General features: G+C 37.4%; 1 protein-coding gene across 17 annotated transcripts; it reads left to right on the top strand.

The window, feature by feature from the left end:
- The first annotated feature begins 102,741 nt into the window (after positions 1-102,741).
- On the top strand, positions 102,742-248,632 carry Klhl13 (kelch-like 13). Of its 17 annotated transcripts, XM_030251489.1 has the most exons (11): positions 102,742-102,947; positions 106,319-106,409; positions 108,224-108,252; positions 152,702-152,773; positions 173,623-173,688; positions 206,330-206,468; positions 219,659-219,791; positions 220,346-220,542; positions 231,882-232,677; positions 239,216-239,329; positions 247,051-248,209. In XM_030251489.1, the coding sequence occupies exons 4-11, from the start codon at positions 152,724-152,726 to the stop codon at positions 247,536-247,538; spliced, it is 1,983 nt and encodes a 660-aa protein (XP_030107349.1). In that variant the 5' UTR covers positions 102,742-102,947; positions 106,319-106,409; positions 108,224-108,252; positions 152,702-152,723; the 3' UTR covers positions 247,539-248,209. The 17 variants fall into 17 exon arrangements, with proteins under 17 accessions (XP_030107349.1, XP_011245789.1, NP_080443.1 ...); NM_001381892.1 differs by lacking the exon at positions 108,224-108,252 and having other exon boundaries at positions 102,840-102,947; positions 247,051-248,618; NM_001381895.1 differs by lacking the exon at positions 173,623-173,688 and having other exon boundaries at positions 102,840-102,947; positions 247,051-248,618.
- Positions 248,633-288,358: the final 39,726 nt, after the last annotated feature.

Here is a 288,358-nt window from a genome sequence, read left to right as displayed (position 1 = left end):
ATTCATAATGCATAGCCTCTTAGTTACCACATTTTTGCATCTTTTAAAAAAATACTAAACAGGGCTAGAACCTGAAGTAAAATCTAGTAAAATAGAAACCTCCAGTGTATCTCCTGGGTCTTATTAAAATAAGGTAGCAGGTGTTATTGCCAAAGAACTCAAAGACTCTATGTTTTAAATTGAAGCTCTCTTACATTAGACTCAATAGATTTAATCATTACTATATTATATAGGACATATGTTAGCAAATCAGAATGTCCCAGAAATCTGAATGTGAATGAATCTTATCCGAATAGCATTATTTAGGTTACTTAAAGGACCTTAAAACAAGTTTAGTGATTTTAGACACAGTGCAATTTGTAAAGTGTCTTAAAAACAAACAAACCCAACAAATAACACGGGACACCAGAATGAAATCAGTCTTGTTTGTTGTTGTTATTGCATTTTGCTTCTACCTTGATGTGATATTTTTAATGTGAAACGGAGAATATTAATTAGATACAAGCAAATGGAGATGATCAATCACATTTCAAAACCTAAAAATGTTTCAGCTGCCACTGAGTCACATATATATCCTAAATGCCTTCTTCTATCTTACTCTTCTTACCAGACAATCCAGGCAATCCAATACAGGAGCTCTGTGGGAGATCTCTTTGGAGATCTATGGAAATTTAGAAGGCTTGAGAGAGCAGTTATTTTTCTTAGAGAGATGTTCAATTTGTGTACTAACTTCATTGGCCACTTATGATTTATTTATTTATTTATTTATTTATTTATTTATTTATTTATTCTTAGAGGCTATTGTGAATTTTTTTGTGGGGATCAGAATTTGGATATTTAGCTTCCAGAATCAACAGTCCACTTAAACTTAAAAATATGTCACAGAAAAAGGTTTTTTGTTATTATGATAGAGGAAAGAATTCATATTTTAAGGCATGTGAAGAGATACTTGACTACAAGAATATTTAAGTCTTTAGGAAAAAATAAAAACTTGATAAGACAATAACAGGTTCCTGCTTGCCTAAACTGTAATCTAAAATGCTAGAGACTTCTCATGGACAATCCTCAAAACTTTTTATGGAGTATATTCCACATTTTATGGGATGCATGTTTGGAATTTGACATTTGGTTTCTCATAGAAAGAGTGTTATATTTGATTGGGGTTTGAGGTAGGCCTGCAAACGTTCCAGTTTATTCAAAAGAAAAACAAAACAAAACAAAACAAAACAACCCCAGCTAAAAACATTGTTTCAGTTTTATGCTAAATGCTTTCCTTTTTAAACTTTATAAAGTATATTTAACCATAGAAATACCTTTAAAATATTAAATCCTCAGAATGTCAAACAATCTGATCCATATATAAGCAGTCAGGTGGGGCTCTATACACTGCTTAATTCCCAAAACTGTCACCAAAAGTTGTCTAGCAATGGGTGGGAAGGAGGTTGCCTGAATCCCAGGTTACACTGATACACTGGAGGCTTCAATTTTTTTACTTTTCTCTCTCTCTCTCCTGAGTTAAAATGCTCTTCTCATCATGAGAAAGGGAGAGAATGGAGTGGACATTGGAGGCACATGGATCAGCTCCAGATGTCAGTGATCCACTCAAACACCAGATGGAATCCTGCTGGCAGCAGCTGGGAGTGGGAGGGGGGTTTGGGGGATGTGTGTGGGGGAATTGACCTCTTTTAATCAGTCATGCTGAAGACTGGAGTGAGATCTCCCACAGAGCTCCTGTATCCAGATTGCCCTGGTAAGAAGAGTAGGAAGGGGGAAGGCAAAGTCCACTGCAGTGAAATACCAACTGATCTAAGTACTTGGCAACAGAATGTAGGCTAGGGAACTCTATTAGTCAGATATTTGTGTTTTCAGCAAAAACAAATTAGAAGAAAAGGAGAGGATGGGAAGGGAAATCTAAAGATTAGGAGAGACTTAAAAGACCCCTAATTTTTAAAAAGTGGGCAACTTTAAAGTCTCTAGAAATGTGTTAGTACACAAATAAAGTCTCTCAAAATGTGTTAAATCACAAAAGCATATGAAAACTTTTTCTATTTTTAACTTTTTTGGAATACTCATACAACATAGTTTAATCACATGCTTTACGACTCCCCATGATGCCTCCCATGAGCCCCCCCCCCCCTTTTCAGGTTTCTTTTTTTTAATTAGGTATTTTCTTCATTTACATTTCCAATGCTATCCCAAAAGTCCCCCATACCCTCCCTGCCCCTCCCCTACCCACCCACTCCCACTTTTTGGCCCTGGCATTCCCCTGTACTGGGGCATATAAAGTTTGCATGTCCAATGGGCCTCTCTTTCCAGTGATGGCCGACTAGGCCATCTTTTGATACATATGCAGCTAGAGTCAAGAGCTCCGGGGTACTGGTTAGTTCATATTGTTGTTCCCCCTATAGAGTTGCAGATCCCTTTAGCTCCTTGGGTACTTTCTCTAGCTCCTCCATTGGTGGCCCTGTGATCCATCCAATAGCTGACTGTGAGCATCCACTTCTGTGTTTACTAGGCCCCGGCATAGCCTCACAAGAGACAGCTATATCTGGGTCCTTTCAGCAAAATCTTGCTGGTGTATGCAATGGTGTCAGCATTTGGAGGCTGATTATGCCATGCCCCCTTTCTTGCCATCCCTCAACTTTCTTCTTCTTCTTCTTCTTCTTCTTCTTCTTCTTCTTCTTCTTCTTCTTCTTCTTCTTCTTCTTCTTCTTCTTCTTCTTCTTCTTCTTCTTCTTCTCCTGCTCCTGCTCCTCCTCCTCCTCCTCCTCCTCCTCCTCCTCCTCCTCCTCCTTCTTCTTCTTCTTCTTCTTCTTCTTCTTCTTCTTCTTCTCCTCCTCCTCCTCCTTCTCCTCCTCCTTCTTCTTCTCTCTCTTTCTCTCTCTGTCTCTTTCTTTCCTTCTTTCTTTCTCTCTCTTTTCTTCCTTCCTTCCTTCCTTCTTTCCTTCTTTCCTTCTTTCTTTCTTTCTTTCTTTCTTTCTTTCTTTCTTTCTTTCTTTATTTCTTTCTTCCCTCCTTCCTTTCTTTCTTTCTTTCTTAATACCCACAAGACCAATATGTGCTGCCTGTATTCTAATGGGTATGTGGCTATCAACTGAACCATGGTCAACCTACCAGAAACTACACTCTTGAAAAATGACTCTTCGTCTCCCAGAAGGCCAACAACTGTCCTGAACTTCTCAGTTAACTGTTGAACACACAAAACCCCCTTCCTTCTCTGTGCTTGAATTTTGACTGGCTTGATCTTGAGGATATCTTGTACAGGCAACCACAGCTATAGTGGGATCATGAATGCAGTGTTTTTATCATATTCAAGACACTGTTTCACTCTGGTATCCTCTTTTTTAAAAAAATTAGATATTTTCTTTATTTACATTTCAAATGTTATCCCCTTTCCTAGTTTCCCCTCTGAAAATCCCCTATTCCCTCCCCTCTCCCCCTGCTCCCCAACCCACCCACTCCTGATCTCTGGCCCTGGCATTCCCCTATACTGGGGCACAGAACCTTCACAAGACCAAGGACTTCTCCCATTGATGACTGACTAGGCCATCCTCTGCTACATATGCAGCTAGAGTCATGAGTCCCACCTTGTGTTTTCTTTGGTTGGTGGTTTAGTCCCAGGGAGCTCAGTGGGTACTGATTAGTTCATATCGTTGTTCCTCCTACGGGGCTGCAAACCCCTTCAGTTCCTTGGATCCTTTCTCTAGCTCCTTCTTTGGGGACCCTGTGCTCCGTCTAATGGATGCCTGTGAGCATCCATTTCTGTATTAGTCAAGCACTGGCAGGGCCTCTCAGGAGACAGCTATATCAGGTTCCTGTCAGCAAGCTCTTTTTTGGAATCTGTAATAATAGCAAGAAGCTGGAAAGAACCCAGATGTCCCTCAGCAGAGGAATGGATACAGAAAATGTGCTACATTTATACAACAGAGTACTACTCAGCTATACAAAACAATGAATTCATGAAATTCTTAGATAAATGGATGGACCTGGAGGGTGTCATCCTAAGTGAGATAACCCAATCACAAAAGAACACACATGATATGCACTCACTGATACGTGGATATTAGTCCAGAAGCTCAGAATACCCAAGATACAATTTGCAAAACACATGAAACTCAAGAAGAAGGAAGACCAAAGTGTGGATACTTTGATCCTTCTTAGAAGGGGGAACAAAATACCCATGGAAGGAGTTACAGAGACATAGTTCGAAGGAGAGACTGAAGGAATGACCATCCAGAAACTGCCCCACCTGGGGATCCATCCCATAAACAACCACCAAACTCTGGTACCCTCTTACATTTGGTTTCACAGTTTTTCTGCCTTCTCTTCCACATATGGAAAGAGACAGTTTTGTGTGTGATGTATCATTTGTGGTGAACACCACTCATTCCTCTGACATTTAGGTTTTACATATTGACTGGTTGTAAGTTTCTGATCAACACCAAATTAATTTCTCCATGTACTGTGATCAATGTGTGGTCTCTTTAGCAATAGAGTCTTAGCACCAAGTTTTGTTGGCCAATCAAGAGCAATGGTGAAGGAGTAGGTGTTAGACAATTTCCTTTATTGGCAGACAGTTAGGCATTAAGAGACATGGCTAGATAATAAAGATGGTAAAATTACAAGATGACTGGCTTCTTTCTTACCTTCTGACTTAAGACAAAAGCCTGGCAACTTAAAACAAATATTTGGAAGACTTTTTCTCCTGGAAGTCAGGCCTTCCTGCCTGTGGACTGGTCTGACAGGGTCAAGACTATACAAAGACATGTTTACTCCCATCAGCCTCTCTGTCTTTGTTCAAATTGACCAACCCTAAATTTTGGGGGATACCCATTCAAAGGTTTTGGAAGACCCCATGCCTCAAGGAGAGGCTAGACTTTGGCTTCCCTGAGTCCTTCTCTGCTGTGTAGAAGGTCTTTTCTTTGTTTGTGCTTGTTGTATATGTGTGTTTCCATGCTCCTAATAAAAGTCTTTACCTGACAATTCTCTCTGCTGCTGTTTGCTGTGTTTGAGACTTTTCCCACTGCTATATGTCACACTTGAGGGTTTTCCTAACTTTTCATCCTTTAGCTGACAGAGAAAACAAACCCAGTGAAGACCACCTAGACAGTAACAATGATAATAACCTGCATTTTATTTTGTGAGTCTCTAAGACACCTGTGACCAACAAATATAGGGGAGGTATCCCACATCTGCTTTGAACTATTTATTTTGGAGATCTGTGGCTTCTGGGGTGAACATAATGCTCTGTGTAAGGTAACTCCAATTAAACTCTTTTATATGAGAATATGAATATATATATATATATATATACATATATATATACATACACACATATTTATATATATGAAGCTTATGAAATGTTAGGTTTTTCTGTGGCCTTTTCACACATCTTTAGTGTTGGTTGTCCCTCCCCTAACTTCTTCTGCCCCATTCTCCCACCACTTTTTCCCACCTAAACCACCCTCTCCATTATTTTTCCTTTTTTCTTCTCATCACCTGTGTTCTACTTCCCTCCTCCTCTCTCCCTTGCCCATCAATGCTCTGTTTCTAGTTTCTTGGTTTCTCCAGGATTTCCAAAGTAAGCCCACAAATCTAAACTAATTTTAAAGCAAAGGATTAATTACTATAGTCTGAGCATTGATTGTGTATAAATAAGTGTGGAGGTTTTGAACTGGGTGGCACACGGAGATAGGGATTCTAAGATGATTACGCTCTTCAAATGTCTGTGCTTTTGGCTTGATAATAGAAATTCCTAGCCAAATGGATGGACCTGGAGGGCATCATCCTGAGTGAGGTAACACATTCACAAAGGAACTCACACAATATGTACTCACTGATAAGTGGATATTAGCCCAAAACCTAGGATACCCAAGATATAAGATACAAAGATACATTTTCCTAAACACATGAAACTCAAGAAAAATGAAGACTGAAGTGTGGACACTATGCCCCTCCTTAGAAGTGGGAACAAAACACCCATGGAAGGAGTTACAGAGACAAAGTTTGGAGCTGAGATGAAAGGATGGACCATGTAGAGACTGCCATATCCAGGGACCCACCCCATAATCAGCATCCAAACGCTGACACCATTGCATACACTAGCAAGATTTTATCGAAAGGACCCAGATGTAGCTGTCTCTTGTGAGACTATGCCGGGGCCTAGCAAACACAGAAGTGGATGCTCACAGTCAGCTAATGGATGGATCACAGGGCTCCCAATGGAGGAGCTAGAGAAAGTACCCAAGGAGCTAAAGGGATCTGCAACCCTATAGGTGGAACAACATTATGAACTAACCAGTACCCCGGAGCTCTTGACTCTAGCTGCATATGTATCAAAAGATGGCCTAGTCGGCCATCACTGGAAAGAGAGGCCCATTGGACACGCAAACTTTATATGCCCCAGTACAGGGGAACGCCAGGGCCAAAAAGGGGGAGTGAGTGGGTAGGGGAGTGGGGGTGGGTGGGTATGGGGGACTTTTGGTATAGCATTGGAAATGTAAATGAGCTAAATACCTAATAAAAAATGGGAAAAAATAGTAATATGAACATTGATTTATACGAATTGATTACAACATTTGTGTGGTTTTCGTTACCCATTTTTCTTTATAATAAAATCTTGTTAAACCACAGAGTCAATGCAACTACTGAGAAGCTGACATTATTACAGATAAAGCAAAGGAGAGGAAAAGGCATTTCCATCAGAACAGATGGCCAAGAAGGTACAACGATGACAGAAGAGAAAGGGGGAGGGATTCAAAGCTTGGCAAGAATAGGATCACTTGCCAAGCATTTTTTCAGCAGAATTCAGGATTGAAACCCTTGTCCCTCACTAAAGGGAAATTCATAGACTGTGGAGGTAAAGCTCTAAAAAATATATGATGCTAGAAACAAGTATTTCATGAGATGCTTTTGTTCCTTTTCCAAAGATGAATAATATTTTACCAATCCACCTCAAAATTATATGAATTAACAAGATGTGGTCTAATGTTTCAAATCTTAACATTATGGCTCAGATTGACATAGTATTTAAAGTAAATAAAATACCCCCCAAAAATGACAAGAAATTGAAGCTAAACAGCCTGGGAATTAGGATAATAGGGTGCAAGCGGGAAGTTAGCAATAGGGATTCAGGAATAGGGTTGGGATTCAGAAATCGAGGCCATACTTTGGACAGAACAAATCAGTGATTTCATATCAGCTGAAGTAGCAGCTTAATCAAATATGAACTCAGGAAAATTTGCCAAAGTAGGCAACCAGTAATTTGATATGGGAAGGACATAGTGTTATAACAGGATAAACAGTGAAGTTGATTTTATGTAGCTATCCTCATTACAGAAAACAGATTCCTTCATTTCTCTTTAATAAATTAACAATACTTGGGCTAGAGGTTTGGTCACCATGAGTCTATAGGAGTGGAAGTGTGGTAGTCAAATACACCCAGTTGTGGGAAATATTTTTCTTATATTCTCTAATGAAATAAAAATAACATTTTTATCATAATGTTTCTCCTAGATTTAGAGTCAAGCTCACCTTTTAAGGTCAGTATCCTCTCGTGGATGATAGTGTTTATCTTGACTGCCTCTCATCAGAGGCCTGGAATGTCTGAGTGTTTCATTTTGTATATGTTAAGATGGATAAACATGTTTCAGGTTGTTTTAACCTGATACCTGCATTTAAAGTGTCTCTTCTGGACCAGGGTGCACAGACAGATCTAGCTAGGAAAGGGAAATAGAACAAATAGTTATGGATGAGTAGTTGGAGTCTTGAACATGACAATCAAACCAGGAAGGATGAGAGAGGGTATATGAACAAAGCCAATTAAAACTAAGGGCCATTTGAAGTATAGTATGGAAACCTAATTCAATAGAATCCTCTTAAAATACATACATATATGAAAGTGAAATTACCAAATAATGAGAAAGACAGAACCACACTGGTCATCTCTTCTTAGTCATTGAAGCCTCCAGTACAAGGATTGGGATACATCCAATTGAGTTGTTGGACAAATGGGTACCATGGGAATCCCAAAAAAAACTAGGTTGTTGCCACAGGTATAGGTTGTTTCCACCAACTAGTGACAAGATCCCATTGTGGAAGGGAATAACTACACAACTCACTGAATTTCAAGAAGTCAAACTGATGCCTACATAGAATCTTTACCCCTATGTTCTGCCATCTTTGATATAGGAAGGTACTCTGCATGATTCCAGTATGAAGAAAATAAATGCCAATCTAGCCACAAAACCTTTGATTGTCAATGCTCTCCTGCCTGCAAAATTTGCTAGTGCAATGGTGACATAAAACTTGTAGAAATAACCAAATAATATCTGATTTGAATTGAGGCCCAATTCAGGAGATAGAAACCATACCAAATGCAGCTTGAGTCACCAAGAATCTGAGACTAGATAGCCCAAGGCCCCAGGGCAAAACCAAGTACTATAGTTCTAAAAAACAGATTGGAGTCAAATGACTTGCAATGACATAAATGAGGAGTCGTAGATCAGTAACTTGCTCAGCCACCTTCACAGAAGCTTCCTCCTGCAGCAGTTGGGAACAAATACAGAGACCCCCCCCCAGTCAGACATTATGCAGAAAATGAGAGACTTTGGAACACAGCTCTAATTGGGATGTCTGCATCAAATCCCTTCCTTCCAACTATAGGAAAAAAATTTCTTTCTTACATAATATATCCTAATTATGGTTTCCCCTCTCTCTACACCTCCCAGTTCCTCCCTACCTCCTCTTCTGTCTGGATCCACTCCATTTCTGTCTCCCATTGGAAGACAAACAGGCTTCTAAGGGATAATAATAAAATAGAAAATAGTTGGAAAAAATGTCCCTTCAACCTTCAGCTTAATGATTTTATATTGGTTTTTCCTATTTTTTATGGGAAAGACAGAATAACATGCTTGATTGTTGCCACCTATTTAACAATTTTCAGGATGATAGGAAATCCCTAAAAACGTCTCATGTGCTTGCATCATCTCAATATAAATTAATGGATTTTTACATATTTAATTTTTCAGTGCATCCAGTGAGTTTTCATTTTGATACTCAAATTGTCCCATGTTAGGCCAAGGGAAAAATTCCAAACTGGGTCCCAAGGCTTTTGACGTGACCATGATAGCTATTGGTAGCTTCTTTGATTTCTAAATGACAAGGCATTATTGCTCATCTAATATAGTCCAAAATCAGAATATTGCTAACCATTTGTCCAAGGAACATCGATTTTTATTAAAATATTACAATTTACTGTGCCAGAGGTGTTCATCATTAAATAAATATGCAGCACTTCTAAGTATTGCCAAGAATCACAGTTAATAATCACTGTTTGGGGACTGGACCCCATACCTTGCACATATGTAGCAGATGTACAGCTTGGTCTTCATGTGGGTCCTGAACATTTGGAATAGGGCCTATCCCAAAAGCTGTTGCCTGTCTGTGGGATATGTTCTTCTAGCTGGGCTGCCTTGTCTGGTCTCAGTGGGAGAAGAAGCACCTAAACTTGCAGAGATTTGAAGTGCTAAGGTGGGGGATTCCCAGGAGGCCCCTACCCACTCAGAGGAGAAGGGGAAGGATGGTGGGGGAAGTATTGCAGGAGGGGGCAGTGAGCAGGATGTAAAGTGAATAAGTAAAAAATCAAAAAGGAAAAAAGTGAGAGTTTGTTATGATATTTCTGATTCTGACAACTCCATGACTTTTACTCGGGTTTAAAACATTATTTATTTTTATTTTTTTGTTTTTTATTCAATTTACATCCTGACCACAGCCCCTCTCTTCCTAGTCCCACCCCTACAAATCCCTCTCCCCCTATTTTCTCTACCCCTTCTCCTCAGAGAAGTAGGATACCACTTGGGTACCAGCCCACTTTGGGGCATCTAGTCTCAGTATAGGCATATCCTCTCCCAAAGATGCCCATCCAGAAAGTTCAAGTAGTGGGGAGAAGAGGGATCCAACGGCAGGGAACAGAGACTGACAGACCCTGCTCTACTTGCTATCGGACCCACATGAACTTCAACCTGCACATTTGCTACAGATGTGTAGGGAGTCTAGGTCCAGCTCCTGCATGTACCCTGGTTGGTGATCTAGTCTATGTGAACCCACATTGCCTTTGTTAGTTGACTCTGGGGGTCTTCTTCTGATGTCTTTAACCTCTCTGAATTGCTCATTTCTATCCTCCACTCTTCAAAAAGACTCCCTGTGCTCTAGCTGATGTTTGGCTGTGGGTTTCTGTATCTGCCTCCATCCATTGTTTGATGAACCCACTCAGGAGACAGTTGTGCTAGGATCCTGTCCGCATGCATAGCAGAGTATCATTAATAATGTCAGGGTTGGTTCTCTCCCATGGGATGGATCTCAAGTTGAGGCTGTCATTGTTTGGCTGTTCCCTTAGCTTCTGCTCCATCTTTATCCCTGCACATCTTGTAGGCAAGACAAAGTCAGGGTTGAAGGTTTTGTGGTTGAAAAAATGCTACCCCCCCACACACACCTCTTGAAGTCATGCCTAGCTATAGGAGATTGCCACTTCAGTCTCTATATCCCCCTCTGGTAGGTATTAAAAACAAAGACATCATGAATTTTGCAGGCACATAGATGGACCTTGAGAATATCATCTTGAGTGAGCTAACCCAGAGCCAGGAAGACACATATGGTATGTACTCACTTGTAAGTAGACATTACCCATAAAGTGCACAATAACCAAAGACACTGGATAGTAAGAAGATCCCAAGGGAGGATGCATGAATCCTACTCAGAAGGAAAAACTAAATAGTCATTAGAGATAGATGGAGAGAGGGAACTGGATAGGAGAGGAGCTGAAGAGGGGAACTGGGATGGAAATCAGGTAGGCCTGGGAGTGAAAATGGAAATTGGCTGGGGTTGGAAGTGGGCATCTCTGGTGACTATCTGAAGGCCTGGGATGGGAAAGGAAATGAGACTATAGAGGGTGACCCTAGTTTAAATATTATTTCTAATTACACAGATGTATGTTTGTAGTATGTGTAGGTCAGTGTGGAGCCAAGTAGAGAGCACTAGATGTCTGGAGTTACAGGTGGTTGTGAGCCACACAATGTGAGTATTGAGAAACAAACTCAGGTCCTCTGGAAGAACAGTAAATGCTCTTAACTACTCCTACCCAGGTTTTTATTTATTATTATTTATTATTACCATATAATATTATCAGCATATAATAACTCTAAAATTAAACACAATGATATGATCATTATTAAAACTACTGAATACAGGTTAGATTTTTGTGATAGTCTATACTCCTACTATACATTCAACAAATGATATAAAGTTAAAGTCCTACATCATAAAGCTAAATTGAAATAATGCTTTTTTTCTATATGAATTTGCCAAAACTTTGATATAAACTTAGGCTTGTTTGTTTCATTTTGCTTGGTCTTGTTAAGGATTTTTATCTTTTTGGTAAATTTTGTTCCAAATTCAAATTTTATAATGTTGTACGTATAAAGAACTGTCTTAGTGTTTTAATGCTGTGGAGAAATACCATAACCAAGGCAGCTCTTATAAAGGCCAACATTTAATTGGGACAGGCTTATAGTTTCAGAGGTTTAGTCCATTATCATCATGGTAGGAAACATGGCAGCATGCAAGCAAACATGATGCTGAAGAAGGAGCTAAGAGTGCTACATCTTGATTTGATCGCAGCTAGGAGGATACTTGTCTTCTGCAGGCATCCAGAAAACTGGAATTCCACACTCGGTATAGCTTGAGCATAGGAGACTCCAAGGCCTACCCGCACAGTGACACAGTTCCTCCAAGTCCACAGCTACTCCAACAAGGCCACACGTCCTAATAATGCCATTCCCTGTGGGCTAAGCATTCAAACACATGTTTCTATGAAGACCAAACATATTGAACCCCACACAAGAAGTCACAAGATCTTTAAAAAAGAATGTGATATGCAGGCACACTTATGTGATTCCAGTGTTTATGAAACTACATCATCAGTAGGCATCTTGGAATTGGAGTTATACATTGTTGTGAGCTGCCTGTTGTGAGTGCTGAGAACATAACACACATTCTTTATTATTATTATTATTATTATTATTATTACTATTCAATTATTTTTCTGTGTATCTGTACCTTATATATGCCTGATGCTGTACAGGTCAGAAGAGGGTGTAGCATCCCCTGTAAGTGTGATCACACATGTGGGTGCTAGGAGTTGAACCCAGGTCTTCTGGTAGAGCAACCAGTGCTCTTAACCATAGAGCCATCTCTGCAGCCTTAGATATTCTTAAGAGTTTATCTCTTTCTTCTGATTTACATTTTAACCTTTTATTTGTTCACTTGTTCAACTTGTAATTGAGTCTTGAATTAAGTACCAGACAGATACTAATCACTTATTGCTGACTTCATTACTTTTGTTGCAGTCTTTTGTTACTGAGCTTATTTTGAAGTGAAAATCTTTGAGGGGTGGGCAGAGAGAGCTACTATTTATAAATTTAAACAGTTTTAACAACATAAACTTCTAAGTAACAAATTAAAGCAATTTAGTTGTCTAAACCATAGACTGGATTAATCATATTCCCTAAGTAGGTAGATATATTGTAGTGGATTCCATACATCTTGAATGAACAGTCCAACAAAATTAGCAGAAGGAGACTAATGTGTACTTTCCTGTTTTCTATGTGTAGATGTTTAAGAGGAGGCAATTGCATGGTAAAATAAGGAATTCTCAGTACCCCGAAAAATTTGAAAGAGAATATCCTTAGTAAACCTTTAACAAAGAGAAGTCATTTATATTAAACATATATTTAAATTTACAAAAAATTTTCTTGATTATACTCTTTTTTTTAAAAATTTCAAGACTATCAAAACATTTTTTTGGAGCAGTTCAAAGTGTGAACCAGAGTGTGGATATCATCATTTTATACAGGTACTGCATTTTATCCTAATTTCTGTTCCTACTCTGTAAGGCTCCAAGCAATAGTTCCAAGGAGTATCAATCAGTGCATGTGGAAGTTCATCCTTGGAGTTAATGTATTTTTAGCAAAAGGATTGTTCCAACAGATGAGATGGTGTACTGTGCTCTGAAGGGTGCTGGTGAAGTGAAAATGACTTTATAGTGAAGTGTTTCTAGGTGTAGAAAAGGTAAGCAAGCTCATGTCTTCAGCAGTCAGTAAAACAGGAAAGAAGAGAACAGGACCCTCAATCTTTAAGAAGATGTAACCACTCAAATACAATCAGAAATTGGGACAGATTAACTGTTTAGTGGCTGTCAGACAGCTTTTGTTAATTATTATCCTAGCATAACTTTTTAAATAATTATGCATGATTTTATACTCTAGTCCCAGACTGAAATGAATTTTAGGTTTTGTTTTTTTTTTTTATGTTTAAAAGTATGTGTGTAGCCGGGTGTGGTGGCACACGCCTTTAATCCCAGCACTTGGGAGACAGAGGCAGGCAGATTTCTGAGTTCGAGGCCAGCCTGGCCTACAGAGCGAGTTCCAGGGCAGCCAGGGTTACACAGAGAAACCCTGCCTCGAAAAACCAAAAAAAAAAAGTATGTGTGTATATGTAACATGTTTGTGTGATGGGACTTTCATGTGTAAGACTGAAGGCAACCTGGAGTATTTGTCCTTTCTACATTGTTTGAGGCAGGGTCTCTTCTTGTTTGCCATTGTGTTGTATACTTGAGGCTAGCTGGCCAAAGAGCTTCTCTTGGTCACTGCCTCCCATCTCATGGCATAGGAGTGTTGTAATTACAGATGTGCACCTCTAGGTCTGACTTTTGCATACGTTTGAAGGATCTGAGCTCAGGCTGTCAGGGTACATGGTTTTACCCACTGAGGTATCTTTCTGCCTCCCTATGCATTTTACATTTGTTTGTAGACAAAGCTCACATTTTGTTCCAGCTATGTTCTTGCATGTCAGTGGGTGAATGACTTGCAATGTGATTCTTTTGTGTCTATTGAGGCTCTGACCCCCAAGTTTCCTTGAGTAGTCTGCTTGAAGTACTAAAGGGATGCTCATTTAGCTCATGTTGTAATCTGCCTCTCTCCAAGCATATCTATTCTTTTTCTATTTTACTTTAATTTCTCTGGCATCACTCCCAGTCAGTTTGGCCCAGCAGATGCTAGCCACAGCTTGTATTTACCATGTCAGTTTCAGTATCTTCTGTCTCTTTTTTACTCTGGAACAGAAACTCAGGGAAAACAAATAAATCGTTTAGCTTCGCTGGCTTTTAGTTACTTGCTTTTAGTTGACGTTAAAAGTAACTAATTTTGAAGGTCACACAGCTGAACAACATCTTGTTAGTTTTCTGCTTGCTTTGGGGTAGATAAGCCCTCTGAGGTAGGGATTATGATGATAAGGGTCCCCTAAGCTTTTCTCAGAGGCTTGAAGGCTGCTTCTGTTCAAAGTGTTGACTACTCACCTGGGCCTGCACAGATGCCCATTAGTAACTAAAACAAGGTGAAGACTGTGCTAGCTTCTGCATGTAGACTTAGAGAATGCTTATCTGGAGCTAACAATGTATGACTGGTGTATTTCAAACTGCCCTAAATCTCTCTTTTCCTCCTTCAAGATGCCAAGATAAGGATAACAGAGATGTTTTCAAGATGTACAGTAGCAGCATCACCTTGTGATTACAATCTTACCAGACACTAGTTTCACAATATCCTGTTCTAGACCACCAGAGTAGCAGCTAGAAAATTCCAACAATCAGGGTTTTTTTCCAAAATCAACCCTGAACCCCAAACGAAAGACAAAAGGAGATTGACTCTTTTTTTATATTAGATATTTTCTTCATTTACATTTCCAATGCTATCCCAAAAGTCCCCCACACCCTCCCCCCCACTTCCCTACCCACCCACTCCCACTTCTTGGTCCTGGTGTTCCCCTGTACTGGGACATATAAAGTTTGCAAGACCAAGGGGCCTCTTTTCCCAATGATGGCCGACTAGGCCATCTTCTGCTACATATGATGATTTAAAATGCTCGTTTCAGGATACTAATCTATCATCTTGCTTTTGTTGCTTTACTGAATATATCTTTTCACAAGCTTCAAAAATTTTCTTTGATTCCTTGGACCAGTAACCCCTTTTTATGTAACAAGCAGATGAAGATAGATTTTGTACCACTTCTACCTCTTAAAGCTACATCTCCTTTATTCATTGTCTTGAGATTTATATATATTTACCACCAGGTTGATTGTAATGGAGTATTTACCTCATCTTCATTCATTGGCATTTATTCATACCCATTCATTCAATTAATATTGATTGGGTACTTACTGCTAGACACTTTGATAGGCTGTTAAGATAAATCATTTATTTATACCCACTCATTCAATTAATATTGATTGAGTGCTTACTGTTAGTCACTTTGATAGGCTGTTAAGATAAACCAGTGAACATACCCATGGTGCCTATTATCACCGAGTTTAAGACTTAGCAATGAACAAAAACTAAAATAAAAAATGAAAAAAAATAGTAATAGAGATAATAATTATTAATAATCGCACTAAAGATAAAAGTATGAATTCTAGCTAGTTCCATAAAGGAAAGAAAGATTGTTTCATGAGATCATATGTAAAAGTGCAGTTTACCTGGAGGTAAAAGTTTGGGATCAGGAACGACTTCCTTTAAAAAGTGATGCTTAAGCTGAGAGTTGTACAGTGGAAATGACTGAGGAGCCTGTGGTCATGTCAGGTCCATTAGAATGTGCCTAAAGACCTGGCTAAACTCGATAGTGTTGAGAACCTCAGCTGATGTGTTCTCATCGGGCTCATGGGATGCCTCCTCCTATGACTGCATGTTATGGGGCTGACAAGTCAGAGTTATTTCTATGTATCCTTTGAACTCCTTTGTTGGTCAACCTTTGGCAGTTTTGCAGAGGTTTATCTGTGAGGAAGATAGCTGAGGATGCTTCCATTCAAACTAGTCTCCCCCATCCCCACTCAAGATCAGTCTTCTAACCATAGCTTCATTCACACTGCCTTTCATATGGACATATCCAATTCTGATATTTTTTTTCCAAGTTTGATTTGAGCCTTAAAAATACAAGTGAAGAGGGCATTTGATTTGGAGGGAACAACATTTTATTTCTGGGTTCAGATTTGACTTCCAGGGCCTGATATATTCCTGACAAGAAGATTGAAAGAGACACGGAGGGACAGCCTACATAAAGATACAGGACCTATACACATTACTCTACAAGTTAAGGAAGAAAACCAGCTGGAAGGCCAACTCTGCCCTTGATCTTGGATTTTAGGACAATGAGAAAATTCATGTTTTTCATTTGGTTGGTTGGTTGGTTGGGGTTTTGTTTGTTTGTTTGAAGAAGATTGTGAAGATCCAAAAAACAGTTATTAGTATCAGCATTTATGATATGGAATCCTGTCTTCTGTCATGACCTGAGCCTTTATCCTATTTTTAACTGCCAACAGCTGTGAATGTGCACAGATTTGTACAATATTGAGCCTATTTGGTAAGAAGAAGAGGTTCAGGAGATCCCTCCCTTCTTCAAAGATAGACAGGCAGTTAACAGTTGCTAGAGGGAGGAGCTTATGAGAGGCCCTGCCTCTACTTTTAATGGTTGCTAAGGAAGATAGGCTCAGAAGCCTCCACTACCACTAGAATTTGTAGGTAGTTAATCCATCCCATAGTCAGCTTCCAAACGCTGACATCATTGCATAAATTAGCAAGATTTTGCTGAAAGGACCCAGATATAGCTGTCTCTTTTGAGACTATGCCGGGGCCTAGCAAACACAGAAGTGGATGCTCACAGTCAGCTATTAGATGGATCACAGGGCCCCCAATGGAGGAGCTAGAGAAAGTACCCAAGGAGCTAAAGATCTGCAACCGTATAGGTGGAACAACAATATGAACTAACCAGTACCCCACTGGAGCTCGTGTCTCTAGCTGCATATGAATCAGAAAATGGCCTAGTCGGCCATCAGTGGAAAGAGAGGCCCATTAGTCGTGCACACTTTATTTGCCTCAGTACAGGGGAAGGACAGGGCCAAGAAGTGGGAGTGGGTGGGTGGGGGAGTGGGTGGGTGGGGGAGTGGGTGGGGGAGCGTGTGGGGGACTTTTGGGATAGCATTGGAAATGTAAATGAAATAAATACCCAATAAAAAAAGGAAAAAAAAAGTGACCCAGCTATTCAGCGCTGATTAAGGCTTCTCAAAATATAAAGGCTGTAAGAAAAAAAAAAAAAAAGGTCTTGGAGTGTGGAAGGTGCTGTAAGGATTTTTACATAGCTAGCCATTGTTAGTGAGGAGAGACTTATGAGTCTCCCACCCTAGGATTTATAGGCAGTTAATGGTTGCTAGATGGAGGGGCTCTTGATCCTCTACAAGGACCAAAATTATTTTTCTCTTCATTGTTGAAGCTGTCCATAAATGGCCTACACTTCTGTAAGTAATCCCAATTGTACTCTGGTTCAACAAGCTACACTTCATGTCTCTCCAAACAGGCACAATAATTAGCAAGACTAGGTTTCTGGGAATGAAGTTGAGGCCGACATGGTAGATAATGTGGGCTGGCAGCAAGCCCTTCCTTTCCCTTCTGCTGTCTAAAGCCTGGCAAGGTGGGGAGGGACTGGTAATTGAGCAGTAGTTTGGGGAACAATGTTATCTTTATCACCCACCATTGCCTGTGCTAATGTGTCTTCCTGGCTAGTTTCCTCTCTTCTTGTCCAGTTTATGTTAGAATTAGCAAATCCGACAATACTGCTACTAGAGAACTGAGTCACTTCATGACTTTTCTATGATGAGAAAATTCAATTAGGGCCTGTCTTCCAGCTTTCTAAGGTCTCATTTTGCAGTTCTTTTTGATATATTTTCTTTCTAAGCCTAAAATCTTTTCCTACTTCAATGAGATGTCCATCTGTTTTCAAGTTTCTTGAAGTGGAAATGAATTTTCTAGAAAGTGTTCAGACTTAGAGTCAATCCAGAGAAGAAACTCTAGCTTCATCACTTCCTATACTACAAACCATTGGTGTAGCTATTTAGTTCCTAAGTCTTCATTTGTCTTATTTGTAAAATAAAGATGATAACACCTGTCTCCAGAGATTGGTACAAGAATTACAGCAGAGAAAATACATAGAAGAGACTGGTAATGGCTTGCATTAAAGGTTAGCTTCCCTTTAACTCCTGTATCCCTGTCATTGAATTTGATTTTTCTTTCCTTCTTAGATGCCTGACTCCTATACAGCAGACCTCATTTTAAAAGATGTGAGCCTTGGCAGAGTCATTCCCTTTTGACTATTTGTCTACATCTTAATTTTTCTAATGATAAACAAGTGTCTTCTCATTATTCAAAAATTCAGTGCCTTCAATGACTTATATGAAAGAGGTCAACTCATGTAGAGACAGAGCTTACAAGGCCACAGAAGTAATAAATGGGAAGTTACCAATAAGATGGATGTAACCCCATCTATTTATTCACCAAATATATCTTGACTATTATTGTCTTCACAATGTAAAGCATAGCTACTTTTTCATAATATATCATTGTTGAGAATAGGGAATAATATACATTTTGATTTAAGATACCATGGTTTCAGAAGATTCTGGGAAGTATCCCACTAAGATGCAGAGCTTCCTAGCTTTGTTAGCTTGGTATTTGACCTTACTGGAGTGACCATTCTTTACTTTTACCCCAAACCACCATTTTCTAATTATGTAACCTGACCACATGGTTTGACCTTAAATGTTCCTTTTTGCCTTGTAAAATAGAATAAATTAATTTTCCTCACAATTTTATGAGAATGTAAGTGAATTAACTTACAGAAAGTGTTTGACACAGTGTCAGGCACATAATGAGTATCCAGTACATGTGATCTTATTTCTGGTTTTACAACCATCATCATTTTCGTGAAGATATGCCAGATATCAAACAATTGTATTTGCTTCTCATTTCATGGGACATGGAATGGAAATGGCAAACATGAATTTCAATCCTGGTCTTTAGTAGACATAAGAACTTAAATATGACCCTCAATATCTTTGAGAGTTAATTGTGATTGCAACTTGACTGTATAAAAATGTCAGGGGGATTAGTGAGCTACATCTTTGGTATATGATAGTATTCCCAGCTATGATGCAATAAATGGATTAATCCACTGAAGGATTCATATGATGGTATTATTAGGAGGTGAGGAAAGGTAAGAGGTGTAGCCTAGTTAAGGTAAGAAGGTCAATAGAGGGTGTGTCCTCAGGGCTGTATCATGTCCTAAACGTAACTCTTACATGGATGCCTGTTTCTCTGTTTCCTGTCTCCCCAGAAGCAAAGAAGCAAAGAGTAGATCTAATTCCTCACATACTCCATGTGCTATATCATCATACTGCAAAGTGGGCCCAGAAATATGGAGCCAAGAGATCATTGGCTTTGGTAATAGTAAGCCAAAGTAAATGTTTCTTCCTTTTGAGTTACTTTCTTGGTTATTTTACTTATAGGTACACAAAAATAATGTGATATCATTAAACTATAGTTATCAGATATGGAAAATAAAGATAATAATGGCTTGTATTCATAAGAAATTTAGGAAGATTACATAGAATGGTAAGACGATTCCACATCATCTACATCTTAAGGCAGTGTATAGATTTCATTTTCTGCTTTTATAGTGGAATACCACATACTGGAAAATTTGTAAACCATTATATAAACCGTGATTATGGCACCTGGAAAGTCTAAGATCAAAGAGCTGAATTTGAATTCTCTTGCTGAATCATAACATGGCAAAAAATTGAAAACAACAAGAAAGAGTGGGGATATTAGCCTATTAATGTGATCTGAATCCTATGAAAACTAGCTGATTCCCGTAATCTTAATATTCTAACTCTTTTTTGTGTACATATATGTGAGTGTATATGCATGTGAAGGTCAGAGGTTAACACTGAGTGTTTTTCTTAATATTTCCCCACCTTCTTTTTGGAGACATTGTTTCTCATAGGATCTGGTGCTCAACAATTAAGTTAGACAGGATTGTCAGCAAGTCCAAGGGATCCTACTGTCTGTACTTCCCCAGAGCTGGGATAGTAGTCATGTACCTCAAAGCCTGATACTCAAGCAACAAATATTTAACTCACTGAACCATCTCCACAGCCTCCACCTTATTTTTCATAAATACAGTGTGTTTCTGCATTTTTCAAGAACACATCCTTAAATTTTTGGACTCAAGAGCTCTTACTGCCTTTGTATTCTGACTAGTTAGGAGTACACATGTAAGGATCCATACTTGAAAATTTTCCTACCTCTTAATAAGGTCTCAGTGACATTTAATAGAATCTTCTGGTCTAAGCCATTCTGATTGGTGTAAGGGAGTCTCACTGTGATTTGTGTTTCTCTGATGACTAAAGATGTTGAACATTTCTTGAAGTGCTTCTTGGCCATTTGAGATTCTTCTATTGAGAATTCTCTGTTTAACTCTGTACCCCATTTTTAATTGGGTAATTTGGTTTTCTGGAGTCTAAGAAATTCTTTATGTATTTTTTTGAATTCTTTATGTATTTTAGATATTAGCTTTCTATTAGATGTAGGATTGGCGAAGATCTTTTCCCAATCTGTAGGCTGCTGTTCTGTCCTATTGACAAATTTCTTTTGCCTTACAGAAGCTTTTCAGTTTCATGAGGTCCTATTTATTAATTGTTGATCTTAGAACCTGAGCCACTGGTGATCTGTTCATGAAGTTGTCTCCTGTGTCAGTGTGTTCAAAGCAATTCCCCACTTTCTTTTATATTATATTTAGTGTGTGCTGTTTAGTTACTAGTATGAGAACTCTCCAGCTTTTTAATGTAGGCACTTAGTGCTATGAACTTTCCTCTTAAGCACTGCTTTTATTCTGTTCCATAAGTTTAGGTATTTTGTATATTTATTTTCATTGACTTCTAAGATAGTTATTCAGTTTCTGAGTTTGTAAGCTTCCTGTTGGTTCTGTTGTTTATATCCAGCTTTTGTCTGTGGTGGTTTGATAGGATGTAGGGAGGTATTTTAATATTCTTATATCAACTGAGACGTGTCCTAGATTGTGGTCAATGTTGGAAAAATCCGTGAAGTTCTGTGAAAAAGGTATATTCTTTTGAGTTGGGGTGAAATGTTCTGTAACTATTGGTTAGGTCAATTTGTTTTATATCTGTTAGTTCTAGTATTTCTCTGTTTACAGTTTTTGTTTAGATGACTTTGGTTAAAATCAGGTATTAAAATATCCCACTATCAGTGTTTGAGGGTTAATGTATGTGATTCAATCCGTGTTTCTTTTACAAAAATGCATGCCCTTGATTTGGACATAGATGTTAAGAATTGCAATGTTATTTTGGTGAATCTCTCCTTTAATGAGTTTATAGCTTCCCCATCTTTTCTGAATAATTTGGTTTGAAGTCTATTTTGTTATAAGTTAAAATGTCCACATCAGCTTGCATCTTATGTCCAACCACTTATAACATGTTTTTCATGTTTAACCCATCTATCCTTAATAGTGTAGTGTACTTTTGTATGCAGCAGAAGGATAGATCCTGTTTTCATGTCAATGACCAATGATTGTTAATTCCTATTATTTTGCTGCAGCTGATGCTTGTGGTGGTGGTGGTGGTATTGTTGGTGTTTGAGTATATATTTCACTTCTTTTGTTTTTGTTGGTGTGAGATTATTTCCTCTGTTTTCATGGGTGTAGTTTTCCTTCTAGTACCTTCTGCAGGGCTGGATTTATAGATAGATGTTGTTTAAATTTGACTTTATCATTGCTTATTCTTAATTTCTCCATCTTTAATCATTTTCTTTATTTCTTACTTGACCAAGGTTTCATTGAGTGGAGTGTTATTCAGCTTCCACATGAATTTTGGCTTTCTATTATTTATGTTGATATTGAAGAGCAGCCTTAGTCTGTGGTGATGTGATAGGATGCATGGGATAATTTTAATATTTTTGTGTAATTTCTCCATCTTTAATGACTGAAAATTTTGCTAGTTATACTAAGCTGGGCTGGCATGTGTGGTCTCTTAGATCCTGTAGCAGTCTAGGTCCTTCTGACATTTAGAGACTCCTTTGAGAAATCAGGTATAATTCTATTAGTTCTGACTTTATACATAACTTGGGCTTTTTCACTTTAACTGCTTGTTTTTCTGTTTTTATTTTTTGCTTGTTTTTGTTTTTTTATTAGATATTTTCTTTATTTACATTTCAAATGTTATCTCCTTTCCAGGTTTCCCCTCTGAAAACACCCTATCCCATCCTCCCACCCACTTCTCAACAACCCACCCACTCCTGCTTCCCTGTCCAGACATTCCCCTACACCGGGGCATAAAGCTATCACAGGACCAAGGCCCTCTCCTCCTATTGATACCCAACCAGGCTGTCCTCTGCTACATATGCTGCTAGAGCCATGGGTCCCTCCATATGTACTCTTTGGTTAGTGGTTTAGACCCTGGGAGCTCGGGGGGTGGGTGGGTGATGGTGGTGGTGTATGGTTGGTTCATATTGTTGTTCCTCCCATGGAACTACAAACCCCTTCAGCTCCTTGGGTCTTTTTGCTAGCTCTTCAATTGGGAAACCTGTGCTCAGTCCACAGGCAGAGCATCTCAGGAGATAGCTATATCAGACTCTTGTTAGCAAGCACTTGTTAGAATCCACAATAGTGTCTGGGTTTAGTAACTGTATATGAGATGGATCCCCAGGTAGGGCAGAATCTGGATGGCCTTTCATGTCTCTGCTCCACACTTTGTCTCTGTAACTCCTTCCATGGCTATTTTGATCCCCCTTCTAAGAAGGATCGAAGTATCCACACTTTGGTCTTCCATCTTCTTGAGCTTCATGTGGTCTGTGAATTGTATCTTGTAAGCTTCTGGGCTAATATCCACTTACCAGTGAGTGTATACCATGTGTGTTCTTTTGTGATTGGGTTACCTCACTCAGGATGATATTTTCTAGTTCCATCCATTTGCCTAACAATTTCATAAATTCATTGTTTTTAATAGCTGAGTAGTAATCCATTGTGTAAATGTACCATATTTTCTGTATCCATTCCTCTGTTGAGGGACAGCTGGGTTCTTTCCAGCTTCTGGCTATTATAAATAAGGCTGCTATGAACATAGTGGAGCATGTGTCCTTGTTACATGTTGGAGCATCATCGAGGTATATGCCCAGGAGTGGTATTGCTGGAATTTCTGGTAGAATTATATGCAATTTTCTGAGGAACCACCAAACTGATTTCCAGGGTGGTTGTACCAGCTTGCAATTCCACCAGCAACGGACGAGTGTTCCTCTTTCTCCACATCCTTGGCAACATCTGTTGTCACCTGAGGTTTTGATCTTAGACATTCTGACTGGTGTGAGGTAGAATCTCACAGTTGTTTGATTTTGATTTTCCTAATGACTAAGGATGTTGAACATTTCTTTAGGTGCTTCTCAGTCATTCAGTATTCCTCAGTTGAGAATTCTTTGTTTATCTTTGTATCTCATTTTTAATAGGGTGATTTGGTATTCTGGAACATAACTTCTTGAGTTCTTTGTATATATTGGCTATTGGCACTCTATCGGATGTAGGATGGGTAAAGATATTTTCCAAATCTGTTGGTTGCCATTTTATCCTCTTCGTGGTGTCCTTATCTTTACAGAAGCTTCGCAAATTTATGAGGTCCCAAGTCAATTCTTGAGATCTTAGAGCATAAGCTGTTGGTGTTCTGTTTAGGAAATTTTTTTCCCGTGTGCCTATGTGCTTGAGGATCTTCCCCAATCTCTTTTCTATTGGTTCTATTGTATCTGGTTTTATGTGGAGGTCCTTGATCCACTTGGACTTGAACTTTAAACAAGAAGATAGTAATGGATTGATTTGCATTCTTCTACATGCTAACCACCTGTTGAACCAGAACCATTTGTTGAAAATGCTGTCTTTTTTTCCATTGGATGGTTTTACCTCCTTTGTCAAAGATCAAGTGACTGTAGGTGTGTGGGTTCATTTCTGGATCTTCACCTCTATTCCATTGATCTACCTGCCTGTCACTGTACCAACACCTAATTGCTCTGGCTAGGACTTCAAGTACTATATTAAATAGGTAGGGAGAGAGTGGGCAGCCTTGTCTAGTCCCTGATTTTAGTGGAATTGCTTCAAGTTTCTCTCCATTTAGTTTGACGTTAGCTACTGTTTTGCTGTATATTTTATTATGTTTAGGTATGGGCCTTGAATTCCTGACCTTTCCAAGACTTTTCTCACGAAGGGGTGTTGGATTTTGTCAAATGCTTTCTCAGCATCTAATGAGATGATCATGTGATTTTTGTCTTTGAGTTTGTTTATATAGGGGTTACATTGACGAATTTCCATATATTGAACCATACCTGCATCCCTGGGATGAAACCTACTTGATCATGATGGGTGATCGTTTTGATGTGTACTTGGATTTGGTTTGCAAGAATTTTATTGGGTAATTTTGCATAGATATTCATAAGGGAAATTGGTCTGAAGTTCTCCTTCTTAGTTGGGTCTTTGTGTGGTGTAGATATCAGAGTAATTGTGGCTTCATAGAACGAATTGGGTGGTGTTTCTTCTGTTTATATTTTGTAGAATAGTTTGAAGAGTATTGGTATTAGGTCTTCTTTGAAGGTCTGATAGAACTCTGCAATAAATTCATCTGGTCCTGGGGGTGTTTGCTTGTTTGTTTTTGTTTTGTTTTTTGTTTTATTTGTTTGTTTGGTTGGTTTTTTGGGAAACTATTAATGACTGCTTCTATTTCTTTTGTGTTATAGGATGGTTTATATTGTTTATCTGATCCTGATTTAATTTTGGGACCTGGTATCTTTCTAGAGAAATGCCCATTTCCTCCAGATTTTCAAGTTTTGTTGAGTACAGCCTTTTGTTGTAGGATCTGATGATTTTTTAGATTTCCTCAGTTTCTGTTGTTATGCATCCCTTTTCATTTCTGATTTTGTTAATTTAGACAGTGTCTCTGTGCCCTCTGGTTAGTGTGGCTAAGGGTTTATCTATCTTGATTTTCTCAAAGAACCAGCTCCTGGTTTGGTTGATTCTTTGTTTAGTTCTTTTTTGTTTCTATTTGGTTGATTTCAGCCCTGAGTATGATTCTTTCCTGCTATCTACTCCTCTTAGGTATATTTGCTTCTTTTTGTTCTAGAGCTTTCAGTTGTGCTGTCAAGATGCTAGTGTATGGTCTCACCAATTTATTTTTGGAGGCTATGAGTTTTCCTCTTAGCACTGCTTTCATTGTGTCCCATGAGTTTGGGTGTGTTGTGGCTTCCTTTTCATTAAATTCTAAAAGGTCTTTAATTTCTTTCTTTATGTCTTCATTGATCAAGTTATCATTGAGTAGAGTGTCGTTCTGCTTCCACATGTATGTGGGCTTTCTATTGTTTTGTTATCATTGAGGACCAGCCTTATTCTGTGATGACCTGATAGGATGGATGGGATTATTTCATGTTCTTGTATCATCTGAGGCCTGTTTTGGGACTGATTATATGGTCAATTTTGGAGAAGGTACTATAAGGTGCTGAGAAGAAGGTATATCCTTTTGTTTTAGGATAAAATGCTCTATAGATATCTGTTAAATCCATTTGGATCATAACTTTTGTTAGTTTCAACATGTCTCTGTTTAGTTTTTGTTTCCATAATCTGTCCATTGAGGAGAGTGGGATGTTGAAGTCTCCCACTATTATTAAAAAATTTCTTCTTCGAGTTTGTTGAAAATATATTCTGCACCTTTTAAGTGGAATTTTTCTCTTTCCCTTTTCCCTAATATTTGGCCTTTTCATAGCATCCCACATTTTCTGGATTTTTTTTTCTGATTTACCATATTCCCTTTATTACTTTCCTTACCAAGTTGAGTCATCATTTAACAGGATTTAATATTTTTTTAATTAGGTATTTTCCTCATTTACATTTTTCAATGCTATCCCAAAAGTCCCCCATACCCAGCACATTCATTGACTCATGTTCCTATTTTTTCTATCATAGCTTCAGTGGCTGAGATTCGTTCTTTCATCTCTTATTTTCTGCTGATGAAGCTTGCCTTTGTAACTCCTGTTCAAATTCCTATTATTTTTTACTTCCAGAATTCCCTCAGTTTGTGTTTCTTTTATTGCGTCTCTTTCTAATTTTAGGTCTTGAACTGTTTAATTAATTTCCTTCAACTATTTGCTGTTTCTTGGCTTTCTTTAAAGAGATTTATTGATTTCCTCTAATTGTTTGTTGGTGTTTTCCAGTTTTGTTTTTAAGTTTTATTCATTTCTTCTTTAAAGACCTTTATCATCTTTGTACAGTTGGCTTAAAGTCCTTTTCTTGTGCTTCAGCTATGTTGGAATACTCATGGCCTGCTGTAATAGGATAGCTGGGCTCTGGTGGAGACATATTGCTCTGGTATTTAGGCATCTGGGTTTGGGTTGATTATAGGTCTAGTTGCTAGTTTCTGCATGTGTCTTTGTTGCGTGGCTGCATTTTTTCTTAGTTTCTGTTTCCTGTATTGATTTTAAGAGGGTGTGTTAGTTTTGTGTTGCCTGTTTTATTCGCCTGTTCAACTGGCATATTCACAGGGAGTATTTGCTGGTGTTGGAGGCTGGTGGGAGACATTTGGGGAGCTAGTTTGTGGGATCCACAGGAGGCATGGTGGAGTGCAGCTGGTGTTATGTTGTAAAGCAAGGAATGACCATGATGATTGAGTCTGTGGAAATAAATTGGAGAATACCTGCAGGTAGGCTATCTGAACTTCTGACAGGTGTGGCCTGTGGTTGAGCAAGAGGTGTCCTCAAGGTGATATAGGCCAGGACACAGAGACAGTGTATGTATTGGGGGCAAGGGGAGGTAAGGCCAGAAGGGATGATCTTTGTGATCCACAGGAAATGTAGATGTGAAAAAGGAGGGCTGAAGCTGGTATTTTCTTGTAGACCTAGGGATGAGCCTGAGGGAATGGGTGTGCTCGGTGCAGGGTTGGTGTAGGGTAGAGAGAAAGGAGGACTACGGCAGCATGCCTGATATTCTCCACGATGAAAAATTTTAAGCATTAATTTTTGAGTGGTTATTCAAATCACAGTAAATACTTAGTCTAATGACTAATTGGGCATAGCAATATACAACACAAATTAGTTATTATAATTACAATTATCCTTTTATTATTTCCAGCATCTCCTCTTGCATCCCCTTTCTACCTTCTATGTTTGGACTCTTTTCAGAGAAAATAGAAATAATTTTGCACAAGGGCAATTCATTTATAACTGTCTTCTGCTTTATTATGCAGAAAAATAGATTCCTTTGACTAAATCTCACCACTGAAGACTATACTCTGGTCTTTGGTGGTTTGTTTGTTTGTTTATTATGTTTTAATTTGAAAAGAGATCTCTAATGGTTTGCCTAGACAGAAAGGTAGCATCTCTCCTATGTCCCATATGATTTGCTCTACTTTCCCCTATGTGAAATATGTATTTATATATATTACAAACATGTGTGTGCACACACAAACACACACACACACACACACACACACACACACACACACACACACGAAATTACAGTGAATCAGTAAAGAGATTTTATGCTTCATTCTGGGACCAATGGCTCTCATTGACTAAGTTGTGAGTCAATTCCAGTCAACTGCACTTCAATTAATTTCAATTAAGATGTACCTCTGACCCACTAATGTCAAATGCAAAGTATTCAGCTTCTAAGAGTTTCCACTATTTTCTGTGACGAGGCTTTGGCCTTCACATCCTTCCATACCATTCTGATATGCAGATACCTTCAGACCAGCCTGTGCATGGAAAGAGAAGAAAAGTGTGTGCTTGAGGGTGGGGGTGGGGAAGAACAGAAATTAACTGAGTTATAAAGCATAGAGTTGCCAGGTTATAGGAAACATTAAACTAAACAGCCTGAACAGTCCATTTGCTGAAAAGACATTTAATTATTTCAGCAAGAACTAGTCAGAGATGAGAGCCCATAAAATAAACAAAGAGACACTAGCATTTGATTTTAATGTCTTTCTATTTTGCCACAGGCCACAATTTAATTAAAATTCTGAATAGAAATTTTGAGTCAACACTGTCTCCTCCCTAGCAGCCCAACAATGGAGACAAAATATCCCCAATCCCTTTCTGGCATTTGGGACTGCTCAACTGAGTGCCCTAAGCTAGATGATCTTTGCTGGTTCTCTCTACCTCATGTTCAATAACAGGAGCACTGAGGAGAGAAGGTTGTTTGCTATGTTCTGTATCTTAATAAAGGCTAAGTATTAAAAGAATTGTAGACATAATACTCTTTATTTTAGAGAAAATTGCTGGCCTGAGTGTTTAGAAATTGATGGTAAGATAATGGTGCAAGTATGGGTTACAGGGAGAGTCATGATTTCGTTAGTGCAATTTTTGTGGGTAGAGCAATTGTTGGGAGTTAGAATTCAGAGTTATAGCTTCAGTTTTGATAGTTGGTGATTATAAGTTTCATCTTATTGTTATATTTATTTATTTGTGTATTTGTGTGTGTATACATGCTACATGTGTGCAGGTCAGACAAGAACGTTGCAGACTTGATTCTCTAGCCTCTACCTTTATGTTGGTTCTGAGGATCAACCTTAGGTTGCCAGGTTCATGCAGCAGGCACTTTTATTGGACAAGCCAGATCATTGTTCCTAATGATTGCATTTTCAATGTCTCACTTCAACTTTGACATCTGAGAAAGGGTATAAGACAGACTGGTTAGCTTTAAAGATCCCCTAACCTCTAATGTGCCATAATCTGCTTTGTTGTTGCTGCACCAGTGCTGGAGATCAAACACACAGAAGTTGTATATTATGGAAAATGATTTTAATATTTTGGAATAATGCACACACATGGGCACAAACACACACACACACACACACACACACACACACACACACACACACACACACTTTGAGATAGCGCTGTCCTGGAACTTACTCTGTAGACTTGGTGGACCTCAAAGTCAGAAATTTACCTCTCAAGTAGCTCTTTTGAAGGTGATGGACAGACAGATCACACACACACACACACACACACACACACACACACACACACATGCTCACACATGCTCACATGTGCACACATACATTTTTTTACATGAGGAAAGATTTTTATTGTGTATCACACTTGTAGGGAAGTGATCGTGGCTGGGATCTGGTCATATTACGTGAGGAATACTGTCTATTATATACAAAGAACTAAAAATAACCAAAACACCGAGGAAATAAACAGCTCAATTAAAAAAATGAGTGTGAGAACAAGTCAGAAAGTTCTTGAAGAAATACAAATGACTAGTAAATGCCTGAAAAAAAGTAGTGAATAGCCTTAGCCATGAAGGAAATGTAGATTAAAACTGCTTTAAGTTTTCATCTTGGTGAAGTAAGACTAGCCCTTGTCAAAAATACAAATGACAACAAATGGTAGTGGGGTATTTTGCCAACAATTAGTGACTGGTGCAAAGACTGACTCATAGTATACAGTAAATAAACATTTGTTGGCTGATTATATGAGTCACCCATGAGTATTTGTGCTCTGTTTTATTTATTTTACTTTAAAACAAGAGTAATGTTTTAAACTTTTACGTGTATGGGTGTTTTGCTTATGTCTTAGTTAGGGTTACTATTACTTTGGCAAAATATCATGACCAAAAAGCAAGTTGTGGAGGAAAATGTTTATTTGGCTTACACTTCCATTATTACTGTTCATCATCAAAGAAATCAGGATAGGAACTCAATTGGGACAGGAACCTGGAGGCAGGAGCTCAAGCAGAGGTTATGGAGAGGTTATGCTTACTTCCCTGCTCTACATGACTTGCTCTGCCTGCTTTCTTATAAAACCCAGGACCACCAACCAGCTCAGGTATAGCACCATCCGCAATGGGCTGGGCCCTGTCCTGTCAGTAACTAATTAAGAGAATGCTTTCCAATAAATCTCATGGAAGCATTTTCTCAATTAAGATTCCATCCTTTCAGATAACTCTAGATTGTGTTTGAAGTTGACATAAAACCAACCAGCAGAGCCTGAATACATGTATGCTCAGTATACACAGAGGCCAGAAGAGACTGTTGGTTTTCCTGACACTGAAGTTAGAGGCCATTGTGAAAGACCATGTGGGTGCAGGTAATTGAACCTGGTACTATAGAAGTGCAGCCAGTGCTCTTAATCTCTCATCTATTGCTTCAGTCCCCATTTATTTTCTTTTAAAACAAAAATTGTTTTGGTTTTGTGTAATGTTTCCATAAAACATGCAAGCATGTTTTGATTGTGTTGGCTGCCCCCCTTTCCCACACCTTGCCTTTCGATTTTCTAATCCCTATTAATCACTCTACTAATTTCAGATCAATGAGGTTTGGGGGGCTGTTTATTTATGTGTTTGTTTGTTTTCCTGTTTTCCACACAAGAGACAAAATTAGAATTTGGGGTACTTGATTTTCATGCTTGACTTATTTCACTTAACATGGTTTCTCCAGCAAATCCATCTTACTACAAATGTTAGAACTTCATTTTTCTTTGTGGATGCCTAAGATACTGTTGATTATATATGTACCATATTCCCTTTTTCCATTATTATATTGATGGCCACTTTAACTAAGGCTATATCTCAGTTATTCTGAGCAGCCTTGAACTAAACTTGGACACACAGCTTTTTTGAAATCTCTACTTCAATTATCTATGTACCTAAATTTTTCAGATAACTTTCTAAGGATGTTTAATAAGTTTTGGTGTACTTGGGAGATTATCTGGCTAATAAAACTTGATAAATCATAGGGCATATATCATCTTTACATTTTATGCTATAGATTTAATTTGATTTCATGCCTGTGGATTCCTATGTCTGTGTACCACATGCATGAAGTACTCATGAAGGTCAGAAAAGGACATCAGAGCCACTAGAACTAGAGTTATAGATGGTTTAGAGCTGCTGTGTGTTCCGGGAATGAGATTTGGGTCCTTGGCAGGACCAGCCATTGCTCTTCTGAAGTATCTTTGCACTGCCTTAAATTTTTTATTTGTTGTATTTGGCCAATAACATTTTGTCTGTCTTCTTATCTTTCAAGAAATCGATATGAGGTATGTTGAGGAATAGGTTGGTTCTAGGGACTGAATCTAGGGGTCTCCTACATGCTAGAACAGAGCTATATTCCAATCATAAGGATTTTAAAATGTGATCTAAATCCCCACAGGGAGAATTCAATGGGAACTAATATTTTATACTCTACTGTAGCATACATTGTGTGCTTCAAGTTTAACCCCCTTTAGTATGTAAAATCATGTGGCCTAAAATTAGCTCTGTTCACATTCTTACTTTACAATCATTTCTATTTATTCCTAGAAAAAAAGAAATGAATTAAGGTTTACTTTTTGTCTGTCTTTTTCACCATCACAGTTTAAGAAGTTCCTGTCAACCAGAGAAAAACCTTTATATTGGAAGGCCCATTCCCGATCAATAGGAATCATAACAATAGGAATCATAATAATCTCTGAGTTTAGGCATTACATGTATTCTGTCTAATCTCTCATCAGTGGTCCCACTCCCTTTCTAACACTTGCAATAGGCTTATAACATTTGCTGGTTTCCGTCATGTATTGACTCTCATAAGAGTGATTTTTTTCCTCCAGTCTCTGTAGTTCTGTTATTCCTACTTTAGCGGTTTCTAAACTACTTGCCTCTGTTTCTTCACTCCCTGTTCATTCCTCAGTGTAGTAAGAGTTTTCTTACCAAGGTTAGCAGTGATTACATTGCCAAACCAAGGGATCTTCTCATCTTGCCAGTGCATTAGAGCATATGAAATATTAGCCACTCCTTCTGGAAAATAGTACCTTCTTTGGCTAGTGTTTACTCCTTTTACCTCTTACCTCATTATCTGGCTCCACTTTGTCAGCTGCAACCTCCAGGCTGTAAGTTTATCATGTACTCTGCTCCATACTGTCTTCTGTGCAGTCTAAGTCATGATTCTGTGCACGTAACTCCCAAACTTACCTTTATCACAAATTTCTTCAGCTCTGTTCCAAGACTGAAGATTTAATTGAATATAAAATAGCTCTACCTGGATTCCTTGTAGAAATTTTATCATGTCCTACCTGGATTATTCCACTAATCATCAGTTCTGCCCCAGTATTTTTCTTTTCTATATTGCTGAGAAAATAATTTTTTGGTATAAAACTTATTGGGCCATTCTAAATTTTGAGCTTAGTTCAAAATTTTTGCTGATTCTCCCTTGCCTATAGTGTGAATCCAAATATCTTCACGGAGCTCTTCTAAGGCCTTTTATGAGAATACCTTTACTTTTTCTCCCTGAACATCCTTTTATGCTGTAGCAACCCCAAGCTTCCTGATATGGTATGATTTTATATTTACAGCTTTGCCTATGCTGTTTTCTCTTTTAAGTCAGCTCAAACACAGCATCCTTAGATGTCTTTCTTAACTCATTTTCTTGATCTAATCTTCCATTAAATCCCATATCAACACCCATCACCTAATAATTGCTTACATTGTGTATTGGTTTGAGTAAATGTTCATTTATTAGTTAAAGGTAAGTTGTAGAGAAAGCTTATAGAAGGGGCAATCCTTTGGAGCAAGACCTAGACTCACAGCCTATGACTAGAGAATATAAAACTTTGTTTTAACTCAAAACTCTCCTACATCCCAATGGATATTTATTCCATAAGTCAAATATGTAATATGGCTGTCAGTTGTTCAAATTCTAGTAAGGACTGATTTTAGCAGAATAAGAGATTAAAATTTCCCTAAAAGTTCAAGGTGCTGATCAAATCTAAGTCTTTTTTTTTCTTCAATTTATTTTTTATTAGATATTTTCTTTATTTCCATTTCTAATGTTATCCCCTTTCCCGGTTTCCCCTCTGAAAGCCCCTTATCCCCTCCTCTTCCCCCTGCTCACCAACCCACTGACTCCTGCTTCCTTGCCCTGGCATTCCCCTACAATGGGGCATAGAGCTTTCACAGGACCAAGGGCCTCTCCTCTTATTGATGACAAGGCCATCCTCTGCTACATATGCAGCTGGAGCCATGAGTCCCTCCATGTGTACTCTTTGGTTGGTGGTTTAGTCCCTGGGAGTTCTGGGGGTACTGGTTAATTTATATTATTGTTCTTATTCTTATAGGAAACCCCTTCAGCTCCTTCAGTCCTTTTTCTAGCTCCTTCATTGGACCCTGTGCTCACAGCAGTGGTTGGCTGAGAGCATCCACCTCTGTGTTTGTCAGGCACTTGTAGAACTTCTTAAGAGACAGTATATCAGACTCCTGTCAGAAAGCACTGTTGGCATCCACAATAGCGTCTGGGTTTGGTGATTGTATATGAGATGGATCCCCATGTGGGACAGTCTCTGGATGGCCTTTCCTTCAGACTCTGCTCCACACTTTGTCTTTGTATCTCCTCCATGGGTATTTTGTTCCTCTTTCTAAGAAGGACCAAAGTATCCACACTTTGGTCTTCCTTCTTCTTGAGCTTCCTGTGGTCTGTGAATTGTATCTTAGGTATTTTGAGCTTCTGGGCTAATATATGCTTATCAGTGAGTGCATACCATGTGTGTTCTTTTGTGATTGGGTTACTTCACTCAGGATGATATTTTCCAGTTCATCCATTAATATGGATATCACTGCCTAAGAATTTCAAAAATTCATTGTTTTTAATAGCTGAGTAGTTCTCCATTGTGTAAATGTACCACATTTTCTGTAGCCATTCCTCTGTTGAAGGACAGCGTGGTTCTTTCCAGCGTCTGGCTATTATAATTAATACTGCTATAAATATAGTGGAGCATGTGTCCTTATTACCAGTGGGACTATCTTCTGGGTATATGCCCAGGAGTGGTACCCCAATAACATATGCTCTAAGATCAAAAATTGACAAAGTGGAGTCTTGAGCATCTGACAAAGCAATGCAACTTTGTCAGTAGATTCCAGCATTGCCATGGGACTTAAATGTGCCCTTCTAACTCTGGATTTCACTGTTTTGGTGGCAGCTGAATGTTGTCCTAATTGTTAGAGAAAGAGGAACTATAGCAAGGCATATTGAAAATAGGCAACTTAAATACACTGAGATTGTATAATCAAGTACATTAAGAGAGGTTCTACATTAGGGTTAGAAATAATTTAGACAAGAATAAATTATCAGGGCTTAAAACATATACACTTTTAAAAATATTGGTTATTTTATCTATTTACATTTCAAATATTATCCCCCTTCCTGGTCCCCCTCCAAAACCCACTATCCCACCATCCCTGTTTCTATGACGGTGCTCCCCCACCCACACTACACACTCCTGCCTCACCACCCTAGCATTCCCCTATGCTGTGGCATTGAGCCTTCACAAGACCAAGGCCTCCTCCTCCCGTTAATGCCAGATAAGGCCATCCTCTGCTATATATGCATCTGGAGCCATGAGTCCCTCCATGTGTATCCTTTGGTTAATGGTTTATTCCCTGGAAGCTTGGGGTGGGGGGTCTGGTTGGTTGATGTTGTTGTTCTTCTTATGAGGTTACAAACTGCTTCAGCTCCTTCAGTCCTTCCCCTAATTCCTCCATTGGGTTCTCCAGACTCAGTCCAATGGTCGGCTGTAAGTATCTGCATCTTGGCATCAGCAATATTGACTAGGTTTGGTGGCTGCATATGGGGTGGATCCCCAGATGGGGCAGTCTCTGGATGGCCTTTCCTTCAGTCTCTGCTCCACTCTTTGTCCCTGTATTTCTTTTAGACAGGAGCAATTCTGGGTTAAAATATTGAGAAGGGTAGGCGGCCACATCCCTCAACCAGGGGCTGTGCCTAAACTCCAGATATTGTCTCTACAGATTCTCTCTCTTCCCATTTGTTGGGTATTTCAGCTAATGTCATCCCTGTTGGGTCCTGGGGGCCTCTTGTTTTCCTGGCATCTGGAACTTTCTGTAGACTACCCCCAGTTTCCCATATCCCATTGCTACAACTTTTAAAAACACAAATTTCTCGTTTTTCTGGGCCATGGGCACAGTTCAGTAGTAGAGTACTTACCTATCATGAAAGATACTTGTTTACATTTTTTATATATTTTTTTATTTTATTTTATTTTAATTAGGTATTTTCTTCATTTACATTTCCAATGCTATCCCAAAAGTCCCCCATACCCTCCCCCCCACTCCCCTACACACCCACTCCCACTTTTTGGCCCTGGCATTCCCCTGTACTGGGGCATATAAAGTTTGCATGTCCAATGGGCCTCTCTTTCCAGTGATGGCCGACTAGGCCATCTTTTGATACATATGCAGCTAGAGTCAAGAGCTCCAGGGTACTGGTTAGTTCATAATGTTGTTCTACCTATAGGGTTGCAGTACCCTTTAGCTCCTTGGGTACTTTCTCTAGCTCCTTCATTGGGGGCCCTGTGATCCATCCAATAGCTGACTGTGAGCATCCACTTATGTGTTTGCTAGGCCCTGGCATAGCCTCATAAGAGACAGCTATATCAGGGTCCTTTCAGCAATATCTTGCTAGTGTATGCAATGGTGTCAGTGTGTAGAGGCTGATTATGGGATGGATCTCTGGGTATGGCAGCCGCTAGATGGTCCATCCTTTTGTCTCAGCTCCAAACTTTGTCTCTGTAACACCTTCCAAGGTGTTTTGTTCCCAATTCTAAGAAGGATCAAAGTGTCCACACTTGTGTCTTCGTTCTTCTTGAGTTTCATGTGTTTTGCAAATTGTATCCTGTATCTTGGGTATTCTAAGTTTCTGGGCTAATATCCACTTATCAGTGAGTACATAGCATGTGAGTTCTTTTGTGATTGGGTTACCTCACTCAGGATGATGCCCTCCAGGTCCATTCATTTGGGTAGGAATTTCATAAATTCATTCTTTTTAATAGCTGAGTAGTACTCCATTGTGTAAACGTACCACATTTTCTGTATCCATTCTTCTGTTGAGGAACATCTGTGTTCTTTCCAGCTTCTGGCTATAATAAATAAGGCTGCTCTGAACATAATTGAGCACCTGTCCTTCTTACTGGTTGTAACATCTTCTGGATATATGCCCAGGAGAGGTATTGCAGGATCCTCTGGTAGTACTATGTCCAATTTTCTGAGGAACCGCCAGACTGATTTCCAGAGTGGTTGTACAAGCTTGCAATCCCAACAATGGAGGAGTGTTCCTCTTTCTCCACATCTTCGCTAGCATCTGCTGTCACCAGAATTTTTGATCTTAGCCATTCTGGCTGGTGTGAGGTGGAATCTTAGAGTTGTTTTGATTTGCATTTCACTGATGATTAAGGATGCTGAACATTTTTTCAGGTACTTCTCAGCCATTCGGTATTCCTCAGGTGAGAATTATTTCTTTATCTCTGAGCCCCATTTTTTAGTAGGGTTATTTGATTTTCTGTAGTCTACCTACTTGAGTTCTTTATATATATTGGATATTAGTCCCCTATCTGATTTAGGATAGGTAAAGATCCTTTCATAATCTGTTGGTGGCCTTTTTGTCTTATTGATGGTGTCTTTTGACTTACAGAAGCTTTGCAATTTTATGAGGTTCCATTTATCAATTCTCGATCTTAAAGCACAAGCCATTGCTGTTCTGTTCAGGAATTTTACCCCTGTGCCCATATATTCGAGGCTTTTCCCCACTTTCTCCTGTATCAGTTTCACTGTCTCTGGTTTTATGTGGAGTTCCTTGATCCACTTAGATTTGACCTTAGTACAAGGAGATAGGAATGTATCAATTTGCATTCTTCTACATGATATCTGCCAGTTGTTCCAGAACCATTTGTTGAAAATTCTTTTTTCCACGGGATGGTTTTAGCTCTCTTGTCAAAGATCAAATGACCATAGGTATGTGGGTTCATTTCTGGATCTTCAATTCTATTCCATTGATCTAATTTATCTATTGCTATACCAGTAACATGCAGTTTTTATCACAATTGCTCTGTAATACAGCTTGAGGTCAGGCATGATGATTCCAACAGAGGTACTTTTATCATTTAAAAGAGTTTTTGCTATCCTAGGTTTTTTGTTATTCCAGATGAATTTGCAGATTTCCCTTTCTAATTTGTTGAGGAATTGAGTTGGAATTTTGATGGGGATTGCATTGAATCTGTAGATTACTTTTGGCAAGATAGCCATTTTTACTGTATTAATCCTGCCAATCCATGAGCATGGGAGATCTTTCCATCTTCTGAGATATTCTTTAATTTCTTTCTTCAGAGACTTGAAGTTCTTATCATACAGATCTTTCATTTTCTTACTTAGAGTCACAATAAGGTATTTTATATTATTTGGGACTATTGAGAAGGGTGTTGTTTCCCTAATTTCTCTCTCAGCCTGTTTATCCTTTGTGTAGAGAAAGGCCATTGACTTGTTTGAGTCATTTTTTTTGAAGACAGGGTTTCTCTGTATAACCCTGGCTGTCCTGGCACTCACTTTGTAGACCAGGGTAGCCTCGAACTTGGAAATCAGCCTGCCTCTGCCTCCCAAGTGCTGGGATTAAAAGCGTGCACCACCACCACCCGGCGAGTTAAATTTATATCCAGCTATTTCACTGAAGTTGTTTATCAGGTTTAGGAATTCTCTGGTGGAATATTTAGGGTCACTTATATATACTATCATATCATTTGCAAATAGTGATATTGTGACTTCTTCCTTTTCAATTTGTATCTGCTTGATCTCCTTTTGTTGTCTAATTGCTCTGTCTAGGACTTCAAGTATAATGTTGAATAGGTAGGGAGAAAGTGGACAGCCTTGTCTACTTCCTGATTTTAGTGGGATTGTTTCTAGCTTCTCACCATTTAATTTGATGTTGGCTACTGGTTTGCTGTAGATTGCTTTTATCATGTTTAGGTATGGGCCTTGAATTCCTGGTCTTTTCAAGACGTTTATCATGAATGGGTGTTAGATTTTGTCAAATGCTTTCTCCGCATCTAACAAGATGATCATGTGGTTTTTGTCCTTGAGTTTGTTTATATAGAGAATTACGTTGATGGATTTCCATATATTAAATCATCCCTGCATAACTGGAATGAAACCTACTTGGTAAGGATGGAGGATTGTTTTGATGTGTTCTTGGATTCTGTTAGTGAGAATTTTATTGAGTATTTTTGCATCTATATTCATAAGGGAAATTGGTCTGAAGTTCTCTATCTTTGTTGGGTCTTTCTTTAGTTTAGGTATTAGAGTAATTGTGGCTTCATAGAATGAATTGGGTAGAGTACCTTCTGCTTCTATTTTGTGGAATAGTTTGTGAAGAACTTGAATTAGAACTTCTTTCAATGTCTGAGAGAACTCTGCACTAAACCAGTCTGGTCCTGTGCTTTTTTTGGTTGGGAGACTATTAATGACTGCTTCTATTTCTTTAGGGGATATAGGACTGTTTAGATCATTAACCTGATCCTGATTCAACTTTGGAACCTGGTATCTGTCTAGAAATTTGTTCATTTCAACCTGGTTTTCCAGTTTTGTTGAGTATAGCCTTTTGTAGAAGGATCTGATGGTGTTTTGGATTTCTTCAGGATCTGTTGTTATGTCTCCCTTTTCATTTCTGATTTTGTTAATTAGGATGCTGTCCCTGTGCCCTCTAGTGAGTCTGGCTAAGGGTTTATCTATCTTGTTGATTTTCTCAAAGAACCAACTCCTTGATTGGTTGATTCTTTGAATAGTTCTTGTTTCCACTTGGTTGATTTTGCCCCTGAGTTTGATTATTTCTTGCTGTCTACTCCTCTTGGGTGAATTTGCTTCCTTTTGTTATAGAGCTTTTAGGTGTGTTATCAAACTGCTAGTGTGTGCTCTCTCTAGTTTCTTTTTTGGAGGCACTCAGAGCTATGAGTTTTCCTCTTAGAGATGCTTTCATTGTGTCCCATGAGTTTGGGTATGTTGTGGCTTCATTTTCATTGAACTCTAAAAAGTCTTTAATGTCTTTCTTTATTCCATCCTTGACCAGCTTATCATTGAGAAAAGTGTTGTTCAGTTTCCACGTGAATGTTGGCTTTCTATTATTTATGTTGTTATTTAAGATTAGCCTAAGTCTATGGTGATCTGATAGGATGTACGGGACAATTTCAATATTTGTGTATCTGTTGAGGCCTGTTTTGTGACCAATTATATGGCCAATTTTGGAGAAGGTACCATGAGGTTCTGAGAAGAAGGTATATCCTTTTGTTTTAGGATAAAATGTTCTGTAAATATCTGTTAAATCCATTTGTTTCATAACTTCTGTTAGTTTCACTGTGTCCCTGTTTAGTTTCTCTTTCCACGATCTGTCCATTGATGAAAGTGGTGTGTTGAAGTCTCCCACTATTATTGTGTGAGGTGCGATGTGTGCTTTGAGCTTTACTACAGTCTATTTAAGTAATGTGGCTCCCCTTGCATTTGGAGCATAGATATTCAAAATTGAGAATTCCTCTTGGAAGATTTTAACTTTGATGAGTATGAAGTGCCCCTCCTTGACTTTTTTGAGTACTTTGGGTTGGAAGTCTATTTTAGTTGATATTAGAATGGCTACTCCAGCTTCTTTCTATAGATTATTTGCTTGGAAAATTGTTTTCCAGCCTTTCACTCTGAGGTAGTGACTGTCTTTTTCACTGAGATGAGTTTCCTGTAACCCACAAAATGTTGGCTCCTGTTTGTGTAGCCAGTCTGTTAGTCTATGTCTTTTTATTGGGGAATTGAGTCAATTGATATTAAGATATATTAAGGAAAAGTGATTGTTGCTTCCTATTATTTTTGTTATTAGAGTTGGCATTCTGTTTTTGTGGCTCTCTTCTTTTTGGTTTGTTGAGGGATTATTTTCTTGCTTTTTCTAGGACTTGGTTTCCTTCCTTGTATTGTTTTTTTCCTGTTATTATCCTTTGAAGGGCTAGATTGGTGGAAAGATAATGTGTGAATTTGGTTTTGTCATGGAATACTTTGGTTTCTCCATCTATGGTAATTGAAAATTTGTCTGGGTATATTAGCCTGGGCTGGCATTTGTGTTCTCTTAGTGTCTGTCTAACATCTGTCCAGGATCTTCTGGCTTTCATATTCCCTGGTGAATAATCTAGTATAATTCTGATAGGCCTGCATTTATATGTTACTTGACCTTTTTCCCTTACTGCTTTTAATATTCTATCTTTATTTAGTGCATTTGTTGTTCTGATTATTATGTGTCGGGAGGAATTTCTTTTCTGGTCTAGTCTATTTGGAGTTCTGTAGATTTCTTTTATGTTCCTGTGCATCTCTTTCTTTAGGTTTGTGAAGTTTTCTTCTATAATTTTGTTGAAGATATTTGATGGCCCTATAAGTTGAAAAATCTTCATTCTCATCTACTCCTATTACCCATAGGTTTGGTCTTCTCATTGTGTCCTGGATTTCCTGGATGTTTTGAGGTAGGATCTTTTTGCATTTTGTATTTTCTTTGATTGTTGTGCCCATGTTCTCTATGGAATCTTCTGCACCTGAGAGTCTCTCTTCCATCTCTTGTATTCTGTTGCTGATGCTTGCATCTATGGTTCCAGATTTCTTTCCTAGGCTTTCTATCTCCAGTGTTGCCTCACTTTGTTTTGTTTTTTTTTTATTGTGTCTACTTCCATTTTTTTGTCTAGTATGGTTTTGTTCATTTCCATCACCTGTTTGGATGTGTTTTCCTGTTTTTCTTTAAGGACTTCTACCTGTTTGGTTGTGTTTTCCTGTTTTTCTTTAAGGACTTGTAACTCTTTAGCAGTGTTCTCCTGTATTTCTTTAAGTGAGTTACTAAAGTCTGCCTTGATGTCCTCTACCATGATCATGAGATATGCTTTTAAATCTGGGTCTAGATTTTCAGGTGTGTTGGGGTACCCAGGACTGGCTGAGGTGGGATTGCTGGGTTCTGATGATGGTGAGTGGTGTTGGTTTCTGTTAGTAAGAATCTTTTGTTTGCCTTTCGCCATCTGGTAATCTCTGAAGTTAGTTGTTATAGTTATCTCTGGTTAGAGGTTTTTCCTCTTGTGATTCCGTTAGCCTCTATCAGCAGACCTGGAAGACTAGATCTCTCCTGAGTTTCAGTGGTTAGAGTACTCTCTGTAGGCAAGCTCTCCTCTTGCAGGGAAGGTGGACAGATATCTGGCATTTGGACCTGCATCCTGGCAGAAGATGATGGCCTGAAACAGGGATTGTCCCAGATTCTCTATAGCTTCTGCAGTCCACACTCTCACCTGTGCAGACCAGTCTGGATGGAATCCAGGAATCAAGATGCTGTGGCAAAGCCCTCCTGGGCAGGGCAGACACCTCTCCTCTGGAAGGGAAGGTGCCCGGATGTCTGGAGCCAGAAAAGCGGTCTGCCCCAGAAGCTCTGTGGCTTCTGCCTGTCCCAGAAGCTGTTAGCCTCTACAGTCCACACTCTCTCCTGTGCAGACCAGTCTTGGCAGAATCTGGGAACCAAGATGGCTCCCCCAGATCTACATTTCTATACTGCAAATAACAACAAACACCACCATCCAAACTCCTCCAGCCATCTATAAAAGCAATGGCTGCCTCATTAGGTGAGGGGTAAAATGGATACTGTGGTTTTATGAAAGCTTTTTCATGCTTTAGATTATTTTATTTTGATTCTGGTGATAATTACATATATGTATACAGAAATAAAATTTTATTGTGATTCACTTAGATTTGTATATTTCATACCCTGAGTTAAATATTACAAAATGTTAAAATAAATAAAATATATCAGAAAAAGCAATCTTTCAAAGTTTATGTATTTTTACCTTTTTGAAATTCCATTGTGTGTATGTGAGCACACACATACATGCACTAAGGTGAATGTGTGAAGATCAGAGGACATGTTATATGAGTTTGTTCACTCCTTCAACCATGTGGTTGCCAGAGATTTCAATCAGGTCCTCAGGCTTGGCTTCAAGTACCTTTAATTGCTCAGCTATCTTACCAGCCCATAATTTATATTTCAATATGATTTTGGAAATTCAAATTGCTGTGTCATAATCACAATTTTTTCCAGCTTTCACTATGTGAGGGGACACACTAGTGACCAAAGCAAGCAAAACTCTTTACAAAATGATATTTTCTTGGGATAGCTAAGGTCCTATAGAGATGATTGTAAGTATCTACTTTCCTCTCAATGTGTTGTAAGGCTTACAAAGCCACGGCATTGGCTTATGTCTACCTATGCCAAATGCACAGCATGAGTGAGTACCTCTGCATCAGTAGCCTCTGAAACACTTGCACTCTTTTCTGCAAACAAATAAAGCAGGCAGTGACTACCTATTTAACTGCTAATTTGCTGTGTTTGTCTGTTCTGTGTTAGTGCCTGTATGTTTATCTTGTCACCTACAGTTGTCTACTCTTGTGACCATAGAAACAGCTTGATGGCTGGAGGGGCACTGTGGCTCTTAGAAAGCATGCATTTTATAGAGACTTGTTGAACCAGGGAGAGAAGCAAGGCATACTGGCACTGTTGGAACTGACTGGACAAGAGAATCCAGTATGTCATTTAGCAAGAAGGCTCATCAGAGTGCATTTGGCACCAATGAGAGGAAAACACATGAGAAGAAACTGTTTAAGAGTACTAGGACCCAGGAGCTAGAGCCAAGCCTGAGGCCCTCGGGTCATAAATAGAAATGCACTGTCCAGTCACAGACACAAAAGACAAAGTAGGACAGTGACAATCAGGAGAGATTCTTAGGTATGTCTGAGGACCTCTAAAAGAAACCTAGTTACTGGAAGGCCATTTTTGCTTGAGATATAAGTTATTAATTTCCTGAAACATAAGTTTTTAATATTTTTACTAGGTATTTTCTTCATTTACATTTCCAATGCTATCCCAAAAGTTCCCTATACCCTCCTCCCCCACTCCCCTACTCACTCACTCCCACTTTTTGGCCCTGGTGTTCCCCGGTACTGGGGCATATAAAGTTTGCATGTCCAATGGGCCTCTCTTTCCAGTGATGGCCGACTAGGCCATCTTTTGATACATATGCAGCTAGAGTCAAGAGCTCCGGGGTACTGGTCAGTTCATATTGTTGTTCCACCTATAGGGTTGCAGATCCCTTTAGCTCCTTGGGTACTTTCTCTAGCTCCTCCATTGGGGGCCGTGTGACCCATCCAATAGCTGACTGTGATCATCCACTTCTGTGTTTACTAGGCCCCGGCATAGTCTCACAAGAGACAGCTATATCAGGGTCCTTTCAGCAAAATTTTGCTAGTGTATGCAATGGTGTCAGCGTGTGGAGGCTGATTATGGGATGGATCCCTGGATATGGCATTCTCTAGATGGTCCATCCTTTTGTCTCAGCTCCAGACTTTGTAACTCCTTCCATGGGTGTTTTGTTCCCAATTCTAAGAAGGGGCAAAGTGTCCACACTTTGGTCTTCATTCTTCTTGAGTTTCATGTGTTTTGCAAATTGTAACTTATATCTTGGGTATTCTAAGTTTCTGGGCTAATATCCACTTATCAGTGAGTACATATCATTTGAGTTCTTTTGTGATTGGGTTACCTCATTCAGGATAATGCCCTCCAGGTCTGCATATGTTTCTCTGGCTGTCAACTAAATTATCTAATTTTACCAGACATTTAGTTTATCATGATAATACCTTGCAATTACATCATTTTAAAGTATACAAGATTCTTTTGTATTCATCACTCTCCAACAGCATGAAGTTCTATGAGGGTATTTCAGAAGGTATTGTTTATAGTCATTTAGTGATAACTAAAAAAAAAAAAAACAAAAAAAAACAAAACAAAACAAAACAAAAAAACAAAACAAAACAAAACAAAAAAAAAACCCCAAGGTTAGGTAGGTAACACTTGACAGTCAGAACCCAGACTCCAGTTTGTGGATGCAAGTTCAATTTACTCATTGTTTTAAAAAAATAACACTATAAACATTGATAATGGTTTTACAAGTTATCATTTTTTGGTACTATTTAATTTTTATTTGGCATTCTTGAAAATCAGAAATGCCTAATATATTGAAAAATTACTTTTGAATAGTTGGAATTCTGGGTATTTTTGTAGGACATAAAAGATACTTGGAAGCAGAATCTCCTGCCTTGTTTTTTACAAATCATAACATAAACAAGCAGTCTAGTTGGTGCTGAGAATAGCTCTGCCACTTGAACTTGAGCTTTTCTGATCTCTGAGCTGAAGTGGGTGATTCAGAAAATTCCTTTGCCTCTTGCGTGGCAGATGAAGCAGTGTGGTGTGGCAGTTAAAAAGACTTTGGAGCCTGATAGGTTGGGCTGTAATTATAGCTTTGCCATGTACTGTGTATAGCCCAAGGGGAGTTCTTTTACTTCTGTGTGCCTCAGTTTCATCCTTTTCTAAAGTGAGTAATTATGGCTGTCTTTATATAAAGATAAAATGATTGATATATTGAGTTTAGACTAGTGCTTAATACACAGTGGATGCTGTGAAAGCTTGCCTATTAATATTGGCAGTATTCCTATTAGAATCCCTGTTGAGGGCTGTGTCAGACATGTATATCAATATGTACATTTGTGGGGAAGCCAGAGAAGCTAGAGAACAAAGTAGGGCACTTGGTCAGATGCATACATTGTGCAGGGAGTCTGCCTGTGATTCCACCCATGTGTCAGGACTCCTGAATATCACTTCTTCCAAGAGTCGATACCTCTGAGCAAAAGCCAGACGCACTGGGCCCCAGCACTCCAGGGAAGTTTGCTTCTGTCTTGTGAAGGTTATCTAAATACTGTCCCCAAATTGCATAACAGTACGTTTCTGTGGACTTCAAATACCAAGCATTTGCACTTTTCTTGCATAGTGATTATGTTGTATTTAATTCCTGGCAATTTTTATGAGAGGAAATATTCATTTATTCATTGAATAAATGGGAAGCAGACTTCCCCCAATACACACACACACACACACACACACACACACACACACACACACTTTTGCCATCCTTCTGGAAGGGTGGACATGATGACTGAGAGAGAGCAATTGAAAACAAGTCCTTGAGAATGCCAGCCTCTTTCCTGGCTTGCTCCAGGAAACCTTTCACAGTTGCTCAGCTCCCACTGATCTCTCTGCCTCTGATCTCCAGAGCACAGACTGCCACTCAGTTTGGCACTTAATTATATACTGCCTAAGGTAAAATCTCCCTCCCCAATTATAGCCCACTCAAAGTATACCCCTGTTCTCCCAACAAAGTCCTGACTGAGACAGTTGATATTTGAGAGGGAGAGTTGAAGTCATAAATTAACTGTTTATTGTCCACGACTCTTTAAATTTTATCCCCATATCCAGTCTGATTCCCTGCTGTAAAGCACGTAACCAAGAAATTTTGCCTTCTTCTCTCCCATCTCACATCATTCTCTTACAACAGCATTATAGAATTTCGTTTCACCACAAATTCTAGCTTGTGATTCTATGTTCTTTCGGTTGCTTTGTATTTTTGAGTGAAATTTACATCAAATCTTTAATTGGAGGAATGAATTATGTATATATATAAATAAGGAGCTTACACATATGTAAATATCCAATGTGAATTCCTAGTTAGAGTAGGAAAAACTGTCTCATAAATTTTATCATTTGTTTGTTAATAAACATGAGGAAAACTAAATGTTTTGCTTGACAGGTGGGCTAGGGGAGACAGAAGGATAGTTGTTTAAAACTGTGGGCCTTTGAATGCTTATGGTTTCTGAAGTGTCAGGAGTATAAATATAGAATTTCAGAGAAGTAGAAAAGCCTAGGGCAGCAGATGGGACAAGATGCTGTCTGCCTAGAAAGAAGCAAAAGCTCTATCCCTCCATTTTTTGCCTTTCTGGGTACATAAACTAGATAGCTGCCCTTTTCTTCTTGGCTGCAGGACACCTCTTGTGGGCAAGTAGGATGCAGTTTCATGACTTTTGAGTATGGTTGCCTGCTCACATGCTGTTAATTGTATTAGCATCCTACTGTCATTTTGGATGACATCTTTTGCATATGTGCTATTGGATCACAACATACCTTTTTCAGGTATATGATATGTAACTTGTGCATTTGAAAGCAGAAATAAAATATCTTTATGACCAACTGTCATTTTTCATGATCTTGATGCTGGGATGGAGGTTTGTTTTCAATATGTGACAGAGTGTTTTTTGAGGCTCTATGATAGTATGCTGGCTGTAAATCCAATGTAGATATGGCTAGATTCTTTTATGATCTTTTAATTAATTATGACACCATGCTTCTGGGAACCAGTAAATTATACTACAATTTTTTTTTCTTAAAGCAACATACGAATATTCAGACATGAAAAAATTAATTGGCTATTTATTCTGCAAAACAACTCACAGATTATTTTAAGTAACAAACTCCTATGGGATGATTAAAATAGGGGTCAATTGAAAAAAAAGGGAGAGAGAAAGAAAGAAAAGCCCTTTCATTTCACATACAGTACACTTAGGACCAAGTCTGTTATATAAAGAATGGTACATGTAAATCATGGTTTAATGTTTGGTTTGGGATCTAACAGAGAGTCTACTTGTCCAAATGAATTCACTTCTATCTTTGTCCAGGAAAGTCTTATTTTGGCTTTGGGAGCTGAAGGTAATTGGATTAGGATCTTTAAAAAAAAAAAGTCAACAGAGAGGTACCATTCATACTGCCTCCTGCCATGGTGGTCTCAGACAACCAGATTCTTGTTGCAGGGGAATTTTAATGGTCAATGGTCCTTTCTATGCACTTCTTCCCTAAGGGTGTTAGCTAAAACTGTGGTATTTAATTTTTTTGTTAGAGTCTCTGTGTCAATTCCCAAAAAGAAGGCAGAAATGTCTGGTAATATGTGAATCATATAGAAAATAATCTGGGCCTCTTTGGGAAGAGGTGACTATTTGCTAGCCTAAGAAAATTAGTACAGTCTTAATTTCTGTAGTTACTGTGAAGACCCCCTAACCCATAAGTTACTCTGAAAACTGAGAGAATGCCATTAGTGTCAAGTTCTGCCTTTTAAGTAAAACTCTTGTTATAATCAGTGAAATATGTGGGGACACAGCATGCAAAGGGAGGCAGTCAACATTGAAATAAGCCAGGAAGAAGGCTTTACCTTAAGAAGGATGACCCAATAGCTACATCCTATCATCTGAAGACATGCAGCATAATTTACCTGGAATAAGGATTTTCTTTGGTGGATTGGACCTGGTAGTACAGACAGAATGAAGAGTGAGACACACAACAATATTGTGCTTTGGCAGAGCTGGGCTGAATGACTATGAAGGGCTGTCTTGGGTTAGTAGAATTTCTTCTAGTGGCTAAGGACAAAGGGGTATGCTTAGTCCAAGAAAAAAAAAAGAATGATTAGGATAAGATGGACTATTAGTTACTTTACATGCTGCTGTGATCAACTAACTGAAAAAAGTAACTTAAGGGAGGGAAAGTTTATTTTAACTTACAGTTTGAGGATATGATAAATCATGGTGGGGCAGTGAAGACAGCAGGAGGTTAAAGCAGTTGGTGATCTTCTGAACAGTCAGGAAACACAGAAAGAGGTGAAAGATCACATTGCTTCTTCCTTTATACTCAGTCTGGTACCCAAACCCATGGACTTGTGCTGCCTATATTCAGGGTGTGTTCCTTTGCTTGGTTAAATCTTTCTGGAAATGCCCTCACAGACACATCCTGAGCTATGTTTCAGTGATCCATCTAAATCTTTTCAAGTTGACAATCAAGAGTGTCTGTCACAGTTGGGGATAACAGACTAACACTCATAGCCCAAGCTCATTGGGAATCCAGACTGAAGATAATGGCTAACTAAGATTGGAGAACCTGATTAATTCTTCTATAAGAAGAAGCTCATGTTGTAGCTTTAATCTGAAATGTCCTCCACAGTTTTATGTATTAAGTCTTTGGTTGACACCTGATGGGCTCTAGGGAATGGATCCTGGGGCCTCTTCTGTGATAAATGTATTAAGAATTTTATGGCATTAATGATAGGGGTGGAAAAATTGAAGACCGCCCCCCTAATTCAACACTAACTCACTCCTACTTGGGGAAAGTAGGTCACTGGGGTCAGTCTGTATGGAGATTCACTTTGTCCTTATTGATTTCCGGTCTGCTGTGAGGTGAGCAGCTATGCTTTTTCACACCTTCATTGGCATTATATTCTATTTCACATCAGGCTAAATGTAATCAATCCAGATGATCTTGAACTAAGCTTTTTGAAATTGTGAACCAAAACAAAATTTTCCTTTTAGCTTGATGTTCTCAGATATGTGTCACAGTGATGGAAAAGTAACATATTCGGTCAAATAAAAATATTACTTCCTTTAGTCTTTATAGCATATCTATGACAGAGTCTGTTGGTTTTGTCTATCCACACTAAATATGCATTATCTTATATGTGCATATTTGTGTGTTTGGGAGGGGGGCATGTGAGTATACTTGCCCAAATGTGCACATATGTGTGAGAAGCAGACATCTATATTGGGTATCTCTGTTAGTCACATTTCTTTTACCTTACTTTTTAAGATAAGCTTTCTCAGTGAATCTGATTCTCATTGTATTGGCTAGACTGTCTGGCCTGGGAGACCCATGGGTCATCTTGAATTGCTTCCCCAGTGCTGAGATTATAACACACACTGCCATGCCCAGCTTTTTATGTAGATGTTGGTGATTTAAACTCAGGTCTTCATTTTTGCATAGCAAGTGTACAATAATTCAGTTTAATTCTCAAACTGTTTACTTGGAGTTAGCCTGGATTCGCAGAATATAAAGCTTAGTCCCATAAGGCTATCTCAACCTCAGTTGTCAACCACTAATATGGTCCTCAGGTAACTTATGCATATAGATATAATACTTTCTATATTATCAATATAGAAATTACTATAACTTTCCTCAGGTTTGATAATTTGGTAATTCAAAATACTATTCTTTTGATTATGAGTTTTTATTTTATACAAGGAAGTAATATCAAGGGAGAAATGCACAGTAGAAGGGTCTGAACATAGATACAGAGATTCCACATCTCTCCTTGTCAAAATATGTATGTTCACCAACCTGGACTCTCCCCATGTCTCCATTTGCAGGAATTTTTATAATGCTTACTTTCTATTGTTTATCTCTTCTCCAGAGGTTTGGCAGTGTGGTGAAAAGCTTTAATTCTCTAATTAAATTGATTTCATATGATCACTTATCATCCAAAAGTTATCAGGGACTCTATAAGCTTTAACTCAATAGCATAAACTCAAGTTTGATCAAAAAGGACTTGTTATGAATAGCAGTCATTCCTATCATTTAAGAAATAATAAGACCTTTAGGAACTTTGTGCTGGGAACCAGGAATATGAGATAAAATATACTTTTTATGATATCACTGGTGGTTAATTTTATTTTACAGATATGGAATTTTGGATACAGAGAGCTGAAATGATTTGACTAAGGCCACAGAGTTGAGATCTAAGTGGTGTTGCCAAGAATTGAACCCAAGTATGGCTGTTATGAAATGCAGTTAGCCAACATTCCTGCTTGGTCTCTGTCTCTCCTTCCCTCCCTCTTCTCTCTCTCTCTCTCTCTCTCTCTCTCTCTCTCTCTCTCTCTCTCTTTCTTTCTTTCTCTCTCTCTCTCTCTGAACAGATTGGATAGAAAGAGTACTGAAACTCGGGCAGCTCCAAGCACATGCAGTGGTTAGAATAGACAAGGATATATAGCTCAGTTGTTTTCAACCTGTGAGTCATGACCCCTTTGGTGGTCGGGGTTGGTGTAGAACAGCCTTTTTACAAGGGTGGCATAAGACCATTGGAAAATACATTATGATTCAAAATAATAGCAAAATTATAGTTATGAATTAACAACAAAAATAATTTTATGATTGGGGCCACCACAATATGAGTAACTGTATTATAGAGTCACAGCATTAGGAAGGTTGAGGACCACTCTTATTGATACTTTAAGATGGGAATAAAATAACCAAAAAGACACAAAAGGAAATTTGCACTGTTAAAGCCCCAAGTATTGAACATAGTGATGTCGAAGTTATTTCTCATTTTCTTTTACACCTAGAGATAAATGTATTCTATGCCTTATTCACACATGAAGGGTAGATTTTCAGAAACAGATTTAAATTAGCAAGAGGAAGTGTTTGTTAATTAAACTAGACTATTTGCCTGCCATTTTCCAGATATTTTGCTAATGATATTCAGTGAAGAAGGCAATGCATAGAAAAATTTTGGTAGATGTTAAACCCGTGAAAAGATTAGTCCAAAGGCCATCAGTTCACAATGTGTCAGTTCCTTAGGCTCAAAAACAAGTTGTGTCACTCACTAACAATCATTGACTTATGGAATTTTCCTTGTGTGTGCTGGGCAATAAATTCCTGAGTTTCATCTATCCCTATGTTTGCCCAGATAAGAATGTCCTGTGGAATTTGGTCAGCTTAGATTAGTTGTTACCCAAGAAGATGTGACATTCCATTAGCAATATGGAGAGGTGAAGTTGTAGCTATTCTTTAGTTAGTTAGCCTAGCTTTCTTCACTGTGGGCCAGATACTGTATTGGTGGTATATTTGAGAGAAAAACACATGGTATTACTGAGAATGAAATATTGCGTGGGTAAAATAGTCTAGGTAGGTATAAAAAGGAAGAAGCAGCAGAACATTAGCCAACATAGCAGTCTCAGACTGGAATCCTAATGCAGTTAAGGCCAAAAGTGGAAAATGTATCCTTTTGGGGGAGCTTCCACATTTTAAAAAGAATCTTAGTGTAACCACACAACTGAAAGAATTAGGGTAGATTTATCAAGGAATTCTGCAGTCATGAGCTCAGTGGAGTCTGCTTAAGTCAAAGGACAGTGGCGAATAATACAATAGTACATCGAATGAAGAAGAGCACTGAATTGGAGGCCAGGAGGTCTGGATGCTAATTCACTCATGCCTACAAACATTTTCTATGATTTGCAATAAATAATATAACCTCTCGAGACTTTTAGATTCACCCTCTGCTATAAGAAGTCTAGGCTTGATTGATCTTATAAAACAGCAATTCATACTCAAGCAAGGCAGCAATTGAAATCAACTTCTGACTCCTGTCTTGTTTTTGAGCACTTTACCTTATTCTGCCTGTTCACAGTTAAGAATTTCAACACAATCATGGGCCAGAGTACAATTTGAGTTGGAAAATTCCCCGCATACTTTCATCTCTAAATGTCTATATTTGTGTCTGTGTAAATGTGGATTTTAGACACATTAATTTCAACCTCTGCAAAGATTGCATCTACTAGAAGGAATGTTTAAGTCAAATGGAGTGAAAAAGGTTGTCAGGTAAAGGATTTTGTAGAGACCATTGGAATTAGAAAAGATTGATTATATTTAAATTGGTGGATCTCATCTCTTGAGAGAAGTGATATGCTAAGATGGCAAAATTCATAATGGCAGTATTATTGCCATCATTGTTATTTTTATAATTGCTTATTCTGTAGCAACCCACCAACCAGGCTGTAAATTACACCTTCGATTTACACATGAATCTATAAAATATCTGTTTTCTCACTCCTACTTTTATATAAAGTGGAGGCTGAGAAAAGATGGAGCCATTCCCTATACAACAGAAGAAAGATTGTTTTTAAAAGAAAGCTAGAAGTGACAGAGACCATAATAGGTTGAGACTGTGTTAACTAAAGAGAATATGCCTTGGATTTGAAACAAGGATTGACCACAGAGCCTCCAAGAGAAAGACTGGGTGGCTCCAATGACTAGAGGTGATAGCTAATGAACTTTGAGGAGTAATAAGCATCTCTTGCTAGAGAATTTAACTTATATACAAAGATATCACATTTACTTCGCTATGTTTTCCTTGGAGGCCCCATGATTTTACCAGAAGATTATTCTCTTGTTTCAATTATGGATTTGTTTTGTTAGCAATGGGATATATAAACTAGATTTCTACAGCCAATAGAGAGAAATGCAGCATTTCTATACAAATACATTTGCCCAAGGAGATAAACTATTGAATCTGATGATAATTTCCCTTTAGGGGCACACTGTGAGAAATTTATTGGCTGATTTGATGTTCACTAGAGTTGACATCATTTTAATTCATTGATCTTTAACGATATTCTTTGTAGTTCACATCTGGCCTGTAATCAATAATTTTATATTTAGTGTGAATTTAACTGTAATCAAAAGGTTGAGTGCTTCTTTGTCATGGATCTTTATTTTAAATAGAAGTTATGGTGTCTATGTTGTAACCAGGGTAAATGTACACAGACAGTTTTCAGCATTCTGCCTTTGCTTTCAGAAAAGCCAGTAATTTTTAGCCAGGTTAGGAGCCATAGAATTCAAGTTGTTATGAATAAGAAATGCATACTTAAATGTGATGGAGTTTATTTACAGATAGTGTTCTCAGTCTAGTTCCATCTTGTACATGGTGTCCCATTAAATTCACTTAAGAGAAATTCATCTGTTTCCATAGTAACTTAGTTGTATCAGTTTGACTCATTGGCTAGCAATATATTTTGTAGTCATTCTTTTATACCTTAATGTTTCCTGCTGATATATGTAACTATTTCCTCAGATCTCTAATGAATGCCAGTAAAGGAAATTATGTAATTTTCATGAATTTTTCTGAATTTCACTGTTATACACTTGTAATTTTACCTGTACAACTTTCAGAATTCTCAATAAGGCCTTCTATTCCTGTCAATAAGATCAGATTCTATCCATTCACCCTAAGAACTCTAGTTTGGTCTATATCCACGTAATGCCATCCCTATTCACTTTTTTTTTTCTTCTTGAGGCCGGATCTCATGATGTTACCCAGATTCACCTTGAACTCAGCTTAAGTATTCTTTCTGCCATAGTCTTCTGAGTAGGTAGGAGTACAGCTGTTACCACAGGTACAAGCTGACCCCAACTTTTGGATCTGCTCTGAAATCGGAAGTTCTCTCCATCAATGTAACGCTAAACATCAACCAAAAAAGCTAAAATAAACACATACCATCAGTAAAAGAAAAGAGTTTTGACTGGTGTGTTGTTTTGCTGTCTTATGCAGGCACCCATATCACTAAGATAGTTCTTAGGTGAAACGTCCTTGTCATGTCCAAATGATGCTATTTCATACCAGTCTTCCTTGTCCTTTGATCCTTGCAATCTTTCTTCACCCTCTTCCATGACATACCCTGAGCTTTAGGTATAGGGGTTATGCTATGAAATCATATGAGTAAATGAATGAATGAATAAATAAATAAATAAGCAAACAAGAAAAGTACCCTAATCATTATGCTATGAAATCATATGAGTAAATGAATGAATGAATGAATAAATAAATAAATAAATAAGCAAACAAGAAAAGTACCCTAATCATCATTTTTCTAGACATTACAATGTTTATCAGATTACATGATTGTTACCTTGAAATACAGAAATAGCTTAACTCTCAAGAGAATTGCTGTAGAATGAATGATGGCCTAAGCTCCAGCCTCTGTCTGCCTGTTATGAGCTAAGGATATGAACTGGGATTGGTCACTACACTTTCTGAACCTTCAGACTTCAGCCTATTATGGAAAGCTGGATAATGTCCATTCTCAATATGCTCATGCTCTAATCACTGGTAATGAACTGTTACCTCTGTTGGCAATGTAGACAAGTCTACGTGAAGACAGCTAAAAGATATTTGTTCTGAATTATCTGGATGAGATTGGTGTTATCATAAAATTCAATAGGAGGAGACAAGAGAAGTCCGAAGGGGAGAAAGAAGACTGTATGATTATGTAGAGGTTGTGCTGGAGGTGTCTTGAAAGAACAAAAGGCTATAAGCCAAGAAATACAGGTGACCATTAGAAGCTTGCAGAGATAGACAGGTGAATAAAATGAATGAAACTAACCAGATTATATTTTACTGAAAGACGCAATTGTATGCTACATGACAAAATTCCTTACTTTTATGGAAAAATGCTCTTCCATATTATATCTTGACATATATTATCCATAATTTTACCTTTGTTCTACTTTTCCAGGCATGGGCAGGAAGAATATTTTATCATTATCGCTAGAGTTAAAACATTAAGATAAATGCCATGATAAATGACCTCTAATACCTAACCATAGTGTTGGGGAAGGAATAGGGAATGGTGAAATATGTGATTATTTAGAGAATTCATGTCCATTCTAATTGGGGCTAGATCTATTCACCCATATCTTCCATTATCACTATAGGTAAATACTAGTCAATGATCACTATGATTTCTGAGGGAAAAAAATGAAGGAAAGTAAAATAAAGAGGAAAAGAAAGAAAGAAAAGAACCTACGTGCTGTATCCATGTACTCTTCACGTACATATTCCCAGGGTATGTCTTTCACCTGGAACAGTAAATGAGGACATATGATCTGACAGTGAGATTAAGATCTGGATGTGAGAATGTCCAGGACAGCCTGAGACGCATGGTATGCATGAGAACATAAATGACGTACTTAAGGGACTTTGTCATACTTTTTGTCTATAGGGAAGTACTCCTACCCCAGCCCCAGCCAAGGACTTTTTGTGTTGACTTCAAGGTTTTTAATACTTTGCTAACTGAAACCCCTCAGACAGAGCTGCCTGGCTATGAAGTGAAGATTCACAGGCACCCCAGTGTTTGCTGTGACTCTCTAAATCCCCAACTCTGGCTTTTCAGAGAGCCAAGGACCTGGCTGACTTCACCTTGCCCTAGATCCCTGTCAGTAATGGGAGGAAGGCCTAGGGCCGCTTTAACGTCCTTTCCTGTAATACGTGCCCTTGGGCTGTTCTGACTTATAGGAGAAAGTGCAGGGAGAAGCATGGTCAAGCTGAAATGAAAGGATTTCTCAGAGACTAGTCTTGGGAGTGCTTGGGAAATGTTTCATCTTAGAGACAGACTAGTGGTTGCTAAGGGAGAGCGAGGAAGAAGGCAGTTGTAGTGTCATGGAGTCTGTTTTTCAAGTCTCAGCTCCAAAAGTGTTTTGGAGCCAGGCATCCCATTTAAAGTCCAAGAGTGTTAGCTGACTGGAGAAGAGGAGAGATTCTAGATGTATGCTGGCCTCACAAAACATGTGCTGGATTAGCCTCACTTCTTACCAGCAGGAGCATTGGCCTAGTTCCTTTCTGAGGCCCTCCAGCTCTGACCTTTCATTGTTTGCTCGCACTTTAAAACCTAACCTGAAAGCTAAACACTTTAAATCCCAAAAAGGAGGTCAAGTGGGCGTGTGTCCAGACTGCATCTAGAAAGAAAGGCAATTGCTTTGAGAAAAATAACCTAAAGAGAAACTAAGAATGGGGGCAGACCATCATGTGGGCTCTCTGAACTTCTGTGTCAGCTCAATCCTTCCTAACTCTTTTCTTAGACTGCTATTCATCAAGGAATCCTTAGCTCTAGATCATATCTAAGTCTGTAATAGTAATTGCTCCCTCTTCTCCGAGTTTTTCCTTATCCACTAGCAAACCAGGTGATATTTATTAGACTGGATCAGAATTTGCCAATACCGGTTTGAGTTTTGGGAAATGTTGAAGATTAAACTTGCATTGGAATGGGATGTGAGGTGGGCTGAGGTGGTGCTGTTTCTTGGACTTTGAACACATGTCTTTTAAAAAGAAGAGAGAGCAGTACCTATTTGTTTAATGAGGCTTTTCCTGGCCACTATTTTGTCATTTAGTGATTCCTCTTTTCATAATGCTGAGACTTGAACCCCAGTTCTAGCATATACTACGCAAGTGCCCAAGCACTGGTTTACAGTCCTAGCCTAGGGACTACTGTACTGATTAAATGTTTTCTTGTGCTAATCTTCTGCCTAGGCTCCCCAGCAGAAGCAGTGCTGTCTGCATGCCCCGAGCTTTAGGAAATCTGATGGTGTTCTAGAGTTCTAAGGAGCCCTACCCAAGTAAGCAGGAGTGATTTTATTTATTTTACTTTATTTTTGCTAACGAGAGAAGAAAATATAAGCTGACCCTCAACTATTTCAAGTATCATTGTGAGTATAAAGAATTTCTGTTGAAACTTAAGCTGGAATTTTAAGATTTATGAGAATTTAAAAATTATATCTGTTCCATATTTTAAAGGAAAAATATTTGCTATCCTACTCCAAACAATGGGCTTTGTTTATACTCTGAGAAAATTGGAATCAATATATCTATCCCCCTGAAAAAAAAAGTAATGGTTTTTAGCCTGAAAAAGCTTTGAATCTTATTTTCTTTAGTTTAAGGTAGAAGCTTTCATATGGTTTCAAAAATCCCATTCAAGTAATAGTTCCTTCAAACCAAAACTGAAATGGAAAATAAATGTGTAAAAATTTGGTCTCTTAGAGCAGCGAATTGAAGTTTCAGAGGCTCAACCTCTTAGACAAGGAAGTTCTGGGGTTTGGCAAAGACATTCCAAAGTCTTTGCAGTAGTATATGTCCATGCACATCTGCTATCTTCCATCCATTTGCCATGCATTTACTTGACTCCTGTGAGTGACCATGTATGCCCAGACCTGTTTTTGACACTGCTGGTAGACACAGTAGAGAATGCAACAGATAAAATTCCCTGCCATGATCCAACTAATGTGTGTATTAGTCAGCCTTCATTTCCAAGATACCGTACATAATACACTTGATAAGGGAGGAAGTGTTTATTTTGGCTCACAATTCTGGAGATTTCAGTGCATGGTTATTTTCCTATAGTTTTTCAGCCTGTCGCAAAGCTAAGTATCATGCCTAGTGACACATGGCAGATAACAAAACAAAAAGAACAGCAAAAGCTATTTACTTTAGATGTAAAGCAGAGAGGTTGGAGGAAAGGAATGTCCTAATAGTCCCTTCCTAGGCACATCCCAGTTATCCAAATCTCTTTCACTAGGCCACCCCCTCCTAAACATTCTAGCATCTCTCTATAGCACCACAACTTGAGTATAATGCTATTAACACATGGGTCTTTGGAAGACAGTTAAGATTTAAATCATAGTATAGCATTTAGTGTAGTAGCCAGTCAACTAGCATGCTATATAGGAAGAAGGTATAGTTTACTATCTGTGGTTTTAAGGTAAATAGTAAAATATGACAGAGGTGTTGAAAGTGTCTGGATATTTGTTTTGCAATTTCAGAAAGTGTGGCTAGGAAAAGTATCACTAAAATAAAATTTCAGTGAAGGTCTGACAGAAATGGAGGTAACCCTGTGGAGATATAGTGAAAGAGACTTTTATAACATTTAAAACCTTGAGGTGGGACTGTAGCCTAGCACATTTCAAGAACAGCTAGGTTTATGCAATGGGTGAAAAAAAAACACCCATAGAGATATTTGAGTTTTTATTGTTAATTACCATAGTATTTCACAGACTTCTGAGTGGAGAGTGGATTGACGTAGGTAAGAATGAAGTAAAGAAATCTGTCAGTTTTATTTTCAGTGATGGGCATTGAACCCAGGACCTTGTATATGCCAGGCCAAAGGCTGTACAACTGAACTTCATCTACTAATTTCCCTACCTTGGTTTCTTAAGTCAAAGCCTCACTATACAGAACATGCTAAATTTGAACTTTCAATGATCCTGTCTTTGCCTCCCAAGTAAATGGTATTATAGTGACAAACCAGTACATCCAGAATGAGTTAGGTTTCTATAATTACACAGAAGGAAAATAGAGTGAATTGTAGCTCTGAAATGTGATCAGTGTCCATCTTCTATAGTAGGGCCAACCATATTTGCTCTGGACCAGGTGTGGAGTTTTAAGAGAAAGAACGGAATAGGCACTAAAGGTTTTGATCTCAGGTTTTCAATTAACTAAGATGAGAAGCCTGAGAGAGTTTATTCTCAAGGTTTATGCCCAAGAATGTAATAGGTGAGGTTGTGTTGAGAGAGCAGATATCAACAACTTCTTGAGGCATCAATCATATAGCCAGGTAAATATATCTCCTAAGCAATTGGATACATGAATATTGAAATCAGGAGAAAGTTGACTCTGAATATTCTCATTCTCCGTGTTCCTGTATGTGATACATCAGAAATCCACCAGAGAATTATCTTTACATAGAAGGCACATACCCAGAGGGTTTATAGCTTTCTGTCCCGGTCTCTTAAGACCACTTTCTAGTTGGCATAGAAACTCCCTTGATTTCACACTTCACCAAGTGGGTTAGATAAACATGTCCAGTTTCTTTCAAGGACCCTTAGGGATGACTTGTGAAACTGGGAAACATAGTTCCACAGAACTAAGTTTCATAATCTTGGATCCAGAACATTGGTTTTCAATTGCAGTGACCTCCTTAGAGGGCCAAAAAAACTTTGGGATAAAGCAAAGAAAATTTGTTTAGCCACCAAGACTGCCTTCACAGAATCAGGAGCAGAACACAAAGCTGGCATTATCCCACATTGTAAATGACTTTATCAAGAGGAAATCCTCTTCAAAGGAATGTTCAGGGCAGTCAGGAGGGGAAAAGAAGTTAAAAGGCAACAAGCAACTGTGGGAGGAGGGGTGCAAAGCAGCTTTGCCTAGACCAGAGGAGTACGTTGTCCTTACTCTTGTACATGAATGCTTGTTTCTGTTGATGTCAGATGGGCAATCTCTCTCCCTGTTTTCCAGTAGCCAGATCCTAGACGAACTGTGCAGTCCCAGGTCTAAAGCATGGGAACTGGAACAAGGCCACTAGTCATTCAGCACAAACAAATATCATGCTGTCTGGAGTGCAGGAGGTGGGGAAGAAGAGGAGGTCAGACAGGAAAAGGATGTTGATAAAATGCAGGAAATAGTATTTTATTTATTTATTTTTCTTTGACAATTACATATATAAATGTAATATAGTTTGATCATTTCCACAACTCATTACCCTCTCTAATACCCCTCCCACACAAACAGAACCCATTCTTCATGGAAAGGATATTATTGGAAGTTCTCAAAGGGAGAACTGAAGTTAAATTAAAGACAATGAGTAGTAGATGGCCTTTGAATAATAAAGTGGATTTGGCTAGGCAGAAATAGGAAAGAGGTAATCTTAATAAAGGAAATGGCATGAGCAAAGGGAATAGTAAATTACACTGGGCATACTTAGAGACAGTGGAAGTATATGAGAACGGAAGTCATATAGTGTTTTGGGCACATAGTCTCTAGAGTCAGATAGTAGTTTGAAGCTTAGACCTGCAATTGGCTCTGACTTTGGGCAAGTTATTCACCGTGCTTTATCCTGTTTCTTCAATGTAAAGTGGAATTAATAAAATAATTGCATCATATGGTGGTATTTGTATTCAATGATGTAGTATCTAGGTCTTGGCAAAGTTCTATTTAAATGCTTGGCACAATTTTCCCTAACCTATCAGAATTACCAATAAAGATAAAATAGTGAAAGAAATCATACTATAGCATTTATGGTAGTTATCCTGTAGTTGGGGCATAATGAGTAGTTTTGCTCAATTCTATAGAGATTCTCACATTAATAATCAGGGGAAACATAGTGAAGTTTCCTGCCTTCTAAAGAAAGTATAAAAGGCAGTGGAGGACACTAAAATCATAAAAACAAATCACAGCTAAATCATCAAGCACTTTCATGGTAAGAATTTCAAATTATATAACATGAACTTTGAGATGCAACGTAGTGCTCTTTCAGTAATTCCGTGGAGCCTTGATTTAATTTTCTGCATAAAATATACAAATGTAAGCATATATTTTAGGACTTAGCAAATTATACATTAAGTAGGTAAAATATAAAAAACTAATATGGTGGAGACATTGAAATTATGCTGCTCCTATTTTTGTTCACAACTTTAGAGAAGTTGCTTTGCCTTCTGTATATGTGATTGCAAGAGGAACTATTAAAGTTTTTGGCATTTGCAGCTACTCATCTGCAAGAGTTCTCTCAATACAATACAAGGAGAATAAAAGTAAATAATGAAATGTTACTATAACAATGCAGTGTCCTAAGCCTTGATTACAGATTTGTGTATTTTCCAGAAGAGCCTCATTTTTCTTCATTGGTTGATTTTATCACACATAAATATAATTATTTGAACTTGAAAAATAATCTCATGTTAATGTAATTTTGCTTGTTTTATATATCAGGATTCACTGGCATCTTTTCATCTAGGAAAAATTTATCTACTTTAGAAAAATTATAGAGAAATGCAAAGAGCAATACGCTAAGGAATTAGGCTGTTTTGAACATTTGAGGGTAGGGAAATATAAATGTTTGATCTGTGCTTTTAGAAGTTTTATTTGACATAAATGTGAGAAATAAGCTGAAGAGACAATCAGTGGCTAGAGATACATGTCTGTAATACTTAAGAATTTTTTGAGTTCGACTTTGGGCTGATCCAACTACAATACATGAAACCCACAAATTTATAATACAAACCATTAATGAAAATACACTTTTCTTTGTTTATTTTTGAAATTTTAATATAATTTCTCTTTTTCTCCTTACAAACACTCCCATTTAATATTCCTTCATTTCTTTCAAATTCATGACCTCTTTTGTCATTAACTGTTATTATATGCATATATGTGTGTGCAATATATTCATAAGTATAGCCTGTTCGATTTCTATTTATGTTTTCAGAAGTGACCCTTTGGTATTAGATGATCTTCCCTGGGGAGTTAACATGTTCTTCCCTGGAGAAAGCAATTTCTCCTGCTTTCATCATTCTGTGGCTACCTGTAGTTCTTTGTGTAGGAACAAGGCCTAGTGGTCTTTTTCCTGTCCACTCTGGCATGTATATTGCTGTTGTTCCTATTCTTGGTGGTGAGACTTTATGGGAATGATTTGTTATGAGATTGTATGTCCTAGATTATGTTTTTTATTTTGAATAATGCTCTTATGTCAAATGATTTCATGATGCCAATTGAAATTGTTTTTGTTTTAGCTCTTTTGTTTTGATTTGATTTGTTTTGATTTGTTTTTCAAGACACACATTCTTTATGTTATCCCTTGCTGTCCTGAAACGTGCTCTTCAACCAGACCGCTCTCAGAATCAGAGATCTGCTAGTCTCTACCTCCTGAGTGCTAAAATTAAAGGCATGTAGTAACTTGGTTTCTTGGTCTTTGCTAGGTAGTGAAATGATATTACAGAGATTAGGGGCTTCCCAGCATAATTTTGGAGATAAACTAGGTGGACATTAGAAGATCCATGTCAAGTCCTGTTTCTATGTCTCCTGTGCAATTAGGGAGCTGTAGGAGTGAACCATATGTTCTAAATCTGTCACAGACTACAATGGCTTCTATTTTACCAGTAGGAATGCATGCCAGAGACAAATGACTTATACCTGTAATGCAGAAATCACACTATGAATTTAAAAATGGATTATATGCTTACAGAGATATTTTTACCTAACATTTTGATATGTACATAGGCTGATATGTGAAAAATAATAGAACTTTAAATTTTAGCCCTTAAGTTCTTCCTATTCAATTTTATGATTTAACATTCAATCCAAAGTCACACTTCATAGTAGAGTTGGAAATTTAGGTAACATCATTGTCCTTCCTGTGACATGCATAGCCCCACTCCTTAAGTTTGGACTATGTGAAGCACAGAAGGAACCTAGCCTTATCTGTAAAGTGTATGCATGTGTGCATCAGTGTGTGTGCGCGCGTGTGTGTGTGTGTGTGTGTGTGTGTCTGTCTGTCTGTCTGTCTGCTTCTGTAAATGTTTGACCTATGAGGTAAGATCAGTAGGCTGAAATTTTGCCACTTACATTTGTTGTTCATCTACTTCTTTATTTCTCCTCAAATATATTGGCAAAGAGAGAATATAATTGTGCATTGTAGATTTGATAACTAGGCACACAGCAAAATGATCTCTATCAGATGTTACAATGCTAAAAGTTTAAGGGATATTTGGTCCAAATTTAGTATTTATAGTTTAAATATTTGGGGACTTAAGCAGTGTGACTATTTTTCTTGTTTCCTCTGTGATCCTTACCAAACAATTTATAACATATTGGAAATGATACCTATGTCAAATTGGTAAAGAGATCTCAAGATCAAGACAACTTAAACGTTACTCTTGCCATAAGAGAGGAATTTGTAATTGTGTCACAAAAACCCCATAACAGCTTGAATATTCTTCATTCAAAAATACTTGACACCAGAAGTATTTTGGACTTCAGACTTTTCTGATATTTAAAATATTTGTATGTATTTAATAAGATACCTTGAGGATGGACCTAGATCTAAACATAAAATATATTTTATGTTCCATGTATACTTTATATACATAGCCTGGAAGTAATATTGTACAGAATTTTTCATTAGTGCTACTATATTGGTATGCTTCAGAGTTTGAAGCATGTTCAATTTCAAATTTTAACCTCTAGTAGGGTGGCTTGCAAACTTTCTCCTGCTGTGACCCTCTAATATAGTTCCTCCTGTCGTGGTGACCCCAAGCCATAAAATTATGTCATTGTTGTTTCATAACTGAAATTTTGCTACTATAATGAATCATAATGCAGATATCTTATATGTAGGGTATCTGACATGTGAGCCCTGTTGAGGGCAGAAACCTGCAGGTTTAGATTCACTGCTTTAGTAGGTCAAATTTTGTTAAGAATGCCGCCAAGTTGGTAACAATTAAATTTCATCTATTTATAGTTAATATTTTTGGTACAGACATTTACTTTTCAGTGTCTCAATTTTCATCACAATCTTGAACTGAGTAGTACTAAATGTGATTCCAAAATATTTGAAAGGCCTTAAAAATAAGACTTAGATTTTATGGTATTTAATATAGTAAATTTTTTATTAAAATTTAATGTCATTGTATAATACTTTTAGAAAATTAGAAATTACCAAACAAAAAATAAAATCTATCGTGATCCTGTTCACTTGTTATGTGTGTGTGAACTGAACCTAAAGTTTTCTGCATACGAGAAAAATGTTTTATCATTGAGCTGTTTCTCCAGCCCAAGCATCCTATCACTGAACCATAGCCTCGTCTCATGGTATTTGCTTTTTAATAATGAAAGCCATATATAAAATTGTTTCCTATAAAAATGTAAATAGAAATTCAGAAAGTAAAATCATGCACTAAAGTCACAAAGTAGAATGGTCAATTAATGAGTGTCAGATGGCTGGCATTTCAAGTATATGTGTTTCCCATTCCAGGTCCACTACTCACCCACATCCCATACAGGCTGAGAAGAACCAGAGTTGCTAATCAACTCTGTGACCATAACAGCTCAATGGCTCACAGGATACATTGTCATCACTGAGGCTAATACGGCTGTAGAGCACGTTGCTTACAAACTTGTTATCCTGCCTCTACCTTCTGATATTATCCTTGACTTGATCAGTAGACAGTTATTCATCACACAGAACTGATGTAGGCTTCTAATGGAATATCAAAATAAGGTATGTTGTCGAATTAAAAGCTAATAAGACTGAAAAGCACCATATAATTATGCCAATATATCATGAAAGTATACTTTTGTAGGTGCCATATTTGTGAAATTTTAAATAATGAAAGCTATGTTTTGCCTTTATAACCTAATGAAGCTACATTCTACTTATACAACCTATGACTTAAGTGCATTTCTGTGACTGCAATGTATTATATATACAATGTAATACTCACAAATTACCTATGTAGTACCATATGGGACCTTTCCATGGTTGTTAATGGTACTCTTGGCCTTTCCCATTTTTACCTAGCATGCTGATTTTCGGCTGGTGTTAGCTGGAGCTTCACTATGTTAGGTATGTAAGGGAAGAACACAGATGCTAAGAGACAAGCAATGCCCAATGGGCTCTGCTAAATCTTGGAGGGCAAGAAAGGCTACTTGATTCTATATCACCTACCCCTTGAAAATGCCTACAGACCAAGGGAGAGAACAGCTACCCTAAAACAAAGCTCTGAGGCAGGAGGTTAGCATTTTGGAAAGTAAGATAGGAGTAGAAAATTTAAGAGGTATCTTAAGCCATGATTCTATACCGATTTAAAAACTTTCTATACAACTCTTCCTACAGAACTACTCTTTGTCTAGTGTCTGGTTTCTTCTACATGAATAATTCTCCTTCTTGTGTCCAGAAACAGCAATCCAGCATTCATAGTCATGGTAAAAATAGAAAGCAGCAATCACTGATTTCTCATCACAATGAGTTCTATGTGTTTTCTGATATCTTGAACACGCACAGGCTAAAGAGTCAGGGCAATCGTATGAAACTGCCACATGCTAACAGAAGGTAGTTATTTTGGTAATAAGGAACAATGATGTATGGCGTGTGACTATTGTATCTCACATTTTACCATCATGTGCCCTGGGGTGCCAGAACTAGAGGTATAGGATTCAGCATTTGCTCTGCTGACTTTCTTTCAGCCTTTCATTGGTCTTATTGTTTATTTTTCTGTACATCCTTTTGAGATGAGTGGAACTTGGATATGTGGAACTTGGTTTTGAGTCTACAGAGCTCACGGCTAAGAGGTTGCCTTGAGGCTGAGAAGACAGTTTTCAGTTAGACTATTGAGCAACACTGAAATTGCTGAGACTATGGTGACTTTGGGAGAAGGACTCAGTACATTTTACATCATGAAGTGGATATAAGTTTTGGGGAATCAGAGGAAGAATGCTATGGTGTATAGGTGTTCCCTGGAAGCCTGTATATTAAAGGCTTAGTTGGTAAGGTGAGTAGGAGGAGGTGCTGAAACTTTCAAGAAACAAGGCCTTTTAGGAGGAAGTTAGGCCATTGTGGATCTGGCCCTTGAAGAAGACATTTGGAACCTAGCCCTTTCCTGTATCTGTCTTTTTTATCCTGGCTGCTACAGGTTTAACAGGTCTTTGTGATGTGTTCCTAGCATATTATCATGTGCTTGCCAAGACTACATAGTGAAGCAACTGTGGACTTAAACCTCCAAAACCATGAGTCAAAACATCTTTCACTCTCAAGATAAGACTTTATACAGTTATAATGGGAATATGTGCAAACATGATTTCATAGCAAATGCAGTTATCTGCACTGGGACTACACAAGATCATGCCTGACAACAGATAATTATGGTCTGGAACAGGGTTCATGGGAGCCTGCTCACCTTTTCTGAGCTGTTGGCATCTGATGGATTCTGGGAGAGGGACAGTTATTTCTTTCAGTTTTATTCACAATGAAGATTCCCAAAAGCTCCAATGGATAGTTTAAAATCTGTGGCCACAAAGATGGGCCTCATTAAATCAGTCTGTTACAAAACAAAAAGATATGAATGTTAGAAAGAACTGGTAGGATGATGGGAAGATAAAATAGCATGGGAGTTAAGAGTAAAGAATGCACTATATACAATTATGAATTTGTCAAAGAACAGCTTTAATAAATACAAATGGCAATATGAATATTTTTATTTAACATTTAGTATCAATCTTTTCATACTTGCCATTTTAGGTTTCATATTTAATCAATCTGTTTTGATTGAATGAAAAAGACCTGATAAGATCAACTATAAAAATCTATATATTTTTGTAAACTAGAAATATTTTAGGACAAAAATGACTAATCTTCATTCATTTCACAACTATTGATTGAGAGACTACTTACTCTGTGGCCAGTGCTGTGTTAGATGCTCATAGATTACAAAGAACAAGGCAAACACAGCCTATCTGTGTTCTCATGGTACTTGTATACCAGTAGGGTGACGGTCAATGATTAAGAGTATGGAATAAGTTCATTAGGATATCATCTGGAGAAATTTTATTTCTGAGCAAACGCATGAGAGATATATGGTAATGCAGTAAATTATACTGTGCTTGACAATTACAAACTACTGAAAAGCCTAGTGTTGCATTAATATTTACTCAAAGCCAAATATTCACATTACAGAATTAATTTGAGTTATAAGAGCAAGTCTGGTAGTTCATTTTAAAATTTAATTATTACCCTACTTGAATTTTTAAACATTTTAGTATTGAACTATTTTAAAGTTTTATGTTCAGTAAAAAAATACTATTATTTTTTAGCATTGTTAACTTCTGGATTACTCCTGTAGACATTGTTAATGAATTATAAATGTATATGACTAAATAGATGCTCCCAGTTGACAGAAACCAGTACAATAACAAACTGTTTTTAAGATGCTTCAAATTAAAAACATGTCTTCTTCCTTATTATATTCATTGTAGTTTCTATTGTATATGGCATTAACGATGCAATTTCAAGGGTATACTACAGTTTGCATATAATGTATCCTGCAAAAGCACATGTGGTAATGGATTGTTCTCCAGGGGTATCACACTTGAGAGATGGAAGATCTTTTGGACAGTGGATCCTAGTGAGAAGTCTTTAATTCATTGAAGGAATGTTCCCAAGTGGGATTGAGTGAATGCAATCCCTTCCATTTCTCATATTTCTTTACCATAGTCAAATTCCCTTTTAGCTAGGTAATATTTAATACTTTGAAATTAAAATATTGTAGATGTATTTTGAAAAATAAGAATTATGTAAGAATAACCTGAGTTTTAACCCATGCTTCCTCTTTCTCCTCTGTTTTTTACATGTTTTAGGCAGTTTCTTTCATGAAGCTGATCCACCATGCTTTCATATTCAGTTCTTGGATGTTCCCCAACATTAGGATTGCCTGCTTTATCCTATTCACTGATTCTGGGCTTAGCAGTATTTTTATCCAGCCTACACTCTAGTTAAGATTTACACAGTGTTTCTTTGGGCGGCACAGATGAGTCCAAAAGACATAAAGATGGAATATAAGTGTTTAATAATATGCCATACAAATTATTTCTAAGAAGATTCAATGTAATAAGCATTTTATACTTAATAGATTGAACACCATTTGTATTTACCATTGTCTGCCTAGAACCAAAAGAAAAATTTGTGCATGATTTGGTTGATTGACTTTGAAAAATATTGGTATTCACCTGCTTATATTTATGGGTCTAAAGACATAAACAAAACAGTCAATTCTTTGAGACAGTAAGGAAGTACCATGCAGTGACCTTTTACTTCTTTTATTATTTTGTTGTTGCTTTGGCAGGTTATAACAAGATAAACTCTGTTTTCATGAAAAATAATTGATTTAGTGTTTAACAGGTAGTTAGGGTATATCTTTATCTGACAATTTTCTATGCTCTAATAACTCAAATGTACACCATCGACAATAGTAAGAGTGCCTGGCAAACACAGAAGCAGACGCTCACAGTCATCCACTGGACGGAGCACAGGGTCCCTAGTGAAGGAGCTAGAGAAAGTACCCAAGGAGCTAAAGGGGTCTGCAACCCTATAGGTGGAACAATAATATGAACTAACCAGTACCCCCCCCCGCCAGAGCTTGTGTCTCTAGCTGCATATGTAGCAGAGGATGGCCTAATCAGCCATCATTGGGAAGAGAGGCCCTTTGGTCTTGCAATCTTTATATGCCCCAGTTCAGGGGAATGCCAGGGCCAAGAAGTGGGAGTGGGTGGGTAGGGGAACAGGGCAGGGGGAGGTGATAGGGGATTTTCAGAGGGAAAACTAGAAAAGGGGATAACCTTTAAAATGTAAATAAAGAAAATATCTAATAAAAATAAAAATAAATAAAAAGCAAAAAGAACGATCTACAAATATTTTATTGGTTTTATTAGATGTAGTTGAAATATAAATATTACTAAAACATTAGAGGAGAGTTAATTTACTGATTACAGATATGGTAGTTTCTAATGCAAGAACAGGAGCATTGGAAACAAATGGCTCTCCTATTAACTAGTCTTGAGGATGAGGACAAATCACCATTCTCTAAAGCTTTTACTTATTCTTCTCTTGCATGAAGTCTAGGGTGATTCTGTTTCAGGGAATAGTCCTGAGGGTTGAAAAATTACTGTTTAGTATGTAGTATGTTATCTGGCACAGATGCACTAAGTAAGTGATTGAGTCATCGTTTATTATTTTAAATCCATTAATGGCTCACTTATGGCCCTTATTACTGTTGATCTTGTATCTGAGTTGTAACGTAAGACCTAAAATACTAAGCTCCATGAGGAAGAATGCATGTTCTTCTATGACTCTTTAGGTCCTAATACAATGAGGCTGCACTTTTTCAGAGTTGACAACCAGAATAAACAGGAACCTTTCAAGAATTTTATGCATGGCTCAGTGAGATCTTATCTCATACCAACTAGGGTGGATACAGTTAAATATGAATATTTTAATAGCAATATATATATATTTGTTAGTACATATATATTTTGGCCTTATATATTGCATGTTTGTCTATATATTTTGTGTTATTATAAATTAGATGAGACATACATTTTATTTCATAACCCAGTGAATATTCACAGTTGAATTAAGACATTTTTGAAAGACAATTTTCACTATGTGCAATGAAGTCTGATTATTTTCTTTCCTATTTCATTTCACTCAAGTGATTGTATTTACTTGATCCTTTAAATTGATTTTAAAACACAATAACAAGTTTCAATCCATTGTTTGAAAATTCCTCTGCTAGACTACCATGGAGTTCTAGATCCCCTCACATCTACATTGGCAAGGCAAGCTAGTAAGATGCAAACAGAAAAGTTGTGCAAAGAACAAATGAAATCTGTTCAGAGAAGACATGGAGTGGTTCTAAATATTGGAAACAGGCAGGCCAAGAATGGTGGGGTGGGCTGGAGATGCAGCTCAGGAGCAGAGCATAGAAGAGGCTCTAGGACACTGTGTGAGCTGCAAGATACCATGTAGGCATGGCCAAGTCCAAGACCCACACCACACACTACCAGTCCCACAAATGACACAGAAACGGCATCAAGAAAACCTGGTTACAAAGATACGAATCTCTTAAGGGGGTTGACCCCAAATTACTGAGGAACATGTGCTTTGCCAACAAGAAAGGCCTGAAGAAGATGCAGGCCAGCAATGCAAAGTTAGGTGAACACACAGAGGCCATCAAGGCCCTTATGAAGCCTCAGGCCATCAATCCCAAGATGCCAAAGGGTCCCAGCCTCAAACTCAGCCGCCTGGCTTTCATCATTCAACCCATGCTTGGGAAGTGAATTCAAAGCTACATGGCCAAGGAGGGTGGGCTCTACCAAGCAAAGCCCAAGGTTCAAACCAAGGCAGTGGCCAAAGTTCCAGCTAAGGCCCAGGCCTCAGCTCCAGCTCAGGCTCCCAGGCCCTGTGAAGCTCTCATAAGAAAAGGTCAATGTGAAGACAGATGGACTGCTGCGATACACCTACCTACACACTATTTGCAGATGGACAGTGTCCTATGCTGTTTTTACAAATAAAACTGAGGGAAGAAATAAAAAAGAAGAGGCTCTAGGTTCAACTCCAATCTAATAGGGAGTGTCAAAGGTGACAGAAGCTGAATGAGAACGAGGTATCTTTGTTGGTCCTAAAATGATGAATTTTGATTATAGAAACATCCCAATGCAAATGGGATAACCATATGACCTATTTTATCCAAAAATCTAAAATAAAAATAGCATTAGGGATTGATTTTCTAGAAGTGCATTTGATAGGCCCCAAACTCTACCTAGATATCAGTGTTTCTGTTACTTCTAGCAAAGGTCATTGGTTTGGGAATTGGAAATGAGGAATGACAAAGAAACTCTGGTTATAAAGGACACTGCACCTAGTACATGGCAGTGACCTGGGGTCTTACTGGTCAGAAAAGATAACCCAGGGCGCTGAAGGAACATGGCATTTCTGTTATTGAATCCAGTGAAATTATCACTGTTCTTAATGCCTTTTAGTTTTATAATTTGCTAGAGACCAGAAGAACAACAGCTGAATGCTGTGAGCTGAATGCTAATTTATCACAGCCATGTTTTATGAGTTCAAAAGATATTACAAAGTTCAAGTACATAAAAATGAGCATTTATAATGTAAAGAAATGTATAACACAATGAAATAGAATTAAGAATCTAAGAAAAAGCCCCAAGAATATGGTCAAATGATCTTGGCAAGGAGGCATCTCAAAATATATAGTTCAAGGAAAACTGGATATCCACCTATAAAGAATGAACATAAAAGTCATACCATCTATAAACATCAGCATAAAACAGACTAAAGACCAAAAAAAATACATCTAAAACTATAAAGCTTGTAGAAAACAAAAATGAAAGTTTCATGATATTGCATGCATTTGGCATTGAATTCTTGGATATGGCACCAGAACCACAGGAAATAAATTGAAAAATTGACAAATAGGACTATATTAAACTATAAAAAGTTTTTGTTCATCAAAAATAAAAGAGAACAAAACACAAAAGTGAAAATGCAGCCTACAAAATGGAAGAACAAAGAGCTACTATCCAGAATATATCATGATACCTCCAACAACAGCAATAAAAATAACACAAATATAAACCGAGTAAATGACATTTCTTTAAGGAAGGCCTACAAATGGCCGTCAGCATACTTAAAGAGGCTCATTTTCACAAATCACTAGTGAAATGAAAAGCAAAACCAAAATGAGATACCAGTTCACATCCACAAAAAATGACTACTTGTAAAACAGAAGTAACAAATATTGGTGATGATGTAGAGAAAATGAACTTTTTGTGTATTCTTGAGAATTTAAAATAATGTAGCTTAGTGGGAAATCCTACCAGGAAATAGTATGATGGTTCATCAAAAATATCTAAAAAAAATGTGAGTACTATGATTAAACAATCACAATTATGAGTGCATAACCAAAATAATTGAAAGTAATTTCTAAAGCTGGGCATGGTGGCACGTCTTTAATTCCAGCACTCGGGAGGTGGGGGGCAGAGACAGGTGGATCTCTGGGTTTGAGGCCAGCCTGGTCCACAGACTGAGTTCCAGGACAGCCTTGGCTACATATTAGACCCTGTCTCAGAATTTAAAACAAAAAAGAAAGAAAAGAAACGTTTTTACCTTCCACAATTATAGTAGCTATTTACAATGTCCAAGAGGAGTAAGCAACCCAAATCTCTATCCACAGATTAATAAAGAAAATTTAGTAGACACAGAGGGAATATTATTCATCCATAAAAACAAAAGAAATATTATTTGTAACAACTTGATTAAGATATAAAGATACTGTGGTAAGTAAAGTTGCTGGTCATACAAAGACAAATATGATTCTACTGCATACATGAAATATCTAGAGCAGTTTTCAAACCACAGGTCATGATCCCTTTGGGTGGGTTCAAATATCAGATATCCTGCATATCAGATAGTTACATCATTATTCACAACAGTAGGAAAGTTAGAGTCGTGAAGTAGCAATGAAAATAATTTTATGGTTGGTGGTTACCACACCATGTATAAAATGGTCACAGCATTAGGAAGGTTGATAACCACTGATCTAGAGTATTCAAAATCACAGAAACAGAAAGTTGGATTTTGTTTGGAGATACTGAGAGAAGAAAAGAAGGAGGAGATGTTGTTCAGTAGATATGGAGTTTCAATGTTATAAGATGAATAATTTATGGAGATTGGTTTTATAGCAATAACCATTTATGTACTGCTAATGAAGTGTACAATTAAAATGGATATGTCAGGAGATTATATGCTGTATGTTCTTTACTACTATTAGAACTTTTTAAAAATTTTAAAAGAATGTAAACATTTTTTAAAAATAAAATTTTAAGGGCGCTGGAGAGATTGCTCAGTGGTTAAGAGCGTTGTTTCTCTTGTAAATGGTTGTAGTTTGTTTCCCAGCATCCACATGTAAGTTTAAAATTGTCTTTAATTTTAGTTCCAGTGGATCCATGGATCCAATACTCTCTTCTGGTCTCCATGAGTTCCAGACATGCATGTGATATTCTGATATACATGCAGACAAAATATTCATACACATAATATGAATTTATATAAAAATTTTAATTAAAGTTTTTGGCATGTAATTGTAATTATTTATGGGCTTGAGTGCAATATGCTAATACATGTACATAGTTCATGATTAGATTAAGTAAACTAGCATATCTATGAGATCAAATACTATTTGTGTTGGGAACATTCAAAATTGTCTCATTATTTAGAAATATACAATTAAATGTCAACTGTAGTTATACTACTGTGCCTTTATTGTATTACAAGTTTTCCTCCTATTCAGCTACATTTCTACATCTCTTAATTATGGCTTCTCTATCCATTCCTGGTACCCTAGTTTCAAGCCTCTGCTAACTATCATTGTATCTTTTTCTCCTATGGTAGCCACAGTTTTTTAGCTCATACATGCCAGTACGAAGAGGCAGTATTTTTCCATGAGTAAATTATTTAATTTAACAGAATGTGCTCCAGTTTCATCCATGTTGCCATAAATAACATATTTGTTACAGAATTATATTCTACTGTGCATATATCGTATATTCTTTATCAATTAATCTAAAGATGTGTAGTTAAATTCCATATCTTAGCTTTTGCAAATGGTGCTGCAGTTAACATGGAGATGTTGGTATCTCATCAACATACAGATCATATTTCTTCTTTTGGCTATAGAACCAAAAATGGAATTGTTGGATCATGTGGTTTTCTGTCATCTTTTATTGTGGTAACATTCTATACTGTTTTCTATAATGAGTGCACTAAGTTATAATTCTACCAATAAATAATAAATAAGAATGGGTGTTGTAGACTGGATACTGTAAAATTCCATGGTGATTTGGATTTGCAGTTACCTGATAATTAGTGATGCTGAACATTGTTCATATATTTATTGAATGTTTGAGAAATGTATATTTAGAACATTTTCTGACTTATTTTTGTTTGTGTGCTTGAGGGACAACATTTTGGTAATTAACTGGCTGGTCTCTAATTGTTACCTTATGAGTAGATGTCACTACAGTTATGACTACCATTCCTAGCTTGCTCCTTTTCATATTATATACTTTCTGTCTGTTCTTGAGTTTCTTCTATGTTCTGAATATTAGTACAATGTTGAATTATTGAATTTCCAATTGTTTTCTCCCATGACTTATGTTGTGTGGTTTTTTTTTCTTTTTCTGTATAGAAGTTTTCTGTTTAATGTCCTCTCATTTGCCAGTGATTGCTTTTGCTGACTAAGCCTTTCGGATGATGTTTAAAACTCTCTGTACAGAACAATAGCTTGAAATGTTTGCCTTATGTTTTCTTCTAGTAATTTCACTGTTTGGAACTTATATTCCAGTCAATTCATTTCACATTGACTTTTGTGACTGGTGGAAGAATGAGGTATAATTTCATTTTTCTGAATTTGGTTATTCAAATTCTCTAACAACCTACTCTTTCTTTTTGTTTTAAAAGATGGCTGTAAATATGAAATATGTACATTTATTTCTTAGTTTGGTCTTCTATTCCATTGGCTATATGTTTACTTTAATGTCAACATTATGGTTTTCTGATTACTATAGCAGTATGTTTTCTCTAAGATCTGGAAAAGGCCATGTATGCCCAATTCTATTTTTATTCAAGTTTGAGAAGGGAGTCCTAGCTAGAGCAAATAGTCAAGGGAATTAAAATAAGGGCATCCAAATTGAAAATAAGGAAGTGAAACTCTCAGTGTTTGCAGATAGTAGGATTTCATATCTACAAAACCCTCAATATTCCACAAAAATAAACTGAACAGCAAACTATTACAACTGACAGGTCCATAATATTTGTAGTATATAACAAAAATATATCACATTTAGGAGCATTTATTTAAGACAATTATGAATTTGCTGATATAGAAACCAAGAAAACAATCATATTAACAACAATGTGAAGAGAATACCTAGATGAAAAAGAAATATATCTTACTATATAACATATAAATATATAGTGTGAACCCAGCTATACCATTTCTGTGTATGTACCTAGAAGATTCTCCAACATGTAATAAGCAGACATGCTCCACTCTGTTCATAGCAGCCTTATTTATGACAGCCAGGAGCTGGAAAGAACCCAGATGTCCTTCAACAGAGGAATGGATACAGAAAATGTGGTACATTTACACAATGGAGTACTACTCAGCTGTTAAAAATGATGAATTCATGAATTTCTTTGGCAAATGGATAGAACTAGAAACTATCATTCTGAGTGATATCATCCCAATCACAAAAGAAAACACATGATATGCACTCACTGATAAGTGGATACTAGTCTAAAGGCTCCAAATAACCAAGATACAATTCACAGATCACATGAAGCTCAAGAAGAAGTAAGACCAAAGTATGGATACTTGGGTCCTTCTTAGAAGGAAAACAAAATACTCACAAGAGCAAATATGGAAAAAAAAATTGTAGAGCAGAGACTTAAAGCAAAGGCCACCCAGAGACTGTTCCATCTGGGGATTCATCCCACATACAGTTACCAAACACAGACAATGTTGTACATGCCAAGAAGCACATGCTGAAAGGAGCCTGATATGCCTGTCTCCCTGAGAGGCCTTGCCAAAGCCTTACAAACACAGAGGCAGATGTTAGCAGCCAACCATTGGACTGAGCGCAGGGTCCCTAATAGAGGAGTTAGAGTGGAACTTAAGGAGTTCAAGGGGTCTGCAACCCCATAGGAAGAGCAACAATATCAACCAATTAGACCCCCCAGAACTCCCAGGGACTAAGCCATCAACAAAGGAGTACACATGGCTCTAGCTGCATATGTAGCCTTGTCATACATCAATGGAAAGAGAGGTCCTTGGTCCCATGAAGAAAAACACATGATATGCACTCACTGATAAGTGGATACTAGTCTAAAGGCTCCAAATAACCAAGATACAATTCACAGATCACATGAAGCTCAAGAAGAAGTAAGACCATCGTTAGATGCCCCAGTATAGGGGAATCTAGGGCAGGGAGAGGGGGTGGGTGGGTGGGTGGGTGGAGGAACACCCTCATAGAAGCAGGGGGAGGGAGGATGTGATTGAGTGTTTCCAGGAGGGAGGAAAACTGGGAAAATTAATAAAGAAAATATCCAATAAAATAAAATAAATAAATATATAGAGTATATAAATGTATAATATACAAAAATATGCATATATTGCTGTACATTCAAAAGTATAAAGCACTGGCAATATATAAGTGAATATACACATAAGTGGAATTCATTTTCATGGATTAGAAGAATTCATATTGTTGATATGGCCATACTAGCTGAGGCAAAACAATGTACAGATTCACTGCAATTTTTATCAAAATAACAATGACATTCTTTCAGGATTATAATAAGAATTTTGACTTCTTTTTAAAAATACACATAAATAGGGATGTGCTTTTGTTTTAATCCCAGGTGTGGGTATTTGAGGCTGCCTTACACTGTCTGCATCAGCTGCCTATGATTTGCCTCGTGCTCTATCAGAGGCGTGGTTTTGCCAGTTTCTATAATTGTGTTGAAATTCTTGGAATGCTTCAGAGGGTGTATAAATGCTGCAGCTCAATACAGAAGTGGATGCTCACAGTCATTTATTGGATGGAACACAGGGCCCCTAATGAAGGAGCTAGAGAAAGTACCCAAGGAGCTGAAGGGGTCTGCAACCCTATAGAAGGAACAACGATATGAACTAACCAGTACCCTCCAGAGCTGTGTCTCTAGTTGCATATGTAGCAGAGGATGGCCTAATTGGCCATCAATGGGAGGAGAGGCCCTTGGTATTGCGAAGATCATATGCCCCAGTACAGGGGAATGCCAGGGCCAGGAAGCCAGAGTGGGTGGGTTGGGGAGCTGGGTCGGGGGAAGTTATAGGGGGGCTTTGGGGATAGCATTTGAAATGTAAATGAAGAAAATATCTAATAAAAAATGAAACAGAAAAAAAAATGAATGCTGCAGCTCTGACAGGTGGGTTGGGTTGTTGCTGGGCATTGTTGGTTGTTGTTGGTCCATGGTGGTGGTAGTGGTGGTTTGTTATGTAGTAATATGGAAAGAAGAAACAAGAAGAAGACATTAGACAGCCTAATGGTGAAGATCAAACTTGCCCCAAGGAACCTGATGCCCCTAACCAACAAGAAGTAGTCTAAGTCTCCTCTTTTTCAACCCCTGATTTTATTCAGGGATCTCTTTCCTTTCCTCTCTATCCTTTCTTTTCTCTCCCTTACTCACTTTGCATCATGTTCATTGTCCCCCCCTTCTCATCCCCTCCCATGATTTTTCTCTCCAGTCCCCTTCCCCTCCTCCTCTGAGGGGGTTGAAAAGATGGAAGAAAAGTGGTGAAGAGGGGTGGAAAAAAGAACCCACAAAGTAGTAAAAATCAGCTACATGGGATGAATTGTGGGGGTGGGGGGCGGTTATAAATACTACAGTTGTAGAAAATGTCCCTTAAGACATTTATATATTAAGAGTTGTGATTCTCAACTTGTGGCAAAATTAGTAGGTGATAGAACCCTTAAGAAGTACCACTATGTTAGGAAGTAAGGTTACCAAAGGCATGGCCTTGCTGAGTGTGGTGGGAACCTCAGCTCCTTCCTCTTTTCACCCCAGTCCCTCCTATTCTCTTTTGTTTCCAACCTGTCATAAGGTCAGTATATTCTCTCCCATGAACTTCTCTTGGGACATAACACTTTTCCAAAGGCTGAAAAGCAACATGACAGCCTACTCTGAACTTAAGCCTTTACAACTGTGAATGAAAATAGACATCCTGCTTTTATGTATATCACTTCAGTTATTTTGTTACAATGATGGAAAGCTAACACAGAAAATAAATGTGTGCATTTATTTTTTTGGCTCAATTTCTTTGGAGAAACCTGACTAATAAAATGTCTAATAAGATGACATTTGTCTGAATTTTCATTATACTGAAGAGTTTCACTAGTTTATGTTGTTCTTTCCTCCAAAGTATTTCATTGATATCTACCTTTCTTCTCTTTTGATTCTGCCATAAGGACAATAGAAAATAGAAAAAAAAATAGGATATCTGGAAATGTTTATAGTAAACAGCATTTTGTTTTATTCTTAAAAAAATACTTTTATTCTTTGAAAATTTCATAATATATACAGTGTGTTTTGATCTTATCAACCCAGTACTACTTTTCTCAAACTCTTCCTAGCACCGAATTCCAAGTATCACTTCTGACTTCATGTCCTTCCTCCTCCTCCTCTTCCTCCTCCTCCTCCTCCTTCTGTGCAATTTAAGTTGACCAGATGTGAATGGTTTGGGAGACATCCACCTAGGCAAGGGCAACCTACCACTGGCTGTATCTCCAAAGATGTCCTTCCCTCAGCAGCCATCAACATCCTATTGGTTCTTATGTTTGGACCCCTGGAGCACCTACTGTATTCATGTTGGACATTTTGCCACTCCCCCCATTCTTCTATGATGTGTATTATGTCTTGGGTGCGGGGCTGTCCATATAGATGTGATCATCTATGTTTGAGCACTCAGTGACACTTATTCTCAGTAATTTGATTGGTTATGAGTATTCATATTAACCAATACTCATTGCAAAAAGAAGTTTCAAAAAAGGCCACCAACAGATTGGGAAAGGATCTTTACCTATCCCAAATCGGATAGGGGACTAATATCCAATATATATAAAGAACTCAAGAAAGTGGACTCCAGAAAATCAAATAACCCCATTAAAAAATGGGGCTCAGAGCTGAACAAAGAATTCTCACCTGAGGAATACCGAATGGCAGAGAAGCACCTGAAAAAATGTTCAACATCCTTAATCATCAGGGAAATGCAAATCAAAACAACACTGAGATTCCACTTCACTCCAGTCAGAATGGCTAAGATCAAAAACTCAGGTGACAGCAGATGCTGGTGAGGATGTGGAGAAAGGGGAACACTCCTCCATTGTTGGTGGGATTGCAAGCTTGTACAACCACTCTGGAAATCAGTCTGGCGGTTCCTCAGAAAATTGGACATAGTATTACCGGAGGATCCCGCAATACCTCTCCTGGGCATATATCCAGAAGATGTCCCAACCGGTAAGAAGAACACATGCTCCACTATGTTCATAGCAGCCTTGTTTATAATAGCCAGAAGCTGGAAAGAACCCAGATGCCGCTCAACAGAGGAATGGATACAGAAAATGTGGTACATTTACACAATGGAATACTACTCAGCTATTAAAAAATGAATTTATGAAATTCCTAGGCAAATGGATGGACCTGGAGAGTATCATCCTGAGTGAAGTGACCCAATCACAAAGGAACTCGCACAATACGTACTCACTGATAAGTGGATATTAGCCCAGAAACTTAGGATACCCAAGATATAAGATACAACTTGCCAAACGCATGAAATTCAAAAAGAATGAAGACCAAAGTGTGGATACTTTACCCTTTCTTAGAAATGGGAACAAAACACCCATAGAAGGAGTTACAGAGACAAAATTTGGAGCTGTGACGAAAGAATGGACCATCTAGTGATTGCCATATGCAGGGATCCATCCCATAATCAGCTTCCAAATGCTGACACCATTGCATACACTAGCAAGATTTTGCTGAAAGGACCCAGATATAGCTCTCTCTTGTGAGACTATGCCGGGGCCTAGCAAACACAGAAGTGGATGTTCACAGTCAGCTATTGGATGGATCACAGGGCTCCCAATGGAGGAGCTAGAGAAAGCACCCAAGGAGCTAAAGGGATCTGCAACCCTATAGGTGGAACAACATTATGAACTAACCAGTACCCCGGAGCTCTTGACTCTAGCTGCATATGTATCAAAAGATGGCCTAGTCGGCCACCACTGCAAAGAGAGACCCATTGTACTTGCAAACTTTATGTGCCCCAGTACAGGGGAACGCCAGGGCCAAAAAGGGGGAGTGGGTGGGTAGGGGATTGGGGGGGTGGGTATGGGGGACCTTTGGGATAGCATTGAAAATGTAAACGAGGAAAATACCTAAGAAAAAAAAAGAAGTTTCTCTGACAAAGGTTGTAAACAGAGAGAATCATTCTGCTGCAAAAGTACAATATCCTCTGCCTGTGTTAAATGCCCCCCCCCCGTACTATTTAGAGATTACTCTGCTGTGGATTGAGTACAGTTGGTTGCCAACACAGAGCCCCTGGATATGGTTGTTGAGCATGTGCTGTCATTTTCAAAAATCTCTAGCTCAAACTTGACTCAGGTGTGATGAATGGAGAACTAAAGATATCAGAAGGTCTGAAAGGCACAAAGCACAGTAACAGGATCAAACTCCTGTGAGTTTCCCTTGGTGGACAGCTGTCAGGACCCATTGTGCCTTAATTGATGGTATCCTTGGAACTAAACAAAGTATAAGTCCAGAAGAGGCTTTGCATCTAGCAAGATGTGCAGGTCAGTGGCCGTGGCCCTAGGTTTTTGTACGTGTGGAAACTGCATTTGGATGATTACAGGATGTCTGGGGCCCATCAGGAAACCCATGGAAGGAACCTGGAGTGTAAACAGAATCTCTGGACTCATTACTTTTATGGCTTCATAGCAGGGCTGTCCTTTTCAGCTGCCCAGGGAAGCTCAACATGTCTCTTCCCTTAGACTCTCGGGAGGATCTTTGTGTGTCTGGTTCTTCACATCACATTTAAACAGTAGAGGTTAGAGGTCAGCTGAGAAGCTAGTATCTGCAAACAGTTCAAAGGGCGTTTTTGCTTATTAGGGATACATTATGTAACTACCACAGAACTGTTTGACACAACCAACAGAGATTTTTTTCCACAATTTTGGTGCTGGAAATTTAAGAGAAAATGTCAGAAAGGGTGGCCTTTCTTCCTGGCCTGCATACAACCATTTCTTCCTGTGTCCTCCCAGGGTCTTTCCTGTTTGTGTCCCTGGTTTCTTTATCTTTATGTGTCCTGATCTCTTCCAGGGACACTAGTTAGATTAAATTAGGGCTCACCTAATAGCTTCATATTAGCATCAATTCTTTTTAAAAGCCTTATATCCGGAACACTGTCTCAGGGTAGTAGGGGGAGCTCCTCACTGGCTGGAACTCATGGGTCTACTTTTGGAGTGAAATAGTAACAGATGACCCACACAAGCAGGACTGAACTGAATGCCAGATTTTCCTTGGTGATTGTAAAAGGAGAAGTTACTGATCTGCCAAGGTACACACTTGTGTTTGATAGTTCTCTCTGTCCTTGGACTTTAGGAGCAGTCCATGTCTCTTTTCTCAAAAGGTTATCTTTTCTAGTTACTGAACTACAGACATTGTTCTTCGAATAGACACATTCTCCCTTCCTTTTTTTGTATATTATTCCTCCCTCTCATCATTACTTGTAAGTCATTGCCTTCAGATTCCTGAAGTAAGATGCATCTTGGAGTTTTAGGTGGCTAGGAGTAGCTACAGTGAAAGGATGGTGCCTGGTACATGATCCCTAAGGGCTTATAGGATTCTTAGGGGCAGCTAACCTCTGATGGCTGTCAGTGATATGTCTCTGTACTTCTATTCTTGGGTGACTCCTTCACACATTAAGTAGGGATGACTTGAAGACTTATGAGGACTCAAGTTTTGAAGTTAGGTCATGAAGTACCTGGTAGCTCCTATCTTGCTCTCTTCAAATACTTTATTTTGGTCCTAACGCTCTTATATTCTTTCTTCCTCCTCTTCTTTGAGGTTTTCTGATCCTTGGAATGCAGGAATTGTGTTATAGATGTGTCAGTTGATGCTAGGCAGTATACAGTCACTTGTTGAGTTTCAATCAATTGTGCTTTTCTGTGATGATCTCCGTTTGTTGAAAAGAGAAGTTTCTTTGTTGATGTGTAAAACCTACATTTAACTGTGATTATTAGGATAAATATCTAGAAAGCAGTTAAGAATTATGCTTGTTTAGTAAAGTGGTGGCTGTATGTTTGCCACCATGATCCATGAATTCAATAGTCCTCGGTCACTGGCTCCTTTCCAGTACCAGACATGTTTTCCTATCTATTAATCAGGCCTTAAGCCCAATTAGAGAACTGTTGGTTACTGTCAAGATACACATACCACTATTGTAGGCTTAGCGTTATTGTTTGGCTGAATTCTTTATTGGAAACACAAGGACTATGGTAATAGGTGTGTGTGTGTGTGTGTGTGTGTGTGTTTCCTTTGGTCTGGATAACTGAGTTTAGGATTCAGAGTCTGAAGCTGTCTAGTTAGCTGCCTGAGGTGATGTTGCCATTCCTTTGCCAGGAACAGGTGGTTTTGCCTACACTGACAGTATTCAATTGAGGAAATTTGGTTCTTAATTCCACAAGGGAGCCTTTTCCAGACATGATAATGGAACAACTTATAGAGGTTTAATGAAGGAAGGACAGGAAATAATAGTGGCATTTGTGATTTATTGTGTAACTATGATGTCAGCCTTGAGTACTTGTGGATTTTAGATGATGCCCATAAGCACTTTAATTCATTTCATTAAACCTCACTGATTCATTGATAAATGAGGTATTGTTACTATCTTTTTTATACCATGTGTGAGAAAAACTAAAGCTATGAAAAAGTTCACTAATATTTCTGAGGATGTGGTATGAAGTAAAGCCTCATTTCAACTCAGGCTTATACAAATCCAGAATGCAAGCATAAATATTTTTAATATATGGGAGGTCTTTTACTTGAGCATAAGTTACAGCATCATTGCACAAAGTGACGTTCCTTCTTTCAGCCACCATTAACTGTTATTATCCTTCCCTTTTCCATGATGAAATGTTGGCAAGTCCAGCCCTATGTAGACTTTAAGGAATACAAGCTTAACGTTTAACTATTAAATGAAATTGAACTTCTGCTTCTGAAATAGAGAATTTTTATAAGTAGGGATAGTGGTCTACAACATTAATCTCAGTACTTTGGAAAGAGAAGCAGGAGGATAATGAGTCCTAGACAAGCCTGGACCACATAGTGTGGCTCTCCCTCAACATCATGTCATCTTTATCATCATCATCATCATCATCATCATCAATAAGAACAGCAACAGCAACAAATCAGCACAAAGCAAAAGACAAATGGCTCAAGAAACTCAGTTGTTCATGCTCAGGGAATATGAATGTTTTACCAAAGTAGGTGATAAAAAATGAGAAATTGATCAAGCCTATGCCCCAACATAAATCAACCTTGATGACATTGTGCCATGTGAAATGTTAGTAACGAAAGGACAAATACGAGACAAAAGGTAAAAGGACAGCTGGCTGAACTAGAGGCTGAGGACACAGGGGGCTGCTTCAAAACTTCACAATGTCTGTGGAATTTCATGTTGAATAAAGTGTTAGCTGCTATCATAGAAAATAAAATAGTCAAGACAACTATCCTTGGTTTCTTACTGTTCTTGGACCAGCAGTCTGGACTAAGTGGAGATGGAATGGCTTATCATTGCTGTATGAGGCATCACTCTTATGGCTGGGCTTATTCATATGCATGATAGTGCATAGCTAGCTTTCAGCAGGGGTAATAGTGGTGAATGAGACAGGTGTCACTTACCTTATCACAGGTTAACCTGAACTTCATTCCATGATTTTTGTGTTCTACCAAAAGTAAGAGGATCAAGTTCTAAATGAACAAGCACTTTCTGCTTATGGCCTGTATGAGTCTGTTTGCCCCTCATTAACTAACATACGCCACCGAGTTGCTGTAGGAGGCCAATCCAAGAGTTCTTGTGTTAGAGGAGTGACTATGGATATGAGGAACGATTCAATGGTAGATGTTATTACAACTGTCAGTTTTATAATTTCTAAAATTTTCAAAATTTATCTGAAAGCATTGGTAATACACAAATGTCAAGCAAAGTATGGACAACTGAAAACAAGTAATAAGCACAGGTATTGTTCTGTAATTTGAAAATCCAACATTATTTAGTGTTAGCATTTATAATACCAAGACATCATATCACTTCTTTACTGCAAATCTTCCTGAAAATAGAATAGCCATCAAACTTTCTTTGATCAGAAGTCATAAGTGATCTTGTTTCTTTCTGCTTTTATACTCATGATTCATCCTCTTCCCACAATTTGCCGTCCTTCATCTGTAATGGTTATTGCTATGTAACTTTAGTTTACTGAATTCCCACTTTGGGAATTTTTACTTATGATTCTGAAGTGGCTTTTTTCTCTGATATCTGTTTGGATGGATGGATTCTCATCATTCAGGGTTCTATTTAATTTTTCACTTCTGAGGAAGTCTTTTTGGAGCACCTGTTCTGAAGTAGTTTCTCCCACCTTAAATCATTTGCTCTCTGTACTCTTCTTTATAAAGCATCTGCTTCTTATCTTTGTAGCAATTAGCATCACCTGAAATTAATCTATTATATTATTGCTTGACTATTATACTACTCACATTATAATACATTCTCCTTAAATGCACACTTTTGCCTCTACACCATCTAGAACATATACTCAATAAACACTGACAGAATTAACAAATAATTAAAAGCCTTTCCTACTACTCAGTCTTAACCTAGAGGTCTTCACCTGTAGGATGGAGATGTTAAATTGTCCTCCAGGTCTTTTCCACTCAAAATATTATGCTCTCCACACATGTAATTTGGCTTTTATGAAGCTACCAAGGAAGTTCCACCAGATGAGAAATATGTTAACAATACTAAATGTGGATGAATATCTAACTGTTTTATGTCTGAAATAGAATGTTCTATAGTGGTTTTCAAATGTGTCACACATAGAAAGTTTTCTTGAATGAAATCTGAGTGTCTTCACCAAAGTCATGTGGTATAGAGTCAGAAGCCACCTTGCTCAGGACTAAAACCCATCTCTGTCTCATAATAGCTATGGAAGTATAGGGAAGTCATTTCAGCTCCCCTGATTCAGAGCACACTTCTGTGTAGAAGGGAGAAGAAGAGAGCTTACTGCATTTAATTATTTTTTTAACATTCAACTTTTAGTTTTAGAAACATTCCTAGAAGTGTATACTATATACTGAGCATATTTCCTCCTGCCCCCAACTTCTTCCCTTTCCTTACACCCTCACTTCCCTAGTTAGTAGTCTTTGTTCCCTTAGCAGCACAAACAGTTTCATTTCTACTTTTAAGTCATAATTTAATATCTGTATATGAAATCTAGGAACCCCACTGTAAAACCATATTTATCACTTTGAGACTGGTTGAATTTACTCAATATTATTATCTTCAGTAGGATCCAATTTCCTGTGACTATCTTTGTTCTTTATTATTGAAAAATTCCACTGTATGTATACACTATGATTTCTTTATCTACTTTTTTTGTTATTGATCACCTATTTTAGTTCCATAACTTATGAAGAGTGCTACAATAAACTTCCACATGTGAATATCTCTGGTGATGTTGATTTGAAGCCCTTTGGGCAAATACACAAGGAACAGTATAGTTGGATCATATTATAGATCTAAGTTTAGTTTTTTGAGAAACCTCCCAATTGACTTCCATGGTAGCTGGCCTAGTTTGCATCTTGTCTTAATTACTGTTCTATTACTGTGAAGAGATGATACAACCAGGGCAACCCATAAAAGAAATCATTTAATTGGAGGGTGCCTATGGTTTCAGAGGGTGAGCTCATGGATATCTTGGCAGTGAACACGATGCAGGCAAACATGACACTGGAGCAGTAGCTAAGAGCTTACATCCTGATCCATAGGCAGGAGTAGGCAGAGAGAGTGAGACTGGGCTTGGCATTGAATTTGAAACCTTGAAGCCCATCCCCAGTGAAACACCTCCAACAAGGCCGCACTTCCTAATCTTTCCTGAATAATCCACAACTGGGAAACAAACTTTCCAATATCTTTGGGGCCCATTGTCATTCAAACAACCACATATCACCTCCAGCAACATGTAAGGATTCCCTTTTGTCCAGATTCTTGTCAGCTTTTGTTGCTACTTTTTTCTTTAGAAATGCTTTATCCTTTGAAAATTTCATAAATGTACACATAACGACCAACTCCACACTCCCATATCTCCTTTCCAACTTTCCCCATAACTCCCCAACATGGCTACTTCTCAATTTTATGTATTCTTTTTTTATGACCCACTAAATCTGATTAGTGCTTCTTCCTAGATGTACATACTTGTACATGGGACCATCCACTCAACTACAAGAAACCTACTAGTAGCCAAGTGTTCAAAGAAGAATAATGTTCCCTTCCATAGAAGCTATAAATTGACAATAGCGCCTTAGTAAGGGATGGAACTTACAGAATATGTCTCTAATCTCTCTCTCTCTCTCTCTCTCTCTCTCTCTCTCTCTCTCTCTCTCTCTCTCAATATATATATATATATATATATATATATATATATCAAGAACCTAGTAACTATCAGATTCTCAGATTCTCAGGAATCTCTCTCTCTCTCTCTCTCTCTCTCTCTCTCTCTCTCTCTCTCTCTGTGTGTGTGTGTGTGTGTGTGTGTGTGTGTGTGTGTGTGTGTATTTGTATGTATATATAATTCCGTGGTAACAAAAGGTGTTACATTATGGGTATGTGTGTGTATGTGTGTGTGTGTGTGTGTTCCTGACTAACATTGAATATTTTATATCCAATATTTGTGAGTTTTTTCCTGACAAAGACTATTTCTTCTGCTGTTACCATTGCTTAGTCACAGGAGTTGGGAGACAGAGGCTTTACCCAGTGTTGGACTTTTAATGCTACAATACCAGTCTGCCAGGCAAGATCTGCTCAGTGGTATAATAGCAGCCAGACAGTGTTGGGTTAACTAATTGTTTTCTGATTGTATTTTCAGAGTTGATGCCTCCTGGGTATTCGCCCACCACACACTTTGGCATATCTATTGTTGGCAACCTCGTAGATACATTACTAGGAGATACCACAGAAAACCTGATCTGGTTCTTATAGTATTGGCCCCTCTTCTGAAGTGATCCCTGAACCTTCAGTGCAGGAGTTGTTTTAGAGAGATATATATCCCTTGGGACTGGGTTCCACAATTCTAGCAACATTATTAAATCATCTTTAAAATGGTTACAACAGCTAAACATCTAGATCATACCTGAGAATCTGAGGATCTGATAGTTAATAGGTTCTTGAAGTTGAATTCCTCAACAATTGGAGTAGTCCCTCAATACCCATCTGTCATTATGTGGTGACAACTGGCAGTTACTCCATCCACAAGATAGGGATCTCTAATAGTCTCTTTCTGACACTAGAAACCTAGAAAGTTGCTGGGGAGCTACTGATTTTTGGTCCACTTTGAAAGCTTGGAAATGCTGGTGCTATCATCAGCAAAGGACTCAGCAATAGCAACAACAAGGAAAATTAACTTGGTGGCAAAAGGGAAGGCCAAGTGAGTAAAAGCTGAGCAATCTTTCTTCTCATACATACCTATGGTGTATCTGGGCTGCTACCAAGAGGTACAGTTGGGGTGTTCTATTTCCTATATCAATCAAGGCAACCAGTACACTTCTTCAGGTGATTCTAATTTGTGGCATGTTGGCATTAAAAATGGTTATAGTAATAATCAAGGGGAATGGTAATACCTTGTGTTGTTTTGAAGAACTTCTCTGACCAATTGCAAATAGGAAGCTATCTCAAGTTTGCACTGTGATTTTCAAAACCCGTGTCTTTAATAACTTGTATCTTCTTAGAGCAGCATTGTTCATTCATGCAGGCAGAGTACCTTCATTTGAACTCTTTTCTTTCTTCAAGCTATATTTTCAGATTAGCTTACTAACAAGTGGGTTTCCATAAGGTTTTCTCATACATCCTGAGTTTTGATTAGCACACCCACTACTCTCTCCCCTAACTCTCATGCCTCTCCCCAACTTGATAATTTAACCCTCCTTATCCCCCTTCTTTCTTGTCATGTGCATTATACTATCCTTCCAATTGTACTTTTAGTTGGGTTGTCAAATTGTAGGATTCCATATGACTTTTTAAATTTACCCTTCCTTTGGTTTATCCCTCACCATGCCCCAGTTACCTCCTTATTGTCACACCTCTCCCTTCTTAAGCCTTTTCACCTCCAGTATTGTTTCTACTTTTGCTTTACCTATAATTGACCACTTCTCCTTCCTCATTGTATCTTGTTCCAATGGTCCTTTTCTAGTTTCTGAACTTACTCTTGTGATTTGAAACTAGAATTGATACATGAGAACAAGTTGTATGAGCCTGAAGTACCTCATTCAGTATGATTTTCTCCAGTTCCATCTATTTACTTAGAAATTTCATGATTCATTTCTTCATGGCTTAGTAACTTCCTATTGTGTATATGTACTATATTTTTCTTATCCACTCACCTATTGATGTAAATCTAGGTTGATTCCATTTTCTAGCTACTGTGAATAAAGTGGCAATATACATGGATATGCAAGTGTTGTTTGTTTTCTTTTTCTTTTTCTATTTATTTATTTATTTATTTATTTATTTATATTGTTCAAGACAGGGTTTCTCTGTGTAGCCCTGGCTGTCCTGGAACTCACTCTGTAGATCTGTAGACCAGGCTGGCCTTGAACTCAGAAATCCCCCTGCCTTTGCCTCCCAAGTGCTGGGATTAAAGGCATGCACCACCACTGCCCAGAGTTTTTTGTTTTCTTAATAACTGCCATTCTTATAGGGGGCAAGAATGAATTTCAATACAATTGATTTCCATCCTCCAGTGATTAGTAGGGTTGAACATTGTTTCATATGCATGTCAGATATTCCATTAACATTCCATCTCCTAACAATTTTTCATTTCACTAGGGTACTGATTAGATTGTTTCATTTCTTGTTTAGTTTTCTTCTGTTCTTTGTATATTTTAAATTTTATTCCTCTGTAATGCATAGTTGGCAAAGATTCTGTCCCATTCTCTAGGCCACCACTTAGCATCATTATGTACATATTTTTTTTAATTTTCTTTATCAGAAAGTCCTTGCCTATGGCTATATATTGAAATTATTTCCTTACCTTTTCCTCTAATACTTTCAGAATTTCAAGACTCATATTAATCTGCTATGAGTTCCTGCTATATCTGAAAGATACTGTTTTGTTCCTATGTTATCTAATGTCTGGTTCTTACAATCTCCCCACTTCCATTATGATACTTGAATATGGGGGAGTACAGATGTGATGTCCAATTTTTGACTGAGCCCAAAATTGACCCCTTACTTAGTGACATTTATTCTGCACACTTTGACCAGTTCTGAGTTTCTATGTTAGCTACCGTCCACTACACAGACAAATTTCTTTGCAGGTTTAGATCTATTTCTAGTTTTCTAAGGAAACACCCCCTTGTTTTCCACAGGGAGACACCAATTTCCAGGGCATGAGGACTCCTGGTTCCCCACATCCTTTGTAAAAATTTTTGTCTTTTGTGTTTTTAATCTTAGTCATTCTGATTGTCATACAACTGTTGGAAAGTGTTTTTAATTTGCATTTCCCTTATAGATAATAGAACATATTAGAAAATACTCATAGAACATGTTAGAAAGTGTTGATTAGCCATTTTATTGTTCTACTGGGAACTCTTTGTTTGGGTACATATCCACTTTTTCATTTGATTGTTTGTTTTCTCAGTGTTTTGCTTCACTGTTGTTCCATGTATCCTGTACACATTAATCATCCATCAGATGCATAACAGGCAAATATTTGTTCTCATTCTATAGGATGTCTCTCAGTTCATTGACAGCTTGTTTGCATCAGAGAAGGTCTTTTTAATTTCATGAAGCCCTATTTGTTGATTGATGTTCCTACATTTCCTGTGTGACCAGAGTCTTATTCAGAAAGTCCTTACTAAGCCATTATTTGAAGTGCAGTATCTACTCTTCATTCTAGAATTTTCAGAATTTCAGGTCTAAAATTGAAATTTTTGGTCCATTTGGAATTTTGTTGTGTGCAGGATAAGAGATACAGACCAAAGTTCATTTGTTTGCATACATGTAGAAATCCAGTTTTCCTAACACCATTTGTTAAAGATGTTGTCTTCAATGTGGTGTGTGTGTGTGTGTCAAAAATCATGTTGTTGCAGGTATGTATCTCTGTGTGTATCTCTATATCCTCAATTCTATTCCGTTGATCAACATGTCTCTTTTGTGCCATTGTCATGCTGTTTTTGTTGCTATGGCTCTGAAATATAATATGAAATCAGGTATGGTGATACCTTAGTGTTTTTACTTAGGGTTATTTTGCTATCTGGGACCTTTTGTACTACCATATGAGTTTTGAAAATTATTTTATTTATTTTCATTCCAGTTGTCACCTCCCCACAGCCCCCCTCCCACATTTCCTCATCCCATCATCCCATTCCTCCTGCCTCCTTGCCTCCCCACAATAGAGGCCCCCCTCCCTGGGGCCTCAAGTTTCTCTCATTTATCATCTTCTCCCACTGAGGCCAAAACAAGAAGACCTCTGCTATATATGAGACAGGGACCTCAGACCAGCCCATGTATGCTCCCTGGTTGGTGGCTCGGTCTCTGGGAGCTCACTGGGGTCCAGGTTAGTTGACATTGTTTGGCTTCCTATGGGGTTGCCATTCCCTTCAGTTCCTTCAATCCTTCCCCTAACTCTTTCATAGGAGTCTGAGACTTCAGTCTAATGGTTGGGGTAAGTATATGTTTCTGTCTCAGTCAGCTGCTGGTAGGGGTTCTCAAATGACAGTCATGCTAGGCTCCCATTTGCAAGCACATCATACCATCAGTAATAGTATCAGGCCTTGGTGCCGCCCCACTCCCCCATAATATGAATTCTAAGTTGGGCTGGTCATTTGACCACCTTCCCTCTAGTCTCTTCTCCATTTTTGTCCCTGCAGTTCTTTTAGACAGGAACAATTCTTGGTCAGGAATTTTGACTGTGGCTTAGTAACCCTGACCCTCCACTTGAGGCCCTGTCTCTCTACTGGAGATGGAATCTTTGAGTTCCCTTTCCCCAATGTTGGGCATTTTGGCTTAGGTTACCCATAAAGAGTCCTGAGAGGCTCTCACCTCCAGGGTCTCTGGTACTCTCTAGAGGGTCCTCCCACCTCCCACTCCCTGAGGCTACTTATTTCCATTCATTCTCTTGGCTCTCTGGGCTTCTTTCCTGGCCACACCCCCTACTGCCATATCTGATCCTGTTTACCTTTTCCCCTTCCCCTCCCCTCTCCCATCCAAGTCCCTCCCTCTAACTCCCATGATTATTTCCTTCCCCCTTCTAAGTGGGATTGAAGCCTCCTCACTTGGATATTTTTGCTTGTTACACTTCTTCTGGGCTCTAGGTTGTATCCTAAGTACTCTGTACTTTATAGCTAATATCCACTTATCAATGAATACATACCGTGCATGTCCTTTTTTGTCTCACTCAGGGTTGTATTTTCTAGTTCCATCCATTTGCCTGCAAAATTCATGGTACCTTCCTTTTTAATAGCTGAATAGTATTCCACTGTGAAAAATGAACCACATTTTCTTTATCTATTCTTCAGTTGAGGGTGTGTTGTTTCCAGCTCTGGCTATTATAAATTAGGCTGCTATGAACATGGTGGAGCATGTGTCCTTGTCTTATGTTGGGGCATCTTTTGGGTATATGTCCAGGAATGGTGTAGCTGGGTCCTTAGGTAGAACTATTTCTAATTTTCTGAGGAACTGCCAAATTGATTTACAAAGTGGTTGTACCAGTATGCAATCCCACCAGCAATGGAAGAGTGCTTCTCTTTCTCCACATCCACTCCAACATGTACTGTCACCTGAGGGGTTTTTTGTTTTTTGTTTTTTTTTTTAATCTTAGTCATTCTGTTTGGTGTGAGGTGGAATCACAGGTTCATTTTGATTTGCATTTCTCTGATGAGTAAGACTTTGAACATTTCTTTAAGTGCTTCTTGGCCATTCAAAATTCTTCTGTTGTGAATTCTCTGCTTAGCATTGTATCCCAATTTTAAACTGGGTTATTTGCATTTTTGGAGGTTAACTTCTTGAGTCTCTTTGTATATTTTGGATATTACACTTTGTCAGATGTAGGATTAGGGAAGATACTTTTGTCCAATCTGTAGGTTGCCAATTTGTCCTACTGACAGTGTCTTTTGCCATACAGAAGCTTTTCCATTTCATGAGGTCCCACTTACCAATTGTTGATCTTAGAGCTTGAGCCATTGGTTTCTGTTGAGGTAATTTCCCCCTGTGGCAATGTGTTTTTCTGGATCTTTCTTACATTCTCTTCTATTAGATTTAGTGTGTCTGGTTTTATCTTGAGGTCCTTGATCTACTTGGACTTGATCTTTGTGCAAGGTAGTAAATAAAAATGGATCTATTTTCATTCTCCTACATACAGACTTCTAGTTAGACCAGCACCATTTATTGAATATGAAATCTTTTTTCCACTGTATGTGTTTGGATTCTTTGTCAATGACCAAGTGTACATATGTGTATGGGTTTATTTCTGCTTCTTCAATTCTATTCCATTGATCAACCTGTCTGTCTCTGTACCAATACCATGTGGGTATTTTTTTTTAATCACTTTTGGTCTGTAGTCCAGCTTGAGGTCAGGCAGGGACGGTGATTCCCCTGGAGGTTCTTTCATTGTTGAGAATAGTTTTCACTATTCTGGGTTTTTTGTTATTCCAAATGAATTTGCAAATTGCTCTAACTCTATGAAGAATTGAGTTGGAATTTTGATGGGGATTGCTTTAAATCTGTAGATTGCTTTTGGTAAAATGGCCATTTTCACTATGTTAATCCTACTAATCCATTAGCATGGGAGATCTTCCCAACTTCTGAGGTCTTCTCCTATTTCTTTTTTCAGGGATTTGAAGTTATTGTACAGATCTTTTATTTGCTTGGTAAGTGTTACTCCAAGATATATTATTTGTGACTATTGTGAAGGGTATTGTTTCCCTAATTCTTCAGCCCATTAATCGTTCATATATAGGAAGGCTACTGGTTTGAGTTAATTTTATATCCTGTCACTTTACTTAAGTTATTTATCAGTTGCAGTCATTCTCTGGTGGAATTTTGGGTGTCAGTTATATACAAACATATCATCTGCAAACAGTGATATTTTGACTTCTTCCTTTCTAATTTCTATACCCTTGGTCTAGCTAGAACTTCAAGTACTATATTGAATAGATAGAAAGTAGAGAGTGGGCAACTTGTCCTTGATTTTAGTAGGATTGCTACTAGTTTTTCTCCATTTAATTTCCTTTTGGCTGTTGGATGGTTATATATTGCTTTTATTATGTTTAGGTATGTGCTATGAATTCCTGATCTCTCCAGGACTTTTAACGTGAAGGTGTGTTGTATTTTTGAAGGCCTTTTCAGCATCTGCTGAAATTACCTCGTATATTTTCCCTTGAGTTTGTTTATATAGTATATTATACTGATGGATTTTCATATGTTGAACCATCCCTGCAACCCTGGGATGAAGACTTCTTTGCCATGGTGAACGATGGTTTTGATGTGTTCTTGGATTCAGTTTGTAAGAACTTTATTGAGTATGTTTGCATTGATATTCACAAGTGAGACTGGTCTGAAGTTCTCTTTCTTTGTTGGGACTTTGTGTGGTTTAGGTATCAGAGTAACTATGACTTCATATAATGAGTTAGGTAGTGTTCCTTCTGTTTTTATTTTGTGGAATAGTTTGAGGAGTATTGGTATTAGGTTTTCTTTGAAGGTCTGGTAGAATTTTGTACTAAAACTGGCCCTGGGCTTTTTTGGTTTTGAGGTTTGGGTGGCGTTTTCTAGTTCCTTAGGGGTTATGAGACTGTTGAGATGGCTTACCTGATCTTGATTTAACATTGGTATGTTGTATCTGATAGAAAATCATCCATTTAATCTAGATTTTTCCAGTTTTGTTGAAAATGGGCTTTTATAGTAGGTTCTGAAGATTTCTTGAATTTCCTTTGGTTTTGCCATGGAATATATTGGTTTCTTCATCCATAATAATTTAGAGTTTTGCTGAGTATGGTAGTATCCTGGGCTGGCATTTGTATACTCTTAGGGTTTGGATGACATTTGTCCAGGATTTTCTGGCTTTTAGAGTCTCAGTTGAAATATCTGGTGTAATTGTGATAGGTCTGCCTGTATATATTATTTGGCATTTTTCATTTATAGCTTTTAATATTCTTTCTTTGTTTTGTGCATTTAGTGTTTTGATTAATATGTGACAAGAGGATTCTCTTTTCTGGTCAGATCTATTTGGAGTTCTGTAGGCTTCTTCTATACTTATGGGCTTCTCTTTTTTAGGTTAGCGAAATTTTCTTCTATGATTTTGTAATGTTTTCTGGCCCTTTGAGTTGGGATTCCCCTCTTCTATTACTATTATTCTTAGGTTTGGTATTTTCATTGTGTCCTGAATTTCCTTGATATTTTGGATTAGGAACTTGTTACACCTTGTATATTCTTTGACTGATGTGTCAATATTTTTTATGGTATCTTCTATGCTTGAAATTCTCTCTTCTCTCTCTCATATTCTGTTGTTGATGCTTGCATCCTGATCTCTTTTCTAAGTTGTCCATTTCTCTGGTTACCGTCCTTTGTAGTTTTTTTTTATTGTTTCTATTTCCATTTTTAGTTTTTGTATCATATTGTTCAGTTCGTTTACCTGCTTGATTGTATTTTCCTGTATTTCTCTAAGGGGTTTATTTGTTTCTTCTTTAAGGACTTCTACCTGTTTGCATGTGTTTTCCTCTATTTAAGGGAATTCTTTTTTTTCCCATTTTTTATTAGGTATTTAGCTCATTTACATTTCCAATGCTATACCAAAAGTCCCCCATACCCACCCACCCCCACTCCCCTACCCACTCACTCCCCCTTTTTGGTCCTGGCGTTCCCCTGTACTGGGGCATATAAAGTTTGCAAGTCCAATGGGCCTCTCTTTGCAGTGATGGCCGACAAGGCCATCTTTTGATACATATGCAGCTAGAGTACTGGTTAGTTCTTAATGTTGTTCCCCTTATAGGGTTGCAGATCCCTTCAGCTCCTTGGGTACTTTCTCTAGCTCCTCCATTGGGGGCCCTGTGATCCATCCAATAGCTGACTGTGACCATTCACTTCTGTGTTTGCTAGGCCCCAGCATAGTCTCACAAGAGACAGCTATATCAGGGTTCTTTCAGCAAAATCTTGCTAGTGTATGCAATGGTGTCAGCATTTGGAAGCTGATTATGGGATGGATCCCTGGATATGGCAGTCTCTAGATGGTCCATCCTTTCATCACAGCTCCAAACTTTGTCTCTGTAACTCCTTCCATGGGTGTTTTGTTCCCCATTCTAAGAAGGGGCAAAGTGTCCACACTTTGGTCTTCGTTCTTTTTGAGTTTCATGCGTTTAGCAAATTGTATCTTATATCTTGGGTATCCTAGGTTTTGGGCTAATATCCACTTATCAGTGAGTACATATTGTGTGAGTTCCTTTGTGATTGGGTTACCTTACTCAAGATGATGCCCCCCAGGTCCATCCATTTGCCTAGGAATTTCATAAATGTATTCTTTTTAATAGCTGAGTAGTACTCCATTTTGTAAATGTACCACATTTTCTGTATCCATTCCTCTGTTGAGGGGCATCTAGGTTCTTTTGCTGGTCTCTTCTTAATCACCTCCAATTTCTTAGCTCCAGCTAACCAGCACCAATAGTCCCAGTAATGCAAAGGTTTTACTTTAGTAGTCCTGGTATCTTTTTAATAAGAGCTGATTCTTCAGCTCCAGCTAACCAGAACCAAAGAATCTTCACAATCCAAAATAGCAATGGCCCTGAAAAGAGTCTTTAATTTTCCCTCTGAAATTTCACAAGCCAGGCCTCCATTTTTCTGCACTGTTCTCAACATTATCTTCCAAGCTCCTACACAACATCTCACAGAGTTCTTAACAGCGAATGGATCTTCTGGCCCAAAGTTCCAAAGTCTTTCCACAGTCCTCCCCAAAACATGGTCAGGTTGTCACAGGAATACCCCACTCTCCTGGTACCAATTTGTCTTAGTCAGGGTTTCAATTCCTGCAAAAATATCATGACCAAGAAGCAAGTTGGGGAGGAAAGGGTTTATTCAGCTTACACTTCCATACTGCTGTTCATCACCAAGGAAGTCAGGACTGGAACTCAAGCAGGTCAGGAAGCAGGAGCTGATGAAGAGGCCATGGAGGGATGTTCCTTACTGGCTTGCTTCCCCTGGCTTGCTCAGCCTGCTCTCTTATAGAACCAGCCCAGAGGTGGTCTCACCCACAAGGGGCCTTTCCCCCTTGATCGCTAATTGAGAAAATGCCTTACAGTTGGAGCTCATGGAGGCATTTCCTCAACTGAAGCTCCTTTCTCTGTGATAACTCCAGCTGTGTCAAGTTGACACAAAACTAGCCAGTACAGTAGGACTGCTGTTTTCACAAGTGTTTCTATCTTCTAATATCTTCTTCAATTTCCTTATTAGGAGTCTTAAAGTTTTTATTTCATAAGTTTTTTCACTCCTTTGACTAGCTTAATTCTGGGATATTTTAATTTTTGAAGTTTAATTTTTTAGTATACGAAGTCCTAATCATTAACTTTGCAGGAGTGGGAGTTTATCTTAAGGCTTCCAGTATATTAGGCAGGTACTCTATGACTGGAGCTATATCCCAGCCCTCTAATCTTTAAACATATAGCTACTAGAAGGTTTCCTGGAGCTGATATTTGTGGCTCATATATTTATTCTTGTTAGTGCTGATCTAGTCTTTATTTTGTGTGTGTAAACAAAGGCTGAGGGCAGTCAGAAGAGAAAGCTAACAAGTTCTCTGCTTTTAAGTGACCATAAGCAGTCATTAATGTTGGTTAGGAAATGTTTGACTTTTGATAGAACTAGTTACTGAATTAGGTCATCATCTGTAGGTGTGATGGATATTGTGTTGAGAGTAGCATGTTGGACAAACAACCCTGATCCCATGCTTTTCAAATATCCCACAATTTCCAGAAGCAGATCCCTAGCAATACTATGGTTATAAATCTAGGCCTACTGTTTTTAATAAAGTCCCTTCTGCTTATTTTCTTCCTGAGATCTCTAGGCAAGGCCATGGGAATGAAATGTAGTATTAAATCAGAAGAAAAAAATACCTGAATAGAATAAAAAAACCTGAAAGCTCAAGTTGCTCATAAACAAAGTTCCTATGGAATCACCAAGAATTTAGCCAGGCAAACTTCATCAAAAGTACCTTGCAGAATTGCTTTCCATGTGTAGCTCCATGGTAGACTGCTTGCCTAACACAACCCAGTGTTTGGTCTTCAGTCTATTAATGAATGAATGAACGAATGAGTTACCCTGTAGCACTTTCAATCTCAACTAGCTCACTATCACAACTACACTGTGGAAAGATGAGTAATGAGTGTTACCTTGTTTTATTTTATGGATAAGGAAACAGATAATGGAAGTAAATGATTTGTGCAAATCAATTAGTGGTTAACAGAGCTTACTTGCCAGGGTGGAATAGTGTAAATGGAAGTATTTAAACAAAATAGTTAGGAGTTAGGGGTCTAACTCAATGGTGCCAGGCCTGCCTTGCATGCACAAAAGTCCTGATTCAATCATTAGCATGGCAAAGAAAGAAGTAAAACAATGTTCTGAGTTGATACTAGAGGAGATACTGTAGAGTGGTACATTCTTACTTTGTACGTTTTCTTGACTAATAGAATTGAACAGTTTTCTGGTCACTTTGTAAAGTAGCCTTGTTTTAATGTTAGAAATAAACAAGAAGAGACTTAGGATGTTTATTTGTTTTTGTAACAGTCTTCTTTGGAGAGGGGTCTAGTTTGTTTACAATAGGGATTACTGATCCTTGTGGACACAGTTTGTCAATCTATGTGACACATTTTGCCAGACAGCAAGTAAATCATCATCCCTGGCCTAGGAAGCTGATGATGTAGTGAGAAGAACTAGACCCATAAGAAGAAATGCCTGCAAAGCTTGGTGGTAGTTTAAGCCCAGCACTAAGGAGACAGAAGCATGCAGATCTCAGAGTCTGAGGCCAGCTAGGTCTACAGAACCAGGGCTATATAGTGAGACCCTGTTTCAAAAACAAAAACAAAACAAAAGATCCAAAAGAAAACGAAAGAAAGCAGAAAAAAAGGAAAAAGAAAAAAATGCCTGCTCATGTTTGTAATGCTTTGATGAAAGAAGTTGTTATTAGACTTGTATCACCCTTCTAGACAGTCATATGTGCTCTGAAATATAATCAATTGTTAACCTGAATTTTTATTTTTTTTAAAAGGATTGAATATTTGCATGATGCTGTAATTTTGGTGTTGAAGTGATTTCCCTACTTTAGTCTGATGAGAAACTGGGACCACAGGTGCATTCTGCTGTGTCTGGTTAAGTGGAATAAATTATTTAACCTCCAGGAGAATCCCATTAGATCACAATTATTCTAAAACTGCTACAGATACGCAAAAAGAGATATTAGGTCTTGAGGGTAGAGATATTGAGTGATGGAGATTGGATTAATATCTAACAAAACTTTTTCCCTTTATTCCTGGGAAAAATTGTGTGTATCTGCCACCCAGAATTCACATGCACACATGCACATACACAAAGCCACTTCCATATGCACACACAAGATATCCTAGCCTTATTCTGACTAGTCTCTTCATAGAGTAGATATAATCCAAAAATTTGTGACTAACTTTTTCATCATCCTAAAAAGTATAAAAACCTAATCTGTAACAGAATAGGAAAATACCTTATGTGCCACGTCCAGTAGAAATGAGTAGAGATGCCACCTACGGGGCATCAAGTGGAGGGATAGGGTTGCCATCCCACAGTCAAAAATCTCTGACCCAGAATTGTTCCAGTCTAAAAGAACTGCATGGACAAAACTGGAGAAGAGCCTGAGGGAAAGGAGGTCCAACAACAGGCTCAAATTGGATCCAGCTCAAGGGGAGGATCCAAAGCATGACACTATTACTGATGCTATGGTGTCCTTACAGACAGGAGCCTAACATGGCTGCCGTCTAAGAGGCCTAACAAGCAGCTGACCATGGTAGACACAGAAACTTACACCCAACCAATGGACTGAAGTCCGGGACCCCTGTGGTTGAATTTGGGAAAAGCTGGAAGAAGATGAGGAGGAAGGTGACCCCATAGGAAGATCAGCAGTCTCAACTAACCTGGACCCCGGAGATCTCTCAGACACTGAGCTGTCAATCAGGAAGCATATACAAGCTGGTCCAAGGTCCCCAACACATACACATCAGAGGACTGCCTGGTCTGGCCTCAGTGAGACTAGACACATCTAACCCTCAAGAAACTTGAGGCCCCAGGGAGTGGAGAGGTCTGGTGAGATGGAGGGTAGGGGATGGGAACATCCTCTTGGAGACTGGTGAGGAGGTATGGGATGAGAAACAGTCAGAGGGTGGACTGGGAGAGAGATAATGACTGTATTGTAAAAAAAAAAAGATTAAAGAATAAAAAAAATACCTTATGTGATAATATGCAAAAACAAAATGGAGATAGTCCCTTCAGTGTCCAGTCCCTGATTCCAAACCACTCCCGAGCATATACTATATATTGTATACCTGTCTCTATTTTCCACAGAAAGAAAACACAATAGAGAAAGTATAAGTTTTAAAGGTACATGACTGATTGCTCAATAGTATAATCATGGGGTAATGGCATAAATATTTCAAATATACAATTTGGTTAAATATTGGCATATGCATGCAATGTAAAACAGTTTTTGTAATACCTTAAGGAACATTCATGTCATCACTAAACATTTCTTTATCTTTTTTGTCCTTTTTGTCTTTTCTGCTACTTGGTCTTATCCAAAGACAACCACTCATCACTGTAGATGCATTTTAATTTCCTGGAATTTTATATAATTAGAATGACACAGCATACTCTGTAGTGTCTGGATAATTATTTTGAGATTCATGCATACAGATTGCTCTGGGCTTTATACTCTATTTTGTTCACTTCCTTTATTTGGTGAGTAAGTATTGCAGGGCATGTATTGTCAATGTATTGATCACTTATTGATGGATATTTGGATCGTTTCCAATTTTACCAAAAAACATCTGTTAAAGATATCCACATACAACTTCTGTGTAAACAAAGGAAAACCTGGCTATCCTTTCATTCAAGGTTTCTGGGTCTGCAAACTGGCTCAAGTCTATAAATTGGTTCACAGGCTGAGATTCACTTTTGTCATGATTGAATGCAGCCTTTGTTTAATTTTTTTTTTGAAAAAATTTCCACTTGTACAGATCAAACAAAAATATAGTAGGCCTCTTATCTGTTTCATGCCTGGAAACACCATGATTGATTAGCCAGAACCAAATATAAGTCATGCCACCCACCATAAAACTACTTTTGTCTGTGCTGACCATTATGGACATTGCTTTGTCTATGCTGCCCATTATGATAACTACGATCATCTTGCCTTTGGTGATTAGGTGCCCCTACTACTTCAGGTCCTAATCAAATCAAACCCACTGCATTCAACTTATCCAACTGATCATCAGAGTCTCCAACCCAGCTCTTCAGATGTGTTCATGTCCTCCTAACAATTTTGTGTCCTATAGGATTAGTGAAGGTCATGTCTTCTGGGCCTTCCCATTACAGAGGATTAGGTTTTATACCTCATACCCACTCTAGCATTGCAATTTCCCTGAGCTGTAAAATCATCAACAATAAGCCAAAGGATATCACACATCTTTAACTCCTTTTCAAAAGGCCATTGTTTGACAAATGTTTTAGCCAACCATTCAAACAAACTTTGAACCCCCCCCTGCCTTTCTTACCTGTGCAAGTTTCTATATTAAACCTAGACTTTCCACTCAGAGGACTATATTAACAAACTCAGACTGATCCATTATTATGTTCCTTCCACCATTATCCCAACACCCTTAAATTCCATTCTCACACACATTCCCCAGAGTTCTGCTGGAATGAATTAGCAAACTCATTAAGCTCTTCAGCAGTATAGTGTACCTCCTCATGGACTACACTTTCTGTCTCCCCTCTAGGAGCCTATTTAACCTTTAATCTGGTGATAGATCTAGAGGCAACTAACGGTGGGCCCTGAGGGACTTCAGTATTGTCTTGCCTGGAATGTCCTCTGAGAAAGTCATTGCTGGTTTGGCAGACAATGAAGGAGGAATTTCCTTCCTCAAGGTTGAAAAGTCCTGGAGTCCAGGTTTGGTGCACATTCTCTGCTGAGGGTGGAGAGATTACTTCCTCAGGTGAGACAAAGCCTTGAGTTTCTGAGTTCAACGTTCTCAGCTTTATTAGGGTTCTCCTATACATCTTCATCCCAAGTTACATGATCCCTTTCTTTACCAATTAATACCTTACTTTAACACCAACAGGCTCTGAGGCTGGGACTTAAATTTTCACTGTAATTCAGCCAACCTTATAATTAGGGCTTCTGTCTGATTTTGTGAATCTTGAGCTCTGTGGTTTCTGGAGAAAGGGTTCTCTTCTAGAACACACTTAGAAACCTTTAGACTGTTACTGTACATCTAGAGTTGGTCAGTTTTATCACTGAGTTCATTGTTGTCCTTCACCATATTCTTGGATGCTAGAAGGTGGTTAAATTTTATCACTGAGCTCAATCTTCTCCTTTTTCAATTTAGCTAGAGATGATAAGAGCAACTAGCAAGATTATCATTTGCTAATTTTTCACAAACTGTCAAAAATTTATATAGATTCATCAAATGCATTGCCTCTTCCAATTGATGAATCAGAATAATCAAATGCATTTGTCTCCTTAAGTTTGTAAAATATTTCACACTCTCTGAACTTCTGGGAGAGGCTTCAGTAACTCTAGTCGTTGGCAAATTAGGTGTTGTCTTGCTAATAGGTATTAACTTTGTGGTTACATATACAATAATCTTTGACTAAGCATAGAGGAAAAGCCAGTGGGTGCATCCCTGTTGACACAGGTGAACTGGTTTGAGTACATTATCAAAAGTAATAATGCTTATCACATGTGTATTTTGTTATTATCATGGTTTTAGTTTGATTATTGTGGTAGGGCTGTCTTTAGTTCTAGTAAGCTTTTCAGTATCTTGTTGTTCCTCAATTTGCCTAAAACCTATCACTATTTGGATTTCAGTGTATGGAACATAAAGTACAAAGATAGCGATATTGAGATTTCAGACCCTAGAAAAGATTACTGATAGCAAAATGAAGTATTGGGAAACACACATCATTACAGCCCCTACTCTCATCACTCTCTCAAAAGTAGGGGGAAGTCCCACAGTGATGAATTTGATTGGTTGCTAAGAAGGCTCTGGTATTTTTCAATGAAGGGACTAGAAATAAAAATAAATAAATAAATAAATTATTATGTGTGCAATTGTATGTTTGTGAGAGTGCAGTTGCTCATGTGACACTGTAAAGCTCCTGTGGAGGTTAAAGGACAACTTATGAGTTAGTTCTCATAAGTTACAATCTCACTTACAAGGGGGAAGAAAATAATCATGGGAGGCAGAGGGAGGGGACCTAGGTGGAAGGAGGATTGGGACAGAAATGGGGAAAAGGATCAGGTATGGGGTAGTGGTAGGGAACAGGGGAGAAGCCCAGAGGGTCAACAGAGTGAGTGGAAATAAGCAGCCTCAGGGGGTGGGAGGTGGGGAGACCCTCTAGAAAGTACCAGAGACCTGGGAGGTGAGAGACTCCCAGGACTCAGTGAAATGCCCAACAGTGTGGAGAGGGAACTTGAAAAGCGTCTACCTCCAGTAAATAGACCGAGCCTCAAGTGAAAGGATGGGGTTGCCAACAAACAGCCAAAGTTTCTGACTCAGAATTGTTCCTGTCTCCTGAGAGAAAGGCGGTCCAGTGACCAGTCCAACTTGGGATCCATTTCACAGGGAGGCACCAAAGCCTGACACTATTACTGATGCTATGGTGTACTTACAGACAGGAGCCTAGCATGGCTAGGCTGAGAGGCCCAACCAGCAGCTGACTGAGAAAGACTCAGATACTTAAACAACCAACCATTGGACTGAAGTTGGGAACACCTATGGTTGAATTAGGAGAAGGATGGAAGAAGCTAAAGAGGAGGGTGACCCCATAGTAAGACCAGCAGTCTCAACTAACTTGGACCCCTGGGAGTTGCCAGACACTGAGCCACCAACCAGGCAACATGCAGGAGCTAGTCAGATCCCTGCCCCCGACACATACAGCAGAGGACTGCCTGATTTGGCCTCAGTGGGAGAAGATACATCTAAAGAGTGACTTGAGGCCCCAGGAAGGGGAAGGCCTGGTGGTGGGAGAGCATTCTCTCAGAGACAGGGGGAGGAGGAATGGAATGAAGAACTGTGGGAGGGCAGACTGGATGGGAACAAAGCTGTATTGTAAATTAATAATAATAATAATAATAATAATAATAATAATAATAATAATAAATAATTAGGTAGTTCTCTCTTTCTACCACATGAGACTGTGAGTCCTGGGGATCAAACTCCGGATCAAATTTGGTAGCAGATGCCTTAACTGCTGAGCCACCATACCTGCCTGAAACTAGAACTTTAAGTAGAAATAATGAAGACTAGAATGATAGATGGAAATGGTGAAGGAAGAAATATAAGAAGGTGACCTGAAGCTTCAACTGTCAGGAAGGCAAATGATTAATGAGAAACAGTCAGGGAGGCTGAGTTGACTTTTTTTTTTTTTTTTAATTTTATTGGTTGAGGTCCAGGTTAATGGAATTAGAAGAAAATAACGAAGATTTAAGACTTACAAGAGCAGTCTCAGCAGAGAAGTGAAAAATTTGGGTGCCAGAATCCCAGCCATCCTGGGTTCGGCTTTACTCTGTACTAGTTCATAGTAACTTGGGCAACATGCTTAATCTTCATGTACTTGCTCCCAGAGTACAGTAATTTCATAGCACAGTGCCGGTGATAGTTGACACTCAGTAAAATGTTAACTGCTGTGTTTGTAGTTGTTCTTCCTCTTTCTTAATGCGTTGTATTCGGATAGAAAGGAGACATGAACTACTCATTCCAGACCATTATAAGAGTTATGAACTATTAGGTGTATGAGCCTGGATCAGGTTTATTTTGGAGTTTGGGAGCCACTGAGGTGATGAGGCACCTTTTGCTCAAAATCCCCTTTGCTTGGTCTCTGGAGTGACTTTGTAGAAGCTGAAGTTATGGCTGGCAGGATGTACTTGGTGACTTCTTTGGAGAAGTCTATGCACTGCTGTCCCTTGATACTTGACAGTTTTCACTTCTGCCTCCTGGACACTAGAAGCCATGTGGGCTCACACCCAAGTGTCCTGCTTCCAAAGGCTCCAGGGCCACTTGGCAGTCATCCTGCTTCCGGGCCCAGCCTTGCCTCTCTTTGGCCGAGTGTTCAACTCGGACCCCACACACTGTCCTAGCCCCAGCCTCCGCGCAGGCGCCGCCAGGGCCACCCCTGCCGCCATGTTTCCCCCGCCCACACGCTCCCCTCCCACCATTCTCCGTCCCCTCCCCTCCCCAGCTGGGCTCCGGGTCCCCTCCCTTATCCCCCACCCCCTGGTGAGGTCAGGCGGAGGCTCTGCCGCTGCGGCCGCAGCAGCTCAGCTCCCATTCCCAGGCAGCTTGGAACAGGGACTTTGGCAAATAACTGGAGCGGCGTTCGGGTTAGGGTAAGCAATCTCCCACTGCCTGAAGACTGGGCCAAGTGGCTAGGGTGTCCAGGGGAGCAGTGGTGCGGGCGCCCGTGCCTCGCAGCAGGAGGGGACCCGGGCTGCGCTGCGCGCCTCCCTCTTTGGCCTCTGAGCGCAGCTGCTCTCGGAGGAGCGGCTGGGTGCAGGGAATCGGCAAACAAGGTGAGGCAGGATCCTGAAGTCACGGGGGCTCCACGATCTTCCCCGCCTTCTGCGCGATTAGGAGTTGGGATCTGCACCAAAACGGCGAGGCGGGGAACCCGCTTCGCTCTTTGCCTACCGGGCTTCTCTCCACGCTTTGCACTTGCAGGTCCCTTTGGCTCCACCAGAAGCTTGGGTACCTCTAGGCTCTTAGTCAGAACTCCGTTTTCCTGTGCTTCTTTGTCATCCCTCCAAGATCTTCTCTGGGTTTCCCTCTCGCTTCCCTGATCCTGTGGGGTTCCTCTGTCAACCTCAGCCTCACGATCTCTTGGCCTCTAACACTTTCTACTTTGTGCTTCCTAATCCATCCCGTTTTCAGAGTCCTAACTTGAGAGACTCCGCTGCTTTCTCCCCAGTCAAGAACACTTTTTCTCCCCTTCCTTCCGAGCTTTTAACTTTAGTTCTGAGTGTCTTCGGCTCTGAATTTCTGGACTTTTTTTTTTTTTTAAATCACAGTTGAAGAATGGTTTTCTTGGAGACTTACAGGGTTTAACCCTATCATTTACAGAAGAAAAAGACTGAACAATTTCTTTATTAAATACCATTTAATAAGCATCTGTTGAGGGATTTTAAGATTTCTTTCTAGGTTTTAATAGCCTAGTCTAAAAGCCAGTCACTTAAAATGCGTGTATGTATGGCTGTTTGCAGTATTCTTTTTCAGTCCTAACGTCCTGGCAGTGGAACAGGCTGGACTGAAGGAGGTCTAGTGGGGTTTGAAAACCTGGCTTCATTTCTCTATCTATAAATTAGGGTGTTCATCATTTAAACATACTTAAAGGATGACCTTAGATTTTTGGAGCAAGCCACCCAACTTAGTTTCTAGGCTGGTTACTAAGCACACTGAGTGGGAACTGAGAGGCCTTGGGGTTTAAAACTACCTCTGTTTGGTAGGGTACCTGCCTTTTAAACAGAAGCCACAGTTTCTTATAGTACATTTTAGAACCTCATAATTCTTTAGAAAACAAACCAAACCAAGCCCACTAGTTTTCGCCGTTTCACTTTCTTGCCCATGCAGTTGCCATGTTAGTTCCTGCACTGGGCTTCATTCGCTCATTTCCACGCTGTAATTAGTGTGAGGAAAATTGAATGGAGAAGCTGAAAGTGGCGGCAGATACCAGTGAATGAGCACATGCTGACGTATGCAGCTGTGTTTTTAGAAATAGGCTTTATCTATTGCTCAAAGTTGAAAGCTGAGAAAAATGAGTTAAAACAGTTATGACATCATTTTATATCTAAAAATATTAGCTCCTTTAACCACAAGTCCTTATACTTAACAGTGATAGATTTGTTTGCTTAATGCGTGGCCAGGTGCTGCCTTTGACACAACAGTTCCTTAATTGGCAGCAGTCTGGGAAGCAATTACATTGAGAATAAAGATGGTGACTACATTTCACTCTCCTGGTAGCAATTTTAAGGTCTGGTAGTGTGGCAATGGGAAGAGTTTCTGCTGCAATATTAAATTATACATTTGTAAATAGACAAGACCTTCAAATGCTCGGTATTTTTAAGCTGCCATTTTTATAAGCAAATTTTAAACTGTGTGGTGTGGTTCTATAGGTTTTAGTCAATGTTTTGAAGAAAGTAGTTTTCATAAGAACAGTAAAGAATATCAATTATTTTAGTTAGGTAACTTGCCCCTGATACTTCCTTTTCCAATGAATTTCTAGAGTTCACTTTAGTTCTATCTTTTTTTTTAAAAAAGGAAGATGGGCAGTGGTGGTGGTGGCCTGCTTTTAATCCCCAACACTCAGGAGGTGGACGCAGGCAGATCTCCAGGAGTTCAAGGCCACCCTGTGCTACAGATCGAGTTCCAGGACAGCTACAGCTACACAGAGAAACCCTGCCCCTCACCAAAACCCAAAAACAAACAAAAAAGATAGATGATAGGGAAAGTAGTAGACCCACCATTTTTATTTTGGGGCAACCTATTTTTGAGACATGTATGCTATTTGCTTTCCTTTTAAGATTATTATTATTAAGCCTGAGCTAACATTGCCACTGATCTGACTTTATACCAAAAAGCTATTTATTTTTTGCCTGGAAGATTTAAAAAAAAAAAAAAAGTAAGTTAGCCATAAGCATTTTTCTCTGCATTTTCAACATTTGAAAATTATGGATTATGTGATACACTTAGAGATTTGATACCATACTGAATATTTCTTTTTCATTAAAAAATTATAAATGGGGCTCACACAGCCCATGCTGGCCTCAGATTTGGTATGTAGCTGATGGAGGATAACCTTGAAGACATGATTCTCTGATCTTAGTGCTTGGGTCACACCACAGAGCCAGCTCAGAAGGATGGTACTAAATCTTACTTCATTGTCTGCTCGTATTTCTGCTTTCTTTTATGTTCATTAATTTGATTTGCAGTCCTGAAATGAGATTAACGTAAATATTCAAATTGTTTGGTTTGTGATATTCAATATATTATTAAAATCTTTTCAGCATCTTGTTTTTGGTGTAATTCTCTTGTTTATTTCTCTAAAATGATAACAACTCGGTAGAAATCATATTTAAAAAACCCATAAAAACCGTGTAAAAAAAAAAACAACAGCCTAGAGTAAACTTTTCAAAAGTAGAGAAAATGGTTTTCTCAGAGTTACAGATATTTATAGTAAGGAGGTTATTAAGTATTACCAAATAAGTTAATATTTCTTGGCATAAAATCTGTTGAAAGCCTCCCATCTTCCAAGGCTCTGTATATTATTAGCCACAGTATAAAACCTTGTAAGTCAGTATTCATATAGAGTGTAAAAAGAACAATAAAGAAAATACACAGAATATAGAAAACTCGAAAACACCTAGCTCCACACGGGTGGTGCATGGTGGTGAAGGTTTGTTGTTAACTTCTCTCTGGATTAAGAAATATCCAGAGAGTCCGTAAAACATTGCTTTGGGCGTGTCGGTGAAGAGTGTTCTAGAACAGTGTTTGAATCTGGGAGGAATAGGTAGGGAAGGCCTGCCCTCAGAGTGGGTGGTTACCGTCCAATTGGCTGCAGAGAACAGATAAAAGGCAGTGAAGAGCGCCACTTCATCCCTTTTGCTGCCTTGAGCTTTGGACCTAGGCTCCGCTCTTACCAGTGGCCCTTAGGCTCTTAGGCTTTTGGCCTTCCTTAAACTGAGAGCTTCACTCTTGGTTTCCCTAGTTCTGAGGCCTTCAGACTGGGACTGAGCTCCACCGCCAGCATCTCCGACAGCTTTCAGACTGCCGTGGGCCTTCTCTGTTGCCGCGACTCTGTAAGTCAATTAATTCCCTTCTGTATCTCCCCTTTTAGATGTACTCGAATCTCCTATTCTGTATCTCCCCTTTTAGATGGACTCGAATCTCCTATTCTGTATCTCTCTCTGGAAGACTGGCAACTATATAACTTATTGAAGGGGTGATGTTGGAGCACAGCCTAAAAGAAAGAGGGAGAATGCGTATCTATACGTTTTTTTTTTTTTTTTTTTTTTTTTTAATTCTGGGAACACACCTGGCCTGGCCACATGGGCCTTTATCTATAATCTCCACACTCTGGAGACAGGGCGTCGGATCGCCGCGAGTTTGAAGCCAGCCTAGTCTACCTAGTTCCAGGCAACCAGAGCTCAACCAGAGCTACACAGTAACTTAAAAAAAAAAAAAAGTCTGGGAACACATTCTCCATCGAACATTCAGGCATAGGGTTCATGAAGAACAGAAAGCTGGTGGTCTGAGAGGTCTCAGAAAGTATTAGAGATAATAGATACATAGGATTTGGAAGTCCTCAGAAAGGATTTGAATTTGATGGTCGGAACAACCGGAAGCCATTAGGGAATTTGGAACTTAAAACATGTTTTACAGAGCATAAAATTGAATACCTGGCTCAGTTATTTACATTAATACCTAAGAATGAAAACTTTAAAAAAGTTTGTTAAATAGCTAAGTGATTCAGTTCTACTCTGTTTAGATTAGGGACTGGGGACATAGAAACTCTAGGGTGTGTTCAAAGCAGTCCAAGCAGCCCTAGCAGTCCCCTTGCCTCTGGCAAATTGTCCTTTGTGCTGCAAGGTAAGTTGTCAACAAGAGAGCTTTGCCAGACCTGGTGGCGGAGCCTAGAATTTCAGCCCTGCGGAGGCAGAGACAGGCAGATGTCTGTTCTAAGGCAGAGAGATGTTGTCTCAAGGCGAAACAAAAGCTCAAAAACCAGAAACCCCACCAACCACATTCCAATGGGCCATTGTGCTATTTTAAGAATTTGTTTGTCCAGGACTGAGCTGTTAGTTTCTTAGAAATATATTTATTTTGGAAGGCTGGAAATTTTATTTGTACACAAAGGAATTGTTTGGGCTTTTTAAAATATCATTTGGACTTTTAAGAGATATTTGTTATATCGTTTTAGCTGTTGCTAAAAAGTATTTCTTGTAAAATGACCTCTAGCGCCTCCTGTAGGTTCAAGTTCCAGTGAGCAAGCCCAGATTCTTCATGACTTGGCTCTCTAGATTTTTTTTTAACATTTTTATTCTTGTGATTTATAAAGAAAAGAAAAGGAAGCCAGGAATATGTTTGGTAGACGCACTGTATGGTGCAGAGGGGAAGGGTGTGCCTTTGCAGGCCCATTCTAAAGCATCCCTCTCCACCCCCCCCACCCCCCCAGGGACAAGCCACACGATGCATATAGTTATAGCATGGAGTAGAGTTTAGGGCATCAGGAGGGGAGTTGAGGGGTAGAGATAGAGAAAATCAGAAAAAGAGGAGAGGGAGGGAGAGAGAGAGAGAGAGAGAGAGAGAGAGAGAGAGAGAGAGGAGAGAGAGAAACCGCCATGAACATGTGGAGAGAGGGGGAGGGGAATGGGTTGAGAAAGGACAGAGATGGAGGTAGATAAGAAGGTAAGAGAGTAAGAGAGAGAGAAGAGGGCAAACAGCTCCTTTATACTGAGTTGCCAGGTAACTGTGGGGCAGAGCCTAGAAGAAATACTAACATTTATTATTCTCATATAGATTTATTTTGGTTTCCAGGGGGCTTTCCAATATGGGACTTCTATGTTTATAATCCATTTTTACAATTATTTTTCTCTGTCATTTCAAATCTTAGCACTGTTCAAGGAACACTTTAAATATCAGGTAAGTAGCAGTCATCAACTTGCCCTATTGAGTCATCATTAAACCTATTTGATACCTGAGCGTCTCTACACTTGCTGCTGCTGCTGCTTCTGTGAAAGTGACCTGGACCTCATCTGTTTGCCCATTGTGGTATCCCAAGCACCAAGCCCATGATTTATTCTTTCTGGTTACTTAAGAATGAATAATGCCTTGTAATGGATCTCCTCTTATATTTGCATACCATATCATTTAATATTGCTTTGCCTTTTACATATCTCTCTGGTATTCTAAAGCAGTGGAAGGGAGACTTTATTTATGAAGCATAATCTTTGAGAACATAAACACTGTAGCTAGGCAGCTTGGGTTCTAACTCTTTCTAGGACACTTAGTAGCTGGGGGCCCTGGAGTGAGGGAGTACCATAAATACACCTTGCTTCATCATTAAAATAAGGGAAACTAAACATACCCCTTTTGATATTTTAAAGCTTAAATAAATTGGCTAGACTCACGATTGATTTGAATATTTCAGATTTCCAAAGCTGTAAAAGTTGATAAAACTTTCATTTGATAAGTTAGGTGCTAAAATGCAAGTGGTAACAAAATATTACTTTTAAATAGTAAGGTCTTTCTTCTCCTTAGTGTTAGACTGCATATTTACTGTAGAATTAGTAATATGCTGAGGAAATAGTACTATAGACTCTAGTGGAATATTATATTTTATACAGTGATCCCGGTTATTACCTATCTGAAAGGCTGGACATTTCTGAATTGGGGTTCTATCTGGCACTGAGGTTTTTAGATAAGAGACTGTAGACCTTGTCTCCTCACAGTAAAGTGCTTAAAGCAGGGCTTTGCACATATTAATAGTAAGCGGTTGCTGTGAGTGGTGGTGATTAGGGAGGTAAATAAATTATTTCATCTTCTCAGCACCTTGCTCATAATGGTTACCATGTAAATTGTTACCATATAAATACATGCCGATCTACTCACGCAACTCTCAACAGAGAGGACTGTCTCTCTGCCCCTTAGACCAGAAGAAAGCAGATTTAGCAGGGTTACACAATTGAAATTAGCCAAAACCCTGCTCTGTCAGTACTGGGACTTGGTACTTTGTGCTCAATCGTCTAGGACCATGTTTATAGAGTATTTTTGTGTTTCTTTTGTTATTTAAATATCCCATAGATTTTTAAAACAAGGGAGTCTTGTTTGGGTGATCAGAATTCAGTTAAGATGTATTTATTCTCATTATATACTCATTTTTGCAATTTCTAAACATTTTTAAAATTCATAATATATATTAAGAACCTGTACTTAAAGCAGAAGAAAGGTACCAGACAATTGAAACATAATCTCTAGCCCAGAACTATGGCTACATAGGACCATGAGTGTTCAATATAATTCTTGATTTTTCTCTTTAATCTTTAAATATTAAAAACATACACAAAAAGACCTAACTGACCTTAGTATCTACTATGTGAATCTTTATTTATCACAACCCTCTCTTAACTACCTAATATCTTTGCAGCCATTTCACTCTAACTTGACTTAATATGGGGCTCCCCCTTCTCTGAGGAAAAGGGAAAGCTATAATGGGGGGGGGATTTGTAAGGACAGTATTGAGAGGAGAGGGAGGTGATATGATTGAGATGTAAAATGAATAAAAATAAATTATTGGGAAAAAACTCAAGTGAAAAGCAGAAGAGAATTTGTTTCTTAATAGCCAAAATATGTGCTGATCAATATGATAGATAATTACTTATATGAAGTATCAAATAATTATAAAACATAACTAATGAAGACTGCATATTTTTATATATATTTTTAATTAGGTATTTTCCTCATTTACATTTCCAATGCTATCCCAAAAGTCCCCCATACCCTCCCCTCAACTCCCCTACCCACCCACTCCCACTTTTTGGCCCTGGAGTTCCCCTGTACTGGGGCATATAAAATTTGCAAGTCCAATGGGCCTCTATTTCCAGTGATGGCCGACTAGGCCATCTTTTGATACATATTCAGCTAGAGTCAAGAGCTCTGGGGTACTGGTTAGTTCATATTGTTGTTCCACCTATAGGGTTGCAGATCCCTTTAGCTCCTGGGTACTTTCTCTAGCTTCTCCATTGGGGGCCCTGTGATCCATCCAATAGCTGACTGTGAGCATCCAGTTATGTGTTTGACTGCATATTTTATTAAAGTTATATTAAAAAACTAGTTTTAAGGATCATCCTTATCTATATTTGACAATCATTAATGGCATATTTTATTAATCCTTTTACTTTTGGTGATGCTGTTTATAATTTTATGCCTCAGTGAATATTTTTCTGGAATGTTCTTTCAATTGAAATCCAGCCCTTAATTCAACTCATGTATATGAAGTGTATGCAATGTATCTCAGGCTTTCTTTCTTGCTTTATCTCTCTCTCTCTCTCTCTCTCTCTCTCTCTCTCTCTCTCTCTCTTTATTTATTCACTTTACATCTTGTTCACTGCCCTCTCCTGGTTACCTTCTCCTACAATCCTTCTATCATCCTCCCACCCCTTTTTCTCTGAGAAGGTGAGTATCCCTTCAACCCCCACCCCCAAGTATCCCCCCACCAGACCCTGGCACTTCATCTCTGAAAGGCTAGGTGCTTCCTTTCCCACTGTGGCCAGACAAGGCAGCCCAGCTAGAAGAACATATCTCATAGACTGGAAACAGCTTTTGGGATAGCGCCTGCTCTAGTTGTTTGGGAGCAACATGAAGACCAAGCTGCACATCTGCTATACATGTGCAGGAAGGCCTAGGTCCAGCTCTTTGTATGTTCTTTGGTTGGTGGTTCAGTCTCTGAGAGCCCCAAGGGTCCAGGTTAGTTGAATCTGTAGGTCTTCCTGTGGAGTTCCTATGACCTTAAGGCCCACATTCCTTCCTCCTATTCTTCCATAGGTCCTCAAGCTCCACCTACTGTTTGGCTGTGGGTGTCTGTATCTGTCTGAGTCAGCTGCTGGGAGGAGCCTCTCAGAGGACAGCCATACTAGGCTCCTGTCTGCAAGCATAATAGATTATCATTAATAGCGTCAGAAATTTCTGCTTGCACATGGAATGGGTCAGTTATTGGTTGGGACAGTTATTGGTTGTCTGTCCCCTCAGCCTCTGCTCTATTCCCAATCACTACATTTCTTGTAGACACGATAAGTTTGGGGTTGAAAGTTTTGTGGGTGGGTTGGGATTCCTGCCTGGCCACAGGAGACAACCTCTCCAGGCTCCATATCTCCAGTGTTGTGAGTCACAGCTAAGGTCACCCCCATTGATTCTTAGGCTCCTCCCTTATCCCAGGACTCTGTCTTGTCCTGGAGACGCCTTCTACTCTCACCCCCCATCACTTGCAGATTTCCATTCATTCTCATTTCCATCTGGCCATGTCTCCTGTCCCTCCCCACATCTGATTCTGAACCACCCATTCCCCTTCCTATCTCCTCTCCCACCCAGTTCCTTCCCTCTCTGCCTCTTCTGACTGTTTTATTCCTCCTTCTAAGTGAGATTCAAGCATCCTTGCTTGTACCTTCCTTCATGTTTAGCTTCTTTGTATCTGTGGAGTGTAGCATGGGTATCCTGTATTTTATGCTTAATATTAACTTATAAGTGAGTCCATACCATGCATGTCCTTTTGGGACTGGGTTACCTCACTCAGGATGATATTCTCACATTCCATTCATTTGCCCACAAATTTCATATCTTTGTTTTTAATAACTGAATACCATTCTGTTGTGTAGATGTACCACATTTTCTTTTCTTTCTTTCTTTTTCTTTCTCTCTCTTTTTTTTTTTTTTTTTTTGGTTTTTTGAGACGCGGTTTCTCTGTATAGCCCTGGCTGTCCTGGAACTCACTCTGTAGACCAGGCTGGCCTCAAACTCAGAAATCCCCTGCCTCTGCCTCCCGAGTGCTAGATTAAAGGGGTATGCTACCACGCCCTGCTTGTACCACATTTTCTTTATGCATTCTTCAGTTGAGGGACATCTAGGTTGTTTCCAGTTTCTGGCTATTATGTCTAAGGCTGCTATGAACATAGTGGAGCAAGTGTCCTTGTGATATGGTGGAGTATCTTTTGGGTACATGGCCAGGAGTTCTATAACTTGAGATAGAACTATTCCCAGTTTTCTGAGAAACAATCTCAGGCATTATTCTAACTCAATAGTTCTCAACCTGTGGACCACAACCCTCTGGGGGATCACTTACCAGGTATCCTTCATATAAGATGTTTACATTATGATTCATAACAGTGGCCAGATTACAGTTGAAGTATCAGTGAAAATAATTTAATAGTTGGGAGTCATCACAATATGAGGAACTATATTAAAGAGTAGCAGCATCTCTTAGGAAGGTTGAGAGCCACTGCAGTCTGACCTAAACACACAGAATCTGTATTCATTGTTCTTTCCCATACTCTAGCGTTCTCAGACTAGAGGACAGAACAAACAGGGCATTGGAGAAGCCAAAAGAGGGCTTTGGAAGATTAGAAGAGGACATTGAATCCCTTGTAACTCCAGTTACAGGTGATTATGAGCTGCCACGTGTGTGCTGTGAATTGAATCTTGGTCCTCTAGAAGAGTATTCTGTGATTTTTAACCAGTGAGCCTTCTATCTAGCCAAGTTTATATTTCATGAACCACATATTTTTTTATAAAGATTCAAGAGAAGATTAACTATTTTTTTAAATTTACATACGTGAAAATACTTACACAAACTCAGATAAACATTGTACCTTGAAATGTAATATTCACATGACAATTTAAGGTAAACCCCAATATTTCATAGTAAGTCTCTCCAGGGACAGTTTGAAGTGTGCGGTTACCCTGCAAAGGTTATCATGGCCAAACTAGATGTGTTAGAATCTGTTCTTTTAAGTTAAATACTCATGTAGTTCATTAAATTTCCATCATGACCTGTCAAAACATCACTGATACTTTTCTCGGTTGCCCAAAAGGGTTACATGCTGTTTTCTTGATAATGGCCAAAATGTTAACATGTTTTGAATTCCTAACATTGGTGGGTAAGAACTAAGACTGACAGTGAGTGATTAGCCAAGGAACTGATATCTTCACAAGAGAGATTATTAGAACACAGTGAGCATAAACTTAAACTACACAGTTGACGGGTCAGAGCTGTGCCCTATAGTGTGAGCACTTGCTGATTTGAAGTTATCTTTGCTAAGTTTAAATTGTCTTTTGTTTACAACACATTAAGTATACAACGTATTAATTGCTGACTACTGGCATGTTTGAAGCTAGATCAAAGTTAAGGGTCGCAGATGGTTTGGGAAGTAGGACAGAAGTGCCTGTTACAGTGCAGTAGTTTAATTTACTACAAATGAAAAAGATTTTTAAAAAATGAAAAAAAAAACAAGTTTTAAAGAAGAGGGTTGAAAGTAAATGTGACAAGTCAGACAGCAAATCTTTCAACTGTTTTTCAACATTCCTATCCCACTTTTAGTGTTTTCTCATGTCAGATACAGTTCCTGGGACTTGACATCACTGTGGTGTTGTGTTAGTGCTGAAACAGTATAAAAAACATGGGCATAGAGGATTATTATTAAAGCAAGGACTTTGTAATCTACAAGGGAGGGGCTTTATAGTCTATTTCAGTAAAAGTGGGTAAGAAACTTGTGCTTTTTGGATCTGCTTTAGAAAAATATAAGCAAACATTGCTAAAGATTTTAGTCATTTATTGTTCTAATCCTAGGTAATACTAAGTGTGAAGACAGTGGAAAGTGGTAATAGCTGAAGAGGTTAGGTGCTAAAATCACAGGCTTGGGTTCAAATCTTGACTCTTCATGTTCAAATTGTGATTTGGGGTAAATTGTTTCATCTCTGTGAACCTTAATTTTCCTTTGTAGAGTATCTGACTTACTTGAAGTATTAAATAAGAAATGCAGTGGTGGCACACATCTTTAATCCCAGCACTTGGGAGGCAGAGACAGGTGGATCTCTGAGTTTGAGGCCAGCCTGGTCTACAGAGCGAGTTCCAGAACAGCCAGGACTACACAGAGAAACCCTGTCTCAAAAATCCCCAAAACAAAACAAAACAGCAACAAAAAGCACAAAGCACAAAGAAATGCTCATAAAGCACCCAGCACAGCTCACATCATACACTGCAAAGGGCTACTCTTTTTGTTTGGTTTGTTTTTCTTTTCACAAATAGGTTTTCACTCTGTAGTATATACTGGCCACAAATTCTTGATGTAGTTCTTGCTGCCCTTGAACTTGTGCAGTCCTCTTGCCTCTGCATCCTGAATTCTTTGGCTTTAGAGATGTACTACTCTTACACGCGTTCACGAGACCGGCCAGGAAGAACACAGCAAACCAGAATCTTCTGCGGCAAAGCTTTATTGCTTACATCTTCAGGAGCCAGAGAGCAAGAGAGCAAGAGCACAAGAGTGCAAGAGCAAAAGCAAGAGCAAGAGCAAGAGCTCTATTGCTTACATCTTTAGGAGCCAGAGCGCAAGAGCGCTAGAGTACAAGAGCCAGAGCAAGAGAGAGAATGGCGAAACCCCGTCCCTTTTTAAGGAGAATTATTCTCCGCCTAGGACGTATTACTCCCTGATTGGCTGCAGCCCATCGGCCGAGTTGTCATCACGGGGAAGGCAGAGCACATGGGGTGGAGAACTACCCTTGGCACATGCGCAGATTATTTGTTTACCACTTAGAACACAGGATGTCAGCGCCATCTTGCAACGGCGAATGTGAGGGCGGCTCCCCACATACTACCATGCCTGGTTAGCTATTCTTAGTGATAGCTCTTCCAAGATTAGGGGCTGAATTAGTTGAAAATATAGCCAAACACACAAGCACTGCCCTTTACACATGGAACAGAAATGTGAGAGATAATTGTGTCTTTTGTGTTTATGATAGCCTAATCCTAACTAAACAACAATTTTAATATATTTATGACACTTTATTCCAGTATATGTTACTTTTTACTTTTTTATTTCTTATAATTAGTTGTCATTACTCGTTTGTGTTTTTCAGTTTTTGAAAGTTACATTTTTTGTCTTTTAGTCTTTCATTGATATTTTTATTAAGCTTGCAAAATAATGTGTTTCATTATATTTTTCTACATCTATATCATTGTATTGTGATTGGATTGTGTTCATATTTACCTTCTATTGACCTAGTTTATCTCCTCGCCCCCTTCTTGCTGCTCTCCTTCCTCTTCCCAAATAGTCCATACTTGGATTTTATGATATATTAAATCTAAGCCTCATCTGAGACAGAACATGTGACATTTATTTTCTTAATTCTTTGCTCTTGCTCCCACTTCTCTTCCTTTGTAACACTCCCTCTCCCTTTACAATCTTGTGTGTGTGTGTGTGTGTGTGTTCCTATATATGAGACTAAATGAGAAATTTTGTCTGGTTTATGGTTTATTTCTCTGTATGCCTATATATGAAAGTATATGTATGTGAGTGCTAAAGAGGTCAGAAGAATGCCCAGGCTCTTGGAGCTGGAGTTACGGGAAGTTCTGACTTTTCCAATTTGGGTGCTAGGCGTGGAACTCCAGTCTTTTTGAAAAGTAGCAAATGCTTTTAACCACTAAGCAATCTTTCTAGTTCCCGTAGCTTATTTCACTTAAGATTACCATCTCTAGTTCCAACTAGTCTCTTATAGATGGTGCAATTTCATGTGTAAATACGCTACCATTTCTTCATTTTAAAAAGATTTATTTTAACTGTGTGTGTGCATGTATGTATGTGTGTGTGTGTATGTGTGTGTCTATCCTGCACTCTGGAGTTACAGGTTGCTGTGAGCCACCAAATGTTGATTCTGAGAAATGAACTTGGATCCTCTGTAAGAGTTGTATGTGCTCTTAACCATTGTGCCATCTCTCCAGCCTCCAGTGCCCCCCCCACCTTTTAGATTCAATTTTTATTGGCATATTCATTGCATATAGTTATTCATGATGTCCTAGGTTTTTATTTCCTGCATTGCAAAAATCAAAAAAGTAATTTTGGAAAAATTATTACACCCTTAGAGAAGTAGTTAGCTGTTAAAAAATCATAATGCCTTTTATCATTGAACATGTTTTCTTTCTGCCAAAGATAGTTTATTGATACTGCAAGGGGTCCATGAGCTAGGCAGTAGAAAGAATATTACCTGCAACAGAGCATTCTTTAAGTATAAAATATTAAATATATAAAGTATTAAAGTATAATTATCTTTGTGACACACACACACACACACATATATATATACATATATATATATATTTAGATAGATAGATAGAGAGAGTTTGAGTTACTTGCTATGAGGAACAGCTAGGAGTTGAATATGTTTCATTTCTAACTTAGAGCTAATGCACTAATCATATAAGAAGCTGTTGTAGGGTGGTAGTGGAACACTCCTTTAATCACAGCACTCAGGAGGCAGAGGCAAGTAGATCTCTGTGAGTTTAAGTTCAGCCTGGTCTACAGTGCAAGTTCTAGGACAGTTAGGGACAGACAGAGAAACTCTATTTCAAAAAAAAAAAAAAAGGCCAGAAAAGAATAAGAATAAAATAATCAGAATCAGAATAAGAATAAGAGGAGGAAGAGAGAGAGGAGGAGGAGGAAGAAGAAGCAGCAGCAACTCTTTAGCCCAAGGATCTTTTACTAGCTTTAGTCTTTTAATTAACAAATTGAAAATAAAAAAGTAGCAATAGAAATACCAGCCACTATTCTATATCTGTACACTTTCTTACAAAATTTGGTATTTATTAAAATGAGTTTTGCATAGACTAAGATTTTTCTTTTTTTTCGGACTTTTTTTTTTAATTAATATTTTTATTACAGATTTTTCCAAGTGCTTTTTGGCATCACACGGGTGCAGTATCCATTTAAACATTAATGAACAGGCATTTGCTTAACAATGACTTATAAAGCACTGTACTTTAAAATAAAATATACTCACTATCTGGAAATAGCTTACAGTCTGGCCAGGGACCATTGAGAACATAAAATATTTCAGTGTCCACCAGTGCTTATGATAGTGCAAATCGCTGAATTGTTCTAATATGCATTATGATCCTGGCATTATTCCAAGTACTTCCAATGTGTTTACACATTTAATTTAAAACGTGACAGTGTCATGAGGTTATTGGTCCCATGTATAGAAGAGGAAGCTGAGGCATTATAAAGTTTAGATATATTTTTGAAAGTATCATAGCTAATAAATAGAATAGTTATGAGTGAAATCCATGTTGTCTAATTTTTATCCTCATTTCTTTTCTGTTTGTGAAAAATAACACATAAGAGAATATGATAGATAGAAAGCATATAAAATATATTTTGTAAAAATGTTGAGAAATGATCAGAAGAGAGTGGTAGCAAGAATGTTTTTCTATACTTATGAATATTTTGCATGCTGGTGCACTTGGAAGCCAGAAGAGGGCATCAGATTCCCTATAGACAATTGTAAGCTGCCATCTAAGTTTTGAGACTTGAAAATGGATCCTTTGGAAGAGAAGTAAAGTGCTAGAATTTGCAGAGACATCCTTGTAGATCTGTGACAAGATATTTTTAAGAAGTTGCTTCTGAACGGGGACTTACTGAAAATGAGGAAAACCACATAATCAACTAGGCCTGATAATGCACACATTTAATCCTAGCACTAGGGAGGCAGAGGCACACGGATCTCTATGAGTTTGAGGCAGGCCTGGTCTACATAGTGAATTCTGGAATAGCCAGGACTTTGTAGAGAGACCCTGTCTCAAAACAAGCAAGCAAGCAAGCAAACAAACAAACAAACAAACAGAATATGTAATTGATACACCATATACATTTAATCTATTTGAAGTATAAAATTTGGTGGTTTTAGTGTATACACTGTGGGGTTTTGCTTTGAAACAAGGTTCTCACTATGTAGTTCTGTCCGCTCTGGAGTCACTATGTCCAGCAGGCTGGCCTCAAAGTCACAAAGATCTTCCTGCCTCCTAAATGTTTCGCCTCTCCCTGGTGAAAGGAGATTGTCCATTTATTCTGCTAGTTTGCCTATAAAAATATCTGGAGGTTTCCTTTCAATGTATCTCAGAAGCTACAACCCCCCACCCCCACACACACACACAGTCTAGTTCCAATTTGCTGTTAAACTACTTTTAATTTCATTTGGAACACTTATCCATTGTTCAGTGGATTATGAGTTTTTGTTTACACGGATTGTACAATTGTATTTGTCATAGAAGTTTGATATTAGTACTAAACAAATGTAAGTCAGACTTGTCTTTAAAAACCAAACTGCTAAACCCACTCGTGTGAATAGCTGTTTTTTGCGGTGTGGATTCTTTATAATAAACCATAACTAGAAATAGCTGAGAAATATTATGGGTACATGCTGGTGTTTTTAGAGTATTTTTTAATGTTATGCCTGGCATAGGTTAATTTGTTCAGTTTATTGACATAAAATAATCCTATGCCTAATTTTGGCTGAAGAATTGGAGTGTTGGAGTCCTGTGTCATGGAAAATGTCTACTGTAGTGGATACTGTGTTATTGTATTCAGCTACTATGAAATGATTGCCATTTTAAATTTTTTTGGCTACTTGCTTTTCAGCCATTCAGCCTTTAGAAAAACCCTAGTTGGTGCTAGAATTGAGGACTGCCTTTCAGTCAAGCTGTAGTTACCCTTCCATTTATCTGTGTGATTATCTGAGGAGAAAGTCTGTTCCCAGCTCTTCATTCAACGAATAAGAGTGTTACTTTTCAGGGAGGGAATTGCTGTTCAATTTTTTTTAAATTGAAAATGTATCTCCATAATGAGGTGTCAACAAATTTTGAGTTAATTTTAGTTGGTTCCCTTTGCTTTGTTTTGTTTTACCTACTTTTGATTTTATTGACTTTGACTTTCAAAATGATTTTGAAATGTTATTATACTTGCTTAGTTTGTGCTTACTGTTTATGTGGAGTTTCTAAGGACCACTTCACATTAAAGTCACCAGATTTTCTCAACAGGATTTGCTGTAAATGTCAAGGGTAGTTTTTAGTTTCTTAGGTGGATTGTCTGCTTTGCTATGTGCAGCAGAAGCACATGTGCTTGCAGTTGGTGGGGAAAATAGACTCAAGCAAGGTGGTACTGCTTTTTCTAGGAGAAGGAAACCATGGGTACTATGTCACTAGATCAGAGGTTCTTAGCTTGTGGGTCCCCACCCCTTTGGGGGTGTTGTTGACTGGTTTTCATAAGGGTCACCTATAGACCATCAGAAAACACAGATATTTATGTGACAGTTCATAACAACAGCAAAATTACACTTATGAAGTAGCAATGAAGTAATTTCATGGTTAGAGGTCACCACACTATGAGGAACCATATTAAAGGGTCGCAGCATTAGGAAGGGTGAGAACCACTGATCTAGATAGTCTTATTGCCAAGGAACTTGATATCACATGGGGTGAGGGAATCAAGGTATTGAGTAGATTGTGAGAAAAAAGATTCTTGATTTAGAATGGTTGCCATGTATATAATGTTACTGTGTTTATTATGGAGAGATTTTATTTATTAAGCCTTTATAGTTTCGATTATATGGAAATATGTTAGAAAGCTACTCATTTAAAGCAAGCAAAATTGAGGCTTTCTGAATGAGAAAGTATCATACTTACTGTTTAGCAACAACAATTTAGAGTCATGTGAATGTTGAATTCATATGGCTTTAAATATTTATTGATTAAAAAAAAACCCATTACATTATTCTCACTAACCATTGGTTCAAAATGGTCTGATATTTTTGCTTATAGTAGTGCTTAAAATGGTTTGGAGTATTAAATAGTTGAGAAGGACTCTTCATGTAGCTTAAATCTATCTACTATACTTCAGATAGATTTGCTTTATCTTCAGATAATGACTCTCTGGCTTTAATAAGCCTTCACATGTTTTATAGGCAGCACTTTATTTCTCTGGAAGAAAATGAAATATTTTATATGAATTTACTTGAGATATATTAGTTAGTTCCCTGGCGGAGGTGTTGGGATGCAGTAGTGACTAATACCAAGGTCCTTGTTCATCTTCTGAGCCAATCACAATTTCCCTCTTTGTTCTTTTTTTTTTCTTTCAAACACTGTATCTAAAGGAATGCAGAGACGGCAGAGAATCCACATTCCTTTCAATGATATTACTTGGTGCTTGCACACATCACGTTCACAGATATGTCACTAGCTATTTTAGACCTATGGTGACATATAGTTATAAGGGAAGCAGAAACAATGCTGCCCTTTCCTAATGGTCCTGTGTAAAAGCTTTTCTTAATGATAAGGGAAGAACATATATTGGAGGATAACCAGTGGTGTCTCCTATACAATTTCCTAATGCAAACTCTGAATTATTGGTCAATTCCATGAATTTTTTGAAGATGGCATCTCTATAACATTGGCTACCTGTTTGTTTGTTTGTTTCAGAGATACTGCTTTGTTGTTGGGTATCTCCATTGCTTTGAGGAGCCTGAAGCAAGGCTAGCCAGGCAGCTGAAGTGTGTTGTAGCAGAGGTGGCATAACTTATGGCAGCCAGGAAGCAAAAGGAGACAGAAAGGGGCATGATATAGCCCCCAGCAGCATGTTAGAATAGCCCCTTTCCTTCATCTCTTTTACTTCCTAGGTTTCCATCACTTCCCAATAGCCCACTAGATTATGAACTCATCAGTGGATTAGCCTCGTGGTAAAATCAGAGTTCTCACAATCCAGTTAATTCTTAAAAGCCAAACATCTGAAATGTGGCTGTATCCCAAAGCAAGCATTGGACCATGAGCATTTGAGGGCTCAAACTGTAATAGACTTAAGATTTGTCTTCTGCTTGTCCCTTTAGCTCTTCCTTCAAGCCTACTAATATTGCAATCTATCTGGGAGCCTTACCCAGCCTTCTTGTACTTCCCCAAACTGGCCATGCTCTCTTAGCCTCAAAGATTTGCACTTGCTTCTCTTCTGGAATGCTAACTATTTCCTGTCATTTAAAGTTCACTTTAGATGACATCTTTTCTGGGAAGATTTTCTTGAATCTCTTCAACTTCATAATTCCACTCTCGGGTATCTTTTACATGTTTATATAGTATCATTTGCTCCTCTCTTTAGCAATGTTTATTATTGTTTTTACTTCTCTCTTGTTCATACTGGCTTGTGAGTTCATTGACGGGAAATAAAATCGGGTATTTTTATTGCTTGGTATGATACCTGGCTTAGATTTAAGTTTAGTACTTGCTGACTGAGAAAATGAATGAATGAATGTTTTACTTACTAGTGACATCTGTTGAGTCAAAGCTGACAGTTTATTCCTTTGTCCTCTTGAAATTGTAACTAGTATTAGCTGTCTAGTAGCTAGAACTAGATAATTTTATGCTAGGTATGGTTAAAGTCAGCTATTTTAAAACAATGCCATGTTATAAAAAGTATAAGAGATATGTGTATAAAATTTTAGAATTAGGAGCATCTCTAGGGTTCCCTTAATATAGCCCCTCCAATTTTAGAAGAATGTATACTGCATGGAGAGAGAGAGAGAGAGAGAGAGAGAGAGAGAGAGAGAGAGAGAGAGAAAATTAAAATCATTCTTTACTTTCAGGAATGTGCAGTGTCATAGAACAGATGATATTTATAATCATGAAAAACACAATTAAAAATTAGGTGCCAAGGGAATAGAAGGGGCTTGAATAGAAAAGATAGATTTAACCAAGGAATTAGGCTGTGAAATGACCCTAGATAGGTAGTTATGATTTTGAAATGAGAGAATCTTCCAAGTGTGGGAAGCGTATACCATTAGGTAGGTGTACAGAGAATTGGAGAACATGTTTATCTGATTGGTTTAGAGTTGTAAGAGGAATAGCAGAAAATTGGAACCAGAAAGTATAGGCGTTTGGCTAAGATGCTACTTGAGGAAACCATGTACAGTTTCTAATTAGATGATTGATTTAATGAAAATAACTTTTATATTTTAGCTGACTGATACGGGGTCAGGGTTTAAGATAAATGAGTCATGAAACTGGCATGATGCCTAATATGCCAATTTAAACATTAGGGGATTATTCATGGGTTTTTGTTTTTGTTTTTGTTGTTGTTGGTGGTGGTTTTGATTAAAGGGAAAAACGTGATATATATCACCAAGTTACAATATAATTAACATAACAATGTCAGAATTTTTTCCTAATGGCAAAATAAGCCCAAGAAGAAAACTTGTACTATCTGAAATGTACGTGTATTAGTCATGAAATACTATAGATAATTGCGTAAACTCTAATGTTACGCCAATCAAGTGTAAACATTCCTGAAGTAACTGAGAACATGGTGGCAGCTGCTGCATCAGCCTGTGATAGTTAACCTCTCATCTAGAATAGACAAATTAACATGAAGCATGCACCCTTTCTATGCATTTGGAAGCCATTTTGTTTAAGAATGGTTTTCTAGCAAGCTAATACACTCTATTATAAGAGCTGAGTTCTGCAAGTATTACAGTTCCTCTGAACCTGAAAAGCATGAAAGAGAACCTTGAATTCTGACCTTATGCAATGCAGATATATTGTGAAAGGAACATCTATAAATATTATACCCAATTTTTATTGTTAGTAGTGAGTACATTTATTTGTATGGGGTTATGTAGTTCAGACTGGTCTTGAACTTGCTATATAGTGAAAGATGACTAAACTGTTGGTTTTTCTTCTTTAGCCTCCGCAATGTTAGAGTCAAGAGTGAGCCATTATGCCTTGCCATAATAATAAAGAAAGTATATACTTCTTTAAGGGAACAAATACATGCTTCTTGGAGAGGAGAGACTTGGATTATTTTAGCTTTGGTTTGTGAAAGTCTGTAAGTTTACAGCACATTTTCCATTTTTACTCTTTTTTGAGGATTAAAGAAAAATTAATACTCATTTTTTGTAAAGAACCTACATGTGAACAATTTGTATCATTTCTTTTTCACCTAAGAATTATGAAGAGCATTTGAGTTAAATGAATGTTCATTTATATATTGATTTGAGTCTATCATATTTTTAAGGGTTTAATTAATTAATTTATTTATTGTGCACGCGTGTGCCTGAGTTTGGGTGTGTGTGCTTAGCACATGCATGTGCCCACAGAGCCAGAAAAGGGAGCTGGATCACCTGGAGCAGGAGTTGTAGGTCACTAAGAGCTGCCATGGCAGTACTGGAAACCGAAGCGAGGTTCTTTGTAAGAGAAGTCAGTGCTCTTAATCTCTAAACCAGTGTCTGGCATATTTTAAAAGCTTCTTTGTGGAAACCTGTGTCAAAAATATTAAATATGACACAGATAAATCTATGCTAACCTATTCTATACTATCTTTGAACTTCAATGCAACTTAGTCAACTCTGTGTATGCTTTTGAAAGTTAAATGCAGTTTTACCTTAAAGGCGTATATTGTTTCTTCTTTGATTTTTCCTTTCACCTACTGTAAGATGTGGTCATCTTTAGCCCATAATGTACTTTTTACTCTTGCACAATAACATTATGTGTGTATATATGCACTATATGTACATGTTTAGGGGGCAGTGCATGTGCACTAAATGTACATTGCATGTGTGTGCATATGTGGAAGCCAGAGGTCAACATCAGATGTCTTCTTTCTTTTACATATGAGTACATTTTCTTTTTATGCATTGTATATGGTAGTGATTATAAATATAGTGTTGTGCTGTAGTTTTAGTTAAGTGGTCCTGCTACTTGCTATTTGAATCAGTACATTTCATTGAGTCATGATTTACCCTTCTCAAATATAGAAAAACATAAATGTCTCAGGAAGTAGATGAATGTCGCATGTGTTTAAGTGCAGAACCCCGAATACAGTAAGTTTCACTGAATGTTAGTTATTATAATTCCTCCATACAAGTACCATTTATCCAACTACTGAAAGATCTTTTTTCCTTACAAATAAACTTTTTCGGTTGTTTTATTTAAAATAAGCATCTATAGAAGAAACAATCTAGTAAGAATTAGGTAAGGGAAAAACAAGTAATTTAGTCATTATCAAATAGTAGTCATTATCAAATATGAATGAGTAAATTATTCATTTTCATTTCTTTTTTGGAAGGTAATGTATTTATTTATTTTCCTTCAGTTGAAAATATAATTTCTCACATAATATATCCTGATTACAGTTTTCCCTCTCCCTTCCCCACCTGCCCTCTTATCCGGATCTGCCTCCTTTCTGTCTTTCTTTAGAAAACCAACAGTCTTCTAAGGGGGATATAATATAAGATAATATAATATGCCAAGACAAAAAAAAACCAGAATTGGACAAAACAAACCAATAGAAGCAAAAGAGCCTAAGAAAAGCAACAAGAATCGGAGACCCAATCATTTATATACTCAGGAATCTGATAAAAAATTCACTAAACTGAACGAAAGTCATAATTTAAAAGCAGAAGACCCCGTACTTCAGTCTCTGTAAGTTCATATGAGCTTTGCTCATGCTGATTTACAGGGCCTTGTTTTCCTGGTGTCCTCCCTTCCCTCTGGCTGTTACACTCTGTCTCCTTTTCCAGAGAGTTCTATGAAGGGCAGGAAATGATGGAGACATCCCTTCTAGGGCTGAATTTCCCAAGATGTCTCATTCTCTACAAAGTGTCTGGCCGCAGCTTTCTCTATTTCTTCTGATTTGATGCAGGCAAAGCTTCTCTGATGATGGCTGAACAAGGCAGTCATCCTATTTTTCTTTCTGCCTCTGAGATGTCTCACTCAGGATGATGTTTTTTTTTCTTCTTGTTCAATCATATTACATGTGGATTGTACTTAAAAAAAAATAACCTAGTAGTATTCCATTGTGTAGATGTACCACATTTTCTTTATCCATTCTTCATTTGACAGATATCTAGGTTGTTTCTGGTTTCTGGCTATTATGAATAAAGCTTCTATGAACATAGTGGAACATGTATCCATGTGGGATGTTGGAGCATCCTTTGGGTATATGCCCAGGAACCGTAAAGCTAATTCTTGAGGTAGAACTATTCCTAATTTTCTGAGAAACTGCCAAATTGGTGTCCTTTACTGTACAGAAGCTTTTCAGTTTCATGAATTCTCATTTAGTGTAGATCTTAGTGCCTGTGTTCTGTTCAGGAAGTATTATTTTTCTTGTGCCAATGAGTTCAAGGCTATTCCCCTCTTCTTTCAGATTGTCATTTTGTCTTTCCACCTTGCTGCTGGGGTTTCGGATTGGTGCCAATATACTGCTCAGGGAAGCCAAAACTCAGGGCCCTTAGGCTGCACTTCTTCCTTGTCCCTGAGGTGCTGGACACCCACTCAGAGTGGAAAGGCAAAATGCTGTCTAAGATAGGGGGTTCCAGCCAGTGTTTATTTGAATAAAAACAGCCGGTGACGGGTTGGAGACTGTGGTTCTCAAACTCCTGTGTACTCAGACGCTGCTAGGAACCACAAGGAGTTGAGAAAGGTAGGTCACATTCTCCTGTGTACCCAGATGCCTCTGGGGACCTGGAGGAATTGAGAAAGGTGGTTTGTGGCCCATGATGAGCCTGGACAGGGCGGTGGGGAATAAGGCTTAGCTCCAAATGCGTGTCAAGAGTACAGAGGACATTTTGTGGGAAACCTAGGTGTGCCTGTGAATGAAGTGGGCCTCCAACTTGCCCCCTCCCCCTGCATGTGGTCTTTAATGAAGGAAACAGCCCCTGTTTGTCCAAACTGTTTTGTTTATGGTAGATGAAGATGTATATGTCTTACTCAGGGTAAACTAGAAATTAGTACCTTTTGTAGGAAAAGATGCCCAGGAAGGGAAGCTCATTGGCTCATTGGCTAAACACTTGGAGCCTATTTAGATACTTCATTAGCATGGAGAACTCTAGGTTCTATGCTACATGACCAGTTGTTGTGGCCCTCTTAGTGGGGTGTTGTGGTTAAGTTCTCCAGGAGAGAATCTGGTTGGGAGCTAGTTCAAACTCCTGCTTTTCTCAATTATGAGATTTGCTGAGGTTCTGAGCTTGCTCCAGCCTTACCAGTTGTTCTGTCTGTTGGCTGATCCACTGTCCCATATCAGATTTAGTGTATCTGGCCTGAGTTTTGTTCAGTGTGAGAGGTAAATAGATCTATTTAGATTCTTCAACATGCTGCTGTACAATTTTTCCCAGATTCTATTTCTAGCTTCACAATCAAAAATCAGGTGTTCATAGGTATGGACGTGTAGCTGGGTCTTCAATTCGATTTCATTGATCAATATGTCTGTTTCTGTGTCAATACCATGCTGTTTTTAATCACGATAGCTCAGTAGTTCAATTTGAAACTGGGGATGGTGAAACATTAAGCAGTTCTTTTCCTATGCAGGATTGAGCACAGGAGATCTTTACATCTTTTGATATCTTCTTCAATTTATTTCTTCAATGTCTTAAAGGTTTTATTTTATAAGTCTTTACTTGATTGGTTAGAATTACTCCCAGACATTTTTATATTATTTTAGCCTATTGTGAAAAATGTTGTTTCCTTGATTTATTTCTCAGTCCATTTGCCTTTTGTATATAGGAGGGCTCCTGATTTTTGTGAGTCAATTTTGTACTCAGCTACTTTGATGAAAGTATTAAATTTTCAAAAATAATTTATTTTATCAGTGGTAGGAGATTTCCAGTGGAATTTTAAGGTCACTTGTTTATATTCTCATATCATCTGCAAATAAAGATACTTTTACTTATTCCTTTCCAATTTTTATATCCTTAATCTCCACTAGTTATCTTATTGCTTAAGATATGACTTCAAATATATCAGAGAGTGGACAACCTTGTCTTATTTCTGATTTTAATGGAATTGTTTTGAGTTTCTCTCCATTTAACTGGCTGTTGGCTATAGGAATCCTGTAAACTTCCTTTATTATGTTTAAGTATGCCCCTTCAGTCCCTAATCTTGCCAGGACTTTTATCATGACAGGGTGTTGGATTTTGTCGAAGTCTCCTTCTGCATCTAATGAGATGCTCATGGGGTTTTTGTCCTTTAGTTTGCTTATAGGGTGGATGACATTTATTGGCTTACTTATGATGAACCATCCCTGAATGTCTGGGGTGAAGTCTACTTGATTATGGTGGGTGATCTTTGATATGGTCTTGGATTTGGTTTGCAAGTATTTTTATTGATATTTTTACATTTATATTCATAAGAGAAATTTGTGTGTATGTTTTCTTTTTATTGTTTTTTTTTTTGTGTGGTATCAGTATAACTGTGACCTTGTATAATGACTTGGGCAGTGTTCCTTCTGTTTCTCTGTTGTGGAATAATTTAAGTATGGGCATTAACGCTTCTTTGAAAGTCTGGTAGAATTCTGTGCTGAAACCATCTGGCCCTGGGGTTTTCTTGGTTGGAATATTTCTAATGAGTGGTTCTACTTCACTAAGGGTTATATTTCTGTTTAAATTGCTTATTTGATCTTGACTTAACTTTGGTAGGTGGTATGTATAGAGAAAATTATATATTTCTTTGACATTTTCCAATTTGGTAGAGTATAGGTTTTTAAAGTATGTCATGATTGTCTGGATTTCCTTAGTATATATTGTTATGCTTCCTTCTCCATTCTAATTTTATAAATTTGGATATTCTCTCTCTGGCTTTTAGTTAACTTGAAGAAGGATGTGCTAATCTTATTGATTTTTTTTTCAAAGAACTAACTCTTTGCTTCATTGTTTCTTTGTATTTTTTTCTGTGTTATCAACTCAACCCTAAGTTTGATTATTTCTTGCCATCTACTCCTTTTTGGATTTTATTTCTTCCCCACACCTTTTCTGTTGTTGTTCTCGAACTTTCAGGTGTACTGTTCAGTTGCTAGCATGAGATTGAAGGATATACATGACCACTTCTCAAAATATATTACAGTAACTTTTGTAAGGCTAGAGATGTCGCCAGTTGGTAGACTGCTGAATTATCATGCACGAACCCTAAGAGGCCTGTGGATGATTCTATCACTTGACAAGTAGAGGCAGGAGGATCATAAATTCAAGTTTATCCTTGGTTATGAAGTAAATTAGAGCCTAGCCTGGGATAAATTAAATTTATCTCATATATATATATATATATATATATATATATATATATATATATATATATATATATATATATATTAAATATCTACTACAAATATGGTGATTTCCTAGCTAGGGAGGTAAGTATAAAGCAATTCCTATTAATACAAGTTAGCAGGGCACAGTAGTGTAATCCCAACATTCATAAACAGAGTTATGAGAATTTCAAGTCTGAAGCCACCCTTGGCTACCATACAAGTTCAAGACTGGAATACATGTAAGATTGATTTAAAATATAAGTAAATGAGCAGAAAATAGAATTAAAGGCAATAAATCTTAGTTTTCTAGTCATTTTTTCTTATTTGTCTTAATTTTATTCAACAAAAAGGAAATAATCTCTGATCAGGGAGGCAGGGAGGCTAACTGATGATCTTTCAATGCACAAATCCAATTGCCCAGTTATTGGTTCTGTGGGTGTATGTGCTTGCATCCACATATGTGCACACATGCATGCAAGCATGCATAGTTTTGTTTAATTTTACTGTGATGTAGTTCATATAGCCATTTCCACAATGAAAATGTAAAACTAGCTAGTTACTATAAACGTAATTTTAAGAACTTAAGGAAGGAAAGAAACTGGTATTTTTAATCCTTCTTATTTTTCTTTTCTTCTATGTTCCAAGATTCTTTTATCATTTCCTTTCAGACTAGAAAACTTCCTTTACTACTTCTTATAGGGTAGATGTGTTAATGACAGAATGTTCATTCCCTCATTCAAAAATTCCTTGCTCCACCCCTGCCCCCCATTTATTCCTGAAGGGCATTTTAATTGGTTTCAGGGATCTTGCTTGGCAGTTCCTTTTTTAAAAGTACTTTAAAAAAATCTCCTTTTCCATTTCCTTATGGCCTTAACAATTTTCTGAGGATAATCTGTCACATGAATTGCTTTTGCCACATAAGTAAGGTACTATTTCGCATCGGTTCAGCTTTGTGACTATGGATTTCTTATTTCTTTAAGTTTAATATTCTCCCCTTGTGCACATTCAGTTGCCTTTCTTTTACTAACTTGTAGTTAAATTCAACCTGAAAATGTTCCATGGCAAGGTTGAGAAATAAACAATTCATGTTTTAAAATATAGCCTGTTTTGAGCAGTGTGCTATTCTCTCCAGGATGTTAACTATTCCTGCTTGTGTTATCATTGTTTTGATAGTAAATTCCTTTCTTTTTAGAGATGTATTTACTTGTTTTTATTTCTGTGTATGTGTGCATGAGGACTCATGTACTACATATGCTCTGGTGCCCACAGAGAGCAGAAGAGGGTATTCAATCCCCTAAAAACGTGTGATATACATAGTTTTGAGCTGTTCTGAGGGAACTCAAACCTAGGTCCTTTGCAAGAGCAATCAATACCCATTTTGTCAATAATTTATTTTTTATTCCTGTTACATTCCGATCACAACCCCCCCTCCCATCCATACAAATCCCTCCTCCAACTACCCCTTCCTACCTTGGGATATCAAATCCCAGCAGAACTAAGCATATCCTCTCTCACTAAACTGCTGAGCCATTTCCCTGGCCCCTAATTAGTTCCTTTTATTTGTTCAATTTATAAACTATATTTTAAGCATACAAATATGTATTGCAAACCAGCACAGTATATATAGAGTTTATACTATGGGACTAATCAGTTTCAGGGATCCACTGGAATGTAGCTCCCGATGAAAAGGGAGGGGTGCTCTAATGAGCTTCCCTTTTGTCTTCCCTCCTCTTGGAACCTGTTGGCCTGGAGGTTTGATGTTTTGTTATCCCTTTCCAGAAGTTTCTGACATTTTTTTTAACTCACTGCATTTTTTTGTTGTTATTGTTCAAATTTGGTAATAAATAAGGTTCTGTGTCTCCCAGTTCACTCATTTCTTTTCCTGTTGCTGCCATTGTGGTACTGAGCCTGTCTTTTCAGTGAGTGTTTTTAACTTGATGACTGTAAGTGTTTTGACTTTAAATCTTTTATGTTGTTTTACTTTGTATCTTCTATTCTTGTTCTTTCCTTTGTAGGACAGGAAATCACTATGTAGTCTAGGCTGAGTTTAAACTTGTGCAGTGCTGGGATTATAGGTCTATGTCAAGAGATAAGGCTTTGTCTTCTATTGCATTACTAAAGCATTCTGTTGCTTTAAAAAAATTTTTTTTATTTAATGTATGAGTGCTTTGCTGCATATACATCTGCCTGCCTGAAGAGGGCATTAGATCCCCCTATAGATGGTTGTGAGCCACCATATGGTTGCTGGGAATTGAACTCAGGACCTCTAGAAGAGCATCCAGTGCTCTTACCCACTGAGACATCTCTCCAGCCCTGCTTCTTTTTTTAAATAAGGCTTTTTTGAGAAGATTGCCCATCATTGCTTATTCAAGTGCTTTTAAGATTGCTCTTTTAGAACTTTGTCAGTTTGAACATCTCTGCCATTTTGAAATTCACAATTATTGGTGTGTGTGTGTGTGTGTGTGTGTGTGTGTGTGTGTGTAGCTTAATCTCCTAGTTAGGTAAATGATTTTGCATGAGAACCTAGACATTTTGCACATTAGGCCATGTGATGCTGAATCTGACTGAGTTGTCTTCTCTATCATCCTCTGATATCTCTCTGCCTCCAGAAAGAGATTCAGTCTTTGCTACCAAACAGGTCTGGACTTTCAGGTTCCTCAGGGGACCTCTGTTGATAACCAAAATGCTACCCTCCTTACTGATAAGATGACAGTGCAGTGATATTTATCTCCTTGCCTGGGAGGACTGAGAAAACCTTATCATTTCCCTCAAGGTGGTCTGGACTGCCACCATAAGAAAGGTAATAATAGCTGTGTAAAGGTAATAACTGCCCTATAGGGCAGTGTTGGAAGAGAAACTCTTTACTTCGCTGCATGTGCCACCATCCCAGTAGCCTTGTAGATATGGAGTCTAGGCTCCCTTATAGCCAGCTATATCACTGGGCATATACCCTGGGCATATACCCAGAAGACGATCCAACATGTAATAAGGACTCATGCTCCACTATGCTCATAGCAACCTTATTTATAATAGCCAGAAGTTGGAAAGAACCCAGATGTCCCTCAACAGAAGAATGGATACAGAAAATGTGGTACATTTACACAATGGAGTGCTACTCAGCTATTAAAAACAACGGATTTATGAAATTCTTAGGCAAATGGATGTATCTGCAGGATATCATCCTGAGTGAGGTAACCCAATCACAAAAGAACTCACATGATATGCACTCACTGATAAGTGGATATTAGCCCTGAAACTTAGAATACCCAAGATACAATTTGCAAAACAAATGAAACTCAAGAAGAAGGAAGACCAAAGTGTGGATACTTCAATCCTTCTTAGAAGGGGGAACAAAATACCCATGGAAGGAGTTACAGAGATAAAGTGTAGAGCAGACACTGAAGGAATGACCATCCAGAGACTGCCCCACCTGGGGATCCACCCCTTAAACAACCACCAAACCCAGACACTATGGCAGATGCCAACAAGTGCTTGCTGAGAGGAGCCTGATATCGCTGTCTTCTGAGAGGCTCTGCCAGTGCCTGACATATACAGAAGTGGAGGCTAGAGAAAGTCCCCAAGGAGCTGAAGGGGTTTGCAGCCCTATAGGAGGAACAACAATAGGAAATAACCAGTACCTCCAGAGCTCCCTGGAACTAAACCACCAACCAAAGAAAACAGATGGTGGGACCTGTGGCTCTAGCTTCATATGTAGCAGAGAATGACCTAGTTGGTCATCAGTGGGAGGAGAGGCCCTAGGTTCTGTGAAGGTTCTATGCCCCAGTGTAGGGGAATGCCAGGGCCAGGAATCAGGAGTGGTTAGGTTGGTGAGCAGGAGGAGTGGGAGGGGATAGGGGATTTTCGGAGCGGAAACCAGGAAAGGGTATAACATTTGAAATGTAAATAAAGAAAATATCTAAAAAAAAAAAAGTTATTACTTACAGTAACTGCAAGAAATCCCACACTGTGTAATATTAATGTCCCCACCCTTTGTCCAGCATGGACACTGTGCTTTTGATTCCTTGTTCCAGTCTGCTTCCTGCTTCTTAATAACTTCGCCTGCTTTGTTGGCTACTAGAAAATAAACAATTGTATAGCATATCTAGATAGTCTTTGACCAATAGATGCTAAATTTGTCTAGACTTTGCAGTTGCTCTCATAAACAGCAGTGTACATAATTTCTGTGTATGGGAGAGGACAGTCTAGAGGTACAATTGCTGCAGCATACAGATGGGCAGTTGGATCCACATTGACCTCTAAGAAGCTTTTCTCAATTCATACATATCTCCCTACAACCTAACGGAAAAGGTTATCCTTTCAGTCTCTGGAACTAATGTGTCTCAGCTCTTGTTCTTTTGTTTACTCTCTCATTTATTTGTATATTTCCTATGCTGCTAGAAAGACAGTTTTTCCATGTGCTGGGGAGGAGGGAGGGGGTAGGTACTCTACCACTGAGCTACTCTCAATCCCATTTTCAAACTTTAATTTTGTTTTAAATTTTAAGGCAGTAGCTTGCTACGTTACCAGCTGGCACTGATTTTGTGATTCACCTCAATTCTGCCCCTCATTATCTGTGTTTATGTTTTATCTAGCTTAGCTTTGTACTGTGATCCTGTGTTCTTTCTCAAGCTTATGAAGCATCCATTTTTAGCCTTGAAAACTTAAGTATTTAAGGCTCTAAGCTTTCTTTTAACCTTTTCTTAGATATTAGTCAGATAGTTAGATATTTTAACTTCTAAAATTATATGTGTGTGTGTGTGTGTGTGTGTGTGTGTAAGGTCATGTGTGGCTATCAGAAGACAACTTTTTTATTTTCTTTCATGATCTGGTTCTTAAGAGATTGAACTCAGATTAATAGGTTTGCTGGCAGGTGCCCTTACCTGCTCAAGCATCTTGCCAGCCCCACAGACTTTTCTATATATGTTGTTTAAATTTCTTTGAGTATAATTTCTGTTTTGATTTGTTTGGCACAGTGATTGTTATTCAGAAGATTAATATGTTTAATATAGAGACATGAGTGTTTTAATTTATTATTGACTTTTAGCAAAATTGCTTGATCAAAAAATACCACTTTCAAGGCTGAATAGATAGCCCAGGCAAAAAACTGTAAGTATGTGGGATCTGAGTTTGATCCCAGGTTTCAAAAAAAAAAAAAAAAACCCTCAAGGGTAGTGGCACATAATTATACTCTCAGTATTAGGTGAGTGGGCATGGGGAGATGGAGAAATGAGATGAGGCTGGAATTCCTGAGGCTTCTTGGCTAGCTAGCCTAGTATACCTGGTTGATACCACTTGAGGGATAACACTTCAGGTTGTCCTCTAGTCTCCAACATGCATCATATGTGGACATACATCCACAATAGACACTGATGTACATGAAGACTCGCTCTCTGTGTCTCTGTCTCTATCTCTCTCACATAAACACATGCACATGCATGCATGACATACACTGAATATACTTTAAAACACACAGGTTTTTGTTTTGTTTTGATTTTTGCATTTTATGGAGGGTTTTTTGTTTGTTTGTTTGTTTGTTTGTTTGTATGTTTTTTGAGACAGGGTTTCTCTGTGTAGCCCTGACTGTCCTGGAACTCACTTTTGTAGACCAGGCTGGCCTCGAACTCAGAAATTTGCCTTTTTAAAGCCTGGTCCTCCTGCATGTTCCTTTTAAGTGCTTGGTAGTTGTGTGCCATCATGCATGGTTTGTGTGGTGCGGGAGGTGGAATCCAGGGATTTATACATGCTAAGCAAACATTTTACCAACTAAACTATATCTTCTGGCCCTTAATAAATTGAAATTTTTATAATGTATAGTCACAGGGAGAGAAAAATGCCTATATCTCCTCTGTTGCTCTTTTTCCTCCAGTAATACCCATGGAATACAGAATTGGCTATGGAAACAACAGGAATGTAAATTGTCTAGGAATGTGAATCTATCTGGAACCAGAGACACAATATTTATGATTCTATTTTCCCCACATACTGCATTTAACAATAAAATAGTCAGCAAAGAATGAAGAAAATATTTCTGAAATTAATTTTGAGAAATCTGAAGTTAGAAAATGACTGATGCTTTCTAACAATCCCAATTTGCTCCTCAGATATTTTACCCTACGTTTCTGTATATTATTGGCTCCTAATAATTTCTATGTTTTCCTAACTCTATTTTGTTCTCAATGTATTGGTCAAGCAGGTCACTCTGGGTTAAAGTGTACTTTCTTAAGACTGTGAAGAACCTTGAAAAGTTTTTAGTGGTCCTTTCTCACCCCTAATATACTTTAGACTAAAAAATAAATCTGAAATCTTAATAAATATATTTAAAATTTCACTTACAACCTTTATGACAGAGTAAAAATTTCTCCCTTTGGCTCTCATATCCCATTTTTCTTGTTTTTTTTTTTTAATTGGGGTTCTCATTACACCCATTGATAGACCTTGGTATTTTCAGACAACTAGAGTGTTCTATGTGTATAAATCTGCATGTAAAACTGTTCCTCCTTAGGAGTCTCCTTAGTATAAAGGGGCACTATGACCTCAGTTGAAATGGTGGTTCTAATGGTTTGTTTGTGAAGTAAATGCCTGAACATAAATCTGTCAGCCCTTGTAGGTTGAGGAAAAAAACTGGTTCTCAAAGGATCCCGAATCTCTTTGAATGCATATTTATGAGTCTGTTTTGGCAGACTAGTGTTAACAATTGCTAGCCTTATCCAGTAAATAATCTCCTCTTATCACACAAACTTCTAGAGGATTTAATGTGACAGTTCTAGGATGGTGCCACTGTTTGTTGTGTGACCTGGGTGGGGCATATTACTGATATGGAAAAATAACAGTTTTTTTTTAAGTGAGTCAATGGGTTTATGAACACGGAAAGCATGTTCCATTGGTGATTGTTAAGGAGCTCATTATCAAATTTAAATCCATACAGTATCAACACACACACACACACACACACACACACACACACACACACACTCTATTGAGAATAGTCCGCTGTGTGTGCCCATGTGTACGGGTCCCTATGACACTCACACAGGGCATTGCATCCCTCAGAGCTGGAGTTTTTGGAGTTCAGTGGTTTTGACCCTCCTTGTATGGATGGTAGCAAGTGAAATAGGGTTCTTTGAAAGAGCACCAGCCCTTGAAGTGATTTTTTTCTTTTTTTTTTTAAATTAGGTATTTTCTTCATTTACATTTCCAATGCTATCCCAAAAGTCCCCCATGCCCGCCCCCTCACTTTCCTCCCCGCTCTCCCACTCCCACTTCTTGGCCCTGGCATTCCCCTGTACTTAGGAATATAAAGTTTGCAAGACCAATGGGCCTCTCTTTCCACTGATGGCCGACTAGGTCATCTTCTGATACATATGCAGCTAGAGTCACAAGGTCCAGGGGGTACTGGTTAGTTCATATTGTTGGTCCTGTTATTTTTGTTGTTGGTGTTCAGATTCTGTTATTGTGGCTGTTCGGATTCTGTTCTTGTGGCTGTCTTCTTTTAGGTTTGTTAAAGGATTACTTTCTTGCTTTTTCTAGGACTTGGTTTCCATCATTGTATTTTTTTTTCTGTTATTATCCTTTGATGGGCTGGATTCATGGAAAGATAATGTGTGAATTTGGTTTTGTCGTGGAATACTTAGGTTTCTCCATCTATGGTAATTGAAAGTTTGACTGGGTATAGTAGGCTGGGCTGGCGTTTGTGTTCTCTTACTGTCTGTATAACATCTGTCCAGTCTCTGATGAAAAGTCTGGTGTAATTCTGATAGGCCTGCCTTTATATGTTACATGACCCTTTTCCCTTTCTGCTCTTAATATTTTATTTTTATTTAGTGCATTTCTTGTTCTGATTCTTATGTGTTGGGAGGAATTTCTTTTCTGGTCCAGTCTATTTGGAGTTCTATAGGCTTCTTGTATGTTCATGGGCATCTCTTTCTTTAGGTTTGGGAAGTTTTCTTCTATAATTTTGTTGAAGATATTTGCTGGCCCTTTAAGTTGAAAATCTTCATTCTCATCAACTCCTATTATCCTTAGGTTTGGTCTTCTCATTGTGTCCTGAATTTCCTGGATGTTTTGAGTTAGGATCTTTTTGCATTTTGAATTTACTTTGATTGCTGTGCCAATGTTCTCTATGGAATCTTCTGAGATTCTCTCTTTCATCTCTTGTATTCTGTTGCTGATGCTCACATCTATAGTTCCAGATTTCTTTCCTAGGGTTTCTATCTCCAGCATTGCCTCACTTTGGGTTTTCTTTATTGTGTCTACTTCCCTTTTTAGGCCTAGTATGGTTTTGTTCATTTCCATCACCTGTTTGGATGTGTTTTCCTGTTTTTCTTTATATTTTATATATATTTAATTAGGTATTTTCCTCATTTGAATTTCCAATGCTATACCAAAAGTCCCCCATACCCTCCCCCCCCACTCCCCCATCCACCCACTCCCACCTTTTGGTGCTGGCATTCCCCTGTACTGGGGCATATAAAGTTTGCAAGTCCAATGGGCCTCTCTTTCCACTGATGGCTGACTAGGCCATCTTTTGATACATATGCAGCTAGAGTCAAAAGCTCCGGGGTACTGGTGAGTTCATAATGTTGTTCCACCTATAGGGTTGCAGATCCCTTTAGCTCCTTGGGTACTTTCTCTAGCTCCTCCATTGGGGGCCCTGTGATTCATCCAATAGCTGACTGTGAGCATTCACTTCTGTGTTTGCTAGGCTCCGGCATAGTCTCACAAGAGACAGATCTATCTGGGTCCTTTCAGCAAAATCTTGCTAGTGTATGTAATGGTGTCAGCGTATCATGTGAGTTCTTTTGTGATTGGGTTAACTCACTCAGGATGATGCCCTCCAGGTCCATCCATTTGCCTAGGAATTTCATAAATTCATTCTTTTTAATACCTGAGTAGTACTCCATTGTGTAAATGTACCACATTTTCTATATACATTCCTCTGTTGAGGGTCATCTGGGTTTTTTCCAGCTTCTGGCTATTATAAATAAGGCTGCTGTGAACATAGTGGAACATGTGTCCTTCTTACCGGTTGGGACATCTTCTGGATATATGCCCAGGAGAGGTATTGTGGGATCCTCCAGTAGTACTATGTCCAATTTTCTGAGGAACCGCCAGACTGACTTCCAGAGTGGTTGTACAAGCTTGCAATCCCACTAACAGTGGAGGAGTGTTCCTCTTTCTCCACATCCTCGCCTGCATCTGCTGTCACCTGAATTTTTAATCTTAGCCGTTCTGGCTGGTGTGAGGTAGAATCTTAGGGTTTTTTTGATTTGCATTTCCCTGATGATTAAGGATGTTGAACATTTTTTTCAGGTGCTTCTCTGCCATTTGGTATTCCTTAGGTGAGAATTTTTGTTCATCTCTGAGCCCTATTTTTTAATGGGGTTATTTGTTTTTCTGGAGTCCAGCTTCTTGAGTTCTGTATATATATTGGATATTAGTCTCCTATCTGATTTTAGGATAGGTAAAGATCCTTTCCCAATCTGTTGGTGGTCTTTTTGTCTTATTCATGGTGTCTTTTGCCTTGCAGAAGCTTTGCAACTTTATGAGGTCCCATTTATAGATTCTTGATCTTACAGCACAAGCCATTGCTGTTCTATTCAGGAATTTTTTCCCTGTACCCATATCTTCGTGGTTTTTCTCTACTTTCTCCTCTATAAGTTTCAGTGTCTCTGGTTTTACGTGGAGTTCCTTAATCCACTTAGATTTGACCTTAGTACAAGGAGATAGGAATGGATCAATTCAGATTCTTCTACATGATAACCGCCATTTGTGCCAGCACCATTTGTTGAAAATGATGTCTTTTTTTCCACTTTTCCTGTTTTTCTTTAAGGACTTCTACCTGTTTGGTTGTGTTTTCCTGTTTTACTTTAAGGACTTGTAACTCTTTAGCAGTGTTCTCCTGTATTTCTTTAAGTGAGCTATTAAAGTCCTTCTTGATGTCCTCTACCATTATCATGAGATATGCTTTTAAATCTGGGTCTAGCTTTTCAGGTATGTTGGGGTGCCCAGGACTGTCTGAGGTGGGAGTGCCGGGTTCTGATGATGGTGAGTGGTCTTGGTTTCTGTTAGTAAGATTCTTTCGTTTGCCTTTCGCCATCTGGTAATCTCTGGAGTTGGTTGTTATTGTTGTCTCTGGTTAGAGCTTGTTCCTCTCATGATTCTGTTAGCCTCTATCAGCAGACCTGGGAGACTTTCTCTCTCCTGAGTTTCAGTGGTCAGATAACTCTCTGCAGGTAAGCTGTTCTATTGCAGGGAAGGTGTACAGATATCTGGCATTCCAACCTGCCTCCTGTCAGAAGATGAAGGCCCGAAATAGGGCCTGACCAGAAGCTGTTAGCTTCTGTAGTCCACACTCTCACCTGAGCAGACTAGTCTTGGAGGGATCCGGGAACCAAGTTGGCTCCCCCAGGTGCTCTGGCAAAGCTCTCCTGGGTGGGGCCAACACCTCTCCTCTGGCAGGGAAGATGCCTGGATGTCTGGAGCTCAAAATGGGGTCTGTCTTAGAAGCTGTCCTCTAGGGACCTTGGGGGTGTCCGCCGACTCAGCGCCCAGGTGATCTGGTGCTGGCACTGACAGGAAGGGATTTGTGACCCTGGTTAGGCAGGCTTTTCTGCTTCTTTAATGCTGTCTCAGGTCCTGCTAGAGATTGGATTGGAACAGAAGTTGTGTTCCACTCACTGGCGGTTCTAAAATTGTGTGGAGAGTCCACTAGGGGGCCTTGGGGGTGTCCGCTAACTCCCTTGAAGTGAGTTTTAAACAAAAGACTGACTTGAGAATAGAATTATAGCAATTAAAAAAAATCAGAGTGCAGTTTGCAGAATTAATTAAAAGGAAAGAAGCCTTGAGGCTAGGGGTTTAGCAGACTAATACAAATTAAGATCTAATAAAGAAAAGAGAGAGGGGGACAGATGAACTTGACTGGCAATCAAAGATTTCAGACCTTGTGATGGATGAGGGAGTGAGAAATTAGAGAGGAGTAAAGGCTTGAGCTCGTGTGTTCCTTGGTATGAGAAGTGTTTTGTTTCTAGTGCCAGAGAATGCAGGAGCCTGAGAGGGAAAATTAAATTGTTTAGCTAATGTGAGTAGTTAAAATTTGGGCATCATACAATTAAGAATTTGGGCATGTACCTCAGCAAGAGTCGCTTGGCATGTCAGAGGCCCTGGGATCAGTTTTACAGTAAGACAAAAAAAAAAAATTAATTAGTTTCAGTTGTGTGTGCTGTGTGACTTACCTAGTAAACAGTTGAATGGTCCTGGTGCTGGAGCGATGGATCAGTGGTTAAAGTCACTTGTTGCTCTCTCAGAAGACCCAAGTTCAGTTCCCAGAAGTTTTCAAGGTAGCTCATAACTATCTATAACTACAGTTTCAGGGGATCTGGTGCCCTCTTCTGGCCACTTTTGGGCACTGCATATTTATGGTGCACTTTCCATACATTCAGGCAAAACAGAAGAGGAAGAAAAAAATGTTATAAAACTAGCTTTGAGGGTAGCTTGATGACCTTGGTTGATAAAGCAGTTCATCTAGGGCATTGTTTTGTACTGACTGGATTGCCAGTCATTTTCATGAGGCTTCACTGCTATAAAACTAGCAGTCATAATAGATACTCAGTTGACATTGTTGCATTCATGTTTCAATGTGCTTTTTTTAAACTTCCCTAAGAAATCTAACTTCTTATATCTCCTTATGCCTTGCCAAAGTGTTTTTGTTTTTGTTTAATTATTTTTTATTTTTTGCCGGCTACAGCAGTCTGCTAGGTTCTGTTTATATGTATATTTATTGGGAAAGGCTTATTAAAATAGTTAGGAGTTTCTAATTTTGTTTTTATTTGGGCAATATGGATTTTAGCATCAGTAATTATGGTAGTTTTATAACATTTTTTTCCTCTTCTGTTTCTTCTTTCATGGTGTGTTGAAATTTCACTTTTAGTTTAGGTTACTTGTAACTGGTTTAGAAAGAAGATACCACACATACAAATCACATACACATGGACACATATGCCACACACACCACACAATTTAAGAAAATTGATATATAAAATATTAAAAAATATTACAAACTTACTTCTTAATGAGTTTTAATTTAAATACATTAAAATTTAGTTACCCATGGATAGGGAAGGAGAGGCATATAGGAGACTCATATTACTAAATTTTTGTTTAGGTAGCTACTTAATCTATGTCATTTTATTCCACCTTTATTTCCACCCTTTAAGAAGTATTATTATTATTCTAGAAACAAGGAAGAGAAATTAAAGTGCAGGAAAAATATCCAGTAAATATATGACAAGACTAAGAATTGGTCTCCCTTTCCCAAATTTTTCCAATTTTTTATTAGATATTTTCCTCATTTACATTTCAAATGCTATCCCAAAAGTCCCCTATACTCACCCTCCGCCCTGCTCCCTACCCACCCACTCCCACTTCTTGGCCCTGGTGTTACTCTGTACTGGGGCATATAAAGTTTACAAGACCAAGGGGCCTCTCTTCCCAATGATGGCCGACTACGCTAGCTTCTGCTACATATGCAGCTAGAGACACGAGCTCTGGGGCTACTGGTTAGCTCATATTGTTGTTCCACCTATAGGATTGCAGATTCCTTTAGCTCCTTGGGTACTTTCTCTAGCTCTTCCATTGGGAGTCCCGTGTTCCATCCAATAGCTGACTGTGAGCATCCACTTCTGTGTTTGCCAGGCATTGGCATAGCCTCACAAGAGACAGCTATATCAGGGTCCTTTCAGCAACATCTTGCTGGCATATGCAATAGTGTCTGTGTTTGGTGGCTGATTATGGGATGGATCCCCGGTTGGGGCAGTCTCTGGATGGTCCATCCTTTTGTCTCATCTCCAAACTTTGTCTCTTTAACTCCTTCCATGGGTATTTTGTTCCCAATTCTAAGGAAGGATGAAATATCCACACTTTGGTCTTCCTTCTTCTTGAGTTTCATGTGTTTTGCAAATTGTATCTTGGGTATTCTAAGTTTCTGGGCTAATATTCACTTATCTGTGAGTGCATATCATGTGTGTTTTTTTGTGATTGGGTTACCTCACTCAGGATGATATCCTCCAGGTGCATCCATTTGCCTAAGAATTTTATAAATTCATTGTTTTTAGTAGCTGAGTAGTACTCCATTGTATCCATTCCTCTGTTGAGGGACATCCGGGTTCTTTCCAGCTTCTGACTATTATAAATAAGGCTGCTATGAACATAGTGGAGCATGTGTTCTTCTTACCAGTTGGAACATCTTCTGGATATATGCCCAGGAGAGATATTCCTGGATCCTCCAGTAGTACTATGTCCACTTTTCTGAGGAACTGCTGGACTGATTCCCAGAGTGGTTGTACAAGCTTGCAATCCCACCAACAATGGAGGAGTATTCCTCTTTCCCCATATCCTCGCCATCATCTGCTGTCACTTGAATTTTTGATCTTAGCCGTTCTGACTAGTGTGAGGTGGAATCTCCACTCGAATTTTTGATCTTAGCCATTCTGATTAGTGTGAGGTGGAATCTCAGGGTTGTTTTGATTTGCATTTCCCTGATGATTAAGGATGTTGAACATTATTTCAGGTGCTTCTCGGCCATTCAGTATTCCTCAGTTGAGAATTCTTTGTTTAGCTCTGTGCCCCATTTTTAATGGGGTTATTTGTTTTTCTGGAGTCCAGCTTCTTGAGTTCTTTGTAGATATTGAAAATTAGTCCCCTATCAGATTTAGGGTTGGTAAAAAGCCTTTCACAATCTGTTGGTGGCCTTTTTGTCTTATTGACAGTGTCTTTTGCCTTACAGAAGAGTTACAAATTTATGATGTCCCATTTGTCGATTCTCGGTCTTATAGCACAAGCCATTGCAGTTCCATTCAGGAATTTTTCCCCTGTGCCCATATCTTCGAGGATTTTCCCCACTTTCTCCTCTATAAGTTTCAGTGTCTCTGGTTTTATGTGGAGTTCCTTGATTCACTTAGACTTAAGCTTTGTACAAGGAGATAAGGATGGATCAATTCGAATTCTTCTACAGGATAACTGCCAGTTAAGCTAGTGCCATTTGTTGAAAATGCTGTCTTTTTTCCACTGGATGGTTTTAGATCCTTTGTCAAAGATCAAGTGACCATAGGTGTGTGGGTTCATTTCTGGGTCTTCAATTCTATTCCATTGGTCTACCTGTCTGTCACTGTACCAGTACCATGCAGTTTTTATCATAATTGCTCTGTAGTACAGTTTGAGGTCAGGCATGGTGATTCCCCTACAAGGCTGAGATTTAAGGTCATGTTTGCATATTTATGAATCCTTCCTGCCTAATCTACTATTAGGAAGCATTTTGAGTATTTTAAAATGTTTAATTAGTCAGTCGATTAAGTAATTGATGATGATGATGATGATGATGATGGTGTGTGTGTGTGTGTGTTTATACAATGAGCCTGAAGAGATGTTTTCTGGTAACTGAATTGATGAAAGAACACTGTGGTCTAGTAACCCCCTGAACCTCCTGCCCTTCCAAGCTTATGAATAAAACCCTCTCAGAAGAGCTTATAGCCTGGAGGGCATCATCCTGAGTGAGGTAACCCAATCACAAAGGAACTCACACAATATGTACTCACTAATAAGTGGATATTAGCTCAGAAACTTAGGGTACCCAAGACATAAGATACAATTTGCTAAACGCATGAAACTCAAGAAGAACGAAGACCAAAGTTTGGACACTTTGCCCCTTCTTAGAATTGGGAACAAAACACCCATGGAAGGAGTTACAGAGACAAAGTTTGGATCTGTGTCGAAAGGATGGACCATCTAGAACCTGCCATATCCAGGGTTCCATCCCATAATCAGCTTCCAAATGCTGACACCATTGCATACACTAGCAAGATTTTGCTGAAAGGACCCAGATAGAGCTTTCTCTTGTGAGACTATGCTGGGGCCTAGCAAACACAGAAGTGGATGCTCATAGTCAGCTATTGGATGGATCACAGGGCCCCCAATGGAGGAGCTAGAGAAAGTACCCAAGGAGCTAAAGGGATCTGCAACTCTATAGGGGGAACAACAATATGAACTAACCAGTACCCCGGAGCTGTTGACTCTAGCTGCATATGTATCAAAAGATGGCCTAGTCGGCCATCACTGGAAAGAGAAGCCCATTGGACTTGTAAACTTTATATGCCCCAGTACAGTGGAATTCCAGGGCCAAAAAGTGGGAGTGGGTGGGTAGGGGAGTGGGTGGGAGGGTATGGGGGACTTTTGGGATAGCATTGGAAATGTAAATGAGGAATATACCTAGTAAAAAGTATTAAAAAAAAAAGAAGAAGAGCTTATAGGCAAGGATCTACAGAAGCTGCTCTGCTTGTTTTCTTGTCTGTGTACTTGACACTATTGTAAATGTGTGGTAACAATTTCACCATATCTGGAACAGAATGAGAGACTTGCAGTAGCTGTCTAATGTTAGTCACTAAGCACCTGGATTTTTCAGGGGTCATTAAAGTGATGAATCAATACTTAAAAATAGCTGAAGCTTCTGCATTTGGGAAAGAGACGTTTTTTGTCCATATATTCTAAACATTAATGCTACCTAAATTTAGGATTGAGGGAATAGAGGAATGCTGACCTTTCTTTTTTTAGGCTAAACAAACAGAACGAAGAAAGCAAAGACTGTCTAAACTTTATGGAGAAGTATTTTAAGCTTTTCATGTTTATATACTTGAAACTTGGTATTTCTAATTCCATATTTTTAATGTGAAAATAAGGTATACTTTAGAAATTTTTGTTGAAGACCACTGTTTATAGTGTGAATTAGTTTTCACAGCTACAAAAACAAATTTAAGTTATCTACTGTTGATGTTATAGAAGCAAAACTATCCTTCAATGTACATTTTTATCTTCATTAATTATAGATCAACCTAAATAGCCTTGCCCAATAAAAAGAGTAATTTGCCTGTGCATTTCAGACTTAATCTGAAAATATTAAACCCACCACCACATGATTTGTTATATAAATCATAAAATTACTGATTTTGTGGTAAAGAATATGAGTGAAAGTCCTTACAAAATATTATATTGTGCCTTTAAATTTTTTAAAGAGTATTTATTTATTTATTTAGGGCATAGGAGTGGGTGAAAATGTATGCTTGCCACATTGAACACATTGAACATATGTAGGTCAGAGGACAGCTTGAGAGAGTCAGTTCTCACCACCATGTGCGCTTTGTAATCAGTCTGTTCAGGGATGTGTCAAGTAAGTAGCGAATGAAGAAATATTAGTAGGGCTAAAAAAGATAACAGCCTCACCAGGGCTCGATCTCCCACACTGAGGACACAGGTGACTTTCTCACATGTGATAAAATGTCCCTCTGTCTCATGAGTTAACTTATTTGATTTAAATTAAAATTTGATAATTTATTAAGAATTCTCACACAGTAGATAGAGCCTGGGGACTCTTATGGAAGAACAGGAGGAAGGATTGTGGCCTATAAGGGAATAGGAACTCCACAGGAAGACCAGCAGAGTCAAGTATCCTGGACCCTTGGCAAGCACCTTCATCCATTGAGTCATCTCTCTGGTTCTAAACCATTTTCTTTATTGCATCTCTGTTTTGTGTCAGACCTTAGAAAGACATTGTATCCACTAAATTGTATTCTTGATTTTCTACTTTTATAATTCTACTTACTTGTACTCACATACTTAATCTGTATTTAATATACATGTGTGATGTCAGTAGGATTTGCACTGACTATAGCCATTTTTCCAACCACTGGTTTTGTTTTTGTTTGTTTTTGTTTTTGTTTCTGTTTCTGTTTTTGTTTTTTAGGAGGATGGCCTTGGATGGGGTTTAGACAAAGTCTTGAACTCACAATTTGGATTAGGCAGATTTCCAACTAATGATTTCCTTGCCTTCCTTTACCTTTACCAAGTGTTGGATAATCTTATCCTCACAAACTTTTTGGAAATATTCATATTTATTCTTGAGTTCAACTGTCACAATCTCAATATAGCTAATAGATAATTATCTATCTGTCTGTCTGTCTGTCTGTCTGTCTGTCTGTCTGCCTGCCTGCCTGCCTGCCTATTACATTTTATCAAGATACTTCTCTGATCTCATACTAGTACTATGTATTAGAGTTAATGTTATTTTTCAATGCATTTTAATGGCAAATGGGAAAGCTTTCCCCTGTTTATTTTTCCTAATATATAGATTCTATAAATAGAACCTAATTATAGATTCAACCTTTAAAATATCAATGCTCTCTTTATTTATTATTTTTCTATTGTTGTGATGAAATACCATGACTAAAGCAACTTAGAGAAGAGTTTATTTGGGCTTACGGATCCAGAAGGTTAGGGTCTGTGATGGTATAGTGGAGGCAGGAGTCAACAAGAGCTGGATGTTTAGAGCAATAGCTAAGGGCTTACATCTTGTACTGCAAACACAAAGTAGAGAAAGGGAATAAAAAATGGTATGCAAGTTTAAGTTCTCAAAGCCTTTCTCCAGGGGCAGGAGAGATGGCTCAGCAGTTAAGAGCACTGACTGCTCTTCCAGAGGTCCTGAGTTCAATTCCCAGTAACCACATGGAAGCTCACAACCATCTGAAGTGGTATCTTATGCCCTCTTCTGGTGTGTCTGAAGACACAATAGAATAATACACACACACACACACACACACACACACACACACACACACACACACATAATCTCTTTAAAAAAAAACAAGCCTGCCTCCAATAATACTTCCTTCAACAAGGCCACATCTCCTTATCTTCCCCAAACAGTTCCAGCAACTGGAAACTTAGCATTTAGATGCCAAAACTACAGAGACAACTCCTTTAACTCCCCTCATTCTTTTCTCTAAGGAATTTATTGAAATTATATTGAGGAAAAAATAACTTCTATATGAATTTTAGCCTGTCTGTCCCTAGACAAGTTGTGCTTACATCCAATATTCATTTTCTCAGGTCCTTTTTCCTTTATGTACTTTAGTAAAAATGTGAAACTATATACCTTGAGGCTTTCTACATGCATACTACAAATTTTGTTATTTATGAGTAAGTGATCTTTTTCCATGGCATTTAGAATATGGCATTGATGGAATAAAACCAGTCCTTCTCTTTATAGGATCAACATTTTTACAGTGAGCCTCAACTCTGCCAGATTTTCAGATTATCCTTTTACACAATGCATAAGAAATATTGTGTTAGCTGTAAATCATTAGGCCTTAGTCTGTTATCCATGATTGTGTAGCAGTAGCATCCCTTGGGACCTTGTTAAAAATGCAGGTCCTCTGGACTCATTCCATCCTAAATGAATGAGAAACTGTATGTAGCACTCTGTATTTAACATGTCTCTAGGGGCTTCTTATGCTCAAGTTTGTAGAACACTGATACAAAGAATATTTCCTTTTATTTATATATTTCCTTGTAAGATATTGTAGCAGAATTCAGTGGAAACAAATTACTAATTTCTAAGAGTAAGAGGGAGGAAGAGATTATGGGATATGCATACTCTTTTTCATTTTCAGTTCCTTAATTAGAGTAAACAGGAAGGGGTGATATTTTGGTGATTAGCAGAAGTTTGTTTCAAATTGAGACATGATAGGCAATCAAAATTTCAAAGAGTGGAAGTGCAAGACATTGAGTTAGCTATGCCTGGCATTTGACACTCAATAGATGTTTGTTAAAAGAAAATTAGCCCCTTTAATAATAGAAGAATAGCCCCAATAACCTCTTGAAAAACAGATGATTTTCTTAATTGGAGTGCAATATAATCATCAACAAAAATGATCAGTTGTAGAATGACAAATGATTTTATAAACAACAATAAACTCCTAGGCATTCCTATATCAATTATGAGTAACAAAACTACAGACTATAAAGGAAAGAGTGGTGCTACTGTAACTGAATGTATATGGCATGTAATGGACAGCAAGATAGTAGTGACTGCGTGGTGATAACATGAGCGTATTGCCTCAGTGACTAGAGAAAATTATTTGAATATTTTTAAGAAGAGTGTGCCATCCACTCTGTCATTCCACCAAAGAAAACAAGAATTAGATGGAATTGTAGAAGTGTCATTCAAGTGGGAGTTTGGATCTAGAAATACTTGTAGTGTACTTTTCTGGACCCAAGAAGTTCAATGAAGTTGACAATGAGCTAACATCATTGAAACATCCCTAAATTTATGATAAGAGGAAAGAGTATTGGGATATGACCTCTTCCATGTTGCAGGTAGGGTTTAGCTATGAGCTTATATGATGGTTTATCATTCTGACTTTAAAGAAAGAAACAAAAACTAGAGATAGAACTTAGTGCTTCATATATGGTACACAGTGATGTACCTCTGGAATACATCCCCAGCCCACTCTCTGACATTTTAAAATCTACCCTTTGTGTATACATTATGGCTTCTGGTTTTAGGTTTTTATGGGATTGCTGTGTATGTGCATGTGCATGTCTCTATATTTATATGTGTTTCCTGTGCTCCTTTTTGGCTTTTTTCTTTGCTTATTTTGTCGTATTTTATTTGTTTTTTATTTATATTAACGTATCTTATTTTATTTTATTATTATCCCTTAAGAGTCTTTTGATTTCTAATGAGAGTCAGTGAGGGAGTAGATCTGGATTGGATAAGAATTGGGAGGAGTAGAAGGAGGAGAAATTATAATCAGAATGAGAAGTTTTTGCTTTTGTTTTTGTTTTTCCCCTCTTGTCTTTTTTTCTCTTTTGTTTTTTTTGGAGCGATTGAAGAAGTTCAAGACATGGTCTCATAATGTCACTCAAACTGGCCTCAAACTCATAATCCTTTACTCTCTGGGTTCTAGGATCATAGGCATGTACCAACATTTAGGACAGCTCAAGTGCATCTGTTTATTTACTGTGCCCGTCCCTCTCTCTGATGTCTTTAATTTTTTTCCCTTTTTTCTTCCCTGATCTAATTGTCACTGAGAGTTGTTCAGTTTCCATGAATGTGTAAGCTTTCTGTTGGTTCTGTTGTTGTTAAAGTCCACCTTTAATCCATAGTGGTAGATAAGATACAGGAGTTATTTCAATCTTCTTATATCTGTTGATACTTGCTTTGTGACTGACTATATGATCAGTTTTCAAGAAGGTCCCATGAGATGCTGAGAAGTATATTATTTTGCGTTTGAGTGAAGTGTTCTGTAGATATCTGTTAGATCCATTTTGATTCATAACATCTTTTAGTGTCATTATTTCTCTGTTTAGTGTCTGTCTAGATGACCTGTTCATTGGTGAGAGTGTGGTATTGAAGTCTCCCACTATTAATGTGTGGTGTTTAATATGTGCTTTAAGGTTTAGTAATGTTTCTTTTGTGGATGTGGGAATACTTGCATTTGGGGTATAGCTATTCAGAATTGAGATGTCCTCTTGGAGAAGTTTTTCCTTTGAGTATAAAGTGTTCTTTCCAATCTCTTTTGATTAATTTTGGTTGAAAGTCTATTTTGTTAAATATTAGAATTACTATTCTAGCTTGGTTCTTGGGTCTGTTTCCTTGAACAATCTGTTTCCAGTCCTTTACTGTGAGGTAATATCTGTTTTGTGTTTCTTGCATGTAAAAGAATGATGGATCCTTTGTTTGCCTCTTTCTGTTGGCCTGTGTCTTTTTATTGGAGAATTAAGTTCATTGACATTGAGAGGTGTTGTAGATGGGCCTGGTGCTGTTTGTATTTTGATGCTAATTCTCCTCTTCTGGGAGGGGCTTTGGACAAGGAGTAGTCAAGTACTCAGGTGACTTCTTGTGAACCAATCTCCTAATGAATAAAGGAGCCAACCACTGGCCAAGTAGGCAGGACATAGAAGAGAAGAGGACTTAGTAGAGAATGAGGAGAGGGTTAGAGGCTTTGGGAATAGGGATAGCATATAGGGATAGCATAAAAGCAAGATGTAGTTGCTAGAGATTCCTGGTATCATTGCAGATCCACCAGAATTTGCCACTGGAAGAATAAGATTTAATATGGCGGGGCTGGCGAGATGGCTCAGTGGTTAAGAGCGCTGACTGCTCTTCCAAAGATCCTGAGTTCAAATCCCAGCAACCACATGGTGGCTCACAACCATCCATAACGAAATCTGATGCCCTCTTCTGGAGTGTCTGACGACAGGTACAGTGTATTTACATATAATAAATAAATTTTAAAAATATTAAAAAAAAGATTTAATATGGCTTACAAGATTAGGTTTTAGATGTTGCACCCAGTGATTGTGTTACCATTGTTTCTGAGCTAAGTTTGTGTGTGTGTGTGTGTGTGTGTGTTGTGTTGTGTGTGTGTGTGTGTGTGTGTGTTTTCTTCTCATGGCAATTCAACTGGGTTCTAGAGAGAAAGGTATGGCAGCAAATCGTGTGTTTGCCTGATGTGCATCAAAAATGCCATGAGGGCTTTAAAGCATGGGGCTGGTGTGGTAGTGACCTGCCAATGGGAACCTTGTGAGCTGGGTAGAGATTTTGGAGTTCTGAGTCAGAGTCTACATGAGACAAAAACAGGTCGGCCATTGCCTGCCAGTGCATGGCCGTCCAGCCACATAGGGCAGAGAATTGCCAGCAGTAGCGCAGGAAGCCTGCCTGTCAACAAGAGTTTTGTTTCTACTGGGTTGCTAGGTGTTATGGCAGCTGACTACAGGGTGATGCGTGGAGCTGGCATGGCAGTGATCCACCAAGAGAACTTGGGAGCTCCGGCCCAGATAGACCACCAAATTGAGATCACCAAGCTGGAGACATGTGGCATGCTGGGCCAGTAGAGTGGGAAGCCTGCCAGTCATTTTCTAATATTAACTGCAACAGAGAGATATTAATGACTAATGATTGTAAATTTCTGTTATTTCGATGTTGGTGCTAGTTGTATGTGTGTGTGCATGTATGCGTGCCGGCGTGCTCGCACACACACACTTCCCATCTTTTGGTTTTGCTGCTGTGAAATTATTTACACCAAGAAGGACAATTCATGCAGAAAATAAAATTATTCCTCACTATTCTGTAGAGTAGATTCTAAAATCAAGGCTCTAGGATCTTCTTGACTTATCATCCTGTGGGAGGTGTCTTAGTTTCAATTCTGTTGCTGTGAAGAGACAACAGGACCAAGGCAACTATTATGAAGGAAAACATTTAATTGGGGCTAGCTTACAGTTTCAGATGTTATGTCGATTGTCATTATGGAGGGAAGTATGGCAGCATGCAGGAAGACATAGTACTGGAGGAGCCAAGAGTTCTACATCTTGATCCACAGGTAGCAGAAAAGGAAGAAGCTCTGATTTCACACTGAACAGTTTCAACATAGGAGACCTCAAAGCCCACCTAACCAGTGACACACTTCCTTCCACAAAGCTAAATCTACTCCAAAAAAGCAACACCTCCTAATAGTGCCACTTCTTATAGCCAAAGATTCAAACACATGAGTCTATGAGGGCCATATCTATTCAAACCACTACCGTGATGAAAAGGAGAGGGGAGAGTTAAGTAAGAGTTTATTTAAAAGGACACCAAAGCTGATGTGCTAGCACAGCAGAAAGGTACTTGCTGCCAAGTTGGTTGTGTTGAGTTGAATCATGGGTGCTACAAGGTAGGAGAGCAGTTACTCCCACAATTTGACCCCTGCCTGACTTCTTTGTGCATGCCATGCATGTACTTCCTTTGCAACTAAAATTAAAACAACAACAAAAAATAAAATAAAATAAAATAAATAAAACCCACAAAACCAAAAGAACCAAACCAAAAAAGACATACAAGTGAAACGTATCATTTTATGAGGAATCCACTCCATGAAATTATCACTAATAATTGTGGTGTCCCCATGAGTCAAACCTATAACAAACCCAAACACCTCCCAGTACTACCACATGTGGGTTAAAGTTTTCCAACATAATGCTTTCAGAGGGGAATACACCTAAATGACAGCAAGGAGTTTGAATAAGTTTGCATGCTTAGCTTCATAACTTTATGGTTTATATCTATTTATTAGTGAAAAGGGGACTGTATTGCTCATCTTATTTATCTATGTTTCTAGTAGCAATCTGCGTACATTTGCTTTTTTGATGCTTTATCATTATTTCCTTTAAAAATACCCCATAGAGCCTAAGCAAAATTCAAACCTTACAACATCTCAAAATTCTCTCACTATTTGAAACTTTTTTTTCCATTTTTATTAGGTATTTTCTTCATTTGCATTTCAAATGCTATCCCAAAAGTTCCCTATATCCTCCCCCTACCCTCTGCTCCCCTACCCACCCCCTCCTACTTCTTGGCCCTGGTGTTCCCCTGTACAGGGGTATATAAAGTTTGCAAGACCAAGGGGCCTCTCTTCCCATTGATGACCGACTAGGCCATCTTCTGCTACATATGCAGCTAGAGACACGAGCTCTGGGGGTACTGGTTAGTTCATATTGTTGTTCCACCTATAGGGTTGCAGACCCCTTCAGCTCCTTGGGTACTTTCTCTAGCTCCTCCATTGGGGGTTTTAAAGAAAGGGTAAAACCTAAGTCATTTCATTTTGAGATTACTTGCAACAATGTAAGCAGAAAATATGATGTGAAAAAAGTACATGCTATATGGTGTTTTGATTTGTTTCCTATTTCAAGTTTATTAGAAACATGTCTAAGCAGAGTATATTCTTCCTTTTCTCCTGTTTCTTAAAAAAAAAAAAAAAAAAAAAAAACAACTGAAGAGGGCTTGGGAAGAGCCTATCTCCCATTTCCTATTTAATTATTTTGTCTGTAAACCTTCAGAGCAGGCACTTTTACAAAAAATAAATGAATAAACTGTATGTGACGCATCATACTTATATTGTGATAAGTTGACTTTATTAACAAGGAACATTAAAATAAAATATGCATTTTGGATCCCAACATACTCAAAATAAAGAGAATAAATAAATATGGAATATATATTCCATTTTTAAATTGACATTACTGTTGAAAAATAGATTTAAGGTTAGATCAATTTCCTAAAGTAAACAACTAAACCAAAACAACCATGAAACCAATTCCATTCATTTCAAGAAAAACAAAATTGCAACCTTGTGTTTAATATTTAAGATTTTAAGATGTTGTAAATTTATGCCCTGTATTTAGTGCAACTGCTTCTAAAAGCTTTGTGGGCTTCTCAGACTCTGAGTTCCCACATTAATATGGGAACTAGTGCTGTGTTTTGTATAACAAATATTTGCAGTAACCCTATGCATTTCATTTCTTTGTCTTACCTAACTTTCTACAGACTCCTTAAGCCTACTGATTCTGTTTTACCTAAATTCCTCTATATATGGTTGACTGTCTATATGCACATGTTATCTAACGGTTTCACATGAATTATCAATAATATTATTAGTGCTATTTAGTGATTCACCATTGTGTTTACAATATATTTAATTGTAAAATGATTCAATAATTTTCATAAGATGCATCATGGACAGTAGATACATGTATTTATATCTTAAATCTTTCATAACTTTTAAAGACAGCACAATTTTTAAAAGTCTTTGTACTGATCTTTATAATGAATTTTGGCTTTTTTTCTTCCTGAATAGGTCTGCTCAACCCTGAGAAGTGATGGATATTCTTCACAGAGGAGAATTGGTTGCTGCAATACTCCGCAACCGGTATTTATAGAAACAATTTACTTTATAAGTTATATAATCTCTCCTATTTTATATACTTAACATAGAAGGTAGATACTATTCTACACCTAGGTAAAAATAGAAATTATTTCTTAAGTAAATAAGAGAAGAACTGTCTAATCAGATAAAAATATTAGTGATACTGTGTTCTGAGCTAGTGAAAAAAAAACAGAGACTATACCAAGAAAACAATGGATATAAAATGTGAAGAGCTGTTATGTAGTCACTGAAGATTATGATTTAAAATCTTAATTCCAGTAGTATTATCTGTGAGTAAATATAATCATGGCTTAAGAGTAAAAGTCCCAATAAGATTTTCAAGTAGTACTTCCTGTGATTATGTACATATTTCTGTCATTAAAAATCCAGTTATATGCTTGCGAAGGAATTAATGTGAGCCATTTAGAGGTCCCTGAGGCAGATTAAGAATTTAAATTAATGGTTTAAAGAAAAATAGCCTTACTATGGTTTGCATGGTAAGTTCCAGATTAGCCAGACCTGTGGAAGACCCCCATCTCAAAAGGCCATAAAATAAAATATAACTAAAAGAAAAAATAGAAATAAATAACCTTGTTTATGCAGGTGTGGAAGAATATCTCTCCTAGTTGTTTGATTGCACAGTTTGGGGGAGGCATGGGAATAGCATATTCCACAGAATTCTCTATATCCTGGTTATTATTCATGGTAGGAGTATAGTTCTTGAGAAATGTTAACTGCTCTAAATGTCAGTTTCATCATTTGTAAAGTGGGGGCCATAATACTAATGTTACAACTGATTGTGGAGATGAAATACATGTAATATGGTATGTGTTTGCTTGTAATGTGTATGAGGATAGAGAGTTAGCAGGTTGGGCAAATAGTAAATGCTGTACAAGTGCTAGTATTATCAAAATGTTAATTATTAAATTATTTTAATTATTAAAATGTAGCACAAACACCACACAACATTTCCATTAATAATAGAAGCATATACATCTGCTGTCCTATAATATTATAATGCAAGTAAAAAGCCCTATGAATTCATCCTAATGACATAGGATAGCTCATTACTTATGTTTTGTGGAGATATTGGTAGTAATGTATACATTTTTCTGTTTTGTATAAATTTCCCTTATTGCAGTTGTGTGTTAGATATAATTAGTAATGATAATAAATAACTACATTATATGGTTGTATGTCCATTATACTATATTTTCAATATTATTTAGGAATTTATTTCTATTTATATATAAAATATTGGCTAAAAAATAGTACGTTGTGTTACACTGACAGTAACATCATGTGGAAAGTCTTTCCTAACAATGTCTCTTTGATTAGTGACTGACCATCTAAGTTTGTAGGAATGTATAGATGCATTGTGTGCTATGCACACACTGGTAAAATTAATGATCTATTTCACAAGGATGCATTGTCATCATTGAGTCACGATGTATTTGTGATTCTGAATTCTGAGATATTTTAAAATACAGTTGAATTGAGAGACAAAAATTGGAAAGGTTAAGGTAGAAAGAGAACATATACAAAGTCATGACTATTTTATATATAGCATATAAAAGGTTTTGCATAGTAATCCCAAAGTAATTGGAATGTACACTATCATATTTGGAAGGGTGTGATACTGATCCATACATCTGTAAGATGTATTTGCTTATTAATAACACTGAATTTAGCAAAATAATAAAAATAATTTGTGGGCATGTTGGGTAAAATGACAGAGGACACTCCAGTCCAGAAAGCAGGTAGGTTAACTGCAGATCTTCACCTCTCTCCTGTCTCCTTCAAATTCAATGCCCCAGTCACATCCCATTCTGTAGCAGACCATCTACTGCAATCTGCCCTACCCTCATCTCTTATCTCCAGTGAACCAAACATATTTTCTTCACAAAAAAATTCCCTCTACTCTGGGACTCTATGAAAAGGCCAAATCTGAGAAGACTAGGAATAATTTTTTTTTACCTGATCTTGATTTAACTTTGGTAAGTGCTATCTATATAGAAAATAATTCATTTCATTTAGATATTTTTCCAATTTTGTGAAGTACAGGATTTTGAAGTAAGACCTAATTTTTTTTTTAATTTCCTCAGGGTCTGCTATTATGTCTCCCTTTTCATTTCTGATTTTGTTAAATTGAGTACTGTCTTTCTGTCTTTTAGTTAGCTTGTCTATCTTGTTGATTTTCACAAAGAACTGGCTCTTAGTTTTGTTGATCCTCTGTATAGTTCTGTTTGTAATTGATTGATTTCGGCTCTGAGTTTGATTATTTCCTGTAGTCTACTTCCCTTGCATGTGTTTGCTTCCTTCCAGGTGTACTTTTAAATTGTTAGTATGAGAACTCTGCAATTTCTTTTTGAAGGCACCGCTTTCTCTTGGCACTTTCATTGTGTCTCATAATTTTGGATATGTTGTGACTTTATTTTCATTGAATTCTAGAAAGTCTTTGTTTTCTTTCTTTATTTCTTCTTTATCAGAGTATTCATAGATTAGGGAGTGGTTCAATTTCTATGAGTTTGTAGACTTTATATTGTTTCTATTGTTTTTGAAGTGCAGCTTTAACCCATAGAGGTATGATAAGATACAAAGTGTTCTTTCAATCTTCTTGTATCTGTTGAGGGTTGCTTTTTGACCAAGTATATGATTAATTTAGGAGAAGGTTCCATGAGGTGCTGAGAAGAAAGAATATTCTTTAGTGTTTTGGTGAAATATATATATATATTTCCATTTGAATCATAACCTCTGTTACTTTAATTATCTTTCTGTTTAGTTTTTGTCTGCATGACCTGCAAATTGGTGATATTTTGGTGGTGAATATAATTTAGTCTGTAGCAATGTTTCTTTTACAAATGTGGGTGCACTTGTGTTTGAGGCCTAGATGTTCAGAATTGAAACTTCATCTTGGTGAGTTTTTCCTTCAATAAGTATGAAGTATCCTCTTCATCTCTGTTGATAACTTTTGGTTGAAAGTCTAGTTTATTAGATATTAAAATGGCTACTCCAGCTTGTTTCTTGGGACCACTTGCTTGAAAAACCTTTCTCCAGCCTTTATTCTGAGGTAGTAACTATCTTTGTTGCTGAGGTGTGTTTCTTCTATGCAGCAAAATGATGGATCCTGTTTACATATTTACTGTGTTAGCCTGTGTCTTTTTATTGGTGAATTGGTTGAAAGCTATTAATGACCAATGATTGTTAGTTCCAATGTTGGTGGTTTTAGTTAGTGTGTATGTGTGTGTGTTTCTTTTATTTTGGTGTTGCTATGAAATTGTTAATTTCTTGTGTTTTCTTGGAAGTATTTATCCTCTTTGGAGTGGAGTTTTCCTTCTAGTATTTTATGTATGGGTGGATTTGTGGATAAATATTGTTTGAATTTGGATTTTTCTTGAAATATCTTGTTTTCTCCCTCTTTGATGATTGAAAGTTTTACTGCATATAGCTGTCTAGGTTGGCATCTGTGGTTTTTTAGCTTTTGTCTCTCTGTTGAGAAGTTGGGTGTAATTCTGATGTCTGCCTTTGTATGTCACCTACCATTTCCCCCTTGCTGCTTTTAATGTTCTTTCTTTGTGATGTACATTTTGTTTTTGTGTTTTGATTATTATGTGACAGGAGGATTTTCTTTTCTTATATGTTCATATGCATCTCTTTTTTATGTTAGGAAAGCTTTCTTCTATGATTTGGTTGAAAATATCATCTGGGCCTTGGAGCTAGGACTCTTTATCTTCTTCTATTATTATTATTCTTAGGTTAAGTATTTTCATGGTGTCTCAGATTTTCTGGATGTTTTATGTCAGGAATTTTTCAGATTTAACATGGTCTTTGATTGATGTATGAGTTTCTTCTATTGTTTCTTCTACACCTCAGATTCTCTCTCTCTTTTTTTTTTTTTTTTTTTTTTTTTGTCCTGTATTCTTTTCGTGATGCTTGCTTTTTTGTTCCTGTTTTCTTCCCAGGTATTCGATCTCTAGGATAATACAGGATTTTTCTATGTATCCTTGGCTATCCTGAAACTCACTCTGTAGTCCAGTCTGGCCTCTTCCTCCAGAGTGTTGATATTAAAGGCTAAAGGCATGCACCACAACTGACTGGCTTAAACAACTCTATTTAAGGAACAACAAAAAAGGTCATCACCACCATTATTTAATAATACCTATACATTCTGTCTAGGGTTAAAAAAAAGTGACAAAATATCCTATTTTTGAATGCTAAATAATCTCGAAAAACTAGATGTATACAAAAGAATGAACCTGCAATCTTATACCAATCATAAAAATAATCCCCAAATGAATAAAACACTTAAGCATAAAATCTGAGGCAATACAATTCCTAGATGGAAATGTTGATAAAACCCTCTTTGATATTGGTGACATTAGCATTGATTTTGATGTAACATTAAAAGCTAGGCAACTGAATAAAAATATGAACTAGTTCAGACTACACAACAAAATTTTGTGTGGGAGCTAGAGAGATGACTCAGTGGTTAAAAGCACTTACTGATCTTGCAGAAGAGCCAGATTCCATTTCCAGTATCCATATGGTAGCTTACAAGCATATGTAACTCCAGTTCCAGGGGTTCTGAGGCTTTGTTCATATCTACAACGACACTAAACATTCATGTGGTACATATACATGCATACAAGCAAAATCCACATAAAAGGAAAATAAATAAGTTATTTCACAAAAAAATAGGACAAAGAAAACAATCAACAAAAAATGGAAAGACAGATTGACAGAAAGTCTTAGAAAAACAAAGGATATGTTTTAGAAAGGATGTAGGGATTATTATAAGGAAGCCTATATATTATATTAGTAGGGATATATATATATATATATATATATATATATATATTCATGCCATTATGGAAAAGAGTATATGTAGGTTTTTCAAAAAGCAACACAGAAGTACTTCTATGTGAATCAGATATCCTCCTGTTTAGCATATGTGATGAGAAAATGAAGTATACAACTTTTTGAGAGGTATCTTTATATCCATGTTAATTGTAGCATCATTCACAATTGCCAAGAGGTAGAAAACTACTTTTATTATAGTAATGGACTGTTATCTTTAATATAATGAATTTTTTCTATGTAAAGTTACAGTCGAGAAGTCTCCATTCTCTTTTTAAAGGGGCATAGCCATTGTCAACAACATGGATAAATCAGGAGACATTTCACTTAGTGAAATGACACAGTTACCAGTCTTACTGTGGGATCTAAGAAAACAAAAATAAACAAACTCAGAGATGTAGAATGGTAATGATGGACAGGGAGTAGGAAGAAATGGGGATAAATGAGTCATAGAGTACAAATTTATCCTTAGGTAATTTTTAGAGTTTTGGAGGTGTGAAGTACAGCTTTAGCATAATAGTTGATACTGCAGTATTTGATGAAAATTTGACAGGAGTGTAGATCTTAGAAGCTTTCACCAAAGATGACAGATATGGACAATGAAGGAAATTTTCTTAGTTAGGGTTTTATTGCTGATAAGAGAAGCCATGACCAAAGCATCTCTTTAAAAGTAAAACATTTAATTGGGGCTGGGTTATAGTTTCAGAGATTTAATCCATTATCATCATGGTGGAAAACATGGCAGCATGCAGGTGGACATGATAAAAGAGAAGGAGCTGAGAATTCTACATTGTGACCCACAGGCAACCACGTGGAGACTGTCTTCTACAGACAGCCAGAAGCAGATTGTGTATCACACTGGGTGTAGCTTGAGCATAGGAGACATCAAAGCCTAGTCCTACAGTGACACACTTTCTTCAACAAGGACACACCTATTCCAAAAAGGACACACCTCCTAAGAGTGCCACTCCCTATGGCCAAGCATTGAAACACATGAGTCTATGGGAGCCGTACCTCGTCAAAACAACCAAAGAAATATTAATTTATTTGGGTATTAATAATTATTTCACTGTGAATGGGACCATGTATATTAAAACACCATGATATATACCTTAAATGTATACCATAAATGATATAAATAGATGATGGGAAGATGTATTCATATACCTATGAATGTTACACAAGATTTTAAAATAATCCATAAAGGACTATAAAAAGCACTTTGATGTAAATAAAAAATAAAATATCAGTATTTTTTATTTGTCTTAGTAGTGGCTACTTCAAATTTCCAAGGAAAAACTTTTTACTAAAATAGCCATCAAGCATAAATATTTGGAAAAATCTCAAATATAGTTCTCAGAAGTAAAGCAGAATACTTATATAACACACCAGCATCTAATTATAAGACTAAAACTGCTAGTCAAAGATAGATGTCTCCCTAGATCATTGTGTGGATTCTATGACATTCTCTTAAAGCTTAAGAAGATGCCTGATGTTGACTCTCATGTGCAGTAGGGGATGCAAAATTTGAACCATATCTGTGGAACTGTAAGGGGGCAAAGTTAATGATTTATGCTGTCAAGGGAAAAATAAAGAGGATTGGAAGAAGTGGGAGAAGGCCAAATTAAGAAGCTTTTGATGTGTGAAGGAACTGCTGCATGTGCTGTGTTGCATGCACTCTGTTTTGTTGTATGAATGTGAACTAACCAAAACCTGTAGGACTTACTGACACTTTCAAAAGGAGAGATGATAGCTGTGTGAAATATTCGTGGAAGGAAGGCTGGAAATAGTTTTTGAGACCAGGTACCTATTGTAGCAGTCAAAGTGAGATGTGGAAGAACCCAATGGTTGACAGTGAAAATGAAGGAATGGCCTTGTGGAATATTTAGGTTATATTTGGAAGCATTCTGTGGTGACCTGGAGTCACCTACTTAGACTTACTTACTTACTTAGACCTACTTAGAATAATTTTGAAATTTAGAACATGACTGTGCCAACAAGGTAGTCCTCTTGTTTTGGTCCCAATGCAACCTATTTTTCAGTACTCTGGTCAAATCCCATGCCCTGTGATCAGCCAGATGGTCCAAGAGGGTCTCTTGGCTTCGGACTCATTTAATACATTTATTTTCACATTGAAGCAATTTTTACCTTGTTGATACCTATGGCGTTGTTCACTGAACTGTTTCAGAGCATGATTAACTTACTAAATTCATTTGATGTCATTTACACTATGATATTGCACAGTGGATTCTCAATAAATACACAAATTGAATCACTGATGACAAATCATTCAATGCTGGTAACTTTGGTTAGAGGGTATAAGGGCATTTGCATCTATTTCTTCCAGTCAGCCATCTTGTTACAATTAAGGAACTGGATGTTGGCAGTCTTTAAAAGTGAGGTAAAGTAATTGAGTTTAGATTCTAGAAATGGCTCAGATTTGTTTTCAGTTCTTTTTCACATATTTTTCCTTTGTGGCTCAGATATTTTAACTGGTATAATATGTAATCACGTCTTTCCCATTCTGTTTCTGTGGTAGAAACTAGACTGTTTTTGCTAATTAGACCTGCTTCCAGGATGCCTGCCTCGCTCAGTTTGATTATGTGAATTGCCTTACATAATCTATAAATATAATTTTACTTATACATTTCTCAAAAATTTTAGTCTATTAGTGAAATTTATGTTTTTATATTAATTTTTTATTTTTTCAGGTTCCTGACTTTTTGTTCTGATTGAGCTTATGAGCTTAATTGCCTTATATATAAGACTTGAATTAATTTTTGTATCATCCCGTTAAGGAGCAGTTATTAGTTCTTCTACTTTAATTTAGAGCCCTGTTTTGTTATTTTTTTCCTATGTTTATAGACCTTTTTCACAAGGCTAGTATATTGTAACATCTTTGTATGCTTTTCTCATTTCTTCTATTTTCATATGAGAAGTTCCCTAATGAGTGAAACAACTACACTAATAATAATTTCATAATAATATAGGATGTCAGATGAACACAGGGCAGGGCTGAAGCCAGATGATGTTTTAAAATATTCAGCACTTATTAGTTTCAAGGTGTACACTCCTATAAAATATGAAGGTTAGAGTTATTAGCCTTTCATCTTGAGTTAAAATCTATAATCATACCTATATAGTATATATAATTTTGCTATATACATGTAATTTTGTTATATATATATATATATATATATATATATATATATATATATATATATATATATATAAAACCTATACAGTACCCACATAGTGGTTACAGAGTAAAAATATATTTGTTTAACTTTATAGACAATAAACTTAAAAAAATTATTACTTGCCAAAGATCTGGCTTTTTACTTTTTCATGTTTTATGTTTGTAAAATGATTTGAAGATACTTGTGTGCTTTTGTTTTTAAGGCAAACAAGCTTCCAGAATATGAATGATGAATAATGGGGATTAGACAGGGTAAAACTTAAAATTCTGAGGCCATGTGCTTTTTTATGCAGTTGGCTCATTTTGCTTCAGAAATCATGTGAATTTTGGTTATCTGCTATTTTTGCTATAAGATTTTATACTACATCCAACATGTTGTCATATTTTCCTGTCACTGAAAGGCTGTATATCTTTATACAAATGACATATAGATTTTAGTAATGTTCTATGTTTTATAATCTTAAGGAATTTTCCAGACCACACAAAGTTTTCTCTATTCCTAAGAAGGAAAAAATACTATTAGATTTCTCTTTTTCTACATGTCTTGTTATTCATAATTTTTATTGAATTCTACACCTTCCTCTTATACGGTCTCATCTGCAGCCATCCTGTTAATCTTTGCCCATGGGTTGATGACTTCCTGTCTCAAATCTTAAAACTTTTTCATGGATCATAGGCTAAAGGTTTATTATTTTCACTTTCTGTCATTTGGGAAGGTAGACTGCATTGCATAACACATTTATTGTAGAATGCATGGAAAAAGGAGAGAGCATATATGCAAGGTAACAACCTAGCCTAAGATAATGTATGTTCATTCTGGTCTTTTGGTGCACTTTTGAATGTTACCAGATTATAATGGTAGAATGGAATAGGTGTACAGGAGTGCTTACCACATTCCATTCGAGCCCTCTTTTTTTATTTTTTATTTTTCTTATACATTGCATCCCGAGGGCAGTTTCTCTGCCTTCCATTTCTCCCAGTCCCTCTCACATTCTCTCCCCCCTCCCCCAGTTCATACTAGCTGTGTAAAATATAGAAGGTTCCTTTACATCTCTGATTCTGTTTTATATCTAAATTAATGTCATGCTGTGTAGGATATATACAGATATGTGTGTGTACACGCATGTACACACACACACACGTGTGTGTGTGTGTGTATTAAATGAAATATATCTGAGTTAAATTTCTGTCATGTAGTGAATGTTAAATAATAGAAATGAAACACTGCTTTGTTATACTGTATATTGTACCTTTATCTCTATCCTAGTTATATCATGAAAAATTTCATATGCCAATAAAAACTTGTAGTACACAAAATAGCTGCATGTTATCAACTATTACATGGTATAAATAATTTCTTAATACTAATGTTTAGGTTGATTCTGTTTTGAAGTGTTACAAGTTTTAGCTGTCATAATTTTTCCTTTTGATTTTTTCCCTGTCATTGATTTTGTTATGTACTGTGATACCAATAGCTATAGTTTGCACAGAATTAGCTGCTCAATAAGTATTTGCCAAATGTAAATGTATTTGGTCTTGGACACTGGCCCTATCCCTGTCTTAGAATTAGCCACTAGTGAATATTCAAATGCGTAATTAGATAAAAGTGGAAAAAGTGTTTGAATGAATACCATGCTTCTTAATTTGTGACTGTCTCACATAATTTTTATTGTGGTGGTATTTTATGTAAAATAAAAACTCTTAAGAGTTTTATTGATGTAAAGAGACACCATGATCATAGCAATTCTTATAAAGGAAAATATTTAGTTGAGATTGGCATACAGTACAGAGGTTTAGTCTATTATTATAGCAGTGAGCGTGGTGGCTTGCAGGCAGACATGGTATTGGAAAAGGAGCTGAGATTTCTATATCTTGATATATAGTCAGCAGGGGACTGTGAGCCACAGTGGGCATAGCTTCAGCATATGAGACTTCAAAGCTTGTCCCCATAGTGACACACTTTGTCTAAAAAGGCCACACCTACTCCAACAAGGTCACAACTTCTAATAATGCCACACTCAATGGGCCAAGCATTTAAACATATGAATCTATGGGCATTTCTATTCAAACTACCACAATGCTTTTTTTTTTTTCCTTATTTACTTTATATCCTACTTAGTGCCTCCCACCTGGTCACCCTCTTCCTCATTCCTTTCCCTTATCCCCCCCCCCCCCACACACACACACTTCCCTTCTCCTCTATGCAGGTAGATGCTTTCTTGGTATCTCTCCACCCTGGCACACCAAGTCTCTGCAAGGCTTGGCACATCTTCCTCCACTGATGCCAGTCTGCACGGAGGCCTAGGTCCAGACCATGTGTGCTCTTTGGTTCTATGAGAGCTTCCAGGGGTTCAGGTTAGTTGACTCTGTTGGTTTTCCTGTAGAGTTCCTATCCCCTCTTGGGCCTGCAATCCTTCCTTCTATTCTTCCATAAAAGCTCACAAGCTTTATCCACTGTTTGGCTGTGGGTCTCTGCATCTGTTTCAGTCAGCTGTTGTATGGAGCCTCTCAGAGGGCAGCCGTGCTAGACTTCTGTCTACAAGCATATCACAGTATTATTAATAATGTCACGGATTGGTGCTTGCCTATGGGATGGGTCTTGAGTTGTGCCAGTTATTCCTCTATTTCAAATTTATGGCCTCTTTGTTGTTACACATATGAATATATATGTATGTATGCATGCATGTATGTATGTATGTATGTATATAAGCATGTATATCTGTATAGGTGGTCTGTGTATTCCACAGGATACTTGTAGAGGTCAAAGGGCAACCTCTAGGAGTCAGTTCTCTTTTTATACAATGTGGATTTCAGTGATGTATTTCAGGTTATTAGATTGGCTGCAGGGCTCTTTACCCACTGAGCCCCAGTTTCTTGATTTCTACGGTCTTTTAAAGCCCCTCTGTGCTGCTTAACATTCTTGAAATAGCACCCCAGTTAATATTGCCAAGGTTAGAGGAGTCATTCTCCTAGTTCAGCTGGCTTTAGTCCCTCAGGGCAAAAGCTCTTTGCTATTTGAAGAGACTTGATTGAACTAATTCACACCAATGTGTGAATAACTGGTTGCTCCCTCATCCTGGAAGCCATAGTTAATATAATTTCAACAGGCTTCTTGTTAGCTCACATGAACCTGTAATTGCTATAATTTCTGGCAGCACTACAAAGCAAACAGTGGGGTAGGATGAAGGAGGTTGGAGGGAGAGGGAGTTTCACAACAGGAGGAGATATTTTGAGACTGCAAAAGCCATGCTTAAAACCTTTTTTCTTAATTTCCCTTTTTGACCTCTCCCCCTTACAGTGTTCCTGTGTATTCTCATGCACAGATTTACTATAAGCAGCAAGTTGTGTCATTTTTTTTTCCTAATAGCTAGATGGTAGTTCTTGATAAGGTGGTATTTCTGGTAGTTGTAGTGGGAAATTGAACTGGATCTAAAAAGAGGTTCTGGAAAATTACAAGCATCAAAACTCAGCTTTGGTTTGTGATTTGTCAATGCATGGTCCCAACCTTTGGCTACTATATTTCATTGTTCAGGACCTTCTTCCTTTAACTCTTAGTGTCTGTATTCCTGGGTAGCTGACTGTTTCCTGTGGCTCCTGGGGCAGTCTATCTTCGGGATCAGATTCCTAACATGTTGCCTTTATGCTTTTGATACTCTCAACTAGGCCATAAAATCTTGTGTGCTATGTTTCTGTGTCCTCAGATTAGAGTCCAATGTTAGTAAAATTCACATTATAAGACTACAGTGAAAGCCAACAGGCCTTCCAGTGGTTGCATAGTAGAGACAGTGGCTGATGATCTGTCAGTTATCATAGCTGCTGGAGCTTCTGCCCCCATTCCTTCTACTCCATATGTTTATCGAGTTTGCAAACAGTCTTTTTCTCTTGGGAAGTTCATTTGTATTTTATTTTATTTTTGTATTGTTCATTGTGCTAATACCCTTGATACTTTTTCTCTACCGGTCAGTATGAAAGGAGAGGCAAGGAAATTTGGAGAGAAATTTTAAAGACAAACTTTTAAACCCGAATAAGTCTCTAATAGGGTGGGGTTTCATATGTCTCTAATCAAAATATGTCTGTTTATATTTTGAAAGTAAGGGTCATGGTTGCATTATGTCTTCCCATGTTTCAGTTGCATACTTAACCATGTTTTGGTTACTGGGGTGTATTCACTATATATACTGCTGGGTTTCATAAAACAACAGATTCCTTTGGGTATATGATGTGCTTTGACTGTATACACCTCTATAGTCTCCCTCCCCCCCCCCCCCGCTTCATTCCTCTTACTCATCATCATCATCATCATTATGATGGTTACTTTTATTTCCTGGGTCTCCCATTTGTTTGTATAGTTTCACTCAAGGCTGCTCCCTATATCATTTGTGTCCCTGGGTATTAGTGATATGCAGTGGCTTGCTTGGTTGAACTTACTGTTTCATATTTTTGCTCCATCTAGTGGAACATTGATTGTCAGTATTGGATTTCAAAATGTGTTATTTCATCACCTCTGGTTGAAATAAGAATTTAATAGACGCTAACAATCCACAGAATAGTCTATATAATTTTTAATTACTAGCCTATAGAAATGACTAGCTTTAGGAGACACAACTTCATTTTATCAATGTTCACAGACGAGGTGGTGAGAAACCTATGAAACACATTTCTTTGCTCTACATATTAGCCATTTTATCTTTACTTAGAAAATTGACAAGAGCATTGCTTTTATTCTAGCTAACCATTTCTCTTGCTCAGTACAGTTCCCTAGTAATTTACTGAGTCACCCCCACATCCATCTACTCTGTAGTTACTTACCTACTGAGCTGATCATTCTGCTAGTCAGAGTCTATCATGCAAGCATCGAAAGGAACCACTTTTAGTATACTGCTTGCTATTATGTCTTTATTTCTATCTTGTGAGTTATATTTTAGTTTGAGTAAGATAAAACTCCTTTAATGAATCCTTATTTAACCAATAAAAATTAAATTTAGAGAGGAAAAAACAAACCTACCTCTGATGGCATGGTTTTCACCAAATTTATCCTTTTTATTTGGTTGTTATTTGTAAGATACTGTTAGGTATTATAAAAGCATATAAAATTTTAACCTCAGTTCTCAGATTATATGAGTAGCTTGGTGTGCATACATGTATGTGTGCCTGTGTGCATGTGCGTGTGCGTGTGCGTGTGCGTGTGTGTGTGTGTGTGTGTGTGTGTGTGTGTGTGTAGAAAGATGGGGATGGAAACAAACAGGTATAATCCAAAGAGATAGAGGGTATACTATTCAGTAGGCTAGAACCCAGCATCTTGTCTGGTAAGGAATGTGTGTGAGGGTTTTGTGGAAGGGCTATCTATCCATGAACACTTAAGTATAACTAGATTTTTTTTCTTTTAGTTGACAGAGTATGGAATTCCAAGTGGAAGCATCTATGAAACTAATTATACACAATAGAGTAGGATAGAATATGTATGTCAAGAAATTGCTGATTGATAGATGAAAGGTAACCCCAACTTGACTTTGAGAAGATATTTCTGGCATAGGTATAGATTGACTTTTAATATAACTTGCAGCTTCTTTAGGCAGGGCAGTGCATTTAGGACTCTCTCCTCCTCCTCCTCCTCCTCCTCCTCCTCCTCCTCCTCCTCCTCCTCCTCCTCTTCCTCCTCCTCTTCCTCCTCTTCTTCTTCTTCTCCTTCTTCTCTCTCTCTCTCTCTCTCTCTCTCTCTCTCTCTCCCACCCTCCCTCCCTCTCTCTTTCCCCTTTCCATCTCTCTGTTTCTCTGTCACTGTCTCTGTCTTTCTCTGTCTTTGTCTTTCTCTGAGTGTCTCTGTCTTTCTGTCTCTCTGTCTCTCTCTCTCTCTCCCTCCCTCTCTCTCTCTTTCCCTCTCTCTGTTTCTCTGTCACTGTCTCTGTCTTTCTCTGTCTTTGTCTTTCTCTCTGTGTCTCTGTCTTTCTGTCTCTCTCTCTCTGTCTCTCTCCCTCTCTCTCTCCCTCTCTCTCTGTCACTGTCTCTGTCTTTCTCTGTATTTGTCTTTCTCTCTCTATCTCTCTGTCTCTCTCTCTCTTTGTGTGTGTGTGTGTGTGTGTGTGTGCAAGCCCCTAATAGACATTGAATTTGATGTCGCAGGCCTGGATTCTTGTTTCCATTTATCTCAGCAGCTGTTACCAAGCTGAATCGTTTAACAACTTTGTTTTCTCATTGGTGAAATGAATGGGAACATTAACACCTACAGTGCCTACATGAGGACCAGGTAAACATGAAAATGGAGATGAGGTACTTCAAAATTAAGAGGTGGAATAAAACCCTAAAACTTCTGCTGGTTGGACTTAAACTAAGACGTAAAACAACTAAATACCTAGTATCTGTATAGGAAAATCAGGCTGACAGGTATTGACAGATGGGGCTTGTGTTTGGGAGGGGTTAGATTTTTTGTTTTTTTGTTTTTGTTTGTTTTTTTCCTTTTTTCAAACTGACATGATAAAAATGTAAACTTAAATCCTAACCCCTTTCAAGTTCTTTCTTTAGGTTAATAAACTATGTATATTTCATGGTCAAATTTGAATAATCAATATTGGTTAAGTAGTGTGAATATCTGTCAAATGTATGGCTATGCAGTTGGACGATATGAGTGTTGTTCCATCCTAGTTTCTTAAAGAGATTTATTTACTTATATGTATGAGTGTTTCCACTGAATGTATGTGTATACCCTGTGTTGTGTTTTATAAAAAGATAAGAAGAGATGGTATATGTTTTGGTGGAGGTATAGTCAGATCTGGGGGATTGGGGTGACTCTGTGGGCCCATGCTGAGGCATCCCTTCCCCTAGTATAGAAAAGAGTTTATTTAGGGCCTTGGGAGGGGAGTTGAGAGGATAGTAGAAACAGAGAAAAGGAGAGAGAGAGAGAGAGAGAGAGAGAGAGAGAGAGAGAGAGAGAGCAAGCACAAAGAGCAGAGGAGTAGAGAAGAGGCCTGCATGAGCACATGGAGAAATGGTGGGGGAGGGAATGGGGAGAGAGGGGAAGGGATGAGAGGACAGAGTGGGAGCAGGAAGACAAGAACAAGAGAGAGGAGGGTAAGAAGCCCCTGTTATAGTCAATCAGGCATACTTGGCTGTTGCCAGATGACTGTGGGGTGAATCATACCTGGCTGTTGACAGGAAACTGTGGGGTGGAGCTTAGACAAAATGCTAACACTGTATGTATATGGTTTACCAGTGGAGGGCAGAAGAAAGTGTTGCCCCAGACCTCCTGGGATTGAAGTTACTGATAGGTGTGAGTCATCATTTGGGTTCTGGGAACTGATCTGGTCCTCTAAAAGAGCAGCAAGTGCCCTTAACCACTGAGCCATTTCTACTGCCCTGAAGTATGTCTGAGAAATTTCTGATTTGTTTCATTAGGATTGGGATGTTAGGTGTCTGTTTGGTTTTTATTTGCTATAAAGAGACGACGTGATCATGGCATCTATTATGAAGGAAAACATTTAATTTGGGGCTGGTTTACAGTTTGAGAGGTTTAGTCCATTATCATCATGGGGTAAAGCATGGAGGTATACAGGAAGACATGCTATAGTAGGAGATGAGAGTTCTACATCTTGATCTGCAAGCAGCAGGAGAAGGTGCCATTGGGAATAGCTCAAGCATAAGAGACTTCAAAGGCTGCTCCCACAGTGGTGTACTTTCTCCAGCAAGGCCACACCTATTCCAATAAGGCCACATCTTATAGCAGTGTCACTCCCTATGAGCCAAGCATTCAAACCCATGAGCCTGTGTGGGCCATACCTGTTCAAACCACCACATTATGAAACCCTGGATGCTGCCTCCTTCCCATTTTGTCCTAATCCTTTAACTGCACAGGCAGCCATTATTAGTATCAGCAAAAAGCATTCTTAGACACTCTCTTTCCTCTGCCCTCATCTCTGCAATTGTATTGAGTGGCAATAGTATGAAATTCTGGTAATACACCTGGAATATGAACTTCTGATCTCTAGAAATACGAATGATTACTTTGAATATAAATATCCTGGCTAAGCCTTTTTATACCAGTGGTTTTCTAAATATGTCATCCATAGATTTAAGAAGGACTGAAAACTCTACAAGTGACCAAACTCAACTATGTTCTGAGCTAACTTAAATATTATCAGCAGATGGAATGTTGTCATGAATGTAGTAAGATGATGGTGTTTTAAATGGAGTGTAAGTTAATTATATTAGATGAATACATGCTTGTCACAGTCCCAAATATATGATACTGATTAATAGACTTGTTCTGGTCATTCTTGTACTGACCCCTCTCTGCCATTCCCTCTATAACCTTGAACTAATCTAACTTCGTGAATTTGAATGAAATAAATACCCATTCTAATGAAAGCATAATGTAAATGGATTGCTTTCTTTCCTTTCAAGCCTAAAGAGAGCTCTGTAGTAGTTACTTTGTTTTCTACAAAACTAAACATGTGAATGGCCTGGATTATTTTGTCTTTTCAATTCATGAGGTCATTAAAATACAGTTTTAAAAGTTCCTCTGAAGACAAGTGAAATGATTTTTATGTCCCCTACCTACCAGCCCTTCCTGAAGATTACTTGAGAAGATGTGGTACATTTCCAACGTTCATGCTCCCTTTTTTCCTCTGGATTATATATTTTTTTCATACACATTAGTTGAAAGGTAACTGGTGGGGTTTTGCTCTCAATAAAATGAAGGGTATGTAGACAGCTTTTGTCTTGGATATCTTAAGTCAGAGAGCATACACTTGCAAGCATTACCTACTTTTTGAAATTATTAGCTGCCTCCCCTTACTTCACTGGAACAAAAAAATATATATATAATATGATAAAAAAATTTTTTTCTCATTGTTGACACAAATGAAAATATTGTAGTTTATGCATTGTTGAATAAATGGTAAGATATTTTGCATCCATAAACAGGATGAAACAAAGCTGAATACCAACAATAGCTTAAATACTTACTGAATATTTGGCACTGGGTATAATGGGATGTGATTCCATAGGGTGAGAATACTGATATTCACATGCCTAAGGATATTTTCTTGCCCTAGATTAGTCTCCTAGCAAAACAGTTAACCCTTTAAAAATGCCACTGTCTTCTGATTCTTTGATTTCTTTTTTAATGGGCCATCCTTGAAGATTTTGAGCCTAGATAAAAATGATTCATCCTGTTTCCCCATCTCTTCCTGTGGTCCTCATGAATTCCTCTAGTTTATTGTATCCCTTCAAGGTGAATTCTTTTGCTTTACTGCAAATGATAAAACACAGTCACAGTTTTCTCCAACTTCACAGCTGTTTTTAAAGGCTACTTCTACAGCTTTCAGCTATTCTGTTGGCATCTTTATCTCATCTGTCCTCTGTAATTTTTGAACTAGATAGACAATGCAACTAGTGATGCTGCAAAGCTCCTGACTAACAAGGGTCCATCCATCTCCCTCTCAATTCACATATTCTCCTTTGGAGCTTTAAATATGGCTTAGGAAGTTATTAAAAGTAGTGTGCTCTTTGATATCTGGGAAATTGGGTCTCTTTAGTCCTAATTGTCACCTTTTTAATCATTCTGTTTCATATAATGAACATAGGATTAAAGTTATTTCTTATACATTATCTTCTAAACATTAGGTATTTTGCACAGTTCCTCTTAAGAAAAACGAGATGATACCATAGAAAAGAGTGCAATTTGAGGTAAATCTATAAGTATGCATTTCATTCAGAAAGGGGGCTGAGAGAAAAATATGCATGCCAGGAGAACCTGTGGAGCAAAAGCAAGAAAGAACAAAGAGAACTGGGTATGATGGAGTATGTTAGGCTGGGATTTCTAGGCTGCTACAGCAGAAAGCTAAAAAAGCCCTGTCAGCCACGGTGTAGTGGATCCTTGATGCTGTGCTTTCCTGCTTGATTAATTCTGAGGTTGATCCAGCCACTCTCTCAACAAATGTTTACTCATAACACAAAGGGTGAAATGCAAATATTTTTGCTGTAGTGCACTGTCATCTACTATGCGGTCTTTTGCATGCCTTTTGCATATGTCTCTCAACACTGTTGCCTTCTTTGCAGCCATTGAGCCACTGCCGGCTATATTAAGTCAGTATTTAGCCTCAGTTGCAATACAATTTTCATTTTTCTTCTGCTTTTGCTTCTATGCTACTGAAGCTTTTGCACCACGGTTTGATTTTTTTTGTGGCTGTTTCCCTCACTCAGGTGCTTCTTGACATCAAAAGAAGTGTGTCTCATTCACTTTTATATCAGTATCAGTAATCACTTTAGCACTGAACCCAGCTAATTCCAAAAATAAATGAAGTTTGAGTATTCACTGAATGCTACATTTTTATCACATGTAGCTTTATTTAAAGGTGATCCAGAAATAATGTGATTGGAGAATAGAAGTGGAAGATGGAGGGAGAACAGTTACATGTCTCTCTTTTGAAGTAGCATATGTGTTTAGCTGAACCATTAGGAGGTAGATTTCTAGAAAATTGGTGTAAGGGAAAAATCCAGGATTTAAATGACTGGCTACGATGTATTACTGTCTGACACAAACAGAGAGAAGTGGGAATGGTAATAAAGATTTAAAACCATATTGCAAATAATAAGACAGCGATGCTTGCAAAACTAGGGTTACTTTTAAGTAAACATGTTTTGCCTGAGTCAGAGCTCCTGGTGCTAGCCTTTGTCTCACACTGCCTCTGCTGTAGGAGGAGCATGTGGCTCCTGTTCGGTTTGCTGGAACTAAGCTTGGGATTTATTTGGCTTTCATTTTCATATCTGATCAGGAGTTTAGATATGAAATAGAAATAGTTCAACCACACTGACTGTAATTTTTTTATCAAGGCAAAGTGTGCAGGACATAGGCTTTTGAATATAAAAGGCTTGTTTCCGTTTCTGGGAGCTACAGCTGAAGTGTTATACCAGGCAGAGGCACTGGGGTGCGCTACTGTGTAGTAGCAGAGCCTAGCTGTGCATCACAGCTCTTAACTTTAAAACTCCAGAGAATTTGATGAGAGAGGGATCCACAAGAACATGACAAATGATGAGAGTTCAAACCTTAAGAGAAAAATGGGCTTATTGGTAAGAGACCTTTCTTTTCCTTTATTTACTACTGTTACTTATTCATTAAAATAGCAAGCCTGTTGTTTTGAGATGTGGCTGTGAAGCGGTATATAAAAATCAATTTTATATGTATTGTAGAATTCAGGAGACATATTTGTAACCATGTAGAAATCACAGGGAACGTGTGTAAAGCTTGGTTTCTTCTTAAAAAGCCTCTAAGGAATTTTTATTGTAGTTCAGGCTGTGGAATGGATTTATTTATATGGCATAAATATAATGCATGTTGAGAAATATGTATTTTATAAAGTTAAAATAAAGAATAGTGACTTGTGTAGAAATAAATAATTTCACTTAGTTGCCAGAAGGTGGCACACCAGATTGTTCTTAAATACACAAAGAAAAGGAATAATATTAATAAGAATATAAAATATCCTGTATTTAAAAATATTTCAGTATATTTGTAATCACAGAAGTAATACAATTGCTATTTGCTTGACAAAGCTTAATAAGAAAATAATGACAAATGTGAATTTAACATATTGTACTTATTTATTATTCAACCACAATATTTATGTGTATAGAATTTTAAAAGTAAGCTTTGAAATAGTATTAACATTTAAGAGATGTTATCTTGAATATATAATTTTCACACAGAAATCAAATTCTCTATAATTGTCATATTTTGTTGGGTGCCTTTGGACTTCAAAGGCATTTGGATAATATCTTTGTCAAGGTCTTTCTAAAGATTCTCGTAGACTTTGATGTAGTTCTGACTTTAATAATGCACTAGTGCTTGTGAAATGACCCATAAAAAGATCTGAGCTGGTTTATTTTGACAAAAATATTAGGTGAGGCTAATGTTTGTTTTGCATAAGGTGATAGCAACATCAATGCAATAAATGCAAATAAATTATGCATTGTGTTGGAGCGCCTCAAACATCTGCCAGCAAATTGTAATTTTTTTCGGGGGGGGGGGGAGAGTTGACTGTCAGCGGCATATACTGCAGGGTTTCTGTAGTAGTCTCTATTTTTAAAACTGCCTTCCCAAGGCAGTTCAAGAGTATGCCTATCCAGTGTTGGGAGATTTTATATGTTTATCTCCAAAAGGAGCTAGTTACATGAGAAAACTTCACAAAAATAATTCCACAAATTTTCTGTAAAGGAGATTGTATATCCATTTCCCTTCTTAAAATTAATTACAAGCAGTATGAAAATAATAACAAAAAAGAAATGATAGTAAATGAAGCTAGAAGAACATTAGCCATATGTTCTCTGAAACCTTAGAATGTCTGTCATTTGCTTTCAGGTCTTTATTGCAAAGCAGTATATCAGAAAAGAACAGACCTTTAGGCTTCAAAAACTTTAAAAAATGATAAAGCATCCCAAAGGCTAAGGGGGTATCACGTGAAAAAAAAATGTTTCTTTCTAGGATAATTTGATTAGCTTGGTCTTGTAGATCAGCTGCAAATCAATGGTTTACTTAATGCCAATCTGCACTCTATGGTTTCTGAAACATTGAGAAAGCTTCTAAAAACAAATGCAATCTTATGATTTTCTGTGTTATATTTTGTAAAACTACTTTATATAGTATTATATTGTTCTGTGTGGCCTTAAATGTTCAGAATTTTTAAAATATGACATATTAAATTACATTAAATATTTTCAGGGTATGTATTGAAAAATTTGAACCAAATACAATAAAGCCACAATTAACCAGATTTTTTTTTTTTTTTTTGCACTCCACTTTCAGGAGACGGAGGCAATTGTCTTTAAAACAAGCCGATTTCAAGGATATATTCAAAAAGGCAGCTGCAGGGTATGTCCAAGGGTCTATATTTTCCTGTACCTGTTTTTTTTTTTTTTTTTTTTTTGTGATGAGAGTTTATTTTCATAAAAGACCCTGAGGTATTTGAAGACATTCAGTTATCAAATAAACTTCAATTAATGCCTAGGTCTGTGTTGATTGAGAAATGTGCTAATAATATTTGCATCATTGTTTTGGCTTTGTACTTCTCATTGTATATTCACAAACCTAACTTCATTTAGCTTTCTTATCATTGCTGTGAGATAAACAAGGACAGTAGCATTTTTCTCTAATTTACAGAAGAGAAAAATAGCACTTGGGGTCATTCAGCTAATTAGTGTCAGAGTTACAACCAGTCCGCAGGTCTCTTGTTCTGTCCTCTTTTGCTAATGAATGAAGTTGAAAACAAGTTTTTAACTTTAATACAGGTTTCTGTATTGCATAATCAGTCTAATTTGTACTATATTTCTTTCCTTATTCCTGTACATCCCACTTTCTTCCCATTGTGCATCTGTCTGTCTGATTCTGTCAGATGGACACCTTGCTTTCAGACTCTCCCTGACTGGAAAGGACCTTAAGTTTGGGAGGGCAACATAAGAGCTGTGGATACTGGTTTGACAGTTGGTGGTGAGCAGCCAATGCTGATGTGCTAAGGAAGGCCAGTGACTGAGAGAGACAACTGACTATTTATTATAGTATCTTGGGTATCTTGGGCAGGGGTTCATTACCTACTTTTAAGGCAGTCTTTTCCCCAGGCCTGGTAGACCTGGTGTGATAATGAATCTGAATAATTGTTTAAAATGCAGAGTATGCATCCCACCCCCAGACTTTGACATTTTCTTCACCCCAGGTGATTCTTCACACACTAATGTTTGAGAGCATTTTGCCTTAAAGGTATAAGAGTTCTCAGTGCCTCACGATTGACTCTTGAAGAGCCAAGGAAAGAACATCTTTCTCTCAGCAGAATCTATGCTTTATGTCAAAGCATATCAACTAAGACAGTCGGGCAGACAAGGGTGAGGCATGAAAGCCACCATTTGCGCACATTTCTATGTCTGGATTTGAAGCATATTACAATGGCTTTTTTATGAATTTTGAAGACCGTGAGGTATTTTAGAAAGGCTTGTGTCTGTTTGAAACTTGAAGAAAGTAAAAGGTAAAGAAAAGATGTCACTAAAAGATGAAAAGTACATTTTGGCATTTCAGTAGCTCAATTCTGCCAGATTTCTTTTACTTGAAAATATTTTTAAGGAATGTCTAAAACATTAGGCTGTCAAACGTGAAAGCTTTACAACATCACTATATTTCTTGCCATTTGGATGTGTCGGCTGAGACATGTGGCCAGGTCACATGTGCTTTTCTGTGTATTTGTAACACCTAGCAAAGTTGTCAGTGCTTACCTAGCCAACTCATTTATCATGCAGATTCTCTCAAGGGAGTTTTGACCAAATAGAATAAATTTGTTGGTTTTGATATTTGTAATATATGAGAAGTTTATATGGCACTATCGAGAGTGACTAATATATTAAAGAGGCCTTGGTAGAAAGATGCACTTACTTTACAGGAATGCTTGCTCTTTATTTAATAAATAATTTTGCTAATGTTTTTTGCTGATCATCTTACATGAACAGTTTAAGCTCAGTCTGGTTCTTCTTCAGGTGTTGTTATTTATAAGTTTTTTTATACTTTACAAACCTGGATCGTAAAAATTTGTATTTCTGAAAATTTCCAAGCATAATATTTTGCTTTAGTATCTTGCAATTTTATAAGAACAAAGTGTTCAGACCCTTGAATAGAAGGCTGATAAAATGTATATTTCTGACTTAGATCAATCTCAAGAAGGAATGCTGTTATTCTTGACACACACACATACACACACACACATACACACACATGGACACCAACAGAGAAATGTACTTCATTGAAGTTTTATAGAGCTTCTGAATGTTGTAAGAAATAACTGATTAAGGCAGGTATTTGGTTTGGAAGACGTGAAGTAGTAGTTCTGAGTGTATTAGCAGTTGTAGACAGATTTACAAATGCAAGTAGAAAATTCAAATTTAGGTTACCTTTAGCATAAATGAATGGTCAACCTAGAGGGTACATTCTATTTTTATTCAAAAGTACATTTAATGAATAATAGAACATGAAATAAAGGACAAGAAATGACTTATGCAATATTTAAAACTACTTCTATAGTTCAGACCAAACACCATACATATGTCATATTTAAGTACATTTTGGCATCTTTACTTATTTTGGAGCTCTCAGAATCACCAAAGAGAAGAACACTAAATTTAAAAATGAAAAGTCTCTAGAAACAGTCATGTAAAATACAGGTATTGAATAAGTTACTAAGCCTTTGGGGTGTTTCCATAGAAGACAATAATGGGAACCAACCCTTTAACATAACTGTTCGAATACATGTTATAGCAATGGGTCAATAGGTTCAAGTTTGAGACGGAGTTATTAAAGATTTTTTTTCTTTATACAATTGAATCTTTTACTTTTTATTAGCTACCTGGTTTTGTTACTCTGTATCCTAGCTAGCCTCAATTCTCCTGACTCAAGGTGTAGGACTAGAGGCATATGCCACTCATACCCAAATCAACTTTTTTTAAACAATTTTTTATTAGATATTTTCTTCATTTACAATTCAAATGCTATCCTGAAAGTACCTTATACCCTCTCCCCCAACCTGCTCTCCAACCCACCCACTCCCGCTTCCAGGCCCTGGTATTCCCCTATATTGGGGCGTATAATCTTTGCAAGACCAAGGGCCTCTCCTCCCAATGATGGCCGACTAGGCCATCTTCTGCTACATATGCAGCTAGAGACAGGAGCTCTGGGGGTACTGGTTACTTCATATTGTTGTTCCACCTATACAGTTGCAGACCCCTTCAGCTCCTTGGGTACTTTTTCTAGCTCCTCCACTGGGGGCCCTGTGTTCCATCCTTTAGATGACTGTGAGCATCCACTTCTATATTTGTCAGGCACTGGCATAACCTCGCTGGAGTCAATTATATCAGGGTCCTGTTGGCAAAATCTTGCTAGCATATGCAATTGTGTCTGTGCACGGTGTTAGGTGGTTGATTATGGTATGGATCCCTGAATGGGACAGTCTCTGCATGGTCCTTCCTTCTGTCTCATCTCCAAACTTTGTCTCTGTATGTAACTCCTTACATGGGTATTTTGTTCCCCATACTAAGGAGGGATGAAGTATCCACACTTTGGTATTCCTTCTTCTTGAGTTTCATGAGTTTTGCAAATTTTATCTTGGGTATTCTAAGTTTCTGGGCTAATATCATCTTATCAGTGAGTGCATTTCATGTGTGTTCTTTTGTGATTGGGTTACCTCACTTAGGATGATACCCTCCAGATCTATCTATTTGCCTAAGAATTTGGCGCACGCTTTTAGTCCCAACACATTGGGAGGCAGAGGCAGGCGGATTTCTGAGTTCGAGGCCAGCCTGGTCTACAGAGTGAGTTCCAGGACAGCCAGAGCTACACAGAGAAACCCTGTCTCAGAAAACAACAACAACAACAAAAAGAAAAAGTGCAAGGCCAAATCAACTTTAATGTTTTGATATTAGTACGGTTTTTATTTGATTTGGGGTGTATTTGTTTATTTGGTTTTTTTTTTGTTTCTTCATTTGGTCTGCTTTGTTTTGTTTTGTTTTGTTTTGTTTTGTTTTGTTTTGTTTTGTTTTCAAGACGGGGTTTCTCTGTGTAGTACTGGCTACCCTGGAACTTAATCTGTAGATCAGGCTGGCCTCAACATTAGATATACGACTGCCTCTGCCTCCCAAGTGCTAGGACTAAAGGCATTTGCTACCAACAAATAGTAGTGGTTTTAATGAATATATTTGTAGGAAATTTAAAGTTTTAATGAAAAGTCTAGAAAATAATAAAAGAAAATCACGACATTTCATATAGCAATTCCATTTAGTATTGTATAATTTTAATGCATCATTAAGATTAGTTTTCCATGAAACCTGCTTCTGGGAACCCCCTCCCAAATGTTGTAAATTTCTAAACAGGGAGAGGAAGGGATGAAGTAATTGGGTAATCTTCCAAACTCAGCTTTAGCCAAAACAATAATATTCTCATGGGAATATAATAGATATTTGCATATAAGCATTTATTTTTAAAAATGCTAGAATTATCAATTAAACTTGAAATGTTGAAGCAAATTTACTATTTGAAAGGCCTTTTATATCCCTGGGTTTTATTAATGATGAAATATTTCTAAAATAGTATAGAAAGTATTGATTTTCTTTAATTGGCACACTTTTTGTGTAGTATGCATTGTGCTTATTATTTTCTTTCTTTTTTAATTAGGTATTTTCCTCATTTACATTTCCAATGCTATCCCAAAAGTTCCCCATACCCTCCCCCCCCCACTCCCCTACCCACCCACTCCCACTTTTTGGATAACAACTGGACTTTTGTTCATTGCTTAATATAGTCCCTGGGCATCTTCGTCCACCCACTACTACTCCTGACTTAGCCCCATAGCCTTTGCAGGCTCTACCAATAAATTAGTAAGACTGTGTAGGTGGCAATCAAGTAAGACTTCCAACTATAAATGTTTAACCAACTATAAATATTTGACGTAAAAATCAGAAGTTCTTTCTGTTCCCATTCCAGTCATTACTCCCTTGCTATTCCTTAAACAATTTCATCCTTGATTCCTTATATCACATGCTCTGCTTTTTCAGTACACCAGCTCTTTACATTGCTACCACTGCATAACTAATTATTCTTAGCCATTGGGGCTATTCAAGAGTTCTGTCCTTTGTATTACTTATGCTACAATTGAGTAAGGAATTTCAATTTCTGCACTTGCATATGAACATAAGATAGTGGTATTCTGTCATGAGTAGTCTTAGCTATAATTTCATATGTCTCCATAGATCTGTTGTGGGACCATATATATCTGTGTAGTTCTATTAGGAAATTTTCAAAATAGAATTATCCAATATGGTGTTCTGTGGAAACTTTTGAGATTGATTGTAACAAGGCTATGAATAAGAGTATCTATGAAGAAAATTGTTGTATATTTTATATTCAAGTTCACAGAAACAAATTAAGGAGACAGACAAGATTATAATCTTACTGTATATGAAAGATATACATACATGTATATGTGAAGAGTATTTCCCAAAAGAATTTTGATGTGCTGTTCACTTTTGTTGTTCTTATTGTTGTTGTTGTTGCATACTTGGTAAGAATTACAAGTCCTGGTTGCCATGTATATAGTTTATTAATTGGTAGAACATAACATAAATGAGTATGCAGCTTGTATGATCTGTAACAATCTTGTCAGGACAATATTATTGTAGATTGGTCTGAAGAGATAGTGTCACGATTGCTAATTACAAGATAAATAGATTCTCAGACTACACCAGGCTGTACCAGCCAGTCAGATAATTCACTTCTACAAGTTATTTGATAACTACTGAGAAAAAAGAGTCAAGAAAAATAGCTTTATTGTCTCGATTTTCCCTATACTAACACTGCCTTAAGTTGTACTTACATTATTTTCCACCTGACCATTCTATACATTGTACAATTAAAATTTCAGGTATAGTTCTGTAGTGTACCTTTTCATTTGGGTGATTCTGTCCCATTTCTGTGTTTCAGTTGACATCCAATAGAAGGATGAAATGTCTCTTATTTGTCCTTGTTTCTTTAGAAAATGCTAAGATAATTAGCAGAATGTGGTTCACTTCAGATAGAAGCATACATCGAATGGATAGTCTGAATGAAAAACTTTAGGAATGCTATAGAAGTAACTCTGGACTAGGAAATTGAAAACCATCTTTTAGCTAGTCAGCACTATGACAGAAGACAAATTAACTTCTCTGAGCTCAGAATTTTAATCTCTACAAATGAGAATACTGAAAAATATGTTTTTTTTAGGGAATCTATCAGTTCTAAATCTTTGCCTACTTTGGAAGCCATAGGGTTCTGTGGTGTAGGAACTGTCCAAAAATGATCTTTCTTTCTATGGCCTTGACTAAGAACCATCATTGTCTTCTGGCTATTTTATCTCTGAGACGCATGTTGCACAGGTACTTAAGACATTAATGTTTATAAAATACTTAGAATATCCTTCTGTCTTCTGTGGTGCTATATGACAGCCTCCAAGTGTTCTGTATATGAAATCAGTGTTCCCTATGCTATGCTTAGGGGACAGTAGCAAAGTAGTGTTTCACTGAGTGAGTAAAATTACATTTTAAATGTATAATTAACCATCTTATATAGATGCAAATATTTTGGGTTCTGGGATTGATGGTAGTTATGATTACATTCAATATTTGCTATTAGGTTCTCTGGTAAGAGAATGACATCTGGTTAATTTTGATACTGCTAGTTTTTAATGTGGCAATTTGACCTGGGTAGAGTTTATTTCTAAACAATGTATGAAGAATGCTATTGTTAAGCAAATTTAAATTGATGACAATTCATGGACCATATTTCTACTTAAAGTAATTATTTTTATGCCCGTGGCATAATGATTATTTGAAGGTGACAGATAATTACAAAGCATATAGCAGTTTATTAAGCCCAAAACCTAGACTTGAATATAAATAAATGATTAAAATTGAGTCTAATAGTATTTGCATTTTATGTCTTTAAGGATGCTAAATATGGGATGTAAGGAAGCAGTTTCTGTTTCTTATCACTTTGAGCAATTATTAAAATCATTTTACTTAACACTAAATCTCTCAGAAATCTAGACTGAAAATTGACAACTGAAAATGGCTTTGATTAGTTTCTTTGGTTCTTAATGATAGTAGACAAATATTTGGTTGGTTGGTTGTTGTTTGCTTCAGTCAGTTATTAACAGACGAATGATACCTAAAGGGTATTTGTAAGAGAAAGGACCATCAACTATATACTTTAGAAAGTTGTAAAGCTCTCACCCTGTTTTCTGTTCAGCAATTTTGAGGTGTCTCTCTGGATAGATAGCTACTAGAAACACTTGTTACTGTGGTTTGGTTCAAGTCTGGGTTCTGACAAGGTGAAGTCACATTTACAATTGCTGCTTTGTAGAATTGCCATAAGTCTAAAAGCCTAGACCTCTTCTTCCTAAAATATACTTTTCTTGCTGCAAACAGCTAACATATTGCTATTTTATGTTTAATATTTTCAAATGTCTGCATGTGCTTTAGACATTGAAATTTAATTAGAAACTCATTTTGGAATGAGGCATCGCAAGATGGATGTATACATACATTTGTGTCTCTGTACATGCTTGTGTGTGTATATGTTTATGCATATATTTTTCCTTTGGGTTTCAAACAGCTCACTGTTTCTGAGGTCTTTCCTAGACAACATAAAATCCCCCAATATGAAATAGTATCTATGGTGTATTTGTATTTGTAGTTTATTGTTAATCAAGTATGTTTTCACTGCTAAGATATTGATAAATATTCTTTTCTTTGATCCATTTAAGATTTCTCTGACATAGTTTTGGGTTGAGTATTAAAAGGAGTTGGAAATTTTTTGGCGTTTTCTTTTCTCGAGAAGTAGTTAGTGTATGATAGAATAAAAATTATGTGTGAGGTAATGATGGCTAATGCTAGTTTAATATTTATAAGGTTTATGGATTACTGATAAGTGCTTCAAAATAAACATTGTCTTTCCAGACATGAATGTGCATGTAAATACAACTCCTACATCTCTATTTATAACTCATAAGAAGTGGCTTTTTGCTTCGATAATGAACTAAATTTGAAAAAGAAGTTGTGATAATCACAGTTGATTTCATGCTTTGTTTCTGGTGTATTAAGTGATGTGGTTTTGGGATTTTTGAAAGTTATTTCTTATTAAAGAAACATTCATCTGTAAGATTTTTTAATACAAAAAAAACTTTTTTAAGGGACTGAATCTCTTTAGAAAACAAGATAATTTGAAAAGACTATTTGGCTGGAGGTAAAAGGTTATTGTCTAGATATGAATATAAGAATAAGTATGAGCTCTTTGTTGTGGCAGTTATAGTCTTTAAAAGGTAGTGACTTTTCTGTTATTGGTGGTCTGTATTAAGTTGGTGTTGATGGAGACAAGATAATTTTGTTTTTATTAGAATAGAGAGGTGTTAGGAAGGTAAGTTTTTATTTTTTAGCAGCAACTTGCCCATTTAAGAAGTAGTATTTTTCAGCTTGTAAAGAGTTTTGAATAGTATTAATTTAGTTTAACCTAATTTTACTTTCAATGTTGCATAGAAAATTTGTGAATTTGTTTTGCTGTTTTAAACAAAAGTGTAAAACACCCAATCACTTTGGGATTATTTACAACACTATTTTCAGGCAGTATTTTAAAACAATGTAGATGAACCCTTTATTTGACATTGCTTTCATGGAATACCTCAAGCTGATTTAACCGCAGCTTCAATTTTTGGAACCTCTTTGACAATCGCTAATCCCAAGAGGTTACTGGACCGCTGCTGAGCTGTGGAGTGGTCCCTGCTGGACACCTGCTTGGCTAGCAGTGTCGGTCTTTCCTCTAGACAATTTGTGAGCTGTTTGGGGGGCGGGGGAGGAGTAAGGGGGTGAACGGGAGGAGAAAAGGGGAAGAAGGGGAGGGCAGTATTGAATTAGATTGTTGATAGCGTCCCTCTGAGGACTGCTATTAAGAGCACGCTATTCTGTACTTCTCTGCTGCAGAAGACAGAGAGGTAGTCGTGTTGCCACAGCATGTTGTAAATGTACGAGGTTTTGCTCATCCCGGCTTGGAAATAAAAATAGGGGAAGGAGTGCAACTTGAATCAGAAGCTACTAGAGGAGCGCGCAGAGTTCTGCAGCAGTTTATATTTGCTCTGACATTTTGCTTTCTTCTAACTGGAAAACAGAGGACCTGGCATTTTTTAAATGGGCTTTTCTCATAATGGCATTCTTGTATTGTGTGGCCAGAGCTTTCACAGGAGGAAAGCGGGCTGCTGAATTTAGTCACTGATCTCTATTAGCTGTGGCCTAAGGCTATGCTGAGGTTTATATCCCATTTGTACTGTTGCAGCTCAAAAGAAGAATGTTCAGAGGATGACAAATGTATTCTGAGTAGGTATGTTGTTTCATTTTTATATGAAACCCATCTATTTTTTTCTGTTACTATTGGTTAGAAATCAGGTTAATAGGTGCAGAACATAGTACAATGCTGCAGTATCCCTGTTAAGGTAAAACAATGGTATTGCAAGCTTTAAAAAAAAAAAAAAGCACCCTAGCTGCTTTTATTAAGTAAAGCTGCATTGTGTACAATGCATAGTACAGTGTACACACACACACACACACACACACACTGCAGTCAACACTTTCCTAACGAGGTGGCACTATTGTTGAGTTGGAAGGATAGAATCATCTTATTGCTTTAGGGGACAGGACGATTTAAAGGAGGTACCTTGCATTCCTATTGTACAGATTGGAAGCATCGGTTTTTAGGGCACTGGCAGAATCTTTTGCTTGTTCTCCGCGGCTGCTGTGTCAGTACACTGTGGAATGGAAGTGTTAGTTGGTAGTCTGTTATGGAAACGCTGTTTACTGTTATTGTAGTACCGTGGTGACAACATGCCATTGAAATGGAAAACGAGCTCTCCTGCTATCTGGAAATTCCCAGTTCCTGTGCTTAAAACATCCAGGTCAACTCCACTTTCTCCAGCATACATGTAAGTGAGAGAAAATAGGATATTAAAGTGGGGTTTCATTCATGAATCTGCCGTGTGGCAAACTGTGGGAGGGGGATCTCAAATAGGAACATCCCCCGACTGACAAGATCGAGAAACAAACAAACAGCCAGCCAAACAAACAAAAACCCTCAAGCTTGCTTACATTTAGACATACTGGCATGCCCAAGTTAACATTGGTTTTGTTTTCCTAGAGTTTATTTCAGCTTAAAGTGTTGAATGCAAATCTAGTCATTACTATGAAGATATAGCCAAAGGATTTTATAAGGAAACTTTAACATTTAACATGAGCTTCTTGGAATTTTTATGTATCTGAAACAGTGATTTCTTTTGTGTATTAGCTTAAAATCTGCTGATTCTTGATGTTCATGATATGCTAAATATGGGGATGTTTTGTATATTTTTTGCATGAATTTGAAACATTCATAGTTCATCAAACGAGTCAAGACCTTTACACTCTAGTTCTGTATAAATATTAATGAATGAATGATATGTCTTTCTTAGTGTTCATTCAAGTTGTGAAGTACAAGTTCAAATTTAGGTGGCATGTTACTTCTCTGGGCAATTACTTATATATTCAGAGGTGGAAAAGAGTATTCTAACAAACAGCTGTTTAGAAATGTGTTTTTAAATAAAGAGCTATAGAAATACATTGGGCAACCTGTTTGGAATTTTAAAAAAATATATATTTTAAATATATAAAATAATAGCATTAAAAATAAAATCTCGGAGCTATGCTGAAATGTTCTTTTGAAGTATTGTTCTAAATCTTCCTCTGGAGGAAGAATGAGTGCAGGAAAGCTGAACCTTTTAAGAAAACGACATTAGCACAAGGAAATCTTTTGAGTATTAAAGGTGCTTGAACTCTGAATGTTCCCTTGAAATTATTTTTGGTGGACAGTCATAATGTGGAAATTGTTTTTGCTTTAGGTGATACATGTATTTAGAAGTCCATTGTGTGTTGTCATTTTTAAACTTAGTTGTATATGATATACAATAGTCAGGTCTTTTGAAAGGTACTCAGTTGTTTTTACTGTAATTGAAGTGATTCCCTGGAAAGCATTGAAAAATGAGCATATTTCAGAGTCATTTTGAGATCATTTTTCATGGTGGTCCTTGTGTTCTGGGTTATTTTATCTAAATGGCTAGTGGAATCTTTTTTTTTTAAGTGAAATAATTTAGTTGATGTTTGTGAAAATAGAACAGCTATGTTTGGGTTGCAGATGCTGTATTTAGGAAAAGCACAAATTAATGGGAGGTACCAATTAGTGGAACTCCTTCCAATTATTTGAGAAAAACAGGATAGCTTCCCAACTTTATGAATCTTGGCTAATGAGGAATGGTGAAATATATACAAAAAGCAACTTAACTATAAACAAAACAAAACCCTGCAAAGATCACTTGGTTACCATGAATAATAGTAATTAATGTTTATGGTATTTTTACTATGTTTCTCTGTTCAAATGATCCAACTTATACTCCCTTTTGAGGTTCCTTTGCCCTTTTTAGAGATATTTAAATATATGCCCATATTTTAATAATTCTTTTTTTTTTGATTCTTACTAGCCACAAAGCTCAGATGCAAGGTAACACAACATTTTTAATAAATGACTTTTCTTCCCTCGAATTCATCTGTTTAGAAGGTAAAAGGTAGAAAATACTGTGCTCTTACAATGGTGAATACTATTTACTGGTAATATGCATAGGTAGGATGGAAAGATGTTTGAAGAGCTAAAGATTAGGCTAGACTATTTTGACTGGCACCAGGCAATAATATTAAATTGGTCCCAGTGTGTTTTCTTTATAAACATATTACTACCAAACATTAAATGAATATACATGTAGATAAAAAAATGTTTGATATGGAAAAAGCTCACTTGGGGAGTATGTAAGTTGATTGCCTGTTACCTTTTAGATCACAATGCATTGAGTCATTTGACCACCAATCATAAAGCGTGTTGCTGTCATCAGTACTTTACACTCTACTTACTCTATTTAAGATTAACATAAAATTCAAGTCTCAGATGATCAAACCTAAGTTAGATTACTAGGTTAGGTACCAATATTTGGCCTTAGAATTGTTTGGCTTATCTGCCAAAATCTTGGGGTTTGTTGCTGTTGCTCTTTAAACTCTTTACATTGCAATGGAAGAATTAAATTCAGACTCCTTGGCATACTGTGATCTGTTGGACATTGATCTATCATGTCTTAGAATTTCAAGCCATATTTTGAATAATCTAGACTCACTCACAGTTTAGGTGCAATCTTCTTGTACGTGTGCCTGTGTAACACAAAGAATGCTTTACAGGGTTTTATGATTATGTACTGCAATTTGTCAAATGCACATTACATGACTGTGATTGGAAGCAAGTATTTTCTCAAAGACTGAACTGCCAAAACAAGTTTTCCTTAGTTATAGCACAACTGTACTGTAGGAATTCAGCACGTACAACAAAATATAAAGGGTCTTACATTATCTTTCTAAGCCCAGTGTCAGTGCTGTTTGGCTCGAGCTTTGCTTTGATGCTCTAGACAGGTCAGGGATGCTATGCTAACATCTGCTACAGTACAGAACATTGAATTCATTTTCAACATCAAACAAATATGTTGTGTTTGCTCCTTTGGGATTTATAGCTCGAGTTTGTTTTCTCTTTTTAGATAGTTGAAATGTCTCAATATTTTCAAGAGTGGTGACAATAGTGACTATGGCACCTTTAAGGAAAGCTGTTTTATGTAGCATACATTTCAATTATGATGTAATGCATTAGGGAAGATAGAAGAATTAGGGTAATTTTGGCCCTGTTTACTGAGTAGACATAGTCTTCATCCAGTTTCAGGTTTGAACACGTGCAGAGTGGTATGCCATCCATCTGGATTTCGGAAGGGATTCTCTTAATAGAAACAGAGTCCTTGGTGACATGTTTGTGCTACCGTCTGTTCAACACTAGGTTGAAGTTCAGCCTTAGCCTCAGGGAGGTTTTCCTGGTCAGTGAAAACTGCATTAGTAGAGACTCTGCTCTTGACAGGTGGAAACCATATAAATTCCCCTGTCATTTGGCTTAAATTAATAAAGCTGAAAGGGCAACCGCATTGAAGTGCTTTGCCAGTGTTTTGGTATTCGTTGTTTTAAAACAGCAAATGGCTCATTCAGACCAATGTTATAGGATTAATGCATTGTTACATTCTGAACACACACTGGAACAGTGTTAGTACTAGAGAGGTTTTCTTCTTTTCTTCACAAACACAAAGTTTTATCAGTAATAGAAGTGTGGAAAGAAGGTGGAAAATAACTAGGTTAAGAATTGTATGGTGCATCATAACAGTGAATTTTAGCAAGATGGGCTAAGAGATGACTGATATTAGTGAACTAATTTGAACCAGAATGAGTCTCATCCTCCTTTAGCCCCTACGATTGTAATTAGTTAGCTTTCTGTTTAAAATTTGTTGTATATGTAAACTATATTTTATAGTTAATGCCAACAGTATCATATTTCATAGCAATTTTTTAATCAATAAAATTCAGTCCTTAGATTTCCACAGAAAAACATTTTGCATGCTATGCTAATTTTCCCCATTTCTGGATGATTCAAAATACAGATATAAAACAAAACGCATATTTTTATCCTTTTTGATATTTTCTTTCCCTTTGTTTCCCTAAGAATATCCTCTACTAATTCATTGTACAAATCAAAACTTGTAGTTTGAAAAATCTCTCTTAACTACTGCAATATTTCAGTAGTCTCAAATTTAGAAAGAGTGATCTCTTCTACTTTTAGTACATAAACTTTTAATTTTGTGTCTGTTTGATTTGTCTTTGCTACATAAAAAATTATGTCAATAAATCATATAGCTAATGCATTAGACTAATTTGTGTTGCTCTGTCACTTTTGTGGCATGGTGGTTAGTAATTTGCATTGTCTTGGCTTACAGAAGGGTTACCTTATCATTTATTAATAGAAAATCACAGTGACCTTTGAGGCGATTCTGAGAGCTCATATACTTCCTTTAATTAGTGCAGGGACCCCTTCTGTGATACTTTTCAAGGATTCTGATCCATGACCTCCTTGAACACTGTCAGGAAAAGAGAATTGACTACCTCCCCAGAATAGCACCCTTCTTCATTCATGGACAGGTTTTTGTACTGTGCAAAATCAGTTCCTCCTCTTTTATTTCCAAGTAGAGTCTCATGGAGCTAGTATATTTAAAAGTATTTCTTGAATAGAGCCAAGCTTGGAAACTGTCCTGTGTGTCATGGTTCCCAGACACTTCATGCTTAAGTTGTTTTCACTCAGTACTTCTATGCAATGTATGTGGTCCCATTAGGGGAAGACAGCCTTTCATTTTTGCAAACTTTTCTTGTTAGAGACTTATGACTAGACTGTACCTTCTCTTCGTCAACATTTATTCTTTTAGCTATTTAAGATACTTTAGTCGGGCATGTTCAAGTTAACTTAAAATTTCCTGGTCAATCCCATTGTGTATTTTTAAAAACCATTTAATAATTCTACACACCATCCATGTATAAAACAACAGCTAGTGTTTCTTTTACTTTCAGATATTTCAAAAAATTTTACTTGCCAATCATTTATCTGGCTTCATTCTTTTTATCCTTAATGAGATGCTGCTACCCAGAATCCCTCCCTGCAAAGCAACTGCCCATAGTGGGCAAGAAGTAAAATTGCAAATCTTGATATTGTGAGAAGTCCACAGTTACTAGGGATTCCTCCCATTCAGCTTGACAGAATGTGCAGGCCAGATGTATGTAGAACCAAATTTGAGAGGAAAGAGTGAGAGAGCAATGTCTGTGTAAATAACTTTATTGCAGTTAAAGAGTTAAGCAATAAGCACTGCAGAAGATATTTTACATTGAAATGGCACTCGCAGTGTATTCCTGTGTGTTTCTTCAAGTCTATACCAAAGAGGACAGATACGTGCATGCTAGGTATTCACAGTGCATGCTACTTTCTCAGTCATCTTGTAAGTTGAAAATATCACAGGAAAAAAAAAAAACCAATGAATTCACTACACCTAACTTACTTCCTATCCCTGACTACCATCACAGCATACTGTAAGGTGGTAGTTTATGTTTATCATCATAATGTGTGACTGTGACCTAGAGTGACACAGTCTTGTGATAATATAAGAAAAGGTTTGCTTCTGAATGCATATTTTATAGCAAATAAAAAAGTAAGTGTGTGTGTGTGTGTGTGTGTGTGTGAGACTATTGTAAATCAGGAACTGCCATATTCTAAATCAGTAACATTCAGCAGTGCTCGATATTGCATGCCAAGTGTAATGGCTGAGTGTTAGGCAAATGCAGTGCTTACAGTCAGTCAGTAACTATTCTCCATCTTCCATTCTGTTTTTAATCCTGTTTTCCTTCTATGAAAATTCTAAAGCAAGATAGGTATTAAACACTTTCAATTTTGATAACTGATTCAAAGACAATGAAAACATTACAGAAGAAAAATGGATCTTAAGCCTAATGAGGCACAAATTGGAGATAGGTGCCAGATTTTAAAACGTATACTGCATAGTATTCAAAATAATTTGTACTTAATCCTGATGGTAACTCTCTAAACAACAAAATGGAGGGCCACTCTTACGTTAGACAGGAAATAACTTATTGGTCAGATGCTTTTTATCACATAATGGTACTTACCTAGCTTTCCAAGCAGCAATCATTCTCTCTAAACTATTTAATGGAATTCTGGGTTAAAGTGACATAATATCATTTTCAATTACAGTAAATTTTTTTTACTGACATCACTAACTATGATAAAGGGATCTGTTGTTTTTACTCAGCTGTTCACATTTATGGCTTGCTAAAGTGAGAGCATGCACACCTTGTTTCAGAGCACATCTTAAAATGGGGTTCAGTGGAGAAGTGAAATCAAATCCTGCAATAAGAAAATAATAAGAGCTTAAAAGTTTACCATGCATATCATACTCTAAATTTCATATGAGAATGTATCCTATTTTTTAATGTCCTTGTTTGGCATGGTTAATATTATTTACTGAGGGCTACTATGAAACTGTTAAGCACCTTCTATGAAACTGCATACATAAATGTACTCTCCCATTCTTACAATCACAGACACAGAGTTTCAGGTAAATTAATTAGCTTGTTCAGTATGATAAGTGATGCCATAATTTAAACCCAGGGTTACCTGATTTCAAAGCCTTTGCTACCTCTAATACCTTTTTCATTTGTGTAGATGTTTGTGTCTTCTAAATTAAGTTTAATGTCATGTGTGGTGCTTGGTATGGGACCCCGGTTTTGTGGATGCTAGGCAAGGTCTATATCACTGAACTATAACCCCCCAAAAAAAACTTTTGCTAATTTTTATTTCATATTTTAATTAGAGATAGGCAGTCTGGTAGCTGAGGTTTTTGTTTTGTTTTGTTTTTTGTTTTTTGGGTTTTTTTGTAGTGAGTAGTGGTATAGAAAAAGAGACTCATCTGCATATTGTCAGCTGGAAAAGTTGTTCAGAAATATTGGGTTAACTTTGTTCACTTGCTGTTCTCATCTACTGTCTCCTGATATGAGTATAATTTCTTTTCTGGAATAATTTTTGTGTGGATTTTGTTGTTTTTGAGACAGGGTCTCACAATATGGCCCTGGTTAGCCTGTAACTTGCTGTGTAGAACAGACTAGTCTGGAACTCACAGAATTCTGCCTCCCAGGCATGGACCACCACACTTGGCCTGTGGAATTCTTAATGCAGTATTCTACTTTGGTTCCCTGTGGAAACTGGATACCATGGACAGTGCTATAGCTGGTATGTTCTTTTTAGCACTGTCAAGGACACCTTTCTAGTCAGTTTGTTTAATATTTTCTTGAGGACAATAATACCCTATATACTTGCACTCAATACAAATTTAAATGCCCCATTTCTTAGCTTTCTATTGCTTTAGTATTGAGTTAATGTGGACTGGTAGCCTAAAGCTTCACAAATGTATTATTTTACAGTTTAGTAGATCATAAGTTTGATACTGGACTCAGCAGGCAAAAATTCAAGTTTCAGCAGGGCAGAGGCTCTAGGGGAAATCTGTTTCCTGCTCATTTCCTGTCAGTGATTAAATGAAGTTCTCTGTGAGGGTAGGATTAAGGTCCCCATTGTCTAGCTGGCTATAGCTGAAGGAGAATCTTAGCTTCTGGAGGGTAACTTCATTCCTTGACTTTTGACTCTCTTCCATCTTCAAAGCCAACAAGCTGAATCCTTTTTTTTTTTTTAAATTGCTCTCTGACCCACTCTATTTCTTCATATAAGGAGTTATGTGACTAGATTCGGCCACCTGAATAATATAAAACATTTTGACATATCAACGTCCATAATCTTAGTTACTTTTGCCTTGGACATGTGCACCACATGCATTTGCCTTTACCATGCTCACAAGATTCTGGGATGTGAATAATTATGCTCTCATGCATCTAGATCAACAAAGTCGTCCACGACTTTCATAAGAAATGGAAAAAATCTTTTCCAATGAACCAAACTGATATTATAAACTTTGAATTCTTACAACTAAGCTATATTAATTTCTGGGTCAATAATTTTCTTCTTGCAAATTGTAGTAATTTAAATGTTAGATAGGCAGCTCTAAAACTCTTGCAACAAAATTTAATTAAAATCTTATTAAAAGTAGAATTGTCCATTGAAAACCTTATTACCTGGGTTTTTGTTGAAAGCATCATTAGAGTACTATAGAAGAACAATTTTGTGTTCCAATTCTTGTAAATAGATATTGACGACATCAATTTTGTAAGGAGACATAATCACATTAAATGATGATAAAATGTGAACTAAAATGCTAGCCATTAAATTTGTATTAGTTATTGGATTTCATAAAACAAAGACTATGGGAACAAGATTTCCACACGTTAAGGCTCTTTGAAAATTAAGTAAGAACTAATGCTATCTTTTGGATGAAATAATGAAACCCATTTTCTTTTCTTATTTTTTTTGTAACTGTTTTTTTTTTCTTTTTTTTGAATAATATTTTTTTATTACGTATTTTCCTCAATTACATTTCCAATGCTATCCCAAAAGTCCCCCACACCCCCCCCCCCACTTCCCTACCCACCCATTCCCATTTTTTGGCCCTGGCGTTCCCCTGTACTGGGGCATATAAAGTTTGCCTGACCAATGGGCCTCTCTTTCCATTGATGGCCGACTAGGCCATCTTTTGATACATATTCCATTGTTAATAGTGCTGTTTGGAAATTACTCAGGTAAGTGCATGGTGCAAGTTGGTTGATACAACTGCATCATATTTCATTGAAAACCTAAATTGTTCCATATTTCTTTCTGCCCTCTCCCAGCAATTGTTTGTTCAAAGAATGAGAAGATTCTCACACGTCTCTGCAAAGTGAAATAGACACAGGTTTCCGAGAACCTTTTAAGCAAGCTTCACATGCTTCAGTTAGAAACACACACATACTGTGGGTTAAGAATCAATAAAATTCAAGGCAATTAAAATTTTAATGTATTTTAGAATTATCACACCATGGCATATAATTATGTGATTGATAACCTTTCTTATGCCCTTCAGTGCAAGGTTTCTGGTAGGAAAATGAGAGCGTATTGGAATTTGAGTGTTCCTTAATTACCAATTATTCAGTAAAGTCATAGCAGCAGGTGAGTACTGTTTGTGTTTCTACTACTGAGTTTTAAATCTGATTCTTCAAGTTACGAAGGCCTGAAAAGCACTATTTCTAAACTTGGAGTCCAATTTAGGGTAGGTTTTAACTCAGATCTGGTTACCCAGCTCTCTAGACATAATCTTCTTACTAGTAAGCTACAGAGGCTTGATAGTATTTTGTCTTTCTTTTTATTCAATATACTTATGGTGCATGTATGTACATATATCATGCTGTGTGTGTAGATTAAAGGACAACTTGCAGGAGTTGGTTCTCTTCTTTTAGCATGGTTTGAATGAGGATGGCCCCCATGGGCTCATAGATTTGAGTGATGAGTTCTTAATTAGTACAACTGTTTGTGAATGATTAAGGTTAGTGGCCTTGGTGAAGGAGCCATATCACTAGAGGTTTCAAAAGCCCATACCAGGCTCTCTTTCTTTTTGCCAACTTCCTTCAGGTCAGGATGTAAAGCTCCCAGGTACTGCTCCAGTGCCATGCCTATTTGTTAGCTGCCATGATGATAATGAACTAACCCGCTAAAACTATCAGCATGCCTCCAATGTAGTGTTTTCTTCTTAGAAATTTCCATGGTCATGATGGTTCTTTACAGCAATCGAGCAAAACGTAAGATACCTTCCGACATGTGGATGCCATGCTTCAAATTCAGGTTGTCAGGACTGAGGCCATACACCTTTACCTAGTGAGCCACGTCATAAGCCACATATTAGCTTTAAATTTTTGAATACTATATTATTAGGTATATGTTTTTGAAATTGAAACATTAGGAAAATGATAAGTTAGGGTATCAAGTTCAGGCCAGCGTGTGCATGTTATTCTTCGGCCCATGCTCTCCCTTCCTTCCCTTCCTTTGTTCCTTTCACATTCATGTTTCTCACTGTAGGTGGTTTAAAAAAATCTAAAATTATGTTTAACAACCATTGCAAAGTCAACTAGCTTCACCTTTTCTTTTGTTTCTGGTTTCAAAAGTGTTACAGTTAATGTTAAAGGCCAGTTCACAACAAAGCCTCAACTAGATCGCTCTTCATAGATAAGTTCACTCATTTTCTCTTGTGCTGGGGTGAAATGTGGTCCCAATTAAGTTGCTGTACCTTATTTGAGTGGAAATTCAAGATAATTGAAATAGAAGTTTGGAGAATATATGTATATTCTAAGTTATAAACAGATTATCCAATTCATGATCTTTGAGCACAGCTCTTTACAAGTGTGTGTATGCATAATCATTTCTAAAAGATTGTAAAGATATTTGTGGAATTGTAACCAAAGTTTCCTTTTAAGTAGACTGGAGATCTGGCTCATATTTTCTGCAGGTATGCTGTCAGAGTATTTTAATAGATGCAGCTAGATAATGCAGCCTTGGAAATGTGTTATACTGTCACATCATTATAAACTTTGGCTTTGTTTGATATAATTAAAATATCAGGTTACCTTTTTTTAGTAGTTAATATTATTTACTTATCAATCTAGCTTTGGATATAGCCAAATATAGAGAAATATCATTTTAAAATTGATCATTATATGTTAAATATGAAGGGATACCCATAGGGCTGGAAAAATGACTCATGAATGAAGATCATTTGTACCTCTTCCAGAGGACCTGGGTTAGATGTCTAGTACTTAAATGGTAGCTCACAGCCTTCTCTAGCTCCAGTTCAAGGACTTCTTATACCCTCTTCTGACCTCTGCACAAGTGGAGCATAGACATACATGTAGTTAAAACACCAGTACATGCTTCTTGAAGGAAGGAAGGAAGGAAGGAAGGAAGGAAGGAAGGAAGGAAGGAAGGAAAGAGGGAGGGAGGGAGGGAGGGAGGGAGGGAGGGAGGGAGGGAGGGAAGGAGGGAAGGAGGAAGGAAGGAAGCCCTTAGGGATCAGGGAACAAATTTCTACTAAATGTGGGTGCTGGTTTACATGAATGATACATGAAATTCACTGGTAGATGATGGTAAGCATCTACTAAATTCTATTTAATTTAATCACTTAGTAATTGCTTTTCTGACTATGGTGACTTAACAAGAAACTACTCTGCCTGATGTTTATATTCTTATTTCTTAAGGTAGTGTCTAGCATATAAGAAATGCCCCATAAATGCTGGACGTATGACCTTAGAGAAAGTTGCTTTTTGGACTATAACCCTGTATAGTTAGTTCCTCTTCACATCATAGTATTGATCAATTTAATTGGAAATAGGTAGTAGCACTTCATTTTCTTGTTAGATGTTAAGTTATAGCTTTCTTGTCTAGGAAAGAAACTACCCTAAAACCCAGATTCTGTGCATCATTGCTCATAAAGCCCATGGTGCTGAGAAAAGACTGACAGTATTCTCACTACAAACAATTAGCCAGGGACCAAAATATATTTGCCATAGAGTATATCAGCTTGTAATTTGATAAAGAAAATAAAGTTTTAGTCATTTTAAGATTTCAAGTACTCTTAACTTTAAAGGATATTTTATCTATTACATGTCTTTTGTCTTAACAGGGAAAAAACTTCAGGAAGATTTATAATTTTTAAAATAGTTTATATACACTTAATTAATGTATTTTATATGTGAGGTCTAGTAAAAAGAGTGTCTGACCACAAGACAAAATGAATCTAAATAATGCTTAAGAGAAAAAAAATTATGCTCAGAAATCAACCACATTTCCTTATGTTATGAATTTTATACCCAGACGAGCTTTGTAGTAATTATAGAGGCTTAGCAGATAGCACATTGAAATTCCATGATTTTCTTTTTTGAATATTTTCATTCTTACAAAACTTCATATTATGTACATAATGTGTCTTGATCTGAAGAACCCATCACCCCTCACTGATCCCCTCCGATATCCTATGGCCTATTCTCAACACATCTTCCTCTCAACTTCCTGTCTTCTTTTTTTAATTGATAGATATTTTTATAACCCAATTAATACTATCTATACGCATGTTGGTGTAGGATCCTCCACGGGAATATGGAAAACCTATCTAGTTACACATTCAAAGAAAAGTGACTGTCCCTCCTCTAGCAGGTATCAACTGCCAGTAGCTCCTCAACTATGGGTGAAGCCTTGCTAGCCCATCCCCTATCCTGCCTAGATGTTTTTACTTAGCTTGATCTTAGGAAGGTAACAATAGTGGGTGCAGCAAACATGTCATGTACAGATGAAAGCATTTCAAAACACTCAACCCTATCCCTTGGCTTTCTATCCTCTCTCGTATAATGTTCCCTGCGCCTTGGGTTGAGAGATTGATGGGTGGCCTGTAATAAATCTCTGCATTAACAACTGCCTACTGTGATAAAAAGCTTCTCTGACCAAAGCTGAGATCAAGGCAAATCTGTATGATGAGTCTAAACATAAATACATTTAAAAAAAAAATAGTTTGACCGCCAGGTGTGGTGGCTCACGCCTTTAATCCCAGCACTCGGGAGGCAGAAGCAGGTGGATTTCTGAGTTCGAGGTCAGCCTGGTCTACAGAGTGAGTTCCTGGACAGCCAGGGATATACAGAGAAACCCTGTCTCGAAAAAACAAAACAAAACAAAACAAAACAAAAAGTTTGACAATAGCACTGTTTAAAACAACAGTAGTAAGTTGCCTTGTAGGATCTATGCTTTCTATAGCCATGAACTTGTCACCAAGTTTATAGTACCAGGCATGAAATCCCTCTTGTGGAATAGATGTCTCAAATTCAATCAAGAGAAAAATTGGTTATCCTATAATAGTCATGCTACCACGTCACCAATGGGTACATATGTCCTAGCAGTCGGTATTGTAGTTTGTGCATTCCAGCATTAAGTAGGGCCACTGATATCCCCCTATCTACCCGTCAACCTCAATAGTACCTTATGGCACTATAAAAGCTAGCCAGCAAAAAAGAAGTTTCCTAGTTAGTTTGAAATTGATTTTTGTATGCCCCATAGCCGAAGTATGCAGTATCTTTAGCAGTAGTCGTTCTACAGGGCAGAAAAGACGAAATACCCTGTGTTGATTTAGGGGTCTTCTGGTGTCTCTGTAACCAATAATAATTCAAAGGGTAGAAAACTGTTTTTGGCAATGAGATTTTTATTTAACACCGCCCCCCCCCCCATGCCATCTGGGAACATTATCTACTCCTGAAGTGTACTTCTGAATATGCCTTTTTAAACATAAATAAATATATAAACATCATTATACATATTTAAAAACCAGTAGGTTTTCAGAATTTGGAGTGTGATTCATTGGCTAGGACACGCTGACTCCTCGTCCAGAAGGTCAAGGTTTAATTAGTAGCACCCGCATTGTGGCCCACAATCATCTCTAATGTCTACTTCTGGCCTCTATAGCCATTAGACATGTCTGTGACATATAGATATATAGGGAGACAAAACACTCATGTATATATTTTAAAAATTACTGAGTTTTCATAAGACTTCTTCATACCTCTTTCATAGTTAACTCATCTTCTACCACCTCCTTTCTCTCATTTCCCTGAACATGTGATGTGAAAGACCAGCCAGAAATACTGGAGATTATAAATTAAGTGAATTACTTCCTAAATATGCTTAAATAAGATTGTTTTTCCATACTAGTTAACTGAAGGTAGACAAAAGGCATAGCAGTGACTGATAAAAGTAACCTAAATCAAGACAGCTGCTAATTTATAAGTTTTATATTCTCTAATCAAGAATCTATTGTGAATTAATTGGGGTATTCAGTTAGTTAAGGCAGGCTAGCCCCAGTTATCTGGGAGCCAAAAATGTAGGTCTAATTTTTTCTTTTTGTTTAGTCTATAGTACATAACCAAATACCTTTGAACAAGGAGATAGTTTTCTGAGATATAAGATCAGTATTTATGAAAATGCTAAAACATAATGCATATGAAATTAGTCATCATAAATACAGTGTATGAGGGTGGCAAAAATGTTCTGGTGATGGCAGTTGCCTTTTAGAATCTGAAATATTTCATCTATGGCTCGTTTGGATGGATAACAGGATATATATGAGATTCCTGAAATTTGTTCTGATTGGCTAGGTTTCTGTCATTAAGGACCATCAAGACATAAGTAGTCAAATTCACTTTTACATAGGATATTGCAGACATGTGAAAAGATCACATTTTGAAGATTTAAAACTGTTACTTTTAAAGAATGGCTCGTGAGCATATAGTAAAGGTTGGTAGGTACCATTTTCTAACCAGTGGGCAAACTTGTAACACCTCATTAGTATTCTCGCTTCCCTGATGACTCATTTCTTTCTATGTGCTTCTCACCTACTCTGATTGTCATAAGTTATAATTTGCATGTGAGACACTGTTTAATGTTCTGTATAGAAAGGAAAGAAAGAAGGATTCTGTTCCATTATCTCAAATTAAGGTGATATTTTATTACTACTTTACAGCATGGAGGCAAAACACTGATATACATAAATAATAAAATAATAAACATAAGTTGAATATAACTGGAAAATCTAGGAAGTGGTTGAACTGTTCACTCCCCCCCCACCCCCACTGGCCTAATGCTTCTCTTTTTCCCAGTAGATTTGTCTCTGTAGTTGCTAATTTGCCTTTGGTTTATGGGATCTGCCTTCTAAATAAATATTAAATTTGTCTAACTTCAATGTTTGGATACTTAGTAAAGTAGAATTCTAGGCATTTAGAACCCAGTTTGTTCATAGTATGGATATCTTATTAAAATATGCCACTAGAGGTGAACAATCCTCTTTAAGGAAAAAAAGGGGGGGGGGGGTTAAAGCAAGTTGGCTTGATATTGAAGGAGCTGGAGAGTATAATCCAATTTCTTTATTGAGGATTGAAAGGAGGGAAGCCAAAGTCAATGCTGCAGGTATACTGAGGCTTCTCGATAGCCAGGTCTGATTGATTAATGGCTGGAGGTTAGAACATTCTGCCAAAAGGTTTGTGTGTTACTAGAGGACAGATTCGGTGTCCTCTACTTAACTAATAGTAATTAGAGTATTTGCTATTTCTTTCAACTGACTTCTACATATTGAAGTCCCCCGCTGTTAGTGTTTCTATTGCTGTGAAGAGATATCCAGACCACAAGAACTCTTTTAATGGAGTTAAATATAACTAGGGATGACTTATAGGTTCAGAGGTTTAGTCTGTTGTCATCATGGCAGGAAGCATGGTGGCATACAGACAGACAGACATGGTTCTGGAGAGGTAGCTGAGAGTTCTACAACCAAATCCATAGACAGCAGGAAGAGAGATACACTTGGCCTGGCTTGGACATTTGAAACCTCAAAGCTCACCCTGAGGACATACTTTTTTTCAGCAAGACCGTATTACCCCAACATTGCCATAACTTCTAATGCCACTCCACAAGCATTCAAATATATGAGTTTATGGGGGCCATTCTTATTCAAACTACCACAACCTCCATGTGCAATCTGTCATATTTTGTAGCTGTCTAAAGGCAAAGGACTCTTTGGATGAGATATTTTCTATATGCCAGGAATGGAATGAACATTCATTAATTTATTTCTTCACTTACTGTTTTATTTCTACTTCCAAATATATAGTGGATTCTATTTGTTCTTTATAATCTACAGTTCATCCATCCATCTTTTCTTCCATCTATTCACCCACTACTGACCTATATGCTCTCTGTTTGCTACCAAAATATTATTTAAAAATGTGAATAATAATAATAGTTATTATTATTATTATATCTAAACCAAGCTTCTTAAATAGAATAAATTTTCATCAAGGTATGTGAAACTTGATGTAATTTAATTAGTATCAGTGTATTAAATGAGGAGAGCAGAACAGAGTCTTAAAATATGGCAGGGTGAAAGCAAAATCATTAATTTTAGAGTTGTTCAAGGACAGGATTGAAATATTCAGTGCAAATGCTTTTTGGTTCGGATAATTAACTTTCATCCTGTTACAGTTATCTAATGGAGTATCATTTGTCATTCCATTTGTCTAGCCCAATTCCCTCATCTGTGTCATAGTGCTATTTTTGTGATCATGATAGTCAGCATTGGAATTTAAAATCTGTTCTTTTAAATGCTGGTAACAGTAATGTAAAATCCTTCCTAAATTTAATCTGAATTATGGCCAAAGAAGTACTACCCCTTCTTCCCATGTTAGTACATAATTTTACCTTTGGTGTTGTTGTGTTTTTGTTTTTTATGAAAGTAGAGTGATAAAAAGGAGTACTTTTATTTTTTAAATATTTACTAATTTTTAAAAAAGATTTATCTTATTTTCTTATTCACGTGTTAGTACCTCTCTCTCTCTCTCTTTCTGTGTGTGTGTGTGTGTGTGTGTGTGTGTGTGTGTGTGTGTGTGTGTTTTGAACTTCCCCATGTGGATGCTGGGAATCAAACTCAGGTTTTCTGGAAGAGCAAGAAATACTCTTTACTACTAAGCTATCTTTAGTCCTATTTATTATCAGTTTTCATGATGTGGGGACAAGGTCTTGATGTGTTGCCCAGGCTACTCTCAAACACATAGGCTCAAGAGGTCCTCCTGTTTCAGCATCCCAACTAGGCTTGCATCACTAAAAATAGATTTTATTTTTAATTTTGTAAATGGCATGTTAGTAATCACACATATTCATAAGATCCACTGTGATATCTCTATACACACATATAATGTATAATAATCAGAACAATGAAATTGGTATATCTATCTAACCCTAGACATTTGATATTTTTTGTTTAGAGAATATTAAAAATCTTTACTAATAGCTACTTTTAAGTCTTCAGCTAATTATTGTCAACTATAGTTGTCCTATATCATAGATAATTAGAAGTCATCACACTGAACCATCTGAACCTTGTACCTGTTAATTTTTGCCTCAGCATCATCCTTTTCCATACTCAAAGCAGGGGATTTGGGATGCAATTAATTAAATCAGAAAATTACTTGCTTCCAACAGAATATATTTTTATGGTATTTCCTAGTATTTATAAAATAAGCTTTTCAAAGTGAATCATTGTACAGTCTCCACTTGCTGCTATTTTTAACTTTTAGCCCTCATGTAATGGAAACAATGTTGGCTCTAGGTTTAGACATGGGTTTGGATTCATAGTTATGATATGTATGTGAGGCATTAAACTCCCCGGGCTTCAGTTCCCAGTCTTGAAAGTAGGATTGTCATGAGGATTAAGTACCATATGAGAATGTGCCTGGCATAGTGCCTAGTACACAGCAGGTGCTGAGTGAATGATCTTATTCCTATGTTATTATGAACATCAGCTACTTATTAATGTAATTCTATTTTGAATATGGTAGATATGAGCATTTGAGAAATGTGCATACTAGTTTTTGCACTTGGAAATGCCATTTTGACATATTCTTATCACCTTGGTTATTTTTCTTTTTCTGGATGTTTGTATTATCACAGCAGAAATAGAATATTGAAAACAGCAGCTATTGATAAAAATAAAAATATTGTTTATGATAAATGTTGCTAATACTATAGCCATTTCAGATCAATGATAATAGACTTAACATATATGTTATAAAATTACAGATAACTCCCCCAAAACTTTGTTTTTCTGATTCTTTTCAACTCTAATTTTATTAAGGGGATTTGTTGTCTATTTTTTTTAAACCAGTACTTAATTTATGTCTTACAAATACAGGCCATCATGGTATTTGTAATTTCCTCATGTAATAATGCTGTGAATTTTGTTGGTAAACTGATACTTCAATACTTTTCATATTTTTAAAACAACTGATTTAAAATAGATTTTTATTGTTATATAGACTGATTTCTTTTATAAATGTTAACTTCAGAAGTTGGAAATTTTGTTCCTGATTTTTATTTTGTAGTTCCCTAATTTTTCATAGTGGAGAGAGATAAAATGAATGAGTATGAATATGCAAATATGTCTGATTTATCATTCAGTTTTTGTTTGGGATGGATGGAAGAGAAGAAAAACATCTATTAATATCTTTAACATTCAATTCATACTTTGAATCTATCTGAAAACTAATGGGAAATTGCTTCCATCATCTTAAGTTTTTGATTCATTTCTCAAGGGTGGAAGGAAATACCTTGACAGATTTAGCACTCAAATTCAAATGACTATGAGAACAGGTGGCAAAATTTTTCCTCCACCTGCCATGCAACTTTATCACAAGAAATGTTTCATTTAGCAAATGCTGCTGCTAGCACACACTTCTCTACTTCAGAGCAGGCAAACAAATGGAGGGAGAGTACTTCTTTGAAGAAAACCCCTTTCTTGAATTCCTTTTAAAACTGTGAGTTTGAAATCTGACTTTTCTTTTCCTGGGGGCTGAGTTGTGGAAAGGATGAGTCATTGACTTGATTAACTGGCCTGCTTTATGTTACTGCCAATCCCTCTACGGCTGTCGCGTGTGTTGTCTTCTTAGTGTTGCTGTTCCTCTGTGCGCACCCACTGGCAGGAACATTTGGTTACGATAATATTATTAATCTTGGAACTTGAAAATATTTGTCTTATACTTTAAATGGTAACTTAAGAGAGACTTGTGTTTTGTTGTAGTGAAGCTGTGTTATTACAGTATAAGTTAGATTGAATATGTATGAGGAAATTATAGCAAGCCAAAAGTGAAATTTTGTGAACTTAACTAGTAACTGAATGGAGAGAAGCAATAAAGCTGTTCGTATACTTTAGAATTTATTCTGATTCATGTAAGTAACGCAAGAATGTTTAAGACAGACTATTTCCTTGCAAAATCACTGTGCTGTTCTTTATTTGATATAAAGCTAAAAGTTAATCTACCAATGAATAAGTTGGCATACAAAACTTCCCTCCCAAGGAAAGTCATGAGGTTTTAATGTATTCTCATGATAATAATTTCAAAAAGTACTAAACTGTTCCCCTTTTCCTTGACAGTGAAATGTCACCTTCCCTGGCTTTTGCATTTAAGGTGTATTTGTAGATTGAGGTGATAAAAGCCAAGAAAATGAAATGTGCATTTTATAACTTACCTCGATTTCCAACACAATAGCTGCTTTTAATAAACTTAGGCTTTTGGATGTAGAGATCTAGGACTATTTAGTGGAAGCTTGTGAATTTGGACTCAATGCAAATTAGATGTGCCCTCCCATTAAGCATACCAACCAATGTGATTGGCATAGTAATTTATAAGACTATTCAGTTCTTCCTAGAACCTTGAACAAATGAACTTACCTATCACTGTTCTGTATTGCAAATGTTTTAACAAGATTCACAGAGCACTCCTTTTGTGACAGTCTCCTAGGATATAGATGCAATGCACAATCCTTCATTATCATAAAAGAAAGAAAGAAAAAAGACTGGTCTAGTAATTTTTAGAAGTCTTTTTGTCAAGTATCCATTTGGATGAACAGCTCCACGTAGACTCCAGGGATTTCATGCATGTCTGCACTAGTAATTTTGAAAGTATGTCTTGTGTTCTATGCTTTGATAATTTATAGGTTTACAGATAGAAACTTTGTGTTGATTTGCATACTCATGGATAGTAAAGAAATTGAACATTTTGATTTGTCAAGTATTTGTACATCTGTCTATATGAATTGTGCACTTGTATTCACTTACATTTGTTTTCCTTGAGGTTTTTGTGAAATACGGAAATTTTGAGATTATGATTACAATGTTAGCATTGCCTTGTTAACAAAAAACAATTGCTTAGACTTTTTTTTTCCTTCAAACAACAGTGTAAGTAAATACACTACTGTGTGTTCAGTTTTTTTCATGTTTGCATTTGTTTTAGTAAAATGAATTGAGAGGCCTCTACCTCTAAATTAATTCTCTCCAAAAAACACTGATTATTTTCTTGAGTAAACACCATTGGCTGGTTCATGCACATTTTATGAAAGATTGGTTTTGTGTTCATTGGTTGTTTGTTTTGAAAATAAAATGTGTTCATTGTAGAGGATTAGTTTGGCAACCATATGTAGACACGGATGTAGCAGAAAGATTTAAGTTTTAGAAAAGCTAATAAAGACATTGTCTCCTCTAAATAACCTTTGAGTATTTATGTAATCACAGTTTGTTCATGATTTGTAAGGTTGTAACTTATTATATATAAATAAATCCAGTTAACAATTGTTTTAAGTAGAATTAAGAAATTGTTATTCTTACATGAAATATAAAAAAAAAACCTCTTTTCTATATAATTATTTTATAAACCTCAGCACTATTATCTACTGATCTGTTGTAAACACTTGAGTTTTCAAAATGTTAGGACTGAGGAGAGATGAAGTATTCTGTTAGATGGCTTAGAAGATGTGGTGGTAATTAATAATCCCTGCTGTGTTTTTGTACTGCTAACATTACTTTTTGGAGTCAAGCCAAGGGTTGGGAAATATTTAAAACATGAAATTACTAAAACACTTCATGTGGAAGTCAACCCCTCTATAGCAGGATTTCGCAACCTTAGCAACGTTGACATATTTTGCTGGAGAACATCTTTGACATATAGAACTGTCCTGTGTGCTCTAGTATTCTCCAGCAGCATCTCAGGAGATGACAGTAATTGCCTACCCCTCCCTCAGTTGCTACAGTGAAAAATGTCCACAGCCATTGTCAAAGAATATGTGCATGGCAAAGGGCAGGAGTTGGAAGCAAAATTCTGTCCTTTCCTCTACCTTTTGAGAACCATTGGCATGCATATTTTTTTAACTAAATGACTTGAAAAAAATTTTAAGACAAAAAATTTCATCTGATAAACAATCCCTTAATAGAACATGATATAATTGTTGCCTGGGCTTTACAAAAAGAGGGAGATATTACTTCCTTTCAGTGTTGAAGATCAATGCTCTTCCTTGCAGTCAATAAACTCGGTTTCCTAAGAAGTTTGACATGACGTGTACTGTTACTGGTGCAGAAATAATAAGGAGTGTCTTGAATGGTAAAGAGTCAGTCTCCTCAGTATTCCAGAAGTCAAGTATGAGACCTTCTTCAGCTTTTGAAGTAATTAATTAGAAAGCTAGTTATCTCCCGTTGCCATGATAGGGTTCTATTTTCATAGAAGCCTTCTCAATTTTGAGAGCAAGGGACGACTGACAAACAAACAAGTTGTTATCTATAGTTTATTGAAAGTAACAACTTCTAGGATATGTCATAAGGACAGAGCAGCTCCAGCTTTACCCCTATCCTTGTTGCAAAGCGGTAATTGATGGTCATTTAAACACTGAGTGATAAAGAAATGTCTTTGGAGTGATTCACCGAAATGAGATTCCATATTCAGTTGCAGGACATAAATTAAGCCTCTCATGCCAGGCTGTGTGTAGGGAATATAGAAATTAATAGCACAGTCTGCTTGAATTTGCTATTAAAATACTTTTAGATGGACAGATTTTTTTTGTGTAGAGACATGCCTCACCATCTATCTATTTGTGACTTTTCCAATTGATTCTATAAATTCCAGTGCCTGTCTACAAACATGTATATGAGTATTTTGTATGCTATGTAAGTTACATATATATATATGTGTGTGTATGTAGATAGATAGATAGATAGATAGATAGATAGATAGATAGATAGATAGATAGATAGCATATCATTCTTTTTAAAGCTATTTCTGAAACTTTAATGGAAGGCTGTGTTCATTTTCTTTTATGCTTGTCAAAATCTTATTTGAACTATTCTCTATTAAATATCAATGAGAGATGAATAAAACATAGTTATGTATGATTAATTCATTTTCATTATATTATGGCTCTAATGTCATTAAGAAGAGTTAATGTGACCCTTAAGGCAAGAATTTCTGCTAATTATTACAGGATTTAAAAGCACTAGATCGGTGTCAGTATTCAAAATGCAACATCTTTGTGTATAAAGTAACTACAGTATTACAGTCTTTCTAATTAAAACTGAGCAGCTCAGGTTATAGATATTACAGGAAAGGGGTAAAATCTTTGATAATGGATGGTCCAATTAAGAAATCAAATAATTTAAGATTCTGGAAGTTATATAGATAAGTAGAAAATTCATGTTGACATTTTTTTCTTTTTCTAATATCTACTTAGCAGTGTCTATCATGAATATACAAACCAAACCAATTCAGAGCCAAGGACTCCTTGTTCTTAGGTACATGATCTAGAAACGATGTTAGCTATCTAGAGGTAATGATATAAACGGCCTCTTGTAAGAAATAATGACAGGTCATTTCAGGGTAGTCATTTTTAGTATAGATGTGGGAAATCCCTTTAACTATCAAAGATTTCACTATATTTTTGGTAATTAAGTAAATGTACATTCTGCAATCCTTTCTATGGGAGATAGATAGATAGATAGATAGATAGATAGATAGATAGATAGATAGATAATATTAAACAGCCTTACACTTATGTTATCCATTTCTTTGAAAAATGGAAATGTTAGTACAATATAGTTATTTCTATAATCAGTCTCAAATTGAGAAAAGAGAGCAAAAGTTTTTATTTTATGCGTGGAATTTTATTTTTGTTAGAGTTGACTAGAACCATTACTAATAGCAGCAACATGAAGTACTGCAGTAATATATTGAGGGTGATTTTTTAAAAACTTTTATTAGTGTGGGTTGATAGGAATTGGAATAATGCTAGATTTAAATCAAAATCTTGACTCAATTACTTGAATAACCTGGGTAAATTATTTTTAACACTTCCTTTGCTTTCCTTAAGAACAAAGGAGATAGGAACTATAGAGATAGTTCAGCAGTTCTTCTCTCAGAGGACCCAAATTCAGTTCCTAGCTCCCACATGGTACCTCACAACCATGTAGAATTCCAGTTCTAGGGAATCCGAATCCTTCTGACCTCTGAGGGCACTAGGCACCCTTGTGGGTGCACAGACCTACATGAAGGTGGATATTCATGCACAATAAATGAGAAAAGAAAAAGAGAGAAGAGAGAAGAAAAAAGAAAAGAAAAGAAAAGAAAAGAAAGGAAAAGAAGGGGCTAATAATAGGATATTTTATATTGGGTTGTATTAAAGTAAAAGAGCTCATGGGTGTAAAATTCTTAGCAAGTACTCGATAGAGAATATACTTCATTTGCAAAATTTTCTTCCTAAATTTGGGTACGTGAAATTAAACCTAACCATGAAGTACATAATTTGATGATATTGCTATCCAAATAGTAGAATACATAAATCAAACACTGTCACCCTAAAAGTTGCTTGAGGCTGCAGCTTAAAACTCTTTTAGATGATTTCTCAGTTCTTCTCTACGATTTCTGTCCTTTGAACGTATGTGTATTTCTTCTATGCTGTGGATTGCTATGAGATTAGAATACAGGAAAAGAATCCTCAGCATATTCCATAGTTAGACTTTCAGCAGCAGCTGACAATTTTCTAAATATTTCACTATTGTGAATTATATACATTTTAATTTTTCCCTGTCTTTTGATTTAAAATATTTCAGATCACTTGTGGAAGAGGAAGACCAGCACTTGAAACTGTGCCTTGGAAGTGAAATGGGCCTCTCTTCCCATTTGCAGTCTTGCAAGGCAGGAAGTACACGCATCTTTACCAGCAACAGCCACAGTTCTGTGGTGTTACAGGTAATCTTGACTGCTCTTTTGGCAGGATTTGTACAGATACAAAACCTTCTGGGTTTGGGTGTTGTTGTTTTAGGGTGCAGGATATCAGAAATTGTGAAGGCTGTTAATGGTGGGATGGCAAGAGAAGGTACATGGGGATTTTCTGTTGTCAGCTCATCCCTTGTTTACATAAAATTTCTCAGAAATAGAATCTATTACTTAGAAAAACAAATAAAACCCTACCACTGTAAAAATCTTGATTTAAAGAAAATCATGTTTTCTTGGGTTTAAAATAATTGCTACAGTTCAGTTTCTCTTTTATTTGTGTAAAGAGTGTCTTGGTAGTATGTCACATTCTTTTTTAAATTTATTTTTTTAAATTTCATTCATGCCCAAACACACACACACACACACATACACACACACACACACACACACACACAATTTTTACATCATTTCCTCTCACTTCTCCATCCTCCCTAGAGAATATCATGTTCGCCAACATTGACTCTCTAATTTCTTTTGATCTCTATTGTATAAGCCAAAGTAAAAATCACAGGTTTCCTATTCTAAATAATCTAGTTTCTTATCTCTCCTACAGTTATCATTGTCATAGTCCTAAATATCATGTTTATTAGATAACTCAGTTCTCATTGACAAGAGTAGGTACAGGAGTAGGGATGGAAACTACTGAATGTAATCCCATTCATAGGTGTAAGAGTTAATAGCTAACATGAAAGGAAGGGGCAGAAAAAAAAAAGGAACACAAGACACAGAGATTTGGAACTATTTTGGATGGACATTGACCTTACTGACCTTTGTGGAGATTTATGAATTAGAGAACAGTAGAGTCCTTGATGGACATAAATACCTTCCAGATAGAACTAAAATCAGCCAGTCTTTTCTGCTACGTAAGAATATATATCATTTTAAATAATACTTATAATAAATTATATATACACACATATATATATGTATATGTATATATAACTTTCTAAATGTATCTTAAAATTAAATCTTTCTAGGTGGATTTTATGAATATATTTGCTCATGATCAACTACACTGAAGTAGTCATAATATAATGAAAGATGATGCTAATACTTATTGCAAGATCTGTTTAGTGTAATGTCTCTAGAATCAATTTTTTTTATCTCTAAAGTATAAGTTCTGAGCAGGGCATTTCTATATTACCTTTTTTTCTGATCTTTAAAATCTTTAAAATCTTGGCAGTAAGTTTTAAAGTTTGTTGTCCTTTGGATGTTCTCAACAGAAATATGAGGGTCAGGGAGGAAGGTGGTTCAGTCTTATAGCACCTTGATACTGTATACATACATAGAGTATAAATGTTGGGGTTTTCTGGCCCAGGTAAGGGAAAACTAAGGAGTTAAGAAGATATCAAGGACATAAGTGAAAACATTTGTGCTACTTTAATGGCCTTGTACTAAAAAAAAAAAAAAAAAAAAAAAAAACCTTTTAAAGCAATATAAAAAGCCTGAGTTATCTGTACAATGCTTATGAGGGATATATACTCATATTCATGTCTTTAGGCCACTCATTGTAACCCTGCTAATTTTAATGTGTTAAATTTAGTAGTGATCACTACTATAGTTCATAGCTATGGCTCCCAAATTTTAGTGCATGTTAGGATCATTAGAAGGACTTATTAAAACACTGAGTACTGACTCTCAACCCAAAGATACTGAATCAAAAGTCTTGGGTGTGGCCTAGTAGTTCCTATTTCTAGCAACTTCCCAGGTGGTACTTTAACCCAGAGAATATACAGTGTTCACCCAGTATCCACAGGAAATTATTTCCAGAACTGACCGCAGGGACCAAAATCTTCTCAAGTTTATTACATGAACTAGCATAGTGTTTCCCTATATCCTGAGTATATCTTCTGTATACTTAAAATCATCTCTAGACTATTGACTTAATAACAGTTTAAACTTTATGTAAATAGGTACTGTATTGAATTGTTTAGGGACAGATGAAATGAACAAAGTACTGAAATACCATATTCAGTATATATGCAAACATACTAGGGTGGACTTTACTATACAGTTCATTCCCTGTTGTTGAATTTTCAGATAAGGAAACCACAGAATATATTGAGGGTCAAATTACAGTAGCACCATTGTATAGAGGCAAGAATCTTCCTCTGCCAAGAAAAGTGGAATCTTTTCTCTATGGATGAATAGATAAGATGATAGAGAGATAGACTATAAGTTATTGTTATAGCAGAGGAACATTAAAAATAGCTTAAATGTTTTCCTACTAAGGTTTTATGTTTTTGCCATTTAGTCATATATTCTTTCAATTCAGTACACAGATACATTCTACTTTTTTGTTTATTTATTTTAAGACAAGATCTTGTTCTGTACCCTGGAATGTCCTGAAGCTCACTATGTAGGCTAAGCTGGCCTTGAACTGAAGCAGTCTTCCAATCTCAGTCCCCTAAACAGAATAACTAAAGATACGTACAAATGTCTGAGGAACACTTAAAAATATTCACCATCCTTAGCCATGAGGCAAATGCAAATTAAAACTACTTTGATATTTCATCTTAACCCAGTCATAATAGCTGGGATTACAGACTGGTACAGTCACTCTGGAAATCAGTGTAGAGATTTCTCAAGAAGCTGAAAATCAATCTAGCATTCAATCCAGCTATACTCTTGGACACTCAAAGGATTCTACATCTTACCATTGAAATGCTTGCTCATCCATGTTCACTGATGCTATATTCATAATAGGCAGGAAATGGGATGGGCAACCAAAAATGTGCATTTACACAATGGAATATTATTGAACTTTTATGAAAAATAAAACTGTGACATACACAGATAAATAAATGAGTGAAACTGGAAACAGTCATCCTGTGTGATATAACCCAGCCCCAGATAGGCAAACACCACATTTTCTCTCATATGTAGATGTTAGTTATGAGTTTTTACATATGTGTGCTTATTTTGCAATACTCACAGAAATTAAATAGTAAGGAGCCATATGGAAGGAGGGAATCTTTCTGGGAAAGGCAGATAGAATATAGTGATACAGAGGTACAAAGAGGAATAATGAAATAAGGAGGATTAAATGGTATGGTGAATAGGAGGTCAAAGTGGAGGAGGGAATCTAGGGAGGGAAAACAAATACTAGAGGTCTTTTGAAAAAGCCATATGGAAACCTACTACTGTAGAAGCATCCTCAAATATATACATAATACATACACAAAAAGAACTTAAGTGGCATTATCCTAAAATTGGTGAACAATAGTCCAACTAGACACTGTGTGCAAGCAAATATAAACACTAGTACCAGGATCTGCTTATCTTTTTGAGTTTGGGGATAGTGATATTCCAAAGATCCTTAAGTATTGTAGGTTATTGCCTTTACTCTTGGTTAACCTCCAGAAATTGATTGCAAGACCTAATTGATGAAAACACTACACACTTGAGTCATAAAACATAAGAAATTAAAGCAAGTACAGACATGGAAGCTTTGCCCCTGCTGGCTAGAAGGGGCTGTGTAGTCTACTGAAAGAGAATAACAATCCTCAATGTTACTCAGTTGTGACCTCTGTGAGGTACAGTAATGACTTTTCTGGCATGACAATGTTAGGAATAGTAATGTTTACTTGGATATAAAACCCACTCCAGGAGATAGAGCCCATACTTAAATCTGTTATTCGAGCAATATCCTCTGCCTATCCTGGTCTTGGTCATAGGAGAGAATGTACTATTTATTTGCTAAAATGACATAGTATTAAAACAACTCCTAATGACCTGTTGCTCTACCCACAGATCAGTGTAAATCTCAACCCTCACCAGAAAAGCTACTTCTTTCAGTATTCAGAGAGACTAGCAACTGTTCAGTGTGCAGATAAAAACAGAATAAAGAAAATGTTTAGACCTAAATGGAAAATCTGTGTCACACCCCTCCCACAAAGTTTCAAGAATCATCAATAGTGTAAGAGCCAGAGGTAGAAGTGGATGAGTATGAAGAAATAGTGTTTTCCAGACTCGATAGAACAAATGCACATTTGAACTTACAGTAATTATGCCAGCATGTGCAAGACCAGTGCAAACTCAAGACAGACAAAAATCCTAGCTTGCAGGGGAACTGGGATCAGTACAAAGTCCCACCCCTAGCTGAGGGGCTATTGGCATTTGATAACTTCAGAAAGAGCTTTGTTTTCTTTAGAAAAAAACAAAAAGTTTGCTTTCTTTAATAGTGTGACCCATAAGTAAATGAGCTACACTCTAGGGCAGGTCTTGCACATGGGCTATGCAAATTGAAAATGATGACTTAAAGGAGGAGGAAGAGGAGGAAGCAGCAGCAGAGGCAGCAAAGTTGGGTGCTTAGAGAGGTATGTGCATAGATCTGGGAAGAGGTTGGAGAGGAAATATATTAAAATTGTATGAAATCCTCAAAGCATTAATTAAATATTTTTGAGTATGTTCCCACAAACAGATTTTTAAGACCAAGCACTAACAGGGAACCTTTTTCTATCTAATTTTGGATGGGTGGTTGTCAAGGGAATAAGCCAGAGAAGTGTTTAATATATAAATATTATCATTGTGTTAAAATTAGCAACAATACAAACTCCAGCTTGAGAGGGGTGATTGTTCCATGGGGAGCAACTGTTTTTAGGAATTCTTGCCCTTAATGATTACCCATTTCCAAACAGTAGTGAGAATATCCTGCTTCGTAGAGTGCAGCCCAAACTAGAAGTCCAATTATAGTATTACTAGCTAGTTATCTGACTTTGAGAAAAATCACTTATCTCCCTGGACCAGTTTCCTTATTTGTAATCTAGGTGAAATATATGAAAATTAAATATTACACATTATATATTATATATATATACATATATATATACATATATATACACACACACACAAATATATATACATTTCCTTGACATGTAGTATAGTAAAGAAAGCATGTAGTATATTCTTCTTGACAGTTTTTCATTTTGTTTTTGCATCATGTCCCTCTGAGCAGGTGTGAAGTTCTACTTGTGGCTTTGATTTGCATTTCCCCAATTACTAATTATGTTGAACAGCTTTTCATTTGTGCTTATGGTCATTTTTATGCCATCTTTGGGGAAATATCTGTTTAGAATTTAGGCTCAGTTCTGAATTGGGACACTTATCTTTCTAGCATTCAATAATAAATACTGTCTTTTATAACATAGATACAAAAACTTATCTGATAAATGGTTTGCCAACATTTCTCACAATAGCTTCAGTCTTATATTTGTTCATTGTTTTGTTATAGCTATGTCATTTTTAATGCATAATCCACCACCTATCCCTTTCTTTGTCATTAGCATAGAAGAGTGTGAATTTAGCATAGAAGAATTTGAATTTTTCACTGCCCTCAAAGTTTACACCATTCTTTCATATATTGTGGTTCTTATTCCTCTTTCTTCTCCCTAGAATGTCCTTTCCTTTCTTTATTCTGTTTACTTATTTCTATTCATTCATAATGACTCATCTTAAATGGTACATTTTGGCAACATGCTTCTACTTTTGCTTTTGGGGGTATTTTTTACATATATTTATCAGACACATAAAACATGAAATTATACATAGTAATTAGTGGTATTATTGCTACATGATAGGTTTATAATGTTTAAATAAAATTAATTATGTCTCTTCAAATATTTACCATTTCTTTCTGGTAAAAAGGTTTTTAAATCCTTCCTTCTAGCTTTTCAAACTTTGTCATAAATGCTTGTTATCTATACATACCCTGCTAGGCAATAGCACACCAAAACTCTTTATTTCTATCTAACTGCAGCTTAACAACCATTGATATGTTTCTCCTATTTAAGTTATTGTATGACTAAAGCAACTACCAGCTTCTACTATATCCATATAATTCAGCCCTTGAGGAATGTCAGCTCTTGGGAGGATTTTCCAGACCTTGTATTTAAATGTTCTTTTTGTATGCCTTGTGTTGTAGTGCTGGTGTACATGAGTATTCTCCATCAATATCCAGCTTTGATTTTTTTTTTTTAGTGTTCTCTATCATTAAATAAGGCAATGCAAATAAAGAGCTTAGCTTCGTACTTGGCATAGAGGATCCACTCAGTGCCTGTTTTGCTGTTCTTATGAGTATTATTTATGGGATGAATAAATTTAGATGGCAGTTTGAGATGTATTTATGTATAGCCTTGCCTCATTGATGCCTGAAAATAGATCATGAGACAGAAATGGCAAGCATTGTCATAACCACCTTGTATGAAGGGATACTGAATGTCACAGAAGTTAGGAGGCCTGCCAAGATTCAAATACCCATTTAGATGACACATAATTGAGCCAGGTTTTCTGAATCTATACACATATTTATAGTCTAATTTTGTTGTAAACCATTTTACCTTTTGAAATTCAATCTCTTACAATTAATTGGTGATCATTAGCCATGATTTTAAAAACATATCAGTAGAAGCTAACAATTTATACAATGATATAGTAAATTTTATTCTTCATAGAAATAGTAATATTACACAGATTATTTCCTTCTTTGCCTGTTCTTCTCTTCCTCTACCAAAAAAAAAATATGATTTGGTATTTGGAAGCCCTGTTCTTAGGACAAGGAAGGCATAACAAGGGTACCATGCTCTAGCTGGTAGCTATACATGCTTGTTGCTGAACACTTCTTTTATTGAATAGAAACAACTTTCTGGATATTGTCTATAGTTACTTAAACCCATAAAAAAATTAAAAATGCCTCTCTGTTCTGACCATTGAGCCTCCCATCCTAGTGACTATTATACTGATCTTCCCATGTTTTTGTCCACTTTAGCTATTTTCTCCACTTAGTTTTAGTGCTAAAGTCACTGTAATATATTATCTTATAACCTTCCATTATTACCTAGCTAGTAGAATGTTTAAAGTAGGGTTGTTTAAAAAGATTAGGCAAAGTAATGTGTCTTGCTTTCTACTGGTTTAGTGTCATGGTATGTTTAGTTTAAAGTAAATGTTTGGGTTGTTGATCATGGCAGTTTTATTTTTTATTACAAGCCTTAGGCATAGAGGTTGCATTGTAAGTGTATCATTTGGGGGAGCACATCCATGGTCAGTTGTTGTATGCCTTTTGACCACTTCTGGATCTCTGCAATAATAATGAGTAAGAGCTACACTTAACTGAATACAATTAGAAATTATATTGGTTTAGAAAATAACCATAGTTGTCTTTGCTCTAAGATCTGTAACCACACCAGCCATGGGTAGTTGGCTGGGTTTCTGGCACCAGGCGTGAATTTCCTCCTATTGAGTCGGTTGTAAGTCCAGGTAGACAGCTATTGTTTACCCAATGAAATAAGTGCCATTATTGCACCAATGTTGAGCCAGTCTCTGGGTCTAGCTACTTGACCTTAGCTAGATCAGGTTGACTGATATGGTTATATCATCTATACCCTTACTGGTTTCTATCATAGTTTAAGGCCAACAAGGGAGTCAGAATCGAAATCTATAACTACAAGGGTGAACCTCTTTTGTTCTCTCTCTCTCTCTCTCTCTCTCTCTCTCTGGTTATTCTAGTTTGGGCCTCATGTATATTGAAACTCTGCACTTACAAAACAGAAACATTTAATGATATCTATATACTCTTGTTTAATTAATGTCTGTATCATAAAATGATTCACATTCTCCCTTGCAAATTAGTCTTTGTTCTGAAGTCTGTTTGATACTATATTGATGCCAGCTGTGTTTTAGTTACTATCAACTCAGTGTATTTTACTATCTTCTTACTTTTTACTTTATAAATTAGAACACACAGTGAATGTGAATTTTTTTTACCTTAATGTACTTGTGTAAGCATTGTAAATATGTCATTTCATTTAATCTTTACAATTATGCTGACATAGAATGATTACATGACTACACCTTGTTTTTCATTACCTCTAGGTGGTTCCATCTCCTCACTCTTGGGAACTACAATCTATTTTCTGTTACTTTGTTTATGCAAAAGAACCCCCAAATATAATATAACCTGTAAGATACTGAGATTGACTTCTTTTATATAGTCTAGTCTTTTTGACCCATGTACTTTGTCATGTATATTAATAATCTGTTCCTTTTTAAATTCTTGAACAATTTTTCACAGTACGACACTTTGTGGTATCTCTTGGTTGTACAACTTCATATTGACCATTTTCCCAGTAGTTTCCACTTATCAGGACTGTCTCCATGATCTAAAAGCTGGGGCTTTATTCTCTCCTGTGATACATATACATACAACAACTACACCCATGTCTTGATCCTGATATAGAGGATAAAAAAAGTGAGCACTTACCACATGGGCTAGCATGCAAATCATCATACAAAAAGACAGCTGCTTCTTCCTTGGTATTTTAGGCACTGCCATGAAACACTAGATGACTACTTGCAGGAAGCATGATTGCTCAAGTCCTTGCCTTGCCTTGGTCTACTAGCTGGTGGAGTTTGGGGAAGAAGGGGCATGAGAAGGCATCTCTCCAAGGATATCTCCCTAATCATCTTGGTCTTTCCAAATTGAGTTTTGTTGGGGTTCCTATGCTGTCCCTCTTTCCAGGCAGCATGTTGTAACAATTAAAGATCCATCTAATTTGTTTCCTAAATTTTTACAGATACTGCCCTTTTGGTCTATTTTTCATATATGTTGTCTTGGTTTAAGGTGTTTCTAAAGGTAACATGAAGAAAAATGCAGCTAGTTTGCCTTCTCTGGAAACAAAAATTTATAAGCTAAACTTGAATGCTAAATATTGAGAGCCAGAACAAGGTTGTCTAATTATTTTAGAGGAGATTTGATTGCTAATAGTTTGTATCTCAAGAGGGTCAAATTTAAATTAGGCTTTGAAGGAGGGAAGCCATCCATGTGAAGAATAATGGCAGAAATAAAAGGTCATATGATTGGTTGCAGTACATAGGGTCATAAAAGTTATGGGTGTATAGTTGGGTTAAAGCCAAACTTGAGAAGTCTTTGAAAAGCAGTAGTTGGACACATAATAATAGAGAGCCATTAGATGTTTTGAAAGTACAAGCCATGTTACATAATGGCAATAGCGTTTAGTACTAATATAAACTTTTATTATTTCCAGCCTATGTATCTCTTTTAACTTAAGTGCATCTCTTCTTTTCTGTCCTCTGAATCACATGAGGGGCAGCCTCATAAAAGTGAAGCTCATTTTGTTTTGATCAAATCTGTGACATCTCCTTAAACTCATTACTTAACCTTTCCTTCTTCGGTTCTTAAAATCTTCCATCCTTGTTTGGACAATACATTTTCCATCAATAACTTTTATTGTTCTTGTAAAGATGAGCTTCCTGTTTTTGCGCATTCTTCTTGGGAAATTATAGTCATCACATTAGTTATGCTACTAAATTCTTTGTAATGCATAAATAAGTAGAAATATTTGCTTATCTCATTATCTTTAATACCATACTATACATCAGAGTTGCCTTTTGCATGATGATCATACATTTTATTTGAGTGCTGTTGCTATCCAACCAACTTTTAAATGTTATTGTTGCTTATTTTGATATTATAATTTCATAGGATCAACTCATCCTTCCCTTTTATACAATAATTATGACATTTGTTAGATGAATATATCTAATTCTTTTAGGGTATTTATGTATGTGCCTCTTTTTCATAATATTTGAACCTTTGCTACATTGATTAAATTTAATGTCAGGAAGGTAAAAACATCATAGTCCTTTCTTGCCCCAAAAGAATATAGAAGATATATAGAAATATATAGGGAGATTTATAGGAGAAAAAGTAAATATGTAGAAGTTGAAGACAAAGATGTTTCTCTTACATGAGAACCAAGACCCAGCAGAAATGCACTAACAGAGAAGAGAAGTGCTGAGACAGAAAAGAGAATTGAAATCAAGGAAGCAAGTTTGAGGACACCCTTAAAAGTTAGCTAGAGGTTAAACAATGTCCATCAAACTGAACTTTTTATGTGTAGAGGGAAACCTAAGTTCATAGAAATTATATAAAGGAAATGAGTATAAAGTCGGTGAGAGAAAATTATTTTTGTAATGAAAGGGTACTCTTTGTACATGATCTCTAATATCTTTTCTAGAGTTAATGAGAAGAAAAGATAGTGAGATAATTGTGATAGAATGCAGAGAACAGATTATTCCATTCCAACACCCAATTGGTACAGTTGCATGACCACCCCTAAAAGGCTCAGGGAAAAATAACAAAAGAGAGGATAGGAAGGTTGTAAGAGCTACAGAACTTAGGCGTCTGCTTCAAGATAGTGTCTTCTCTCTCAAAGGGACAGAAGTTACACCCATGAATCTCAACAATACAGCTGCCTAAACAAGACCTGCATAATAACAGCATCAGTTGACATTCCAGTGTAGGTGGGGGAATTCTCACAAGGTCTCATGTCTAGATGAATAAATATAAGCAATCACTGGATGCTGGGAGAGAGAGACTTAGTCTTTCCACAGACAGGCCCTCTGATAGATACAAACCCAAGTGGTACAGCCCCAAACACCAGGATTGTTCTAAATGTACTCAGTAGTGTGAGTGTGTGTGTGTGTGTGTGTGTGTGTGTGTGTGTGTGAGTGTATGTGTGTGTGTTAAGAGAAAGCGGGTAGGGGAAAAACAAGGGAGGAAATGGGTTAACCATGATGCAAATCCAGCACTTGGATATGAAATCCTCAAAATTGAGAGTTAAAAAGAAAAGAGTGAGAATGAGAACAAAAAATAGATGTATTGAAGGCAGATTCAAAGGCCTTTTACGATACTAACTTGTACTAAGAAAGGGTTGAGTTTTTCATGGTAGTGTGAGTGAATGCCAAATGATTTACTTTGTGATGAGGATGAGGTCTCTTGATATCTTAGCTAAGCTGAGCTGTCCAGATATTAAGGAATGTGACCTTCCTTCCATAGGAAGTTCATTGTTGCATCAATTGTAATTTCAAATGTTGTAAGACCATCAAAGTGCCGTGGTATGTACTGAAATGGGATAGAATATAGTTTGTCTTTGCACACTGAGATACAAAGCTCTTCATTGTTATATAGGCATGTGCCACTACACCAGGATTTATCCTTATGTGTCTTGACTTTTAAAAAATGTACATTTATAACCTTTTTTCTTCAAATTTATTTGATGAAGAAAGGGTAAGCATTGGATCCAAACTTTTCTCCTTAAACACTGGATTAATTCTATTTTTTTTTCTAATTTTCAACCTTTACAATTCTTTCACAAGCAAGGACTTTAAACACATTCTAATTGTTTTCTTAAGAAAAGCTAGGTTTCTAGTTCCTGGTTAATAGGACAAAAAGCTAGTGTTCTCCCCACCACGCTTACATGATGTTAAAGTACTATTTGTTAGCTTCTGAATGAAGTAGGGCTGTCCTAACTTGAACATTTTGACCAAGGATATGCAAAAACCTTGGTGAATTCAAAAGTACTGTTCCCCAAACTTCCTGGGCTGCTTCTCAGCTGAGTGACAGTCTTATCACTACAGCAGTAGTGATAAGCATTCAGTGCTTATGGATGGGCACTCACTGAATTTTAAAGGCATATGCCATAGACTTACTGCACATTTTACTCCTTAAACAAATAGTAAGTGTCAGTTCCTGTCTTAAGAATTAGAATACTTTCTCCAAGTGGACATTGCTTTGGCAAAATGCATTGCTATTCTTTTATATCTGCATTTCTGAATAAGAAAGGCAAGGAATGAGTTGCAGATGTTTGGTTTAATAGTGTTTATATTGGCAAAGGACAGGGCTGTTTATGAAAAGTTTTGTAACTGTGAGCAAAAACATGCAATTCATTTGTGGAGATACACAAATATGTCCTTCTGTTCTAAAGTATACATATAACATGTGAATATTTTTCTCTCCCTAGAGGAGCAATGATTGGATCAGATAACCTCTCTGAAGTTTCAATTCTATTAAACCACATATTTACTTTCAAAAGTAACTTTAAAATTATAATGGGAAGTTTATATTGTGGTTTATATTATACCTATGGGTAGAATCAATATTTTCAGAATTGTATTCTTAGTAAATTATACCTTTTTTGGTTCTTAAGTTGTTTCTTAAATCTCTGAAACATGACTTTATTTGAGGCTTTGAAATCAAGTAATCATTTATATCTGTTCGTACTGTTATTTATATCTGTTAGCTTACTATAATCTTAGAGCGTGATTTATATCACTTTCTATCACCCGTTTTGTTTTATAATGAAACGTTTCTTTGAAAGTACAGATTGAGCCTGTCACAGTCTTTCTTTTTGCTTCATTATCTACTTCCATATCCCTTTTAGCAGTTGTTTATGACTCTGTTCATTATTTTTAATAAAGTAAGTTATTTCATTCATCTTGTAAAACATGTGTGATACACATACATTGTGGAAATTGACTATTGAAATCAAAGCATTTCATTCTCCTAAGAGTAGAGACAGGGAGTAGAGGCAACTGCCCTGGTTGCAGGGCACCTGAAGGAGTTAACCAACAATACTCTTCTCCCTGGGGCCTGTCCTTCCTATGCACTGTAGGGGCCAGCCTGTTCATTCTGTGCTAATCCTTTAAGCCTTTGGAGACAATGAAGTCTCCTATTGAAACTCCCTACACTCCTTTTATCAAAGATAATTAAATCTTTGACTTGAAAGATAATTGGCCAAACAGCAGCAGCAGTAAGCTGAGTATTGGAATATTTAAAGTATAATCCTTAATTCTCTGAGAGGGTAAACAATTCAGATGATAAAATGAACCCCAGTCTTGCACTTGATACAGATAAATACCCTCTCCCTTTCTGTCTCAAGGGGGGAAAAGTCATCAAAATGCAAAATAATCTATTAAAGTTCTACAGCACTACTATCCATGTGATTATGGAAAGCAATTCTGGAAGGTCGAAGTTTTTTATTTCATGTGTGGGAAAAATAGAAGTGTAAATGGTCATCTTTTTTTCCTCCAATTAGGGAAAATAAATGTCCCAGTAAGTGATTTCAACATGCTTACCCTATTTGTTCCTAATGTAAATTAGCCTTAGTAGTCTATTGTTTCATGTAGTTAAATCTATAGATAAATAAACAAAGCAGTGTTTTTTTTGTTTCTTTCTTTCTTTTTGAGAACTCTTTTGGCTCTGTTTTCAAAATACCCTAGATGTATGAGCTTGTAAGCATAAGTTTAGCACAGAGAGATTGTACACGTTTTCTCCATTCCTTACTCAACTTGTATGCTTGTTACAGGGCTTTGACCAGCTTCGGCTTGATGGATTGCTTTGTGATGTGACACTGATGCCAGGTGATACAGATGATGCTTACCCTGTGCACAGAGTCATGATGGCATCTGCTAGTGACTACTTCAAAGCTATGTTCACAGGTAGGTTGGCTTTTGACACTCTGTGTTCACATTAATAAACTGGGGGACATCTGTGTGTGTACGTATGCATATATCTAATATATAACACACATACAATATATATGTAATATATAATTCCAAACACAAAATCCAGTATTTTGCTTTTTGTCATTCTAAAAAAACACTTTCAAAAGAAATAGTCACTAATCTGTGTAGTTGTGTGTGGTGCTATTTAAATCATGTTTTCTACCATCTGTTCTACTTCATAGACTTTTAAAAAATATCTGAGTGGACAATCACAGACTCTGTGCTTCTATAATATGGTCTTTAATCCATCAAACGATATGAAATGACAGACCATTTGAAAGCGCTTGTATTATATATGATCTCCATTAGTATGGATAGAATTGCTTCAAGTGTCCTTTTAGCTGTAAAAATGTACAAAAGCAAAAGTGTGGAATGGATGCTTACTTGGAATAAGACTTTCCCTTGGTTTTGCTGCATCTAATTACTGGCAGAACCAAGCCTGACCTTAATGATCCACCTCCACTTAATTGACTAACTTTTCACTTAAGGTGGAATGAAAGAACAAGAGCTGATGTGCATTAAGCTTCATGGCGTGAGCAGAGTGGGTCTACGGAAAATTATTGATTTCATCTATACTGCAAAGCTTTCTCTTAACATGGACACCCTTCAGGATACGCTGGAAGCCGCCAGCTTTCTTCAGATTCTTCCGGTTTTAGACTTCTGCAAAGTGTTTCTCATATCTGGGGTAAGATGTTGTTATATTTTATTTTTCTTGTCATACATGTTCATTTAGAGTTAGAGACCGGCTTAATTGTATAGTCATGTAATACTCATCATCAGAAAAAGATGCTGTATAACACGTGGTGTAGAAATTAATGGGAAATAAAACCAGTGAATTTTATAAAGTGGAATCATTCAACAAAATCCTTTTCTATAGTCAGATGATGTGGAATACTAATTATATTTGATAAATGTATGTACCTTAACTTGTTAAATAATTCATATACTTTAACTTAGATTTAGTTCATTGATTTTATACACTTGACTTAATTTTATATAGTAGACTTCTTGTATAGAATTGCATAGAAAAGTAATTTGAGCTTCTAGCGTTCTGTTTAAACAGGCTTGGCTGTTTTTTTTTTTTTTCCCTTCTTTGAATATGGGGACTCAATCTTAAGAACTAGCAGTTAAGTGCAAACTTGCAAAGATGTGAATCTTTAGTCTTTAGAACATATTACGCTGAAGAGTGGTTAGCTCTATATCAACTAATCAATGAACTGGATAACAGTTACTCTGTTCCTACAGATACTGATTTATTTTAGTCAAGACCCTTAGTTTTACTTCAGAAAACTCTCTGGCTCATTCAGAGATAACAAGATTTCTATAGTTCCTGGGGCCTGATTTTGTGATTACAATTAAAATAATAGTGAAGTGTTATGTACTAGCTAGTTCACTCTTTGATAGATAATATATTTTCCTATAGTTGGTTATAACTGTCAACTTTAATATTAGTAATTTGCTCCTTGGCCTCTTAAGACTTTTGAACATGAACTCTTCCTTAAAACACTAAATTTTGGGAAAACATCACCTAATTTCTATATTAATAAGATGCTCCTTATCAACAAGTGAATCAATAACAAAAATGTAAGTACACAATAGAATGATGAAAAGAATGTATTCCTATCATTTACAGTTAACAAGGATAAGCTTAGAGTATATTATATTGAGTGAAATAAGTCATACACATAGGAAAATTTGTTCACACTTATATGAGGAATATAGTGGTTACCAGACTCCAGGGAATGTCGTGTTAAATAAGGTTTATGGAGAAACTGGTTAGTAGGTACAAAAATAGAGTTACATAGGAGTATTCTGGTATTCTATAATAGCAAAGCAGAATGACTATTTCTAATAATGTTTCATATATTTCAAAATAGCTATAAAAGAATATTTTAAATGTTGTTATAATGAAGAAATTATGAATGGTTAAGATCATGCATATGCTAATTAATCTAATTATTATGCAGCATACATATACATATATACATATACATATATAAACATCACTATGTACCAGTAAATTTGTATAAGTAATATATGAGTCAATTCAAATTAAAATAAAAATTTAAGCATATTAAAAAGGAACAATTAAAATTACAAGCTTTATAAGTCTGCCAATGCTCATTTAATTATACTATTGAAATCTGTTTTTAATATATTTCTTACCATTTTAGAGTACTCAAATGATTATCATAATTACTTGTAAAATTTTCAGTTAATTGCTATTTTATAAGGTTTTATGACAATATGGAGATATATTATTGACTTGTATCATTACTACCAAATAGTGTAAATGAAGTTTATTAATCTCTCATGGGACTGTTTGCCAACATTACTAAATCTGTATACTAAATTTCATTTTAATCTTTTTATGCCAATCCCATAGTGTTAACAACTATTTTCCCGTAGCTTCTTGTTACTAACACCATGTGACAGCTTCAAGTAAACTGCGATTGTATTGAATGTATTTTCACAATTTCACAAGTTCAAGAATTAATTTTGTAGTAGCCTTTACATCTTATGTTTGCAGACCCTTTTATATCACTTCCCGCTGAGCTTAGCAACACATACTCACCTTGAAGCCAACTAGGGAAAGTGCTATGATTTCTTCAGAGATAGTGCTTAACAAGAAGCATATTGACCTATTATCTAACAAAAGTTTCATGTTTATAACTTCAGATATTTTCATCAATTACTTTTTCTGAAAGAAGATGGCCAAATTTAGTGTGTGTGTGTGTGTGTGTGTGTGTGTGTGTGTGTGCACGTGTGAGAGACAGAGAGAGACAGACAGACAGACGGAGACAGAGAGACAGAGAGAGAGAGAGACAGAGACAGACAGAGACAGACACAGAGACACAGAGATAATGTGTATATATTTTTATATGTACATACATTTTTGAGACAGGGTCTCACTTGGCTGACCTATAAGGCTCAGTTTAGACCAGGCTAGGCTGGCTTCACATGCAACAGAGATCTGCCTCTGCCTCCTAAGTGCTGGGATTAAAAGCATGAACTACCACATTCAACTATATTTAACATTACTATATTCCTATAAGATTAGTACAGATGAATTTTTCAAAATAACTATTTAAAAACAGCTTTATTTAGAGATGGAATGATAGTGATTTTATATGTTTGAACATTTCCAGTAATTCAGAAGTTATGTGTTTGAAATACTTACTGTACCTAAGGCTTATAACATTGAGATGCCTTCATTATCATGAACACTTAATATTCTTTCCAAGATTATGTTACTCATTCCTTTTTTTGTTTTGTTTTGTTTTTTGCTTTTTCAAGACAGGGTTTCTCTGTATAGCCCTGGCTGTCCTGGAACTCACTCTGTAGACCAGGCTGGCCTCGAACTCAGAAATCGGCCTGCCACTGCCTCCCGAGTGCTGGGATTAAAGGCGTGCGCCACCACGCCTGGCTCATGTTATTCATTCTTTTTTTTAAATTAATATATTTTTATTACATATTTTCCTCAATTACATTTCCAATGCTATCCCAAAAGTCCCCCATACCCTCCCCCCCACTTCCCTACCCACTCATTCCCATTTTTTTTGGCCCTGGCGTTCCCCTGGGGCATATACAGTTTGCATGTCCAATGGGCCTCTCTTTCCAGTGATGGCCGACTAGGCCATCTTTTGATACATATGCAGCTAGAGTCAAGAGCTCCGGGGTACTGGTTAGTTCATAATGTTGTTCCACCTATAGGGTTGCAGATCCCTTTAGCTCCTTGGGTACTTTCTCTAGCTCCTCCATTGGGGGCCCTGTGATCCATCCAATAGCTGGCTGTGATCATCCACTTCTGTGTTTGCTAGGCCCCGGCATAGTCTCACAAGAGACAGCTACATCTGGGTCCTTTCGATAAAATCTTGCTAGTGTATGCAATGGTGTCAGCGTTTGGAAGCTGATTATGGGGTGGATCCCTGGATATGGCAGTCTCTACATGGTCCATCCTTTCGTCACAGCTCCAAACTTTGTCTCTGTAACTCCTTCCATGGGTGTTTTGTTCCCAATAGCTTCAGCAGACAAGCTGCCTCCTATGTACTGAGGAAGCTTCATATTAGCCATATTTACTTGTGCTACAGTTCATTCTTTGGCCACTTCGCAGATTTTCTTGCCTGTGAACTTCTAGTAAATGCAACTTTTTCTGAACATCATTCTACCTTGTTTATAATTCCTCTTGCTTACTCTGATGTGTCTGTGTGCTTTTTTGGTAGGAATCTCCTCCCTCGCATTCTTTGAACTTATATATTAGAAAATTAGTAGATTGTTAGTCCCAGGATCTTTGTTTTTTTGGTTTTGTTTTGTTTTGTTTTCCTGATGTTTCTTAGTGGAACCACTATTTAGCTTTAAATTATTTCTCGCTTCTCAGCAAGTAAAAGTGAAATAAGAAAAACAATATTCTGGTGGGGCTTTTCTACTTAGAACTTCAAGTTTCAAGATACTATGACTATTTTACATAGGAGGGTATTTTTCTTTTCCCTATTTCCTGAGCTAAGCTATTATAGGTAATATTTTTATTAAAATGATCCTATATTTTAAAAACTGTGCTGAAACAAAATGCTTAGGCTGAAATATTGAAGTTATTGCTCAAATAACTGAAGCACTAATCAAATTGGAGCTTCGAAAAGAAACATTGCTTCTAATTCTTTTTTTTTAATTTATTTTTATTAGGTATTTTCCTCGTTTACATTTTCAGTGCTATCCCAAAAGTCCCCCATACCCACCGTCCCCAATCCCCTACCCACCCACTTCCCCTTTTTGGCCCTGGCGTTCCCCTGTACTAGGGCATATAAAGTTTGCAAGTCCAATGGGCCTCTCTTTGCAGTGATGGCCGACTAGGCCATCTTTTGATACATATGCAGCTAGAGACAAGAGCTCCAGGGTACTGGTTAGTTCATATTGTTCCACCTCTAGGGTTGCAGATCCCTTTAGCTCCTTGGGTACTTTCTCTAGCTCTTCCATTAGGGGCCGTGTGATCCATCCAATAGCTGACTGTGAGCTGCTTCTAATTCTTAATCATGCAAGTAGATGAAGAATGGTGGCTAGTAAAATGTGAATTGGCAAAACGAGATCCAGAAAGAATTTATGCAGCAGTTTTAAATGATAGCTTTAAATATAACAAATTCACTTTCGTGTTAGAATTCCACCTTTGCGTAACAGAGCCTGGGGCTCAATAGAAGAAAATCAACCTCTGTCTAATTTCATCATCCTTTAAGATTATTGTTTTTCTCTTAGGGTAATAATTAGGATTATATTTTATGGGATCTGGCAATTTTGTTATTGTTGTATCATTTTCTTTGTTGTTATAGGAAAGAGAACACTGAAATGAACATAAACTACTGATGATTAAGTCTATAAATCAGAATAGTTAAAATTATTTATAAAGTTAAAAAACATATCTTTATATGTTGAAAAGGTAATGGGAAATTGTCTTGTTTTTAATTACATACTTTAAAGATATTACGTTAGGGCTTTTGAGCCTACTCCTGTCCCAGGCCTCTAGCATACTCTTGTTCTCTTCTTTAATAAGCTGTCTTCATTTCTATCACTAAAAAATAAAAGTAAAGGGCTGGAGAAATAGCTTACTGGTTAAGAGCCCCAGCTGGTCTTCCAGCACAACCAATGTAACTGCAGTTCCAGGGGATTTCTTCTGGCCTCAACAGGAACAACACATGCATACAGTGTGCATACATACATTCATGTAAAACACACACATTTGTGTAACACACACACGACACAAATCTTTTGAATAAAACAATTTAATTAGTTCTTTGTCTCTATGACATCATATCACTATAATATTTTGTAGCAATTCCTCAATTTACAAACAGACTTAGATCAAGATTTTCATTCATTTAATTTTTTTAGTTTGAAATATTTGTCATGTACTATTTTCTCTGCAAAGTTAATTATGAATAATAATAATAATAAGCTTATCCACAATATAAACCTGTTCAATACTAGGTTGCTGAAATAGGATACTTGGAATTGATGAAAATATATAGTGTATAAATGTTGGGAATATACAGTGCAGAATAAATAATTTTCTTTATTTTATATATGCATATTAAGTACAATATGTTTCAATTTCACCTCCCACATATAATAGGAAACAAATATTTGTCTTTCTTTGGCTTGTTTCACTTTACACAATATTCTCCAGGATCATTGCTTTCTTCATCTGTCCATCTGTTGATGTACATATATGCTGATTCCCTATCATGGCTATTGTGTATAGTGCTGTAGTACAAAAAAATGACCATGCATCTCTGTGGTATGTAACATAGATTGCCTTGGGTATATAGTTGGTCTTTAAAGAAACTTCCATCTTTAGATTCTGAAACATATCTACAGTGACTTCTGGGGTAGTGGAACTAGTTACTGTATACTCCCACCAGTAGTCTTCGAGTTCCTGTCCTCATCCCACCCCATCCTTGCCAACATTTGTTGTCATTTGTTTTCCTGTTTGCTATCCTGAGTAGGTTGAGATAGAATCTTGAGGTAGTTTTGTTATTGAACTTGGGGTTACATCTTGTGCCCAAAACTAGGTATGGCCACAGGTCTTCAATCGTTAAACTAAAATGAAAAGGAGATTTATTCAATGTAGCCACATTGGGAATGAGACAAAGAGATCCCTCAAGTCTCCCCACCCCAAGTCTCACTTAAATAGAGGGCACATTTATGTAGTCCCAATCAATGTAGCCTTTTGATCCATGGTTATCTGGTCTTCAGTCTTTTTCCTGGACTTAAATTCCCCTTCCTTCTCAGGCTTTTGTTTTCTCCCAGCATGAGATTCCAGGAGAAATTTCCATTTGGGGAGGGGGGCGGGGTCTGTTGTTTCAAAAATCTGATAGATTGAGAAACATAAATGGCTCTTTAGAGTATCTTGTTTTCTCTTGGACCTGTAACAGTTTTATTTGCATTCCTCTGATGGCTAAAAATGTTGTTGGATATATTTATTGATTTCAGCTAAGAATGTTGAAAATTGCTTGATATATTTATCCATCATTTGTACATCTTTAGACCTTTTGTCTATAATTGGATTTGTTCTTTAGTTGTTTTATACATATTTTAATTATCCCTTTGTTCTTACCCGAATGTTCTTTAACTTTTGTCTTCAAATGTGTTCTGTGCCTATGCAGGGATTCTGGCTAGAAATGTGTGTTACATCTTCTGCTCCCATTTTTAATTGCTTGATTGCATATGCTTCTATTTTTCAAGTTGGTTGAACTCGTCTTTGGGCTGGGTTTCATATAAACTAGAAAGCACTAAGTCGAATTTAATGTGTGGAGTGGGTGATGTAGAAGAAGCTGAAGTGATAGAATTGGTATTATAAAAGACTTACTAATACATTTGCTCAGGAAACATTAAGTCACACAAGTGGAATTTAGCCTCCAAAATACCCCAAAGATAAATGGCATGCTTAACGGGCATGTTAGAGAGTTACAAAATTTAGGATGCTGGGATGTGTATGTTTACTCATTGGAATTGATAGGCCTTGATCAGCCATTAGGCTTTGGTTCTTATAACAAAAGAGATAGCACTGACTTGAAACCAGCCATTAGAAAGACATACCTCTAAGGGACAGCTGGGGCAGACAGGCAGGATAAGGTTAAACCACCATTAAGTAAGTCCAGGTCTGCCATTAATCCTTTGTTCTCTTACCAGGAAAATACTATTCTTCCTGGTAAGTAAGATGATTCCCCAGTAACAATTGTTTCTAAAAGAATAACACTGGAATACTTAAAATAATTTTGGCAGTATTCAAAATCTTGGTTGTGTATATCTGCTAAGGGCCCAGACTTATAGTATCTATTTAAATTGTTCGAGTTCCATCTGGGATTAGAACCCAAAAAGAGATTTAAGAATGACAGCATCATATATAAAACACATAAGCCTAAGGTGTTTAAAATCTAATGAAATCTTTTGGGTGTCAACTCTTATTTGGATATTAGCCACAGTCAACCAGAAGTTTTCTTTAGTAAAGAGCTTTACTTCATCTCTAAGTGTGTGGAGCAAATTCTCACTGAGCAGGTATATTATTTCTATAATGTGGTTGAGGGCTAGTTGAAATTTTCAGATTTGTTTTTGTTTGTTTGTTTGTTTGTTTGTTTGTTTGTTTTAGTCTCTGCTTTTTCCCTTGCAAGTATAAAAGCAGGCATTTGTTTGTTTAATCTGTTCCAGGATCTCTTTGTATATAACACTATTTCTTTAAAAAAATAATACCAGAGATTTCTAATCAAATGTTCCATTGAATCATTAAATTATATTTATGAAGGTATTTGGGTGCAGGCAAAATTCATTTGAATCTGCAGCAGCAATAAGGACTAACATGTTAATGAAAACACAAGTAGCAAAATTATAGCGTGTGAACTGGCTTTCAAATGGCTTGAAAGTTTGAATTAAAAAAATAATAATATATGTCAAAGAAATAAAAGTAAAATTTTGAAGAACAATTTTAGAAATGCCTCGATGTGGGTGATGAATTTCTCTTGTTTTATTGTTCAGTCTTTTTAAAATGTAGAAGATTTATATGATCTAAAGAGAAGCCACAGTGTTTGCAGACCTTTTAAATGAAGTAATACTGTCTGGACTCACTTCTGTTGTAAATCTGTTCTCATATGTAATTACTTGGGGATTCTAGCCAGACTTTCAGATGAAATTTGATAGATTGGGATGAAATTAGAATTATTTCTACTTGAAGACTTCTTAAGATAATCTTTAAGTATAATTGAAAGTATAAAGTGCTCTCTCATATGTAAATTATATAACATGGCATTGCCTGTATTCAGTTCTAACATACTACCTGATATAAACATCTGAAGATTGTCTACCTGAGACGTTACTAGGAATTGGGACTGAGCAGTGAACGAGAATAAAGGTGTCCTGAAATTTGGTAAAATTATTTCCTGTTTGCCATCAGCTTTAGTCGGTTTAATTTGTCAACTGTTCTCTGAGACTTCAACTTTTAACCCTGTATTCTAAAATTACCTGATGAAAATTAATTTCCCAATACACACTTCCCCTGTGTTCCATGTATTATTTATAAGGTCCTAGTAATTTTCTGCCCTAATAAGTACTACATTCTGTTACTGCATCTTGAATATTTGTAATACTGATTTTAGTAGATCTTAACTTTGCTTGTATGCCCACAGTGTAGTGTCTGTAGTATAGAGGCTATAGAAAATAGTCCTTTTATAAAGAAGATGACAATTTAAAAGATAATCAAAAACTCTCTAGCGTTATTTTCAAGGTGGGAGTTATTTGTATTGAGTAGGTGTTCCATCCAAGTCTTTTCCAGCCCTTTGCATCTGTGTATATGGATTACTGATAGCTAGAAGATAATCTCCAAATGCCCATATGTAAAAGGTAGTTGTTTTTTTTCTCCTGACATATTAGTAATGTTTATCTAATTGGATATTATTGAAGACAGGGGCAGGGTAGTGGAAGAGAATAAAATATCCTAATCTTGTTTCTTTATTATCATTATTAGCATTATAGTCATCATCATTAGTTTTTGAGACATGGTCTAACTCCACCCTAGGCTGGCCTCAAACTCATGGCAATCCTACTAGTCGACAGATATGCATGTAGTAGGATTATAGTTGCATACTGGGATGCCAGGCTCTGCTAACCACTTATGTTAGCATCTTGTTTTTTAAATCTTGATTGTTGGGCCATTTTATTTCTATTCAGATGTTTTCATTTCATCCTTGTTCAGGAGATGGGGATCTCACTTTGTAGCTCAGGCTAACCATGAGCTTGTGAGCAACCTACTTCTATTTCTCAGATGCTAGAATCACAGGCATATACCATCACACTCCACATGCAATAAATTTAGATTTAATTTGTATCTAACTAATTTGTAATAGCTGGTGATCTTAATTGCCCATTCTTTGTTGCTTTTGCTAGTAGTCATATAATAATGACAGAAATGGTCATCTTTGACAGTTTTGTGCTATCATAAATACTCGCTTATCCCTACTAGTAAATATTTCCAACAGCAAAATTACCTTTACTTTTTACTTGCTAGGAAAGCAGACTCATCACCCTAAATAATAATGCCTTCCAACTAGTACCATCTGGGTAATCAAATATGGCTATGACTCTATTCTATGTGACTGAAGGTTTTTTGACACATCAATCTGCCAGTTCTAAAATAGGATTAAAATACATTTAGTATTAAAAATCAAAGGTATTGGTACATTATTAGTCCGTGCATTTCTAGAGAACCAGAATTTATTTTCCTTATTTTCTGCTAGTTTATTTTAGGTGTTTTAAATATATAACTATCAAATAAAGTAAGCAGTGAGACATTTTGATGATTTTTTTTTTTTTATAATCAGCAAATCAGTTTTCTTAGGGGAAACATTGCCATCAGTTCTCTACACACTGCTGAACACTCTAGGCTCAAATAGATAGCTCAAAACCCATGCTCACACAGAAGCCCCTGGTAAACCCCAGGCCTTTGTTAAACTCCACAAGCCACAAAAAGATTTGTGGAGAGACAGCAGGAGTTGACAGGGGTAACAAGAAGATAAGAGAGGTTGGAAGGAGAGTTATCAATGTGAATTGAGTACATGTAGGAAACTTGAGTGACAACAGATTTTAATTAATTAAAAACAAGTTATTAAAATTAAATAGAACAAATAACAGAAAAAAGTGCAAACTGTTTTTGAGAAATATATCTATGGACATATTTGTTGGCCAGTCTTACAGTTTTTACTGTTATAATATCTAACTGAGTTGTTATTTTATGCAAAGGAATAATGCTTTTAGCTTTTGTTTTCAATAGTGGGGGTGGAACTAATGGCTTTTGCATGCCAGACAAACAGCCTACCAGTGAGCTACATCTCTAGCCCTTCATTTCATCTTTCAAGTCAAACATCAATAGAAGGATTATTCAGTTTTCTCTTAACCATAAACACATGACTTAGCATTGCAGTTATGGAGTTAACAATGCATTGATGAATTTTATGTTACACGTTGTTAATACACTATGACATAAGTTAAGAAACACACACATTGAGCCTTTTTCCTGTCTTTGTGTTGTATGCACACATGGAAGTATTTGTGTGGTGGGCTTGTTTTATGGTTTTATCTTGTATTATGTTTGCTGATTTTATTTTCCTGTTTCTCATTTTGACCTATCTGTTATTAAAACATTGCAAAGTGCTCCTGCCTAGGAAGGAAGGGCCACTTGAATCACTTCCCCCCTTTGTTCACTTTCTACTTTAGGGCATATTTAAGTTTGTTCTAGGAACGTTATTGTGGGCTCATTTCAATTATCACTAGTGCTAGAGTGTGTTAGTACTAACAGAAAAACTAAGGAAAGTTACACTGCCAAGGTATGAACAATAGATCCCCCAAATTCATCCTGTATGGGTTTTAATATAGATACATTCTTCCCGCCATCAACACATTCTCTAACTTACATTTCTGGATAAATATATGTAAAATAATTTTGTACAAGAAACAACTATGCTATTAACTCATTTCTTATAAACACTAACTTTGAGAAGAATCCATATGAAGAATAGTAACAAATGACACCTCTATAGAAAAATGGAAGTCAAAGAATTAGATAGTAGACATTTTTTCTGTTTTGTGACCTGCTAATTTTATGTGCTATTTTGAACAACCAAGAAGAAGAAGTTGACTTGACTGTAATTGAATAACATACAATTTTTCCTAAATTTTTCATCTAGCAATTATTTCATTAGTATTTAGGTAGGTAATTTCCGAGGAAGAAAAAATTATTTTGGACATAGTCAATTGAAATGTTGTCTTAGGTTAAGAGCTTTTTGGTTTTGTTTAGCCATCATTTTTTGCTGAACCAGGTGAAGGTTTTTTGTATCGTCTTTACACTTTTATACACTTAAATAAGAATTTTTATTCACACTTCTATGGATTTTACAAAGCATTCTTCCTCTGAAATAAGAGTTTTTGTGATCAAAATGTAGATGTCCAGAATTTTCTTGTTTTCATGTTTGAATTTTTTTATTGGATTCGTAGGTCACTTTGGATAACTGTGTTGAAGTTGGACGGATTGCCAACACCTACCATCTGACAGAAGTGGATAAATATGTCAACAGCTTCGTCTTAAAGAATTTTGCTGCATTGCTGAGCACTGGGGAGTTCCTGAAGCTTCCCTTCGAGCGCCTTGCCTTTGTCCTGTCCAGCAACAGCCTTAAGCGCTGCACCGAACTTGACCTCTTCAAAGCTACCTGTCGCTGGCTTCGCCTGGAAGAACCTAGAATGGACGTTGCTGCAAAACTAATGAAGAATATACGATTTCCGCTGATGACACCACAGGAGCTCATTAATTATGTGCAAACCGTGGATTTCATGAGAACTGACAATACTTGCGTCAATTTGCTTCTGGAAGCCAGCAATTACCAAATGATGCCGTTTATGCAGCCAGTTATGCAGTCAGACAGGACTGCCATTCGGTCTGACACCACTCGTTTGGTTACACTCGGAGGAGTCCTGAGACAGCAGCTTGTCGTCAGTAAAGAATTGCGCATGTATGATGAAAAGACCCACGAGTGGAAATCTCTAGCCCCCATGGATGCCCCAAGATACCAGCATGGCATTGCTGTCATCGGAAATTTTCTCTACGTTGTTGGTGGGCAGAGTAATTATGACACAAAAGGAAAAACCGCCGTCGATACAGTGTTTAGATTTGATCCTCGATACAACAAATGGATCCAAGTTGCATCTTTAAATGAAAAGCGCACCTTCTTCCACCTAAGTGCCCTCAAAGGATTTCTGTATGCAGTTGGTGGACGAAATGCAGCTGGAGAACTCCGTAAGTCTTTCTACTTATACTATATATAGGATTTTTTTTAATTCAGAAATTTGTTGTTGGTAACAAAAAAAATTTAGGGATAAAAATATGCCTAGGGCTTCCTTTGTAAACTATTTTTCTAAGAAAATATCAAAGATAATCTGTATGATTTATTTCTGCATAAAATATTAGCCATGATCCAAACTATAACTAATATATAGTTTGCTGAATTTGAACAGCTATATAATTTTCATATTGAAAGATCAATTGGAATATATATTCAAGTAATTTATATTCTAATAGAGTCTGATAGAAGTTTGACATCATTCTTCATTCTCCACTATTAAAAACCCACAAGCTGCCTGGCAGTGATGGCACATGCCTTTAATCCCAGCACTCGGGAGGCAGATTCCTGAGGTCCAGGACAGCCAGGGATACACAGAGAAATCCTGTCTCGAAAAAAAAAAATCCACAAGCTATGCTACTTAAAATCCTTCTTTACAAAGGCTTGGTTCTTCTTATTTCCTCATTTCCAGAATTGATATCTAATAGTGACCACACAGTAAGATGATATTCTTCTTGTAGTCAACGTACAGTTCATCCAGTATTAGACACAGTTTGTTAACTATGAAAATTAAGATCTCTGACTATTAGATTTCAAAATTACTCTTACTGAAACATCAGACAGGTTTCACCATGGTATACTTCTTTTGTCTTCCTAATTAAACATTGGTCATGAATGTATTTTAACAGAAATATTTTGTCTCTACATAAATCAATCCCATAAGGTCTATTTTAGATTAAGTGTGAATAATATATTTTTAATATAATGGATGTTAGGGATACTTCATTTTATATCTATCACCACTATTATTGTTTAGTCTTTTTAAATTACCAACAATACATTCTTTATTTGGAAAGTCATGACTAGACTAGAAAGAGTCATTGTTGGTTTGAAGTTGTATGATTGATTTTTTTCTGTTAGTTGTTGTTGTTGCCATACCAGTGTGGGATCTCAAATTCAGAGCATTGTATGTGGAAGACGAGCACGGTACTACTGTGAAGTATTCTCCAGTCACTAGCCTTAATTTAACACTTTGGTTCTACATAGAATCCTTGAGATGGCCAGTGTCTCAAACTCTTTATCATCTATCATGGTATTAAATAAATTTAGGATATTTCTCAGAATCTTTTTCTCCTAGTATTGTAAGAAATTTGAGACTTTAGTAGTCTATTAGATCCAGCTATTTATTGGAGAGAAGAACGACTTCCCCACTTTTTACTTTCCTATGTATAGAACACTTTCTTGGCCTTAATGTTACTTAATGTTACTCATCAATGTTACTCATCATGTTACTCATCAATGGGTTTTGTGTGTGTGTGTGTGTGTGTGTGTGTGTGTGTGTGTAACTTTCTCTAACTAGGGGTACTACTAGACTATCACTAGGCCTAATGGTACATACCTGAATTCTTTGCGCTTGACAGGCTGAGGCAGAGGAATCTAAGTTCAAGGCCAATCTGGGCCATGTAGTGATAACTCTGACTTTAAAAAGGTTTCACAAAGGTTAACCTAAGGATAGATAACTACTTTAAAATTTATCATCATCATCATCTGCCTGAGATGCTATTGACTGATTTTAATCTTATTTCACAAACCACATTTTTTTACAACTGTTTGTCTGATTGCCGTAATGAGGCTGCTCTAATTCTAATTATAGATCACTTCATGATATTTCATTCCATTTTAAGAGATCTCCCTTAGCTGGGCATGTTAGTGCACACATTTAATACCAGACAGAGGCAAGCAGATCTCTTGTGTTTGAGGCCAGCCTGATATACAGAGCAAGTTCCAGGACAACCACATGTGCACAAAAACTTTGTCTCAAAAAAACAGATAGAAAGCAAAGGAGAGAGAACTTCCATCATGTATAAATCACAAAATTAAAACCATTCATAAATTTTTGTAAGAGTTGATTCCTTCCTTAATAGTATCACCGTCAAAAACATGGTTTTTTTTTTTTTTTGTTGTTTTTTTTTGTTTGTTTGTTTTTGGGTTTTTTTTTTTTTTTTTTGGCTTTTTCGAGACAGGGTTTCTCTGTGTAGCCCTGGCTGACCTGGCACTCACTTTGTAGACCAGACTGGCGTCGAACTCAGAAATCCTCCTGCCTCTGCCTCCCAAGTGCTGGGATTAAAGGCGTGCACCACCACGCCCGACTAAAAACATGTTTTATTAAATAGTTTAAGGTACAATATATAGAATTTTTTAAAATTACATGATTGACATACTAAGTGACTCAAATTGAGAGTCTTGATTCCAAGAAAGACTTCAGGCTAGAAAGAATCATTGTACAAGACTAAAATCAAGAGACTTCATTCATTTTCTGACCCTAACACGGGTTGAGGTGGAGAGTATGCCACCTTATCTTAGCATGTTGCATTCCATTTTGTTGAGGCAGCAAAACTTGTAACCATCCTTGATTTCTCTTCCCAGTGAACACAGTGAATTCTTCTGAATCTTATCCATTAATAAATGATTTTTTATATAAATCCAAACAGATTTTGTATTGGTTGCACTGTGTAGTTTTCTGCCCACATTGTTTTTGCCGAATAAAAAGAGGTCTATAGAAAGTCATATATATATATATATATATATATATATGAATGAATGAATATGACTGGGGTTTATTGTTTGGTTTTTAAATTCCCCTTATATAGACTTGCTAGCATCTCTTCCTATAAAGAAGCATCCTTTTTTGCTTTATTTTTCCAGAGCTGAGGACTGAACCCAGGGCCTTGTGCTTGGTAGGCAACGCTCTACCACTGAGCTAAATCCCCAAACCCAAAACATCCTCTTTTTAACTCATTAGATTTCCATGCTCACATGCCTATTGAAATAGAGAAGGTGATGGATAGAGCATGGCAAGAAACAGGGATTTGATAGGGAAAATCTCTTAATAATTTAACAGTTTCATTGATTGGTTCCAGTACATCATGAAATCTTCATATATACAATATCCATTACTCTTACATAGTTATAAAAGGAAAACAGTGACAACCTTTGTAAGACATGATATATTAATTTAATATACTGGACCTTTTCAAATTTTCTCATGGAGTATATGAGGGCCTTAAGGGGGAGTAGGTAAGTCTGCAGCACATTTAAAACAAAAAGAGACTGAAGACCTGCATGCCTGACTTATTTCTGCAATGTAATTCTTTGGGCATTTTGCTCTCCCTGATACGGGTTGCAACAGGAAAATAAGAAAAGTGTATAGGAGCTGCCACATTTTTGCATTTTTCAGAAGTGTCTTTTGGTTCTTCTGCTTAACCTTTTGAAAATGTAGTATCATTATGAAATCAGCCTTCCATTGTGGGTTTCTATTTTGAAGAAGACTATAATGGCTCAGATCCTTCCAGTGCAATTATATATCAAATAAACAAGTTTTCAAATGATGGAATAGCAGAAAAATGTTCAAATAAATAGACAGCAAAATTGCTAAAATGTATTAAATGAACCCCCATAACCTTTAATAGAATTGGGGTTTTGTTGATTAGTAAACAGATTCTAGATCTAGAGTAAGTACCACATTATCTCTATCTTTTTTTAAATTTATTTTTTGTATGTGAGTACACTATAGCTGTCTTCACACACACCAGATGAGGGCACTGGATCCCATTACATATGGTTGTAAGCCACCATGTGGATGCTGGGAATTGAACTCAGGACCTCGGGAAGAGCAGCCATCTTAACTGCTGAGCCATCTCTCCAGACCTTGATAAAATAATCTGAAAAATGAGGATCCCTTGGACAGATGAAATAAGCATCCTAATTATAGTTATGAAATCAAAGTTCTACACCAGAGCCTCAGAGCACTGAAGTTGAGTCTCTAGTTTAGTAGTCAGGGAAATTCTGTAAAGCCTCAAAAATTCTAGTCATAGCTTTTGAGGTATTAATTCACCGTTGCAGCTAATGAGCCCCTCTCTTGTAGAAGAAAAGTACATAAAGTATTGTAGATAGTCCATAAACAAATAATTGGGCCTCAGCTCCAATAAAACTTTATTTATGACCACTGAAATTGTAATTTCATATAATTTTTATGATGCAGAATAGTCCTTTGGTTGATTTTTTCCAGGCTTTAAATAATGCTATGCCATTCATCTTGCTGTATCGTGGGGCAGAGAGAAATGGGCATGGGTTTGGGACACTGGATTTGACAGGGTCTGAAGTTGCCTGGCACCTGCCCTGCATTTCACCTGGTTCTTACAGCTGTAACCATCACTTTAGGGCCCAAGCCCCTTGCCTTGCGCTGCCTTTGCCCTCCCCTGCTTGTCAGATGTATCAATAGCAATCTGTATTTGATTATTGCACAAATGTGAAAAACAGAAACAAGAATGTACACATCAGATTTTGAATCAGCTGCATTTTCTTTTCCTAATGAATGCCATTGATTTCTCTAATAAAAACAGTGGGACACAGACAAACTTTAAAGCTTGACAATAAAGCTAAGGGAAGTGAAAAGTATAAAGGTGATTGATGACCCGGGATGCTCAGGGTTGAGGAGCTCTCATATAGGTAGTGAGATGAATTTCCATCTTGCACTGCCAGGTTCCTGCATGGGAAACTATGGATAGATCTTACAATTCCTATTAGAGAAAAGAAGGCAATTAATGTACTAATTCAAGAATGGTATTATCTTTTCATACAGGGAAATGTTAACAACCACCATGATTAGCTCTTCAATCTCTAACTCCATCATAAAAAGAATAAGAGGAAAATGATGGAAACTGCATCTAGACAGGTAGATTAGATATAGAAAAGGACAGTTTAGAATGGAGAAATTTCAAAGTTCAAGGGGAAAAATGTTGCATTAAGAGAAGCATATAGCTACTCAGGTCTCTTTTTGGCTTGAACTATATGAAAAAAATGATACCTGGAAGTCTTTTTTGTAATTCCCTTTCTGTTACAATGTGAGGTTAGATTGCTTTTTCATAGAAAGTTTGTCCATTTCTTACTTTCTAATATCACATGCCACTCAGTACATTAAGTCCCTCTGTGTATGAGACAAAAATGGGGGAGAAGGAATAGTGTACAATCTGTCAGGTGACAGATTTTGCTTGTCAGATGATAGTCATGCTAAAAGCAACTAGAAAAAAGTATTTTATAAAGCATTGCAAAATAAAAGCAATATCTACTTGAAATGATAGATATATTAATTATACTGATTTGGCCATCATATATGTATACACATATCAGAACATCATACTGTATGCTATAAATACATCATTATTATGTACCCATTAAAAACTCCATAGCCTCATATAGGTCATCAAGAGAATAAATCAGAATGAGAATAGTAAAAGATTTTGAAATTAAAAAATAAACATGAAGTACATGGAAAAGGAAAGGACTAGAAGGATGTAAATTGCTAATGCATAGGCATGATGGGAGGAGCAAGAGTACTTGGCATAAGTGAACCGATGGAATATACGAAATTACTCCATAGAACACAAACAAAATTGCTTCTCTATCGCCATATTTGCTTGTGCTTAATAAGTAGAGAATGTAATTCAAAGGTACACTCTCAGTTAGGATTGCCTTTAAAGCTGCTAAACCTTAGACTTTCTGCTTTATGTCACTGCCTAGAGCTGTATCCTAAAGTAAAAACTATATCATAAAGCAGATTTTATTTTGAGGTTGCCACCATGCTTCCCTGCATAGTGTTGTGGTTTTGTCAGTTGAAAAGACAGGGTTGAGGGAAACAAAGAATTTGATATGCTTTTGCAGTATCTGTAGTAAATCTGAATCTTTCGAGTCCATCCAGACTTCATGCTTCCTGCCAGTCTTCAGTATATCTGCTTCTTTCTTTATGAAAAGAAACATTTTTTTTAATCTGTGTGAATTGCTATTGTTCTGATATTGTAGTTTCCAACAGGGTAGATTGAAAGATACTTAAGTAACTGAGGTCACTTGTCCAAAGTACTTTATGTGGAAGGTGACAAATTGATTACTGATATCATGTCCACTTAATAAAGTAATTAACACATTATTGCCAATCATCTTTGGGTTAAGAATGGTGGTATTGGTTGTAGCAGTTGCCATGGTGAAATGTGTATGAAATAAACCAGCCAGTAATTATACCCTCAGATTCAGCTGTACAATAGGTTTTACAGATAGTGATGTTTGTTCCTGTACGCTATGTCAAAAATAGGTACTCAGAATTGATGTGTTATTCTTCCTTTGTGATTTTTTTATCTTTTCCTGTATTTTTAGAGCAAAGAAATTGGAGAAATGTCAAAATAAAAAGTGAAAAACAGATGGTAGAAAAAATTCTTAGTGATTTTTACATTTGTTTAATATTTTAGAAATTTATATAATCTAGCCTAATATAATATCTCTTAATGTTTCATTTTAATAGTCTCAAAAACTATAAGATGCCCTCTAAGGACTCATATTAAGCATTTTCAGAGATTAATTTAGTAGTATTATTATTCTACTAAAATAAAATAAAACTTGAAATTAAAATATGATTGCATTTCTTTTCTTTTTGTTTTTCAACAGCTACTGTGGAATGTTACAATCCGAGAACAAATGAATGGACCTATGTTGCCAAAATGAATGAACCTCACTATGGCCATGCTGGAACTGTGTATGGAGGAGTGATGTATATTTCAGGTAGACAAATACCCTGTGAACTTATCATAATAATGTTTATTCATTTTTAATTGATTTATGTATTCACTTTACATCCTCATCAATGCCCCTCCTTCCGAATGCTTTCCCATACCCTACCCTTTCCTCTGAGAGAGTGGAGGCCTCCCCTAGGTATCTCCCACCCTGGTACATCAAGTCCCTGTAGAGCTAGATGCTTCTTCTCCTACTGAATGAGATCTTTCCATATAGTGCCAGTAATAATAACAATTCCTGGGAAAATTGTAAAAATATATTTATATTTTCAGGAGACTTTTATGTGTGTATTTGTGTGTGAATAATTTGAGTATTCTGTAAGTTTACAATCTAGCACCAAACCAATTCAGTTATAGATGTATAATGTATGAGAAGTTAGAAAGCATTTATCTCCAGTTAATTTTTAATGTAAGTCCCAATACTCTGTATTCTAGTAAACACTATTTATACGAAGTAATCATTTGTTTGACTTAAAATTTGGCTAAGCCATATTAGGAACTAAAACATACATACAAATCTCTTTATGTGTAATTCATTGTATATAATGTACATAACAAAACACGCATATTATTCCTTTAGTATTATAATATGGATTCAACTGTGGTGCCATTATATGCAGAGATATTTTATATGAAAATTCTAGGACAGATCTTGGAAACAGAAACTACACAGAGACACAGTCAAACTAAAGAACTTATGAAACAAATGGATTTAACAGATATCTATAAAACATTTTATCCTAATACAAAAGGATATACCTTTTTCTCAGCACCTCATGGTACCTTCTCCAAAATTAACCATATAATCGGTCACCAAACAAGACTCAACAGATAAAAAAACTATTGAAATAATCCCATGGACCCTATCAGATCACAATGGACTAAGACTGATCTTCAATAACAACATAAATAAAAGAAACCCCACATACACTTGGAAGCTGAACAACTATCTACTCAATAATAACTTGATAAAGGAAGAAATACAGAAAGAAATTGAAGACTTTTTAGAGTTTAATAAAAATAAAGCCACAACATACCCAAACTTATGGAACACAATGAAAGCAGTCTTAAGAGGAAAATTCATAGCTCTGAGTGCCACCAAAAAGAAACTAGAGAGAGCACACACTAGCAGCTTGACAGCATACCTAAAAGCTCTAGAACAAAAGGAAGCAAATTCACCCAAGAGGAGTAGACAGCAGGAAATAATCAAACTCAGGGCTGAATCAACCAAGTGGAAACAAAAAGAACTATACAAAGAATCAACCAAACCAGAAGCTGATTCTTTGAGAAAATCAACTAGATAGATAAACCCTTAGCTAGACTAACTAGAGGGCACAGGGCCAGTTTCCTAATTAACAAAATCAGAAATGAAAAGGGAGACATAACAACAGAACAATTAGATCCTACTATAAAAGGCTATACTCAACAAAACTGGAAAACCTGGATGAAATGGAAAATTTTCTAGACAGATACCAGCTACCAAAGTTAAATCAGGAACAGATTAATGATCTAAACAGTCCCATATCCCCTAAAGAAATAGAAACAGTAGTTTGTAGTCTCCCAAACAAAAAAGTCGAGGACCAGATGGGTTTAGTGCAAATTTCTATCAGACCTTCAAAGGAGACCTAATTCCAATACTCCTTAAATTATTCCACAAAATAATTATGGAACTCCACGTAAAACCAGAGACACTGAAACTTATAGAAGAGAAAGTGGGGAAAAGCCTCGAAGATATGGGCACAGGGGAAAAATTCCTGATTGGAACAGCAATGGCTTGTGCTGTAAGATCGAGAATCGACAAATGGGACTTCATAAAATTGCAAAGCTTCTGTAAGGCAAAAGACATCGTCAATAAGACAAAAAGGCAACCAACAGATTGGGAAAGGATCTTTACCTATCCTAAATCAGATAGGGGACTAATATACAATATATATAAAGAATGCAAGAAGTGGACTCCAGAAAATCAAATAGCCCCATTAAAAAAATGGGGCTCAGAGCTAAACAAAGAATTCTCACCTGAGGAATACCAAATGGCTTAGAAGCACCTGAAAAAATGTTCAGCATCCTTAATCATCAGGGAAATGCAAATCAAAACAACCCTGAGATTCCACCTCACACCAATCAGAATGGCTAAGATCAAACATTCAGGTGACAGCAGATGCTGGTGAGGATGTGGAGAAAGAGGAACACTCCTCCATTGTTGGTGGGATTGTAAGCTTGTACAACCACTCTGGAAATCAGTCTGGCAGTTCCTAAAAAAATTGGACATAGTACTACAGGAGAATCCCGCAATACCTCTCCTGGGCATATATCCAGATGTTCCAACCGGTAAGAAGGACACATGCTCCTCTATGTTCATAGCAGCCTTATTTATAATAGCCAGAAACTGGAAAGAACCCAGATGCCCCTCAACAGAGGAATGGATATAGAAAATGTGGTACATTTACACAATGGAGTACTACTCAGCTATTAAAATAATGAATTTATGAAATTCCTAGGCAAATGGAGGGACCTGGAGAGCATCATCCTGAGTGTGGTAACTCAATCACAAAAGAACTCAAATGACATGTACTCACTGATAAGTGGATATTAGCCCAGAAACTTAGAATACCCAAGACATAAGATACAATTTGCTAAGCACATGAAGCTCGGAAGAACGAAGACCAAGGTGTGGATACTTTGCCACTTCTTGGAATTGGGAGCAAGACACCCATGGAAGGAGCTACAGAGACAGAGTTTGGAGCTGAGACGAAAGGCTGGACCATCTAGAGACTGCCATACCTGGGGATCCATCCCATAATCAGCCTCCAAACGCTGACACCATTGCATACACTAGCAAGATTTTGCTGAAAGGACCCTGATATAGCTGTGTCTTGTGAGATTGTGCTGGGGCCTAGCAAACACAGAAGTGGATGCTCACACTGAGCATGGATCATATGGATCATAGGGCCCCCAATGGAGGAGCTGGTGGAAGTACCCAGGGAGCTGGGGTGATCTGCAACCCTATAGGTGGAACAAAAATATGAACTAACCAGTACCCCCCCCCCCCCCAGAGCTCGTGTCTCTAGCTACATATGTATCAGAAGATGGCCTGGTCAGCCATCAGTGGAAAGAGAGGCCCATTGGTCATGCAGACCTTATATGCCTCAGTACAGCCAGGGCCAAGAGGTGGGAGTGGGTGGGTAGGGGAGTGTGGGGGGGAGGGTATGGGGGACTTTTGGGATAACATTGGAAATGTAAATGAGGAAAATACCTAATAATAAAAAAAACTAAATTAAAGAAAAAATTATTCCACAAAATACAAACAGAAGGTACTCTACCCAATTCGTTTTATGATGCCACAGTTACTCTGATACCTATACCACAGAAACACTCAACAAAGAAAGAGATATTTAGGCCAAATTCCCTTATGATTATCCATGCAAAAATACTCAATAAAATTCTCTCAAACCAAATCCAAGAACACATCAAAATGATCATCTATCAAGTAGGTTTCATCCCAAGGATGCAGGGATGCTTTTATATATGGACGTATCCACTATTTAAACTAAGTCAAAGACAAAATCCACATGATCATTTCATTAGATGCTGAGAAAGCATTCAACAAAGTCTAACACCCCTTCATGATAAAAGTCTTAGAAAGATCAGGAATTCAAGGCCCACACCTAAACATAATAAAAGCAGTATACAACAAACCAGTAGCCAACATCAAACTAAATGGTGAGAAACTTGAAGCATTCCCACTAAAATCGGGGACTAGACAAGGCTGCCCACTTTCTCCCTATCTATTCAACATTGTACTTGAAGTCCAAGCCAGAGCAATTCGACAACAAAAGGAAATCAAAGGAATACAAATTGGAAAGGAAGAAATCAAAATATCATTATTTGCAGATGATATGGTAGTATATATAAGTGACCCCAAAAATTCTACCAGAGAACTCCTATACCTGATAAACAACTTCAGTGAAGTAGCTGGATATAAACTTAACTGAAACGAATCAGTGGCCTTTCTCTACACAAAGAATAAACAGGCTGAGAAAGAAATTAGGGGAACAACACCCTTCTCAATAGTCACAAATAATATAAAATACCTTGTTGTGACTCTAACTAAGGAAGTGAAAGATGTGTATGATAAGAACTTCAAGTCTCTAAAGAAAGAAATCGAAGATCTCAGAAGATGGAAAGATCTCCCATGCTCATGAATTGGCAGACTTAATATAGTGAAAATGGCTATCTTGCCAAAAGCAATCTACAGATTCAATGCAATCTCCATCAAAATTCCAACTCAATTCTTCACAGAGTTAGAAAGGGCAATTTTCAAATTCATCTGGAAGAACAAAAAAACCTAGAATAGCAAAAACTATGTTCAGCAATAAAAGAACCTCTGGTAAAATCACCATCCCTGATCTCAAGCTGTACTACAGAGCAATTGTGATAAAAACTGCATGGTACTGAAACAGCTACAGACAGGTATATCAAACGAACAGAATTGAAGACCCAGAAATGAACCCACACACCCATGGTCATTTGATCTTTGATAAAGGAGCTAAAACCATCCAGTGAAAAGAAGACAGCATCTTCAACAAATGGTGCTGACACAACTGGTGGTTATCATGTAGAAGAATGCGAATTGATCCATTTTTATCTCCTTGTACAAAGCTCAAGTCTAAGTTAATCAAAGAACTCCACATAAAAGCAGAGACACTGAAACTTACAGAGGAGAAATTGTGTGAAGGCCTCGAAGATAAGGGCATAGGGGAAGGAGTCCTGAACAGAATAGCAATGGCTTGTCCTGTAAGATCAAGAATTGACAAATGGGAACTCATAAAATTGCAAAACTTCTGTAAGGCAAAGGACACTGTCAATAAGACCAAAAGGCAACCAACAGATTGGGAAAAGATCTTTACCAATCCTTAATCCTTTAGGGGGCTAATATCCAATATATACAAAGAACTCAAGAAGTTGGGCTCCAGAAAAACAAGCAACCCTATTTTTTAAATGGAGTACAGAGCTAAATAAAGAATTCTCAACTGAGGATATCGAATGGCTGAGATGCACCTAAAAAAATGTTCAGCATCCTTAATCATCAGGGAAATGCAACTCAAAATAACTCTGAGATTCTACCTCACATTAGTCAGAATGGCTAAGATCAAAAACTTGGGTGACAGTAGATGATGGTGATGATGTAGAGAAAGAGGAACACTCCTCCATAACTTGTGGGACTGCAAGCTTGTACAACCACTCTGGAAATCAGTCTGGTGGTTCCTCAGAAAACTGGACATAGAACTACTGGTAGATCCAGCAATACCTCTCCTGGGCATATACCCAGAAGATGTTCCAACTGGTAAGAAGGACACGTGGTCCACTACGTTCATAGCAGCCTTATTTATCATAGCCAGAAGCTGGAAAGAACCCAGATGTCCCTCAACAGAGGACTGGATACAGAAAATATGGTCCATTTATACAATGGGTACTACGTAGCTATTAAAAAGAATGAATTTATGAAATTCTTCGACAAATGGATGGATCTGGAGGATATCATCCTGAGTGAGGTAACCCATTCACAAAAGAACACACATGGTATGCACTCACTGATAAGTGGATATTAGCCCAGAAGCTCTGAATTCTTCTTAGAGGGGGGAACAAAATGCCCATGAGAGGATTTCCCGAGACAAATTTCAGAGCTAAGACTGAAGGAATGACCATTCAGAGACTGCCCCACTTGTGGATCCATCCCATAAACAGCCACCAAACCCACACACTATGACAGATGCCAACAAGAGCCTGCTCTCGGGAGCTCGATAAAGCTGTCTTCTGAGGGGCTCTGCCAGTGCCTGGAAAATACACAAGTGGATGCTCACAATCATCCATTGGACAGAGCACAAGGTCACCAATGAGGGAGCCAGAGAAAGTAACCAAGGAGCTGAAGGAGTCTGAAGGAGGAACATCAATATGGACTAACCAGTATACCCAGAGCTCCTTGGAACTAAACCACCAGTCAAAGAAAACCTGTGATGGAACTTGTGGCTCTAGCGGCTTATGTAGCAGAGGATAGCCTAGTCTGTCATCAATGGGAGGAGAGGCCCTAGGTCCTGTGATGGTTCTATGCCCCAGTATAGGGGAATGCCAGGACTAGTAATGGGAGTGGGTGGGTTGGGGAGAGGGGGAGGGGATAGGATTTTTGGAGAGGAAACTAGGAAATGTGATAACATTTGAAATGTAAATAAAGAAAATATCTAATAAAAAAGGAAAAAGAAAAAAGAAAATTCCAAAATGACTTAAGTTTATTCAGTATTCAGATAACAACTTTGACTCTCAAATAGTTTGTACTTGTATTTCCCTTCAGAAAGTCATGAATTCAGAATATGTTTTGACATGGTGATCACCTTTGATATTGACATTTAATTTTTTAGGCAATTTTGTTCACCCCACAGGCTTTCTCCTTTCCTCCCTCCTCCCTTTCTCCCACCCACCCCTGTCTCTCCCTCTCCCTGTCCTGCTTCCCCTCTCACCCCCCTTCTCTCTTTCTCTCTCTCTCTCTGCATCTTTCTTCTTTTCCCTAGTTCAGTCTGCCTCTGAGAGCTCTCTCCCCTCAATGCCAGGCAAATAGTTCTGTTATTAGAAAGCTAAGTTATTAAGGGGATGATGAGTCACAGAGCATTGCCTTATGATGTCTATAGTCAAGAAAGATCTGTGAATGACTGTGTGGCATGTGGTTAGCAGGCTTGCAGGGGTCAGTTCATGAGTGACTATGGGGCATCTTACATTGACAGAGCCATAAAGGAAAACATATTGTATCACCTACCTGTTTCATGTGTGTAAGTGCTCTACTACTATAACAATAGCTCCCAGTTCCCTGGAGCAACGCTGACACTTGAACGGTTTTCAGTGGCACTTTGGTATAACTGGTATATGCTGCAAAAACCATCTTCCACATTGATGTTAGGCTAAGAACTGAGCCAATGTTATAACCAAAAAACAATGCTTTGCTTTCTGGTAGGAATTTAAAAATTAGATAAATATGTTTCATTAATTTCTGTCTAGCTACTTGATAAATCTATGATACAGCTAAAGATCAGCTTAGGTCTGTCCCTTGTCTGCTGAAGATAGAATTTGGTACTTTCATTACATAGGTTGGATTATTTGTGTTCTATCTGTATTCAGATTGTAGGTAATTTGACTTACTTTGACCCAATACACCAACAACCAACTGATACATATATAAAATTCTTATGTTCAAAATTCCAAATCTGGGTTTATATTCAAAACCCTAATATGTTAACTAGAATGGGTATTTTGATTTGAAAATGGGACTAATGGGTACCTGCAATTTAAAGTAGCCTAGGCTAGTCCTCAGCACCCATAGCCTACTCACTAAAATATCACACACACTGATGCTTTGTAGTTCGATTTTACTATGCAGTTAACTCTAATAGTGGCCAAAATATATTTCCATCTATTGACACTCCTTAAGTATGATGGCTCTTCATTTGAGAAGGTTGCTGTAATAATATAATATTTTCACTTGTTTTAAATAGTTAAACGTAAGATTTTCTTTTCTTTGTTGTTGTTATTAAAGAATATGGGGCGGCAACAGCTATATATTTATAAGCTATAATATGCTGTAAAATGTAGGAAAGGTTAATCATCTCTGAGAGAGCCTCACTTTTTACATTTTCTTTTGCTCATGCCTATTTTTTCATTCTTTAGGAGGAATTACCCATGACACTTTCCAAAAGGAGCTCATGTGCTTCGACCCTGATACTGACAAATGGACCCAGAAGGCACCGATGACCACTGTCCGAGGCCTACACTGCATGTGTACGGTGGGAGATAGGCTCTACGTCATTGGTGGCAACCATTTCCGAGGAACCAGTGATTATGATGATGTCCTGAGCTGTGAATACTACTCACCTATCCTTGACCAGTGGACCCCAATTGCTTCCATGTTAAGAGGGCAGAGTGATGTTGGGGTCGCTGTCTTTGAGAATAAAATCTATGTGGTTGGTGGCTATTCATGGAATAATCGCTGTATGGTAGAGATAGTGCAGAAGTATGATCCAGAGAAAAATGAATGGCATAAGGTTTTCGATCTGCCAGAGTCTCTTGGTGGTATTCGAGCTTGTACACTTACAGTTTATCCACCTGAAGAAGCCACACCATCACCTTCTAGAGAGTCCCCTCTTTCTGGACCCTAAGATCATCCTTACAATTAAGATGCTATATTCCTATCTTTGCAATGTGTCATGATTATCTTCTTTTCCCCCCTTAAGTAGCATATATGTTAGAGTTAGCCTTCAGTAATTGATACAGAAAAAAAATTGACATTGATGTTACTTGTGATGTTTGTATGGCCTAGAATGTTTATAAAGTGGTAACAAACCATCCTTGAAATATATCCCATAGAAGCTGATGTTTAACATGAAAACAAAAAAAGTATTGTCTACAAAGTGTTTCTTCAGTACTTTCTAAATGCTGTGTACTGAGTGTAAGGGATTCCTCATCTTACATTATAAGCCAAGTTGAAGGTGGATTATAGTAAATGTACAACTGTGCTCACTAGGTTTCAAAGTGAAGAAGTTTTCCTTTCATCTTTAACTGTAAGATGTCAAAGGGAGGCAGCCTGCTCCAATAGGAAACAGTACACAAAAGGTTGCCAACTCGCATGAGCTACCTCCCTCTTTTCATAAAGTATTTTTGACACATCTGTCAACCCACCTGACTGTGTGGGTGCATTGAGAACACACCAAGTTTCTAAGACACACAGGAGAAATAACTGAAATTCACCAACACTAGTTTGTGGGGGAAAGCATGACCCCTCTGCTTATAAGAATTGGTTTGGGGTTTTTTTTAAGTGTGTATAGATGAACACACACATACTTATATCAAATACAAATTTTTAAAAATTGACTGTCAGGTCAAATAAATGTGAAATTAAACAAAATTCTTCTAAAAAGCAGCTTCCATGAAAAATGGGGATTCAGTATGCACACATTAAATGCATATATTTCAAACCATACTGAATTTAGGTGGATAAGGGCTAGAAATTTTGAGCAACTAAATTTATCACTTGACCAAATTTTACCATAAAGAATTATATTCTCTTTTTCTCCTTTGCTGTTGAAGTAACTTACCTGTTGTGTGGATTCTGTATTCTGTACACTCTTGGTTCATGAGGTTATTTAGCACAAAGTGTAACAGCTTCACCTGGGAAGCTGCTTTTGCTCTATGATGTCCATGGTTTCCCTTCTTTTCTTCAATAAAAACATTTAATGTCATTCTGCTCTGTGCCATGCCGTTACTCCTCAGTTTGATTTCCATTTATTCTGTATCTTTCAAGGGGTGAGATTGAGGAGGTCGAACATGGTGTATGTGTATGTGACTTTTATTCAAAGGACAAAGACTTGGGCCAGCCCTCACCTCACTGTGTAGATACTGCTTTTTGCCTTTGAGGAAATGGTTTGTGAAAGATGCTAATTGGATCTTAAGCAGCAGCAGTGCAAAGCCTGGGTAAACTAAAAGCAGTTACATGTCCTCCCTCCCTTTCTTTGCTCTTCTCTTCCCTTCCTACTGTGACCTGCAAAGCTTGGTCCAGAAACCCTATCTAAGGGTGATGAGGGTAATATATAAATGTCAGATATGTACACAAAAGCTGGGGCCAGGTGAGGTGCTGCCACTCTTATGGGGTGGCATTTCCACCTGCTGCAACCCAAGCATGTTGGGAGGAGCGTGGGAAAGGGGGGGCTAGTCTGGGTAGGAGGTATATACAGCCCAGCAGTCTCAGGCTACAAACATTTAAGAGGAGGGAGTTGCATTTGCTAGGTTTTTGCGCAAACAGGCCAGTTGTTCGTAAATACTTGTACTTGGGCCAGTGGAAGATTTTGCCAATTTCAAGCTTGGGCCCTATGAGGAAAGACTTTGCCAATTTCCCATGGTTCTGAGGCCTTAATCCTTGCTGTGGCTATGTCCATGACAACACTCCACATTCACTCAGGATTTCATTCAACTCAGGGTTCCTTTGCTCCTTATACCTTTATTCTCCCGTCCCCTTCCTGTTTCCTTGAGAAGCTCTTTGTTACTCTACTCCCCAGGTTGACCTTAATTTTCTGGGTTCAAACCATCTTACTGCCTCAGCAGCTAGACACACAAACTCATGCTACCTTGCTGAGTTATACTGCATTATATATCTGTGGATAGTTTCTCTGCCACTCAAGATCCATCTTGTGCACTCCAGTGGAACCACATAAAATGACTTCTTAGATTTTATTGCTTCATTTTGTCCAGACAAGATTTCTCTATCCAACTTTAGCTGTCCTGGAACTTGGGTAAGCTAGTTGGCCTCTAAATTCACACAGATACACCTGCCCCTACCTCCCGGGTACTGGGATTAAAGGGTGTGCCACCATCAACCTGCCTAAGATTTATTCTTAACATAGGACCCTAAAGAAAAAGAATTGCCATCTCTTTCATTTCATCTCTAAGTGTATAATGTACATCACTGGGAAGAGAGGCCCCTAGGTATTGCAAACTTTATATGCCCCAGTACAGGGGAATGTCAGGGCCAAGAAGCAGAAGTGGGTGTGTAGGGGAGCAGGGCTGGGGGAGGGTATAGGGAATTTTCAGGATAGCATTTGAAATGTATATATAAAGAAAATATCTAATAAAAATCAAAAGAAAAAGAAAAAAATAATGGGACTTAAAACACTGTTTAATTAAAATCTCTGGGAAGTTTGTGTTTAAAAAAAAAAAAAAAGGCAAACTGAAACCAGAACATGAGGCTATTCCAAAACACTACAGTATCATCAAGGTTCCTCCACTTAGGTAAGAATGTTTCTAACTGAGCAAAACTTCTCTGTGGATTTTACTTTTATATACATGAGAATATTCAGTAACATTTGTTTTAGCTAACACCTGCCTGAAAATGGAAGTGTATACAAGACAACTAATGATACTGTAAGAATCCCAGGTCAGCATTCCTGATCAAGCAACCAAAGGCCAAGAACTCCTCCCTTCGGTTGGTAGGAGGAAAATGAAGCATTAAGAGGTGTGAGTGTCAGAGTGCTCAACCTGGAGAGAGGCATTCATTGTAACTAGCTACATACTACTTGCCAGAATACTTTAGCTTCATCCACAAAGGGGATGAGAAAGGAAGAAGAGAAAGTCAGGTTGGTGATCTTCTAGCAGCCTGTCACAAGAATAATGCAAAACATATGCAGTTCTCTTCTCTGCATCTGTGCCTTGTGTTATTTAGAAGCAACGAATTTCACACTTTACTGTAATGGTTATTATTAGATAGTTCAAACAGCTGGGAAAGTATTATGTATTTCTTTCTCAGCATTTGTGTGTGTGTGTGTGTGTGTGTGTGTGTGTATGCGTGTGTGTGTGTGTGTGTGTGTGTGTGTGTGTGTGTGTGTGAAAAGGAACCTTTGGTTGACTATACAGGTGTTTCTTGCATTTTCCTGTTATCCTAGTTAGGGTTGCTATTGCTGTGACAAAACACTACAACCAATAAGTGAGTTGGGGAGGAAAGGGTATTTTTGGCTTACACTTGCAGAGCATAGTCCATCAGTTGAGGAAGTCAGGACAGGAACTCAAGCAGAACTGGAACCTGGAGGCAGGAACTGATGCACAGGCCATGGAAAGGGTGCTGGATACTGACTTGTTCCCCATAGCTTGCTCAGCCTGCTTATATAACCCGGGATCACCAGCCCAGTGATGACACCATCCACAATGGCCTGGGCTCTCCCTCATAAATCACTACTTAAGAGAATGCCTCAGATGGATCTTATGAGAACATTTTCTCAATTGAGGTTCCCCTTTTTCAGATTAATCTAGCTTCTGTCAAATTGACATTAAACCAACAAGCACGCCTACCTTCATAGGTTCTTGATGTACTTGAAGGAGGACTGATAGAAACCTTGGACTCTCAAAAGGTTAATGTTTTTCCTCTTGGACAGAGTACTGAGTGTCTAAAAGACAAAATATGGTTTGTTGTTGTAATTTAAAAGAAATCGATGTGGTTAGTATTTGCCTAAGAAGGTAAAATGATGTCTTGAAATCTTTTCCTTTCCTTACAGTTGCTGGAGGAGACCAAAAAACAACAACAACAACAACAACAACAACAACAACAAACAAACAAACAAAACAAAACAAAACAAAACAAAACAAAAACCACCTCTATAAAAGTATACAGCATTTTGAGAGCATTCCTGAGCTAATTCTCATATGCACTCCTGACAAAATACTCTAGAAAGCAGTTAAATTGTGTTTTTAACTGCACACACCTTTTTGGTCATTGAAAAACATGTCTGTGGAAAGTCAGCTTTTGCTCTTATTTTACCCCAGACCCCTGAGATTCTTATTTACAAGCATCTCCACCATAGTCAGGCATTTGGATATCACATTCCTGTTAGGAAAGAAAATGCATGCAAAGCAATTTCTAAAGGTTTTACTGCTTTAAGTTGATCAAATTCAGTGTTTAAATTTTTTTTGTAATCACAAAAATGTACTTTGAAAATTGAAAAAATTAAGAAGAAAAGTCCCACAAAGACGCATTATAACAATGTAGAAAACCTCTAATATCAATATACTTTTCATATTCTATGTAAGGTATGGCTTAAATTATGAATACACAATTTTCTGATATCAATAGGTTGACTTCTGAATTTTAAGATAGTATTTCTGGCCTGTCCTTTTCCTATTTATTTATTTATTTATTTATTTATTTATTTTACATCCCTATCACAGCACACACACACACCCTTCACACAGTCCCTCCCACCTTTTCTCCCTCCCCTTCATCTCTGAAGAGGGTGACAACCCTCTGGCTACCAACTAACCATGGCAACTAAAGTCACTGCAGGATTAGGCACATCTCTCCCACTGAGTTCAAACAAGGTGGCTCAGTTAGGGGAACAGGATCCACAGGCAACAGGGTCAGGATAAGGCCTAGTTCTAGTGCTGGGAACCCAAATGAAAACCAAGCTTCACATCTGCTAATTATGTGCACAGGGGCAGAGGTACAGCCCATATATGCTCTTTTGTTCAGTGGCTCAGTCTCTTAGAAACCCCATGGGTCCAGGTTAGTTGACTCTGTTGGTCTTCCTGTTAAGTCTCTATTCCATTGAGGGCTACAATCCTTCCCTCAACCCTTCCATAAGACCTCCCAAGCTCTGTCAAAAGTTTGGCTGTGGGTGTCTGCATCTGTTTTGGTCAGCTGCTAGGTGAAGGCTCTCAGAGGACAGTTATGCTAGGCTCCCATCTGCAAGCATAACAGAGTATCATTAATAGTGTGTCTGACCTGTCTTAAGTGAGATTTAATGGCTAGGAAATGGATTTTAGCTTTGCCAGTTTAAAACTACCAAATGTTGTTGTTGTAGTGTAGCAATACCATTCAAATATTTTGCTAGTGAACCTAATTCATGTGATTTAGATCTTACAGTCAATGAGTATTTCACTTCTAAATGTCCCCACTAATTATATACCCAATTATCACAGTTTTTCACCTCACTTGTACCATTTGGTTAGATGCTTAAAATAATAATTAGATGGATAAAAGCAGAAAATATGACTAGGAATGGCATTCATTTTGCCTATAAACTAGTGACTATTTTAATCCTTGCGAATTACACAGTATCCATCACAACTACTCATACTCACTGTAGTAGTACAAAAAGACACACTACATAAATGTATTATCATGGATATAACTTTATTTAAAGACATTGGAATTTCATGTAATGGGGGGTATTGTAAAACATTACTATTCTTTTGGGTTTTTTCAAACATTTAAGAACATGACTGCCATTTTTACTCACAGGCTGCACAATACAAGGGCCACAGGCCTTGTTTCATCCACAGGCTGTCCTGAGGCCAGCCTTGCCATTATGCATGGATGAAAAGTCCTGGTGTGTTAGTAACTGTTCTATTGCTGTGAACAGACAGAATGAGCAAGGTATTTTATAAGAGAAAAAAAACCACTTAATTGGAGTTTACTTACAATTTCAGACAGTCAATCCATGATCATTATGGAGGAAAGCTTGGTGGCAGGCAGACATGGTGCTGGAGCAGTAGCTGACAGCTCATATATGATCTTCAAGTTGCAGGTAAAGAGAGAGAGCTAACTAGGAATGGGGTGAGTTTTAGAGACTTTAAACTCCACCCCTAATGGCAATCATGCCTCCGAATCCCTCCTAACCTGTCCACCAGCTCTAAATCAAACATGGGGGTCATTCTCATTCAAACCACCACACCTGGGCTACAAAGATACACACAAAAGTCTGAAGCTCAATCTAGTCATGTGATAGGAACTTACACCGAAATGGGCTAAAGGCTAAGATGGGTATGTAAAGTGGCATCATTACAACATTGGCATGAGAAGAGGTATTTGTAAAGTGGATGGAAGGAAAGCTATAAGTGAGGGCCTTCCTTAATAGCACACATATCCTGTGGCTCCAAATTTCAAAATAGGACAACACCCTTGGAAAAGGCATCCAGTCACTCACTGCTCCTGTCCATGCAGAAAGGGTAACAAATAATTTGCCCTTTAAAGTATGCTGCAATCTAGGATGAAATATTTCTCAAGGCTTCCTTAAAAATCTCACTGTGTAGGCATGTTTCTTTGGTACAGGGAACTTAAACCCAACAGTAACAATAAAGAATATTTTCTTCCATATATTATTGAAAAGCTTTCTTGAAGGCAAGCAAGGACCTAGGTATCCTATAATTAGCTTGGTGTTATGCTATCCAGTCTTTTTATTATTGTTATGTCTTCTCTACATACACTGTTTTGCCAGTAGCATGCCTAGTTCATAAGAGGAGAAAGAAAAACTCACTGAGTATGGTTGCACACACCTTTAATTCCTGCACTCAGGAGGGATAGTCAGGTGATCTCTGAAATGGAGACCAACCTGTTCTACAGATTGAGTTCCAGGATAGCCAGGGCTGTTACATAAAAAAAAAAAAAACCCTGTCTTGAAAAAAAAAAAAAAGGAGAAGGAGGAAGAAGAGGAGGAACAAGAAGAAGAGGATGAGGAAGAGTAGGTGAAGGAACAGGGGGAGGAAGAAGAGGAGGAGAAGGAAGAGGAGAAAAAGGAAGAAGAGGAGAGAGTGGAGGAGGTAAAGGAGGTGGAGGAGGTGGAGACAATCTCTTCTAACCAAGAATTTAAATCTTTTGAAATTAACAATAGTACCTTTCCAATTCAAGAATGAATATAAAACACTGATAACAATACTGGTTTAATAGACTTCACTTGGTTAAATTTGTATTAATAAGCTTGTGCTTCTAGATTCCATATTACGTTGATTGGAAGGAGAAAGGATCCCTATAGGCTCATGCATTTGATAACTTGGCCCCCAGTTGCTGGGACTGTTTGGGGAGGCTGTGGATTAGTTAGAAGATGTTAACTGTTCACTGCACAAAGAAACATTTCTGATGAGGTCTGAGTGCTACACTAATCTATTAATACAGAGGTATAAATTTAGGGAATAGTTTAATACCATGCCTATTTATCCAAACAATAATTGTAAGCCACCCATGCAGGTGTAAGATCCTCAATTATGGGTTCTTGTCCATATTTACAATACATGCATGCCCTTCTGTGGAACAGGCCTTTTTGGATTATATAAATGTTTATATGTGTATATTTACAAATACTTATATTCACATAGGTATACATATGCATGCGTACACACATATACATTCCCACATATATATGTACTGTTAAAGAAAAATGTAGGAAAACAGTATTTGTGCATGTGAATACTTATATACATACTTGATTACTGTGTAAAGAAAGTGTATTTTTATTGATTTTTTTTTCTTGGCATTGATTTCCTTATGACATTTGCATGGTAGGTTGATTTTATGGACAAACTAACCAGACACAGAAGCTAAACATTGCATTTTGTTTCATCTGGATTCTTCAAGTAAGGTTACAACTTGAGAGCTATTTACATACAATGAAGACTTCATTTACATTTCACTTTGAATATTAAAATTTTAAATATACTTACAGTTGAGGAACTAATATATTAAACATGCATAACTACTGTTTATATGAAACAATTATAAACATTTTCCATATTTGTATAACTTAATGTTGTTAAGGCATTTAAAAATTTATAAGCGTCATGATATTTCTTCCTTAAATATTATATTTAAATGTATGCTTAAGTATAATTTCCTTCTTAAAACCCTCACCTTCTCTAAGACAATTCAAAATTTCTTACTGAGTGCAAATTTAAATACCCACTGTTCTATTGCTGTGAAAAGACACCAATAGTCAAAGCAGCTCCTATAAAATCATGTAATTGGGGACTTACTTATGGTTTTAAATGGTTAGACCACAATAATCATGACAGGAAGCAGACTGGCACAGTGTTGTAGTAGTACCGAAGATATGTCCATCTTGATCCACAGACAGCAGTCAGAGAGGGAGAGGGAGAGGGAGAGGGAGAGGGAGAGGGAGAGGGAGAGGGAGAGGGAGAGGGAGAGGGAGAGGGAGAGGGAGAGGGAGAGGGAGAGGGAGAGGGAGAGGGAGAGGGAGAGGGAGAGTCTGGGGGCCTTGCATGAGCTTCTTAAACCTCAAAGCCCACCCTCAGTGACATATCTCCTCCAACAAGGTGACAGCTAATCCAGCAAGGTCACGCATCCAAATCCTTCCCAAACAGTTCCAGTAACTAGTGGCTAAGATTCTATGCCTATGAAGGTCATTCTCATTTAAACCACCACAGCCATAAAATATTTGTCACCAAAGACCACAATATTTGAACTGAGGTCAGAATGACAGCATGGAAATCTGTGCATGATATCCCTCTAAAGCCCTGAAACATGACAAGTGAAAACTTCTTACCACAGATTTAGTAGAGTGATTTTTTTTTTCAGAGTGCTAAGTACCATAGGCAGAGACACCTGAAAGGCATACCTAGTCATTGCTACTTTTTGGTAGATACTGCTTTCCAAAGGTGCCATACCTAAGATCCTCTTTTCACTTCCAGCCATTGTCTGGAAGCCTTGCCTGGGAGTTCTGGCTTCCCGTATTCTCTGTGTGATGGAGCAATTCACACCAGCCCATCTCCACTACCATTTCCCCTTCTGTTTCCTCTGCTTCATCTAAGAAGTAGAACTCAGGGGAAGCCAGGGCCTGTGACCCACCATTGTGAATGAAAAGTAAAGGACTGTTCATGGCTGGGGAGACCTTAGAATGAATGTTCTCTTCAGGATTCATGCCCAAGCTCTTTCCATCATTCTGACCTAGGCCTAAATATCCAAACAGTTTTAGTTCTTTGATTCTCTGGGAGCCATCGATCTCTACTGACACCTTATTTGCTCTTCTTTGATAATAAATGCATGCCAAACTGCAAATATTAATGAGAATTAAAGAGCTACCTTTATGGAGACACTAAGAATTTGTGTAACAGTGAGCCATCCTTTGTAGCAAGACAGAGAAAACACTAATATGCATTGTTATACACATTTTCCCACTGATAGCAACACATTCAGTAAAGTTAGTTTTTAATTTTGAAATTGCATTCATTTATTTGTGTCAGTATGTGTGTGAGTGTGCACATGACATAACGGGCATGTGGAAAACAAGTTGAAGAAGTTAATTTTCTTCTATCATGTGGGGCCTGGAGGTCTAACTTGGTTATTAGGTTTCTGGTACATACTTTTACCTTCTGTATTAGTGAAAGATTTCTAAAGAACAGCACAGTTAAAGTGTGTGTGTGTGTGTGTGTATGTAGTGGGATTTATATAGGTTGGCTTACAGTATGCTGTATTAAAACAGAAATGTCTGCTGGGCAGTGGTGGCACATGCCTTTAATCCCAGCACTTGGGAGGCAGAGGCAGGTGGATTTCTGAGTTTGAGGCCAGCCTGGCCTGGTCTACAGAGTGAGTTCTAGGACAGTCAGGGCTATACAGAGAAACCCTGTCTCCAAAAGAAAAAAAAAACAAACAAAACAAAACAAAAACAAAAACAAACAAACAAAAACAAAAACAAAACCAGAAATGTCACTAATCAGTAATTATTAAGTCCATGAGACTGTATAGCTCTGTCACTTAAGGCCTGTATGGTTCCTAGAGATCTGCTGATCTTCAGTCTGCCTTGAAATCCTGAAGAAGTTGTTCTAATTTCAGTTAAGGAATGCTATCCCAGTAAGATGGATGGACTTCTTAACAAGAATGGACCTTCAGTAGTCATACTAAACAGGATTTCCTCTGCTTTTCCACTTTTCTTTCATGGACCCTTGGTTGACACCATTCCTTAAGCTCTTGTTGATTTTGAATTTCTGAATGAGAACCTGATTTTCTTTCCAGTTCTTAGATCCCCTGACCTGAACAAAGATCCTTTGAGGAACCTGGTTATTTTCTTTCTTTCTTTCTTTCTTTCTTTCTTTCTTTCTTTCTTTCTTTCTTTCTTTCTTTCTTTCTTTTGTTTTTTTTGTTTTTTGAGACAGGGTTTCTCTGTGTAGCCCTGACTGTCCTGGAACTAACTCTACAGACCAGGCTGGCCTTGAACTTAGAAATTCACCTGCCTCCCAAGTGCTGGGATGCGCCACCACTGCCCAGCTCTGTTTTTAATTATTAATAATATTTTTTGGACAAAATGACAACAAAAAATGAAGGCTACCATCATTATAAATGGCCAGGGCTCTGTCTGTGGTATGGCTGAAAACATTTATTACACTAATTTACCAGGTTTATTTTCATTAGTAGGTATTTTTTCTGACATGACCCAACCTCATGTGACAACCAATGAGAGAACCTCTTGCCTAATGTATAATGCTGCTATTATTTTTAGTGACATGCCACTCTGGAACCTTGAGATAAGCTAACTGGCTCTCCTCTGGACCACCTCCCTCATTTTTGGAGTAAGGTCTGAAGGGTCCAAAAGACAGTCTCTTTGAAGTCATGAAACTGAGAAGTCCTCCACCAGGGTAGTCTCTGGGTGTCATGTGTGTGCAAACAGTCAAGGCCAAGGTCCAGGTATACCTCAGAGCTGATAAGGAATTTGCAGCTTTTATTAGACTTACATGTTGTATAGATATATTTGTTTCTGGTCTTCAAATCTGTATTGATTGTTGCCCAATTCTGAAAAATGGTATCTACTTGTTCCATGGACCCAGCAGTCTCAAGAGGGAATGAGAATTGACAGTGGTCCCCCAACACAAGTCATACAACTGGTTTGTCCTGGGGATAACATACACTTAGGCTTTCTAAACAGGAAAAGAAAGAATAACAAAACATTTTTTTGGGGGGGACTAATTAAAATGTCACTGGATAGAAAGTGTAAATGAAAAATAACCCAATTTCCCTCCCTCCTACCTTTTTGTAGAGAGAAAAAAATCATATTTTAATAAAGATTACTGTGATTTAAAACACACAACTGTCATGAATCCACTTTCAGGGATTTCTTGGTTGATTATCAAAGATTCCACAATTTAAAAAATTTAAAGCTGAGCCCAAGCTTAATTGACTTTGAGTTCTGTGATTCCATAACTTCCCAAGAAACCCCTTACTCATAAACAGTCACAGCATTGGCTTAACTCTCATCCTCTGACAAAGAATTACTCTGTTTTCTGTCTCTACTGATGCCCCTGTTTTGCATATGTCACATAATTGCAACAAAAATTGGCACACAATGTGTGCCAATTTTGTGAAGTGGAAACTTCTAGTTCTTTGGAAAGTTAGTTATTTTGAATGATGGTTTGCTGAGACACATATGTGAAAGGATGCCTTGCTAAAGTAAACATGTAAAATACTATTTTCCTGAAGCAGACACAGGTGAAAGGATGTTTTGATATAGCAAACACATGAAAGGACCTAGGATGAAGGAGTGTAAATACGACCCCACAGACAGTGGAAGGTGAGCACTGAGTTTTGGTTTGGTTTGCTCTGCCTCACTATTCTTTGCTAAGAAACATGCATGTATTAGTTTGCGTATATAGCGTTTTGAGCTCAACCTGTGATAACTTCACCATTGAGAGAAGAAACTCACTCAAGAACTGCTTGTGAGGATTTTCTGTATGGGATCTCTCTGAGTTGGATCCACTCAGGAGAGTGTGTGGGCCACATAAGCAACAGAGCTTCTTGGACAAGGTCCCTTCGGGCCTTCATCCTCAGCCAGAGGTGGAGCTGATCTTCAGTCTTCTGTGCACCTTCCGGACCAGAGGCGAGTTTACCTACAGGGAGTGCTCTGACCAGCAGGACTCAGGAGAGACCTTGCCCCCCAGGGGTGCTGACAGAGGCTAACAGGCTCATAGGAGGAACAAGCTCCAGTCAGAGAGAGCTAGAACATCTAACACCAGAAATTACCAGATGCTGAAAGGCAAATGTAAGAAACTTACCAATAGAAAACAAGACCACTCAGCAATATTAGAACCAAGTACTCCCACCACAGCACGTCCTGAATACCCCAATACACTGGAAAAGCAAGATTCTGATTTAAAATCATATCTCATGATGCTGGTAGAGGATTTTAAGAAGGATATTAATAATTCCTTTAAACAAATACAGGAGAAGACAGATAAACAGGTAGAAGCCCTTAAAGAGGAAACACAAAAATCCCTTAAGAATTGCAGGAAAACACAACCAAACAGGTGAAGAAATTGAACAAAAACATCCAAGATCTAAAAACAGAAGTAGAAACAATAAAGAAAACCCAAAGGAAGACAACTCTGGAGATAGAAATCCTAGGGAAGAAATCAGGAGCCATAGATACGAGCATCACCAACAGAATACGAAAGATGGAAGAAAGAATCTCGGGAGCAGAAGATTCCATAGGGAACATGGACACAACAATCAAAGAAAATGCAAAATGCAAAAAGATCCTAACTCAAAACATCCAGGAAATTCAGGACACAATGAGAAGACCAAACCTAAGGATAATAGGAGTAGATGAGAATGAAGATTTTCAACTTAAAGGGCCAGCAAATATCTTCAACAAAATTATAGAAGAAAACTTCCCATACCTAAAGAAAGAGATGCTCATGAACATAAAGAGGCCTTCAGAACTCCAAATATCCTGGACCAGAAAAGAAATTCCTCCTGACACAAAATAATCAGAACAACAAATACACTAAACAAGGAAAGGACATTAAAAGCAGTAAGGGAAAAAGGTCAAGTAACATATAAAGGCAGGCCTATTAGAATTACACCAGTCTTCTAACCAGAGACTATGAAAGCCAGAAGATCCTGGACAGATGTTATACAGACACTAAGAGAACACAAATGCCAGACCAGGCTACTATACCCAGCATAACTCTCAATGACCATAGATGGAGAAACTAAGTATTCTATGACAAAACCAAACTCACACAATGTCTCTCCACAAATCCAGCCCTTAAAAGGATAATAAAGGGAAAATTGCAACACAAGGAGTGAAACTATGCCCTAGAAAAAGCAAGAAAGTAATCCTTCTACAAAGCTAAAAGAAAATAGCTACAAGAACAGAATCCCAACTCTAACAACAAAAATAACAGGAAGCAATAACGACATTTCCTTAATATCTCTTAATATAAATGGAGTCAATTCCCCAATAAAAAGACATAGACTAACAGACTGGCTACAAAAACAGGACCCAACATTTTGCTGCTTACAGGAAACCCATCTCAGGAAAAAAGACAGACACTACATCAGAATGAAAGGCTGGAAAACAATTTTCCAAGCAAATGGTCTCAAGAAACAAGCTGAAGTAGCCATTCTAATATTGAATGAAATCAAGTTTCAACCCAAAGTTGTCAAAAAAGACAAGGAGGGGCACTTCACAGTTATCAAAGGTAAAATCTACCAAGATGAACTCTCCATTCTGAACATCTATGCTCCAAATGCAAGAGCAGCCACATTCATTAAAGAAACTTTAGTAAAGCTCAAAGCACACATTGCATAACACACAATAATAGTGGGAGACTTCAACACCCCACTCTCATCAATGGACAGATCCTGGAAACAGAAACTAAACAGAGACACAGTCAAACTAACAAAAGTTGTGAGCCAAATGGATTTAGCAGATATCTATAGAATATTTTATCCTAAAACAAAAGTATATAACTACTTCTTAGCACCTCATGATACCTTTTCCAAAATTGACCATATAATTGGTCACAAAACAGCCCTCAACAGATACAAAAATATTGAAATAATCCCATGTACCCTATCAGATCACAACAGATTAAGGCTGATCTTCAATTACAATATAAATAATAGAAAGCCAACATACACTTGGAAACTAAACAACACTCTACTCAATGATAACTTGATCAAGGAAGAAATAAAGAAATTAAAGACTTTTTAGAGTTTAATGAAAATGAAGGCAGAACATACCCAAACTTATGTGACACAGGGAAAGCAGTTCTAAGAGGAAACTCATAGAACATACAGGAGCAGCTTGACAACACAACTATAAGCTGTAGAACAAAAGGAAGCAAATTCACCAAAGATGAGTAGATGGCAGGAAATAATCAAAAACAGAGCTGAAATCAACCAAGTAGAAACAAAAAGAACTATACAAAGCATCAACCAAACCAGGAGATCGTTCTTTGAGAAAATAAAAGATAGGTAATCCCATAACCAGACAAATGAGAGGGTATAGGGACAGTATCCCAATTAACAAAATCAGAAATGAAAAGGGAGATATAACAATAGAATCTGAAGAAATCCAAAAAAAAATCATCAGATCCTACTACAAAAGCCTATACTCAACAAAACTGGACAACCTGGATGAAATGGTCAATTTTCTAGACAGATGCCAGGTACTAAAGTTAAATCAGGATCAGATTAACGATCTAAATGTTTCCATATCCCCCAAAGAAATAGAAACAGTCATTAATAGTCTCTCAACCAAAAGAAAGCCCAGGACCAGATGGGTTTAATGCAGAGTTCTATCAGACCTTCAAAAAAATACCTAATTCCAATACTCCTCAAATTATTCCACAAAATAAAACCAGAAGGTACTCTACCCAATTCCTTCTATGATGCCACAACTACTCTGATACCTAAACCACACAAAGACACAACAAAGAAAGGAAACTTCAAACTGATTTCCTTTATGAATATAGATGTAAAAATACTCAATAAAATTATTGCAAACCAAATCCAAGAACATATCAAAACATTCATCCATCATGATCAATTAGGCTTAATCCCAGGGATGCAGGGGTGGTTTAATATATGAAAATAAATCAAAGTAATCCACTATATAAACAAACTCAAAGACAAAAATCACATGATAATCTCATTAGATACTGAGAAAGCATGTAAAAAAATCCAACACCCATTCATGATAAAAGTCATGCAAACAAGGCCCATACCTAAAAATAATAAAATCAATATACAGCAGACCAGTAGCGAACACCAAACTAAATGGAGAGAAATTTGAAGCAATCCCACTAAAATCAGGGACTAGACAAGGCTGAACATTTTCTCCCTACCTATTCAATATAGTACTGCAAATCCTAGCCAGAGCAATTAGACAACGAAAGGAGATCAAGGGGATACAAATTGGAAAGGAAGAAGTCAAAATATCACTATTTGAAGATGACATGATAATATTCTTAAGTGACCCCAAAAATTCCACCAGAGAACTCATAAACCTGATAAACAACTTCATGGGGAAGCAGTCTACAGATTTAATGCAATCTCCATCAAAATTCCAACTCAATTCTTCACAGAGTTAGAAAGGGCAATTGGCAAAATAATCTGGAATAACAAAAATCCTAGGATAGAAAGAACTATTCTCAACAATAAAAGAACCTCTGATGGATTCACAATCTCTGACCTCAAGCTGTACTGCAGAGCAATTTCAATAAAACTGCATGGTACTGGTAAAATGACAGACAGGTAGATCAATGTAACAGAATTGAAGACCCAGAAATGAAGCCACACACCTATGATCACTTGATCTTTGAAAAAGGTGCTAAAACCATCCAGTGGAAAAAAGACAGAATCTTCAACAAATGGTGCTGGCTCAACTGGCAGTTAGCATGTAGAAGAATGCGAATTGATCCATGCTTATCTCCTTGTACAAAGCTCAAGTTTTAGTTGATCAAAGAACTCCACATAAAACCAGAGACACTGAAATTTACAGAGAAGAAAGTGGAGAAGAGTCTTTAAGATATGGGCACAGGGGTAAGATTCCTGAACAGAACAACAATGACTTGTGCTGTAAGGTCAAAAATCGTCAAATGGGACCTCATAAAACTTCAAAGCTTCTGCAAGGCAAAGGACAGTGTCAACAAGATCAAAAGGCAATCAACGGATTGGGAAAAGATCTTCACCAATGCTAAATCCGATAGGGGGCTGAAATCCAATATATGTATATAAAGAACTCAAGAAGTCTGACTCCAGAAAACTAAACAGCCCTATTTTTAAAAATGGGTACAGAGCTAAACAAAGAATTCTCAACTGAGAAATATTGAATGGCTGAGTAGCACCTAAAGAAATGTTCAGCATCCTTAATCATCAGGGAAATGCAAATCAAAACAACCCTGAGATTCCACCTCACACCATTCAGAATGGCTAAGATCAAAAACTCAGGGGACAGTAGAGGCTAGTGAGGATGTGGAGAAAGAGGAACACTCCTCCATTCCTGGTGGGACTGCAAGTTGGTACAACTACTCTGGAAATCAGTTTGGTGGTTCCTCAGAAAATGGGACATAGTTCTACCAGAAGATCCAGCAATACCACTCCTGGGCATATCATATCTACCAGAAGATGTTCCAGCATGTAATAAGGACACATGCTCCACTATGTTCATAGCAGCCTTATTTATAATAGCCAGAAGCTGGAAAGAACCCAGATGTCCCTCAACAGAGGAATGCATACAGATAATGTGGTTTATTTATACAATGAAGTACTACGCAGCTGTTTAAAACAACAAATTTAGGAGGTTCTTCGACAAATGGATGGATCTGAAAGATATCATCCTAAGTGAGGTAACCCAATCACAAAAGAACACACATGATATGCACTCACTTATAAGTGGATTTTAGCTCAGAAGCTCAGAATTCTTCTTAGAAGGGGGAACAAAATGCTCATGGAAGGATTTACAGAGACAAATTTTGGAGCAGAGACTGAAGGAATGACCATCCAGAGACTGCCCCACCTGGGGATCAATCCCATAAACAACCACCAAACCCAGACACTGTGGCAGATGCGAACAATTGCTTGATCACAGGAGCCTGATATATCTATCTCATGAGAGGCTCTGCCAGTGCCTGGCAAATACAGAAGTGAATGCTCACAATCATCCATTGGACAAAATACAAGGTCACCAGTGAAGGAGCTAGATAAAGTACCCAAGGAGCTGAAGGGGTTTGCAGCCCTATAGGAGGAGCATCAATATGAACTAACCAGTACTCCCAGAGCTCCCTCAGACTAAACCACCAATCAAAGAAAACACATGGTGGGACTTGTGTCTCTTGCTGCATATGTAAGTAACAGTTGGCCACCAATCAGAGGAGAGGTCCTTGTTCTTAGGAATATTCTATGCCCCAGTATATGCTGGTTTGTGCCTGGTGTCTGCTTGGTGAAAGGACTGGACTGTAGCTACTGGTTTGTGTGTGGTGTCTAGGCAGTTGTCTGCCTACCTAAAGGACTGGTCTGCAGCTTCTATGTCATATTTGGTGTTTGCTATGGGTCTGAACTGCTGCACAAGATCAAGCTCACCCCTAAAGAACTATTGCTGAACAGATCCACTTCCCCCATATCCTAGCAACTTTAATCTTTCACTACGTCTGCTGGGTGGTGAGCTAGAGGAGAGATTGAACCCATATTAAAAGTAGGTTGCCAAAAATTATGCCTACAATTTTGTCTGTTTTCTTCAGCATCCTTTTAAGACTTACTCATAGTGTACCATGTATTTGTAGCTCATTTTTCATTGTAGAATAGTATCCCATTTTGTATACAACTTAAAACTCATTCTTGCTCATTCATTCATCACTCGATGAATGCTTTGCTCGTTTCTATTGTTTCCTCTATTATAATGTTTCTGTGAACATTCCTGTATAAGTTTAAATGAGGATATTTGACTTAATTTTTCTGAATTTCCAACTAAGAATAGATTAGCTGAGCAATGTAATGATTCTATGATAGTCCTTTTGAAATACTGACAAACAAAAAAAGAACAATAATCGGAATTTTGGTGAGAGTTTTCTCTAAGCATTTATTTGTGTTGAATAACAGAAGTAATAGGATATTGCTCGCATTTAGTCTAAGCTCTGCCCCCGGTTATCTGGCAACAGCCAGGTGTAACTGACTCGCCATAAAAAAAGGCTGATTGCCCACTCCTCTCTCTCTTACCTTCTTGCTCTCTCATCTTGTTCCTGTTCCCCCTCTCTTCCCTTTCCCCTCCCCCATCTCTCCACGTGCTCAGGGCCTGCCTCTACTCCTCTACTCTACTCTCTCTGCCTTTCTCTGTCTCTACTCCCCCAACTCCCCTCCCCATGCCCTGAATAAACTCTATTCTATACTATACTGTCATATGGCTGATCCCCTCGGGGGAAGGGATACCTCAGCATGGGTATACAGATGTACCCCCTTTTCCCACACCTAAATGCACATCCACCAAATATATTCCTTCTCTCCTATATTTAAAAAAACAACAACAACAACATTTGGTGACAAAACCTGGGATTTAGAAACTCAAAGGTTTATATCCACTGCCACATGAGAGACATCGTTTTTTGGAGAAAACTTTGGAGAACTGGTAATCTCCTTCCCTTCCACTGGTCATTGGAAACATCCTCTGGTTCCAGGGGATGGTTCTTGAGCTCAGAGCTAACCCTGTGCTGCCCTTGAGAACAGAGACATTCAGTCTTTATGACTGGTCGTTTTCACTGACCCTCACTTATTCTAGGACCTCTAACCCTTGGGTGATACCCCTTCTTGAACGTGTTTTTTTTTTTTTTTTTTTTTTTTTTTGACCCCTCCCATGGGCTCTTGCAGCCATAGAACAAACTCCTAAGCTTAGGTGGGCCATTTTCTCCCACGAATCAGGGACTCCCATTGAAAACTAGCATCTGCATAATGACCCAGTATGTCTAGACCTGGCTGGTTTGTTTGTTTGTTTTTCTGTGTATTAGTTATTGAATTTTGTTCTCAGGATGCCATTAGGAGCATTTTAATAACTTCCACACCCAAAAGGGTCTTTGTCATCTTGTCCCTACCTACAGGATGTTTCCAGGTCTAATTCACAGTACCCAGCAAGCAATATCTCTACATAACTACTTAACTGGCACTTTTAAAGCAAATCTCTCACTAGCAATCCATAGGCTTTCCACTGCCCTACTTCAATCTCTTGCCCCACTGCTTGTAGCTACTTGCTCTGCTCTTGTCTTGCTACAGAAAAGCAGGTTTTGCCTCACTCCCTTGCTCTACCATGGCCTGCCTGGGACTCTGCTGAGATGCTGTGCTGCTTTCCTGAGGCCACCTGCCCCAACCCCTGCCCCAGGGCATGCCTGCTCACATGCGCGCGCTCTCTCTCTGTCTCTCTCTGTCTCTCTGTCTCTCTCTGTCTCTCTCTGTCTGTCTCTTGATTCTCCTTCCATGTGTGCCCCTTTTGCCTAAGGAGGAGTGAACCAGCCCAGGTCGGAAATGGAACATTTTCAGCTCTTTCTTGGAGGATCAGTGTTGCTTGCCCATAGTCCACAGCCCAGAGCTGGGGCTGCTTGGAGCACATTCCCACAGCACACCCCCAGCACATTCCCACAGACAGGTCCCCAGGCCACTTCCAGCTGCCCTGATGCCTGAGTCACTCTGAAACAGGCTGAGAAATGGGCCGGAACCTGCCTGTTCAGTCCATTGCTCCAGCCTGATCCCACCCAGACACAGTCACTTTCTGTCCTAGCTCACAGCACCACTGTCAGCTTTCTGATTTCTTTCCATTCTGGTCCAAAACAACTCTAAGCCAAGTGTACACTAGACAAAACTCTACCATTTGTCTCTATATGTGTCTCTTCATCTGTTTATCTGTGTTAATACAACCTGTTAAAGTCACTTAACATTTAAGATAAGGTTTTTGTTCTATCCTGCCTTGCTAAATAATAATATTTAAACAATATAAAGGTCAAAGATGACTGCCTTTTACAAAAATATGTTTAGCCTTATTTTTTGCTTCTGCCATTAAGTTATAGTTTACTCTATTTTTTTTTTTTTTGGTTTTGCTTTTTTTTTTTTATTGATTTTTTTTTTTTCGAGACAGGGTTTCTCTGTATTGCTGGCTGTCCTTGAACTCACGCTGTAGACCAGGCTGGACTTGAACTCAGAAATCTGCCTGCCTCTGCCTCCCAAGTGCTAGGATTTAAGGCATGCACCACCATGCCTGGCTTGCTACTACATTCTTGAGCAAGTAATTAAACAACACAGGCTGTCTAACTCAGATATGCCCAGTAGATACTGCTTTCAATCTTGTGAGAAGTCTACTCAATAATGTTTAAGTTTATAACAGACTCCCAAAGCCAGAGAGTTACCTTCAAGTTCTCCTAGATGATATAAATACAGTGGCAAGAATCTACCTGGATTGTGGTATGATGACCACTGAGAAACACTGCCATTCCCTTGCCCACTGCCAGGGCTTGGTCTACACTGTGGACAAAACAGGATACCCTAAGAGTCAAATGTCTCATATTGCCTAAGACAAGGTGGGTCATTTCTCGTTTCACACATATCTATTCCATAGAGAAAATTTGCCTAACCTTAATAAAACATTCCACTATACTATCTAACTGTATAATCACCAATTCAAATTTTAAGTTTTCTTTGATTGTCTTTTAACTAAATTTAAAGTGTTTCTTGTGCTAAATCTACACTACAAGCTATCATGCTAAATATAAGTTTCCCTTGGTTGTCTTTTAACTATAGAATTAGGATATTTCTCATGCTAAACTACATGATCTAACTGTATAATAACAAGCTCAAATATGTTTCCTTTGATTGCCTTTAAGATAAACTTAAGTTGTTTCTCTTGCTATATGATTAACTAAACTTAAAATTGTTTCCTTTTATGCTAAATTTACATATATACATATATATTTAAATCATATAATATATACATATTATATAATTTATATATCATATATTGCATATATATATATATCCTAGACAGAAGAAAAAAAGCCCTTCTTGTTCCTTCTGCTCCACAAAAGGTTTTTGTCTTCCCTAAGCTCATCTTTTTTTTTTTTTTTTTTTTTTTTTTTGTGGCTGATTTCGTGTTTGCATTTTCCTTTTTTTTTTCTTTTAATTAGGTATTTTTCTCGTTTACATTTCCAATGCTATCCCAAAAGTCCCCCATACCCCTCCCCCCAATCCCCTACCCACCCATTCCCCCTTTTTGGTCCTGGCGTTCCCCTGTACTGGAGCATATAAAGTTTGCAAGTCCAAAGGGCCTCTCTTTCCAGTGATGGCTGACTCCTAAGCTCATCTTAAAGACTATTCATTCTGTTAAAAAAAAATCTATATTTTTTGTAAACTTACAAGCTACAGGGAACCCACTCAGATCTACCTCTTGTGGACCAAATAGTCTCCATCCAGATAAGTACACTTGCCAGTCAATAGCCTAATTTCTCACTTGCTACATATTCCAGAGGGTGGTATTCCTCTCCTGTGCCCTGGAATTGGCGCTCACCTCTCCTCCAACCACCAAGACCTAAGAGTTTCAAATGTATTTTCAAATGTACACCTAAACCTCAAAATGTACACGTAAGAAAAAAAACTTTCTCCCAAACATACTTAACTCTCTACCTATAATATATGTGGTTAAGCATCTTGTCAAGTATAGGCATTTACTATATCCAGGACAGCTCCAGAAAAGCAACCCCCAGATGATCCAAAGTACTCTCACAGATACAGATGCTTCTACTGGGCCTGTTCTTCCTACCTATCCACAGATGGTTCCACAGACCCTGGACATCAAGGAAACAGCCAAGTCTCCTAAGACTGGATCAACATCCCCATACCCATTGTCCTAGGTTCCCCAGAGACACATCACTTCAAAGTCAACAGGAATTAGCTAAAGATCACAATGACCCTATTCTTGCTCCACAATCACCTCTTTCTAATTTTTCTTCTTTTTAATTAAACCAAAATGGGGGAATGCTGGCATTTTGTCTAGGCTCCAATCCCTCAGTTACCTGGCAACAGCCAGGTGTGTCTGACTCATTATAAAAAGAGGTTACTTGACCACTCACTCCTCTCTCTCTCTTGCCCTCTTGCTCTTGTTCTGTCCTCTTGCTCTTCCTCCTTCTCTTACCATTCACCTCCCCCCTCTCTCTCCATGTGCTCATGGTGGGCCTCTACTCCTCGACTTTCTCTCTCTCTCTCCCTCTCTCTCTCTCTCTCTCTCTCTCTCTCTCTCTCTCTCTCTCTCTCTCTCTCTGCCTTTCTCTGTCTCTGTGCTCTCAACTCTCCTTCCCGTGCCCTGAATAAACTGTATTTTATACTATACCTTTGTATAGCTGGTCTCTCAGGGGAAAAGGATGCCTTAGCATGGGCCCATAGAGGCACCCTTCCCCCCATACCTGACTGCACATCCACCAAACATATTCCTTCTCTCCTATATTTTTATAAAAAACAACATATATAGTTGCCAGTCACTTTTCTACCTCTTCTTTAAGACTAATGTTTATTCAGATTTATGACTAACAGGATTAAGTAATAACACGAATTAACCTGAGTAGAGATCCAAAACAGAAAAGTTCTCTGAGTATTTCTCTTTATGGTTTTCATTACTCTATCCCAACCACAACCCTTGCCTTAGTTCTAGCTCTATATCTGTTCTTTCCCTGTACCATCCCACTCCTTATTCTATCACAAGTAGAATAAATTCTTTAAAATGACACTCATAAATCACTTTATCTTCTGGCACAAAGAGGATTTAGTGAAACATACAGAATCCATATTATAAAATACAAAGAAATAATAACCAGAAGGTGAAAAGGCACAAGATGTCAGCTGTGTGTGTTCCAATGTCTAGAATACAGTCTATTCCACAAATTCCTACTCATCTACCTTTAATATGGGGTCATCCACAATGATCAACTTATTCAATCAGACTAAGTAAGCATCCACGAACAGATGAAGGGTAAACGAATACAGTATGTATACTGAGTAGAATATTATTAATTTATAAAGAAATACAACCTTATGTGTTTTATAGGAAAATTAATGGAATTGAAAATCATCACATTAAGCAAAACATTATCTGGTGTGAAGGTTGATCTCAGTTATCAACTTGGTAGATTCTAGAATCATAGAAGAGTCAATGCCTAAGAAGGATTGTGTAGACCATGCAAACCTCTGGGCATGCCTGTGAGAGATTATCTATATTAGGTTAGTAAAGGCAAGAAAAGTCCACTAGCTTGAGTCCCTATCTGTAAGAAAAAGGAGAAAGCTAGCTGAACATCAGCATTCATTATTCTCTGCTTCATGATAGCAGATGCAATTTGGTGAGATGCTTCAAAAGGAGTTCCTTACTACAGTAATATATTTCCTCAAAGTGTGAGTCAGATTAAACCCTTTATCCTTCAAGTTGCTTTGTCAGGATAGTCTATCACAACATCAGAAAAAGTAGATGGCATAAAAATACTGTGTTTTCTTCATACACAAAGCCTATATGTACATATATTATATGTGTGTATATAATTGTCTATGAAAATAGAAGTGGAAGGGTATGAATATTAAGAGTATAGAAACTAATAACTATAATGGGGAGTCTGTAAGGTCAAGTACAGGTTATACTTGAGCAAAAATATTATCAAGCCCTTCATTTTGTATAACAAATATACATTGATGTTTTTTTTTTAAATCAGAAGTAGTTAATTATACAGTTTTATAACTGACATAGAAGCAAAGGAAAATCCACATAGTAAAAGCAGATTGTATCCTATCTACTTTGAACTTTGATTGTCATGGTAACCAATGATCATTCTTTCCATTGGTACACCTTTTTATTAGATATTTTCTTTATTTATATTTCAAATGTTATCCCCTTTCTTAGTTTCCCCTATCCCCTCCCTCCTCCCTCTGCTCTCTAACCCACCTACTCCCATTCCTGGTCCTGGCATTCTCCTATACTGAGGTATAAAGCATTCATAGAACCAAAGGCCCCTCCTCCCATTGATGACCAACAAGTCTATCCTCTGCTACATATATACCTAGAGCCACAATTTCCACCATGTGTTTTCTTTGATTGGTGGTATACTTCTAAGGAGCACTGGGGGTACTGGTTAGTTCATATTGATATTCCTTCTATGGGGCTTCAGACCCCTTCAGCTCCTTGGGTACTTTCTCTAGCTCCCTCATTGGGGACCATGTGCTCCATCCAATGGATGACTGTGAACATCCATTTCTGTATTTGCCAGGCACTGGCAGAGCCTCACTGGAGACAAATGTATTTGGTTCCTGTCAGCAGGCTCTTGTTGGCATCTGCCTAGTGTCTGGCTATGTTGGTTCTGGTTGGGATGGATCCACAAGTGGGGCAGTCTCTGGATCTTCATTTCTTTAGTCTCAGTTCCAAACTTTGTGTCTGTAACTCCTTCCATGGGTATATTGTTCCCCCTTCTAAGAAGAATTCTGAGCTTCTGGGCTAATATCCACATATCAGTGAGTGCATATCATGTGAGTTCTCTTGTGATTGGGTTACACTTAGAATGATATCCTCCAGATCCATCAATTTGTCTAAGAATTTTATAAATTCATTGTTTTTAAAAGCTGCTTAGTACTCCATTGTGTAAATGTACCACATTTTCTATATGCATTCCTCTGTTGAGGGGCATCTGGGTTCTTTCCAGCTTCTGGCTATTATAAATAAGGCTAATTTGAACATAGTGGAGCATATGTCCTTATTACATGTTGGAGCATCTTTTGGGTATATGCCCAGAGTGGTATTGCTGGATCTTCTGGTAGAAATATGTCCAATTTTCTGAGGAATGCCCAAAATAATTTCCAGAATGCTTGTTCCAGCTTGCAGTCCCACCAGCAATGGAGGAGTGTTCCTCTTTCTCCACTTCCTCACCAGGATCTCCTGTCACCTGAGTTTTTAATCTTAGCCATTCTGAATAGTGTGAGGTGGAATCTCAGGGTTGTTTTGATGTGCATTTCCCTGATGATTAAGGATATTGAACATTTTTAGGTGCTTCTCCACCATTTGGTATTCCTCAGTTGAGAATTCTTTGTTTAGCTCGGTACTCTATTTTTTAATAGGGCTGTTTAGTTTTCTGGAGTCTAACTTCTTGAGTTCTTTATATATATTGGATATTAGCCCCCTATCAGATTAAGGATTGGTAAAGATCTTTTCCCAATCTGTTGGGTGTCTTTGGTCTTATTGACAGTGTCCTTTGCCTTACAGAAGCTTCGCAATTATATGAGGTGCCATTTGTTGATTCTTGATCTTACAGCACAAGCCATTGCTCTTCTGTTCAAGAATCTTTCCCCTGTGCCCATATCTTCGAGGCTTTTCCCCACTTTCTCTTCAATAAGTTTCAGTGTCTCTGGTTTTATGTGGAGTTCTTTGATCAACTTAGACTTGAGCTTTGTATAAGGAGATAAGAATGGATCAATTTGCATTCTTCTACATGCTAATCACCAATTGAGCCAGCACTATTTGTTGAAGAGTCTGTCTTCTTTCCACTCGATGGTTTTAGCTCCTTTGTCAAAGATCAAGTGATCATAGGTGTGTGGGTTCATTTCTGGGTCTTCAATTCTATTACATTGATCTACTTGTCTGTCACTATACCAGTACCATGCAGTTTTTATCAAAATTGATCTGTAGTACAGCTTGAGGTCAGGGATTGTGATTCCACCAGAGATTCTTTTATTGTTGAGAATAGTTTTTGCTATCCTAGGATTTCTTGGCTTTCCACATGAATTTGCCAATTGTCCTTTCTAACTCTGTGAAGAATTGAGTAGTAATTTTGATGGGGATTACAATGAATCTGTAGATTGCTTTTGGCAAGACAGCCATTTTGATTATATTTAACCTACCAATCCATGAGCAATGGGAGATCTTTCCTTCTTCTGAGATGTTCATTGATTTCTTTCTTAAGAGACTTGAAATTCTTATCATACAGATGTTTTCTTCCTTAGTTAGAGTCACACCAAGGAATTTATGTTATTTGTGACTATTTTGAAGGGTGTTATTTCCCTAATTTCGTTCTCAGCCTGTTTATCCTTTGTGTAGAGAAAGGCCACTGATTTGTTTGAGTTAATTTTATATCCAGATATTTCACTGAAGTTCTTTATCAGGTTTAGGAGTTTTCTGGTGGAATTTTTAGCATCACTTATATATACTATCATATTATCTACAAATCGAGATATTTTGACTTCTTCTTTTCCAATTTGTATCCCCTTGATCTCCTTTTGTTGTAGAATTGCTCTGACTAGGACTTCAAGTACTCTATTGAATAGATAGGGAGAGAGTAGGCAGCCTTGTCTAGTCCCTGATTTTAGTGGGATTGATTCTAGCTTCTCTCCATTTAGTTTGATGTTGGCTACTAGTTTGCTGTATATTGCTTTTATTATGTTTAGTTATGGGCCTTGAATTCCTGAACTTTCCAGACTTTTATCATGAAGGGTTGTTGGACTTTGTTGAATGCTTTCTCAGCATCTAATGAGATGACCATGTGGCTTTTGTCTTTGAGTTTGTTTATACAGTGAATTATGTTGATGGATTTCTATGTATTGAACCATACTTGCATCATTGAGATTAAGCCTACTTGAACATGATGGATCATCGTTTTGATGTGTTCTTGGATTCGGTTTGTGAGGATTTTATTGAGTGTTTTTGCATCAATATTCATAAGAGAAATTGGTCTGACATACTCTTTCTTTGCTGGATCTTTGTGTGGTTTAGGTATCAGAGTAATTGTGGCATTATAGAATGAATTTGGTAGAGTACTTTCTGTTTCTATTTTGTGGAATATTTTGAGGAGAGTTGTAATTAGGTGTTCTTTGAAGGTTTGATAGAACTCTGCACTAAACCCATCTGGTCCTGGGCTTTTTTTGGTTGGGAGACTATTAATGACTGTTTCTATTTATTTAGGGGATATGGAACTGTTTAGATCATTAATTTGATACTGATTTAACCTTGGTACCTGGTGTCTGTCTAGAAAATTGTCCATTTCATCCAGGTTTTCCACTTTTATTGAGTACAAGTCTTTTGTAGTAGGATCTGATGATTTTTTTGCATTTCCTCAGGTTCTGTTGTTATATCACCTTTTTCATTTCTGATTTTGTTAATTAGGATACTGTCCCTGTGACATCCAGTTAGTCTGGCTAGGGGTTTATCAATCTTGTTGATTTTCTCAAAGAACAAGCTTCTAGTTTGGTTGATTTTTTGTATAGTTCTTTTTGTTTCCATTTCCTTATTTCAGCCCTGAGTTTGATTATTTCCTGCTGTCTACTCCTCTTTGGTGAATTAGCTTTCTTTTGTTCTAGAGATTTTAGGTGTGCAGTCAAGCTGCTAGTGTATGCTCACTCCAGCTGCTTTTTGGAGGCACTCATAGCTATGAGTTTTCCTCTTAGGACTGCTTTCTTTGTGTTGCATAAGTTTGGTTATGTTGTGGATTCATTTTCATTAAACTCTAAAAAGTCTTTATTTTCTCACTTTATTTGTTTTTTGACCAAGGTGTCATTGAGTAGTGTTCAACTTCCATGTGTATGTGCGTTTTCTATTATTTATGTTTTTATTGAATATCAGCCTTAATCCATGGTGATCTAATAGGGTGCATGGGATTATTTCACTATTTTTGTATCTGCTGTGGCCTGTTTGGTGACCTATTATATGATCAATTTTGTAGAAGGTACCATGAGGTGCTGAGAAGAAGGTATATCTTTTAGTTTTGGGATAAAATATTCTATAGATATCTATAAAATCAATTTGTTTCATAACTTCTGTTAGTTTTACTGTGTCTCTGTTTAGTTTCTGTTTTTAGGATCTGTCCATTGATGAGAGTGGGGTGTTGTAGTCTCCCACTATTATTGCGTGAGGTGTAAAGTATTAGCAAAGTTTCTTTAATGAATGTGGCTGCCCTTGAATTTGGAGCATAGATGTTCAGAATTAAGAGTTCATCTTGGTAAATTTTACCTTTGATGAGTAAGAAGTGCCCCTCTTTATCTTTTTTGAGAACTTTAGGCTGAAAGTTGATTTTATTCGATATTAGAATGGCTACTCCAGCTTGTTTCTTGGAGCCTTTTACTTGGAAAATTGTTTTCCAGCCTTTTACTCTAAGGTAGTGCCTATCTTTGTCCTTGAGATGGGTTTCGTATATGAAGCAAAAAGCTGCTCTGGCTATGTAGCCAGTCTGTTAGTCTATGTCTTTTTTATTGGGGAATTGAGTCCATTTATATTAAGAGATATTAAGGAAACGTCATTATTGCTTCCTGTTATTTTTGTTGCTAGAGTTGGAATTCTGTTCATGTGGCTATCTTCTTTAGGTTTGTTGAAAGAGTACTTTCTTGTTTTTTCTCAAGCTTAGTTTCCCTAATTGTGTTGAAGTTTTTTCTTTATTATCCTTTGAAGGGCTGGATTTGTGGAAAGATATTTTGTAAATTTGGTTTTGTCATGGAATACCTTAATTTCTCCATCTATAGTAATTGAGAGTTTTGTTGGGTATAGTAGCCTGGGCTCGCATTTGTGTTCTCTTAGTGTCTGTATGACATCTGCCCAGGATCTTCTGGCTTTCATGGTTTCTGGGGAGAAGTCAGGTGTAATTCTGATAGGTTTGCCTTTATATGTTACTTTACCTTTTCCCCTTACTGCTTTTAATATTCTTTGTTTTGTGCATTTGGTGTTTTGATTATTATGTGACAGGAGGAACTCTTTTGTGGTCCAAACTATTTGGGGTTGTATAAGCTTCTTGTATGTTCATGGGCATCTCTTTCTTTAGGTTGGGGAAGTTTTCTTCTATAACTTTGGTGAAGATATTTACTGGCCCTTTAAGTTGGAAATTTTCCTTCTCCTCTATAACTATTATCCTTAGGGTTGGTCTTCTCATTTTGTTCTTGATTTCCTGGACGTTTTGTGTTAGGATCATTTTGGATTTCACATTTTCTTTGATTGTTGTGTCAATGTTTTCTATGGTATCTTCTACACCTGAGATTTTTCTCTTCTATCTCTTCTATTCTGTTGGTTATGCTTGCATCATTGGCTCCTGACTTCTTTTCTAGGTTTTCTATTTTCAGAGTGGTCTCCCTTTGTGATTTCTTTATTGTTTCTACATCCTGGATTTTTAGATTCTGGATGGTTTTGTTCAATTCTTTCATCTAATTGGATGTGTTCTACTGTATTTTTTTTATTTATTTCCTTCTTAAAGTCCTCCATCACCATCTTGAGAAGTGACTTTAGATCCATATCATGCTTTTCTGGTGTGATGGTGTATCCAGGACTTGCTATGGTGGGAGAGTTTGTTTCTGATGATGCCAAGTAACCTGGTTGCTTCTGTTATTATGTTTGCCCCTGCCATCTGATTATCTCAAGTGCTTGCTGCCCTCAATATAATTGATTGGAGCCTGTCCTTCCCGCAATCCCATTTGATTCAGGACTCCTCAGAGTCCACCTTTCTCTGTGAACCTGTGATTCTGGGTGTGTCAGAATTCTTGGCAGTCAAGCTTCCTCTGAGACCCTGAGATCTTGGTGTGACCAAGCTCCTGGTATCCTGGTATCCTGGAATCCTAAGATCCTGGCCATTTTACAGCACCTGGAATTGGTGTCTCCTCTGATGACCGTGGGGCTGTCTGCTGTGTTTGAAACCAAGGTATACCAGCACCAACCAGAAGGAACCTGAGCCACTGGTCAGGCAGCCCTCCTGTGTCCTTGCTCCTGCTGTCACAGGCCCATCACAATTGGTTTGGAACAGATGTTGCATTCCACTTACCAGTGATTCTAAGATCCTGGGCACACTAGGGCGCCTGCGTCATAGAGAGACCTCTGGGTACCAGGGGACTGTCTGCCGAGTTTGCACCCAAGGTGGCCCAGAGCTGGCGCTGACTGGAAGGGTGATCATTCTTTCTTTATGCAGCAATAACACCTCCTGGAATCTACCTTCTCTAAAATGGACCATTTCCAGAAACTTCTGCTTTTCATTCATCCACCTTCAGAGAAATACCCAGGAGAGAAAGTTTAACTTAATTCTCCTTTAATGAATCATATTTTGGCCCTGTCTTCTACTTTTTTGCTTCTTCTAGAATGTTCTGTCTCCTCACTTTTGCTTTTTTTGAAAATTCTCAGAGAAGATGCTCCTACTCAACTACCTTATTCTGAGCCTACCCTTACATTTTCTTTAGGTTAGCCTTCTAAATCACTCCCACAGACTTTTGCTTTCTCCAAAGACACAATGGTCTGGCCTCCTCTGGAGAGCTCTGAGCCTAGATAAGACCCAAAAGTGATGCGAACATGATCTCATTATACCATTCACGACCCATTTCTTCCCGAGGCACTCAGAACATATGAATTCCAAAGGTCTCATCTAAAAACTCAATAGCTTGTGACTAGAATGAAACGAAGTCCAAGGTTTGCAAGAGCCATGGTGGTCATTTCCTTACTTTATCCGGCATGATATTTATTTTCTTTATCCTGTTTTCTCCATCATCACAACTGTTGCCCAACACTTTCTTCTTGTCTACATTTTGATGGTCTTTGAGATTTTTGCATTTTTGTCCCAGACTTAGCACAGGTATGGGACAAATTCATTTCCCCTGGTTTAGTAATATGAAAGTCAATTGTCAAATAACCTCAAGTAGACCATTTCAACATCTTGTTTGTTCTCACTACAGTGGAAATAATACCCACAGTGCTTATTTTTCTAGGTTTTTGGGAAGATTGAATTAGATAAGTAAAACAATATGACTAGTATTTGACCAAGTACTGTCCTTATGATAGTCTAGCTCTTTTCTCTCAGTGGGGGTGGGAAGAGACAAGGAAGAGTGGGAGCAGGGAAGTTTGGTGAGTATGGAGGTAAGGAGGAGTTAGGGGAGGAGAAAGAATATGATAAAATATATTGTATGAAAAAATCATTTTAAATAAAAAGAGTAAGACACAGCTGGAAGATTTAGAGAGATCAAGAAATGAGATGTGAAATCAGGGAAGAACCAAAATAACCCCACAACAGAGCAAGAGTTCACAGTAAACATAAATTTTAAAGTCGAAACCTTGAAGTTTTGTTGCTGAGTAGATCTATCAGAACAGTGACTTTTTGGCAATGTAGATAATACCATCACATTACTTCATGTAATTTTTCAGCCTTAAGTCTTTCCTGATGCCCAATGCCTTTTACTTTAAGCTGGATTGCATTTGCCTTATCTGCCCATGGTCACTGCCAACAGACCTAGGAGGTAAATGGAGATGATTCTGTTATCCTGTATTATAGGGAGTCTCAGGATAGAACTGGCTTGAATTAACATTGTCTGGTTATCTTGTGCCTTGCATTTCCATGACATTTTGTGTAATGTTTGTATCATATCTTCATGACTTTTGACTGCATCCCCATACCTTGTAGTTCAGTTGTTCAGCTTCACCACAGTCCTCTGTCATAATTAAACTAGGCAAGATAACAACACAGATGCATAATTACAATATTAATGAGCTTCAAATTGGATGTCCTGATAGTGTTCTCATTACTCCTGATACATCACAAAGTGCTTCTCCAGAGACATCCAAAGAGCAGCAAATCTAATTCTGGCAAAAGAATGATAACAAATTGAGAATGTCCTACACAAAAACAAAAACTCAACTGATACAAATGTTAAAGTATGAACCTGACCAAGACGCAGATTTATATAATGACCTGAAGTCATTGAGAAACACTCAGCAAAATAACTGACCAAAGCACATAAAAAGTTTCAATATGAGGACAAAGACAGTCACAGACTGAGGAAGACCAAAGGTTGCAAGAACTACTACAATAAAGGAGTTGGGTTGAATTCTAGAACAGAAAATGAAAATTAGTGTAAGAAGCCCATTAGTGTCAGAAGCCCAAGAATAATCCAGTAAGGTCAGCATTTCATTGTACTGAGTTCCTTGTGCTGCTGACCATTTTGCAAAGGGTATGCAAGTTGTTAGCATTAAGGGAAGCAAGCTAAATAGTAGTAAAGATATCCCTGGATAATTTTGTGCAAATATTCTGCAAATTTAAAAATCATTACAGAACAACTTAAAGTGATTTAAAATGCATAGACATAGCTTACTGAACAACATGAAAAGAGTTCAATATTTGCCTTGTTACTACTACCCTGAAAGCTATGAATTAAGTTTGAAAGGTCCCCAACAGATTTATGCCTTAAATGCTTGTCTACCATTTTGTGGCACTGTTTTCAAGGTTGTAGGACATTTGGGAGTTGGCACCTGGCTTTTAAAAGTTGGTTACTAGGAATGGGCCTTGAAAGCTGTGGCCATGTCTCTTTCTTCCCTGTGTTCACCACTTCCTCTGTGAGCAATACGAACAAACCACCAACATGCTTCCACAATCATAACCTGATTTTAGTGGGATTGCTGCGAGTTGCTCTCCATTTATTTTGATGTCGCCTACTGGTTTGTTGAACATTGCTTTTATTATGTTTAGGTACCGGCCTTGAATTCCTGATCTTTTAAGAATTTTATCGTGAAGGGGTGTTGGATTTTGTCAAATGCTTTGTTAGCATCTAACTAGATGATCATGTGGTTTTTGTCTTTGAGTTTGTTTATATAGTGGATTACGTTGATGGATTTCAGTATATTGAACCATCCCTGCATCCCTGGGATGAAGCCTACTTGATCGTGATGGATGATCATTTTGATGTGTTCTTGGATTTGGTTTGTGAGGATTTTATTGAGTATTTTTGCATCACTATTCATAAGAGAATTTGGTATCATGTACTCTTTCTTTGTTGGATCTTTGTGTGGTTTAGGTGTCAGAGTACTTATGGCTTCATAGAATGAATTGGGTAGAGTACCTTCTGTTTCTATTTTGTGGAATAGTTTGAGGAGAGTTGGAATTAGGTCTTCTTTGAAGGTGTGATAGAAATCTGCACTAAACCCATCTGGTCCTTGGCTCTTTTTGGTTGGGAGACTATTTAATACTGCATAGAAATACTTCTCTATTTCTTTAGGGGAAATGGGACTGTTTAGATCATTAATCTGTTCCTGATTTAATTTTCGTACCTGGTATCTGTCTAGGAAGTTGTCCATTTCATCCAGGTTTTCTAGCTTTGTTGAGTATAGCCTTTTGTAGTAGGATCTGATGATGTTTTGGATTTTTTCAGGTTCTGTTGTTATGTCTCCTTTTTCATTTCTGATTTTGTTAATTAGGATACTGTTTCTGTGCTCTCTAATCAGTCTGTCTAAGGGTTTATCTATCTTGTTGATTTTCTCAAATAACCAGCTCCTCGTTTGGTTGATTCTTTGAATAGTTCTTATTTGTTCTAGTTGGTTGATTTCAGCCATGAACTTGATTATTTCCTGCTGTCTACTCCTCTTTGGTGAATTTGCTTTCTTTTGTTCTAGAGCTTCTAGTTGTACTGTCAGGCTGCTAGTGTATGTGCTCTCTAGTTTCTTTTTGAAGCCACTCAGGGCTATATGTTTTTTTTCTTAGGACTGCCTTCATAGTGTGCCATAAGTTTGGGTATGTTGTGGCTTCATTTTCATTAAACTCTAAAAAGTCTTTAATTTCTTACTTTATTCCATCCTTGACCAAGGAATCATTGAATAGAGTGTTGTTCAGTTTCCATGTGAACGCTGGCTTTCTATTATTTATGCTGTTATTGAAGATCAGCCTTAGTCCGCGGTGATGATAGGATGCATGGATAATTCCAATACTTTTGTATCTTTTCAGGCCTGTTGTGTGACCAATTATATGGTCAATATTGAAGGAGGCACCATGTGGTGCTGAGAAGAAGGTATATCCTGTTGTTTTAGGATAAAATGTTCTGTAGATATCTCTTAAATCCATTTCTTTCCTAACTTCCGTTAGTGTCCATGTGTCTCTGTTTAGTTTCTGTTTTCAGGATCTGACAATTGGTGAAAGTGGGGTGTTGAAGTTTCCCACTATTATTGTGTGAGGTGCAATGTGGGCCTTGAGCTTTACTAAAGTTTCCTTAATGAATGTGGCTGCTCTTGCATTTGCAGCATAGATATTCAGAATTGAGAGTTCCTCTTGAAAGATTTTACCTTTGTTGTGTGTAAAGTGCCCCTCCTTATCTTTTTTGATAACTTTGAATTAGAAGTCAATTTTATTCGATATTAGAATGGCTACTCCAGCTTGTTTCTTCAGACCATTTGCTTGGAAAATTGTTTTCCAGCCTTTTACTCTGAGGTAGTGTTTGTCTTTTTCCCTGAGATGGGTTTCCTGTAAGCAGCAAATGTTGGGTCCTGTTTTTGTAGCCAGTCTATTAGTCTATGTCTTTTTATTGGGGAATTGAGCCCATTGATGTTAAGAGAAATTAAAGAAAAGTAATTGTTGTTTCCTATTATTTTTGTTGTTAAAGTTGGGATTCTGTTCTTGAGGCTGTCTTATTTTAGGTTTGTTTAAGGATTACTTTCTTGCTTTTTCTAGGGTGTAGTTTCTGTCCTTGTGTTGGTGTTTTCCTGTTATTATTCTTTTAAGGGCTGGATTCATGGAAAGATATTGTGTGAATTTGGTTTTGTCATGGAATACTTTGGTTTCTCCATCAAAGGTAATTTAGTGTTTTGTTGGGTATAGTAGCCTGGGCTGGCATTTGTGTTCTCTTAGGATCTGTATAACATCTGTCCAGGCTCTTCTGGCTTACATAGTCTCTTGTGAAATTCTGGTTTAATTCTAATAGGCCTGCCTTTATATGTTACCTGACCTTTTTCCCTTACTGCTTTTAATGTTCTATCTTTATATAGTGCATTTGTTGTTCTGATTATTATGTGTCAGGAGGAATTTCTTTTCTGGTTCAGTCTATTTGGAGTTCTGTAGGCTTCTAGTATGTTCATGGGCATCTCTTTCTCTAGGTATGGGAAGTTTTCTTCTATAATTTTGTTAAAGATATTTGCTGGCCCTTTAAGTTGAAAATCTTCATTCTCATCTACTCCTATTATCTGTAGGTTTGGTCTTCTCATTGTGCCCTGGATTTTCGGGATGCTTTGAGTTAGGATCTTTTTGCATTTTCCATTTTCTTTGATTGTTGTTCCCATGTTCTCTATGGAATCTTCTGCACCTGAGATTCTCTCTTCTGTCTCTTGTATTCTGTTGCTGATGCTCGCATCTATGGTTCCTGATTTCTTTCCTAGGGTATCTCCAGAGTTGTCCCACTTTGTTTTTCCTTTATTGTTTCTACTTACCTTTTTAGGTCTTGGATGGTTTTGTTCAATTCCATCACCTGTTTGGTTGTGCTTTCCTGTAATTCTTTAAGGACTTCTCTTTAGCAGTGTTCTCCTGTATTTCTTTAAGTGAGTTATTAATGTCCTCCTTAAAGTCCTCTATCAGCATCATGAAATACGATTTTAAATCTGAGTCTTGATTTTCGGGTGTGTTGGGGTATCCAGGACTGACTGAGGTGGGAGTGCTGGGTTCTGATGATGGTGAGTGGTCTTGGTTTCTACTAGTAAGATACTTATGTTTGCCTTTCACCATCTGGTAATCTCTGGCATTAGTTGTTATAGTTGTCTCTGGTTGGAGCATGTTCCTCCTGTGATTCTCTTAGTCTCTGTCAGCAGTCCTGGGAGTCCAGCTCTCTCCTAAGTCTCAGTGGTCAGAGTACTCTCTGCAGGCAAGCTCTCGTCTTGCAGGGAAGGTGCACAGAGGTCTGGCGTTCAGACCTGCCTCCTGGCTGAAGATGAATGCCTGAAACAGGAGGGCCTGTCGCAGATGTGTTGCCTCCACAGTCCACGAGCTGACCTCTGCAGACTGGTCTCCAAGGGAGCCTGGACACAAGATGGTTCCCTCACCTGCTCTGGCACTCATAGCCCTACCAGGCAGACACCTCTGCTCTGGCAGGGAAGGTGCCCAGATGTCTGGAGCCCGAGACGAGGGTCTGTTCCAGAAGCTGTGTCGCTTCTGCAGTCCACACACTTAACTGTGCAGACTGGTCTCTGAGGGACCCAGGGCACAAGATGGCTCCTTCACCTGATCTGGCAGTCAGAGCCCTCCTGGGGGGACACCTCTCCTCTGGTGGGGAACGTGCCTGGATGTCTGGAGCCTGAAATGGGGTCTGTCCCAGAAGCGGTGTTGCTTCTGCTTGTCCCAGAATCTGTGTCACTTCTGCAGCCACACTCTTACCTGTGCAGACTGGTCTCTGGGGGACCCAGGGAAAAAGATGTAGTCTAAGTTTTAATAACTGTTTTGTACATGAAATCACAAAGGGGGCATCATAGTTTTTATCAACTTGACATATAAACCTACCTGTTAAGAGATAATCTCAATTGAGGAATAGCTTTCATCAGATAAGGCTGTAAGAATGTCTGAGTGGGAATTTTCTTACATACTAATTGATGGAGGACTCCGCCCTGGGCCCGATAGGCCTGTGCTGTATAAGAAAGTTAGCCAAGCATACCAGAGGAAGCAAGACATTAACAGCATTCCTCCATGGTTTCAGCTTTAAGCTCCTGCCTTGTGTTCTATCTTTGGTTTCCTCCTATGACACACTGTGAATAATAAAAAGAAATAAAGCGTTTCCTCTACAAGTTGGTTTTGGTCAGCATTTAATCATAGCAGCACAAAGCAAACTAGAACAGAGGGAAATGTGGTCTGTATTTTCTATTTGTTCTGTTTCATTTTAGTTTTGTGTGTGAAAATTGACTACTCTATAAAGGAGAATTGGGTAAGAGTAATGAAAAGCTATCATTTTATTTTGCCACTAAACAGAGTGTGATGTTTTGCTAGTGTATTTCTAGCCCCTCAGTGTCTCCTAATTTTACTTGGCTTTCTGTATTAAATTCTCAATCATTAACACTTCTTGTATTTCCATTTGATATGCATTCTGGTTTAGTCACACAGATCTGGCCCCACTGAAATGTTCCTTAGACTTTAGATTTCGAATTGAATACAAGGTTAGGACATGTTAATACCATGAAATAATTGTGAAATTCAAGTCTCGTTGAGCAGTGAATTGGTGGGAAAGAGGGATTGTTAATTACAGGTTTTGACTTTATTCCTGTCTGTTTTTCTCTATTGTTACTTGACTTATCAATTTTTGTTTGGAATCAAACTTTGGAAAAGTTTGTTGCTGCAGCAGAACCTTATTTTGCAAAATCCAAAGAAGTTTCCTGAGCCTAAAAGCTCTTTGGGAAACCTAAATAGTATAGACACAATGAAATAGGAGAAATCTTTTGTGGTAGACAAAAGTTCTAAGGTGGTCTACCAACACTGGCCAGAGAGACTTGAAGATTGTGATTATGATGACATTTCCATGAAGAAAATTTTGTAAGTGGATTAAAAACCAAGGTGGTTACCCAGATGAGACAAATTTAATTATAATAGACTTTTAAAATAGGTGTTCTGAGTTTCTAGAGGCCTCTAAGAACCCAGCCCATGCCAGTTTGTTTCTAGCCTTGTGAATTGCAGAGCACATAACCCAATTGAACATAATCTCTTATTTTCAGAACCATGAGCTAATAATAACAGTGTGTCTTCATTATATACAAAAGATCCTAATGTTTTGGTAGCTTGTCACCACAGCTATAGGAATAAGACTATGCTCCAAAGTTGGAAGAATTAGGCTTTCATTTTCATATTCTCTCTCTCTCTCTCTCTCTCTCTCTCTCTCTCTCTCTCTCTCTGTCTCATTTGTTTTTTTTGTTTTTTTTTTTTTTTTGATTATTTGGTTTTCCAAAACAGAGTTTCTCTGTGTAGTCATAGTTGTCCTGAAACCCACTCTGTAGACCAGCCTGGCCTCCAACTCACAGAGATCTGCCTGTTTCTGCATCCTAAATGCTAGGATTAAAGGCATGTACCAACAACAACTGGCCCAATAAAACTTTCTGAGATAGTGGAAATGTTCAATGGCCACAGTATCCAACATGGAAACTGCTACATAAAACCTACAAATGGTTACTGAGCACTCAAAAAAATAGCTACTGCTTCTGAGTTATTTAGTATAACCAACTTAAGCTTCTTCCCTACTAGCTTACAAAGAAATGAGACTCCGACTATGATTATTTTACTTGATTCTGACAATGACTGTGAGGGTAACTCTAATCTACCCTTCTAACTGCTGGCCTGGCTACTTCCCCAGTGAAATACCCTATATATTTGCTGTTTCTTCACACCATGTGGGAGATGGACTATGATCCATCTCCCTTCATGTTGACTTCCGCCTCTCAGTTGCTCCTCTTCCTCCTTCTCTCATATCTCTCCTCTAACCAGATCACTCCAAACCCACCTACTTCTATCTTTCCAGTAACTGGCTGTGGCCCATTTTATTTAACCAATTGTTGTAAATCAAGGAACAAAGCTTATACCAGAGAAGCTTGTAAACATGAGAAGTCAATCATAGGTCTAGACATTCCAGTACAGAATTTAGAATTACAATACATAGCAACAGACCAATCCTCAACAGAGGTACTGTGATTTAAATTTAAGTTATTTTTCTTTGATAGAATGATTTTAGGTTCAATTATCAGCATCTGACTGCTGGCTGCCAAATTGGATGGAACAGCTTTAGAAGGTTTAAAGCAAGAAAAAGAGTCATAGAAGTAGCATAATCAATATCTTTCTGCCATTAGATCTATGGATACAGAATGGCAGGTCTGTGTGAGTGAATTTCCTGTTAGGGACAGGGCTCATCACAAGCTGAATCTAAAGTCTAGGATAGTACAGAGCTGATCTAAGCTCTGGAAAGCAGAATATGTAAATCGACTTTCTAGAGGCTTTAAATACTGAATCTGGCTTTGCTAAGCAAAAAAAAAAAAAAGATCTTCTCCATGCATGTACCATAGATTTAAATTGTTTTATTAAGTATATTACTTTATAGTTTTAATAATTTAAAATAATCTTCAAATTTAAATATATGTTGATCATATTCTTTCCCTCCCCAAGTCCCTCCAGATCCTCTCCCCATCCCTACCTACTCAACTTTAAGTTCTTTCTCAAAAAAGAAACAAAAAATCCAGTAAAAAAATGACCCCCCCAACCAAGAAAACAAAACAAAACAAAATGACACCAAACAAAACACACACACACACACACACACACACACACACACACACACACACATGCAAACACACAGAAAACTGTGGATTCCATTGTATGTTGGTCCTGAACACACTCCTGAATATGAGACCTGTCTTAAATGATTGATGCACCCAATTTCACTCTATTGGAAAAACTGATTTTCCCTCTTCCAGCAGGCATAAATGACAGTTCAAATGTTAACCTTTATCCTAGTGGCTAGTCATTCATTCATTCATTCATTCATTCATTCCTATTTATTAAATATGTTTTAGTTAGTTGACAGCCCACTCAGTGCCCCCCTCTTTTTACTCCCTCCCACAATCCTTCCCCATTTCCTCCCTCCCTTTCCCCTCTGAGAGGATAGGACCCCCTGTGTATCCCTTTACCTTAGAACATCAAGTCTCTATTGAGCTAGGCACATCCTATCCCACCGAGGCCAGACAAGGCAGCCTATCCTTTGAGAATATATTCCTCAAACAGGTTTAAAAAAAAAAACTTTCGGGATAGCCCCTGCACCAGTTGTTCAGGATCCACATGAAGCCCAAGCTGCACATCTGCTACATATGGCATGGGGGCTAGGTCCAGCCCATGTATGCTCTTTGGCTGGTGGTTCAGTCTCTGAGAGCCCCAAGGGACCAGGTTCATTGACTCTGTTGGTATTCCTATGGAGTGCCTATCCCAAGAGCCTGAAGTCCTACCTCCTATTCTTCCATAAGAGTCCCCAAGATCCATCCAATGTTTGTCTGTGGGTGTCTATATCTGTCTGACTCAGCTGCAGGGTGGAGCCTCTCAGAGGACAACATGCTCCTGTTTGCAAACATAACAGAGCATCATTAATGGTGTCAGGGATTGATGCTTGCACAGGTGATGTATCTCAAGATGGCCTGGTTACTGGTTGGCCATTCCCCCAGTCTCTCCTCCATCTCCCATGCCTGCACTTCTTGTAGAGGCAGGATAAATTTGGGGTTGAAAGTTTTGTGGGTGGGTTGGTGTCTTTATCACTCCACTGGGGTTCCTGTTTGGCTATAGGAGGTAGTCTCTTTAGGTTTCATATCCCCAATGTGGTAAGTAACAGCTAAGGTCACCCCCATTGATTCTTGTATGCCTCTCCTATCCCTGGTCTCTGTCACATTCTTGAGATGCCCTCCACTTCTCCACCCCAATCAGTTGCAGATTTTCATTCATTCTCATGACCATCTGGCCATCTCTTCTGTCCCTTACCACATCTGATCCTGAACCACCTCCATCCCCCTTACCATTCCTTCTCCCACTGAGTTCCCCCCTCCATCTGCCTCCTATGACTATTTTATTCACCCTTTTAAGTGATATTTAGGTATCGCTCTGTGTGCCTTCCGTCTTATCTAGTTTCTTTAGGTCTGAGGAGTACATACCAGAAAACCAAGTTCTTTTTCCCCCACTATGATGTCATTAGAAAAAGCCCTACACCAACTTAAGTGCTTCAGGACGTTAGAAGTGCCATGTGAGAAGAAAAAGTCCTACACCAACTTAAGTGCTTCAGGATGTTAGAAGTGTCATGTGAGAAGTCACATCTACAAGGTAGCTCCAAACACAAATCCCTTACTCTTGTCCCTCAATCATGTTCTGTTGTTTCTGGGAAGAATATATATATATATTACTAGAAATTTATCCCATTTGAGGGTTTTTATGATTGTGACCATATATAAAGCCACCTGTTCCTTTTTTCTTTTATTCAAATACATTTTTATGAGGGTAAGAGAAATGTTATTGTAGTCTATTGAAATTGCCCCCAGTGAGATGAATATATAATTCAATGTAGTCCAACTGTTGCTTCTATACTAGGTAAGATTTGCAATAGGCTGCATTTAAATGTGCATTTGGCTATATTATATATGGCAGGATAAATATCTTATTTAAGAGAGATACCTAAGGAATTTGTAAG

The sequence above is a fragment of the Mus musculus genome, chromosome X, assembly GCF_000001635.26.
Source record: "Mus musculus strain C57BL/6J chromosome X, GRCm38.p6 C57BL/6J".
NCBI lineage: Eukaryota > Metazoa > Chordata > Mammalia > Rodentia > Muridae > Mus > Mus musculus.
This window is presented reverse-complemented; position numbering and strand designations above follow the sequence as displayed.

Coding starts and splice junctions, on each gene's coding strand:
- Klhl13 (NM_001381892.1), top strand. CDS start 152,724: ATGGATATTCTTCACAGAGGAGAATTGGTTGCTGCAATACTCCGCAAC. Junction 206,469..219,658: donor ACAGTTCTGTGGTGTTACAG/GTAATCTTGACT, acceptor TGCTTGTTACAG/GGCTTTGACCAGCTTCGGCT. Junction 220,543..231,881: donor AAGTGTTTCTCATATCTGGG/GTAAGATGTTGT, acceptor TTGGATTCGTAG/GTCACTTTGGATAACTGTGT.